Raw genomic sequence first — 231,465 nt, forward strand, 5'->3', positions numbered from 1 at the left:
GCTCTCTGTATTAGGCTGTGTCGCACATAAGCCTTTACACTCCGGTTAATAAAATCACTGTCACGTTCACATTTGCATAAGTGCAGACAAACACACCGTCTTGTTCTCGGCATGTCAAACAGTGACTCTTAATGTATACGCTGATAAAACGCAAAGTGTGCACACCCACAGGCACCCATGCTGACACTCTTCCCAGAAGAATACACCATGTACGTATACAAACACACACTCACACTTTTTTTGTTTAGACTGAGACCGGAGTCCACCCACCAGCAATCTGTTCCTCACAAACAAATCAGTTCACAGTTTTAAAGGCCAGTTTCACACACACACACACCTCCCACTTTTCCAAACTCTCATTTAAACAACGTGTGGTACAAAAGACACATGTGAATATAGAAACACACACTCAATGGCTGTGTAAACATGTGTGGAAATATGTCATTTTTATCAGCACTTTAAATGTTAAAGGATTAAAATCATATCAACTCACACACACAGAGATAAACAGGTTTGTTCCGTCACTGTCATCGAAATCGGACCTGGTTGTCCTTTATCCCTCCTACTCCAAACACACACACACATACACACCCACACAAACACACTCACTGACCAGCTGAACGGCAGGATTTTCTTTCCTCAAACCTAAAATAAAGCGGTGGTTCCCAAACTCACATTTTCCGATCCAAATACGTCGCTAAGGCAGGTTGCCGAGGAAAGAGGAGTGACCGGGACAGCTGCCTGTGGTGCTTTACAACTTCCTGTGCATTTGTGTGTGTGTGTGTGTGTGAGGCAGGGGAGACACTTTGTTCATGTCAAATATGTGACATGCAACAGAAGGGCTCTTTGGGTAACCAAACACTGGCAACTTTGTTTTCTTAGCTGGAGCCTTGATAGAGTATGTGCTTAGAAACCTAGAGAGTAGACCTTTTAAATGGCAAATGGAAATAAAAAACCTACTAAAGAAAAAACAAGGGCTTTTACTTTGAAGTTCCTGTAGCTCAGCTGTAATTGCAGTCACACAGTTCATATAGGAATCACAGCAATATGTTTCTGAAAACAACCCAATGGTTCAATTCACATGTTAGTGACAAAAACATTATTTTGTTGATGATTTAAAGGGGACCTATCATGCAAAATGCACTTTTTGATGTCTTTTATACATCAATATGTGTCCCCGGTGTGTCAGGGAACTCACGCAGCGTCAGAAAATAAAACCCTCTCTCTTTTCCTCCGTACCCAAATCTCTAAAAACGGGGCTACAACGGAGCTGATCCAGATTTGCGTCCGATATGACGTCATATCTGAAATGTAGGCTGGCTTTACACCCACGGCCCTATCAGAAACGTTGCTATCAGAAACAATGCCCGACTGTTTTGGACGTAATATGGTCGGTGTTTACATTAGCATCGCTAACACTCAGAGCTAACCTGTACTGGAGAGCATGTGTGTGAAGAAGCAGGAAATAAAAAGGAACTCACCTTGTGGTATAACCGGCAAGAGAGAAAGCCTTTGAGCTCCATACTGTTTCAGAAATAATCCTTGATAATCCATGATATGGCGTTTCATCACGGCAGTGTTTAGTTTAGACAGTAGCTGCCGGGTCCCGCATGAGCTCAGCCCCCTCCTTTTTTATTTTATCAATTACATTTTTTAGCTTTATACCCCAAATCAGCACTTTTGAAACAGGAAGTGAAATAGAGGGATATGAGGCATGGCTAGAATGGATGATCTGTTTGGTATTTTGAGCAAAACACTTTATAGACATGTTTTTTATATATTTTTATATATCTGAGACCTATGCTATTGCCTGAAAATAGCATGATAGGTGACCTTTAAGATGTTTTTAGATGTTTTACATGTGAACTGTAGGATCGTACAGGTTTAGTTTTGAAACAGGTTCCTTGTGATCCAACTGATATTTATCTATTGCATATAGTTCAAGTTTTAAACAGTCTCCCTTTTTCCTTTTGAGTTTTATTTTGTATAATGTCCTTAATCTCTAGAACAAAACTGCCAAACATTGCCTCATATCTTTCCCTGTCCTGTTCCAGTGTCCTCTCTTCGGAGATAAACAATTTATTCTATGGTACAATGTTATCGTGGAACATGAGGGAAATGACGATCAGTTTAATGTTTATGAGCCAAATCATGTGATGTATTCCTTTAAAATGTAGCTCTGACAGTGCCCATTGTCTCAAAGCAGCATGGCAGATATTTAGGGTCCAAATTGTTGGAGTACTAGATCCAAAAACCTGCGAAATCATTTATTTTGCAAGGAAGCATGAGTGGAAATTCATGACAGAAACATGAACACCTTGATCAGCAAAAAGGGAAAGTGAAGGTCACCTACATGAGCAGACGGAGTGAAATCATATTTTGGCACATTCAGATTGGCAAAGGTGTGTGTTTGTAATTTATGATCCTGTCCATTACTTCAACATGACTCAGTCGAGATGTTTTTGAATAATCATTGGCTGTTTATTCAATAAATCTCTTATTTTTTTGGCTACTTCAAGGGAAGTTTTATTGAAATGTTTTGTAAACTCTGACAGGGGCCAAGCTTTAAAAGTGTTTGGGAAGGGAAGAGGAGATGGAGTGTGCTGAAGAAGTGTGAAGATCTGTCAAAGCCTTTTTTTCGGCTTTTTAGCAAAATCAGATAGAGGACATCTCTATGGAGACGCACATTTAGAGACATTGTGGCCCTTGGTGTAAAGGGTGTGTCGGGTTGTGTGTGTTTTTGAAGTCCTGCAGCTGAAATTCCTTCAGTGTGTGAAAGCATGCTGGTGTGACACATTGGTGAATGCTGCCATGCAAGTGTGATACCACCTCTGTGTGTGTGTCTGTGTGTGTGAGTGAGTGTGATGGTATTTCTATCCTTGTGAGGACCAACTTGACTTCTTATCGTTAAGAGTGAGGAGATTTTTTGAAAAGTTTTGACTTTTTTAATGATACACATGGTTTTAAGGCTACACATCTTCCGTCGCAGACTGAAACCCCACCTGTTGTGACTGCAACTTGGCCAATAAAATAAATTCTCTGTTCTTTATGAAGCACTTTGAAAGGGTTGGATTATTTAAAGTCAATGCAGCAGCATGTACAATGGTTTGGCTTACTGAAAGCTTATTTACCTTTGTGATTCTTGTTTTTTTAGTTTGTTTATCAGGGTTTAATGTGCTTATTCTAAATGGCTTTGGATAAAAGCATCAGCTAAATGAAAGAAACATAATCTTAAAGCCCAGACACTAACTTCATCAAATATCTAGCAGCCACGGAGGCAGATTGTTGCAATGCTTTACGTCACCTGCGTATGGGCTTAAAATGTGCACTTCAACACTCCGCCAAGACTGTGGAGAACAGCAAATACTTTCTGCGTAGCGTGATCAACCATGATCAACATTCATTAAGTGTCCCGATCACATGTTTCTCAAACACATGCATTTGTTTACTTTTCCCTCTAATTTATGATTTATAGATGAACATGTGATGAACAACAGACACACAACGAGACACCACTTACTACAAACAATGAAGGCTACTGTGTTCTATCAGGGTGTCTCTCACATACGTTATTACAGACACACACGCACAAGTATATACACTGACACATACAAATCAGGGTGGTGTGTGTACAGTATGTGACCTCTTTCCCGCTTTCTCTCTCTCTGGAACACACTCACTAGCTCACACACAGACACACATACACACACACACACACACACACAGACACACACACACACACACACACAGACACACACACACAGACACACACACACACACACACACACACACACACACACACACACACACACACGTAGACACACACACACAGACACACACATCATTGGTCTGGAAACAATCTTCTCCACCCCTGTTGGTTACCCAAACATTGCGTTTCCATGGCAATGGGACAGCGCACTGTACAGCCAGCATGTTTGTCATGTGGAGGGAAGTGTGTGTGTGTGTGTGTGTGTGCGTTTTTGTGTGTGTGTTTAGGTGTAAAAAAAGAGGGAGGAGTAGGAGGGGTGCGAATAAAGACGATAAATGGAGTTAATTGTGGATGAATTATATCTGCATGGATGCACTGTCTGGATCTGTCTGTTTGACTAAACAAGTACCGTATGTGAGAATGTGTGTGTGTGGTTGTGTGTGTGTGCATGTCTTTCCAGCAGTTGGTCATCTGTGAGGTTTGCCAGCTTCAACAGAGGAGTCATCATTCGGGGGGAAAGCAGTCTGTGTCTCGCTGTAAAGATGATTTATTTGCTAATTTTCACGACCATATCAAGAGTTGAATCACAGTTTCGATTGTCACTCCACGCGGAGAGTCATTTAAGTCATCGGATTTCAAGTCAGAGAGCCATTACTGGTCGAATGTTTGACAAAGGCACTAAAAGATTAGGGTAATGATACAAAAACATTTGTTCTGGTAATAAATTCAGCCCCAAATCCTGCGCACATGGGAATAGTACTGCTACTGGTCCGTCTGTGATTGATGTATTGCTGATGAGGCTGCTGTGGACTTTTAATGAGAGCTTTGTTAGCAATGTGGGTGCAAAGTGAGGAGGTGGACATAGCAGAAAAGGAGCCAATCAACAACATTGTAAAACTGACTTTCCATATCTCATAAATGTGATACAAAGAGACAGAATTATAATAATTGCCTGTATACTATTCCTCCATTGGTTATAAACCTTGTATAAATTGAAGTAGTTGCAGCAGCAATTATATTCCCAGTGGAATATAAACACAACTATTCCCTTAGCTCTTCCACTATCAGTTTGGAGGTATAAAGGGCCTTGCTCAAGGGCTCCACCTTGAGGCAGGGTAATAATTCCCTCTCTCACATCAGCTGCTGTGTGAGTGTTTAGTGACAGCCTGTTGGTCATCAGCTTCTCGAGGCCAGAGGGTGAAAACTGCTCTCCATCTGCCGTTACAGGACAGTGATAAATGGTGTAATCCCTCCAGTGTAATGAGGTAACCCTTGACATTTTCATGTGTTGTCGTTTGTACACAACATTTGAATGGTTTACCCTTTACTCTGTTTGTGTGCTGCAGCTGGCAGATTAACCTATGGTGCGCTTATGTATAATTAGGTGATTAGTAGGCCGCTTTATGTCTTCTGTCATCAATTAGCAATGCTGCAGATGCCAAGGCTGGTGGTGCTAGCATGTAGAAATTAAGATGTATTCATTTACTGAGCACTTTTTAGGGAATTTAACCCAAGCATTGCAATGTTATGCTAGTTTTTACCCATTTCAGATTGAAGTACTGTGCTCTTCCTATTTGTATTTTCAGGGTTAGAGCATATTAAAAGCATTACTGTTACAGTAATATGCCAGAATTAGCCAGGCAGCTAACAAAAGTTGGCAGAATAAAAGCAAGAAACAGGTTCAACAAATAATCATGATATAAGGCATACCAATTACATTAATAGTAAACCAGACAGAGATCAAACCAGATTTGGGCAGCAGTAACAGCAGGTCAAGTTACAAGCCAACAAAGCAAACCCAAACTATTACAGAACAGCTTAAAATAAAGAAAAGCTTTCCAAATACAGTGATACGAAACAGGATAGCAGTAGCACTGATATGAGTTAAGTAATGGGCAGATTAGCAGCATACAAGTTGTGTTTTTACGGACATCTGTCTAATGATAAATCAATCCAAACTAGTGCTGGCCGATTTGTTGGTTTGTAATCCATGTTCTGAACTGTCTAAAAAGGACATGTGAGTCACTTTTTCCCTGAGTGATGATATATTGGATATATTATATTCTACCATCCTGAAAAGGAGTCATTCTGCACTTTACTGTGTGCTCCTGGGAATTCAATACATTTGTTGTTTGTTATTGCTACTCTCAGTTAGCTAAAACTAGCGCAGACTGCATGCTGGAGACAGGTGAAATACTGTGTGTGTGTGTGTGTGTGTGTGTGTGTGTGTGTGTGTGTGTGTGTGTGTGTGTGTGTGTGTGTGTGTGTGTGTGTGTGTGTGTGTGTGTGTGTGTGTGTGTGTGTGTGTGTGTGTGTGTGTGTGTGTGTGTGTGTGTGTGTGTGTGTGTGTGTGTGTGTGTGTTCCCGTTCCCATTTGACATCCTATAGCCCGGATTAGGAAGTATCCTATCCCTCTTCTCTGTTATTGCCTGTAGTGGATTTGGATCAGAATAGGGCTTTTGTTCCAGACTGGAAACTCAGATAAACGCACACACACACACACACACACACACACACACACACACACATACACACACACACACACACACACTGTAAACACACTGCGCACCGCTCCATAGCCCTGTGACCTCAGATATTAGCTCCCCTGCCAAATGTGACTACGGCCAAGTGACACAATAAATACACACAGTCACAAACACACTCCACTCTGAGTATCACTGGAGCTCTGGTTGACCAATAGCAGGAGCTACACTTGTCTGTATTGGTGAAAACTGGACCAAACAGTGTGTGACAGTATCCCTGTGGTTTTATTGCTAGTTCTTTATCTGACGTTGAGAAGGTTTAGATGGAGGATGATAGCAGAACATAATCATATGTGTGACGGATGAGACATTGGCTCATCGGACAGATTTTTGTCAAATGTAGCATTTAGCAAGTTGCAAACAAGAAGTATTTGCAAAGAGGGTTTTGTTGTTTATGTGCTGTTTCATTTGCGGCACATTAGCATGTTGCTTTTTCTGATTTTTAAGTGGTTTTCTATGGTTTAAGTCACAAATTAGAGCTGGTGTCTTCTTGGAGGTGTTCAATGCAGCAGCAGACATATTTTTCAGTGCAAAGAATCATTCCTTCTTTCTTATTATTTTCTTGCTAATTCTTTTTCATTGAATCTGATCTTGGATCATGTTTTCTTCTTTTAATGTCTCAGACTTGTCAATATGCTGATCTGTGCAACTTTAAAAACTGCAGTCAATCTCACGTCACTTTCAATTCAGCCAAATATGAAATAATTGATAACTCATTTGCTAGTGCTATTTTGTACTATTTTTATTTCTGAGTGTCATAACCATTCAACTGCAACTTGTACTATAGATTTTTGATTTAATTTAAACACGAATTGGCTGAATTGATGGTGATTTGTCCCGGGTTTCCCACAGGCATCTTCCGCTAAATGAACTAGAAAGGATTAATGATGAAATGACAAACATTTAGACTTCAACAATTGTCACTGCATGGCTTTAATTATGTCCAATCATCTTATGATAGTCGTAGTCAATGTGTGTGTAAAATGCAACAAACTAAACCAGCAGCTGGATCCTAAAAGCTTCCTAACTGTACGAGTCAGATTCATAATCATGAGTCATAATTGTTTGCCTGCCAAAATTGAGTTTCTAAACTCTCCAGACACTGCCAGACTTAATTTAGCTTTTAGCATCCAAGTCCCAAAGTTGTAGTTTAAAAAAAAAAAAAGGCGGACATCCTGAGTGTACGATTGAATTGAATTGAGAAATTATTGTGTACAGTATGTATGTATAAATGTAGGTAGGAATAACTTGCATAATGACTTAAAGGACAATCATTGATCAAGTAAGGGGTGGGAATTAATAAGCATTTGCTTCCTCCTACTCGCTTTTGGACACATATGATTTTTTTAAATTATTATTATTATTATTAATATGAAGACTTTTTTTGTTGTTGAATATATAAATATTATCGTGAATGTGGATACATTCTGTATTTTAACAATACGGTATTCTGTTTTTCACATTTGTTATTTTTTATTTGTGATTTTTTTAATCTGTTCGAAATAAAGATTGAAAATAAAATGAAAAAACTAGACGTTGTTGGAGGTATTGACATTCTTTTAAAACGATTGCCTGTGGGAAAACCAAATGCTGCTCTTTTCTGCTTCCTCTTGGTTTTCTACTGTCCAGCCTGTCCTTTTCCTCACTGTTCTGCCTTCTCTTTTTTCCCTTTTCCTCTCTTCCTTCTTCCCCTTCCTCAGTAAAATCATCAAGGTGAGAGTAATCGACGACGAGGAGTACGAGAAGAACAAAACCTTCTACTTAGAGATCTCAGGGCCTCGCCTGGTGGGGAGCAACGACACCAAAGGTCAGGAAGGGGGGTGGGGGGGGGCCTCGTGACCTCTTGACCCCCGGCCACATTGCCGAGGCTGCATGTTCTCATCACATGGAGGAGATTTAGATTCATTTCTCCTGATGTGTCCTCACCATGACAGTGAACATGCAGCAGTTTGTGGATCACCTCATCTCACCACATCCACTCCTCCACCTCACGTGTGTGTGTGTGTGTGTGTGTGCGCGCGTGTGTTTTGTTTATGTGTACATACCTTGCCATGTTGTTTGTTTGCCATGCATGCATTCATGACCTCCCTCTATGTATGTGTGTACGTGTGTTCCCATACAGGAAGACCATAACCCTTAGGATCTTAGACCGGGAGGAGTACAATAAGCAGTCCTCCTTCTACGTCCTGCTTGAGCAGCCCGAATGGAGACGCAGCGGGAAGGAACGGACAGGTGTGACAGCCAATCAGCACTGAGAATGAATTTAATCAAGGTTTTAGAGAATCCCAAATCAGCAGGCCAAATGCATAATTAACTTTTATGTTTTAACCTTCAATATATTATTTATTACGATGAATTCACACTAAAGTCACCTCACCAAAGATGTTCTGACGCAGAAGCTGTTATAATTGTTTTCAGAATAAGAGAAATAACCTATATAGCTGTTAAGATTATAAGTGTGTTCTAATTATATACTAAAACTATTATAATACAACTGATATTATAGTAATGCTAGGTACGGATTGACCTTATCTGATTACACAAGCACACACATTGATAATAATGCATACATAAGCAGCTATGTTACTCTTAGCTGTACTTGCAGCAGTCATACCCTTTTGACTTTAATGTAACCATGAGTTTAAAGGGATACAACGACAGAATAATATTATTTAACATCACCTAAAGTTTGTTCCTAAGTTTAGATGTGATGTCAAAAAACTGTACAAAGCAGAGCATGCATAATGGGAACTTAAGAGTTTGCAGGCACACTTACATAACACTTACCACACCTATGCATTAATCCAACCGGAGTGTTTTTGGATGCTTTTCCACCACATTGCATTCCACAAAGGAAATGGCGTGCTTGTTACAGCAAGAAAAACTATTTTTTTTTGGATGCTAAAGAAACAGCTCTAGAAACACCACAGAAAACAAACGATAAAATGTCTGGAAAAACACTTTTTGTGCCATTTATTCTAATTAACAGTATTTGTCAGTTGCCAATTATTGTTTTATTTAGTGAAAAACACGTATTTCTACTACAATACTTCATACTTCATGCAGTTATTATGGAGTAAAGACGTGGGCGATAGTAAAGAGAGGCATCTATAGAAAAAACACATCAGCAACAGAAATATCCATCGAGAAAACACTTTGATTATTTGATCGTTAGCTGATGTTTAGGAAGTATAGCACAGAAAGGCCCAAAATGGAGGCAAAGCAAAGAGACAAGACTGGTTAGAGGACATCGTACAGTAGGTGTGATGTTTGTCTCAGTGGACTTTGTGCAATTTAATGCACATTTATTTCACAAAAAGCCCAAATATAGCCCAGGCAGGAGCACTTTAAAGCTGGCAAGGGAAATAAAGCACTTAAAAACTGGCAATGCTACAAGAAGTCAAACCAAAGCATCATTTACACTCATGCAGTATTTTCAAAGTGACAAAACGCAACACTGCTCCCTAATCGCTTCGGTTTTAAACGGCCTGTTGGTTTGGGATTTAGGTTTAACACACAGGAGCGATCCTGCTGCTCCCTTCTGTATTCCTCAGTTATTTCTTCCTTTTTTTCTACGTTTCCTCCTCTGCTTCTCCTCAGAGGTCTTAGTGGGAATCACACCTGTCCTCTCCTTCCTCTCCTTCTCTTTTCCTCTGCACTGCTGATCCTCTTGTTCCTCCTTATCCACCTGAGAGCTCTTCAAGCTTGGAGATCTGTTCTCTGCTGGTGTTTTAAAATGTCACAGTTTATGGATTAAGCGCACCAAAAGACATGAACAGATCTTAAAGGATGTTCACTGTGTGTATGGCTATCATGTGAATGGCATTTACAGGCACATACATTCCCTTTACAGCACCAACGAATTGCCCTACAGCAAGTCTTACGTTCTGGTCTCATGGTAAGAAAGAAACCCCCAGAGCACAGACATGTCACACATTTTGATGCAGATTCTTAAGGAAATAGCATAGAAAAGACATTGTTGTCATGAGAAAGACTGCTGTTGTGTTAAACTATATAAAACACTGAAGCTGGGTGGCATCACAGGGAGAGAATGATCCTGCTTCATGGAGTAAATTAATAACATTTCCTGGATGTTCACAGTGTACCATTACCATTTCCTGGTATAATAAAAAGAGAGGAGAAGCATTACATTTACATTGCCTTCAGTCTCATCTGAATCATATAACAAGCAAAGCCTCTCCTTCTCAGGGAGACCATTAAACCTACCTGTCTCTGTAGCGAATGGCTGTTAGGCCACTAACTGATCATTGTCAATTAGACTGTGAACATTTATGAAATTAAAACCCCATGGTGGTTATGGTTTCAGATGTGCGTGTGTGTGTGTGTGTGTGTGTGTGTGTGTGTGTGTGTGTGTACATCCATTTTCCACTGTTTATCCGTTATCACTTCCATGCTTCTCATCTCCCTCTTCTATTACCAGCTAATGTGATACAGAGTTGTAAAAACACAGGCGATTTTCCACTGGTTATTTATTGCCTTTCCAACGCAGACACAGACTAGTGATTGAGATATCCGTAACAGCTGTTGTAGTAGTGATCTATTTCGTTGGTTACACAACATAAGACAAATATATAAAATAAAAGATAAGTGTGCATGGATGTAGTTTGAGGTAGATCAGCAAACGCAGTGTTTTCATGATGTTGTCTTAAGGTGTTTTCATGCCCTCTTTATCCCTCACACACACACACACACACACACACACACACACACACACACACACACACACACACACACACACACACACACACACACACACACACACACACACACACACACACACACACACACACGACTAGACACACAGAGAGAACATTGCTATCAGTGTGGTAATGGCAGTGTGTGTGTATCAGGCATCAGCAGTGTTTATAGTGATGAGGGGATCAAAGACGAGGGCTGGATATCACATTATCACAGTCAGGAGATCAAACACACCTCCAGGATAGAGAGACGAAGACACACACAGACACACACACACAAATACACATAGCCGTACTTTCCGTAAGCAGTGGGCTGGTGTGTTTAATGAGTGTGTTTTATGAGCTGATGTGCTGATTCTCTCTGTGCTAAATTAGCCCTGCACAGATCTTTATGGCCTCAGCCCATGACGCATGATACCCACGATAGACCATCTTGGATCGTTGTGCTGTAAAATGATACTATAACTCACATGTTATGGTCAGGACCGATCAAAATAACCACAAAGAAAAACGTATTTGTTATATAATTTGATTGCAAAACCCTATATAACCACGCACAGTAATTTGGTTTAATTATTGTATGATTACCATTTTAATCATACATCATTTTAAACCCAGCCCATGCTGCATGAAGGAATTCGAGATATTAATATCACGGGTGCTTAATGTGTAATTAAAAGTAAAAATACTGCAGCAAAACTGTTAATCAAAGTTTTCCCTGATCATTTTACTCAGCAATACAAGCCAATCATCTCATAACAACATCTATATTACAAATGCGCATAGTATCAGCAACATGAAACAGTCTGTCTTCCAACTGAGATTTGGTATTTCATGTTTTTCCCTCTCGAGTTCTGTATTAATATTTACAAAAAGCTTTCAATGAATGAATCCGTCTCACACAGTAACCGCTGCAGAGAGACCGTAGAATGTTACATTGATTTTCCCAATGCGTTCTGGCTCAACCCCACATGTTTCAAACAGGCTTGTAAGCAGCCTGCCCCAGAGACAGTAGCTGAAACCGCTCTCTAATGTTGATTAATGTGTGAATTGCTCCTTCAGATGTAAATCCCAGAAAACAGCTTTAACATTCAGGGAGTGTGCGAGTGAAAGAACAGAGTCAGCTTTTCTTATCCAGTAACTCCACATTTCATCTTCTGTCAAACCAGTTCTTCAGAAATGAAATGCCTCAGAGCCGGAGATAAAAAGCCTGATATTCTTTTCTGTTGATTTTGTTTCATTTGCATTTCTTTATTTGGCTGTAAGCAAACAGGGTTGACAGGATTAAGGTACTGAATAAACAAGCATTGGATCTGACATCTGCTGAGCTGATATGAGGAGCTACACGTTATACAGAGAGATGGAAAGAAACAGTGTAGTTCAGTCGTTTCTCTTGGAGCTGTTTGACTGAGGACGGGAGAGACGTGAATGAATTACAAGGCTTTAGCAGTGCTGAATAAACAGTTAGGGGCTGCTGCTGCTGGTCTGTGATATGTTATGCAGCTTAAAAAGTACATTTACATTAACGAGAGTGACATGAACGTAGAGGTGCAGATCCTTTTTGAAAAGAACATAATTAAAAGCTTCAATTAGGGGTAGGATAATGTGCAAATGTACCAGGTGTTTGCATCTTGCCTATAATGTCAACCCTGTCAAGTTATATTTCACATACTGTAAACTGAAATGTTTTTTCTCCTAAACTAAAAGTCGCAGTTTTTAAGAAGGTGGATAATCAGAAATCTTACTTTTTTCTCAGGACACCAAAATACTAAAGAAACCTAAAACAAAATAAAACAAGAAATGCAGAAAAACTCGGTTCAGCTTCAAATAAGTATGATTTTTCCAGTCGAGAGAGAAAATTGGCGATGGCTTTTTTTTTTAGGAGACCAGTATTATTTGAAGAAAATATAAATCCCCAAATGAGCCACAAGCAGTTCTTTGTTATATGTTTAGCTTTTTCAACATTACTTCCACACAACCTACAAGGAAAGTAGTCCCTAGTTTAGAGCATAAAAATAATGTTTCCCTCCAATGTAAACCGCTCCAATATTTCCAATCAGAATCTGCTTCCCCCCAAATAATTCAGCAGCTGCTTCAAGGTCCCATTTGTTCAGGAGCGAATGAAAGAACTTGTGATTTAGTTTTCCATTAACCTATTTCCTCCTCCTCTATTTCAGTCAGACAACTCACGTGTTTCTTTAACATGTTTATTAAAAGCAGCATATAGTTGAGTTTGGCGTCTAGGCTCGGGCCTCATCACTCCACAGATATACATAGCACGATGAGTGATGATTAAATAACTAACCCCCCGAGCCTACAGGTGGAAGCTGGGGTGGTGGTGGGGCAGGCAAGCAGCAGCAAGCAATGCATAGAGAGATATCTGGCAGGTTAAATAGAGCGGCATATTAAGAGACTCTGTTTGGTTGGTTGTAGAGTGGCAAGGGGCGTTATGTATGAATGCAGCATAAGTGCTCGAGTCGACTGCCTGAACTAGCTCGCAGGCTTCGCCCCATTTCTGGCAGAGTTTTTTTGTCATGTTCTAGAAAGCCTTTCAGCAGCCTCTAGTGAGCAGGTGTGAACTGCTTTGGTTTGTTGGTGCAGGTGGAGCCTGATATTAAGTATTTGCACGTTAAGACCATTGTGCAGTCATAGTGTTGTTCAGGATATGTCAGGCAGGTTCAAAAACTTGAATGCTTATTTGACCCCCTCTGAAGATGTTTTGGGCGTTCACACTCATTTTATCTGGAGGTAAAATATGTATTCAATGGAGGGTTTAGAAGATGTTAGCTGACCCTGAGATATGGCAGGTTTTTGAGGAGCAGCAGGAGGCAGAGGAGAGTTCACTTCAGCCTGTGAACCTCATTCGGGTGGGAGAAAGGAGGGGAACCAGCTGAAAACACACACCCTGCAGAGGGTGCTGACCCCATGTCCTAACACACGTACACACAGTACAGTAAAAACATGCATAGACGCACACATCTACATCGTAAAGAGCAATATACATGTGACCATAGAGAAGCATACATTTCCTTTAAACTATTACCTTCCTTTCCTACCTTCCCCTTTTATCCCTCCTATTCCCTTCCTTTTGCTACTATCATTTAATTTCCATCTCCTTTTCTTATCCTTTCTCATCCTCATCTGCCTCCTTGATTTCCTCCTTTGTCCCCTTCTCGACTTTTGACTTCCTGCTTCTCTTTCCTCTTGCCTTTGTCTCTTCCTCATCTGTCACTTCCCTATCGTACATTTGATCTATCTTCCATTATTTCTTCCTCTTTACTCCCCATAATCCTCCTCAAATCTCTCACCCTCTCTCCTTTTCCCTTTTCCTCTTCTCACTCTTTCCTACCAACTTCCTTCATATGTCTTCGCCCTCTTTTGTATCCCTTGTATCCGTCCTCGTCTCCTCCCCTGTGGACAGACACAACTTGTTCAAAGTTCCACTTGTTTTCCCTCCTCCTCTCCTCTCCTCTCCTCGGCTCCTATTCTGTCTCCTCCGATGGGAATCTCCCAAAGTGTGACAGTAGCTCCTTCTTCTTCCTCCTCCTTGCCTCGTACAGTTTCCTCCCGTCAAAATCACATCTTCTCCTGTCTGCTTTCTGCTTCCATCTGCTCGTCTCCTCCTCGACAGGGCGCAGAAGTTTCTCCCCTCTCTGCTCATCCTTTTGCCTTTACATGTTGGCAGTTTGGAAAGACACCTCCCCTCCTTCCTAACTTCACCCTCCTCTTCTGTCTCTTTAATGGAAGCTGAATCCATCAAACATAAAAGGGTGTCAAAATCCTCTCCTCTCCTCTCCTCCTCTCTCCCTGTGTTCTCCCATCACTTCTGTTGAACTAGGGACTCTATCAAAGCATGACAATGTGTGAAATCGCACTACACACACACACGTACACTCACTCACACACACACACACACACACACACACACACACACACACACACACACACACACACTCACAGCACTACCTCTCATCAGCACATATTGACCCATGTTTTATCCAGACTAGACAGTCACATTTCATGGTGTTTCAATGTGAAGTGAACACTGCACTACACTGTCAAATTGAAAAGTCTAAGAACATATTTTCAAGGCACAGTCTTATTTTTATTTATTTTTTATTTTTATTTGAACCGGGACAGTGCACATTAATGAACATTTTAAACAAAATAATGCTTGTAAATGTAAATGACCCAGATTTTAGCTTCGCGCTAGTTTCCATCCGTAGTCCCGTCACATACAACATTTATGAACATAACATTTATATACATGGCAAACAGAAATACATGATATGCAGAAAGAGCATGAGCAGCATACAAGCCACAAGGCAGTACAATGTAGCAGCAACGACATATGTTATGTTATGTTAGACTATTTCACTTCATTTCGAAGACTTTGCTTTTGATTCTTCCATTGTTACAACTTTACATTTTTGTCGATCTCATCATTTAAACTGAATCTGTACATTGCACTTCTATTACATCTGTACTAATTGGACATCATTCTAGGGGTGTGGTTTGCTAAAAACAAGGCTGATACAAGTTTAGTTTATGACTGATATGTAGCACTGGAACAACTTCTGTTATTTCTAACTGTGTACAGACAGGTGAAACATAAATAAGATGATACGATAATAATAATAATAATAAGGATGTATTACCAACATTTAAAGGTGCTAATTGAGGAACAATAGACCACAAACGATGGAAAAGTCAACCTTTTTTCTGGGTTGTTGGCAGTTAGATGATGGGAGGTGGTTTGCTGAAGCTCATTTGAATTGAAATCATACCAGGAAAGAATGAAGTCAAAAGAAAGGCAGGGAGAGGAGGATGAGATGACAGAGAGTAGATGAAAGGCAAATGAAGATTAAGAAAGAAGGAGAAGGGGTTAGAAACAGTTATGTAACACAGAGAGATATTCAGGGATGGGGCGGAGGTAGATTATGTCCTGCTCTATTTTTTGTTGCTGCCTGTATTGAAAGATGCAGCACACACATTTGAGGAGAAAAACTACAGTAAAATGCCCAATTTCAATACTGGATTCCCACTCTATGCAGATATTTCAGTGATTATTCTGTGTGTGTGCTCAGTCTGTGAAGCACGCTGTTGAATCGAGCGGCTGCTGCAAGGTAGCAGAGAGAAGGACAGGTAGAACAAATCTAAAATGAATAATTAATGGTACAGTCAGCAGCCTTGACAAGAAGCAGCATCTTCCCCAGCAACATTCAACCTCTGTCAGGCCCCGTTACACACACACACACACACACACACACACACACACACACACACACACACACACACACACACACACACACACACACACACACACACACACACACACACACACACACACACACACACACACACACACAGGGAGTGTAGCTAACAAGGATACTCCCCGGCAGTGTTCATCCCACATTAGGTTTAGTGTGGGCTGTTAATTGAGCTCATCAAATCACGGTTAGATAGTGAGCGTGTGTGCATGTGAGTTAGTGTGTGTAGTGTGTGTATATTAAAGTAATTGTGACTTCAAACCAAAACGTAAAAAAAACAGTTTTGTGATTTTATCCTGGTTGTAAAAAAATAAAAAAGGTACATTTCGAAGTCTAGTAAATAGCTTTTGATTAACAAATGATGTTAATTTATGTAAATATGGTTTAAAATAAAGCCATTTTATTGTCTCCATCTATACAGGTGCATATCAGATGACTGATTAATGTCAGAAAGCATTAACACAATTGAGCATTTCTCTCTTTTGGGCTGTGCTGTAGCAGAAAAATAACTCGCAATTTAATTTCAGGTGGACGTTAGGTGATTCTATCTTTTAAAATGTCACACGGCAGACAGCTTTTCTTTGGGTCTGCAAGGCTTCGGTTGCTTCCCTTCCTACCTCCAGCTCTCATGCTTCATGGATGCAAAGGTGGCCTTAATGCCAGATGGATTGATTTCTTGCTTTCAATGCAGTAGAAGTTAGAATTGGCATGCATGTGTGCAGCTCTAAGCTCCATGCACTCAACTAAGGGGAACAAATGACCAATGAGCTGCACCCCCACAATGCACTGCACTCTAGGATGGGAGGCAATAGCATGGATAACCGTTCCCCCATGGAACATTTGATCATGGCGTTTCTCTCTCCTTCCCCTTTCTTTGTATTTCTCCTCCCCACTCTCCCTCTTCCTGTCTCTCTTTGATCCCAGCAGTGAGTTAAGGCCCTACAGTGAATCTCAATTACTGACACAAGAAAAGGGTAATAGAAGAAAATGGAGACGAGAGGGGGGAGGGAGGGGTTGTGTGTGAGAAACAGAGAGCCAAAGATAATGAGGACATTTTCATTTAGTAATGTTACCATAACTATTGAACAGTGTAAACGTAATGATGTCAATTGAAACCACAGACACATCTAGGTATGAAGTTAACACAAAGGTGAATAGAGGCCAGAGGTGAGAATTTCATTCAATTCAGTCTTTTTCCATACATGGTGTTATGGCGGCCACATTGCATTTTCGAGTGGCTTTGGATGCTCCAAAACACAAACACAAAATGCTAATTGCTGCAGTGTTTTGGCTCAGACTTGTCCCCTAAATGCAAGAAGATATTATGACCTGTTTATCACTGATATAATTATAGCTTAAATATCTACTTTACCTTAACTCAAGTCCTTTCTTTGAGTGGAAAGATTGTAAGCTACAGTATGTCTTCCCTGTGTGTAAACGCATGTCCCATCATCAACGACCATCATTACCCTCCTGTCCTGTTTTCCATCTCTTTGCAGTCTTTATACTTTATTGTTCTCATCCTGTTCTAACATTGCCAGCGATGTCTTGTGGTGTTTTCAGAGGAACAGCTGAAGGAAGTGGAGGAGGATGAAGAGGCGCTGGCAGGAAAAGATGAAGACGATCAGCGCGTTGCTGACATGGGCCGACCCATGCTGGGAGACCACGTCAAACTGGAAGTCATCATCGAGGAATCGTATGAGTTCAAGGTAAGGCAGGGGGTGTGGGGGGGTGTGTGTGTGTGTGTGTGTGTGTGTGTGTGTGTGTGTGTGTGTGTGTGTGTGTGTGTGTGTGTGTGTGTGTGTGTGTGTGTGTGTGTGTGTGTGTGTGTGTGTGTGTGTGTGTGTGTGTGTGTGTGTGTGTGTGTGTGTGTGTGTGTGTGTGTGTGTGTGCTTGCTTTAAGCTACAGTCTAATCAACTTTTGTTAGATTTGTTTTTTTAGTATGTACCATTTATTTTATTTTTTTCAAGGTCCAATGTTTTTCCATTGAACCGCCACCAAATCACATGACCTGACAAAACGTTCTGTGACCAATTCAGTTTATTATGTTATGATGACGTGCACTTAACTCAGTTTTTGATAAGTTATCCAAACATAACTACAGGTCTCTCATCAACTTATAAAATAACCTTACCCTATAACTGTGCATAGATTCTCTTTTACTTGATCATGGGAAACATATGTTCTCCTATATTAAGGTTGCAGTTTTTCTTACTATGTAAATGGAAAGAAAAACAGAACGATACCCCAACAAAACGTATCGGGTAGGTTAAGAAAACAGTCATTTAAGTTGCTGACTTAAATAGAAAACAAGGCAACACTAACTTTTGATTTCCCACAGGACCCCCCTCACATTTTACACTCACAAACCGTTCCAATACATACAGGGGACATTGTGTGAGCTCTGTACTGTATGTGCCCCCTTTCCCTGCTCTGCCTCTCCCACGCAGACTCTTAAGACGCTAAGTGTGCATGTAATTACCCATGTTTTGTGCGTGTATGTGCAAGTGTGTGTGTGTGTGTGTGTGTGTGTGTGAACTAATGCATGTTCTTAGCTGCCACTCCACCTACACGCTCACTCTAGACAGAAAGGCTGTTAATAACACCCAGTAATAGCTAACCACTCGTCGGGATGCTATACTTTGTCAAGTAGTTTTGTACATTAAATTGTGTGTGAGTGTGTGAGCATGTAACCCTATCTTATAGTTAGCTGAAGTACTCCCCATTGGCAGCTACTGGAGTATAATGTTATATAAGTGTCTGACATAACAGATTATAGGAGAAAATAGAAAGCTGCATTAATGGAAAGTTTCTTTTTAAGTTTTCTTTCGACATCTATGTGAGTGTTATTCAACCAATATAACCACTAATTGAATGAAAAGAGCTGTAATAACATCAATTGCAAACATAAATCTTACACAAAGAAAACTGATGAGCATTAGGAAAGGGTCTTTTAGTAATGGCTATTAATTTTTTATCATTATAATATGCTTTCAAAATGGTATTCATAGAGAAATGACTCTACTGTATGTTGCTATACCTCCTGAGCCACAGGAGGCCAAAAGACTGTGTAACGGAAGTGGATGGAGCCGCCATGATGTCACCCATTGGTTTTAAAGCCTTGAGTTTGGCATTTTAGTTGTCGCTATATTGTTTTTTAGTAACCAGAAGGGACATGATAGGGTAAAGAAATGTGCAACTGAACGCTGAATAACAGATTTTTAGGCGATTACATTTCGAAAACATACTTTAAATGCGTTAAACTTCTTAGACAAAACATAGACAAGACCTAAATCTAAAAACACCGTTGTAGCAATCTGGTTCTCACAAGGTACTGTAGCCACACCTTAAAGCATACCCTGCGTTATATTGTATTTTATTCTTAATGGGACCAATGTCATGCTGTTTTGAAGAAGACTAAAAACTAGGATTGGGACAATAAACTAATAATAAATCAGGTAGTATTGTCAATAAGTAGGGTGTTTTTTTCATAGGGTGTTTCTCAATCGCGAGTAAAGCTGCTTCAGAGCCACTATTTCAAGCATACTACGTCATCGAGTGCCGCCGAAGTACTGTTCCAATCTCCAGCATACTTGGAAATCTACCGAGCCCGGCGTACTCCGTTTGGAGAAATATCGAGGCTGCACATGAGTAGACTTCGCGGTCTTAAAATCCCCACAATGCTTTGCGCACGGACCAATTTCCCCAAATCTGTGGCGGAAGATGTAAGGCGGGGCCTCTCATATGACGCACACCTGCACACTTGCTAGCCTGTTCCACTCTTTGTTTTCCGAATGGCAGGAAGTATTCTTGACTCGCTTCTGAAGCAAGATGCTCGGCAGACATGTGCTACCAAGCAAGCGTACTCGCGATTGAGAAACACCCACAGACTCTTGTACAATCTGGCTTCTTTTTGCTCCAACCAGTGGAGTTGCCCCCTGCTGGATAATATAGAGAATGCAGGTTTAAGGCACTTCCACATTGGCATCACTTTTCAAACCTGTAGGATGCTGCTGGGTTAGTCAGAATAATAGTCATAATGGGGAAAGAGAAAATACATTTGTCATAGTGCAATGTATTGTGACTCAGCAGGAAGTCAACTGTATTTTTTTGCCTTCTGCTGAGCAATTATTGCTGTTACGGTTCCATAGACAGATGACTAAAACAATTCTGATGCCGTCAGTCTCCCACAGCTTCACATGTGTCCACTTGCAAAGACTTACAGTAAATAAAACCACATATGCATTTCACAGCAGTCCATCCTTCTCTTAAGTAATGATCTGAGGGGGAAATGAGACAGAAAGCCAGGAGGTAAAAATATCAGCATGTGAAGGACGGTGTTATTAAAACCTAGCAGAGTATGGTGAAATAAACACTTTACAAACATAAGGCGGAGTTAAGCTGCTGCTGCTGGGGGGGAGGGGGGGTGTGTGTGTGTGTGTGTGTGTGTGTGTGTGTGTGTGTGTGTGTGTGTGTGTGTGTGTGCGTGTGCGTGCGCGTGCGTGTGCGTGTATATGTGTGTGTGTCCACATCAGCAGCGAGGCACTATTGACACCCCTAAGCTCCATTCAACACTATTAGTATCCCAGTTTCCCTCTGAAGTGGGGTAAAGGGAAAGCGCAATCCCCACTGCTTTGCTAATTAGTGTGTTAAGTGTGTGTGTGTGTGTGTGTGTGTGTGTGTGTGTGTGTGCGTACAGGAGTGTTTGTGTGTTATCTCGTAGTTTCTTCCTTTTGAAGAAAACAGCAAAGAAGTATTAAGACTAGGAATTAAGGAGACAGAGGAAGGAGGGAGGAAGGACAGAGAGGTTATGGACAGAAAGTAAGAAAATTAAAGAGAAGGGGGATGTGCAGAAGCAAAGAAATGGACAGCAGATAGGAAAAATGGTTTGGCATATATTTTCTTTAGTCCTATTTGAACATATGTAAAAAGTTAAATGAGTCGTAAAATACTCATGCTGTGCCGCCAAACTTTGTTCAAAGCAGAACTTTATTTTCCATATTAGCTAAAATCCTAAATAAAGGAATATATCAAATATCTTTTTGCTGGATTTACGGGTGAGTATAACATCATGCTAGAATATTTCAATTTCATTAAACGTTGGTTTTCCTTTTGGTCCAATCATAACAAAGAATGCTGTGAACACCTTTGGATCGAATAAGATTGAATTGTTTCGCTGTAAAAGTTACATAAGGGGGGAAAACTGTATGTAAAGAGGTTTAGTACATTTGAATATCATAATCAAACGACATGTAATGCTACCACAACCGCAGAGTAGAGATGAACATTTGCCTATGTATCTGTCAGGTTGTATAGTGATTTTTTTCATGCATTTTTCCCAAAATGAAGACCGCATTTCCCATAAATCCCCTCTTCCCAGCCCACTATTGCCTCTTTAAAAGGAATTAACATGTTACAGCTGTCTTCTCCTTTAGTCTGTCACTACAAATTCAGTTTTTTCTTTTGAAATGTGTTTGTTCTGAAGGGAGAGTGCCAGTTCCTTGTTTTATGGAGTAAAGCAATCTAATAAATGGCAAATGTATGCACATGAATGATTTTATAAAATGATGCGGCATGAGTGTGAACAACCATTGTCTAACCATTGCTATTCCTCTGTTGTCGGGCAGAACACGGTGGACAAGCTGATAAAGAAGACCAACCTGGCTCTGCTGGTGGGAACCAACAGCTGGAGAGACCAGTTCATAGAGGCCATCACTGTGAGCGCAGGTAAGACCAGTGGAAAGAGTTTGTGCGTGTGTGATTTAACAAAAAGACCAAAGAAAGAGTCCAAGGCTGTGACAAAAGAGCACTTATACATATTCGAGGAAAGGAAGAGGGAGAGTTAGAAATGGCTCTATTCAGCCGTTACAGAGTGTGTGGGAGGAAGGAGAACTACTGTAAGGAAAAGTGTGTGTGTGTGTGTGTGTGTGTGTGTGTGTGTGTGTGTGTGTGTGTGTGTGTGTGTGTGTGTGTGTGTGTGTGTGTGTGTTGTGTGTGTGTGTGTGTGTGTGTGTGTGTGTGTGTGTGTGTGTGTGTGTGTGTGTGTGTGTGTGTGTGTGTGTGTGTGTGTGTGTGTGTGTGTGTGTGTGTGTGTGTGTGTGTGTGTGTGTGTGTGTGTGCGTGCGTGGTTGAAGAAGCAGATGTGTAATGTTTAGTATGACCACCTGCAGTGTAATAGTATGTTGAACTCTGTGTGTTCCTCTGATGTGTGTGTTGTGTCGATCATTACACATTTTGCTACTTTAATGATGCCAACTGCATCAAGTCATGGGGTGATTGTTTGTGTTTGTGCATGTGTGTGTGTTTATGATTTCAAATGGTTACTGGAAAAAGGACTGGCTTGTGTTTTGGACAGACGAACACTGACCAGATGGGAGATGATGTTGTTGCCATTGTGTGTGTTTCAGCCTCTCGACACAGTGACAGAGAAACAAAGATGTGTGTGTATATGGGATGGAGAGGAGGAGAGAAAAGGGGAAATGTTTACTTTGCCTTGTCTCTGTCAGGATCTGTTATAAGCCAAGCTGATGTTAATGTCCCATGAAGAGAGAGAAACAGCGTACATGTGAAGATGGAGCTATAAGGAAACCTAGCGTGTGAGAGAGACCATACATTATGCAGAGATTGACGTAGAAGGAGAGAGATCGCATGCAGTGAGAAATAAAGGCTTTAGGGAACATGCACAGAGGGAAAAGAGAATACATGCATGAAGCGAAACGTAATGCATGGGATGAAAGAAAGCGTGTATGAGGACTTAAAAGGAAACAAGAGAGAATTTATGTAACGAGTAAGACGGTTAAGAAGACTTCACTGGTGTTAAATATCAGAGAAAATCAAAAGTGGAAGATTTCTTTTTCTGTTTCACTGCAGAATCTTCACAGTTCATTGGTTAGTTGGAGTCACTTGCCCTCTGTAGGCAGGATCACATTACTGCATCTCTTCAATGTTCAAAAGATGCAGTAATAAAAAAACAATAATTCAAGTACATACTGTAACCTCCGGTAACTTGTTTTTACACTAAGGTGTGGATTTAATACATTTGATTTAATGTGGTAGTTAAGGAGAGTTTTTCAGCTTATCCTCCACAGTTAAGACTAACTGGGAACATCAACTCAAGGTAACACTTTAATGAACTGCTCCCACTGCAAGCATAATTATTAGAAAGGGTCAAACCACTGTTAAAATGGAGCAAAATATGAGTTATCTAACACTTGTTTTGTGTTTCTTTTAAGTCAAAATAGTGCAGATAATCGCCTTGAATGCGTAGTTGGAGAAAAAAATACCCAATGTGCTGCTGCTGTCTTGGGTTTCTATTAGAGCATTGTTTGTCTACAGCTGCTTTAGTACCTTCAAATAACTTTATCCAGTGTGTGTGTGTGTGTGTGTGTGTGTGTGTGTGTGTGTGTGTGTGTGTGTGTGTGTGTGTGTGTGTGTGTGTGTGTGTGTGTGTGTGTGTGTGTGTGTGTGTGTGTGTGTGTGTGTGTGTGTGTGTGTGTGTGTGTGTGTGTGTGTGTGTGTGTGTGTGTGTGTGTGTGTGTGTGTGTGGTGTGTGTGTGTGGGTGTGTGTGTTGGTTTGTGCTTAATTAGTTAGCCGGCCTGTCAACTAGCCTTTGTTTGGGAGCTGATGCCCGTAATGAAAAGGCCTGTCGCTCTCTTATCTTTGATTAACTTGTCTAGGCTGACATAGTGCTGTGTGTGTGTGTGTGTGGTGTGTGTGTGTGTGTGTGTGTGTGTGTGTGTGTGTGCGTGTGTGTGTGTGTGTGTGTGTGTGTGGTGTGTGTGTGTGTGTGTGTGTGTGTGTGTGTGTGTGTGTATATATATGTGTGTGTTTGTGTGAGTGAGTTCAGTTCAAAGAAAAGGCTCACACACATACATATCTGGCTTTATTAGATTATATTCACACATTGATTGAGTATTCAAAGGTTTCACCATGACTCTGTTTACGGTAGCATTTATTTACACAAACACACACAGTCAGACACAGAAAAGTATTCAAACCAAATGAGATTCAAACCCCAGATCAAACTGGAGAATGATTGGTTCTTTAAGGCCTTTAAACTCAAAGCTGATTGGATTTGGCGGGAGTTCAAAGTGTGTGAGATGAAGAGCTGATTGGATGCTTAGAGATCAAACTAGCAGCTGATTGGCCAGACAGACATCCTGCTGCCAAACAACTGATTAGGTTAGAAACACATTTCTGTTGCTCTCTTTGTTTGTTGGAAATGGGATCGACAGAATGGAAGGAGACAAAACACAAAGAGATTTGAACTAAGAGAAAGATCAGTTGCCTTCTGAGAGAATAGGAGAACAGGTCATTATGTGCTTTGTGAATGAATATGTGATACATAGTTTGTGGTAGGAACGGGCAATATGTAATTGGGACTAAACAACAAAGATAACCTGCAGAGATGTTAGAGGTATGGTGAGATGGGATTATGAGGATGATCATTTCCCATTATTATTTTCCTTGTCTGGGTGTCACTACATGAAACCAAGACTCCTTCACACCCAGCATGCTTATCAGTGTTTATTTGAACCTTGCAAGACTGCTTCTTTAAGCACAGTTGTTCAAACATGGCCGACAAACAAAACAACAATTGTTTCAGTTCAATTATTTTCCATGGGAAATGCTGTGTTTTTGCAAAGTGAAAACAAGTCACTGGGTACAAATGTTTGATACTTTCAGACGCTGATCATTCTTCATGTCTTTCAACTGGCGTGTACTCCACAGAAAGACTTAAATGACGGTCCAATTATGTTTAGCTTACGTAGGGTTTATGGTCTCATTGCAGACTAAGCCTTGTTCAGTGCACGGTACAATAAATGTAAGTCACCATGACTTATGTCATCTTATCTTTGCTTATGAAACTGTAATCAGCACGGATAAAGGTGCATTAAATGACTTTAAACAGGTTTATCCTTCACTATAGTCGCAACCCTATTACATTCCTTTATTCAACTTCAATTTTCCCCATTTACTGCACTGTCTCTCTTTCCATTTATCCCACGCTCTACCACCATCCCCCAATTAATTACCAGACAGAGGAGCCAGGTCAGAGAGTCATTATTTCTCCTGTGGAATACAAATGTGTTTAGCCTGTGATGGAGAAACAAGGAGACAATGAGGTGGTGTGGCTCTGACATAACGACAGGGCAGGGTCACTGCCTCTGGGCTTGGATCAGGTGGTTTCTCCCTTATGGATGGATGGGTGGAAGGATGAGTAAGCAGGTGAGCGCTGGAGATAAGAGAAGAAGAAGGTGGGAATGTAGAGGAGAAATGGGGTTAGGGTACGATAAGGAACCAGAGAATAGTATTCATTTTCTAGTTTAAAAACAAAACATCTCAAAAACAAATGTACTGAAAGTAAGGAAGGAAACACATGAAAAACAGCAAGGAACAAATGTGTAGGGAAAATGACTTAACATTCATTTTCTACTGTATATGGATAACTAATAATCTTGCAACAACATGGATGGGAATTGGCTAAAAAACAAATACTGTATGATTACTGCCTGAAAAAAAGAAGGACATTTAATCTAAAAATAAGAAGAAATACAAGTAATACATTCAGACATCTGTTCAAAGGAGCTTGTCTCGTTGTGGACACACTATGTGGACTTGACACACACGTGTTAGAAACGGCACCTCTCTCACACGCACACTTTCGTACACAATAAGCCCAAATGGAGTCACGCTCTGGTTAGGTGGCTCATCCCTTCAAACGCACACGGCTGGAACAAGTCCTCTGTCACTGATAGAGCGGTGGATTTAATACACACTGGTAAACTGGCTTTCTCTAATCTCATCTCTGTCTCTCTTCCTGGCTCACACTCTCTCCCTTCCCTCCGCCCGTTATCCTGCCTCACTCCCTCTTATCTCCTCTCAAACGCATCAGATAAAAATCAAGACTAAAATCTCTTAAAAAGAAATCTCTAATCATCCTTCTTCTTGACCGAAGACATTTAGAGTTTCCCTTCGCGGCTCTCATCCCGACTCTCCGTCTGAAGTGTCGGATTAAGATCTTGATTTGGAGAAGCCCTCTGGAAATCATTTTGGCCTCATGTGGCAACAAAAAATCTGTTGTTGCGGATCAGTTTGTCAGTGGAGATTGGAAACAGCCTTTCTGCTAGAATGAAAACCATGAAAAGACAAACACATACTGTATGTTCACACACATGCACACAGAATGATGCAGAGAACATGACATTTGCTTCAAAGCAAGACACCTGCATTTAATTAGCCATTACGATGTTCTGAAATGTCAGTGTGCTGGTATTGTGCGTGGACACTTTCCCTTGTTCTCTTCTCTTTGTGTTTATTGCATGGCTAATCGAGAGTTTTCCCCAGATAAGCACAGGGAGACAGGGAAAGATTAAGTGTGTGCTCTTCAATGAGCTGTTGTGCACAGACACTCATATATCCTTAATGCATCTGTTGACATTTACATTTAATTATTCAAGAGAAAGAAGTTTGTGTTTGTATTGTTAGCGGGAATGCGTAGGCTGCACGTTACTTTCTGAGAGACATAACCAACATTTTGAAACAAGGCAGCGGAACAATATGTAGGAAAACTTATAGTTAAAGTATCACTTAAAGGGGGCCGATTATGCTTTTTGGAGTTTTTCCTTTCCTGTAGAGTTTTATATAGGTTTTTCCCTCACATCCTTTGTTAAATTCGTATAGTGACTTCACTTCGTAACACATGCGCTTCTATTGGCTAGCGCTCCAACTAATTGTACCTGATAGTCTGAGAGGCTGGACACCTCTAAGCTGTTGACCAATCACAACAGAGCCGGCCAGCCAACCAATCAGAGCAGACTGGGCTCTGGTTTCAGACAGAGGGTGAAAAAAGGTGCTGCAGTATGAGAAAAATAAAGAGCTTTTTGAACATTACAGCATGGAGACATGTCACAGTAGAGACACTACATACTAATAGAACCTCAAACTGAGCAGAATAGGGCCCCTTTAAAGTATCACTTAACAGCACTTACACTACACCAAATCTTTACAACCATGGGTTTACAGTATGAATGGAACTAAACCTTAAACCCTTAATGGTTGCTCGGCAATAAAGGTGAGCACTGCATTTTTCCTTCACAGTCCATAAAATAAGTGTGAGAAATGAAAAATGAAACCTTTTATCCACATTACCCTGTATACAGTTGTGTTGATCCACAGCAACATGGTGGACGTATTCTCTTTGAACCGCTACACTGTTACACTAAAAGCACAGCCGCCAGCAAAGGGACAATGAGATACAGTAGAGAGAGAAAAAAATCAATGAAAAGGAAATCATGGGGAGAGCGAGATGGTTAGGAGGGAGAGTGATGGAGAAAGGTGTAAGAAAGAGATTTATGTGCAACCACTGCACACTCCGCTGCTCTCTAATTACTGAGTCCACACCACATTGTTCATCCCCTGCTACTCTGTGTAAGTGTGTTATTTATGGACAAATGTCTGTTTGTGTTTGCCTATGTGTGTACACACCCAAGGGAACTGTGCGTAAGTAATGGGTTTTGAAGGAAAAACATAGAGGAGAAGAAAAATATCAAAAAGGGCCTTGTAGCATAAAGGTAGCTGACATTGTGTTACCTGGATCATTAAATCACCTGGTTATATAGAAGAGACGAAGGGCGGGAATATGAAGACTACATTGTGCTTTTTACTCTGTTTTGAGGACATGTTGGATATCTTTAAATGATAAAGGTGGAATTATTCTCCTTTCACCGTTAACTTAAGCCACATTTCCTTTGTTTGTCTCTGTAATACAGTGACAGTACAGTAGCTGAGCAAAAGTTGTGTTGCTCTTTGATGTTAAATACTATAAGTTACCCTTATTTCATTGCAGTTCACATCTGTGCTTGCTTGACATTATCCACAATGTGCATCTTTGTGGTGATTGATAATGAATGGTTGACGAACTGATTGATTATTGAATTGTTTGACTGACTGATTTGCTAGTCAAACTGACTGGCTCATTTCCTGTGGCTCCTATAAAGCGGTATAGATCAAATGAAGTCAGAGGCTTTTCAAAGGATGGTACAAAAGTTGCATTTCAGTGCGTGTCCAAGACGGACCAGATGACAGGATGACAGGAGCAGTGGAACATGAATATAAAAGTGTCAGCATGAGTTCTGACAGACAGCCGTACATACGAACACAGAATGAGTCACCCAGCTGTCAGGGTTGAAGACAGAGCCTGTTAGTTTGAAGAAAGACTGCATTTGTTTTAGTCAACAATGAAGAGAAATGTGTTCAAATGCAGAATTAATGTACAGTGGGGAGGTTTTTTCTTCCATATTGACATTTGAATGTTTTGATGAATCCAGGATGGTACAAAAATATGCCGGGTTTTTCAAATATGACGTATGTGTGTGTCTTTTTGGCAAACCTTCCTCTGTTCTTGTCAGTTCTGTTTTCAATTGTGAGTCTTTTCTATGGATCTCAGTGTGTGTTGTGGTTAGCTGTATGAAAACCGACATGTTTTTATCCAAAAGGCTGTGATTCTTTCTCTGTAACAGAAAGTGATTGAAGGGTAATTTTGAAACTACTTTGGAGTTTTCTGCACAGGAGCCCATTTGTCCACATCAGTTTCAAAGCCCTGTGTGCTAGTCCGTGCATCAATGAGACGCTAGATGTGTGTTTGTGTAAAAGGCAGTGGTATGTACGTGCTCATTCCCTATCGCTGTAAGCACACAGTCCTACACTCGGACACACTCAAGTGCACACACCCCGCTGGGCTAGCAGCATGTGGAGATGAGCTGCGGTCTGCCCTGACCTATGAGAGTGCAGCTTGTGGGCACGCTCAGTGAGCAGCAAGAGATAACACGCATCCAACACCTCTGGAGGGTGAGAGAGGGGATTGATATGTGTGTGTGTGTGTGTGTGTGTGTGTGTGTGTGTGTGTGTGTGTGTGTGTGTGTGTGTGTGTGTGTGTGTGTGTGTGTGTGTGTGTGTGTGTGTGTGTGTGTGTGTGTGTGTGTGTGGTGTGTGTGTGTGTGTGTGTGTGTGTGTGTGTGTGTGTGTGTGTGTGTGTGTGTGTGTGTGTGTGTGTGTGTGTGTGTGTGTGTGTGTGTGTGTGTGTGTGTGTGTGTGTGTGTGTGTGTGTGTGTGTGTGTGTGTCAGATTAGATATTTCTTGATGTCAAGTACAAGCATTCCTGTGCATCACAATAGAAAACCCCTGAGTTAGCAGCTGCATTAGCATGCTAACGTGTCATTTCTTGTTTTCATTGTTGCATGGGACAATATTTTTACATTTCTTTCATCTTAGTCTCAAAATAAACTACAAGGATGACTGATCAGGCAAAGTAGAGTGAGGAGGCTGGCCATAGCATTTAGAGAGTCACAATGGGCTGTAAAGGAATGAGGGAGATTTAGAGGGATGAAGCGAAAACGTGACAGTGCATATTCAATTATAAAAAGGCTGTGTCAGCAAAGTGTGACCAAGAATGAAAAGAGTGTGTAAGAAGGAGAAGAGAAAAGAACCACTTTATCAGTATAAGGCTCAACTGAGCATAGAAATTGAGACACGAGATAGAGTTTGCAAGTCAGGCATAGAAAGAAATAAAGCCGACAGAGAGAGTGAGAAGGACTAAACTCAAATAAAGATTGGGAGGAACATCTTGTTGCAGGGGCTCATAGATATACATATCAAAAGCAGTAACTCAAAGTTAGTGAATACACATAACCAAGAACTTTATGACATCATTCTTGATACAACTATCAGTGCAACTCTTAGGACCTAATGCTGAAAATAAGGGTTATTTAAGTATTCATTTTAGAAAATTGGTTTACTGGCTTATTTGGAGCGAATATATCTGCTTTTCTGACTTTGTATCTTCATGATTTATTGCACTTTTTGAAAGTTACTTGGGATAAAAGTGTCAGCTTTGAAATGTAATGTAATATAATCTCTTTCCCAAACGTTAGTCTATGGGGAAATGTGTTTTTGGGGCCAATGGTATTATGTGACAGACCAGGAAGTTGTAATCCTGTGGTAAAGCCACTTTGTCAAATTGGATAATAATCTCAGCACTGTGTACGTTGTTCCCAATACACAGTGACCTCCTGGTGAGCAGTACATAAATGAAGCACTTTTAGTATTTTAAAAAACAGTGCTAGCAACAACCATAACCCGGGCTGAAGAACTGTGTTTCATAAAAATGTAATTGACGGAAAAAAATAAGTAGTGTGTGTTGACAAATAGTTAAAGTGTTGTGTTTTACACAAACACAATTAGGCTAGGTTTCTTCTACAGGAACAAGTCCTGTTTCTCGCTCGAGGCCAGAAAAAGGCTAGTCACTGTGACCTTTTTACCTGTGCTGGACTATGGTGATTTGATTTATATGAATGCACCTGCCAATTGCCTGGTCAAGTTAGATGCTGCGTATCACAGTGCACTGAGATTTGTGACAAACTGTAAAGCATTAACCCATCACTGTACCCTGTATGCAAGGGCAGGTTTGCCTTCACTAACTGTACGGAGGCTCAGTCACTGGTACATTTTTATATATAAAGCCATGTTAGGGAAACTTCCATCCTACATCTGCTCCCTGATCTCACGGCGAATTGTAAGTGGCTACTGCATGAGATCGCATGCTATGGTTTTATTAAATGTGCCAACTGCTAGGACTGTCTTAGGGAAGATAGCATTTAGATGCGCAGCTCCACTGTCCTGGAATAGTCTGCAATTAAAATGGAAACTGAGCAATCTGGTGCCACTCAATGTTTTTAAAGCTCGGTTGGATGCTACTCAATCGGAAGCTGTTGGTACCTGTGCATGTGGATAGTTATGTAAATTGTAATCCCTGTAATGCTACTGTATGATGTCCTTCTGTTGTTCTGTTTATGTTTTTAATGTTTCATGTGGAACCTACTTGAGCAGGTCTCCCTTGAAAAAGAGGTCAATGATCTCAATGGGATACAACCTGGATAAATAAAGGTTTGAAATGAAATGAAAGTGTGCTGCTTTGACACCTTAGAAGTCACCAGAATATTTTGAATATACCCACCCACGAACAGAAATTAAAACCCATACACACAGGAAGAGAAATTTAACAAAAAGTCCAAAGAAAGAGTCCAAGGCTGTGACAAAAGAGCACTTATAAATATAAGAGGGAAGGAAGAGGGAGAGTTTGAAATGGCTCTATTCAGCCGTTACAGAGTGTGTGGGAGGAAGGAGAACTACTGTAAGGAAAGGTGTGTGTGTGTGTGTGTGTGTGTGTGTGTGTGTGTGTGTGTGTGTGTGTGTGTGTGTGTGTGTGTGTGTGTGTGTGTGTGTGTGTGTGTGTGTGTGTGTGTGTGTGTGTGTGTGTGTGTGTGTGTGTGTGTGCGTGTGCGTGGGCTATTGCTCTCTGTACTCGCCTTCATTTATAGTTGATGATTTGATTTGTTCCAAGTGCTCTCGCTGTAAAGGAAGCATGTTTTTTTAATTAAATTAAACAAGGTGCGTGACCCCAAAGGAAAACATTGACCCTGGTAAAGTACATTAATCTTCATTGAATCCCTCTCTAATTTATAGTAATCGCAAAACACACAGCCTGGATGTGGTCCGTGACTTTTGTTTAATGACTTAAATATGTTACTTACAGAAGGTCAGAGACATCAACTGTCGTCAAGTTGTGCGATCGCCGCTTTTAGAGTACGTGGTTAAAATTCGAAGGACAGTTTTCAAGTTTGGTTTTGTGAAGATGATTTACTGTTTTATTATCTGTTATGACAGTTTTACTAAGGCTGATGTTTTCATGCATTCAGTCCCAAATGAAATATTTCCAAAGAAGGTAATGTATCCATCACTGAAATTGAAGGGTTCATGAAAGAGAGTGTCTCAGGATTTTGTTGTCGTTCCCAAAACGTCGCATTCAAATAGTCAAAACTACAGTAAATACCCTGTAGGACATGTATTCGATCATTGAGGTGTCTTCAAATGTTTACTTAAAAAACGAATTAACGAAAGAAAGCCAGCTAGAAGAAAGCTGTACGATTTTATAAGAACCAATCAAAAACTCTTGTAATTAGATGTTAAAAATCAAACATTTCTGAACACTTGGATGGACCACTTTGCCTGAAATATGTCAATACAAAAGGTACAATACAATCATATAAACAAGAAGATGTGCAGAGGTTTTTGGTTGCGTTGTTTGGAGCATTTAAAAGCATCACCATTGCCTAAGAAAGGGCAATCAGTATGCAGTGAGTGAATGATCAGGGTGAAATCAATAAGATCACGTTTTTTTTCACTGGGTTTTACCTAGTCAGCAGGTTTGGTTTATTCATTTATAAATGGAGCAGGCAGGAGTGTACAGACTGCTAATGGTGTGTGTGTGTGTGTGTGTGTGTGTGTGTGTGTGTGTGTGTGTGTGTGTGTGTGTGTGTGTGTGTGTGTGTGTGTGTGTGTGTGTGTGTGTGTGTGTGTGTGTGTGTGTGTGTGTGGGTGTGTGGGTGTGTGGACTGTGATCAGAATTTGACACAGTATCCTTTAATACTTTGCACTCTAAGTGTCTCGGGTTAGTTTTGAACGGACCTTATATCCTAATGATATCCTTTTCAAAGCAGGGCTCATGTGAGTCTGTCAAACAAAGAAATTGATTTGTCCAACATCAACTTTGAGAAAGTCTCGTTTCTATTGTCATTGCATTAATTAGAGGTTGTGCTGTATGCCTATTATAGCAAATAATGTGGTTGTCAAGATTCTAGTAACACTCAAACCACATTTGATATAGTCATGATGTCTCTAACTGATCTAAGGCTCCAGGTATTTGATTAGATATTTCGATAAATTAATGTTTACTGGGATCAATATTTCTTCTTCTACATGCAGTACTCAGTCAAATAGATTGAGAACGAGGAAATGAAAGGTTCCCGCAAATAGCTTAATCCTAACCAGAACTCAATGATCTAATTTGATGCCTGTAAACCACCAGAAATGTTTAATCCTTTGCAGGTAAATTAAGGTAATCTCTGCCACCTTCCTCTCTCCTACTTATATTCTATTTGCTTGCATTTACTTGCACTATTTTATCTGTTTTATTGTGTTGCACTGTTGGAGGAGCCTCTGACCTCAGATTTTCACTGTAGCTGTGCACGAATGACAATAAAAGCCATGAATCCTTGACATCTTCCTCTCTAACATTCTCTTTCTCTCCCATCCTTCTCCCCAGGTGAGGATGATGACGATGACGAGTGCGGGGAGGAGAAGCTGCCGTCATGTTTCGACTACGTGATGCACTTCCTCACCGTGTTCTGGAAGGTTCTGTTCGCCTTTGTCCCGCCCACAGACTACTGGAACGGCTGGGCTTGCTTCGTGGTCTCCATCTGTATGATCGGCCTGCTGACCGCCGTCATTGGTACGATCACAGCTGACAAGACACATTATAGATCATAACATACTGTGACCAGCTGTGATCGTACCGGTGACGGCGGTTAGCAGGCCGATACCTTACAAATACCGTGAGCCAATCAAAAGAAGTACCACGATTTTTTAAAGATTTTTCAGTAACTTAAAGTCCATAACATATTTAATGACTGGTTACTAATATTATTTCATGTTCATCATACATATTGACTGGTAAGTGTATGCAATTTTAGTAGTGTCAGTAGAGTGTAAAAAAATGTATGAGATTAGATATTCTTCATTTATCCCAATTTGGGATTTCTTTTTACTGAAGCATGTTAACAGGTATTATTGCAGATGAGATAAAAATATAATCACATAAAAGAAATATAGAATAAAAGTAAAAAAATGAATATAAACAATGAATATACAGTTTACTTATCATCAGTAGAAAATATATACTGTATAAATATCAATAAGGTATCTAAATATTACACAATTTGAAATGTACAGATTAAGTTAGAATGCAAAATATATCAATCAATCAATCAATGTTTATTTATATAGCCCAATATCACAAATGTTACATTTGTCTCAGTGGGCTTCACAGTTTGTACAGAATATCAGTATGACAATACGACACCCTCTGTCCTTAGACCCTCACATCGTACAAGGAAAAACTTCCAGAGAAAACCCACAGTTTAAAGGGGAACATGGGAGAAACCTCAGGGAGAGCAACAGAGGAGGGATCCCTCTCCCAGGACGGACAGACGTGCAATAGATGCCGTGTGTAAATTGAAAAGATAATACATTTACAACATAGGTAGTCCAAATGTTTGGACATGCATGTGTCTATAATAAGAAGATTAATCCATGAGGATATCAACAATCCTGTGGGAGCCATCAGGGAAGTAGAAGTAGAGATAGGTTCAGCCACGACTCCAAATCCAGGACTCAGGATCCAGGACTCAGGATCCAGGACTCAGGATCCAGGACTCAGGATCCAGGACTCAGGATGCAGGACTCAGGATCCAGGACTCAGGATCCGGGACTCAGGATCCAGGACTCAGGATGCAGGACTCAGGATGCAGGACTCAGGATCCAGGACTCAGGACCACAGCAACAGGCACAGCCACGACTCCGGATCCCGGCGTAGATAGACACCAAAAATAAATTTGGGGGAAGCTGGGTTATTCGGAACATGAGAGTACACAGGTACAGACAGAGAGTAAGGTGTCCCCCGACAATCTAAGCAAAACTAGGGGCTGAATCAAATCAGCCCTAACTATAAGCTTTATCAAAAAGGAAGGTCTTAAGCGCACTCTTAAAAACGAATAGGGTGTCTATATAAACCCAGAATAATATGAACATTATAAAAGTGTCCATAAAAGTAGTTGTAATTAAAATGTCAAAGCAGTAAGGTAGTGTGAGTACAATATGTGTACATTTTTCAAGGTTATTGAAAGGAAAAAAATCTCTATAAGTTTAATGTGTTTTTTTTATGATTACAGGAGACCTGGCCTCTCACTTTGGCTGCACAGTCGGCCTCAAGGACTCCGTCACAGCAGTAGTGTTTGTGGCACTGGGCACCTCTGTACCAGGTGGTGTGTGTGTGTGTGTGTGTGTGTGTGTGTGTGGTGTGTGTGTGTGTGTGTGTGTGTGTGTGTGTGTGTGTGTGTGTGTGTGTGTGTGTGTGTGTGTGTGTGTGTGTGTGTGTGTGTGTGTGTGTGTGTGTGTGTGTGTGTGTGTGTTGTGTGTGTGTGTGTGTGTGTGTGTGTGTGTGTGTGTGTGTGTGTGTGTGTGTGTGTGTGTGTGTGTGTGTGTGTGTGTGTGTGTGTGTGTGTGTGTGTGTGTGTGTGTGATCACATTCACTGAATGTTTAAACACATGTGCTGTACTTTATGTTCACGCTACTACACAGTTCACCGCTGTATTAATGTTCTTAAATATCCTACTATTTACTCTCCGACAGTTTTAATCAAAAACCTTTCTCTCTCTCCACATTTGGCATCTAGCCCTGAGAGGTCTCTAAGCGTAAATACCCCGAGGTCTCGTTAAGGATAGATTTGTGTTCATCAGTGACCTGATCTCCAGAATATTTTGCCACTTTTTTATTTACATTTTTGATTATATTTTAGCGGGCTTTAGTCTTTTATAAGCAGTTGATTTTGATGAAGATCCTCTACATGGTAGCAATCAACTGCATAAGAACAAGATGAGAGCAAGAGACTAATTCGTTTTTTTTAATTGATTAAATATATTAGTAGAAGAACAATACTTTATCTGAAATAAGAGTTTAGTTTTTCTTTTGACTATTTTTTAAAACATTCAAAGAAAAAAGATGCTGTCATGCTGAAGCATGCGTATGGTTCCCAGTCTCTCCAGTCTTTATCTGTAGAAGCCTGCGAGGAAACAGACAGCTGCATGAATCACCCTCTAAATGTGAGGAATCACTGGCGACTGCAAATGCCGGCTTATTATGCTTTAACCTTGGCCCTGGTCCTCTGCTTCTGTACACACACACACACACACACACACACACACACACACACACACACACACACACACACACACACACACACACACACAGACACACACAGACACACACACAAAGATGTAGCACGTGATTGAATGCTAGATGTATAACATGCAGACACATTAACGAGTGCAAAACTGTAATTACATTGACAAACAGACTCACACTTGTATACTTGCAACATATTTAATCTTGAAATGTGTTTCACACACTTGCGCACACACACACACACACACACATACACCTGTACTGTGTCCACCATGTGTTATTAGCATAGCGCTATTTGTCATGTCAGGCTCAGGTGGTCTCTGTCCTCCCATTTTGGGAGCAAAGGGAAAAAAGTGATGTATTGCATACCATTTCACACACACACACACACACAAATGCAAACATATATGCACACAGAGGAAATATAATGTCTGAAAGCACACAAACGGAAACATTTATGGGCAAAAGCAATCACACGCAGCCGCTTGAAACACATAAATGCAAACACACACTCACATGGACATACATTATGTCAAATTGCAGACTGGAAACATTGTGGTTTAGCCTTTCAGAGGTCTTTAATAGAGCCCCCCATCCCGTGGCGCACACACACAAATGCACACAATCGCACACACACAAATGCACATAATCCCACACACTGACAGAGAAACAGACCTCAAGTTCGTTGGTTATTACAGTTAATAAAACCCATCCTGTGCTGTGGTTCCATGATGATTAACCTCGTTTATCACTGTTAGACAGGCCAACTCACACACACACACACACACACACCCACACACACACACACACACACACACACACACACACACACACACACACACACACACACACACACACACACACACACACACAGAAAGGGATGAGGAGAAATTGAAAGGAGCAAAGCTTGTAAAGAGAATTCTAAACTCAGGAATCCAAATCATTTGTTGTTGGTTTGGGATTTAGGCAAAACCTCAGAGACTCATCTGTGAACACCTCCAGAGGGTTTTTAAAGTATTCTGTGAATCATTTCAATTTGGCCTCAGAAATTCAATAGATACATTTAAACTGCAATCGCAGTAAATGGGATTTGCACAGAGAAGGAAGAGGTATTGTGCAGTAGACGTTAGGTTGGAGAATGAAAGCATCTATACAAAATATTTGTTACTATAAATTGTATTTGCAGGATATTTCAGGTGAAATATTAAACCTTTCATATGTAGACTGGCATTGACTAAGGCAGAAACAAAAGCAAACTGCAGGGGTGTAAGTAACTTTAGATGAAAGCATTTTTCAAATGTTGCCCCTAACCTCAAGGGCATTAAAGTCATTAAGTACATTAAATAAAAGAAGACAACAATTGAACTTGTCTGTGTTTTCAGACACAGAGAATTGAAGACAATTGTACGATTACCAGGAGGATAATTGATATTTATTCAATGTTACATTTCAGACTTTTTATCCGACTTGTTTTTGGAAGTTGAAAGGAACAGGGGAGAAGGATAAAAAGGGAGAATTCAGATGGACTAAGCCAATGACTATACACACAACAATCACAGTACCTAGATTAAATGAGGGAAATGTGCTGATAATTATTTATTTGTTGATTAGTTTGTTAACTATAATATAATAGGGGAGGCGTGTTGTGCAGTGGGTTGTGCGTTGGTGTTCGGATCAGGGTGTCACAGGTTCACTGCAGTCAGCATGTCGTTGTGTCCCTAGGCAAGACACTTCACCCCATGGCTTTCATTTATATCGTTTCATCAGATTGCCAGATTTCCATGAGCACATTGAAGAGTCCTTCCATTTCAAGAGACAAGAGGGAAAAGGCATCTGAAGAAAGAGGAATGAAAGGTGGAGGGAGAGGATCTTAGAGAGGGTGGAGAGGTAGAAAGAGAAGAGAGGCGCACTGGTTGATTGACAGTAAGAGAGAGGAAAAGGGCAGACAGCTCTGCAGGGAGGCATACTCTCACAGACGGAGCTGCACAGAGAAACCTCTTTCACACACAAACACACACACATGCTGCTACTGAACATGCAAGCACCCACTCACTCACTCACCCACTCACTCATGCACACAAGCACCCAAACACTACTTGATGCACAAAGACACACACAGGCCAGCTGGTGGAGGCATGACATCAGATTGGACCGGTGGTAAAGTTCAACTAAACACACAGACAGTGTACATGCATGCACTGGGCACAGGAACACAGGGAGGCACCACACACACTTAAGCACAGAAGACTTGTCCTTGAAGCTTTAAGGTGTATCAGGAGACTCATTTTGCTAGGCTCTTTCTTTGGCCCATTGCCTCTTCCCTCCTCCTTCCTCTTCTGCTCCTCCCATCATCTTATTTTCCGCCAGTTTTTCTGCCACTTCAACAAATCCCTTCCCGGGTTTCTCTCCATATTTATCTCCTTTCACTGTATCTGGCAGAAAAAGGGGGACAAGAAAGACTAATCAAGAGAAGATGGCAAGGAAATGAGCGCCAGATAAGAGCGCTAACTGACCATTTGGCCATTTGAGCTCTCAGCACAAGCCTATTGTTATGATTTGGCAACTAATAGAGTCCCTTTTGGAGCTGTTGGGATTTGGCAAACACTTTGGGACTTGAGTATGATTTGTTTGGCCCTGAAAACTGAGACTCAGCATTGTGCATTATTGATCTCATACCAAATGTGTTATGTTCTGGCAGCGACAGAACACTACAACAGGATTAAAAATTGTGGTTTCTAATTTAAGGTTTTCTGCCTTAATGTGGAAACTGGATTTGCACAGTATTCTGTATTTTTAATCGTGCGTTTGCATTTATCAAGAGCCTCCTTCTCTGAATTCTTGTGTAACTCAAATTACTGCATGTTGAGGTCAGGAGTTCTAATGTAAAGTCAAAATGTAAATCTGTTTGTACTTCAGAAAATTCAGTAGGCAGTATTTAATTTACACTGATTAGTGTTGGGGAAATATTTTCCAAGGCCCATAGCTTTGACCCAGTTGATCAGTTCATACTGTCCTGACTGAGCGCACACACCTGCAACCTTGGCTGCTGTGCTCTCAGTGTTTTAGTCTCCCTGTTCCTGCCTGTTGGCGTCAGCTGATAGAGGTGTTATGATTCTATCTTGTTATGCACAATGTGGATTATTCTCTCTGAACTAGCTAAATACACGGGTCTGGGGTCGAGTTCTTCAGACTTGACGTGGCAACTCTACCGTGAAGTTGTTTTGTGAATTCTCCGGCCGAGGCTCCTAAATAAACCATCAGTGTTTGACATCAAAGCTCCAGCTCTCCCCGTGTCTCCTTCATGAGTCGGTGACTCCTCCTGCATTGCTAAATAGAAGTTTCCCCCACAATTAGCATATTTTTGTTTATCAAGGGCAATGCACTGTGAGTCTGCGAAGGCTTCATTTAAAAAGCCCATGCTTCATTTTTCAAGACTTCCGTGGTTAAATGATAGGACAGTCATAAAACTGTAGTACATATTGGTATTGGTCTGATGGTAGTTAAATGGGAAAGTCCAAGTCCAGAATTGTGTTTATTTTTGTCTAGTCTACAAGTCAGTGAAGAGGACATGTGGCCAAATGGTGACACTAGGTAAAAGGTCATAGTAACACTAAAGTTAATATATCTAATTCCCGTCGGAGGCAACTGGTAAAAAGTTGCCAAATCCACTGAAACAATCCCTGCTTTCTCTCTCTCAGATATTCCTGTTTGCAGATGAACTACCCTTATCTTACCAGAGACAAACAGCAACAATGCTTGGGTTGGCTTGTGAGGTTCCCTTTTCACGAGAATCCATAGAATGTCCAAACTGTTAACTGTCTGTCTCCTTTCCTTTCACAGATACCTTTGCCAGTAAGGTGGCTGCTACCCAGGATCAGTATGCAGATGCATCCATTGGAAATGTGACAGGCTCTAATGCTGTCAATGTTTTCCTCGGCATCGGGGTGAGTCCCACTCATTAAAAGATGGAAGGATTGATGGATGGATGGATGGAGTGATAGATAGATAGAGTGGTAGATATATTGAGAGATTAAGTGACTTTACCGATTGTGTGATTCATAGCTGGTATAAATCCAGTTGTTGTTCCTTATGATTTATATGTTGGTTTTTGAGTGCTTACCTTTAATGCCTCCACCGTTATAAAGAGCCATGTCACTCAGTTTGATTGTGATGCTTGACAGGTGGCGTGGTCCATCGCAGCCATTTACCATAACAGCAGAGGGGAGGAGTTCAGGGTGGATCCGGGCCAGCTGGCCTTTTCCGTCACGCTCTTCACTATCTTTGCCTTTATCGCCGTCGGCACGCTAATGTACCGACGGCGGCCAGATATCGGTGGAGAGCTCGGAGGGCCCCGGACGGCGAAGGTCCTGACCACCATGCTGTTCTTCAGCCTGTGGCTCCTCTACATCCTCTTCTCCTCACTGGAGGCCTACTGCCACATCAAGGGCTTCTAAGATGACAAGAGATGACGAAAGGGAAGGGTGGGACAGGAGGAGAACACGGAAGAAGTGGAGGAGGATGAACGTATGGATTTGGAAATGATGGCTGTCTCATTGATCTATCACTCCCTCCCTTTACGCAAGACTGAATGCCAGATGAATGGATGGATGTACAGATGAAGAAATGAAAGAGGCATTAAAGTATCTATAAACATACCTGAAGGAAATACGGATGCATGGAAGGGCAACGACAAACAGGAAAATCAAAGGAGCGAGAGAGATAGCTCAGAAAATAGAAGAATCGCAGAATACACTTAAGAAGAAGTTTTTTTGTCTTGATCTATAATCCAAACCAATCAAGTTGTCTTAAACCCAAACCCATTTCAAATACATAAAACCAAACCCAAAACACCTACAATGTGTCACTGCTGGATTGACCATACAGAAGCGAAGAAAATGAGGTTCAACAAAACAAGGAGGGTTAAAGAAGACCAATCTCACAGCTCCTCGGATATGTGGCTTTAACAACAGAAATCCCATTAATCCCCTCCAGTCGGAGCGATGCTATTCCCCCGTCCAATTAGAGTAACAGGCTTGAGTGTGACCGGAAAGGACAGACTAACTTTATCAGTATGAACATGCATGGACAGACAATACTGGAAACACAATCAGAAGAAACCGGATGTATTGCCACAACTGTTTAATGACAACAAACTGTGCGTGCTGGTGTGTGACTGTGTTTCTGTGCTTGTGTGCTGTGGGAAGATGGTCAAGTACTGTGAAAAAAAACGCCTCTCTTTTTGCTGTCGCTGCGTGAGACTGAATATGCTTTCGTATTCAAGGTCTTTTTGACTCCCACTCTCCCAGCCTGTAGAATTGCTGACTCTTTTTGCGGGAGGCCGCGTTTAAGATATGAAATGTTTTGAACACCGCTGAGAGCTGAGCGTACATTGCAGCTCCACAATTTTCCTTCTGAATGTCTTGGTTACGCCATGCGCTCTCGAACAGGCCATCTTTCTGTTGCTTTATACAGTAGGTGTAAATGATTTAAGGTCTAATATGAATCAAGAAAGGGTTAGTGTGCTTTTACCTTTAAAAGGCCGTGTCTGAGAAGACAAAATGGCCGCTTTACCGTTTAAAACTGTTAGAGAAACTATAATCATTGCATAAATATCTCGGTAAATCTTGTGTGTTTTCGTTGGGGTTTTCTTAAACTGTGGAATTCTTTTACATGATTTTCCACCTATGAGATTCCCGCCATCATGTGTCAATTGTAACATTGCAAAAGACTTTCAAAAGTAGGTACTGCCCTCTGTGATACTCATAGTTTGCTTAACTGCCTCCGCCATTGTTTTTCTAACTTTGATGCCGCTTTCCCATTGGTTCACTCAAACGCTTGTGTCGTTATCCCTGTGTGTCTTAAGCACCTCCCCCTGGCTGGTCAGTGGACCAATCAAAATCCTCAAGGGCTTTGTAAGAAACAACCACTAATCTGTTACCCTGACCCTTGATGTATTATTCTTCACCTAGATTGGTCTTTTGGGGGCAATTTAACAGGGATTTGTATTCCATAGCATTATACACCACCTGCTCAGATGTTAGGACCTATCTTCAGCGTATCTTAAAAAAAAGACTGCATGAAAAATTAATTGAGAATAAAAGGTTGTCCGACCAAGTTAGCTACATTTTGGCAAAAGCGACCCAATGATCCAAAGTTCTCTGTCGGACAAGACTTGTCCCAGTTCATTACAAAGACTTCCTATATATTGTACCTTATTCCAAATTAACTCACATCTTCTTTTCCAGGCTGCCTCCACACTAACTCTTAAAGATAATACTATACTTCAGGTATGTGGATCATGCAGGCCTAAATCCAAAGGAATTAATAAACATCTGAGTTTATATTTTGTCTCTTTTTTCAAAGCAATGCGTTTGCTCTTGACTGAAGAAACATAATGTAATTCAATGATTCATGCCGGCTTGGAAACCAACTCTTAAGCCGTCAGATAAAGGAATAGATAAAAACCTATTAGCTATTGTTGAAGAAGTAGGCTTACTCACAGATACAAATAAATACTTTTGCTTAGGGTACATCTAATCTCCGACACCTAGATTCTGTTGAACCAGCTCACAGACTTTTGAAGACAACTCTTTAGCAAATAAAATAGGATAATGATATTATAAATATGCCAAGCTTATTTGAAATCCCTATTCAAGTGGGCTCGCTAGTTAAGATGTAACAATTAAACTGCAGATATCAACAGACTTACAAACTGGGAATCTTTAATCGGTTATGGAAAGACAATTAAAATATGTCCAGAAGTGTGTGTAGAAAATAATACTTCTAGGCTGTCAACTGGCAGAGAGGTTTACACTTTAGACTGTTAACAATTTTACCCTAAAACCACAGAGATCTAAACGTTCACAAAACGTACTGTTTACCTAAGGCACTCAAAAAGTCCATAGTTTGTTGAATGGCACTATATGCATCTAAATTGGCCAGAATTTTCCTGCTGATGTTGTGTTTTTTACTTGATGTATAATATAATAGTTAGTATTTTAATTGTCATCTGTAACGTAGGTAGTCTGGGCTAAATGTTATCCTTTAAATCTTGGCAAAAAATCTTGTCGCGGACAACTTAATCGCCTGTGAGAAAGAAGAGCCCTGGATTGGATGAGTTTGGCAAAGCCACACTATCTTGAGTAGATTTTATATAAAGATGGTCTTGGTTTTGTAACCTGATCACCAAATGATGCGTGGAGAATCATCCCAGAACGGAAATCTGGCCAAACTCTAAAAAAAGACTCTGTAGTATGCAGACTTTTGTTATTTGCAGCACCATTGTTGCACATTTTCAAAACAACTTAAACATTAAAAAACATTCTATAAACTCTGATAATAAATAAAACATTTGACAGCCACTTGTATTTGCCAAACTCTTGACAATGCACGGCTCTCCGTTAGAGTAGCTGTTCTCTCGTGAAGGCCTTGGAGTGGCAGTTTACCCCTGTTTTGCCAAAGGGAAATCTTTCTATTAGAAACTTACTATTTGCAGTCCGACCTGTAAAGGGTTTTCTAACCAATGGATCTTTCTTAAAACACCAAATATTATTCATATGTCATTAACAATTTGAAAGGAGACATGTCGTTTTAACCTTACCAGAATCTTTCTATTTAAATGTGTATGCATTTGTCTCTTCACTGGCATGGAGCTTAAGGTTTATACACTGTAAAAAGTTATGCTAGCTTGTGCAAAAAAAAAAAAAGAAATAACATTGTCGAAGCTTTTTGCATCGCTTTTTGAGTAAACTCAACAGGGTTTAAATTATCGTAGATATTGCTAAATCATTTTGGATTTACTTAAAACGTGCCAGCTGCTTCATTTGTCAGAGTGAACTTGTGTAGGAATGAAAAGCTTGCAGTAATGTAGTTGTTTGCATCAAATTAGTTTGCTGCACAAATTTGACAGAAGCTAACATTTTTTTAATTGATGGGAATATAGTTATTTTGCTACACCGGCTTTGTTGCAATGCCTCTTTCAGTGTGTCTACCTTGACTTATAAAGCTAGTCTGACTTGAAGCTAATGGCAGATTAACGACAGCTTTTCAAAGCCTCACCGTTTGGACCAAGCCTGGAAGCTAAACTCAACAAACAAAATGTTAGCTGTGACTAGCAGGTTCGAGCTGCTAAGCTAACCTGGATAAGAATCAAAATAGCGCTTTAGCTTAGCTTCCTTACTTGGTTTGGACATTGGAGGTTTGAAGGGTCAAAGGTTAGCCAGGCCACCGCTGTAAATATAACACTAAGAGCAAGCAAGGAGTAGAAAGATAAACTGTAGACTTTTTTTGAAGAAGCTAGCAGAGTTTTAGATGAAGGAAAAGCATTGCACTGGTTCTTGTCGCTTATGTGAAACGGCTACTTTTATGTTTCGTCGAAAACACTAATGAAGTTGCTTCTGATGTAAACAACAACAACAGATTTTGTTTTTTGACTGATGTACACAGTAAAAATGTTGTACCTGATGTAAAAAAAAAAAAAGAAAACAACGGTGGTGAACCATTAACGATGTTGCTTCTGATGTAAAGATTGATGATGCGTTTTCGTTGCCTCGTTCACTTCTTGACGGATTGTCTGTCTGACGGGAAAAACTGTCTGTCCGAGGAATAAATGAATGCAACAGCGAACGGACGGACGGACAAACAAAAGGAAAGACAAACACCCCTGCTGATACGAGCTGAGCAACGTCATGCTGAGATGTTGTACTGTTGGAAAAAATACATTACCAGAGCTATTCTCTACCCTTAAAGTAACATTTAACATTGTAGAAAGATGATTATAACGGGAGGTTATGAACATTAAAAAAAAAAAAAAACATGAAGTTACAGCCATACATTGATTTCTGGGTCAGAGAGATTGAAATGGACTTCTCCTGCTCAGCATGTGTATTGTTATTGTGTCTATCTGTCCCTCTGTGTCTCTTCCCTCTTTCTCTGTCTCTCTGCTGCCAAAGCAACCGAAACCGGCAGCAATCCTTTTCGTTCCGTCTTTTTCTCCCCTCCGTCTCCCTATGCCATGTTTTTCATATTTGGGAATGTCAATGTGCTAACTTGTTGACACTGTGCATGAATGATAACATGTCTGTATATAGTATTAGAGAATCGTATCCCATTCCCCTGGTGTTGACAACAAAATGGTTCGAATGTTGTACAGATTCTGGTTTTCTGTTCATCTTTGATTCTGTTCGATTACATTTTGTCTTTTTTTCAAATGTGTGTAGATCTTAAAACAATGTTTTTTAATTTAAACAAAGAAGTAACTTGCACATTAATGTTTGATTAACTAATTAAGGGTGTTTTTTTGGTAAAAAGGCAATATCTGCTGTTATTGAATGAGAGAGGAGATCTTAAAGGAGTTATGTATCTTAAATAAATAATCTATAAGAGAGTTGCATGGGTTATTTGTACAGAAAAAAGACACTGCTTGCTACTTCTACCATAACTGTATTCTCTAACAGAGGGTGAGGGATACTGTGTGTACATCTAAAGGTTATTTTGTCATTAAAGAAATAATAATAATAATAATAATAATAATAGTGTGTATATACTGTACAGTGTTATAAGTGAGGTGGACTATATGGCCACCACGCTAAGCGTAGAGAGTTAAATCTACATATTTATTTAATGGAAACAAAAACACTCACTTCACTCAAGAATGACATATATTGCCTTTTTTGAAGAAGTTTGCTTAAAGTGTCTCTATCACTCTTTCTTCTATATGTCTTTTTCCCCCATTCCATCTTTGTCTTTTATTTTTATATTGGAGGGGCGGTTTATATTTCTCTGGCTTTTTCATTTCTTCACGGTTTATTCGGACTCAGCCATTGTCACTTTTTCCATTTGTCTGGCTGTTTGATCCCTCTGACTCAACATATCTCATCTGTCTTTTTACATGTATATCCATCTATAGTTCAAAAGAATATGTCTCCATCTGTTTGATTCTCTCAAAGGATCATTTGTCTTGACTTGAGACACCATCTGTCTGATTCAGAACCGTCTGCCATTTTAAATCTGTTTCCTTAATCCTGCACGTCTTTCTCCACCTCCACATCCTTTTCTTCATTTCTCTGTCCTTCTTCTCTTCTCTCGTGCGTAGTTGGGATACTAAACGTTTGTTAATTTGATTTGGTTTAAAAATGAAACAGTTATATTGTTGATCATAATGAAGATTTTTATTTTTTATTTCAATGTTTTGATTTCTTTTTCTCTCATGATTTGCCGCTGTCCTCTGTGTGCGCGTGTGTGTTGATTTAGTTTATTTCTATTAATTTTTGTTGAACACCAACTGATCAGAAGAAAGTTGTTGTATGTGTGTTGCCACTAACTGTGACTGCTCTTCATGGTACTTCTGATAAAACCAATAAAATAAAGTTTGGGATACCCTGTTTCAGAGACCCTGCGACTCCACTGCCTTTCTAGTTCGTGTGTGTGTGCGTGTGCGTGTGCGTGTGTCTTACATTCAATCTGTGATGAACAGCGTTAATATGAAAGCTTAATTATTATGCAAATTTCCATTGGAGTTTATATTTTCCTTTAGTGGAAGTAAATGGGCAAGCAGCTCTTTTGTTAGCGTGTCTCGCTCTCTCCCTATATCTCACGCTCAACCTCCCCTAGAAACAAACATCCATTTTATTTCACAGACTGTTGACGCTCAGAATGTCTGAATGTCTGAACATCTCATGAGCTGTCATCTCCCTTGTTCTGTCATCGTGTCAGAGACGGCGCGACGGCCGCATCATCACTAATTAACTGTCCGTGTTTTCATGTGTCATATGAAAAAATAATGAATTGTCTGCTGCTGCTGTTTCCTTGGTGTTCACCAATCTTTCTTCACGGGTGAAAATTCAGACGAGATCAATTATTCACTTGTATTCAAAGAAAATCTCATTTTAACCCACCAAAAGAAAATCACATTGAAGGTATTTTAATGTTTGGCTAATGCGCTAATTAAATCTTTCTTCTATATCGTCGAAGCAGATTTAAATAATTGAGTACAATGAGGTTTTTGTTTCGTAACAAATGCACAGTCTTAGTTTATAAGCAGCACCTGTTGGTTTTTATCACATATATGCGGTATTAAAGATGGAAGGATTTGTTTATCCTGACAATTTGACTCTTAATATTTCCCTATTAATTACCATTGCACACAAAGGCAAAAGCATAAAGTGAATGGTATATAAAGACCTTTGTGTTTTTATGTGTGTGTGTGTGTAGTTATGGAGGGAACACCGAAACAAGGCAGATGGTTCAAAATGAGGCTAAGAAATCTGTATGACTGACATGTCATTATAATTTTAATATTGAAAACAAAACAATAAACGATAGTTACTTTTTGAATAGACAGATTTATATATTAGACCTGTGCCCTATACCAACAAATAAAGAGGCTTGAATCCAGTACTTATTTCTTAGTGATAAATGTTAGTCCAGTATTCACTAGTTGCAAATGAACTATCAAACTTGCAACTCAGATTTTGGATTTGCAAGTTTGATAGTGTGCAGGAGTTTATTTTAATATTTTTGATCTACTCGTTCCTTCCCTTCCCTTCCCTCGACGTGACTCTTGAAGTAGAATGTTCTTCTGGTCTGAGTCCAGTACTCACTCAGATATTATCCCTTTGGTCCACCAACTCATTCCAAAAATGTGGTTCTGCATGGCTTGCTAAATATTTAACAGTCTTCACTAGTCACTCTTTTGCTTTGACTCTCTAAAATTGCACTAGACAAGAAGTGTGCAGTCAGCTTATCGTAGTTTCTGTGCAGGGAGCACTTGTACAGAGTGGCTTACAGGAGGAATAGTCCAGGCAGGGCACACAAGTCACGCTTGCATTAGCTGATTGTCATCCAATTCGAGTGTAATTAAAATGTGACACTTGTCCCTGTTACTATGCTGATGCCATTTGCTGAAGCAGCTCCCCGCCTCCATCTCAGCCTCGTCCATATGTGCTATATTTGCTTGTAATGTTGGCTGAGATTTATGTGTATGAAGGGGGGATTAGTTATCCAGCAGCATTGCAGATTGCTGCCCGGAATCTAAAATCTAATCACGTTACCATTTGTCAATTCCTTGACCGTAAATGTCTAAATTGGCAAATGGAGATAGGAGCACATTGCCTGTAGAATCTAAAGAAACATCGTTATACTCCACACTAAGCTGACCAACTGGACGGTGTAGGCGGAAAAAAAATGATGATTATACAATCCATCAATTTACTATACTTTCTCCTACAAAAATAACCTTCCCACTTAACAAAAATGCATTTTAAATTGCGTCTTCTTCCTGATTACAGTTTGAAAATGTGTAAAATTGAGACAAAACCAAACAAAAACGCAAAAGAAATTGGTTTAGGCAAAACATCTACTTGGTTAGGGTTAGTACATTACCATGGTCTAGATTTAAATATATACGTTTGTTAGCGTTATTTAAGATACGGACGGCAATTTAAATAGGTAAACATTGAAATGTGGCTTCACACGGGACATACAACCGGACTCCCAGTGAAGTCCTTTGTTGGTTTGATCCCACCATCAACCCTTGTGCTACGTCAAAACCTCAAATTCAGGAAAAAATCTGAAAATATGTGTCCTTCAAAATGAAATAGAGAATGTATTATGTGTTATTTTTAGGAGGACAGGCTGAAATAAGAGCACACTTCTAGTCGACATTCCTGGTGAAGTGGAGGGTCAAAGTTGAGTTGTGAAGCTCCAAAATAACAACCTGCAGAACTGTTAGACAAACCTTAAATGGTGTGAATAAAAAGGTCCCATCTGGTCCGTCGGAAGCCTTTATAACATCTGACTGATGGATGACTTGTATTCTATTTTCCTCCTTTTCCCATGCTGCCACTGTGATGGATCGTGCTCATTCTCTGTGAGCGGTGATGGATTCTTCCCATTAAAAGTCAATCCGCTTCCTGTTTTTTATTGTATAATAAACAAGTTTGTCTTGTATATGTGCATTTAAACTGCACAATAATTTGGCGAGACTTATTTGATATCATGCTTGCAGAACGTGTTTCTAAGAGTGAGTCAGTATAAGAGTCTATTCGCTGCGATGTGTTTTGTGCCGTTGTTTCTTGTGTACAGGTGTTAGCCTTGTCTCCTTTCATTACCTGCCTGCTGTTGTGTATAAAATCTCATTATGTTGTCACATTTGATTTCTAGACAGGTGCTAGTCTCAATGGCCTCTGCTTCCGGGTAAGCATGCTGGGTAATCAGAGTGAATTTAAGTCAGTATGTGGGTGCATGCTGCTCCTGAGCACTGAATAATGCCTGAACTGTCAGAAGGTCTGCGCTGGCTGTCAGACTATGCACAGCCACTTAGAGAGACAGCAGGACCAGCCGTGGGTTTTTACTGCTCTGCTCCCTCCTTTGTTTCATATGTGTCAGTCAGTGCTCAAACACAGCCTATATATTAAAGGTCACCTATTATGCAAAATCCACTTTTTCATGTCTTTTATACAGAAACATGTGTCCCCTAAAGAGATTCTGAAAGTTTCAGGAAAAAAGATTCGCTCACTTTTTGTCCTGATCCATTTATATAAAAACCTGTCAGAAAATGAACTGATCAGATTTTGGCTGGTGTAACCATTAGACAATCACCAATCAAGGTAACCCCCCCCCCCCCTTATCACCTGAATCTCCTCCTAGAGCACCATTGTGTTCTTTTTAACCAAATATCTCTCAGAGGGGCGTGGGGAGGGGCTCCTTATTTTCATCTAAAGTAACAGACAGAGAATCAGCACTTTGGAAACAGGGCTGAAACAGAGGGGATTATGGGTAATGCTGCAATGATCTGTTTGGTGTTTCAGACAAACACTTCAGAGACATGTTTTGTATATATCTGAGACCTATAATATATTGATGAAAACAGTATAATAGGAGACCTTTAAAAGAAAGTTTGGATGGTCATTGTAATATATTCTGGTACCCATATCTACATGTATATAAACTGGACAATATAAATTCTTCCCAAACAATAATATAATTTAAGTGGTATTACATGTTTCTGTTTTAGATAGTAGTGAGAAAACTGATCTGTTTCTGCATTTTGCATCTGGGATTTGCAAAGCATTTTTAAAACTCTTTTAGTATTTTACAAAATAAATCGCACTTATAGTAAAATATTTTAAATTCCCCATACAATTCTGAAATCTCCTACGACATATTTGCTTCTTTTTTAATATGAAATTGTAACCACATGCATTCAACTCTAGTACACTGCACAAAAGGCATGTGCAAAGATATACATACTTTTGTCAGATGTATAAGTCTCTAGGACCAGTTCTGTTCAATACATCTCAATCATTGTGGAGCTGGGGGCAAAATAACAAGCCTAACTCCAACAGTCCAACATTAGTGGTCAAAGAAATGCCTTTAAACATCAGTTTGCATATCAATAAATGTGCTCTTTTCACCACCCGTTAGACCTGTCCCTGATAATAACAGAATACAGAAACGCAACTATACAAATGGCAATGCATCAGTGAGGTTCTCCAAGAGCCCCAGAACAGCAGTGGTCCGGCAGTCCGGCAGTGGCTCAGTCAGTAGGGGCTTGGACTGGGAGCTGTAGGGTCGCTGGTTCAAGTCCCCGACCAGACCTAAATATGGAGTGTGGACTTCTACTTGGAGAGGTCCCAGTTCACCTCCTGCCCTGCCGTGGTGCCCTTGAGCAAGGCACCGGACACCCCCCTTCCCCCCTCACTCCCATTGCTCCCCGGGCGCTGTACAATAGCTGCCCACTGCTCCTAGTACTAGACTCCTGGTACTAGGATGGGTTAAAAGCAGAGGCCAAATTTCACTGTGTGTGCTGTGTGCTCTGCATGTGTGACCATTAAAGAGGGTTTCATCCCTCCCTATTAAATAAATTAAATTAATTAAAATTAAAATTAAATTAAACAGCTGCCATCAAACACAGTTGTTATGCACAGCTGCACACAAGCTATTTCTTTCTCTCTTTCTCCATTTGTGTGTTTGGTTCCTTCCTCCTGTCTTTGTGAATGCTGGGCTTGAGCCTATAGCCTCTGGTATGAGTTCTTCTTTCAAGGTCTCCATATTGGAAAGGTCATTAGCTTTAGGTTTGTTTGGCGGCTGCTGGACGTCTTCTTCATTTTTCGTAATTGCTTGTAAGCTAATCATTATCCCAATAATGACATCCCAACTGTCCATATTTTAGTTTGACCTATTCTGTACACATATCATTGCATGTCTGTCCACACTGAAAGAGGGATTATTTCTCTATTGCTTCTACTTTTACCCTCTTAAATGTACAATTAGAGTTACATTAGGACAGTGATACTGTTTGATTGTGAAGCACTTTGAGGCAAATGTGCGATTTGACACACAGTTGACTCGATTTGTCTTTGGGTGATTAAAAGTCCCTGTGTGGGTGTGCAGAGCCTTTTAAAGAATAGATATTTGTACATCGTGCTGTTTTACCTGGACTCAGAAGAGAGGATAGACATTATAAGTTCACAGAGAGTCCAGGATGTGTTTAGCCTTGCTCAGCTGCAAACATGGTGATGTAACACTATAATGGAAAAGCTTCTCTGTGAGGGTAGGTTTTTATTTAATTTGTTTATCTATTCATGTTGCCCTTCACAAGTCTAACATTTAGTTTTGTATACACCCTCTAGTCTAGAGAGAAGAGGTTGTCGTGTCTGTATTTACAGCATGGCAGGGAAAATGCACACTCTGTATGTTTCAATTTGTCAATCTAACATTGTTTCACTGTCTAGACATTCATCTGGTTCATACTGTATACTTCTTTATTCTTCATGCCTTATTTTTGCTTCTAAATCAAACATTATCTGGTCCTTTTTCAGAGGTCAACAATGAGAGCTTGGACAGCTCCAGAATAACATTAACAGGCAGGCATGTGCACAGACTTCTTAGTAGATATATACTGTCCAACGGCCAGCAGTGACTTGCTTTAAATGCATGTATTCTTTTTGTGACAGCGTTGTATTGGCCAAGACATAAAATAAAATGGTAACAATTCTAAATCAGGGTTCTTCAATGACAAGGAATATTAAACAACAAATATACACAGGCTAAATTATACTATTTAGACTCCATGACTATACTATGCAAGTTATTTTACTTTTTAGAGAGCAGCTAGATATGTATGACCAAGGCCTTTACTCATCAGGAGCGTTTTTCACATGCTATTCGTTCACAGGTCAATATATATTTCAAGACGTTTATATGCAACAAATACTTTTACACAGACCTTGAATATTAATATACACAGACACACATAAAGTATGTAGTAAAAACCTGCCACACAAAGCCAGGCACTAACACTGTATTATTTCTGCTGCTTTTACCTTTGTAATTAATAGCTGCTCTTACGGCTTGATTGACAGCTTTGAACAGCATTTACTGTGTGTGTGTGTGTGTGTGTGTGTGTGTGTGTGTGTGTGCGTGCGTGCGTGCGTGCGTGCGTGCGTGCGTGCGTGCGTGTGTGTGTGGTGTGTGTGTGTGTGTGTGTGTGTGTGTGTGTGTGGTGTGTGTGTGTGTGTGTGTGGTGACTAAACTTCACAGTTAAGATATTACAAATCCATGACTCCATTAATTAATCAATTTAAATACTTTGGACTCTTTTTTTTAAATGCTGAACTATCATTTTTAAATCATTCATTGCGTATGTTCTAAATTACGGATGTTACTATTGTACATACACTATGCCCCACAAACAAATAATTGTTATTGATTTCCTCAAAAAGAGACGCACAATAAAGACTTATCCATTAATACCACTAAACAAACATGGATGTTTGAAAGAGATAATGTGATTTTGACCGAGCAACACGCTAACAGTCTCTCCTCAAAGCTGAAGATAATGGACCTTTGATAAATGAATAGTTCCCTGTGTTTGAATATCTCTTTTAAACAGTTCCAAGTCAGTGCAACTTAATTTTCCCATGAAAATGAAATTAATCCAAAGGCTGCCTCGAAGGTATGAAATCAATCTAAGAGCTTTTGTGGCTCCGCAACAGAAATGTATTCAATTCGGAGTTAATGGTCTAAAACATGCAAAAAGCACCAGTATCGTGCCTCAACACTTAAGTCTAGTTCCGCTCTTGAAGCTTTGCTCATATTCTATAATGATGATTTATCAAATAGCTGTGTGTAATGTGAAAGTTGAAGCTTATGGTGATGAAGCTATGAGGTGATTATATTTGTTAGACGTCTTTTCAGCCTATTGTCTCCAAATGACTCAAATCATAAGTAATGGCTCCTACATTGTCACACTATTGTCTGACAGTTTTGGTTGTTTCTCTTAAGACTTCTCTGTATTTTCTTTGAATGTCTTTGCTCTTGTCACCAGATGAGGTCGACAGGGCTCAGGTGGGGAAAGGTGCTGTTATATATTTGCAGTGCACAAATCAGGATTTGAATCTGATGACAGCTGTATCCTCATGATTTGGTCAATGTTAGGTATAAATGCTGCAATTGCATCAGTTAGCAGACCTGGGGAGTATGATTTCATTAAAAAGCAAGTAGAGTGGAAAGGTTTGATTGACAGACGGTTCACCCAATGAAATGATAAGTATATTTTAAGTGTCTGCAAAAACAATTTCCAATGATGGCTTTTCAAAGGCCAAACATCTGGCAAAATAGGATACCACAGTGGATAAAGAAACACACAATAGAGAACCGCAGTGACGCGTCCTAAAACCCGGAAGTAAACTTGTCTACCCATCTCTTATAATTTTCTAATCATAAATCTATCAATCATAAATCTATCGATTCGATTTATGATTCGAAAATTATAAAAGTAGGGTAGACGTGGAGATTATCCGGCTGAACAAAACGTGATCCGTCTCTTAAATGTGTCCCAACCACAGACCTTATTTCGAGCTATTTTCCCAAATCCTATGGAGAAATTGCATTGCATTTTTGTCGAAGGAACCGAAAGAAGTTTACTTCCGGGTTTTAGGACGCGTCACTGGAGAAAAGTAATGATTTGTTGAATTAAATATATGTAGGGGACCATGTTTGATACAGCAAACTGTCACACAACTTGTAAAGTATGAGCCAAATCACATCTATGCAATGGTGTACTATATAAAACCATCTCAATTATAGTAGCATGACACTACACCAGTGTTTCATAGAGTGAAACGCATGTGGTCGGGCAGCAAAACATTTGAATAAATTAGACTTGATTACACTGTATATCATGTTTTAAAACACATTTTTGTTTAAGAATTCATGGTAACATGGGGTGAGTAATTCAAATACAAACTTTACATTTGAGCTTATTTACTCATAATAAGATACCGGAGAAATGTTTTCATTGTGATTTGAAGCCACATTTGAAGCCTCTTATCATTGTGCTGAAAACCTTCCTTTCTCCCATCCTCGATCCTGTTCTCCCTCTCTTTACATCTGAATCTCCTCCTTCATCCTATTCTCTCCTTCCCTCAGTCTGACACCCTCTCACCTCCCTCTTCCGTTGACCTTTCCTTCTCTTTACTTAAGTGTTGATTGCTCCTTTGCTCTCTCTCTCTCTTCCTTTCTTCATGCACTGCTCTTTCAATCTCTTTCAATCTCTTTCAATCTCTTTCTTGTCTCTCGCTTGTCTTTCACCTTCTCCCCTGCCAGAAGTTGATGACCAAGTCCTCCTCCCTTTGACTTACGGGCACCCACACACACTCAGACACACACACACACACACACACACACACACACACACACACACACACACACACACACACACACACACACACACACACACACACACACACACACACACACACACACACACACACACACACACACACACACACACACACACACACACACACACACACTCAGTAGGTTACTCTGTGTCAGCGACTGTTCTCTGCTGAGTGGCTTGTGGGCGGCGTGATGATGTCGAGTTACTGTGGCGATTTCTGTTGCCGAGGAGACGTTTCTACGACAACAGACTGTGGCATAGAAGCACAGACACTGACAGACGGCCACACACACACCTCAGGGCCGAGAGAGAGAAAACAACGTGTCAACAAGCTGTAAATTACACACACACGCACATATTTAGAACTGGACCTACAGGCTGTTTACCTATATGCACTCCCACATGTTCATCAGAGGCCTGTACTACGAAGCTGGTTCAACCTAACCTGGATATGTTTGAGTTAGCCGGTTGGCCCAATCCAAAACATACGCGCTCTGGCTAAACTGTACTACGACGCTGGTTATCAAGTGGATCGCTCAAGCCAGTCGTGTCCTATCTAGTTAGGTGCGCGTTCACATGAAAGGGGTGGTATTTGGAGCATTCGACCAATCTCAAACACGGACAAGCGTACTGACAGCGCAGCGTCATACTTCCTGAATGAAAAGTGAACTTTAATATTAGTCAAATATGAAGAAGTTAAACTTTAAACATCCATGACTTAAACACTTTATCCAGGATAAAAGCCACATAGCTGCACCTGCAAGGTGAATACAGCTGGTAAAAGAAAAAGTGTTTGAATGCGTACATTAGGTTTATGAAATCACTGCCCCGTCCAAGACACGATCTGACTTTAATTAGGAGAATTTGACTCGAGTGTTTCATCAACTTAATGTGTTGCTTAAAATAATACTTCTGCATACAGTATGTGACACTGTGAGTGTTGCACGGCCAGATACGGCTCAAGAAGCTGACTCAAATAAGGAAATATATGATACATTATGATGTGATATGATATGAATGATAATGGGACACATCGACGTCTGCACTCACAGTGCCGCGGACTGTACTTAATGTTACTCTGATCCGGTTACTTATGTCGTGGCAGATATTTAAGTAAGCTTTCTTAACGCTAATGTTATAATAGTCAGATTGCTCTGAAGATGGGAGGGGATATTCTATTAATTTTCACGTTCACACAGTCAGTTGATTTTGGCCGGCCGTCTTTCCTGCAACGGCAGTTTTTCTGTATTTCCTCTATCCTGTAATATGAATTGATCGCTTTAAACTCCGCACACGGAGCTCTGATTGGTCAGCAGGCGGTGCTTTCACTGAGTTGATCTCTTAGCCTGCCACCTAACCTGCTCCGGAGCAGGTTTGCCGCTCAGCATAAGTTACCATGGAGATCTAGCCTGCTAAAAAGAGAACCAACGTCGTAGGACCGGAAAGCCCGAGATTTCCCTGAAGTTAGCCGGCTAAGCGAAAATCCACCTTCGTAGTACAGGCCTCAGGTCATCCTCCGGTAGAGTAACCACACTTTAATGTCGATATTTGACACATGTTGGAGTCACCTTTTGACCTTTCATTCACACATGTGCAACTCGAAGAGGCAGAGGACAGTGGAAATATAAAAAATAAGATAGAAGAGCATCATACAGAAGAATCTAATTCCCTAAAGTTAAGTGGGCCTCACACAGGATATGAAACAAGATTTGTTTTATATCAAATAATGGGATTTTTCACACATGAAGTCTTCTGTGATCTGTCTTTTTGGTTTATTTCTCTCTATTTTTCTTTCTAACTTGTATGTGAGGGTGGAGTTTTGGTATTTGTGTTGTTCATGTGGTAGAATTATCTTTGTTTTGTTTGGAACAACATGACAATATTAGGTGTTGTAACGCATGAGACCTTTTCATTGTTTACACCACCGCTCGCTCTCTTTAAAACTGACCAGGATAAAAATATAATAGCTTGTGTCATTACATGCAGTCATTAGACTATCAGACCTTATAGGAACAGGTTATCTTCTTAATAGTACCAGCATATTAGGGAGCCACTCCAAGTGAGAGTGCTTCTTGGATCAATGCTAATCAGCCTTTTCAGTGGAAATATGTTCAAATGTTCTGAGATCTGACTAGGTGTCTTTATGTATTCTTGGCTTTGAAAGGAGTATTTTAACGAGCCAACAAATCAATCTGAGATGAAGACTGAATTCCTAGAAAAAAGTATATGCTGCCAGAAGAAAGCAGAGAATAGGATATAGGAAACAAACTATATAAATAGCTGTTTCTAAAGATCATACATGAAAAGAAGAGAGAACATTTGAAGACAAAAAAACAGTTTAATAAAATAATATAAAGGGTGAATAAGTTCTACGCAAATGACTTCCATTTGAAAGGCGCTGCAGTATGGTTGATGTGAATTACATGTCATTGAATAATAAAATCACTCTAATCTGATTCAGCCAGTTCAAGGAAAATGAAAAAAGGAAACAGGGAGGAAAGGAATAAAAGAGTGAGAGAGTAATAACACCAATCAGACATCATTAGCAGAGCAGAGACCAGTAATTGGAGATGTGAAGTGTGACTCATTGACAGCTAGCAAGACCTGACACACACACACACACCACACACACACACACACACACCACACACACACACACACACACACACACACACACACACACACACACACACACACACACACACACACACACACACACACACACAAAAACCATCAACCACTTGTAACCAACCTCGTTCTTCCTTTCTGTCTGTAATTCTGCTGCACTCACACACACATACATAATCACTCTCCCATTTTGAATTCACACAGACACACTATATTTTTGCACATGGCTGTATTCTCCACGTCTTTCTTTAATCTTTATATACAGGCCCACACGCGATCACACACACACACACACACACTTTCTCACAAACTCGAGCCAACACATTTCCACTCTCCTTTGCCAGCTTGACATTCACACAGTGCTGCCAGCTCCGCCACATAAGAGCTCCTTCCTGTGCTGCTCGCCCACCTGCTGCATCGCACACCATATTACCCAGACAGAAAGCATCTTTTCAACCTTTCTGAGTGAAAAACACTTAACGGAAAGTGCCATTTCTCCTGTGAGCGTCACTGAAATGTCCTCCTTCAGCATGCATCCTCTTTCACATACATAGGGAGAATGTTATTACGCAGGTGGCGGACAGGTGTTCGTGCTTCTGACCTTTTGGTGTTGGTTTGCTACCTAAAGAAAGTCACAGGCGTGTGATTTGAGTCATTTTTTCTACCAACTAAAGTAACGTTACTTTAAAAAGGTGGTTTTCAAACAAAGACATTTGACTGTAAGCTGACTTAAATATGTAAGATAAGGTTTCAATCCACAGGCTACACTGACTTAAAGTGGACCTATTATGCTATATTGGGAACATACATTGTAGGGCCATACCTATACAAAACATGTCTGTGAAGTTTTTTGCTTAAAATAGCAAACAGATCCCCCATTGTAGCCATGCCTCATACTGCTCATACCCCTCTTTTGCAGCCCTGTTAGAGAAACGCGGATTTTGGGTCCTTGGCTTAAAAAAAAAAAAAAGAGGAGGCGGAGCTAATGCCTGATCAGAATTCTACCGGAGGTAAAGTAAAATTCTGCTGTGATAAAACGCCATCCTGTTCTAAACCACATCAAGGATTATTTCTGAAACAGTATGGAGCTCAAATGTTTTTTCTCTTGCAGGTTTATCACAAGGTGAGTTCCTTTTTTTATTTCCTGCTTTTTAAACACATGTGCTCTCCAGTACAGGTTAGCTCTGAGTGTTAGCGAGGCTTGCTAATGTAAACCAAGATGAGATTACGTCCAAAACACGTCAGGCATTGTTTCTGATAGCAACTCTCTGTGGGTCCACCATCCGAAATTACGTAATATCGGCAGCAAATCTGTATCCGCTCGTTGTACCCCCGTTTTTAAAAGATTTGGGTACGGAGGAAAAGAGAAAGGGTTTTATTTTCTGACGCTGCGTGAGTTCCCCGACGCACCGGGGACACATATTTATGTATAAAAGACATCAAAAAGTGCATTTTGCATGATAGGTCCCCTTTAAGCAGGCTCAAAACAGAAATATGTAGAGAAACCAGAGACATTTCTTTTTTAAGCTACACGGTTGCAGAACTGTGACTACAGACCTTGTAATATGCATCTGATTTCATCATGTATGTACAAATATGGAATTACAATTTATAAGAGAACCCTCGGGGAAGAATGAATGATGTTGCATGTTATCTTCTCCGTTGCAGGCTGTGTTTTGTGCATTTGTGTAGTTATTGGCACTGGGTGCATCGATATATTCCCCATATTCAGGCAAGAAGTGCTTCTGTGACTTATCGACAGTACACGCTTTGATGTTTCCGCTAGACTTTTCATTTTACTCATTGATCGGTGCCCTTTTTAAAATCTGGAATTACCGTAAACAGCCATTAGTTCGCTTTTCTTTTGAGTCTTTGTAGGAAGTTCCTTATATGGTGTGTGCACAGATGATCACCTGGTTGTTCTCTGTATTCTGCTACTGAATTATGATGTAAACTTGCAAGGCGAACAATACAATATACACATCTTGGTTGCTTTGGCTCTGCTAGTACATCAGTAGGGTTCTTGTTTCAGTTTTTGTAACATTTTTACATATTAATTTGTGTTTTGGTATTAAGCAAATGTACAAAGAGGTAATAGTAATCAGGCCAACACTTTTTTATGACTTGTAGACATTTATTGAAATTGAAACGCCTTTGTGAAACACACTTTTTATAAATAACAGTGAAACCCAAAGTTTATATTTGGCCAATTTTGTTCCACATAAATAAGAAGAAGTGCTATTCAGCTTATACCCAGCAGTCAGTTATGCTCTCTGAATACATACATGTGAAAAAACATAACAAAATTCTTTCATGTTTCCAAGTTCACTATAATGTTTCTGTTAAATAAACGATGTTTGGTTGCTGCTGTCGGGTCATGGCCTTCATGTACTTGTTTTAACTGTGATTGGGTCTCTCATTCGGCTGCGTCTCCACAATACTCAGTTGCAAACCTTCACCTCTCTGCTCACAGTCCTCCTCTTGTCTTCCTCTCCTGTCCACTCTCTGTTCTCCAACATGCACTCCATCACTTTCTTTTATCTCGTTTCCCACGCCTTTGTTGTTTGTACATCCTGGTTCAGTTCTCAGTGTTCTCAGATTGGCACTAGCCTTGATAAAGTAGTCCTCTAACTCTGCCAGAGGTCCCTTATCAGAGAACAGATGGTGCAGGTATGCCTGGGCGTATTGATCCGAGGTGATAAGGTCCAGGTTAATGGAGGAGGAGGGCACAGTTGGCACAGGGGTGGCGTCAGTCCCAGAGACTCTCATTCTTCTCCCTGTTAAGTTCAACTTAGATCAGTTAAATGCAACTTGACTGAGATGTCTATTTTTTTTATAATTTCAAGAAACTCTACCTGTCTCTTCCTTCATGGTGGATAGAGAGAGGGTGACACTCTTTCCTGTCTCTCTGTCCGTCACCGTGAGTCCCGTCATGGACCCCTCCTCTGGCTCCTCGCTGTGGGGGTCACATGACGCCAGAAGACTCCCTCGGCATTTCACCACACACACCATATTCGACTTATAATGCCTACAGTGAATAGATTGGGGTGGGTGAGAGGATCACACAAATAATTGGCTAAAAAAACAGAACATTTGAAACCTTTTATCACATTTTTTTTTTAAACTGATAAATGGATCAGTGGATTTGTCAGCATACACTTTTTTTTTTTAAATCATTAATTTATGCAGAAACCTTGATATATTATTTCAGAAATGACAGTGATGACAGGTTGCTAATGGGGGAGAGGCTGTCTGGTGGTTGAAATCTATTGATGAAAGACAAATAATTAGTTTTGACTTTCATGTTGCTGTTGATGCTGTATTGATTGCAGCTATTTCCTGTCTGGCTGGATATTTTTTACTCCAAACAGTGACTCCAAATGTAAGCTGAAAGGTAAAGGCTGGACTTTTCTGACAGTGAGATGTGCTTGTTGTGTGTTTCTGCTGTCATATTGGGAGCAGGCTGGAAAGCTTGTCTCATGCTAGACGGCAGGTTCTGTGTGGCTGTGGTTTCCACTGTCAGTCGCTTTATTAGGCTCCTGCTTCTGAACTGAAGTGCTGTGTGTTCCCCTGTCTAATAATAGGGTTTCAAACTCTTCAGTGTGTGTAGTTGTATCATATGTTGTGCAGACTTTTTGCATTGGTTGTCCACCTACAGTCTACAGCTGTACCACAAATATCAAGAGTTTAAAGTAGACTGACTCCATGGCACTGGGAATGACTTTTGTAACTTCACTTGTTGTTACCCAAATATGTTTTTTATTATTTAAAAGAATATAATTAATAAGTTGTTTTTTAAACTGGAAAGATTGCCAATACACAGCCCCAAGAATGTGGTGTCAATGACTTGAATCCTCCAACCAAGTTGCCAATTTAGACGGCAACATCTCAGAGAAAACTAGTATAAAAAAATATAATGTGCAACCCAATTTATCACATTTCAACCAACAGATTCCCAACTTATAGTCCACTGTGTTGCCTTGTTAGTCAACCAAATGGGCAAATAAATGAGGCACAGAGCCAGTACCACACCAACCTTAGAGCACCCCCACCGCTGTATTACCTGTACGCAGGTATGATCTGTGTGAGGTCCTCCTTGTATTGCTCCAGAGCGGCCCTGGCAGCCCGGGGCTCAGCCTGCCCCTCGAGGCCGGCCAGGTGCACCAACATCTGGGTGTGAAACGCTGCTCCGCTGGCCCAGTGCCTCAGAGACCTGGAGGATCAGACCGTAAGAACTAAAACACACCTCAGCATTACTGTTCTTTAACACATGGACCACTATTTCTATTATATTCTATTTTATTTTACTTACTTGCACTATTATCTGCTTTATTGTGTTGCACTTTTGGAGGAGCATGTGACCTAAGATTTTTATTGTCATAACTACACTGTGCACAAATGACAATAAAAGCCTTGAATCCTTGAATAACTCTCTGCTCTCCTCCATGCAACTATTGTGTGGTCTACTTTACACAATGCAGCTGATTACCAAGCTGGGGGTGGTCCTGAAGAACATCATGGGCGATAACAAGGCCTTCTTGATTTTAATGTGTGTTTAACGTATATGTAGAGTTGGCATATATATCAGGATTTTATTCAAGTAGACCAACATAATCATTTTTAATTTTAATCATCTATTTATATAAACCAGATTTAGATTGAACTCAAAATAAATTTTCAGAGACATCTTACACAAACATCTTGCAGATATTGTGTTCACTATTTGGGTTAATTGTACATTTTATGTTTTGCCGTGATTGTTATGCATCGAATATGATAACGAATATCCATAACATATGTCATTTACTGAGGGGTACTTCAGTTTAATCAATGACAAAAAGTTGGCGCTTTAGAAAAGGATAGGAACCGCTGCTCTATCCTGTGTGGCATTAAACCCTGAGCAACAACTCCTTCAATCCCCTGTTTCCTGCTCCTCTGTTATTCTCTACTCCTCTGTGCTCACAGCTATTTTAATCTCTCACCTGGAGTCACAGTCTCCCCCCAGCAGGGAGGTCTTCAGCTGGGTGAGGGTGAGGCTGAGCTGAGCTTCAAGTCTCACAGAGTCCTGGATCAGTTTGCTTTTGTCACTCAGGTTGATCCTGCAGCGCTTCAGGTACTCCTCCGTCACCTCCTGCAGCTCCCAGACCCTCTGCTGGAGGGAGACAATGGATATTACAGTATGGTGACTTGGCAACAATCTTTATATTCGGATTCATAACTCTCCTAGACTTCGTGTTTGTCCCTATATATAAATATACAGAATAAGTTAGGATACACTATAATAGAACAATCTACTAATACAATAATAAGAACATATGACAGACACAAGAAATACAAACTTTTTGCAACAATCTTTATATTTTCGGATCAGGGGGTTCATAACTCTCGTAGACTTTCCGTGTCCCTATATATAAATATACAGACTAAGTTAGAATACACTATAATAGAGCAATCTACTAATAAAATAATGTAAACATAGGACACAATTAGGGCTGTGCAATTAATCGTATTTTAATCGTAATTACGATTTTGGCCTGCCACAATTACGAAAACAACATAATCGAAAAAAACAATTATTTTGCTTTGCTAGGTTGTGACAGTGCACTGCAACATATTTGATCTAATTAATTTTGGTCTCATTTATTTGTATTTATCATATTTATATATGTTTAGTAGCTTGGGGAAGTGCGCTCCAAAATATTTGTTGATCTTGTTTATTGGTATTTATTATTTTGATATTATTTATTTAAATGTATCATTTGTTTTATTTATTTTTGTATTGGTTTTTCAGTTGAATTATACGTTCAGGGTAATCAACAGTTCAAAAGATACTGTTCAAATTATTATTTGTATTTGTTTTAAAGTTCAATAAATGGATTTTTTCAAAGTCAATGAAGAATCGTATTTAATAATCGTGATATCAATTATTGACCCAAATAATCGTGATTATGATTTTTGCCATAATCGCACAGCCCTAGACACAATATGCAATATTAAAGTGTGCAAAGTAGGTTTTTTTAATTAATATTTAACATTTAAATGCAGTAAGGAAGTGTGAGTCAAATCTTTGCAAATTGTACAGGGGGTGTTTCTCAATGTCGAGGAAGGCTGAGCCACTATTTCAAGCATACTACGTCATCGAGTCCCGCCGAAGGACTGTTCCAATGTCCAGGATACTTGGAATTCTACCGAGGCCGGAGTCCTTCGTTGCGGGAAATTTCGAGGCTGCACATGTGTAGACTCTGCGGTCTTAAAATCCTGACAATGCTTTGTGCACGGACCAATTTCCAAATCTTTGGCGGAAATCGCGCTCCATTTAAGGCGGGGCCTCGTATATGACGCACACCTGTTAGCCTGTTCCACCATTCTTCGTTTTCCGAGGCTAGGAAGGATTCTTGCCTCGCTTCTGAAGGACCTGACTTGGAGGGACATGTTCTACCAAGCAAGCCTCCTCGACATTGAGAAACACCCAGGGTATGTGAAAAAACAGATTGAAAAAAAAAGAAAGTACTCATAAGCAAACTTGTTAAAACAGTTGTCTTAAAAGTCTCAGTGGATGTATAGAGGAATGTGCTCTGTTGTAATATTTCACCAAGCACTCTTCATAAATCCCCTTCATTGTTTTCTATCAGTGTTTACCTGGCCTGATGACGACCCCGCTGACTTCCCTTTCACAGCTGATGACTGTTTCGATGTGTAGGCCATATCCATCACCATGGTAACCACCAATCCCACCAGGCCGGCCAGGCGTGGCTCATCAGAGAAGGACGACAGTCGGCCAATCAGATCCTTCAGGTAGGTTGGCGCTCTTTTCCCAATGTCGCCCTGTAGCTGGGTGAGGAGAGTAAACAAAAATGTGCTTCTTACCATACGTCACAAAAAAATAGACATACTCTCTTTTTTTAAGAACAACTTTAGACTGCATTTGATCATCATGGTATTGATCTGCAACCTCTCTACGGCTACTTTTCTAATACTGAGTGGTGTTTCATTTTGCACAACCACTCTTTCTTAACTATCTCAAGGCAACCACATCTTTCCTTCCCAATCTGTTCAGCTCCATCTGCTCTGCATGACTCAACAGATTAAAAAAACTAAAAGAGCAGTTCACCCTCTCAGTCTTTGAGGGAACATCATCATCTCATGTTTCTAGTCAGTTTTGCTCATACTGTAAACAGCAATATTATCCCCCACAAATACATTCACACTTTTCCTTATAATTGTTATAAACCTGTTTTAGTTGTTCCTGGAGGCCGGCCCGGGAGTCAAAGCTCTCTCCGTGATTGGATAAGAGGAGAGGATGGACGACTCCGAGGTCAGGTACAGCGCCGCCTTCCAACATGGCGTCGTAGAGGACGAAACCCATCGCATCCTTCACCTGAGAAAGCTCTTCTTCTGATGAGAACAGTTGGCCCATGGTGGTGTTTGTGTTTGTGTGGACAAATCAGTAAATAATCCAAAAGGATGGCAGCATCTGGGGAAGAAGGACGAAGAAAGGAAATAAATTGCAGGTAAAATAGTCAAAGATAATTCTTCCGCATTAAATAACCTGTGCCAATAGTGAATCACATCCTTAGATAACAAAACAGTAAGTACAGTCTCTTATTATTATTTTTTTACATTATTTTAAACATCATATACTATAATCTTAAGGGTTTGAAGTTGTTAATGTCTTTAAACAACTCAAAAATAAAGAATAACCATTTTAAGATTGGATTATTAGCTAGGATATAAACAAGATTTAAGACCTGAACAAAAGCTATATTCACAGAGCCGTCCCTCTCTGCTTAACAGCCTTGTCCTGCATTATAAATAAATGTGCGGTTTAAACAACCTAATAGGAAAATGGGCAAACAGGCAAAATAAAACACTGACATTGTCACAAAAAACACACTTTTAAATAAAAAAAGTGAAGGCAATTTAGTGTACAAATAATACTTCAGCATTGATTAACCTGTGCAAATACTAAAATACATATAACATTAAGCCTATAGCTCTTTTACATGAGTTTGAACACAAGTTGTGAATGTGAACTTCAACTCAAGACCAAAGCAAAAGTAGATATTTAAGAAATACCACTCATATCAGTTAGACATTTTCCAAATACCTCCAAATAGCTCCCTAACATTTCAAATGAAGGTACCAGCAGCATTTCAGTCACATCTTATCTCCTCTATCTACTAACAGTCAGTTGTGTTTTGGGCAGCTTCTTGTTTTTTCACCTCTCTTCCTCCTCTCCTGCTGCAGTAAAGAGATTATCCAAGACAACACCGCAGCAGAAAGTAACTCAACATTAAACTAGAACTCCCCCTATCTGCAGAGCCAGGAAATGTCACTGCTGTAAATGCTGGGGACAGTTGGTCATGTATTCAAAGCCAAGGCTGTCATTCTGTTAGGGTTTTGTCCCAGTAATCTCCATATGAGAGGGTTAATGTTGCCTTTCTGCTGTTGGTGCCTGGAGAATTAAAACCTCTGAGAATAGATAGTTTGCCCTTTTTCTCATTAAGTGAATGCATGATATTGAAATTAAACTAATCCTCCTTGTGTTAGGGGACTTTGTGGAAGAGGACCTTGGGTAGTAATACAAACTCTTCATGGCTGTGTTAAACATTGTCAAAATAGGCCAAGGGCTTTCAGCTTTCTTTTTTTAGTTAAGTGGAACAGTGGCCTTGGGTGTGTGATGTTGACTTTTTTACTTGATGGAATATGGGGCAAGGGGATTTGGGATTTTATGTAGTGTGTAAGAGGTGTTCTTTGTTAACTGGGACAAGGGCTTGTGCACTGCCAGGACTCAGAAGTGTGTGTGTATTACAGCTGGAGCTAAATGAAATGAGTAACACTGTGATTGAGATATTTTTAATGGGTGTTTTGTCTTATACTCATTTGGATTAAACCTGGTAGACATTCCTCAGTCATATGTTGTTCACAATCAGTGTTTTAGCCATCAAAAGGATTCAAACAGCTATGTCCTTTCCTGTTGGTGGGTTCAGTTGTTTGATGTTGTTATCTTGTGCCTTTTTTCTCTGATGATTTTAAAAGGAGACACACACAGCACTATCTTATTATAGGATTTAGTCAAATGTCTCTCTCATGATAACAACAGTTTAATTCAACTGCAACTTTTTCAACCTGCTCAAATCAATATTTTTATATTAACATTGAATCACATTTTGTTCAATTTGAAACAGTTTGCTATCATTAGCCATGCCAAGTTTAAAAGGTAAAAGCATGTGAATGATGTGTTTGCTTACAACTGCCCCCAAGTGGCCAAAAAATATTGAATGCAGCTTTAAAACACCCTTTTTATTCAAGCAAAACTAATCAAAGAACGCATTAAAGGACCCATGTCATGGCCATTTCCACTGATCATAATTACATTGTTGAGGTATACTAAAATAGAAATACTGTGCAATTTTCCAAACTCACATTGGTTTCGCATACAGCATCTCTGTAAAGTGTGTGTATTCAGCAGTATTCACTCTCTCCACTAAACGGCTCGTTGGAGCTCTTGCCCCCCCTCCCTGTGAGCCTAGTGTGCTCCGATTGGTCAGCTCGGCCACTCTGTTCTGATTAGTCAACCACCAGAGAGGCTCCGCCCATGTCTAACAGTGCTTTTTTCGGCTCGATCTGAGCGGAACATCAGTCTTATAATGGCGTCGGTACAGCCGTATATTTTATACGCTAACTAACCGAACTGTACCTACAACTGTTGTTATAGAAGAGTAAGTTATTTTTACCTGTAATAAACTACTACTGTTTGATGAGAAATCAAATCATGGTTTGCTATATATGAATGATATGTTATAGGAGCAAATAATTCAGGGAAGAAAGGATAGGCCTACTAAGTATTTCCATTAAACTTTATTTTTAGAAATGTACAAAATGAACATAAATGTACATATATACACGGTATATCATCCATTCCTCCCCGTTGTCGGCATCTTGCCTATCGCAGCCGGGGCTTTTTAGGACGATGCATCAGAGTGGTAGTCCCGTCCCCATCATGTATTGTCCGGCAGGATCTGGCTGGACGAAATCAAATGCAAATCACAAAATATTAGAGAAACTTAGTTGTTTTAGATTCGTTAGTAGTAGTGGTGGTAGGAGTGTGGATCTATCTAATCCATCTATCTAATCAACACAGTAAGCTTGCCAGCTAATATGTGACCTGCTCTATCGAAATCAGTCGCATTGACCCGAAGACACATTTTGAGTTGTATACACTGTTGGAAAGAGGAGATTCCTAGCTTTCTAATGATATCAAGATTGTTTTTGTACTCCAAATATTAAGCAAAATATGTCACATTATATAATGACTGTCACCGAGTCATCATTTTGAGAAAAAGGCCTTCAAAGTTTCCTCTTCTCTGGAATCCATCGATCTGATTGATTATTAGCGGAGCAAATGATCAAAATAGTCCGGAGGGGAAATATTTCCGTTTGGATTACTGGTCTGGGGGAAGCTCGCGAGTGTGTGTGTGTATGTGTGTGTGTGTGTTTGTGTATTTTTGCGTTTGTGTGTATTGTGTTTGTTTCCCGGGTGTAGAGTATTCGCATTTGGTCTCTGTTGTCCTTCTGCAGACACCGTACCGGTGGTAGGGATCTACAGGCGTGGTTCGTGTATTGTGATGATAACAGCCATGTGGATATAATGTTGCTCCGTCACTAATAGGTTATTAAACCAAGTTCTATGATAAACATGACTCGTTTATAAGAACATCAAACATGGTGTCAGAAGTCAAGTCTCCGGAGTTTTTTTTTTTTTCGGCTGATTTTTCACGTCTAGGTGACGTTTGCGAGGACAACTAAGCCTGCTCCACGACGCATGCAGCTAAGCTAACATGGCGGATGGATTCCGGAGACCCGACCCACTCGTCTTTGACGGTAACATCGCAGAGAACTGGCGAATATTCGAACAGGAATATGACATTTTCATCGCGGCGGCACACTATGACAAGCCAGCACGCACACGAGCATACATTCTCCTCAATATAGCGGGACCAGAGGCCATCGAGCGCGAGAGGTCTTTCGTCTATGCGGCTGAAGTGAGGGGTCCTGGCGTGGATGCGCCCATCATCACTCATGCTGAGTCTAAAGAAGACCCGGAGTGTCTGAAAAGAAAATATAGGGAGATGTGCAACCCTCAAACAAATGTCACTATGGAAAGACACAAGTTCAATACAAGGAATCAAAATGTTAGTGAGCCAATTGAATCGTATGTCAGTGCTTTAAGGATCAAGGCAAAGAGCTGCAAATTTGGGAATCTCTATGAAGAACTAATCAGAGATAGACTGGTCTGTGGTATCAGTAATGACAACTTAAGGAAAGTGCTCCTGAGAGACTGTGATTTAACACTAATCAAAGCTGTTAACATATGTCAGATCCATGAGATAACTGAAGAGCACAATAAAACGCTAGCTATGCCACAGCACTCTGCCACAAACGTGGATTCAGTTCAGACTTACCAGAGAGGAACACGAAAATACGACAACAAAAGGAAACCTCAGGCAGATACACATGGATTTAGCTGTATTTCCAACTGCTACAACTGTGGAGGTAGTCATGCAGCAAAGAGCTGTCCAGCTAATGGTCAACAGTGTCATACCTGCAAAAAGTGGAATCATTTCAAAAAGTGTTGCAAGTCCATACAACAAACATATAACAAGCAAGGGCCCAGGAGGATAGTTCATCAACTAGAACCTGATCAAGCTGATACAACTACAGATGAAACATTCTATGTTGACGGCGTAACACTGCAAGTAAGTGTTGATGCAACTGATGCACAGATAGAAAAAAATGATTGAGGCTTTTGTCACTGTGCACATTAATGACAATATAGTTGAGATGAAAGTAGACACTGGTGCGAAGTGCAATGTTCTGTCAAAAATATCACTCAATGTGATAAAAGGAGATGAACAAATACAGACGTGTTTTAAATCCACTAATCTTGTTGCATATGGTGGAAGCAAAATCAAAACTGCGGGCGTAGTCAGACTGCAGTGCCACCTAGTGGGAAAAGTCCACACACTACCATTCTACATTGTAGAAGAGGATGTCCTGCCACTGCTTGGGCTACGAGCGTGCAGACAGATGGGACTAGTTTCATTCAGTGAAGCAGTTCATCAATTAAGCCCCACTGACGATGATTTTTCAGTTGAGATCCAAACAGAATACAGCGATCTCTTCTCTGATGAGCTTGGAAAGCTACCTGTGACGTACTCCATGACTCTCGACCCGGATATAAAACCAGTCGTTCGTCCTGCACATCGCATACCTGTGGCTATGAAAGACAGAGTCAAAGCTGAACTCGACAAGATGCAGGAACTGGGCGTCATTATTCCAACCTGATCTCACCAGAATGCGTGACTCCACCACGACTCCTTAACACTGCATTGCGTGGTGGAGTCACGAACTTTGTTACATTTACGTGTCTGCACCACGCAAACAACGCCAATGTAAAGTGAATGAGGCTCCTTTGTCGTGGTGCACACACGCATTTCTACAACGTCCAGCAGTGAGCTTTTATTCTATAAAACGTTTTTAAATCTACTGTATAGCTTGTAGTAACTCACAGGAGGCTTCTTTTATTTTATTTGTATTCATAATAATTTTTATTTTTCGTCAGAATGTATTATGGTGCATTATTCACCAATGTTTGTTCTCAAAAAACAATGTATTGTAAGTAATACAACTGTGATTTTTATTAAATTAGTTCGTTTTTAAGGAAGGCCAGAGCTTCAGCTGTGTCAAAGAGATTGTTCCCTTTAGTTAACGTTATTTAAAAGATAATTATATTCCTATTTGATTAAGTACCCTTTATTGTATTACGGACCCAAAGAGCTGAGCGTCCATTCCCATTGGATAACAGAGCATTTTACACCCGGAAGTAAGTATTCTCCTTACTGTCCATTGATTTTATTTACAGTGATATCTGCACTACTCATCAACTCAAAAACACCAGATTATCCTTGTTAATTACACAACATTGATTGGTTTAAATTGTGTACAATGCTTTTGTATTTTCCCCTTTCGATTCGGAGAAACAAATATGTTTTCGGAGTGTGTGGATGGTAGAAGACACTACACTACCCAGAATCCTCAGCTATTGTTCCGCTTTGCCTCAAGCTCTGTGATTGGTTGACCTCCAACTGCATTCCAATGAAAAAAACGTTTCGTCAAAGATCAAATCATACTTTATTCAGCAGTGCTTGCTTTACTCTCTTTGAAAGTCATCACATGAATGCATTGTAATGAATGGTTTGGGCTGCCATTAAACATTACACATCTGTCGTAGTTCTTTATTTATCTACAGAGATCGGGCCTCAGAATGGACCGGAAACTATTCTTTTACCGTTCTATTTTAATTTCACAATAAAGTTAGTAGTAATAATTTGTTTGATATTATTGTTTTTTATTAACTACTAGACCGCTGGGTCATGTTAAGACCATCTTTTCTGTGTTGCTGTGGGTTTTTTACATCGCTTTTGTGTTACAAATATCAAAACAATAACAGAATATATCCGTCGTAAACTAAACCAGAAAACAGCAGTATATTTTATTTTGTTAACACTGTAAACTTGACAGCTTTTTAACCCGCACCTCCTACTGGTTAAAGCACGTTATTACACGTTTAGAGTAATGCAATGCAGGTAGATTGGGTTGCTTTTTATTGACTGTTTTAAAATGCCTTTTTTCTTAATGTCTTTCATTTTTGTAAAGCACTTTGAATGTGTTATATTTGATGAAAAACATTTCAATATTAAGAGTACATACTCTTAATATAGTGGGAAAGTGGAAGGTCAATGATATAAATAATATAGAATAGAAAATATCAAGAAGATACTGTAAGTGATCTCTACAATAAAACAGTTTAGTGCCTGATAGGAGGATGTGCAAAACAGACAAACTTATAAGGCTTTATTTAAACATTAAAGAATACTTTAGGTTAAGGTCGTCTTTTAAATAAGAAAAAAGCTTTGGGGGTATCTACAGATATTAAGCCTGACAAAGTACTTAACGTCTAATATATTGCATGGTTTGTTTTTGGAACTTGACAATCAACTTTCCTTCAATGTTAACTATGTGAAGCACTTATTTTAACTGATATTATACATATTAATTATACTCTTATAAGATGTATGTAGATAGTATAAGAAATGTGCAGAATATGTTTAATGGTGGAGGTACACAGATATCGATAGATGTCTTGTGATGCACTGTTGATGAACCTGTGACCCAAGTGTTCATTCATTGCATAACTACACCGTAGTTGTGTATATGATATGTCAATAAACCCTTAGAAAATCTTGAAAATCTTGAAAGGGATGTGCAAAATAGCCATTATATACAGTTTTTTAATGAACTATTAGTAGAGAATAACGAGTAATGAATATGCTTTATAGGGATCTGCAGATAAATATTTAGTCTTCTCAAGCACCCACTACCAAATATCTCGCCTGATTGTTGGCTGAATTCACTGAATTTTACTCCGGTGTAACTAAAGTCTGATTTAAGGGTTGTTTATATTTCACATCATTAATCCAAATCTGTAAAGTAACTAAAATAAATGTAGTGGAGTAAAAATACCAGGTTAACCTTAAAGAAAGCCCTCAGGATTATAAAAGACCCCCATCACCCCACAAACTGTTCTGTCTGCTGCCGTCTGGCAGGCGGTACCGCAGCATCCGGACTAAAACCCACCAGACTCAGGGACAGTTTCATCCCACAGGCCATAAGACTATTAAACACCTGAACTTAGAAACAACATCCATAACATTCATCTGGCTGCTACTTAGAAATTATTTATCTAATATATCATATTCCAATCACTTGTATATAGACTCTTATTGCACTATTTCACTTTTTACTATTTTACTATTTTTCTTTTTGTATTTACTTGCACTATTTGTTCTGTGTAGCCTATCTGTTTTATTGTGTTGCACTGTTGGAGGAGCCTGTGACCTAAGGGGGGGGTAGGACACGTTCTAAGCACATGGTGTAGTCCTATAGCTGAGGATTCTGGGTAGTGTAGTGCCTTCTGCCATCCACACACTACGAACAAATATTTGTTTCTCCGAATCGAAAGGGGAAAATACAAAAGCATTGCACACAATTTAAACCAATCAATGTTGTGTAATTAACAAGGATAATCTGGTGTTTTTGAGTTGATGAGTAGTGCAGATATCACTGTAAATAAAATCAATGGACAGTAAGGAGAATACTTACTTCCGGGTGTAAATGCTCTGTTATCCAATGGGAATGGACGCTCAGCTCTTTGGGTCCGTAATACAATAAAGGGGACTTAATCAAATAGGAATATAATTATCTTTTAAATAACGTTAACTAAAGGGAACAATCTCTTTGACACAGCTGAAGCTCTGGCCTTCCTTAAAAACGAACTAATTTAATAAAAATCACAGTTGTATTACTTACAATACATTGTTTTTTGAGAACAAACATTGGTGAATAATGAACCATAATACATTCTGACGAAAAATAAAAATTATTATGAATACAAATAAAATAAAAGAAGCCTCCTGTGAGTTACTACAAGCTATAAAGTAGATTTTAAAAACGTTTTATAGAATAAAAGCTCACTGCTGGACGTTGTAGAAATGCGTGTGTGCACCACGACAAAGGAGCCTCATTCACTTTACATTGGGGTTGTTTGCGTGGTGCAGACACGTAAATGTAGCAAAGTTCGTGACTCCACCACGCAATGCGGTGTTAAGGAGTCGTGGTGGAGTCACGCATTCTGGTGAGACCAGGTTGCATTATTCCTGTCTCAGAGCCCACTGATTGGGTGTCCTCTATGGTAGCCACTAACAAAAAGGACAAACAAGAAATCAGGATATGCATTAATCCAAGAGACTTGAACACTGCTCTGAAAAGACCACACCATCCTATGCGTACTGTGGAAGAAGTCGCTACACACATGTCAAAAGCAACTATGTTTTCTGTATTGGATGCAAAGAGATCCTTTTGGCAGGTTCCACTCGACCATAAGTCTTCCATGTTAACCACTTTCAGCTCCCCTTTTGGTCGTTACAGATTTCTAAGAATGCCATTTGGAATCAATTCTGCCAGCGAGGTGTTCCAGCGCTCCATGGAACAGATCTTCGCTGGATACCCCTGTGAAATCATCGTTGATGATATCATTATTGCAGGTAAAGATGTTGCAGAGCACGACGCCAACCTGAGAAAAGTGCTTAACAGGGTCAGGGAGGTTAATTTAAGGCTTAACCCCCTCAAGTGCAAGTTCAGGCTAAGCCAAGTCGGCTATGTCGGCCATGTTTTCACCAGTGAAGGACTCAAAGCAGATCCTTCCAAAACAAGTGCTATTAGTGAGATGCCAGTGCCAGCAGACGTCCCAGCCTTGCAAAGATTTCTGGGGATGGTCAACTACCTTGGAAAGTTCATACCAAACTTCAGCCAGCTGTCAGCTCCACTACGGCAGCTCACACATAAAGACACAAGAATGGACATGGCAATGAACAGCAGCAGAAAGCTTTTGAAGATTTAAAGAAACGCATGTCTTGCCACCGGGGTTGCTATACTATGATGTTGACAAGCAGTGACACTTACCTGTGACGCTTCACAGTACGGACTCGGTGCAGCGTGTTTGCAGGAAGGAAAACCCGTAGCGTATGCTTCGCGTACGCTAACTGAAACGGAAACCAGATATGCTCAAATCGAAAAAGAGCTGTTGGCAGTGGTCTTTGCATGTTCAAAATTCAATGACTATATCTATGGTAAACCAGTCACTATTGAAACAGACCACCAGCCCCTCGTCACCATACTAAAAAAGCCCATACACACAGCACCTGCAAGACTACAAAGAATGATGCTACGACTACAAAAGTACGACATCACTCTTGTGTACAAATGCGGAAAGCAAATGTTCCTGGCTGACACTTTGTCGCGAGCTCCCCGCAGCTCCACAGTTCAGCAAGCTGAAGAAGAGGACAACTTCGACGTAATGACTGTTAACTACATATCTTCTTCTCGCTTAGAAGAGTTAGAGAGGCACACCGCTGAAGACATGACTCTGCAAACACTCAGCACCACTGTCAGACACGGGTGGCCCGCTAAACAGCATAATCTTCCACATGCCATTAGACCGTATTTTCCTTTCAGAGACGAACTGATTGTTGAAAATGGAGTCATAATGAAGGGTCACAAAGCAGTTATTCCTCTGTCACTACAGAAAGAATACATCAGCATCATGCACAGAGGACATCCTGGTGAAGAAGCTACAAAGCGGAGAGCACGTGGCATTGTTTTCTGGCCAAATATGACAGACAACATTCACACAGAAATACAGTCATGCTCTGTATGTAACAGCACAAAACCACACCAGCAGAAAGAACCACTCCATCTGCATCCAGTTCCAGACCTGCCGTGGTCAACTGTAGCAACTGACATCTTTGAGTGGCACAATCAGCAATACTTAGTGCTAGTGGACTCATACTCAGGCTGGTATGAGATAGACATGCTTCGTGATATCACTGCAGCAACAGTCATTGCAAAGCTGAAAAGACATTTCTCAGTTCATGGAGCACCTCACACACTCATGTCAGACAATGGAAGGCAGTTTACTAGCCAGCGCTTTAAAGACTTTGCCTCACAGTGGGACTTCACTCATATTACCAGCAGCCCTGAGTATCCCCAGTCCAACGGGCTAGCTGAACGGGCTGTGCGCAGTGCGAAGCAGCTCATGGAGAAATCTCATAAGAGATGGAACTGATGTTTTTCTTAACCTATTAAACATCAGGAATGTACCACGTGACACAAATTAGGATCTCCTGCACAGAGACTGATGTACGAGACAAACACGTACAACACTCCCAGTCCGGTTGAAGCTGCTTGAGCCAGATATGCGTCACCCACAAGAGGTAAAAGCCCAGCTTCTAAACAAGAGGTTGTATCAAAAACAGTGCTATGATAAGTCAAGCCGACCACTACAACCTTTGATGGAAGGACAGGTTGTTAGGATGCAGACCCCACAAGGTTACAACAGGACTGGAATGATTCAAGAGATCTGCAAGGAACCCCGGTCGTACGTCGTCCACTCAGAGGGGAAGCTGTACAGAAGGAATCGTAGGCACATTCTGCCTGTAGATGAGCCGGTCCCGTCACGCACCTCTACAAGTGACACCGATCATCAAGACACAGGACTTGAGTTTACAGATTGTGACACACACACACAGGAATCACTGAACAGTGAACACATGAGGGCTGATGTTCCCACAGCTAAACTGCTGTCAGACACTCCCGAGAGTGTCTACAGGACACGCTCAGGCCGTGCTATCAAGCCTAATCCCAAATACAGAGACTGAAGCTTTGTCATGTATGCACAAGCATACCACTCTGAGAACAGTGACTCTAAACTGTTAGTTCACACAGTAATGCCATATTGAGACTTAAAGTTTTGTTTCACAGTGCAAATGTACTCTATTTTAGTCATCTACTTTGTTACTGTAGTAATTACTGAGTTAATTGCTACACTCATTCTTTGAGATTGTGTAGTGTTCATCAGTTACTAAATGCACACATAGTTTGATAATGTGTACATTCGCAGCATTTTGTATGTTCTGTCATATGTGTTCAGTATAACAGTTTTGTTCATTACTGTAGGAAGAGCTAAAGAAAGGGGATGTAGAGTATTCGCATTTGGTCTCTGTTGTCCTTCTGCAGACACCGTACCGGTGGTAGGGATCTACAGGCGTGGTTCGTGTATTGTGATGATAACAGCCATGTGGATATAATGTTGCTCCGTCACTAATAGGTTATTAAACCAAGTTCTATGATAAACATGACTCGTTTATAAGAACATCAAACACCGGGGAAAACACTCACGAGAAACACCGGCTGTTGTTATGCTTGCTGTGACGTTAAATGACTCCGTTCTCCGCTTGTAAATATGCCGTTACAAGCTTCATAGTTGTATTTATCATCTAAATTTGCCGAAACAAGTTTAATATTCTGAAAGCCAAGACTTTGTTTAATTGAAATCAGATGAAAACAAACTGTAACGGACCCCGCCGTGTTATCTAGATAACTATATGCCTTACATTCATAATTTCAGCCGGAGGGAGGGGGGGCTGCGCTACGGAAGAGCAGATTGCGAGCGAGAGGTGCCTGTCATCTTCCCTTCACAAGCTTCACAAATGTATTTATCGTGTGAATTTTGGAAATAAAAGTTTCATATTCTGAAAGCCAAGACTTTGTTTATTTAAAATCAAACAAAACACCCCGAAACCCCGAAAAAATAGTTTTTTTACGCAAATCCACGTTTATTTTGAAATGAGCCGTTGCGACATCCGACTGATTTCGATAGAGCGGGTCACATATGCTAACCTAGCTTTCTTGTTTACCTTGGTAGCAAACACGATATGAACGCTAGCTCGGAGGAACGGCAACTATAATGTAGTGTAATAAAACTACTATGAACAAAAGCTAGTGGTTCATATTAGGCTAGCAATAACGTGTTTATAATTGCAATCTTATACGGGTAGTCTGCTACGTTCGGTCATTCATTGTAACTGGCATGAATACATTCTTTTCCGCTAGCATGTATAGCTAGCCTCGTTAGCTATACATGCAGTATGTACATGTACTGTCACAATGTACGGTAAATCACCCGGAGTATACTGTATGAGTATTCCGTGTGTGACTGCAGAAATTCTCCTGCCATGACAAACATGTAAGACCATCTGCTGACATTGTAGTTGATATATTTAAACGCTAGCAACGTCGTTAGCCCAGTAAGCTGGGCTTGTTTAGTGTAATAAAACCACTATGAACAAAAGCTAGTGATTCATATTAGGCTAGCAAGAACGTGTTTACAATTGCAATCTTATACGGCTAGTCTGCTACATTCATTGTAGCTGGCATAACAAAAATGTTTTCCCGAGCAAACCCATGTCTAGCTCCGTTGGTTAGCTCGGTAGCATACACGCTACGCCAGCTATAATGTAATTACGTTTCGCGACTGACCGTACGGCAAATCACCCGGAGTATACTGTCTATGAGTATTTCGTGTGTGAATCATAGACTGTATATATAAATGGACGTAGGGTCCGTGACGTCACCCATAGGATTCTGCAGAGTTGTCGAGAAGCCCTTAGTAGGCGGAGTCGGCCACTAACGGCTCGACAGTGACGTCTGAGTCTAACTCCCGCCTGCTCCAAATAAGGGCAAAGAGGCGGAGCCGAGGCGGGACCTGCTGCCTCCAGCTGGGAAGTAACAGAGCTAGCTCAAGCTAAGAAGCTAAGCTAACATGCTCCCCATCTGCACACTGCCGTCACATTTTACGTTTCTAAGGTAAGCGGACATGAAACTATTCAGCAAAACTATAAATAATAATCTAAGTTATTGAGTTTTTAGCATAATACTTCAGAATCTTAAAATCCCTTAACGTTTGTATGCAATGTGCTAAATGCAACACTGGAATCAAGCAAATGAATATGTTTGCATGACATTAGTTATTTATATTTTGCTATCACTTAATTATACGTTTAATACATTTAAGTCAAGCTAAGGTACAGTACATGTGATGGTAGCTAGGTAGTGCTCTTACCTGTGAGGCCTCCTCCAAACAGCATTATAACCAGACTGTATCATTAAAACTATAAGTACCAGTTCTAGATCCTTGACTTTAGACAAACAATTCAAAAGACAAAATGTATTTAAAGACCAATCTTTATTTGAAGGTGCCTCTTAACCTGAGATATTAGTTATACAGTAATAGTATTGACAATCTAAAAAAACTGAGCAACTCAACAGTCAACTTTATATTTCTTATTGTCTAAAGCATTTATTATTTTCATTTTCCCCACTCATATTCAGTGTGGACGGATTGAGACAGCGTGGTGTCCAGAGAGCTGCAGAGACTTCAGGGAGAAACCTCCGTGTGATGGACGTCCTGTCTGTTGGTTTGGAGAGGACTGAGGGTCTTTCCTCTGCGAGGAGGACCAGGCCTGATGGAGGAGCCCATGCTGGGCATAGCTGATACCAACTGCACAGGCCTTGTCTGTCACTTTATTTGACTAAATGTGTTTACTTATACATTTAATAGGTTTAGACCTTCTGTCCATATGTGCTTTTTTATTTAAAACATGTTTGATTAACTTTTGGTTCAGATTTCAATAAATTGAATTTGTATTTGCACTCCTTTTGTCCATTATTCTTACTGAAAATGTTAGATTACACATTCACATCTGACTGAAGATTGGCCCCATTTATTTGTGACGTTGCAAACTCTGCGGTACAAGGTACATGTTGTAAAGCTCATAAAGTGAGGCAAATAGAATTAATCAGCTGATGGAGTGTAGATGTGGAAATAGGTGCATTCGATCAGCTGACTTCACAATAAAAGTAGTTTCTTAGTGAATGTCCTGTACTGGTCTTAAAATCTCATAACATCAGCTTTTAATTTTCCTCTTGGATGTTCTTCTTGACCCTCAGAGAAGGAGAAAATGTTGAGTCGTGTCTTTCAGGCATGTCCTTTCCTAACTAAAATTACAGGAAACATAAAACATATTATTGCAGAACAAGTGTGTTATTTATGAAAGAGGTGTGCTTGTGTTTAGGGGCTGTAGATATAATTATTATGTAATTGTAATGTTTTATTTTATTTCAACAGTGAGCTACAAAGACAATCAGATTATGAATGAACAGTATGACATTCATCAACATTGAAATATATTTTATTATCAAAATAATATTTAACTGTTATCAAAACTTAGTGCAACTGTAGAAGCTTGCTCTGTTCTCTCACTGAAATCATAACTTTTACCACGTTTTTTACAGACAATATTGAGAGATAAATAGTAGCAGTTCTCACTAATAGCTTTGCCTTCAATACCTTAAATTAGAAAGCTGACAAAGTAATATTGCTTGTTAACATGTAACCCTTTGCATGGAAAAAACTTCACTGATGTGTAGGTGATCTAGTATTTAGTATTGTTTAATGGAATGTATATCAGTGTATTAAAGTCAATACTTCATTTATTTAAATTTTAAACCAATATCTTTCTTGATTCTTTGTACAGTATGAAAAAAGAGTATTTGTACCTGTGCTGAAGTTCACTGCTGTGAGGAGTCCAGTTCTGTCTCTCACTCTCTGGTCCAGCCTGTCTGCATCACCTGGAAACTTTAAACAAACAGATATATATGTAAAGAACCATGTGTACAAACAATATAACTTATTCTCTTCTGTTGAACATGTTGGATTGTGTATTGTCCGAGTCAGGGTCCTTTTTATTTTACTGTAACTTTGGAAGTTGTGTTACCAATGCTTACTGTTTATTTGATACCAATTTGGTAATGCAATTAATAAAAACAACAAGGTTTGGGTTCGTTCTTCAGATGACTGTGACGTTAACGTGTAAGCTCAATAATGAACTCCAGCTCAACCAACCATATTGTAATATCCTAAGTAATCATCTTGAAATATGACATTAATAATTGTAATATACACACATCTTATTGTGAGGTTGATTTCACATACACTACTTCGACGTTAGCTTGTCTACATACTTGAGCATAGCCAATTTAAATGAACCTTAGCGATGCATACAGTTCCTACCTACATAATAAAATATCTCTCTAAGTTACAAGGATGACCTTATTTTATCAACCTCAAACAGAAGCCTTTTGTTCTACAGTACTATCTCACTTAACGCTTAACACTTGTCTATTTCATTTTAACCTTTATATATACAGTCTATGGTTTTAAGTGAACTTGGAGGATACGATTAGCATCGTTAGCACCGATGTAGCTACCACTCGCTTACACGCCAACCCAAGCCTTAACATTCATTACGTAGCTGATTAAAATCATAAACACAGAAATAAAGTACTCGAATTTCACTTACCGCAAAACGCAGAGCGAGTCACAATAGTCCGATATATAAGCATGAAGAACAAACAAACACGGCCGGGGTCAAGTTGTGTTCCCTGGATGAACTGGGCAGGCAGAGTCCCTGTAGCTTCACGGACGGAGCAGCTAGCAGAGAGACAAGAAGCTAACAGCAGCAGTCACTTGACAGAGCTGTCACTCAATGTGACCACGCCCTAATTTATGCAAAAACGTTAAGACCTAATATAAATAAAAGGGTCATGTTAGGAAACAATTCACTCACAGATCCATAATCATGAAGGTGGAATCTAACTATATCTATAATAATATTTATCGGATCCATGGGTAGAAACATGTTTTTTTAGGCTGTAAAATTGGGCATTTTAACATGGGGGTCTATGGAAATTGCTCCTTTCTGCAGTCAGCGCCTATCGGCCAATATATGAACTGCAGTTTGTGGCACTTCCGTATTGGCGTCCCGGCTCTTCCCCAGAGTTTGCCGCTTGGTGTGAATGCAGACATTCTCCTGCTATGAGATACATGTATGTAAGGCCATCTGCTGATATTGGAGTTGATATACGGAAACGCTAGCAACTTAGTTAGCACAGTTAGCACTGTGTCAATGGCTTAGCAGTCCGACACAGTTTACACATTTAAACAGTCTTGTTTGATAAATACACCAATAACAATGCAAACTTACAGGTTGTGTACCCGAATCTTCCCCTGCTCCAAACGGTCCAAACAAACTAGGAATAGCATCGTCCTTCAGTTTCAAATGCTGTGCATATCCGGCCTCAAACTGGGCAATGTTTTGGAAGCTTTCGTCTGTGAAATGCCGCGCACACAGTAACGTTCTTCGAACCTCTGAAGGAACAGTGTTAAAAAGACATTTCAACCACTGACTTCATCGTGGTTCTTCCGTCGGTAGGACAAACAGCTCAGATTTCTCCTCACATTTCAGGAAACAGGTCCTTGGCATTGGCATGACTGGATCGATTGTGAACTGAACCAGAGCTTCCAACATAAATGTTAGGCTGGCAGAGGGTGCGGCCAGCACCGCTGGGGTGTGGCCATAGCTCTTCCCGATTGGTCCATTTTGTTCCGGGTATCCGCATGACATCATGCGGTACCCGGAAGAATCAAATGGACAGTGACGTATCTCCAACGAGGCGTTTTGGGAGGTATTTTCTGTGTTAGAGTTTTACTCGCTCCAGGGTGTACTTTGAGGGGTTTTGACTCTGCACACCGTTTACATGCATAAAAACCTTCATAACACACAAGGGGACGGGTAATAACCGGAAAAAGCATGACATGGCCCTTTAAGTTATTGTCAAAGCCATGGTAACGGGAGGACTTTGCTAACGACGTCCACTGTTTTCCTATCTTGTTTTACAATAATAGTGGACTGTAAAAAGTTACATTTTATATATATCATATTTTACACTTTGTTCAGGGCCAAAGCATTTATTTCAGGGAAGGGCAGCTTAGTCCCTTTATCACCAATCTGCTAAAAAGCCCACGTCTTTAGACTTGTAAAAGTACCAGCACTCAAGCAGATAACCAAACTTGGCTAAAACCAAGTGCTCCGTAAATCGAAAAATAAAATGTCCTTACAGAAGACGTTTTGACATGAAAAGCACCGGTGTAAATCAAAATTAATGATGGCTGAATTCCATTTAGCTGGGTCAGTCTCAGGGTCCTGAACAATAGTGCTTTCCCTGACGACAAAGACAAAATGCCCGCTGTAAAAAAGGTCTAAGTAGATGATTTGTTTGAATTAATGTTGATAAGAAACAGCATAATATACATTAAAATCTGTACACATGGGAAGTGAATAATATAAGAAGAAATTAAACAACACATTTGATGAGATAGTCAATCCAGCACCAGACACTTTTTACGCTGCTATGCACAGTCTTGCACTAATGTAGGCTACATTTCTCAAAGTTATTGAAGTGACAGTTATTTTGTATATATTGATTGTTGTGCTTTTTATTTATGTCTAAATGTGTGCATATGTATAAATGTGTCTGTTGATTGTGTATATATATTAGGTATATACATATTTGTATACATATTTTTATATATCTTTGTTATTGTATTCGGGATTGTGGGAAACGGTATTTCGATTTCTCTGTCTGTACACACAAACTGAAAGATTGACAATAAAGTTGACTTTGACTTTTGACTTTGGTTTGCTCACTTGTTTACGGTAGGTGTCACAGGGAATTTGACAATAATATGTTGATGTTTTAAAAATTGAAGGCGTTAAAGCTTTACACAGCAGGCATGTAACGACCCACACATGGGCCAACACACACCTTCTCCTTTCTTTGCCTCCAGTCTGTTTTCCATCCTCCAGCTCTTTCTTCGCCTGTTTTTGTTGATTTTGATAGCTTCTGTCAGTTTGATGCCTTGCTCAGGTTGAGCTCTCTGTCTCACACTCACTCTCTCCATGGATGCTTGACATTGTTGACACACTTCAGACTCCTCTGAGGGCACTAAATATTTAAAAATGCTCACGTCATACACACATACTGTACACACATCAGCACTTAGAAATAGGCTTGGATGCACTTACAAATGTGGTGAATGTTCACTGCTACCTCCCTCTCAGCCTTTTCTTTCTGTTTTACCCTCTCTCTAAAGGTCTCATTTCCATTTGAGAGTCGAGTAAAGATAAAAGGGAATAAAGTTGAGGAGAGGGCAGGAAACAGAAGATGAAAGAAGAGAAGGGAAGAAGAGGGAAAGAGAGCCGAAGAGGAGAGTAAAGCAAAATAAAATAATTAAAAGATAAAGTCAAGTTGATGTCCATAAGAGATGAGTTGACAGATGGACAAACACACACACACACAACACACACACACACACACACACACACACACACACACACACACACACACACACACACACACACACACACACACACACACACACACACACACACACACACACACACACACACACACACGTACAATAATAGTCTGGCCTTTTGAAAGTTCAGTGAATATTAATCATCACACAAAGAATGTGTAATTAGATATGAGATAATGACATTTCATCAAGTTTAATATTCATTTTGAAAATACATGATTCAGGGAGTGGACGTATGACATTTAAGTCTCTGTGGGTGTGTGTGTTATCTGTGTGTGTGTAAAGACAAAGAAAGGTTTCTGTATGTGAGTGCGTGTCATAATTCCTAGTTGCTGAAAATCACTGACAAAAGAGAATTATGTCCAAGTATAACACTATTTTGTTGTTTAGGTTCGGATCTCTTGTGGTGTATTTGTGTCAGTGGGAAATCGTGGTGTACCGAACATTGTGGTCTCAGTGATGTTTAAATTGTGTGACCAAAATTAATTATTTGTCACCAACATGAACAAGTTAATGGTCGTGATGGTTTAGTTTGTCATCCCCTAACCTAGCAAACAAAGGAAAGGAAAGGTTTCCCCTCAACCCGCCCTTGTGTTTTTAACATTTTGCGGGGACACTGAAAGGGGAGTAACCCTAACCCTAACCCCTCTTTGTAATAACTTAAAGTGGACCTATCAAGCTATATTTGAATAATATAGTGTAGGACCATACCTATAAGGCATATTTATACTTTTTTTTTTTCAAAATACCAAACAGATCATGCATTTTAGCCATGCCTCATTTTGCTCAATTTGACATTTTTTAGATCTGTTTTAGCAAGGGTTGATTCTGTGAGCAACAGCACCATCTAGAGGCCTGGCATATGTACTACAACGTCTCCAGCGCTTTCGAACGGCAATGCCGTGGTTGTCTCCTCCTGATTGGTGGAGTTGGCCCAATAGCCGTAGTGCCACTGTCCTGACGTCAGGAAAGTGTTCAAATCTGGATCAGTTTTTATCAGATCCGTTGCAGCCCCTTTTTTAGAGATTTGGGTATGGAGGAAAATAGAGAGGGTTGTGTTTTCTGACACTTGGTGAGTTCCCTGGAACACCGGGGACACATATTCATGTATAAAAGACGTACAAAAGTGCATTTTGCATGATAGGTCCCCTTTAAGCATCACTTGATTCCCACCAATTTCATTCCTTTGCGTGAATAATTTTTCAATGCAGAACGTAAAATCTGCTAATATCCTGCATCCTGCCACACTGTTTATATTGGTGTAGCTTTCCCTTCATAACATGCTGCACTAATAAGTTCAACGTGATACATTTCACTCTAAACTCTACATCATTTCACTAAACTCTACATCATTTCACTAAACTCTACATCATTTCTCTCTAAACTCTACATCATTTCACTCTAAACTCTACATCATTTCACTAAACTCTACATCATTTCTCTCTAAACTCTACATCATTTCACTCTAAACTCTACATCATTTCACTCTAAACTCTACATCATTTCACTAAACTCTACATCATTTCACTCTAAACTCTACATCATTTCACTCTAAACTCTACATCATTTCACTAAACTCTACATCATTTCACTCTAAACTCTACAACATGATAGCTCATATATGAGACTTCAAAGGTATTTTATTTTGAAACTCTACATCAGAATGTCCTTATTTTCTCTGAGTGACTAGGTGGGGTGTCCTGCTATCACCCTGAAGTGAAATAAGTCTTTGATACTGGACAGTTTTTGTGTTATTGTCATCTAAAAACAGAGGGATGATAGCTCATATATGAGACTTCAAATGTCTTTTATTTTGAAACTCTACATCAGAATGTCCTTATTTTCTCTGAGTGACTAGATGGGGTGTCCTGCTATCACCCTGAAGTGAAATAAGTCTTTGATACTCGAGAGTTTTTGTTTTATTGTCATCTAAAAACAGAGGGATGATAACTCATATATGAGACTTCAAAGGTTATTTTATTTTGAAACTCTACATCAGAATGTCCTTATTTTCTCTGAGTGACTAGATGGGGTGTCCTGCTATCACCCTGAAGTGAAATAAGTCTTGATACTGGACAGTTTTTGTTTTATTGTCATCTAAAAGCAGAGGGATGATAGCTCATATATGAGACTTCAAATGTCTTTTATTTTGAAACTCTACATCAGAATGTCCTTATTTTCTCTGAGTGACTAGATGGGGTGTCCTGCTATCACCCTGAAGTGAATAAGTCTTTGATACTCGAGAGTTTTTGTTTTATTGTCATCTAAAAACAGAGGGATGATAACTCATATATGAGACTTCAAAGGTATTTTATTTTGAAACTCTACATCAGAATGTCCTTATTTTCTCTGAGTGACTAGATGGGGTGTCCTGCTATCACCCTGAAGTGAAATAAGTCTTTGATACTGGACAGTTTTTGTTTTATTGTCATCTAAAAACAGAGGGATGATAGCTCATGAGACTTCAAATTTCTTTTATTTTGAAACTCTAAATCAGAATGTCCTTTTCTCTGAGTGACTATATGGGGTGTCCTGCTATCACCCTGAAGTGAAATAAGTATTTGATACTGGACAGTTTTTGTTTTATTGTCATCTAAAAACAAAGCTAGTTTTTTTTTTACTTTCTATGTAATTATCATTTTCCCTCCATTTATTTTCTGTATTCAGGGACTCCTTCCTCTCGTCATCCTTTCTTCTCTTCCTCCCTCTATCTCTTCTATCCCTCTCCCTCCTTCCGGGGTGTGGAGGAGATGAATATAAACAAGTTTAATATACAATAATACATCACGCCATGACAGGTCTGCCAAGCAGCATCCATTTTGTGAAGCTGTTGTGTTCACTTAGCAGCATTGGGGCTAATTATTGCAAATGGCAGCTGTTGGAAAGAGTATTAATGTCTTCTTTCTACATGGATACATCCAATATTATGGGCTGATGAAAGTAGTCACAGGCTAAACTTTAAAGAGTACGAGAATGACAAAGAAACAGGGGGAACTGGATTGTGTCTTGTTGGTTAAAAGCCCAGTAAATCCAACTGCATCCATTTTAATTAAACCTGTCACTGACTCGGAGTACTGTAATCATTATTCACCTTGCAGCCCAATAAAGTGTTATATCGAAAGCATTTTAGTGTAACAGGGCCTCTGACTGTGAGATGAGGAGCTGTACAGTATGCAGACAGAAACATTATTCTGCAACCTGTTTAATATTCTGAAGAAGAAACTCACTGAATGTTTTTAGATAAAGATATTTTGTGCTAATTGGATGACAGGTGCATTTGTCAAATAAATGTAATGTAGCGAAAAAATAAGTGTGCACTGTGGATCGTGTCAAAGTGGGGATTATAATGAAGGCAGCGTACTGAGGAAATACTCAGTTTAACTTATGCTGTAATACATATCAACTTCTACAAAAGGGATTGTAACCCAATTAAAAAAACACTCATGTATGCTTTCCAGATAATGAATGAATATGCTTTGCTCAATGAACAAGTCTTTGAGATATTCATTGTGTCAGATCAGGTTGATATGTTGTCTCAAAATGTCTGCAGAGATCAGACGACAATCAGTTGTCCAATGTCAATCAATCAATCAATCAATGTTTATTTATATAGCCCAATATCACAAATGTTACATTTGTCTCAGTGGACTTCACAGTTTGTACAGAATATCAGTATGACAATATGACACCCTCTGTCCTTAGACCCTCACATCGTACAAGGAAAAACTTCCAAAAAAGGAAAAACCCCACAGTTTAAAGGGGAAAATGGGAGAAACCTCAGGGAGAGCAACAGAGGAGGGATCCCCCTCCCAGGACGGACAGACGTGCAATAGATGCCGTGTGTACATCGAAAAGATAATACATTTACAACATAGGTAGACCAAATGTTTGGAAATGCATGTGTCTATAATAAGAAGATGAATCCACGAGGATGTCAACAATCCTGTGGGAGCCATCAGGAAAGTAAATGTTAATAATTAGTATGAAAAATGTAACATTTGCTCCCAAAAGCGAGAAACTACACTTATTGCTTCAGTGGGAATCAAACCCCACTCAAATGCCATTGAGGCAACAAAACATAACTTGAAAGTAATAACCATGTTTGCTGTCATATAAATATATATGAACAAACATAATTCTTGACGTTGTCTGGACTGGAGAAAGCATAACACTGGCAAGTCGAAGCAGCCTGTCAGTGTTTGAGGGGTTTATGGCTAAATGGCAACAAGCAGAACACTGTTCATCAAGTAAAGTGTGAGGATTAAATATGTTTGGGGGTCATTAAAATGTCAGAGAGGGAAAAGAGGGAAATTAAAAAAGTGTTTGAGAGCATGTGACTTATTCACAAAATGAAGCCTTGTTGTTGTGGCCTTTGCAATGCTGTGGCACATTAACACGCCATTATTACACAGACAATTGATATGAACAAGACATATTATTGCATTCACACTGTGATAAATGTCGCGATCAATATGCATGCAGGTTGAACCTGTTTCTGTAAAACCATGTTTCCAGGTCCATCAGTGTCTTTTTCCACTGTGTAAGAGAGACCCCTGGTGGCCAAGACCAATTACTGCAGTGTCATGACGTATTTCCGCTTCCGTTGTAAACAACAAAACCAATATGGCGACTTCAGTACTCATGTAGAAAGTATCGCACACTTTTGTTGACATTTCTTCACAAGTAATGCACTTGGCAATGGCAGAACTGATAAGTGAGGGGAGTTTAGTTCGCTACTACTGCACTTACGGTAAGGGGATGGAGTCTTTCTTAATCGACGAAGTGAAGAGGAAGCTGGCAGCTGAAGATGTGAGTGTTTTAGTTTAATGACATAACGTCTAATGTCATGCTGTATGAACTCCATTCATAAAAAGTTAGTTTTGAGAGTGTTTGATATGCAGAGTTGTGAAAGACGTCCTTTGGTTTGTAGCTGTGTTGTAACCTGTTTTGAAATAAGATGTTGACTAAAAACGCATAACTATCAACGTCATTTAAGTTAAGTTAATGTTATTTTTAATTGTGGGAAATAACGTTAACTATGTTTAGTAAAGTAACAGTCATAATTTCGAGGGAGCCGACTTGTACTTGACTTTATACTAAATAATGTGCTTCTTACCCCTCTACATGTACTTGAAAACTTTAGTTAATTTCAACGTTTTTTTAACCAATACATTCTAATTTAATTATATCAGTAAAACGTAATTGATCAGTGATGACATACTTGGTGATGGGGAGAATATACAAGAATCTAAATATAAATAACTTAAATGAAATTACGCAAACATATACCAACTGCAATTTTTTGATTGCACTCAATTTTTTGAGTGACACATTAATGCACCTCTGCTCCTTTCCCTCAAGATACACTTTTAATTTCCTGAAAGTAAAACCCCATTAAAACTCTGTTAGTTAAACTCATTGAACTGAAGGAAAACTTAAAAATATCAGACAATATATTAACACCTGATTTAGTTTTTACTGTCAAATACTCATATCACTATCTATTTCAACAATGCACTGTTGATAATCTCAAAATGACATTTAAAAATAAGCGATTTAATTTCTGCCTTTTTGGCTGCAAAATCAAGTTTTTAAACATGGCCTTCTCTTTTTGTTGTTCTGTGTGTCCAGGTGTGTCAGATTTCAGGTAAAGTGTTGTTCAGCTCGTCTGCAGGGATCGACAGAGTCAGTGAGCTCAAAGCTGCAGAGAGACTCTTCCTTCTGTTGAAAAAAGACTCTCCTGTGCTGCTGCCCAGCCCACACCAACCAAGGTACCACACATTTAATACACTAATACATGTAAAGCAAGTTATTTAGGAACTCCTTGGCAGATATTTATTGTATTTTTGCTTGTAGAAGTATGCTTTCATGGGAAATTGAGTCACTCCCGTTAACTGGGAAAATCAGTTTTACTTTAAAAAGTCAAAATGATGTGATTTCAATTAATAGTGCTTCTCAAATCACATCATGACAACGAAACCACTGTAGAATTCAGGAATCAGAAATGCTTTATTCGTCCCACAGCGGGAACATTTACATTGTTTCAGCATATGGACAGTGCAGAAAAGATCAATAAAATTAGTAGACCAACCCATTTAATAAAATCACACGTTAATAAAGTAATTATCAAATAAGTTCAGATGCAAGGAATACAAATAAGTAGCATCATTATACGAGTTTTAAAATATAAAAAGTGGTGAGCTAGCGGCCAGTGTTGACATCATACATTGTGAAGTGAAAAGTGTTATTTCACAGTGTTGACAGCGTTAATTTGGTGCTCAATTACAATGTATGTAATGGCTTTTATATCATGTTATTTTCTCAGCAAAAGCATCCTCTGTGCTGCAGTCCAGAGTGTTGGGGGACAAGGATCAATGGAGCAGTGCTGTAATGACATGGAGCCGCCTGCAGGGGGAGCTGTCGGGCAGAAGAAGGACTACTGTCAAATCACAAAGCACTGTCACAAGAAAGACAGGGGAGGAGGGCAGAGGGATTGAAGAGCTCAAGAGAGAGATAGTAGAGAGAGGGGGACAGACCTGTGGAGCAGAAGCCCAGACACTGGAGAAAAAGAGAAAGAGGGACGAAGGAGAAAATGAGTCTAGCAGTGACAAAAATGCAGAGGATCAGAGGACATCTGAGAGAGACAGAAAGAGACACTGCGAAGAAGAGGACGAAGAGGAAAGGATGGGGTTAAGCATCTGTAGACAAAATGGAAAAAAGGGAATAATATCAGAAACAGATTTGTGTGGCACAGGATCAGTTTGTGATCACGCAACCTCAGGATTACACCACAATGTGGAGGGAAGTGGCAGGAATGTGGATAACACGGCAGAGGACTTAACAGTGCAAAAAGTGGAACATGGTAAAAAGAAAATGTTGTATTTTTCTGTTTTAATTCAACATTCTTTCTTAACACGTTATTTATGTTGCTGATTTTGTTTTGGTTGTTCTCTTCTTTCCATGTTGTGGTTGCCTAAATGTAATAAAGGGACGACTACTGAAGGAAGAGATGAGACACTTCTGCAACCCAGTCTGATCAAACCAGAGCCTCCTTCTCCTGCAGCGGTGACTTTCAGGATCAGCTGCAAGTGTACAGGGTCCCTGTCTCGCTATTACAGCCAACAGGTAGTGGAAGTTAAAATGCACTGGACAAAGCAGTGTACATTCAAAGTATTATCTAGGCCAGCTTCATGTATTTCCTTAGAAGTAACATAAAACACTTATAAATGTGTATTGTGTTCAGAGGAATATAACGTGGTTGCATTTTGTGTCTGATATAGGAGGTGAGTAGAGTGATAGGAGTAGGTCTGAGCAGACTGATGGGCTGGAAAGCTGACCTGAAGAATCCACAGCTGGAGGTAAAAAATGTTTCCTTATCTCACAAGATAATGTACCGTATGTCTTGATGGGCAAAACTATTGATATCATTAGTAGATACTCTTTGGTAAATGTGGTCGGCAGACTGTTTTTTCTCTTGCCTTTCCTTTCACATGTTCCATCATTCATTGTCTGCTTTTTTTTTCTGCAGGTTAATGTTTATTTGAGTGATGACAACTGCCTGGTCGGGTTTCCACTAACCAGGTGATTGACAGAAACACTTTCTCTACATTTAACTAATGACTATATGCTGTTTCCATGAAATCCCCTCTAATAAGAAGACTTTGAGGTATAATCCCAAACAATCTTGAAACCTCAGAAACATAATAGATGTAACATATTGCAGCTTTAATTACATTTGCTAAGCAGTCATAAGTAATACCTCCCTGTCTCTTTCCCTCAGGTTACCTTTGGCTAACCGGAGCTACATTAAAACCACAGGACTGCGGTCCACTGTAGCCTGGGCTATGGCCTCATTGGCTCAGATACAGGTAATAACACACACTGCTGCTGTATTTGTATTGGTTTGTACATTTATGACTTCTGAAAACTATGAACTACTTTGTTATATTTACTGTATGCAAATCAGAAGGCATTAGATCTTTTACTAATCACCTTAAAAGGAAAATCAGGTTTGGACTCATATAATGTGACAATTGAGCCTTAAATGTCCTCATTTTAAAACGGTTAGCTTAATGTTTGTTGTCTATGCTGCACACTCATTGGATTGTGATTCAATAATGTCTTTCAGTCACAGTATGAGTTTGACAAACTGTATGTACTGTATGTTATCTGCTCTTTCCCAGCCAGGCTTCTGTGTGGTGGACCCAATGTGTGGAGTCGGTACCATCCTAATAGAAGCAGCACAGGAACATCAGGTAAGGACAGAAATATACACAGAGTTCCAGTATAAGTGTATCATTTTTCATGATAAATAATTTGTTTTCATCTTTGGTCTCAATGGAAATATAGCTTGTTGTTTTTTTTATGTAAAAATTCATAAATATTGAAGTTATTATATATACTGTAGTGGGCTATTTGAACACTCTCATAATAATCTGACCCCTCATTCTTCAGGATGTCTGTTTCCTGGGTATGGACATTGATGATGGACAGTTGAAGAAGGCCAATGAGAATGTAGAATTTGCAGAGCTGGGAAACAGGATGCACCTGCTGAAAGCTTCATCTATGAGTAAGAAACCTGCACAAAATGATCACTACAATAATCCTAAATGTTTGTCATTAAGTTTGTGTTCATATCAAGAGAGATCTTAAATTAATCTGTGTATGACATGTATGGTAAAGCTGTGCATACTTAGTTGTCATCAAATGAAAAGCCACAACTAATGTATTTTGACAATAGAAATGAACCCTTTGCCCCTAAATAGTGACATTTACATTGCCTCGCTCTTTGTACAATAATAAATATCTGCCTTCTGGAAAACTGTCAGAACCATAAATAAAGCTCAAATTGAAATACATTGTAAACGCTCTTTAAACATGGCCAGCAAATGAAATATGTCACTCTGTTGAACACGTTGCCATTTTTCTCTTGGATTAATTCAATTATGAATCTCAGGGGATGATGCAATTCACTAATTCCATATCCAGCTTTTATAAATTGCTTTTATTTAGTTGTGAGGATCCAAAGCAGCGTGTTTTGGATTGGAGTCAGTGAGTGGGAGGTGAGAGTGAACCCTGCTGTCATGTTTTAAATGACCTCTTGGCCTCCTCTGTTTGTGCAGCGCTGCCTCTGCCCAGCTCCACTGTGGATGCTGTAGTGTGTGACCTGCCATTTGGAAGGAAGTTTGGCACCAAAACAGACATGGCTGCCAACCTGCCTCTCATCCTCACAGAGATGGAGAGGTTTGTGTTTCTGTGTGTCTGTTTCCATTGTTACTTGCCGAATTGTTCAGTGAATCAGAACATTTTTGTAGTTTTTCTCTTTCTCGTGTGTGTGTGTGTGTGTGTGTGTGTGTGTGTGTGTGTGTGTGTGTGTGTGTGTGTGTGTGTGTGTGTGTGTGTGTGTGTGTGTGTGTGTGTGTGTGTGTGTGTGTGTGTGTGTGTGTGTGTGTGTGGTGTGTGTGTGTGTGTGTGTGTGTGTGTGTGTGTGGTGTGTGTGTGTGTGTGTGTGTGTGTGTGTGTGTGTGTGTGTGTGTTGTGTGTGTGTGTGTGTGTGTGTGTGTGTGTGTGTGTGTGTGTGTGTGTGTGTGTGTGTGTGTGTGTGTGTGTTGCACAGAACTATTTGCTTGGAGGGTCAAGTTCCACATCCAAATAGATCTTAGAACTGTATAAAGTCTAAATCATGTTAGATTTTGTGCTGTAACTTCAAACTAGCTATCTTTTAGCTATCACTTTTTAAAAATGATCTCATAGCAATGACAAAAGATTGCGTGTCTGTAAAGAGTTATTACTTTAAGTAATTTACTTGATATGTGTGTGTTTCAGAGTCCTCTGTATCGGTGGTACCCTGGTTCTCCTTCTGAGTCCTCAGTTATCCTGTGTCCTGAAAAAACTCCTGGCACAGAAAGACACCGGACCAACATCTAACCAAGAAGCAAAGCCTGGAAAACAAGACTGTCCATCTCCTTCTCTATCCTCCACAAAGCAGCAGACATCCCAAATCCAACAGGGGGTCAAATCCCCACCTACCCAGGAAACTGAGCCTCCGTCTGGGCTACAGCACAGTCCGCCACCCCCTCTCTCCTCCCTGAAGCACCAGGCAACGCTTCGTCTCAGCTTAGGGGCCATAGATGGACTTCTTCATAAATATGTCAAGATAGACACTTGATCTGTGTTTGTGAAAGTTACTTTCAAAAGTATTTAGTTATCTTTTTTACTTTTTTCGTGAAGAATCAGTAGGTTTTGCCACACATTATAAAACGATGTGGTTTGTCTCTAAGGTTCTTTCAATTGCAAATAATATGAAGAAATATATTTTTGTAGGAAATGTTAGTTAAACCAGAGTCAAAAGTGTGTCTTTTAATTAATACCCGTTGGTGCTCTTGAGGATATTAATGACACCAAGACAGTGTATGCCCATTTCCATTCTAAAGAAGATCACAATGGGTTTTCAATAGATTTTGCACACCTATCACACATAATTAAAACATGTATTTCAAGCTTCTGCCTCACCAAATACACTTGTTAGCAAAAAACATTCATTGTTTTTGGTATTTTTGGTCATATGTTGACCAAAAATATGGAATACCACAAGCCTTATCCCTTATATGTTTCTGTAATAAGTCTTTGTTCTGCCTGTAACACAAACCCCATCAGCTGAATCACAATGTTGCCATCTGCCGTTTAGCCCTGCTTAGCCCAGTTTTATACAGAGGGGCGAGACAAGGCCACACAGGGCTTAGTGTTTGCATTCATTTCCCTTTCAGATGTCAACTTACTGTATTTTCTCTGCCTGTGTTGATTAGAAAATCTGACTTCATCTTCATTGTGTGGATCTCCCAGTACTATTGAAATAGTACAATCAATCTTGTGTTAAAACCAGGTGTTAGGTGTTTTCTAATGACCTTTTTTTAATAAAAATTGGATATATAAATAAACAAGTGACTGTTTGTGTATGTTTTTTTATAGCTTACTAATGTTTAACCACCACACTTATCTTTTAAAAATCAATATTAAATCCAGCAGCTTCACTCCCTTGGGCAGACTCATGCTGTGTACGCCATGATGTCCATTGCGCATGCTCATTGCGCAGTGGAAGCCATGTTGGAGCTACAGTGGAATCGGGCTGGGATTTTCTGACGCCGTATGTTTTTCTTAAAATTACTGTTTTCATACATTGTTGGGGCTCGTTAACCGTACGCGATCGGCGCCGTAATCGGCAGTGGACATGATGGACTCCAGTGTCGACCTGTCCCGGAGGAATCCGCAGGAGGATTTCGAGCTGATCCAGCGGATAGGAAGCGGCACATACGGAGATGTGTACAAGGTAAAACTGCAGTGAGAGCAACAGCCACAGAGATCCATTATCGGACAAGCAGTGGGTTAGACATGCATAGCTCTCCTTTTGTAGCTCGTCAGTGTTGTCATAACAGCAGAAAACAAAAGAATACAGCCACGATTAGCACGTTTATTATATACAAGATTGTTAACGTTTTGATGTTTACTGATGCAGTATTTAATCTGCTACTCATGCAATGTAATTCCATTGTCGGACGCGTAGCCAAGATGATGTTTTATGACTGTTATTGTTTTGGCCTTTTTAACCGACTACTGTGGACATCCGGGTTAATTTGAACGGAATTCAAATTATTACCTACAATACTCGATGGCAGATAATTTATAAATAACCAAATCTGTCGTTAACATTGACTATACACCTCAAGCCTGTTATCGGGCGCAGACGTTAAAGCTACATCTGTTTTGTCGAGCAGAAATAATATTTACTTGTAATTTTACTCTACAAGTGTTGGTCGTTACAAAGCATTAACGCATGCTACGAATGCACGTGTGTTTACGTCTCAAACTGTAGTTATGGTCTAAATATTACTGTTGGTGATAAACAACGAATGCTTTGGACGGAGCCGTTTAGCCGCTAGCTGTCCGAGAACGGACGCAGCTAACATGATAGCATCAAGAAGCTAACCAGGCTTTCTTTGGAACATTGTGACACAATTACAACGAGCGGTGATTTGTTACTTATCCGGGAACATAAACTGAAGCAGAAACAACCTTATAGCTTTATCATTAATCACAATATGGCATAGTTTTGGCAAAATTAGTTAAAAAACTGTCACCGTTTTGCCCTGATACAGACTGACAGCTGCCTGCCTGGAAATCCAGTTTGGCTGAAACAACAACAACAACCTTTATTTTAACACCTTGTATGATTATTATAAATGTGTTAACACAAGTAAGAAGTATTCCAAGGTTTGGAGTAACTTGGACGTTCATTGCTATGTAGACTGTCTAGTTTATGTCGCGTTAGCTTGTATCTTTGGTCCCACAGTGTACCAAGGCCCTGTTAGCAGACAGCATTAAAAGGGGAGGCAGTTCCTGAACTCCACCACAGTCACATTATCACCATGCGTGTTATATGTTACATAGAATAAGTGCATCATACGCATTACAACGTAATTTAGAGTAATACAACGTCGAAGTGCATGAAAGGCCATGCAACATTTATGATATCACATAAAGTCGTGAAGGAATGCATCCGGACATAAAAACAAATGCGATCTTGCAGGATTGCTGTAAGTGCATGAAAGGTGCACTACTGAGTATTCAAAACAATTATTTAGATGAGCAGCTTAAGAATCAGAATACGAATTCCTGTATTAGTCCTGGAAATGTACATTGTTATAGCAAAAGTGGCATAACAGGTTAAAATAAAAGACAATCAATAATAAAGAGTAGCCTAAGCTAACTTATCAAATATAGAGAAGAAAGCACTCATTAGTAATACAATTATAATAAAGACACATAAGTACACAACCATGGCTTTAAGAGTAGCAGCAATTTAAAAACTAAGTGACATACGTAACATATTAAGGTATTGGGACGTTTATAAAAATGTATGTACTTTGTTGTATCTGCGTTACTTATCAGCTCTATAGTATTAGTCAGGTCGAGCAAGATGAACATCCAAACTCTTAACTTGGTGGTTGTTTTTAATGGAGTCACTCTGACTATGTTGAGGTATTTCATTTCACCACTGTGTGAGGGGAGAGGCCTTTTTGGCAGACTGGAGATTAATTTAAACACTGTAATAGCTCCAGATGGTGTTTGGTTAACCTTTAGGCTCTCTAGGGTAATTACAGGACTGTGAACGTATACTAAAGACTCAATACATCCTTCTGTCATTTTGAACATATCAATGAATCCATCTATTATCCATTGATGCCAATAATAATACTTCCAAAAACCCTTCTACCTGTTACTATTTCTTAGCATTTCTGTTTTTCTACAATGCTTCCCTCTCTCCTGCAGCTTATCTTGTTGGTTTCTAATTTAGGTTCAGTATCTTGCCTTGTTGCAGACACATAGGTCTGACTGGCTCTCTTCAGCAGCGGCTCAGACACACTTGTTAGACAGTATTCCCCTCATTAAAGGTCACTATGTAAGAACAGTGATGAGAAGCAAATACCTTTTAATCTATTTTATATGATCATGACAGGTGTATAAATAAGACATCTGTAATTCTGCAGGCAGTTGATTAATCCATTCATAAAAATGATAACAATAGACAATGCAAGTATCCTGTAGCTAATGCTCTAGTTCATTGTAACAACATGGGTTTTGTGGAGGACACTGAGGGGCTCTTACCTGAAACCACTGGATAAAGGATGTCTTTCTAAGCACCAGGGCACTTGGTTAACCTCATTGATGACTATATTTGGTTCTACCGCGCTGTAAAAGTCGGTGTCTCAGGAATGTTTGAGCAGGAAACAAAGTGTGAAATATAGCTTGGCTTTCTCCTGCTCTGTTTGTAGCCTTGTTGTCTTTATGAGTTAGGAAGTAACGGAGGAGGATTGGCTGATATTGAGTGTTGTATCCCTGTGGATTGTGGAGTGAAATACCTCAGCAGCATTTCAGGACTGCCCAAAGGGGGGCCTGTCCAAGAGATGTTTTTAAAGAGAGAACAAATATAATATTAATCAGTTTTGAGGCTTTTTTTGTATTTCTAATTACTTAACCACAGCAGGCAGTGTGTGCAGGAGGACAGTTTGGTGCAGGTCAGTGGCCCACTCACTAAAGGCATTTCAATTAAGGTAGCTTGCAATCCCAGTACCATGAATGCAATTCTTTAGATGCCCCTGAGGGCAGGGTGAGACAGGGATGACTTTTACAGACACCCCCCAGGCTGTCTAGGAGGGGGGAAAAAGAAATAACACCATTTAAGGTTGTGCAATTGGCCTGTATCAGTGTGCACAGTGTATTGCTTATCATAATAGTAGTGACACTCCCAAAATAATTTATGAATTACTACAATACCAGTTTGTCTTCTCAATAGGGATGGGCATTGATTTCATTTGAATTATGATGGACTTCAGATGGAATTGCATCATGATGAAATAATACGGCATTAACATATTGTAATACACCATTTCTCCATTACATTTGATATTAAGCTGTGTTTACACAATGTACACAATCAGGATCAGAATCAGAATTCCTTTATCGTCCCACAGAGGGGAAATTTACAAATAGAGATACTCTAAATCTTTACTTGACATTTGTATTTCTTTTTGAACTTAAGTTCTTTATAAAATGAGAAATACTCAGTCCTTCAATTAGAATTGTTTTTATTCACACAGGGGAATACAAAACAGGCTTTACAATATGGATAGTTCATAAAAACCTTCTTTATGACATGAAACATAGTCATATATATCGTTAGTGAGCTATAAAATCACACACATGGTGACAGAAGATTCTCTCTGCAGAGTCCAGCGTAATTTACTGAAACTATAAGTATTCACGTGGGATCTACCATTCCTAAACTGAAATCATTAGCGATTAGTAAAAACACCCATCCTACTCACCTCATGTTGTTGCTGGTGAACACATTAAATGATTTCCTTTTTTTCCTGGACCTTTATTTGACTGCTTCTCACGGTTGTGGCTTGAAATTCCAGTAAAAGTTAACCGTTTAGTCATTGAAGCATCCAAGCTGAGAATTCCTGCAACCTGATGCCAGAAAACTGCACACGGCATGCTTATGTTTACCAATCTGACTGATGCTGGAAACCAGACAAACTCAATAGGAGAAATATCTCAAGTTGATGAGCCAAGCTTTATACAGGGTTCTTACGGTCATTAAAAACCTGGAAAAGTCATGGAAATTCAAAATGCTAATTCCAGGCCCTGGAAAAGTTATGGAAAACAATATTTTTCCCAAAGTTTTGGAAAAGTCATGGAAATTTAACTAAACTTGCATCAAATATAATTTATATTTTATCTAATCGCCGAAATAGTAATACTATAATGATAATAAATACTGTATCGTATAGTAATGAAACGTAAAATGGCATTTAACTGACGAGGTATTTTGCTGGTGAGAGATTTTAGTTGCTTTAGCCTGTAGAAGCTAGTAAGCCTACTATTTGATTTGTTTTAGATAGGACCAACATGTTTCATATGCAGACCTTATTTTCCTGTTTCATGTTAAAATAAACCATTTCAGTGGTACCGCTGAGAAAGAGTCATTTTTTTGGTCATAGAAAATTAGGTAAAGGTCATGGAGAAGTCATTGGTGAAAAAGTGTGAACCCTGTTTATATAAAAAGCCTGTTTTGTGGCGGATGCCAAGGATACTATATAAACAAGACAATGCATTTCTTTTGAAATCTCATTTGTTAATTAACAGTGTTTCAAAAGAGCTTCTTGTAGTAGCCTTACATGTTGCTCTTCATCCATTTAAACCTGTTTTCTGGGTGCCGCAGTAATAGCAGCTGTCACTGTCTGCGCTTCAGAAGAAAATGCACATGCCAAGTCTTTACCATCACACAGGGTATGACGTCACTCATATTGTTTGGATAGGATGACTTGCTTGTTTCCTCAAGGTGACAGTGGCTGTGGATTGAGGAAGTAGAGGCAGACAACAGCCTTCAATCGCAGCAGAGATCAGTTAATGACAAATCAATTTCTGTAGCAGTGTGTGTGCTCTGAAAACATGCCAGCCATCTGGGTATTTTGGGACTCACACGTACGTGGCAAGAAATGCTACCAGACTTTGTTTTTCTTGCACATTTTTCATGCTTTTCTAGTGAGTTTACCAGCACAGTATGACGACTGTTGAAACATTTTTTTTTGACGCACCTAATTAATATAAATAAAAATAACATGATTGGCAACATTGTGGTAATCATTTCTTAATAAATTCCTCTTAAAAGGGATTGGAAGACATCATGGTGTTCATATCCACAAGTCCGTGATTGAAAGGTCACCAATCATGCTATTTTTAGGCAAGGGTCTCTCAGATATATAAAAATATATAAAAAACATGTCAATGAAGTGTTTTGCTCAAAATACCAAACAGATCACCCATTCTAGCCATGCTTCATCCCTCTATTTCACCTCATGTTTCAAAAGTGCTGATTTTGGGTATAAAGCTTTAAAAAAATAAATAATTATTTATCAAAAAATTGATAACAAATAAAAAAGGAGGGGGCTGAGCTCATGCGGGACCCGGCAGCTACTGTCTAAACTAAATACTGCCATGATGAAACGCCATATCATGGATTATCAAGGATCATTTCTGAAACAGTATGGAGCTCAAAGGCTTTCTCTCTTGCCGGTTATACCACAAGGTGAGTTCCTTTTTATTTCCTGCTTCTTCACACACATGCTCTCCAGTACAGGTTAGCTCTGAGTGTTAGCGATGCTAATGTAAACACCGACCATATTACGTCCAAAACAGTCAGGCATTGTTTCTGATAGCAACTTTCTGATAGTGCCGTGGGTCCACATTTCCGATATTACGTCATATCGGACGCAAATCTGGATCAGCTCCGTTGTACCCCCGTTTTTAGAGATTTGGATACATATTTATGTATAAAAGACATCAAAAAGTGCATTTTGCATGATAGGTCCCCTTTAAGTTATATTAGGTAGGGCAAAAACTAACAATTTGTTTCACTATCTATTAGTTTACTGATTATTTTCTAGATTATTTGTTCAGTTTGGTGTATCAAATAAAAATGGTAATAAGTGTCATCCCTGTTTTTCCATGGTGATGTCTTTTAAATATTTAGTGTTTCAGTCCAAAACCCAAGAAGATTCAGTATCTATAATATTTAACAAAACAGCAGTTCTGCTAAACATTTTTTTACCATCCAGTTGTTTATTTCTTCTGTTGATGGCTAATTTATAAGTCAACTAATCACTGCAGCTTAAAATGAAGTAGCTTGCACAATTAATTGAAAAAGTGTGTGTGTGTGTGTGTGTGTGTGTGTGTGTGTGTGTGGTGTGTGTGTGTGTGTGTGTGTGTGTGTGTGTGTGTGTGTGTGTGTGTGTGTGGTGTGTGTGTGTGTGTGTGTGGTGTGTGTGTGTGTGTGTGTGTGTGTGTGTGTGTGTGTGTTGTGTGTGTGTGTGTGTGTGTGGTTGTTGTGTGTGTGTGTGTGTGTGGTTGGTGTGTGTGGTGTGTGTGTGTGGGTGTGTGTGTGTGTGTGTGTGTGTGTGTGTGTGTGTGTGTGTGTGTGTGGTGTGTGTGTGTGTGTGTGTGTGTGTGTGTGTGTGTGTGTGTGTGTGTGTGTGTGTGTGTGTGTGAGAGCTGGGCAGCCCTGGTCCAGGAATATTCACTTCCTTCGTGTGTGTTCATGTCCTATTGTTTTACACTAGTCCAGTAGCCTGCTGCACAACACACACACACACACACACACAAAACTGTATCATTGTATTGCCACATGCACACACACACATATGGCTGTGGAGTCACAATTAAGAGCTGCTGGCCCAGAACCATCCTGTTTTTGTCTCTGCTCCTCCAGTGGTTCCTCTCTGAGGTGGATGTGCATTCACAAATAGCTCTGAAGTGAAGCAAGGTTCCTGATATCCCTCTTCTGGCCTGTTGATCAGAAATAAAGTCCCCATCCTGGCTGTCTGGTTTCAGTTTGTGAACTCAAATAATTATTGTGTGCAGGAATTTGTCTCTATGTAACTGGTGCTGTGACATATTGATAAGTTAGTCAGATAGCATTTACAGTTAATGACACGGTGTAGGGGCAAGAGACGAAACCAGATGTACCAGTAAGAAAAATAGCTCTGAAGTCATTTGACATTCAGCCGCTGTACTTACAGGTGTGTTGAGTTTGGTGTCTGTCTATGGTGTTAAGTTTTAAAAAATCAAATTACATTTCCTTCAGTAAGTAGTGGTATTCAGTAAAGACTTATTAAAGGCCCTAAATAGAGTGGTTAATGTAAAAGTAGGGTTGCAGTGATATAGATAAAGTTAATGATGAATTTACCTGATAATTTACCTGAGCATTATTTTTTATAACATGTTTTATTTATATTGTGAACTCTTACCTACTGTATGTCGTGAAAACTACAGATGTGACAAACCTATTGGAAATTAATTTTACTTTCCACCTTTCATTTATGAAGTCTTATATGTCTTACCGATGCCTTCATAGTGAGTCTACAGTGTATTATTTGACAGTTCGCGTCTGAACAGACTGTCCAAACACACTTTCCATCGCCTGCTTAAAGCACTACATTTATTTTTACTATGCAAACAAACGGCCAAGCCAGTCCAGGGCTTAGCGGGCTAATTAAAGTCCAGTTCAACCATTATTAAAGTTTAGAGATCATGTAGCTAGTATTTGCTTCTTAATAAAATACTGAATGATTAACAAAGTCCCTGCAGGGATGAGCTGTTGGTTTGCAGACTGTTTACAGTGCAGACAGTGAATGGCATGACACTCTGCAGGGCGGGTCAACACAAAATAAATAATGGTGTTGGGACTTCCCCTTCAGACGCACATATTATTTACAGTGCTATGTTTTATCTGTAAACATTTTATTTTACTTTTATTCTAGAAGAGCTGCTACTGAGCTCTGAATTCCTTAACCATGCAATGATGGGCACAACAGCGAGAGTAATGTGTCCCTTAAAGTGGACCTATCATGCTATATTTGAATAATATAGTGTAGGACCATACCTATATAAGGCATATTTATACTTTTTTTTTTTCAAAATACCAAACAGATCATGCATTTTAGCCATGCCTCATTTTGCTCAATTTGACATTTTTTAGTTCTGGATTTGAAAGGGCAGATTCAGTGAGAACAGCACCATCTACTGGCCTGGCATATGTACTACAGCGTCTCCAGCGCTTTCGAACGGCAATGGCCGTGGCTGTCTCCTCCTGATTGGTGGAGTTGGCCCAACAGCCGTAGCGCCACCGTCCTGACGTCAGGACAGTGTTCAAATCTGGATCAGTTTTTATCAGATCCGTTGCAGCCCCTTTTTTTAGAGTTTTGGGTATGGAGGAAAATAGAGAGGGTTGTGTTTTCTGACACTTGGTGAGTTCCCTGGAACACCGGGGACACATATTCATGTGTAAAAGACGTACAAAAGTGCATTTTGCATGATATGTCCCCTTTAAACTAAAAGCTGGTCACTGACTAACCGGGAAGGCAATACGTCTGTGAGGCTTGTTTTGAGCACCTTTGGTATTCAAATCTCTGCCAGGGTGCAAATCTGCTGCTGAACATCTTGGTATCATGTTAGCACAAGTGTCAAATCCTATTTTGAGGTTGTGCACTCATGTGATCGTTGGAGGAGCTCAGACCTGTATTGGACTAAATGTTTGTTTTATACCAAGTGATTGCCTCAGATTAGAAATGAAATATGAGCAATGAAGGGTGGCGGGAATATTGAGTCATTGCGTGTTTTGTTTTTATTCTTCCTAAACTGCATTATTGATGAAGAACATTGGAAACAAACATGCAATATTTTTTGATTTCCTATACATTGCAAAAGAAGAAATAAAAGTATTTGTTTCTGGTCAACATCATCCTGTCTGTAACTGAGATATTTCAATACAAGAAGTGTCGTTATGTTTCTGTATCTCCTTTTTTTCAGTTGTTTCTTCTACAGTTCCTCGGTTATTCTCAAGTTATAGTCGAGAGAGCCCTGCTTGGTTGGTTGAGAAATTGTCTACGATTGTAGTTTTTGACGGTTCCTTGTTCAAGTAGAACCTGCATGTAACTTGCAAGAAACAAACTGCGCATACCCTTACATTTGAGTAAGTTATATCAGACAGACTCTTTTTGTAGATTATTCATGGAGAATGAAATGAAAGTTCTTCAAGCATCGAGCAGCATAAAAGTTGTAGCACGATATTATACCTCGGCTCTTATGTGACTATTCCTCATGGGCACATCAAAGTGTTGACGCTGAAAAGATTCATTATGCAGCCTTAAACGTCTTACACTCACTGTACACACACACATTGATACATGCACACACTGTTGGGGTGTGTCAGTATAGCAGGAGTGTGTGGTATGTGAAATCACAGGCCGACACCACATGTTGATTTCATCGGTGCGGATCAGTTACATTCATTCAATCAGTACTTGTTCTTCTTAGTTTTGAACAACAACCTCAACCATCTTTCAAAACGTTCTTGAATCATATGGCAGATGGATTTAAAAGAGTAGGGTTGAGATTAAGTTATTTCAAGATAAGCCAAGTTCTCAAACTTAATGAAACTGCTTTGTGATTTTTGTGCCATATAGTTTACATTGGAGCTCCACTTCAGTGATTTCATTTGATCCCAGTTGAGATGTATTGGAAACAAATGCAGTTATATTGCTATTGGCAGAAGCCATCACTTTAAGAAAGAAGGATTTCTATTCTAAATACTAGATAAAATGATTACTCAGCATAGATTAGATTGTGGTGTATGGAGGAAGGGTTTCAGTTCTTAAAATATAAGCTCCTGAATGGAAGAAAGCATGCGTTTGTGAGCACGCATTTAATGGTGTTTTGCTTCAGTGACTGGTTATTTTGTGGAAAGACAGGTGTGCTAATTAAACACACTTCACTGCCTCACCTGTTCCCCTCCTGGGGCCATGCCCTGGTAATGACTGTGTAGCTCTCTGGGAAAACAAGATGCAGAGTGGTGCCTTTACAACTTGGACACAAAATGGTTAATGAATCCAGCTTTGACTTAAAGAATGTAACAGCAATAGCCGTCAATCTTTGACCCCTTGGTTCTTATGAGTGGTGAGATGACAGCTTAAATAAGAGCTTTACTTTGAGCGAGATAATTTGTCAATTTGCTCAGTGGGTTGTGTGTGTCTCACGTTGCTTAATTCAAAGCCTTGTGGGGAAATCCTATTTCAAAATGTTGCAGAGAAAGACTTAAGAAGAGCTGTTTTGTCTTTAGCTTGGTGTCAGTCGTTTTTCAAATGTTCCAATGGATTTTGAAAGTGTTTAGAAGTTTGTTAACCATCAGAAGTTATCCTATTTTTATCTCAAGACAAAAAGACAGGAGTACAGGTCTTCACATGATAGTAGTATAAACATTTGGAAATGCATGTGTCAATGTGGGTAATGTCAATAGGTTGAAGTAGAATACATAAAGTAAAAGAAAACTGCTGCTTGGCCTGAAGTCTTTAAGGTCAAAGAAGAATGGTTGAGTATATAAAAACTTTTCACAACCTCAAATCTCTGGTAAAAATCTTCAGAGGAAGTGAATAAACAACTCCTGCAGTAGTAATTGCCTCAGGCCTAAATGCCCAAACTCACTGTAGCAGAATAATCTGGCTGTTCCTTCATATGTGTGTGAGTGTGAACCCCCTCCTCCAAGGCCATTGTTGGAAAACCGTGGGCAAGATTGTCTTTTCAACTAACGGTCTCGGAAATGTCAAAGTACTGATTGAGAATGAGATAGTATGTGAGCGTGTGAATGTAAACACAATGAACAGTTAAGCGGGCAAGTTTTTCAAGTTGTGTTACATAACGTCTGACACCTTGACAGGAGACGACAGTGACAGAAACACTCTTTAAAATCTACAAAAATAAGACAAACACATAGATACTAAATAACTTTCCTCTTAACAATCGTATATTCTTTCGGGTATCCGATTCAATAAAATCATATAATCTATCAATTAATACATCCACTCTAATATGCTAGGAAGAATTTATCACAGAATCGTCATGTCTAAATCAGTATCACAAGCTGTATATCATATAGGGTCATCTATTTTATTACCACAGTATTAGTCATTTTTTGTATCCTTAAAATGGTCATTAAATCGGTAAATGAAATGCTTTTCAATCTGGAGTCCTTGCTGGTTCCCATCATCTGTAATTAGGCAGAGAGTGAGTGTGAATACTCGACATGAACCTGGCACCTGAAACAACCCTTCATTGACCTCTGACCTTATGCAAAACAGTCTACCAGACAAGCCACCTGCCAGGAGTTCGTCTCCCATGACAACTGTCACACAGAATTAACTGTAAATAGTGTCTGTCAGATTTAACACAATTTAAAAAGCACTGTAACCCAAATATAGAATAAAATCAAATGGTTAATTCCTGTTTGTTCTTACAGTAGTTGCAGGGTTACAGATCAAACTGAGTGTGATCAGCACAGAGCGCTGCCTTTTGCTTACGCTGTTTGTTTTTCATGGTCAGAGAGAGGAGAGAGTGAAATGTCACACCAAGCCTCCACTGAGCTGTCCATATGCTGGATATATGACACACATACACACACACACACACGGACACACGGACACGCAAGCACACACACACACGGACAAGCACTTACACAAGGCCTAATAGCAGTGTTAAGAATGGATATAAGCTTAGTTTCTTCATTACTGTGTAGTAGAAGCACATCAAGCCATGTGGCAATGCAATAGTTTGGAGCCAGGCAAAAGAAAATGTCCTTATTTCTTAACTTTTCAAAGATTCAAGATTCAAAGGTTTTATTGTCATATGCATTGCAGAAATCACACTTTGTGGTGGAAAAGTTGAGTTTGTGTCTGCATGAAAGTTTGAGAAAGCCTGGATGATCACAGATTCATTTTTAGTTGCTAGTTATCGATGCTGCAGTCGGTCCCTCGTCCAGTGAAGTCAGGCTGTGTTGTTCTGTGAGCGCTATGAGTCATCTGTTGTGTGTCTGCTGACTGAAGACACTGTCTCTGCTCTCCACTCGGCTTCTGTCTTCTCCTGCACTGTTTACGTCTCTTTATGTCCCCTCCCTCCCTGCCTCAGCTTTGTTTGGTGTGGGTTGTCGTCTGTTGTTCTTCTTCTCTCTTGGGCGCCGTTTACACGAGGAGAAAACTGCTTGTATCTGCATAGTTTCGCGTGCGTATAGCCCTATTATTTACACGAGGCCGATAGAAACTGACCCCACAAACAATAACGGGTCCCAAGGTGGATAGATTTGCAAACGAAACGCTCTGGGGGGTCAACCGAGTCCGTGTAATCACCTCTATACGAATATTTCCTGGAAAAATAGGATAGCCCCGCCTCTCCTGCTCACTGCTGTACTAGCAACTATCAAAAATAGCTGTGTTAATTAAACGCACAAGGGGTTCTTGAATGAAATAATATTATAAAAGGCAAACCAGAATTGTTAACGCCCATTATACTCCTTAAACAAAATAAACAGAGTCAGATTTCATGCATTGATCCATTATATTGACAAAGGTGCATCTCACCCGGTGTTTGTAGAGAATATCTCTCTTTCTGAGCCGTCCTCTCGATGCAATATCCACAGAGACGTGCTTCTTGGTTTCTTTCAGTTAACTTCCCCGTTGCATTTATCCATATGCTGAGGAAATGACTATATCCCGCTGAATACCAGCAATCGCCACACACACTGACTTCCTCCTGTCAGTAGCTACTGCTACTGACCATGCTACAGATATTAGTGCAAAAATATACAGCTCCTCTACCACAACCATCAGCAACAACAGATTCGGTTTCTTTCAGTTTCTTTCAGTTTCAGTTTCAGTTTCAGGGCTTAAACAGAAGGGTAGCCATGGCAACATTGCTGCGGGGCTGCTCCAGGCTGCTCTTCTTCGCGGCTTTTGGTGTATTTTGGCGGAAGTTACAGCGCCACTTACAGTCCCAGCATATGTACTACAGCGTTTCCAGCGGCCTCGTTTAAACAGACACGTTAAATGAAACAAATGCATGTGAACGGAAGACTTTTTTGAATACGCATACTGTGCATAAACGCAAACGGTCCCGTGTGAGCGGGGCCTTGGTCTTCCTCTAGCTCAGGGGTGTCAAAACTACGGCCCCCGGGGCCAATTGCGGCCGTGGACCATTTTGAATCAGCCCTCAGCAAATTCAAAAAGTACAATGGAATATGGCCCACAAATGAAACTTGTGCTTGTCTTATATTGTACTTCTTAAATATAATTGTAAACATATATTACACAGTCGTTTTCATGTGTTATTAATAAGACCACTTTTCAAATAAATTCAGTCAAGTCAAGTTGGAAACATTTTCTAACATATCTGAGTTGATAAGAAAAAAGCCCAATGACTTATTTACATAACAAGCTTGAAATACACCCTTCATATTTCTCCATATTATAATTAATCTGAGGCTTCTGTTTTAAGGGATGAGCTGCCAATACTCCCAAGCATACTTTACCTACATGTGATTGATTTTGCTAACTTATAACTGAATTTATGAGGCAATATACCTCTAGTGAGTGGCCTAGCCCTTCGTATATTTTTCTGACACCCCTGCTCTAGATAAATCCTTGCGTTCTTCATTGACAAAAGTACAATTAATTGTTGTCTTTCATGTCACTGGTTGATTTAGTTAGTGCTGTCGTTTTCTGCTTTGGTTCTCCTTGGGTTTTTTCATTTTATTTAGTCTTGTCATCACTATTGTGTTACTGTTTTTGCAGGCCTCTTGTGTGGGCAGTGCTGATGTGCCTTGCTGGTGAAATTTGAGTTTCTGTTGGTGCCATTTTCTTTTCCCCTGAGCCATGGTGGCTATCACTGCTCGTGCTGACTGAGCTGTTCAGTTTGCACAGTATGCATCCCTCTATCACAGAACACTGTGACATTATAATGGGTTAGAGCTGTTGATAATGCCAGAACAGCCAATATTGCTTTCTACTGCACAGCCCTTTTAAATTTAACAGTATTTTTCTGAAAACGTTTTTTATTAATAGTCTTGTCTTGTCTTTATGGAGATAAATTCAGTTAGTACAAACAACTGAATTGAAATTCAAACACTCCACATCAAGATGACACAGCCCTAATTTTTTTTTAAATATGAATCTAAGGATGCGTAGAAAAACACACGTATATTGTTTTTATTGACAACATGATTTATTGAGTTGGAGCATGCTATAAAACTGGTGAAAATAAACTCCTTTTATCTTTCAAATAGTTAATTCAATAAGCTATATCATGTATTTTGGCAGTAAACCGAAAGACAGACGTTAGAAAGTTACACTTAAGTATCTATTTATTTATCCCACGCATGATTGCAATCACAATATACACACGACTTATTTTCCTCCATCGTGCAGCCTTATTAAAAAAACTTGTCATCAGGCATGAAAGTGTTTGGTCCTGGTGTGATAATAGGGAAACAGAAATGCCTCCAATGCTTGAGGCTTTATGAATTTTCTTTTAAAAGCAGAAAGTACACCCTGCATTATGTCACAACGTCCCAATAAAGTGAACAGACCAGAAAAATGAGGAAAATGTCATGTTTTTCTCTCTAATGCTGCATAAATATGCTGTTTAGTCTCCAGCCAGAATCAGGGTAGATGAGGGTGTTTCTGTCTCTGTTGTTGTCTCCATTGAAGATAGAAGTGTTTTAAGGTAGGGCTGCACGATTTGGGGAAATAATCTAATTGCGATTTTTGCGATTGCGATTCGATTTGCGATATTTGTTTTTAAGCGACCCAACGGAAGTTTATTGTAAAATGCGGCCATATCTCCGGCTAGGAAGGTCGTATCAACGTGCTCCCGTCTCTAGCACCCCGCAGCCCGAGCTACGAGTGAAAGAACTAAACTTACATGAAACTTCCGTTGGGTTGCTTTAAAGTCAAGCTTCAGTTTAAGATTCACCCTGTAATAGATGTAGAACATGTGATGGAGCATTACTAACCTGACTCGGATGCTTTGTTTCACCAAACCATCTAGGAAAGCTCCATTGGAAGTCATTTGGAAAAGGGCAGGCACTTTCAAAAATACTTGGCAGGTGATTGGATCAATCTGTCTATCACCTTCTATCATGGGCCACTTCTGATTGGTTAACAATGGCTGGTACATGTGGAAAACATCACTTCTGATTGGTGTGGATGACTGACACACAAGAAAATAAAGAAAATAAATCTATAAAATAAAAATAAAAATAAATACAAACATTTTTTAAATCGCAGGCTTTGCGATTTGATAATCACATAATTTCAAATCGCGATTTCGATTCAAAATCGATTAATCGTTCAGCCCTAGTTTAAGGCATGACACGTTACTCACAGTCTGTTCACGGTTTTTAACTTTTTATCAGTTATCTACAGTAAAGGCGCCTCTTTCTCCCGCTCACTCACAAACACTGCCTCTCATTCTCATACTTCTGCAATGTCACTCGCAGTCATACTGGCTGGCACATTCTTGGTCTGAGAGAAGCAATTCATGTCTCCTCTGAAAGAGCATGTTTTATTCATGAATATTTCATATAGAATTCCTCTGCTGCCTCACCAGCTCTGCTGCTAAATGTAAACACAGCTCACTATTTATAGAAAGTCATCCTCAGTATCCTGCTAAACCACTGCTTTTTCGATAAATGTCAGCTTTTCAGGAATACAGGAAACGCTTTCTCGATTTTCTGTCAAAGTACACGTCAGTCCACGTTATGTGTGTGTGTTTTTAAATGAGCTGTGAGTGTGCTATTCATGACTTCTGGTATTTTGAAATGGCTATACAGGCTGCAAACCACATAGTGCACTTCATGTTCTGAGGAATGACGACAGGTGTATTGTATTGCAGGTCGCATTATTTTGCAGCAGAGCAAACATTTGAACCCTGATACAACCTCAATTGTGTAATTTATGCATACATGAGGAAGATTGCTGATAAAGGCTCTATTTATTGCCATTAGTTAACATGATAAAGGTCGAGGAATCAAGTGTCAGAGAAATGAATTAAAGGTAATTGAGAAGCCCGCGTCACACTGTCCCGAAATTGACACCAGATGTACACACGATAAAGGAAATGTTCAAATTTGACTCTGATCGTAACAACACCAGGCCATTCGTGAGGGCATCTTAAGCCATATCGTATGACCGCCGGTGGAGTTTCTCAGGCTCCGGCAGCAACTTCGTGAGCGCTGGCAACATCTTTGGCATGCCAAAAAATTGCCGAAAGACCTTGCGAAGGTTCATTTTCGTGTTGAATTCGTGTGTCCATTTTGCCCTTCGTAAGGCCAGCGTGAGGGCATCTTGTCAAATCGTGTCATCTTCGTGTGATCATCGGTGCCATCGGGCATTTTTCGCCTCACGAAGACAATACGAAGGAAACGAGAAGCTGCCCGATTGTCTTAGGAAGGCAACATGACTACGTGAAGCACTCGCAATGCCGTCGTGTAGCCATCGTATTATAGTACGATGACATCGAGATTGCATTTATTGCACAACAAAATCATGTAAACATATTATGTAAATAACCCAATTTGTGTTCTGTGAAACTGAAAAGGATATTACATTGTTTTTGTTACTGTCGTTGCAGTTGTATGTCTTAAATGTAATGTAAATGTTGCCTTCGTGTGTGGTTCGGGCGCCATCGTGTGGCCTTCTGTAGGCATCGTACTTGCTTCGGCTGTTGCTTGGCTTAACTTGGCTGTTAACTGACCAAGTTAGGGGCCATCTTCATGCGAAATTCACAATTCCATATTCGTGTGTCCATCTGGTGTCAATTTCGGGACAGTGTGACGCGGGCTTTACACCGTTTCAAAGCGCCTGCTGTTTTTCCCGTGAACATGTCTCCATTATAACCAAAGTGGTTTAAATGGCTAGTTAAATGATGTGGCACAAATGTAGCCAGGATCAACGTGTTGCCTGATTTCCTGATTTCCCGAAAGTCATATAATGGGCTGGTTTCAGTATTTCAGTGACTCACTTTCTCTCTTTCCGTCCTTTAGGCTCGAAATGTAAACACAGGAGAGCTGGCCGCCATCAAAGTCATCAAACTGGAACCGGGTGAGTTATCTCATCTTTCTTCAGATTCCTTTATCTCCCTTTTGGCTGCCATCTTCTCTAACCCTTTTTCCTAGTCTTCCTCAAATCTTCTTTAATTCCTCTCTGCAGTTCTCTCACCATCTTTTTCCTTAAGCTCTGTTTCATTCATCAGACCTATTTTTCACTCAGCTGCTGCTTTGGTTTCCATTTTCCATTCCTACGTTAAGGAAGAAAATGAAGAAAATGTTTCCATCACACTGTTGCTAAATAATTAAGGTCTTTAATTGTGAAACTCAATGAAGGAAATTATGTTAAAACCCTCTCTGCTGCTTTCCATCCTGTTACACTGCCACTCATCATTCACACACACACACACACACACACACACACTAATGAGGCACACATCAATGAACAAACCCACTTATCCACTTTTCTGTTGCTTCGTGAATAATGATAACCATGTCAAGCATTAAGATAGCAGATTATCAGTATAATAATGTGTGTGTGTGTGTGTGTGTGTGTGTGTGTGTGTGTGTGTGTGTGTGTGTGTGTGTGTGTGTGTGTGTGTGTGTGTGTGTGTGTGTGTGTGTGTGTGTGTGTGTGTGTGTGTGTGTGTGTGTGTGTGTGTGTGTGTGTGTGTGTGTGTGTGTGTGTGTGTGTGTGTGTGTGTGTGTGTGTGTGTGTGTGTGTGTGTGTGTGTGTGTGTGTGTGTGTGTGTGTGTGTGTGTGTGTGTGTGTGTGTGTGTGTGTGTGTGTGTGTGTGTGTGTGTGTGTTGTGTGTGTGTGTGTGTGTGTGTGTGTGTGTGTGTGTGTGTGTGTGTGTGTGTGTGTGTGTGTGTGTGTGTGTGTGTGTGTGTGTGTGTTTCCAGGTGAGGACTTTGCTGTCGTCCAGCAGGAGATTATAATGATGAAAGACTGTAAGCACTCCAACATCGTAGCCTATTTTGGCAGTTATCTCCGGTAAGTATGTGTGAATGTATTTGTCATACGCAATATTTGATAAATAGATTATATATATATTCATGACGTTAATGCCTGTTGTCGTAGCATATATTTGTCAAAGAAGGTCAAATATGGTGTGTGTGTGAGAAAGTAAAAGACTGATAAGTGTTGGGGAAAGATGTTCTTACACTGTGTTCTCTGTGTGCTACAGGAGAGATAAGTTATGGATCAGTATGGAGTACTGTGGAGGAGGTTCCCTGCAGGATATCTATCATGGTAAGAACAACCAAACACACACATTTTGATTTTAACTGTGTTGTTTTTATACCCTTTCTCTCACTGTGATGTTAACCCATCTGTCTTTTCCCCCCCCTTGTTTGCCTCCTGCAGTAACCGGGCCTCTGTCAGAGTCACAGATAGCCTACATGTCACGGGAGACCCTGCAGGTACAAATACTACACTTATTGTCAATGCTTTTATATATTTAATATGAGAGGGGGAATACACACAGGTTAGGTCTGATTGTTAATCGGCTGAGCTGGAAATGCTTAAATATCTCTTTTTGTGAAATTATAAGACCGTAGACTTCAATACTATTAATAATGATGAACATATCTTGAGTAATAGTTGGCCTTTGCTGTATGTTGATAAAAGTGGCTTCCTTGTGCTTTTTAGAAAATTACTTTTTTATGATTTAACAGATAAATGGTATTGTACATGTTCAAAATGAAAGGGGAACCACTCAAATCAAATCATGAATTAAACTAAAAGGATATTTGGAAGAAAAAAAACAGGATTTATTTGCCAAAGCGTTACAGCTGCATACTATGACAGAGGAAACACTGCACAGTGTCACAGATAATATGTCAGCGCTGCCAACTGTGAGTTAAGCCAATTTCCCAACATCTGCTTTTTATTGAACCACAAGTTGTTCCTGAGGAAAAATATCTAAAAATCTATTTTGACAATAAGGAAAAGCTCTATTTAGTTTTACCTAGCCCTGTTGTTATTTTGATCACATGACTGTTTCCTTTATTCTGCCACTGTCATTAACACCAGCTGCTGTGTGTTTGTGTTCACAGGGTTTATACTACCTACACAATAAAGGCAAAATGCACAGAGACATCAAGGTGAGTTTGGAGACACCTGTAAGAAATAAATGAATACCAGTATGTTTGAATACTTAAGGCCTTTCCAAGTCACTTATAACCTCCTGTTTGAGTATAAATCACTACGATGGCGACACAGAATATGTGACTTTTTAATCAAACACTCTCAAATGTTCTCATTAGTAGGAATCAAAGCTGGGTTGTTGTAATAGATTACTTTCTTTCACACTTCTCTTTCTGTGATTTTTGTCCACCACATGGTTGTGAAGTGAAGTGTTGTAAAGCCATTTCCTTTTCATCCTAAATTATGAACAATGAGAGGTAAATAATGATCAATTCATTCAGGGAAAAAGGCAAGCACAGTCATTTAGTGATAATTGTTCAGCTGATTGTGTTTGTTCCAATGAAAATGATAATTGATTCATAGCTGCAGGCTGCATTGATCAGTGAAAAGGCACTTTGCAGCAAACCTTCACTGCTGCCTGCTCCTTTAACTGAAGTTAATTTGAATTGACTTGAAGTGTGAAATCTTTAGTTTGATGCTGATATGTGGCGTGTTTGTGTCTGACAGGGAGCAAACATCCTCCTGACAGACAACGGCTATGTTAAGCTAGGTGAGTGGAACACGCAGAGATCTGCAATCACCTTCTGCTTCCCCCGACTGAACCTGAATGGCCTCTTTTACTGACTTGGTTTCCTTCTCTGTCTTTTTTCTGTCTCCCCCTTCATATCATAATTTCTGTCAATCCTTTCCCTCTTTTATTCTCATTCTTCTTCCATTTTCCTCTCCCCCCTTTGTTCTCTTCTCGTCCTTTTTCTCTCCATAGCTGACTTTGGAGTATCGGCCCAGATCACAGCAACTCTCGCCAAGAGGAAGTCTTTCATTGGAACTCCATACTGGTTGGTTTTGTACTCCTTCATCTCCTTTGACATTGCATGTTTTATGTATATTATACAACTTCTTACTGAATGAGGTCAAAAGGCAATCAGTTTGGGGAATGTGTTGGAAGTCAATAAAGTCTCTTACGTCATGTGGCAAGATGAAATGTGTCTAACGGTCATACAACAGGAATTTTTCACCATGCATTTTGTACGTGCTTCAGGTATCGATTGAGTTAGCTGATAAGTTCTAAGTGCATATCGAGTAGAACCACACTATTCTTACTTTAACAAAACCTCAACAACACAATTTCTTTGGTCCTGAAGGGGCTCCTACAGAATAAGGAACATTATAAAGTCAGAGGTTAACATCAGGGGTCACTGTGGGGCCCCTCAGGGCAGCAGCTAGAGAGAAAAGCTGTAGAAAACGTTGTTCATGTGTGTGGCTGTTTAATTAACCTGGTTTAATACATATTTTACTCCTATTCTATCCCTTTTTTTTGTTCATGACCTCCTTCTGTCTCGCTCCATAGGATGGCTCCAGAGGTAGCAGCAGTCGAGAGGAAAGGAGGCTACAACCAGCTGTGTGATATCTGGGCTGTGGGCATTACGGCAATAGAGCTGGCTGAACTACAGCCCCCCATGTTTGACCTGCACCCCATGAGGTAGAGGAATGTCTGTGTGTGTGATGGGTAGAAAAGCTATTTGGGCGGTGATAATGTGATGATGGCAGCGTGGAGACCTGCAGTCGATGGGAAACAATGTTATATTTAAAAAAGAAAGGGCCTTGTTTTAATGTGATATGGAAAGTGTAATTCTTCCTACACATTGTGATTGGAGTGGAGATATTCCATCAGTTTTTATAGTCCTAATAAGTCATTTATTAAAATGTATCACTTCACGATTTGTACGTTTTATAATTCACCAAATACAGAACCATCAAATCCATCATTAATTGTATTTATTACACCTCTTGTGAGACAAAAAGGTCGATAATGTATATGCTTCTTGCTGATTAAATGTGTGCATGGTTTAAGGCTATTTCACGTTATGTGTCGGTACTAGTGTTTAATATCTCTCTTTTTTTTCTGCAGGGCTCTCTTCTTAATGACCAAGAGTAATTTCCAGCCTCCTAAGTTGAAAGATAAAGTGAAATGGTAAGAGACCCCCTTTTTTACTACCTTCATCCATTGAGATATAATTACGATGCAACCCTACTCTGCGAAGATTACACGGTTTGATCAAACATTTGCCCTGCTTGTCACAAGACCAAAATATTAACCCTTACTCTTTCCCTCTCTCTCCAGGACAAATAACTTCCACCATTTTTGCAAACTAGCCCTCACCAAGAACACCAAGAAGAGGCCCACAGCTGAGAAGCTGCTGCAGGTGATAAAACAACACGTTTACACTTCTTTAAAACAAACAGATTACTCTAAATAGGGTAGCCCATCCCAACTTCACTGGTATTTATGGATACACTCTGCAGGTTACACTATTTCAACAATAAAGCTTATTCAGTCAGACAACTCGCGTGTTTCTTAATGTGTTTATTAGAAGCAGCATATAGTTTGAGTTTGGCGTCTAGGCTCGGGCCTCATCACTCCACAGGTGTACATAGAACATTGAGTGATGATTAGATAACTATCCCCCAAGCCTACAGGTGGAAGCTGGGGTGAAAGCTGGGGTGGAAGCTGGGGTGGAAGCTGGGGTGGAAGCTGGGGTGGAAGCTGGGGTGGAAGCTGGGGTGGAAGCTGGGGTGGAAGCTGGGGTGGTGGTGGGGCAGGCGAGCAGCAGCAACATGAAACACAGCAGCAGGAACATGAACGTAGCAATAGCAAGTGGACACAGCAGTGGCAGCAGCAGCATGAGCGAGGCAGAGGCAGGAAGACCTGGCAGCTTAAATAGAGCGGCATGTTTAGGAGAATGTGTTTGGTTGGTTGTAAGAGGGACGAGGTGCGTCACATGTTAATGTATCATTGGTGCTCGAGTTGACTGCCTGAACTAGCTCGCAGGCTTCGCCCCATTTATGCTTTTATAAGTATGTCAACTTTCAAAATCATGACATTTTACAGAGGTACATTATATATAAAATACAGGCGAACCACATTCCCAGATCAGATAGCAAATGCTTCTGTTTGTAAAATAATTGTTGTGTGATATATAAATTGGGTCAACTCAAATGTAAACAAAAGTCAGGCAAACAATCCGCTTGTGATAATATTTGAACAAAAGGTGTCGGCTGCTAAATTCATTCTCACAGCTATTAATGATCTATTAAATGACAAGCCCATAGATTGAATGTTAATCTAGTGTATGACAACCATTTTAGTCATTTGTCAAGCAACACACCAAACACCTGTCACAGCGTCTTACACCAGGGTACTTGAGATCCTCAGTTTTCTTTAGGTATTAGTCAGACAAGAAAAAAAGAGCCATTTGAACACGTCTTTCCCTCTCGTTTGTCCTCCAGCACCCCTTTGTGTCCCAGCCTCTCAGCAGGACGCTGGCCATAGAGCTGCTGGACAAATCCAACAACCCCGACCACAGCACCTTCAACGACTTTGACGACGAAGACCCTGAACCAGAGGTAACCTTTGACCTTCTCGAGTTGCAGTCAGGTCAACTGAACAGTGATTATGTTTTTACTGGATCTCGCTTATTTTTTCTTCCCCTTAAAATCCTGCCTTCCCCTCTCCTTATTTGTTCATTAAATTCCTTCTTCACCCTCCACAACCTCAGTCTCCCTTTTCCCCGGCACATGTGACTCATCTTTCTGCTCTTTGTCCTCCCCCTACCCCTTACCCCCTCTTTCCTTTCCTTCTTTCTTCTACTTCCTCTTTCCTCCTCTCTTCCTCCTTGTAGCACTTCTCCTTTCTCTCTCTACCTTTCTCTCCTCCTTCTTTCTCCCTTCCTTTCTTTCTCCTCTCTTCTTGTCCCCATCCCCCCATCTTCTACCTCCTCCTCAGTTTAAGTACAGGGGTCATTTCCTACCCATAAGCCCCGGTGCTCGACGTGCACCTCGTTTTGCGGCGCACAGGAAGGTACCAGTTTGGGCTGCGGTGTCTGCAGTGATGTCATTCTAACACAAACGATACTGTCAGATGTGTTTGTCTCTCGGAGGAGGAGGAGGAGGAGGAGGACCACAGGACTGAATGAATAGAAAGTAGATTTCCATTCAGTGCAGTGTCTGCTGGTGCTGTCATGGAAACTGGCATTGGCATGTCATTTATCTGAAGGCTGATGGATTACCAGTGACGTGATTGGCTCAACATGCCATAGAGCACTTTTGTTTAACGTTCAGGATTTTCTTTTTCATCAGACGTTGTTGATTAAAAGTATATTATCTTTGATTTCAACGTATTATTATTATTACAGTCCATTTATAAACGGCATTTCATAGACAGCCACATAGATGTACTTTTGGCCTTGTGATAAACACATGGCCATTGATTTAAGTATGGATGTAGAAGTAGCTAACTAAATTAACCTTAGGAAAAATAAATAAGGTTTTGGCTAGATTAAATTACTAAAATCTTATTATCTATAGAGAACAAATGATTAAAAAAGTCAACATTGTTCATTAACTTAAGTACAGTGGTTTCAATCTCCTTATCTTACTCATCTTACTTACTTAGTATTGACAACAAACAAACTATGCTCACTTCCATGACACCATTATTGCCGTCTTGTCCAAACTCCAGCAGATCAGTTATTATCACTTCCTTTCATTCTTTTTCTGTGGTTTAAAGAAATGGCTAGATACATGAAGATGGCTACCATAGTGTGACCACTTCTCTCTGTTCAGCATATTGCATCAAACCAAATAGTGTTGGCATTTTGTTTTTTTTCCCACTTCTAGAGAGGTAGGGTTTCTCTCATGAATTTTGCTGTTAGGAAAAATATTTGAACATCAGTAATACGGTGAAGGTTACCCATCTGTAACTCAAATCATCTTTAAATAGACTTTAAGGAATATTTATGCAGCTCTGTATAAATCTAAATATATTATTTATTATACTTTAAAAACATAAGATACAATAACATTTTGTACTCAAATATGTCCGGTATGGTAGCCATCTTCATCAATCTTTGCCATTACAGGTACTACTAACCATGAGTTGTTTGTTATGAAGTTGAACTGTATCACGCCGATAAGTGGTGGTTTTAAATGGACACGTCTATAAGTCGATTTGTGCTACAAATGTGCGCTCGACAGATGCATTTTTGCCTTGGTTTGTCTTTTCCCAGTGCTTTACAGGCATGGTTTGAGGTTGCTGTGTTTTTCTGTATTCTACAAGACAAGTATAAATCTTAAGATGAAATACTGAAAGTGGAGCCAGTAAAGTTTAAATACACTTGAGATACAAGCCCCAGCCACACGAGGACGATAACGCAAACGGACCGCAATCGTTATCAAAAAAGTCTTCCGTCCACAGGCACCAGAAACGTGTCCGTTCACACGAGACTGCTCGAAAGCGCTGGAGACGCTGTAGTACATATGCCAGGCCTGTAAGTGGCGCTGTAGTCTGCCACAAAAGCAGCAAAGAAGACTTCCCGCGCATGGTTGCCCTTCTGTTTATTCTCCGCTGTGGACGCTCTGGCTCTTTTTCTCCCTCCCCGAGGCAAGCGTTTGCTCCTGCTGTAATTCTCTCCGGTAGTCCACCAGCAGATGAAAAACACCCACCTCTCCCCCTCTTCCAAGGGACGAGGGGACCGTGCGGCAGAGTTTCAGTTAGATTTTTTTTCGCCGGTCAACATGTCCGTTAAAGTTTAAAAATTCCGGACAATTGCTTCCGGGCTATTGCTTCAACGTTATCAGGAAATGATCGTATAGGTGTAAACACGGAGCCGTTTGCCCCCCCCAGAGCGTTTCGTTTGCAGATCTACCCACCTTGGGACCCGTTGTCGTTATCGTTTTCTGCGTTTCCATGTCGGCCTCGTGTGGCCGAACCGTCTATCTGATAGTGAACTGTAGCAGATACGACCGTTATCGTCCTCGTGTGGCCGGGGCTACAGTTACCTTGTTGTCAGTGCATAATGTGTGATGCCAAGTCTGTTGTCAGCTGTTTCCCACATGGGTCTGCAACATTAAAACATGAATCAATGTGCTGCATTGCAGTCAGACTCAGAATATCCTCGAGCATAATAAGAATAAAGAGTTTCATACAGGGACTCGTGAGAATAGTTTCTAAAGGAAACGGTGATGTTGTTGTCAGGGAAGGTTTGTGTTTTCCGTTGGTTGCGTTGCTATGTTTTGGTTGTCTGGTTGCAGTGTGCGGCTGGCTTTTATTTTGCTGTGTCATCAAATCCCACCCACAGGAAATAGCAGAAGGATTATTGTTATTTTTAAAAAGCCTATTGTAATCTTCTCAAGTGCCGTTTGAACTACTACACTGTGTATATCCTTTGAACAGCTATTTACTGTGTGTGTGTCTTTCTCTTTCCTGATAGTCCCCGGTCTCTGTTCCTCATCGTATTCGCTCCATCAGCAGGAGCACCAGGGAGGGAAAGACGCTGTCAGAGATAAACTGTGAGTTCACACACAAGTTCACAACAACAAATGCATGTTGAGTCAGAAAACAGATAACCTGAACCTTCTAACTCTCTTCTTAAACAGAGAATCTCATGATGTTCCCCTCTGTTTCTTCCCCATACTCTGTCTCTTACTTTTTCGTTCTCAGTTGGCCAAGTTAAGTTTGATCCTCCACTGAGAAAGGAGACAGAACCTCATCATGAACCGGTGAGTTTTTACCTGTGGCATATGTGTGTAAGTGTGTGTGTGTGGGAGTGGGAGAGTGAGCGTATGTCCGTGTGGTTGTCAACACCAGTACCAGCATGGCTGACCCTCACCTACTCACAGGAAGCACCCTATGTTGTTGTCAATCTGTGTCAAACTAAACATGAAGCCCATCCACATAGTTCACTCTGGTCGTCACACAAATGAAGCGATTTTAGGTAGGGATGTCCCCATCTGTGCAAAAAATCTTATTGTAGGTGAGAATGAAATCAGTTTGATAGAGATCAGAGTGTATGAGTGATTTTAGGGTTCAGGCGAGCCGCTTAGATACAATAAAAACATAGCAGCAGTGATCCTATAGTTTGAAAAGCTCCAATTGAGGTGTTACAGGCCTCCGATGAGAATGCTTTCCTGTGGACGTCCAAATCAAGAGGAGACTCTTGCATATCCCAGAGCATCAGGGATAATGTGTCCCACATGGACTAAAGAGCCTCCGGATCCACCTGTTAGTGCTGGATGACGTGGCTGGAAAAACATCTGCCGCCACCATGAACATCTCCAGCCCAGTGGTGACAGCCAGGCAGACTTAGACATGGAAACAACAAGGACTGTGAAGCACTGCTTATATTAGCCATCTTGCTCTGGAGTCTCCTTATTCACAAGCATAGGCAGAGATGTATCCTTTCTGTTTGTTAGAGTAAAAATGTGTATTATGGCTTAAAACAATGTGTTGCATTATAAAGTGTTGGTTATAAAATGTGTACTGTTTGAGCTATAGTTCATTGCTAAGTTTATTTTCTAGTAACTCAAGCTGTTTCTGTTTTTGCCCATCACTTTTAGAACTACTGAGTGTTTGCTTGTGGTGAAGGGTTCACAGTCACGTTATGTTAAAGTCCTCCGCTCCCTCACTCCCTCTCACTTCTTCTGTCCGTCCTTTGCACTTGCACTTTTTCCACAAACTCCACTTTCCTCTACCTTTTCAAGTCTTTTGAGAAATACCTAATCCTGAATCTATCCATCGATTCATGTTATGAAACATAGTCCCCAGTGTAGTTCTTTGTAATGTTAATCCACGTTCATCCATTGGCCCTCAGTCCCTCCCCTTTGCTTCAAAGTAACATAATATCACGGGTCGTCCTCCACAAGATCTGTCTATTCAGGATGACAGTGCTATATATAGCATTTTAGAATCAATAAATCATTAGCACATTAATATTGTTATATATTATTGATGATGTAAATACTGGTGAGCAGCAGCAGCATTTTGATGCTCAAAGGAGTCAATGGCTGGAGTTATTTTCGGCATGTTTTTCTGTGAAATCAGGGTTTCTGCGGATACTTAAAATGCCTTAAAAGGAATAGTATTCATTCATCAATACATGTTACTATTTAAATCTGTAAAATTAGTATTAAAATTACTTGAATGAATCTTTCAAAAGTATTTAAAACTCTTACCTTGGATGTTATGAAACGTGTTTTCCCCCAAATTGCAATATACAATCTTTGTTAACATATTTGTATTATTATTTACCTCTCTCGTTAAAATCATGCTGACCTCAGTCTCAGAGGAAATGTGCAGAAAATTGGTTTTAAATTCATTTGAATCTAACTTGCCTTCAGCTTGGTACTGCTAACCAAAAACAAACATTCCCACAACAACACCAGGAGCCAGTATTAAGATAGCATCATGTCTTAATTAAAATAAATACTACTGGAATAAGACAGATGTTTCCAATTGTCTCACTGTTTACTGAAGGAGGCCACACATTTCTATCTGTTTATTTAGTATTATATAAGCACCAAGTAGCACCAATGATATATTCATCACATGTATTAATGCCTCTCCTCCCCAGTTTTGCATCTACACCAGTTCCTTCCCTCCCTTGACCTATACCCCTCTTCCTGTCAGATTAATAATCCAGTATCTTCCTCCTCCTCCTCCTCCTCCTCTCTCGCTGATCCACGGACTTCAAAGCCCATTTTGGCCCTAATCCATTTCTCATCCACCATCGTCTCTCGTGTATCTGTGTCTCGTCGGCCCTTGCCTCCATCAGTCCAGGTTAATGTATTAACTGAGGTCTCTCTCGCTCTGTCTTGCTGACCAGTGTGAATCTGAGCCCTATCTGGACTGTGTTGAGGAGCTCTACTATACCGCGAGATCTAATCTGGTAGTACTCTTTCTATCCGTCCCTCTCTCCTTCGGCCTCTCTCTCCGCTCCTACATTAGCCCTTTATTCTTTTACTTTCTCTCTTTTTTTTTAAAACCTTATACCTTATTTCCCTCTCCATATTTCTCTTTGTCATTGATAATCTGTTTCTGAAGGGAAAGTCCTCATCCTTCCCTTTGGCTCTCGCTTTTTAAGCTGTCTCTTATGAATTTATTTATTATATTTATCTTCTAGATTGCTGATTATTTTTGGCTGCTCCATGTCCAACATTTTTCTTCCATCTATTCTGGTCCGTCCGTCTGTCACTGTTCATTTGATTCTTCTTTCTTCCAGCCTTGGCTGTTGCCTCACTAACTGGTGTTGTAGTTGTCATGGTGATTAGAGTCCGTAGTGGTGCTGTTGTTGTTGTTATTGTTGTTCTTTTAGTTTTCTTTACATATATGAAGTTCACATTATGACACAAATATTTCAATCATCAGACCAAATTCTAAATGAAAAGAAATCACACACACACACACACACAGGCATTGCTACAAAAAAAAAGGTTAATCATTTGTATTTCAAATGAATTAGGAACACTCACACTCAACTGTTCAACCTTTCCTTTCTTCTACCTGATATTTCTTTATATTTCTCTCTGCAGAAGGTGTCTCTTTTCCTACATTTCTGCTTACATGTTGACTAACCTCTTGCGTCTTGTAGTTGAGCGGAGCCACGAGGCCCTTGTCTTGCGTGTGTGTGTGTGTGTGTGTGTGTTTGTCTGTCTGTGAGTTTGCAGTATGTGTTTCCCTCTGCATGCTTGTCATGTTGTGTCATTATCTTTACAAATGTTGTCATGACTCAATGCTGATTCACATTGTGTCTTCATGTACTAGATGTAGGCTGAGCAAGCCCCTGCTGCTTTACTGGAGATATTATTATTCCTATCATCCACCCCAGTAATTCAACTATTGAACAATGTTTCAGTAGAGTCACTATTTGATTTTCATTGTTATGGTGGCACTTAGCCAACATCTTAAGCCCTGTCTATGTCCCTGGAGAAATTAAAAACAGTAGATGCTTCAATGAGCTACGTATGACTTATTATGCCACAGTTGTAATGTAATTTGTTTTTCTTTAAGGACTTGCAGTTGGAGTACGGACACGATTCACCAAGTCTACTGGGAGGAAACAAGTAAGTGTCTTGTTCACTGACTGTCTTTTTTTATGATGTATATTTCTTTCTCTTTTCTCCTCTACCTTGATCTCGTTATCCCCCCGTTAGTCCATAACCTTGGGGGAGGTTGTGGACTAACAGGGAGAGACAGAATATGAGATTTCTGTGGGCTGTAGGTTTGATGATTTATTTATAATTGCAGCTCGAGGGATGTTCAAGTGCTGTTTTTAGCTTTCTGCTTTCAAGGGTGCTTCGTAAGCAAAATGCTCACCTTTATTCAGATCAGGGAAACTATTTTGCAAGCACTTAACTTAGATGTGTACCCCTTTCTGTCATTTATCTATGTTATCACTCATGCTTTTCTCTCCACTTGTCTGACTAACAGGAGTCTTCTTAAATCTGTGGAGGAGGAGCTTCATCAGAGGTGAGTCAGACCTCTCTTTATATCCTGATTCACTCGGGGCCTCTTGATTCGCTGGTGCTCTAACCACGCCCACCCATCGGCCAATCATTGTTAACGTCAGGACTAATCGGGCCAATCACACGCAACTAACCTTGTAATGACTTCAGGCTGTCACTGCTCTCAGCATTTTGGATTCTTCTGGGTTTTATTTTCCCTCTGCGGCTTGCTTCATGCTTTGATGTCATCAGGAGAAGGCTGTGCTTCATAGGAGCTTCCTGCAGAGCATGGCTGACACACACACAAAGACACACACACACACACACAGTTTATACAGTTTCCCAGCCAAAGCTCCAGTGGGTGTCTTTAGCAATTTTAGGCAAGTCTGTGTATTTCTTACCTCAAAAACGATGATAATTACCGTGCTTTGCTATCTGTTATGATACAATCTGATACGTCAAATGTGCTGCAAATTGTGTAAAAGCAAGGTCTGCTGAATCAATGTTGTTATTATATTATATTTTGTAAGGCTGTTTGGCAAGACACCTAAAATGTAGTTATTTTTTATAACTACATAAAAAGGGTTTGGTCCCTTATTTCTCCTTTTAGTGGACAGTGGTAGAAGTATTACTAGTAGAGTAGATAACCGTGATGTTGTTTTAGTCTTTGGGGTTATATCTTCATTACATCTCACAAAATGTCGGTCATTATTTGACTGACCTAGGTAGAATATAAGAGTTAAAGCTTCTTCTAGTGTATAGAAGTGCCAGGTCTGGTAGTAGAAATCAGAAATAACTCAAAGGGGAAAAGCAAGTGTCTGGCTTTTTCATAGTTTCAGGTTTTAAATTGTATTACACGAGAAAAGTATTAGTATACTGAATAAGGCATAGACTCGGAATGAGGAAGTCTTCATGAATTTAATCAATCGTGAAAAGTAGGTGTCTTACTAAAACATTGTTAAATATGATCTCTAATCAGAAAATCAGTATGTCTTGAAAATAAGCCACTTTCATATTCAAATATCTGAGATTTGATTGGTTACATTGAAATGAATTGTCTGATGAGAGGATACGTGTATTGTGTGGAGGGGGTGTGTAGATCTGTAAAGACTGGAAAGGTTTGAACCCAGTTGTCTTTTCTGTTTGGATCTGTTCAGTCCTTAGAGGTAGTTTGTGGATGAAGCTTCACTCAGATCTCCCTCCCCTGTCCCTTCTTCCTCTATCCTCCTCTTCCTCCTCCTCCTGTTGTCATCCTACCTCCTTTGCTTGCTCCCTTAATCTCTCCCTCCTCTGCCTCTATCCTCTATTTCTGTTCTCTTCCTCCCACCTCCTCCCTTCTCCTCTCTTACCCACCCTCCTCCTATCTTCACCTCCTCTCCCAGGGGCCATGTGGCACACTTAGGGGATGATGATGATGAGGATGATGATGGTGCAGATGATGATGAAACTCACACTCAGTAAGTTTTCCCCCACAGTCGTAGCACTAGAAGCCTCTCTCTCCTTGTCTCTTCAACCCTCTTTCTTCCCCCATCCTTTCCTCTGTCTTTACAAAGAGGAAAGGGCGAGGAAGAGGAGGAAGACGAGGAGGAAGGCTTCATGTCTTTCCCACAGTTTCATCAACGCATTTCTATGCAGCACACCCCACCATCTCGCCACATATGCCACCTGTGTTTGTGTGTGTTTACAGCCTGTGCCATTACTGCTGTCTTGTGTGACGTTTAATAGCTTACTAACAATAACCCTAACCCTTCAACTCACCTGGAGGCTTAATACAGAACGTTTTTATTCATTTAGTTACATTTTAAATCCATAGATGCACAGGGAAAGTGAATAACTTTAGCCATAGGTATTGCAAAACACCACAGAAATAAAGAGTACATTAAAGCTAGGTGCTAAACCAGGGTGTCCGCGGGGTCTTAAAAAGTATTAAAAGTTGATCAATCAATTTAGCGAAAATGAAGGCTATTAAAAAGTATTAAACGGCATTTCCCAAGGTATTACATTTTGTAGCTTGTTTTCAATAAGTATATAAATTGTCCAAAGAGGTTGTATTCTACAGTCTGCCTGAATGTAATCATTGCGTAGGTGTGTAGTGTGATTCTGTGTAGTTTAGTTATGGCATCCCGTTGGATTTGACGTCATCTGAACAGGACATCGCGCGCTCACTGCTTGATAGCGCGCGAAGGTCCGTTTACGCCGGTTGTTAAACAACATCGTTATGGGGAAATGCAAGTTTGCGTCCAAATGGTTGGAAGATAAGGAGGAAGGACAATCAATACTGTATATAGTAAATGTGAGGTAAAGTGTGTCGCCAATGTAACCGGTTAAAACTCCAAGTGGCGATGAGGTCTTAAAATGTATGGAAAGGGTCTTAAAAAAGGTCTTAAAAGGTCTTACATCTGACTTCAGGATTCCTGCATATACCCTGTAAACCAGATACACGTGAAAGTCTTGGTGTATTTTCAGTGCTTAGATCCTCGTGACCTTGACATCTTATTCGCTTCTTGTTTTGTTCTCCACTTGCATCGCCATCTGTGTGCCTCCCTGCTGAGTTTGTGCATGTGTGTGTGGGAATTCAGGCTGTCTTCCTGCCTTTTATAAAACTGTGTATTTGGCGTCCGGCCTCATCCCTCATTGTGTAAAAGCCAAATCTCTGTGGAGGGCTGGAACATTGTTTCTAGTTATATATTCTCCCCTGCAGTCAGAAAGGCCTCAGCACTCAGCGCACACACGGTACAACATGCATACATAGAAAGAACTGTAATTCCTTAATGGACTGCGATCGATCGTAGTGTACAGTGAAATCAAAGTAATGGTTCCTGGCTATAAACGTCATCGTCTTTATGTCTGTGTGGTTCTTTATAGAAAGAAACATTTTAAGTGATTGGTTAGGGCGCTTCAAAGTTCAAACTGATAAAACGACGCAGTCAAATTCAGTCAAAATGCGAAAAATCTGCTAAGCATGAAGATTTAAATGTTAAAAGTCAAACACTTTGATATTGTGAGGACCTTTTTCAGAGCATAACTTCAGTGAGCTAAAAGCTGTAGGTGACTTAAAGGTGGGGTAGGTAATTTCGGAGAAACCAGCTCGAGTGCGCTAGAATTTGAAAATACACAGCCGGAAAAAATCTGCCACTTCCTTACAGAGCCCCTCCTCCAACACACACAAACGCACACATGACCAATGAGGGCACGAGATAAGTTTGTGCACAGATGGAAGGCTGACAGGCAGGTAGGCCATCCAGTTATTTTAGCCGGGCCGGCTCAGATGATTGGTCGTGCTTTTTACAGCGCCACGGCTTCCACAGATGACATATTATGTATGTATTTATTGTCAAAGCATTTAATATATTCATTGCTATCGGGATGTTAAGAGCATTCCATGGAATATAACAAAAAGTGTATCTCGAGCCGGTTTCTCAAACTTACCTACCCCACCTTTAAATACATGTACACAGGGAAACAGTTGCTTAGTAGCTCTTAAGTAAATGAAGAAATAGCTATAGCTAATTGTAGCAGTATATTTTCTTCGTCAGTGTAGGGTCAGATTGTTACAACTCAACGCCTTTTCTCTTTTAGATGCTTTTTTGCCGACTTCCTCTCGTTCCTTCCACCATTAATGTTTTCGTTAGCACCCATACATGATTTCCTAACAGCAGTTCTGTGCCATTTGCCCCCCAGCACCATGCAACATTTCCCAATACAGTGTTCTCATTCTACCCTTAACAAACCCATAGCTGGAGCATTGCATCATAACTGTTTTGTTTTGTCAGTTACTGATAAAGTTAACATTAAGGGGGTATCAAGCCGTATATTTGTTGACCCCCATTCAACTGGATCGCTGTGACTCATTGCTATTGGTGTTCCTGTATTATCATCACTGTGATGTCATTGTCTTTTAGAATTTGAGAGCTCATATTGGGTATTTCTCTGTCAGACATTAACAAATCAAGACAGTGTACAAGGCAAATGAATAAAGTCTCTGCGAATATAGTGCTTCTCTGCAGTCAAAATTATTATTTTGGTAACAAAAAGTTAGCATTATTTAGAGATTGGTTGAATTTCAAGTATATGAATGGTATGAGGTAAATTAGGAAACTGGCTTTAATTATCTAATCAGTTTTTCAGTATCAGCGCTGCTATTCTCAGAGACTTTACACATGCTGCCCCTGATGTTGTTCCTCGTGATCTCTAACATGCTAGTCTAACTTTATAGTATTTTTAACCCTTAAAAGTAGTGATCTTACCTCACTGTCAAACAACAGTTGGGATATGATTATACTTGTCATTTCAGGGTTTCTTTAACGGCTGATCACTACACAAAATGCAACATTTAATTCATTCTGGATTCATAAGCATTTGTCTTGATTTTTTTTTTTTTATATTAACAGCGTAACTACACTTTTTGTTTCTGTATGGGATCCACCAAAGAAACAATTATATTACATTCTAAATCGTGTGATCTTGTAAAAACTAAAATGGCAAGTGAAATCATGACCTCTGTGGTGAAAACTGTATATATTGTTTCCATTTTTACTCTGGTTATTAAGAAAATGGCCGTTTTTAGGCTGCTTCTTATGTTTTGTTAAGCAGAATCTTACATTTTCTCCTACCATTTCAGTAAATCGAGCACGATCATGAGGCCAAAGGTCCCGCCTCCCCTTCCACCCAAGGTATGAACAATGTGTTTAAAAGTCTTAGTTTAGTCCTATTTTGCCACATGCAGGTAGGTGTATTGTAAAAATGAGATCTGTGGAAAACGAACCTGATAAATGCACGTTTTGTTATAATTTTCTAATCATAAATCTATCTATTTAGATTTATGATTCAAAAATGATAAAAGTAGGGTAGACATGTGGAGATTATCCGGCTGAACAAAACGTGCATTTATCAAACAGGTTCGTTTTCCACAGATCTTATTTTTTACAATATTCCAAAATCCTATGGAGAAATCCCATTGCTTTTTTGTCGAGGGAACCAGCAGCTTACTTCCGGGTCGGCCTACAAAAATACGTCATCACTGCACCACTCTATTATGTTTACTATCATTGAAAAGAGAGGTGTATTGTTTAGATTGATGAAATATAACTTGTTGTCCCTATCTGTTATTCCCCTCAGCCCAAGTCTCTCTGCTCGTCCCAACAACCCCAGCAGCTACAACACAAACTTGACGATAGCCAATCACACAGCGAGGATGACGGCGGAGGGACCATCAAACGCTGCCCGGTCCCCGACACGGCGAGTCCCGCTAAGCCCGCCTCCAACGTCCCCCCGAGACCCCCGCCCCCGAAGCTGCCGCCCCACCGCCGCAGTAGCCTAGGTAACGAGAGCCCGAAGCACTCGGACGCCGAAAACTCTGCCCCAGAGGATGATGGGAGCTTTAGGCATTTCTGGGAGTGGCTCCACACGCCTCACACTGATGAGGAGCTGGAGGAGGCGTGGGAGGTGCTGAAGGAGGTGAAAGAGGAGCAGGAAAAAGAGGAGGAAAAGGAAGAGAGTAAGAGCAGCCACTTGGTAGATTGGTAGTTCCCAAAGACCCTGTCGTCCCCCCTCGATTGGTTGTGTGGTCTCCCACTAGTCAGTCCTCGCAGTCTAATTTATATGTCCCATGACTCCATTAATACCAGTGCTTTCCAATCTTTTGTTTGTAGTTCCTTTTGTCCATCAGCTCCTGCTCAATATAAGTGTTTGTCATTTTTCTTTAAGTCTACTTGGTTGTCTTACCCAATCATATTAAAGCTAGTTGTCTGCTACCACTGGCCCTTCCTTCCTCGGAGGAAGAAGGAAGAGGAGAAAAAACATTGTCCTGGCTGATCAGAACTCAGGAAACAACACACAATAGGCGCTTTCACACCAAGTACTTTTCCCAGGAATAGTTCCTGGAACTATCTAGTAAATCGCGTTCACACCGGAATAAGTCCCTGAGGGAGCCGCTGACGTCACTTCTTCTTCTTATTCTGCTTTGGGTTTACTGGCAGGCCGCAAACAACTTCACGGCGTATACTGCCACCCGAAGTCCCCGGCCGGAAGTCCCCGGAGTTGGGGACTGGCTTCAGTAGAAGCTGCTGGGACTCCCAGCAGCTTCTACTGAAGCCTTCCGAGTAAATCGCCAGAAGCGCCGACACTTCCTCATCTCTCCACCGCTCCCATGTTTTCTTTTGTGTTGCCATAAGTTAGTCTCTTTCCGTTGGTGCGCTGGGCTAATGCTAATGCTAATAATGCTAATGCAAGCAAATAAAATGGCGGCTTCACAAAAACATTTCAGAGTGGTTTGCAATTCGCCCAGCCAATCAGAAATTGGAACCTTTTTCTCCCCAGGAAAGTCCCTGCTCTCTAGCAGGCACTAAAAAGGGGTGAAAAGGTTCGCAAATTATTTTTCGAGTTCCAGGTCTTTTTGGTGTGAACGCAAAATCCCACGAACTATCGGAACTATTCCTGTTAAAAGTACTCCGGTGTGAAAGCGCCTAATAGTGATATGGCACATGTCATGAGTTCTTATTAATTCATCCACTCTGGTCTTTTCTGTTCCTGTTGGCAGCTTTATAAATATCAATGCTAAAATGTAACTCAGCAGTTTAATTGAGAAGTTAGCAAACGAAAAAAGAAGCTTTTAAACAACAGCATTTAAAATGTTTTAGGCCATTTTTGTACAATGATCTGAACAGAAACACCTAAGTATTGACAATCGCTTTCAAATTGACAAGGTTACTTCTTAACAAAGACACACAATTATATCCAGCTGATTGTAGGACATTTCCATACAGATTCAATCCAATAATTTCCATTGCTTTATTCAGGGGAATCAGGTTTTTATTACTTTATGAAGGCCATCATTCTGTAAAATATCTTTTAATTTCCGTGTCTTCTCTGGACTAAATCAATAGCAGAAGTTAGGTTCACCTGTTTACTCACTAGATTGTGACAGAAGGCAGGTGTTATTACAACAAGTTGGTTATTAGTTGACAGATTAGTGTTTATGGAGTTGAGATAAGAGAACAGATTGGAAAATATGGTTCAGTAGAATCAGTATAGACATGAAATAGATGGAGAATAGAGATTAGGAATATACAGTTTTGCCAGAATAGTCCTCCTAGCCTTCAGCAGGCATGAATTGGTGAAGTTGCACTGTGTATTTGCATGTGTGTGTGTGACTGTTGTTCTTGCAATCATGACAGGACATGTTTTGGTCCTTAGCTACTGCAAATACGTCTCATTATTTTACAATTTATCAGCTAACTCCTGCTTTCTTAACACAGTAGGGCATGCATATTTCCTTTGGCTTCTTAAATGATTGCAGTGGTAGAGTAAACCAACAATCGACCCACATTGACCGCTAGCTATCAGGTTGTCTGTGTTGCATTAACACCCTCCTTCGCTCATTACTCGATTTGATCCTGTGTATTATCCTGCTAGCCTGCTTCCTCCTCCCCTCCCCTCCCTCTCTCCTCCCAGTAGTGTGTGTGTTACTCCTCTGTGTCCTCAGTCCTACACATTAGATTGTACTCATACAACTATATGTATGAGAAATTGTCAATGTGACTGAACTGTGCTTTCAATGTGTATTCTGCAGCTAAGTCTGTTTTTTAACTTGCATGTTCTGCTGCATACTCACACACACTGACTCTCTCACATGTAAACTTGATCTGAATTTGTGTTTTATGTGTTGTTTCTGTTGTTGAAGGGAATGGGCTGAACACAGCTCCTGCACATGGGGTAGAGAGGGAGAGTTCAGCAGACAGACAGTCCACCATGCCCCCTGGTGTCCCAACTAGGAAGGACAAGAAGGACGTTCCGGTAAGTAGACACTGCTAAATATCAGTGAAGGATTTCCAGATCTTTGAGGAAGTTACCAAGTCACCAATTATATATTTTACGTTTTCACCAAATGTGCTTTTAGTGAACCCATGGCTTAGATCCTTCATATTTGACATAATGCTAGAATAAGTAGCTTGTGTGTAGCTCAAGATTCACTTACAGTTAGAGTGACCAGGTGTCACGCTTTGTACGGGACTGCACAGCATTTTTATAATTTGTCCCACACGTTTAGCCGATGTCCCGCATTTGATTGACAATCGCCCGTCTAAAACAACGCTTTTATTTTTCCAAAGGTGTGTTGAAATCGAGAGGGCTATCACCATTAGTTTTGTCAGATGTCAATCAATCAACAGAAACATGTATTTACTTATGGGTGTAGCCGGTAGAGGGCGATTCCCAGAGAGTTATTGTCAGATTTGCCAGAATTTCTTTTTTATTGCGCACGAAGGTGAATATATTTTGAAGCAACACTTCCCGAAACTCACGAGAAACACCTGGCTCATAAAGAAAATATCGATCTATGGATATATTCCTCCTGAAACCAAAATATATATTAAAGGCGACCTATCATGCAAAATGCACTTTTTGATGTCTTTCATACATAAATATGTGTCCCCGGTGTGTCAGGGAACTCGCGCAACGTCAGAAAATAAAACCCTCTCTTTTCCTCCGTACCCAAATCTCTAAAAACGGGGCTACAACGGAGCTGATCCAGATTTGCGTCCGATATGACGTAATATCGGAAATTTAGGCTGGCTTTACACCCACGGCCCTATCAGAAAGCTGCTATCAGAAACAATGCCCGACTGTTTTGGACGTAATATGGTCGGTGCATGTTTACATTAGCATCGCTAACACTCAGAGCTAACCTGTACTGGAGAGCATGTGTGTGAAGAAGCAGGAAATAAAAAGGAACTCACCTTGTGGTATAACCGGCAAGAGAGAAAGCCTTTGAGCTCCATACTGTTTCAGAAATAATCCTTGATAATCCATGATATGGCGTTTCATCACGGCAGTATTTAGTTTAGACAGTAGCTGCCGGGTCCCACATGAGCTCAGCCCCCTCCTATACATAAAATCAGCACTTTTGAAACAGGAAGTGAAATAGAGGGATATGAGGCATGGCTAGAATGGGTGATCTGTTTGGTATTTTGAGCAAAACACTTCATAGACATGTTTTTTATATATTTGTATATATCTGAGACCTATGCTATTGCCTAAAAATAGCATGATAGGTGACCTTTAATCTAAACTAGCTCTTAGCAACGCAGTAACATGTCCCGCATTGTCCTGCAAAAACGTCCTCTTTGTCCCATATGTGGCTTGTTGGCACCCGGCCACCCTACTTACAGTATGTTAGAGGACTATATATAATCCAATGATGACTGACTCTTTGTGTGTGTCTGTGTGTGTGTTTATCTGTCTGTCCTAGAAGCCAATCAGTAATGGTCTTCCTCCTACACCCAAAGTCCATGTAAGTAAAAGTCTTTCTGTCTTCCTTTTTAGAAAACACTTTTTTTTTGTGTCAGCAAAGTTCATCATTTGCATCCCATTTATTCCTCTCTTCCTCCCATTTGCAGATGGGGGCGTGTTTCTCCAAGGTGTTCAACGGCTGTCCTCTGAAGATCCACTGCGCCACGTCCTGGATCAACCCCGACACCAGAGGTAAGCAATAAGAAATAACACCCTCGTGAATCTTTAAGGAACTGTTCAGTGTGAAATGTTAGCTGTTCTGATCTAAACAGTAATGTTTGTTTGTTTGTTTGTGTTTCAGACCAGTACTTGATATTTGGAGCTGAAGAGGGGATCTACACCTTAAACCTTAATGAGCTGCATGAGACCTCCATGGAACAGGTGAGACTGGAGATTAGAGATTTAAATATAATAGTAATATACTTCAGAATCAGAATACCTTTATTACGGGCCGTCTCAACGGCAGCGTTAAAAAAATCTTGGAGGTGGGCGTATCTGAAGCTTGAGGATTTTTTGCGAGCAACCAATCACATGAATCTCCCGCCCGGGACATACGAAGCAAAAAAGCCCGAAGTAAACTGGATATAAACTCCCCAAAACAGGCGAAAACATACCACTGTCTCTGCCACCTCCCTCCATGCCTGGCTCCTCCGGTTTATATCCCGGTAGGTCTGGTCATAAAGCACCGGGTGATTCCCTACCGCTAATTTCTCCTCCATTTTTTGGAATATGAGGAAATGATCTGCGGTATGTCTCTCCCAGCATACACGCCGTTTGATTGGCTAGAGCTTGAACTGCCAGATTTACGTACACGGGATTTGATTGGCTGCCGCTTCCACCTCAGCTTCAAAAGTTGAACATTGTTCAACTTTGAATCTTGAAAATCCTGAAAATCTCCGCTCGCCTGCCCACAATGCATTCCGGCGAAAAGTGAGGCAAAGTGACGTCACTCCATTCAAAGTGAATGGGCAGAAGCGTTCCAAGATTTTTTAACGCTGCTGTGGAGACGGCCCGTTAGTCCCACAGAGGGGAAATGTACGTTGTTACAGCAGAAAACGAGCTGAAGACAGCTTAATGTTACGTAGAAGCATGCATAAAAAAGTATTAAAGTTAAAAAAAAAAAAAAGTTATAATAAAAATAAAACAAAAAGTTACACAATTTACAAAATACACATCCTGTAACAGTTCTTAGGATTTAGCAGCCAGGTATATATTGCACAGTTATTAACGGCATATATATATATATTGCACATATAGCACATATTGCACATAGTTGGTTGGTATAATACTTTAAACCTTACTTATTGGTTTATACAATTTGACTGTTCCTAATTAATGATGCCTCCCATTGGCAGTCAAATCTTGTACAATTTATTAGTTGTTCCTCTTAAAAAGCCTACAATCAATTTATTCAAGCAAGTTGTGCTATAGTCCTTATTTGCTGCGTCCTAATTCTCTCTCTACCTATTATCTGCCTGCAGCTCTTTCCTCGGAGGTGTACCTGGTTATATGTCATGAACAGCTGTCTTCTCTCCATATCTGGTGAGTTATTGTATAACATGTCTAGTTATGGAAGTGTTTGGAAGTGAACTATATTTTAGTTGTGTTCTTATAACTGGTTTGTGCATCTTGTATTTACAGTCCACATTATTTGTTATGTATCTTTTCTGTTCCCTTTCCTTATTCTCTTCCTATTTTTTTTATATTCCTTTGCAGGAAAAGCGTCTCAGCTGTACTCCCACAGTCTGAGCGGTCTGTTCGAACAGGCCAGACAGTTAGGGAAGTTACCAGTAGCCATTCCCACACACAAGCTGCCTGATAAGATGATTCCCAGGTAAGTCTGAACGGGAATTACAAATATGTAAATGAAAAAAAGTAATTTTTCTTGGTTAACTCAATTGTAATCCTCCACTGCCTTTTACGGATCGATTTTATGTCAAATTGAATAAAAACAAAAATGAAAACATACCATCCATGTCCCTTTTGAATAATCTCAACACAATATCCATTTTGCAATGACTCTGATTTCCTTTTTTTAATTGTTTACAGGAAGTATGCGGTGTCCATTAAGATTCCAGACACTAAAGGTTGCCAAAAGTGCTGCGTCGGTGAGTTTTAGTAAAAAGCGAACTTCACATTTTTTGTGACATAAACCATAGAAGAAGTGGCATGATGTTATTCTGGGGTTAACCTGTGTATTATCCCATAGAGAATGTGTATACTGTTACTGTTAGTACTTCATATCTCACCACCTAATTATTTTCAGGATATACATTCTTCACAGGTTATTGTGTGTTTAAGATGTTACCAAGAAAGTTAATAATGACTGATCACTGGTTTTGTTCTCATGCAGTTCGAAACCCGTATACAGGCCATAAGTATCTGTGTGGAGCCTTTCAGTCTAGTGTCATGATGTTGGAGTGGGTCGAGTCCATGCAGAAGTTTATGCTCATCAAGGTCAGTGTTTCCTCATAAAAATCTCTCATTTCAGTTAGTTAGTTAGTTAGTTAGTTTATTTGTATAGCACATTTTAAGACACAGAGGCAATTCAAAGTGCTTCACATAGGCATTTAACACATAATAATTAAAAACCAAACAAACACACGAACCAAAAAAGGAAATTCATAAAAGTCTCCTGGCCTTCTGCCGTAGCTCATTTTATTAAATAACTCTGAGTAGGAGGCTTAACATGTGAACACATTGCGGTGTTTTACGGCTTGTCTAATTTCCAGTGTTAAATTAAGTCTCTAAAATCATTAATAAGTGTTAAATAAATAACATTCTCAGCTATAGTGTCATCATTACTAGATACAAATCAACGTTTTCATATATTGCTCTTTCACAAGATGTCTGTCCCCAGATGTCAGTAGTCCCGTATCTCCTTCAGATTAGACAACACTAATGACACTCTTCTCTCCCTACGATTGTCTTTATATCCGCTCTACAGAACATCGACTTCCCGTTGCCGTGTCCGTTGGAGGTCTTTGAGATGCTGGTGGTCCCGGAGCAGACGTACCCTCTGATCTGTGTGGCGGTCAGTAAAGGCCTCGAGCTCAACCAGGTGGTGAAGTTCGGCACCGTCAACCCCAACTCTACCTCCTCCTGGTTTACAGAAGCAGGTGAGAAGAACTGTAAGAACGCTTCTTCTTATTTCATACATACAACATTTTATTTGTCGTGAGTTGTTGTTGTGTACAGCTTTGAGGCCAAAACAACATCTGGTGTCTTCTTTCTCTCTGCAGACACACCGCAGACGTGTGTGATCCACGTCACTCAGCTAGAGAGAGACACTATCCTCGTCTGCCTCGACAGTGAGTAGCTTTTCCACTCGTCTGTGCATTTACACTGTTCAACTTCAACGTTTCTTACTCGCCTGCTTCCTTTCCCCCATCTCTCTCTCTCTCTCCATGAACAGGGTCTATAAAGATAGTGAACCTCCAGGGCAGGTTAAAATCCAGCAGGAAGTTGTCAGCAGAGCTCACCTTCAACTTCCAGATCGAAGCCACAGGTAAATGGGAATAAAACTCCTTATTTCTGTATTGGGACCTTAATATCTTTGGTGAACAGAAATAATGTGCTAGATTTCCTACACTAAATAGACATGAATTGAAATGCTTATATTCCTTATATTGTTTCCTTTTAACTATGACTTGTAGGCCTGTCACGATAATTAATTTTGTTGGACGATACATTTTCCCGGAAATGATTGCGATAAACGATAACATTGTCGGCACCGTTGTAAGACCATTTTAGACCACTGACATAATGTTAATATATAATAATAATTCAAGTACATCCTTTCAAACAGAACTTTTTATTGAACATTCAACATTGAAAATAATATTCAAATATATAAATTATAGCAAAAAAAAACTCCTTAAAACAAGTCAAGTGTACAGTCCACTGTCCTTACAAAGACCCAGATGCCTCAACAGGCCATATCCAAATCTGTATTTCAAAGATTTCGAGCAAGGAACACCAACATGTTTGCATTGTCGGGCAAATGCATCTTTGATTGTAAACTGTCGGGAAGGTGGGGGCTCTCCATCTGCAGCTGCAGTGTTTACGCACACACACGCACGCACGCACGCACGCACGCACGCACACACGCACACACGCACACACACACTGGGAAAACGGAATGGGGTGGTTGTGTTTCAGGTGCAGTTTAAGGTTGGTCGTATTGCTAGCTTTTGTTGCTACCTTTTTAAAACAAATGCGACACACCGCCCGGCTCATTCAAGTCCGTAGGTTCGCCTCGTTGATTTGGCTTAAATCCAAAATATTCCCACACCAGAGATGTGGTATTAGGTTTTAGTTATAACTTCAAATCCCCCTTGAGTATGTCACACGTTGTCTCCTGCTTGTCTCTATATTATTAATTTGGCTGCTACACGCGGGGTGTCCTGACCTGGCTGTGTCATGGGCTGTGTGTGAGCCCCGCCCCTCACAGCGCGCCTGGCTAAAATGCTGGTCACATCCTTATGTAAACAAACACGCATGTAAACGGCAATTTATCGAGCTCAGAAAAGTTATCGAGTCCATTTTTATTTCTCGTACGATAAGTCAATTTATTGATTATCGCGACAGGCCTAATGACATGTTCTGTTATGCCAACACATTTTCCATATTCGTATCCCTCTATTGGATTTCAACAAAACAAGCTAATATGTAGCCCATAAAGATCATCCTTGTTAATGTTTCCCCTTCTTTGCAGTTTGTCTACAAGACAGTGTGCTGGCCTTCTGGAGGCATGGCATGCAGGGACGCAGTTTCAAGACCAATGAGGTGAGATTCATACAATTTCTCTGTAGGTGTTAAATATGAAAATGCACAGTAGAGGTGACCTTTGGACCGTGTAATGTGTTCGCCTCCAGGCATCATGGCAGGATTTCATTTAATCTCCCACTATAATAGGATTTTAAATGACCTTTGTTGTAACCTTTAAAGGATTGTTTGGATTGTTTTCAAGCATTACAAGGTACCTCAGAGTATAACCTACAATAGACGGGCACGCACACAGTTTTGAAACAAACTAAGCAATGTGGACGATGCCATCCACAAAATATATTACACAAAATATTACAATAACTGAATATTCCTTTTAAATGGGAGACAATAAATAAAGCATGTTAAATTATTAGTAAAGGAAAACATTTCAGACATGCAAAATGACCAGAAATGAAGCATAAATTAACAATTTGTATCACAATATACCCATTATTTAACACTTATGCTTATTGGCCACTTTACTTGACATTGAATTATCATCCTGAGGTTTTTATAGCTCTAACCCTTTTGTTTATCGTTGTCTCTTTTCCATATTTATTCATCAGATCACCCAGGAGATCTCTGACAGCACACGCATCTTCAGACTACTGGGATCAGACAGGTGAGACTGCAGACTACACACACACACACACACACACACACACACACACACACACACACACACACACACACACACACACACACACACACACACACACACACACACACACACACACACACACACACACACACACACACACACACACACACACACACACACACACACACACACACACACACACACACGTACGTCTTGCCTTAGGATGTCATTACAGTCGCCACATATATCACTGTTAAGCATATCTGATACATCTGATATTTTATCACTAAAGACGTGACGACTGTAGGGATCCAGAGGCTCAGGACAGAGGCCTCACTCTGCCCAGGTAAACTCACTGAAGCTGCCCCCCTACCACCTCAAAACCCCCTCCTGTCTCTTTCTGTGGGGACTATTGGTCATGTGTGAGAGAAAGAAAGAAAGAGTGTGTATGAGGAAATAAACCAAGGCACCAAAATCATCTTTGTCTGGTCTGATGCTAAGCTAACAATATGACTGATAGTATAACTGTGAAAAAGACAGTAAATACAGTCAGTTCTGTGTCAAGGATTGTTAAAACCTGCACTAAATATTAAACTAGCAGCTTGTTTTATGGCGACTGGATAATGTTGGTGTTTTATTGCCTCATTACGAAGCAGCTGAGTCTCTTTGAGCTATGATGTGTGAATGTGTGAGCCTTTGGGACCCTCTTAAAACAGTATTAACAGCTCCCACAGTTTCCCTCAAGGTAAACAGAGTGTGACGGGTTTACTATCAGAGTATCTCCCTCTGCTGACTTTTTCTAAATAACAGGGCTTTCACAGGCTTGGACCATATCCTGTGTGGGTTGCTAACTGTCGGTACAAATTACTGCAATAACTCCTGGTCTTTTATTACGACTTAATGCTTCATTTAACTCAGGGTTTTATTTATTTTTGCCAGAAGCAGGCTGGGTTGTTCTGATTTTTGTGGTTTAAAGGTGGAATAAAGACTGATTCATGTGTTCTTCCCTTCCCTTCAAAACTAACCTGGATCTTGTGTGTGTGTGTGTGTGCTTGTGTTTTTGACTGTGTGTGTGTTTTGCAGGGTGGTGGTGTTGGAGAGCCGGCCCACAGACAACCCGACAGCCCACAGCAACCTCTACATCCTGGCAGGCCATGAAAACAGCTACTGAGACACACACAAACACACACATAAACACACTCTCTAAACACCCCTCCATGTAATGCAAACAAGGGAGTGAGCAACCGGGAAAAGACCCCCACCCTTACCGCTTACCCCCCCCCCAAAACTCCTGTGTCCCCTTGGAGAGGAGACGATCAAGGGGCAGATGTGTGTTCCCAGTTGCAGACGTTTAAAATGCACCGCAGTGTTACATGTGTTTTAGTGAAGCGTGTTGTAGTAGGGCAGCGGGTTGTGGAGCGAGGGTTAGAAACTGCAGATCTGAGGTCAGTTTGGGTTGAGATAATCGGAGGAAACTGCACCTTAGTCCAGCAAATTAAACCCAGAATCCTTCCCACATTTCCCCGTATACTGCACACTGGGAAAACAGAAGTCTGACGTCAACACTACTTCTACTACTAGTACTACACATATTGCTACTACTACTGCTACTTGCGCTAAAGCTTCACAGAAGAGCCATCTTGCACAGAAAACGTTTCTCTACTCCATCGTCCTTTCCTCTGTCTTTCATTTCCCCCTTTTTTTTTTTTTTAAATACACCTTTATTTATTGTCGCATGATGTAACTTTAACAACCAGGATGGCTTTCCTGTTTTATTTGTTTTTAAACATAAAAAGCTTTGCCACCTCTGCTAGCATTGAATTCTGATATCCGTCACCCACACACCACACAAGTGCTTAATTGACCTCTATTTAATTGTTGTAAATATAAATGTAGTATTTTTTTGACAGAGACGAACACTAATGGTCATGTAGATAGGCGTGTGTATAGTTGCTCTGTACAACTGTGGAGACAAGCGGAGAGACAGTGGGCGAGTGATGAAGCAGTAGATTCACTTCCTGGTTCCTTGATCATGTGACGAGGGTCAGGAAGCCCTGCCGTCTCCTCAGGTGGACAGCTTCAGTAATCTGATATTACTCTCATAGTCTGGAGCTCAGCGTTGAACCGAGCTGACACAGAAACGATCGTTTTCATGTTGCATGCATCACCAATGAAACCCGTTTGCACCATAGCGACAGTCGTCAGGGCAACGGGCGTTACAAATTCTCTTCATTCAAGTTTGTTTTTCGACATTCACCCCTTTATGGTTTTTATCAGAACGTTTTTTTTTTATTTTGCTATTTTTTATCGAACCACTGGTGTTATACATTTGCACAGAGAAAAAGGTATTTGATAAACAGATGTGATGTCATTCTAATATATGCCCTTGTGTGTGTGTGCACAGTGTGTGTGTGTGTGTTTCCGTGTGTGTGTGTGTGTAGACATAGAACATGCACATACCAGTGCGTCATGTACAGATCTGGTCTTTAACAAGTGACAGTTGTGTTTCTGCTCAAGGCCAATTTAAAAAAAAGCACCTATATATTAAAAAAGCTGGATTTACACAGAAGGAAACATCATTTATTTTCTTTTTTTGCAATAAATAGACTTTTCAAGGGTGGGGTGCACCATATTAAAAGTACAATGGGCCTTTCTGTTTAAACAATCACATAACATAGTCAAAATGGTTTTATATATTTCACTTCACTTCACATGACTATCATTATAGGACACTTTCACATTTAGGCAAAACGCATTTACTGTAGGGAGCAAATGGAAGAGCTTAGTTTATTAGCTTGGCTAGTGACAAAATGGATTTGAACTTCTGTGTAAATCCACATTTTTTGTTTAAGTGATTGTATTTTTAACCTCGGCCTTCACTGCTGTGACTTTTTTTAAAGGCCGACATCTGTATAAGAGATCACTACATGCATGTAGATGTGCACTGTGTGGTGTGTAGGAGCGTCTACATGTGGCCGTACACTACGTCTCTACAAGCTGTGACACTACAGGTAGCTTCAGAGGAACATAGCTGAGACATCAATGTTAACCCTGATATCTTACAGAGCTGAAACATTTTGGGTGTATTGATTTCCTTCGTAGAAACACAGGTATATAAGCTTATAAGTTAATGGTCCGCAAACGCATCATAGAGCGACTTAATCAGGTCATTCACTACAATAAAATATGAATTAATAATTAAGAATAACCACCATGGTCACAGTAATGTCTTTGAATTTAATGGAGACATTTTGAATTTTATAAGAATTTGACCGACAATTTCAATATTCAACGTCATGAAAACAGCAATGACATATCGAATTGAAAGGAACAATAAGTGTTTTAAAAATATTGAGGCTGGCTGTGGAGTAAATAGGAGATTTCCTAATGTCTAAATGCATTTCAGCTCTGTATAGATTTGTCACTGAATGTGTCTAAGATGTTTTTAAAAGGGACATTACGTCATGCTGGTGGACAATAAGAAAATAATGTAACAGCTTAGTGTAAAAGCTTTTTCTTCCACGGCTCAGAAAGTCGATATGTCATAATCCTAATCTGTTCCTGTCACTTTACCAACATGGCAGCATGTCCTTCCTCTAAGCATTCAGTGACAGGACGTCCCTACACACTATTTAACTGTTTTCACACAGATCGTCTCACTGGATTCACGCTCCCTGATGCTTTACTTCACTGCTGTTGTGATGTAACAGAAGCAAACAGACCGGTAGTTTAGTGAAGTGTAGAGAGCTTGAATCCACTGCGAGGGTTTAAATTATTTGGGTACTTTTGAATTGCCTGTGCACACCTTTCTTGTATAAAATGCCCACAGAGAGTTGAATTGAGACTAAGAAGATTGGTGTCGGAGATATGAAAAGGCACACTATTGCCATGTAGTAAGTTTAAAATGGGAATTTCCTTAATAGGCCATAGAAAAATGTCACAGCTGGTCTGGGGTCGATTCACTTTTAGAGTAAGAAAGTGAATCACTTCCCCAGATGAGCGACTTGATGCTAAAACATGTGCGTCTAGCCAACACCCGTTAATACAGAAGTGTCATATAGTGAAGTTTCAGAGCTGTAACCAAGTTTTATTCACACAACCAGGTTATTTGACAAAGATATTTTCCTATCGATTTGTTCATTCAGTGTCAAAAAGATGCCAAGTCTACTAAATAGCCTCAAATTGACATAGTCAACCACTTAAGCATATTTAATCACATTTCCTATTAAAGCCTAATTCATTCAATTAGATATTTGACTTGCCTCGTCATATTCATCTTGTTTTTTGGAGAGAAAATAACATTCTTTAGGTCTTGTGGTATGTCGTAGATTTACAATTTGATTTGAAAGACAACCATCAACAGCGTAAACGGTTAGTGTTAAACATGTTCTCTGAGACTGTTGTTAAAACGTCTTTGTCCTCTCAGTTGACGCATGTAAATGATCCGATTTAGAGAAATCAATACAAGTTACTATAGATGCAAGTTACTTAAAACACATGAAGACAAAGTGAATGACAGATTCTCCTGAAAAGGACTTCAAGTTGTTTTGTTTTTTTAAGATTTTCTTTTTATCCTAAATTGATTTGTTTTTAATTGTCATAATTCAATCCCAAAACAAACTCACCCTGTATCATAGCTGCACATCTTAACTCGTGGAAAGTACTTTTGAATTAATTTAAAACATGTAAGAAATTCTTAAATCTGTACCATTGTTTTCTGTCGGGTTCATACGTTTTAATTGAGGGAAAACTGTCTCTTTTGCAGAATAACTAAGTGTGTTTCTGTCGGGTTTTAATGACTAATTTCTGCTGTCATAGAGCTTATCTATAATCCCCTGAAGCAGGTGCCAACATGGCAGAAAGTCCATTTGTGTTTTATGACCTCGACTAGATCAAATCATGTGGGAAAATAATTCAAAGGGATTGCTTTAGACACCAGATATGAGCAAAGTAAATTGGCGTTAAGGTAATTTACTAGTAATCCTCTTCTGATTATTGAAGTAATCACCGATGAGTTATTTGCAAGAGCAGTTTGATCCCAGGTCTCCTCCCTTTATAAGTCAAAACACTTTGTTCTGTCGCTTTTTCATCACCTTTGTCTTTTGTTTTCATAATGCAATGCACACGTTATGAAATGTATATAGTGTAAAATAAAATGGGTTTGTTTTACATACTGTATAATTGCCTATATTTTGTTTCAGAAGTGTAACAGATTTATGAGATGGCAGGTTTAACACATTAAAAAGAAGGAACTCGAAACATTTGGTGTCTTGTTGTTATTTAAAGTTTAAGACATTTGACGTGTCGGAGAGGAAAAAGTATGATATTTGGTTATGGTAAGATCTTATATTTAGTCTAACTAATCCTATATTAGTAACACATTTGCTTTAACAAAAGACAAAGAGCACTTGCCCACAAGCTGGAAGTGGAGGATTTTATTTCAAGCCTAAAATGTGATTTATTTCAACACAACATGACAAAGAATCAATATAGATGTAACATCCAAATGAAGCTCACCGCAAGTTCAACCAGGAAGACCGTCCCCACTCATTCACTATTTCCATGTAACTACACTGGGGGTGTTTCTCAATCGCGAGTAAAGCTGCTTCAGAGCCACTATTTCAAGCATACTACGTCATCGAGTGCCGCCGAAGTACTGTTCCAATCTCCAGTATACTTGGAAATCTACCGAGCCCGGCGTACTCCGTTTGGAGAAATATCGAGGCTCCACATGAGTAGACTCCGCGGTCTTAAAATCCCCACAATGCTTTGCGCACGGACCAATTTCCAAAATCTGTGGCGGAAAATGTAAGGCGGGGCCTCTCATATGACGCACACTTGCTAGCGTGTTCCACACTTCGTTTTCCGAATGTCAGGAAGTATTCTTGACTCGCTTCTGAAGCAAGATGCTCGGCAGACATGTGCTACCAAGCAAGCGTACTCGCGATTGAGAAACACCCTCTCTCTCAGTGATCGGGGGCGTCACTCTCCAGCTTAACCAATCACTTCGCTCTATTCCCAAGAGCCTATCATAGCGCTCTGCGAAACCTTTTAAATCTGCTCTCCCCCCTCTGACACCTGTCATTTCAGGTGACTCGACGCAACCCTCCTCCACCCCCTTTTCACCTCCTGTCCCTCTGAATCCAGGGTCAAGCTAAGCCACTCCCCTTCAGACCGAACCCAACTATCCATTCACCACCACCAGTGGGTGTTTCTCAATCGCGAGTAAAGCTGCTTCAGAGCCACTATTTCAAGCATACTACGTCATCGAGTGCCGCCGAAGTACTGTTCCAATCTCCAGTATACTTGGAAATCTACCGAGCCCGGCGTACTCCGTTTGGAGAAATATCGAGTGTGCACATGAGTAGACTTCGCGGTCTTAAAATCCCCACAATGCTTTGCGCACGGACCAATTTCCTCAAATCTGTGGCGGAAGATGTAAGGCGGGGCCTCTCATATGACGCACACCTGCACACTTTCTGGCGTGTTCCACACTTCGTTTTCCGAATGCCAGGAAGTATCCTTGACTCACTTCTGAAGCAAGATGCTCGGCAGACATGTGCTACCAAGCAAGCGTACTCGCGATTGAGAAACACCCACTGTCTCTAGACCCCGGGGGGTTTCATCGTATCGGTTCTCCCCTCCCGAATGATACTCCCGCACAACGGGGCCTAATCGCTAAAACTCCATTACATTAATTTGTGTATTCATGGCAATAAATATGTATTCTTACATCAAAACCGTCTCTCCTGATTGAAGTAATATTATCCTGCTGCAGAGTTGCATGCAAGACGTTTTTTTATAGACACTTAGTTGAGGCTTTATAATACAAATTTGGGGTTTGGATGCAACTGGAGCAAATTAGACTTTCGCCTTTTATATATTTCGTTGATTGTTGAAGTAGTTTTACCTGGACAAGTGGTTCTCATCTTTTATTATACGTAAACCCTTTTTATTTTTATTTGAGCTGACAGGTTCTTGCTTGCAGGTGATTGCATTTCTAACAAGAACCAAACGGCTCTACTTGGTGAAAAATCTGTAGCCTGCTGAATGTGAGTTAAAAAAATATGATGTTAAAAATAATGTAATGTTTTGTAAGTGACAAGTTCAGGTAACACACCGACAATCAATTTAGTGAACTTTATAACAACTCATTCCAGATATATAGAACTAGCCAAATCTATGTAACAAGTGAGTGCCAATTGAATTTATATATATTAATGTGCCAGTGATTCAAGAAAAGGGTGGACATTTATTTAAGTTTCTTAATGTCTCTTGATTGCCACGTTTATCTCAACAAAACCATTCTCTTAAATGCATAGAAATAATTGTCACAGAAAAAAGCATTACATGTTTTTAAAGAAAATGCACAAAATGTCGAATAACCACAGCTTCATATTTGTTCTCCTGAGTATATTCCAATATAATGCTTTTATTATAAAAGACATTAAGCAGAAAAGTAGAAAGTTTGACAGGAAGAACAGAAGTAGCTTGATTCAGGAAAAGCACTGCGAGCAGACCAAGAGTCATTGGTAAGCTTTAAAACATTTTTTACAGATTTGAAAGTTGGGGTACAAATGAAACACCTTGGGAAAAGAACATTTTAGATAGTGGATTTTTTAGCAGCAATATTTACAGAGTGGGGGTGGACCGTGTCAAACTGTGCTCTAGTGCTCACGTTTGTAACTACAGCTTTATTAAAGGTCCCATGTCATGGCCATTTCTACTGATCATAATTTCATTGTTGAGGTCTACTAAAATAGATTTATATTGTGCAATGTTCCAAACTCACATTGGTTTCTCATACAGCATCTCTGCATAGTATGTGTATTCACTCTCTGTCCTAAACGGCTTGTTGGAGCTCCTGCCCCCCCCCCCCCCTCCCTGTGAGCCCAGTGGCCGTCTGCGAGACAGCGAGACACCGCGAAACTCAGCCTGGGCACACACACACCCGCAGCCTGGCTGGGAGTTTGTGTGTGTGCCCAGGCTGAGTTCCGCGGTGTCTCGCTGTCTCGCCGACCCCGCGCCAGTGAGCCAGCTCAGTGTCCCGCTCCTCGCAGCAGCGAGCCTCGCAACGTCCCGCCGAGTGTGTGTGTGTGTGTGTGAGGAAGTCCGCGGATTTGTCAAAACGTAACGGCTCCTCGGACGTTATGTCACTATACTCGAAATACGTCACTATACCCAAGAAGTAAACAATGGAAAAAGAGAAATCTCCAACAAGGCGTTCTGGGGCAGCATAGACAGGTCTTTTCTGTGTTAGAGTTTTACTCGCTACAGGGTGTACTTTGAGGGTTTGTGTCTCTGCAGACCGTTGACATGCAGAAAAACCTTCATAACACACAAGGGGACGGGTAATAACCGGAAAAGCATGACATAGGACCTTTTAAGGCGAACACTTTTCTATACAGGTATTTATTTCTTGGCTTTTTACCCTTGAGTACAGCTGAAGAGAAACAGAATAAGATGAGAGACAGAGAGACAGAGAGCGAGAGAGAGGGAAGTACATGCACATGTGATTATGCATGTCATTAGTTTAATATTAAATGTTTAAAACAAATATAATCAAGCCACTCTAACCTTTTGGTGAGGGCAATTGTTGCTGTACAAACAGAAGATGATTAAAAATCCACCGTCTTTGCTGAATAGTTTGTTTTTTTAAATAATGTCAAGTGCTTTCTCTCTGAAGGCCAGGGGTAGGGGTGTTACATTTATATTTGAAATAATGAAATTAAAAGTAGCTTAGCTAAATGACTTAAACCAGTTGTTGTAAAAATGTAAAACAACCTCATATTGTACCTCTCCAAATACATCAAGCTTAATATTTGATCACGTGTGAGAGAGTCTTCATACAGCTGTGCCTCGGTTTATCTCCAGATGCACCAGCTTGGGGTTTTTCCCCGGAGCTTCATGTTCACCGTTCTGGTTTTCTTGTGCTTTCTCCCCGCTCTTATCCTTCTTCTCATCACTGCTCCTGATAGAGAGAAACATTCAGAGGTCATTTTGATTCTTCCCTTGCAGAGTGTGCATGTCCTTCTGTTTTTGCAACATCATTCAAAATCGGTACTATATATGTGCATATCTATCTATCTATCTATCTATCTATCTATCTATCTATCTTCTTACTTCTTCTTGAAGAGCTTCTTGAAGGAGCTCCTGAAGCCTCCTTTCTCCTGCTTCCTGCTCCTCTCACTGAAGGGGGTGTGATGGTTCTCCTCTGCCCCCCCTCTCCACTTTGACTCGTCCCCCCATGATTGGAAACCGGAGTCCTGGTGCAGATGGAAACAATATTACATATTTGATTTGGTTACATTTGATACCATTCATATGTTTCTGTGCTTAATATTAAACTGAATCTTGAATGTTTCCTTTAAATCGAGGCTAAAACCCTTTCTGGTTTCCCGCTGCTTTTCCTAAAGACATTTCCTCAAGTCATCTTTAGACATTAAACTATACTACTCACTACTAATGTTGCAATGTTAATTTTCAACTATCTTCCCTCTCTTTAAAGGTCCCCTATTATACTGTTTTTCATCAATATATTATAGGTCTCAGATATATACAGAGCCTGTCTCTGATTGGCTGAAACACCAAACAGATCATTGCAGCATCCCATAATCCCCTCTGTTTCAGCCCTGTTTCCAAAGTGCTGATTCTCTGTCTGTTACTTTAGATGAAAATAAGGAGCCCCTCCCCACGCCCCTCTGATACCCCTTTCACACCAACGGTGTTTCAGGGCCGGTTCGGAGCTGGAGCTTGAAAAGCACCGGGTTTTCCTGTTCACACCGCAGCGGAGCAGCCTCTAAGCTCCGGAATCCGGTTTGTTTCGAGCACCAAAAAGTTGTCCGTCTAGAAGCAAGAACCGCATACGTCACGCTTACGTCGGAGGGGGGCGAGATTAACCTGAGCTAACAGTTAAGGCGAGTACGGCAAATAAAAGTTGTAACCAGCAGTAGTGCTGAGCAAAGTGACTAGAACGCAATCACACACTTGTAAAAAAAAAACACGCTTTATAAAGTCAGGCAACACTAACCAGGCTTCGTGTGATTCTGTTTATTTGTACCTTACTTTGACCATCCGTTCGCTGTTATTGATCATTGTGGAGAGCAGGCAGACGTTTTGTTTGTTATTATAGCAGCTATCGGATGGAATCAATACATGGGCTGCACAGGTTGTCATGTCCGACTATCACAAGTAGAATCATAATGAAAAATACGCCGGTAAAAAGTGCCTGTAGAAAACGGCTTAGCAAGTAGTCAGTTTAGCTTCGGTTGCTATGCTAACATCACCCATGTTATACCAGAGAAACTTTCATAACAGCGTTGTGATGCCAAACAGCGTCAATTCAGACTGACACCAAACAGCGTCAATTCAGACTGACACACATTCACTTAAGGGGAACTGGGGATATGTATCAGCTGCTTGTGTGACAGTCAGACAGTGAATACTTTAGAGCCGTGTGAGCTAACCCGGAGCTAACGGGAGAATACACTCCCGTGGAAGAGCAGCCAGCACTGCAGTGGTCGGTAAATGCCGCTGAAACACATTAATAAACAATGAACCACGGCACTCTGGAGAAAAGTATAAGGTTGGAGAAGTCGTTATTTAATTTAATCTGGCTTCGTATGATTAAAAGCAACACGATCATCGACCCGATGCAGTCCCCGGCCCGTTGTTGTTGTGAGGTGAGCTCCGTTGGGGAGAAACGCAGCGACGTAAACTGTGACGTCATGACGCAGCAGCGGCAGCACCAGTCGGGCTCTGAGCGGTGTGAAAAGAGCCGGAGCTAAACCGAAGTACCGGTTCTGAACCTGAAAAGCTCTAGCACGGAGCTAGAAGGGGAAAAGCCTTGGTGTGAAAGGGGTATGAGAGACATTTGGTTAAAAAGAACTCAATGGTGCTCTAGGAGGAGATTCAGGTAATAAGGTGGGGGGGGGTTACCTTGGTTGGTGATTGGCTAATGGTTACACAAGCCAACAAATCATTATGACATCAAGTGGCCAAAATCTGATCAGCTCATTTTCAGACAGGTTTTTATATAAATGGATCAGGACAAAAAGAGAGAGAATCTTTGTTGCTGAAACTTTCAGAATCTCTTTACACAGAGGGGACACATGTTGATGTAGAAGAGACATGAAGAAGAGGATTTTGCATAATAGGTGACCTTTAAACTATTGTCTTGTTTTCCATTTAATTTGCTATATGTGTAATCATATGTTACACAGCTTATGTAAAGCACTTTGAATAGAAATATGCTATATAAATACGCTAACCCTAACCTTACAGACAACCTTTCAAGATATACTGAGTTGTTGACATTTTTTTTTTAACCCCACCATGCTGAGCAGCCCATGAAGGTCCTCGCTCTGTTTCTCGGGGTCCGCTCTGGTCACCGGGGGAATGTGGACCTTACGGGACGGGGTGGGACCTCCTCTGTTGCCTTTACTGCCCTGACGCTCCAGCTTAGCGTGGCTGCCCAGCCCCAGCCTCTGGATGTGGTCTGAGAGAGGGGCTCCGTCCAGACCCCCCACTGTGGAGTCCATCTGCAGGCCGTTCAGCGACTACACAGCAGAGGATTCACACATTTAATAATAATAATAATAATAATAATAATAATAAACGTTATTTATATAGCACCTTTCATGCTTGACGCAGCCCAAAGTGCTTTACAGAGTATGACAACAAATCACAATAACAAATGAGGAACATAATTAAAATATGTAAAAACAATAAAACATGAACAGTGAACAAGTATTTTAAAAAGAAATAGAAATAAAGAAGATTAGACAGCATTTCTATATAATTATTATTATTAACTCATTTCCAAAATAAATATGTTAAATAAAACTAAAGTAGGGACACATCGGTACAAGTAAAATACAGAAATAAATAAACTATAATTATTAAAAATAGAAGAATATGACACATAATGTCAAATTAAATACTGTACAGTGGAATAAAATGCTTCTTAAAGTAATAATATATAAATATGTCAACTGTATGTACTATAAATATGTAAATAAGTAAACAGTCCTCTAGTCTTTGGTATCAAACTGTCTCTGAGTTTGTCCAATTGTACATAAGACAAACTCTCACTATATACTAATTTATATAAATAGTCACCTCAATAAACCGTATTTAATTTTGTCTTAATTTACATTATTTAATTTCATATTCTGTTCTTGTACATATCCCATATTCTATTGACATGTATATAGACTTTTTGCACTACTTTTTATTTTGTATTTTTGTACTTTATTGTATATGTTGCATTTTTAGAGGAACTCAGGTCAGAAGATGTTCATTGCCATTTCTACACTGTAGCTTTGTGCATATGTCCGGCAGTGGCTCAGTCAGTAGGGGCTTGGACTGTGACCTGTAGGGTCGCCGGTTCAAGTCCCCGACCAGACCTAAAATGCGGAGTGTGGTCTGCTACTTGGAGAGGTCCCAGTTCACCTCCTGCCCTGCCGTGGTGCCCTTGAGCAAGGCACCGGACACCCCCCTTCCCCCCTCACTCCCATTGCTCCCCGGGCGCTGTACAATAGCTGCCCACTCCTCCTAGTACTAGACTCCTGGTACTAGGATGGGTTAAATGCAGAGAACACATGTCACTGAGTGTGCTGTGTGCTCTGCATGTGTGACCATTAAAGAGGGTTTCATCCCTCCCAATTCTATTCTATATGACAATAAAACCTTTGAATCTTTTTTAATCTTGAATCTCACCTTGCTCTTCCGCTGGCTGGCCTGCAGGGGGCGGTGCATATTGCGACGCATCATCACAGCTTCATCTGGAGAAACGCATCCTCGGTTCAGAAGCTTATAACCGTTCCCATGGCTCCCCCCGTTTCCAAAGACATCCCTAGTGGTGGACACGTTTGCCGCCATTGCGTGATGTGAAGCTGAGGGGCCTTTGGGGCACTTCACGAAGGCGATGTCGATGGAGGAATCCGAAGAGCCGGAGGAGCAGCGGTCGAACATGGAGACATCGTGAAGTCTGTCCTCCTCGTAGAGTCTCTCCATCCCCGGGGGGTCTGGAGGCAGGAGGAACTCCCCGAGGGCGTCGGCCAGAGCAGAGCCAGGTACAGCCTGATGGAGGTCTGCAGGTCTGGAGGGGAGGCGGTCCTGACAGGACCTCCCCTCACTCTCAGGGATACTGCCAAGACCTGAAAGATAAACAATGGTTGACAAGTTCACTTATTGGTCAATTGCCCAAATAGGATCTAAGTGACATGGGTTGCATGTCTTTCTGATGAATCCTTCATGGCATTCACAAGGAGACATTATGACATTATGAAAACAGGTCCACAAAGCCCACAGATATAACATGGGGCAGATTAAAGGGGTACCAAATTGCTTCGTGTAGCCAGTTTCGTTGACACAAGACATCAAGGTCTGTGCCTTTGACTCAAGGTTGTGTCCTTTAGCAAGAGCTCCAGGAAGGGTTCAAACTAAGTACTTAACATTACGTTTTGTCTGAACATGTCTGATGGTTTACGTATTTGAATGTCTCCCAAATGGGGACATTTGAAGACTGGGCGACAAGCCTGTCATCATATAGGGTCAAAAAACAATTGATCGTACACATGGCACGCTTTTGGACAGTCTTGCACTTAATTGTACACACTTCAATCATACCGACACCTCCATAACAACCTCCATCTCAACATCAGCAAAACAAAGGAGCTGATTGTGGATTACAGGAAGCAGCAGGGAGAGGGACACGCCCCCATCGCCATCAATGGGACTACGGTGGAGAGAGTCAGCAGCTTCAGGTTCCTCGGGGTCCACATCACTGAGGACCTGACATGGTCTCTTCACACCACCACCATCACCAAGAAAGCTCGACAGCGGCTCTTCTTCCTCCGCAGGTTGAGGAGGTTCAAAATGGATTCCAGGATACTCTGCAACTTCTACAGGTGCACGATAGAGAGTATCCTCACTGGCAGCATGACGGCCTGGTACGGCAGCTGCACCGCCCTCAACCGTAAGGCTTTACAGAGGGTGGTGAAAACTGCACAGCACATCACCAGGACGGAGCTGCCATCCATGGAGGACCTTTACTCCCAGCGGCTCAGGAAGAAATCTCTACGGATTATCAAAGACCCCCATCACCCCAGCTACAAACTGTTCTTTCTGTTGCCGTCTGGCAGACGTTACCGCAGCATCCTGGCAAAAACAAAAAGTTTCGGAGACAGTTTCTTCCCGCGGGCAGTGAGACTGTTAAACAATTGAACTGCTGAAACAATTTCATAGCATTCATCTGCTACTTAGTAATATATATCTACTATCTAATATATATCATTCCAATAACTTGTATATAGACTCGTACTGCACTATTCCACATACTCACGTTATTTTAGAACTATTTTTCTTTTTGTATTACTTTTACTATCTGTATTATTATGTTGCATTGTTGGAGAAGCCTGTGACATAAGATTTTCAACGACATAACTACTCTGTAGCTATGTTAGTTTGACAATAAAGAACCTTGAACCTTGAACCTGCCAAGATCAACCTAACAAAGCTCCGAACAATCCTGTTGATGCCCAGAAGTATCAAGTCAAATCAATCAGAAACCACATAAAGATTATATTCAAGAGCTTCTGAGACCACAGACCTGTTGGTTTGTGGTTCTGTGAGTCCAGCTCGGGGTTGAAGTATGTGAGCTGTGAGGGCCACTCTGTGTCGTAACAATGAGTTTCACGATCCGGCTCCCATTCCTGGAAACGATGAGACTGGATCTGATCCAGGAGACGCTGCTTGCTCCGCTTCACCTGGTTGGCGTGTTCTCTGTGAGGGATAGACGAGTCATCAGAATCAGAATCAGATTCAGAATCAGAATACCTTTATTAGTCCCACAGAGGGGAAATGTACATTGTTACAGCAGAAAAGAGCCAAAGACAGCTTAATCAACCCTGTTTCCAGACAGCAGAAAGCTCTGATAAACCTACTGTATGTTACCTGCCTGGCAACAAATAAGTAGTTAGCCAATACCTAATAAATAATAACAAAAATACTCACAACATGGCACTGTTGCAAGGGTACGGTGAGCCAATGTTGTTAGCTTGAATCCCACTTTCCACTGTCTTTAACAGCTGTTTCATGGTAGACCTGCAGCACAGAACACCATATTTGTAAGGTACTAACAGTAAGAATAGGCTGTGTTTGACTTCTGAAGCATGCGTGTAATGTTGTTTGCTTTGTAGAGCGGCTATCCTGACCTCTTGACCTCCTTGCGGTTGTGCAGCAGCAGCTCCTGGTTGTGCTGCAGCAGGTGGTGGTACTGGGTCGTGAAGGACCTGAACTGCTGGATGCACACCAGCAGCAGGTAGTAGTCTGGGTGCTCTGCTGTGGTCTGCCTCAACAACCCCTACACACACACACACACACACACACATACACACACACACACACACAGATGTTCAATTTATGTTCCACACATTTGTGGGCAGATGCTGTCTTCAGACTCATTACCATAAATGAAATATTATACATTTTGTTCTGTCGCCGCTCTATTTAATGTTTGTTTATTTATCTTAATCTTGATTTATATTGTTTGTGGTTGTTCCTTTTTAAAATTCAGATTTGCACTCTCTAAATTGGGTGGCTATGTGTAACCCTGCACTTAATTAATGAGCTATTGTAATGTTATGGTAATTTAGTTATATTAAAATGTTTGATATTGCAGAGAGAAGATGGTAATTCTTTATGAATGTATCCTATTTAAATCGCCTTACTACTACATATATGCTTTGTGTTAGATGAAGTTTGACTGCGTTGATCTCACCTGCAGCAGCAGCAGATACTCGGGGATCCTCTGAACCGGCTGGAGGAGCAGAGTGTGCAGCGAGGGCCTGGATTCATCCCCCATTATTTCACTCTGAACGCACCGTGTGACCAATCAGAGCAAAAGAGTCAACCAATCAGGATGGAAAGACAAAACCAATGCAGCCTGTATGACCAGAGAGACTTAATTAAGCTGTTTCTGTGGCCCTTGCACACTAACAGAGTTCGGCCAACTAGATGTTTTAGTTAACAAATTTGGAACTTCCCGTACTGTCATGTGATGAGTTTTATAAATGTCTTATGCTCTCTGCACATTAATTCATTCTCTTACGCTTTACAGTATCATGCCCTGCCTGGTCCTTTCACATTACTGTACTTCCTGTACTGATTTGTTTTCGTGTTACCTCCAGGAAGGCAGAGGTTTTCATGGAGCTGGAGGCGAGCATGTTGACGACCGTCACGCAGTCTGGGAGCTCCTTCAGGTAGGACACGTAGAAGTCCAGGAAATCACTCTGTAAGGGGACAGAGAGAAATAATGTAGCTTGTATTCATGCACAATCCACACTCATTTTCCATCCTTAGTTTCCAGCTGTTGTCCGGGTTAATCACGACTTATTGCAGGTCTTTTCACTGAAAGCTAATGTCATTGTTTTATGTAATTCACTGCCAGGACTCCCTTGTAAAATAGATATTGAATGTCAATGGGAAATATTTGTAGTTAAATCAATACACATTTTAATGTATTTCAAATTACAACCCTCTGTTTATTGGCTAGATATGTTTTAGCAACATTTCTTGCGTACATTTAATTTTAAAGTCCATACAACAGAACAAAATAAACCATTATAACGAAATACCTTTCAAATAAAAAATGTCAAATAAATACAAAAGTTTAATTAATTCTTGATAATGTCTGATAACAGTTTGATGTCCTTTTAGAAACAATAAAGGTAACAAAAACTGTAAAAGCTTTTAATTAGAGGATTCCCAAATTGTTTTTTAATCTATTTCCTTCCTAAAGCTCTCAGGCTGTCAACGACCCACAATGCATTGTAAAACTGCCTTTATTTGTTCTAAATAGGAAGGTGTTCCTACCAATTATCTCGTTTCCTCTCATTCATAAGGCGGTGTTTACACGATAACCCTAACCCTAACACACAGACTCAACACATTGATCTTAATGGAATAGACTCATTAGCTCCAGCGTCTCCTTTTGGTTTGCAGTTGGGTTTGGTTTTTGCCATTAGCACCTTCCTAATATAATTAAACATTTTGTAAAGTTCTTAAGCTAAGAAGCAGGCTCCTTTTTAGATACGAATTATATTGTACAGTGATAATAAGAATCATGTTGTCTTTGAACCACAGCTGTATCCCTGCTCCCATCATGGCCTCGCTGGAATTTGACATTTCTCTTTCAGTCCGTCATGGCTGCCAAACTATTCAGATTCATTATACACAGCCGGTCATAAGACCAAACCTTTTGACCCGTCCACAGTAAATAGCCTGGGACGGCGCTGTGGCTTCTGAATGTCAAGTTCTGATTTACAAGCAAGCAAAGTCGACATTATTTGTGTTAGATGGTTTTTTAAATATACACAGATATAAACATTTCTAGAGATTTCCATGTTGAGTTGTTATTGACACTGTGTCAGACAACAACGTGCTGATTCAACTCTATGTTCATTGTGGAGGCTGTTGTTTTAGAAGTAAGGTTGTGTTGAATTGAATAATACCACTTGTCTACAGTGGCCAAAATAATACAAAAAAAATGAAATATTATGAAGAAATTCAGTTGCAGGGTGGTTACAAGTTGATAGGTGGTTTTGATTCAAGACAGGTCAGGTTTTTTAGGTCAAATGTATCCTGTTATTTGTATTTACTTGCCCTATTTTAACTATTTTATCTGTTTCATTGTGTTGCACTGTTGGAGGAGCCTGTGACCTAAGATTCTCAATGATATATCTACACTGTGGCTATGTACAAATGACAATAAAAGCATTGAATCTTGAACAAAGGGTGGAAATGCTTCTGTAATCCTAAGCATACCATTTTCCTCACAGCACACCAAAGAGCCCGTAAACAGACACTGTTGCATCACCCAAAGCTCACACAAGGCTCTTTATGGTCTTACATTTTGACCTCACAACAGTGAAATCCATACAGTAAAATCCATAGTGTACATTTTGAGTTTGTGGTTTACCTCTTTGCTGGTGAGCCTCATGAACACATCCCCCATGATGCCTTGCCACTGGCACTTCAGCACGCGTTCCTGCAGAGTATGAAGAAGCTCAAGGTGCTGCTGGATCAGAAACCTCAACGTGCTGGGAAACGGACTAAAGACAGCGAGAAGGAGAGAAGACATGGAAGACATGAATGATAGAGAATCCTTTCTTTGTTGCTTAGAAAAGGAACCAACCTGAAACCAAGAAACCAACATGGAAACATTCCAAAAAGCTGGAAAATTGGAGGAGAAAAAAAAGTTTTGCACCCTCATTAAAGAAAGCAATATTGTATCTTCTATTTTAATAACATTGTGCATACAGTTAACAATTGTAAACATCCTTCAACGTTGTACGGTCATGTAATTTACTTTAATTATCTGACAATTATTCGGGGTGACAGACATAGGGCAGCAGACTATATCAGATTAAAACAAATGCAATCATTTACAAGTACCATTCGAGCCAGTTTAGCATGTAGCTTCTCATTGGTACTCATTGAGAACACGTGTGCTGTGCAGTGATTACATTAGAGAGATGCGTGGTGTAGTCTTTTTAAAATAGTACCCTCTCTGTCTCTCTGGTGCTATAACCTGCTTTTATTGAATTAGTCTATTTCCTGTTATGCCCTCACTGTAAGCTATACAATTAGATCCGCAGCCACTCCTGGAATAGATCTCGGTGTTGATCTGTTTGTGTTCTTTAGAGAAAAAATAGATATGACTTCAGGCTGTCATTTTTATTGAGTTTAAGGCTGGACGTCAAAGGTCAGCGTTGTCTGGGTCAATCTGGGTTTCCAAAGGTTGTGTGTGGACGTTCTAAATGTTCATAAAGATGTTACGGAGGCGTGTGGCGCAGTTCAATAAAGTATGTTTTTGATTTCCAATTAAGATTTTTAGATATTTAGGCTTTTTTTTCAAACTGGGTTCAGTAGCATTCGTGTTTAAAGGCTTACCGTTTGTCTTTGGAGGTGGGAGCTTCTGATCCATTGAAGGAGATGTTGGCCTTCAACAACAGAGACAGGTGGGACACATACACTCTCTCTGACTCCAGCAGCTCCAGAGCCACTCTCTGTCTCTTATCTGCACACACACACACACACACACACACACACACACACACACACACACACACACACACACACACACACACACACACACACACACACACACACACACACACACACACACTTAAAGTTTAAACTATGTTGAGGTAGAGGAAGTCATACAGTTTAAATTAGTTTTTTGTTGTAGCCTAGTGGTGATGAAGCTCACTATCACGCAACAATTGGCATCAAAGACGAGCCAACGACAGATAGCAAGTTGAGTTTTACTCCCGGATATTAGACTACAAACAGATGAAGAGGATTCTTTAGGGGTTTTGGGGTTGTTGATGATTCTGCTTACATCAGTTACAGTCTTAAATATCCTAGAATCTAATGTAAAGACCTTCTTGGAAATGTGCCTATTCAACCGTTAGCTTAGCTTAGCATAAAGGTTGGAAACAAGGGGATACAGCTAGCCTTAAAGGTGGGGTAGGTAAGTTTGAGAAACCGGCTCGAGATACACTTTTTGTTATATTCCATGGAATGCTCTTAACATCCCGATAGCAATGAATATCTTAAGTGCTTTGACAAAAAATCCATAAAAACATGTCCTCTGTGGAAGCTGTAGTACTGTAAAAAGCACGACCAATCATCTGAGCCGGCCCGGCTAAAATAACTGGATGGCCTACCTGCCTGTCAGCCTTCCATCTGTGCACAAACTTATCTCGTGCCCTCATTGGTCATGTGCGCGTTCGTGTGTGTTGGAGGAGGGGGCTCTGTAAGGAAGTAGCAGATTTTTTCTGGTTGTGTATTTTCAAATTCTAGCGATCTCGAGTTGGTTTCTCCAAAATTACCTACCCCACCTTTAAGCTCAACAAAATATAAAGTGTTTTGAACAATATGCGAGAGTGTATCGACAAGTGTAGACAACTGTGTGTCTTTGTCACGGCTTAAAACAATGAGTGAGTGAAAGATGTTGGTATTTTAATGATGGGTTTTAAATATTTCTTTAATTGTGGTCACTTGATCATTTTGGAATGCCTGGATCGCCCGCATGTAATATTGATCTTTTATTCTGACTATAGGCATTAATGTAAGTGTTTCCCAAAATGCTGAATTATGAAAGGGTATGTATTCTGTTTGCAGTGGTATTAGTCAACAGACGTGTGTGTGTATAAGTAGTAGTGACTCTTGGTGGTTCTGGTGGTGATATAAGGGATGTGGTATCATTTGTTTTATTAGCACATATACATATACAGTATGTCTTACTGTTTTCAGTCTGGCTGTTGGGTCTCTCAGGCTCCTCTCTGCTGTTCTTCCTCTCTCCCCACGCTGGAGATTTGGACGGACAACCTCTCTGCTGCTGAGCCTCCTGCTCTGAGGCAGAGGCTGCAACACACACATTAATGTGAGTAAACTGCTTTTGTATTAGTCTGACATTTTTCTCCACTTCAGTTTAGTGGGTGGACTCACTGTGTGTGGATGTGGAGCTCCTGTGTGTGGAGCTGCTGTGTGGCAGACTGGAGAAGAACTGCTGAATAACACTGAGGTCTGATTGGCTCGGCACACAGATGTGTTCGTCCCCTGAGAGCAAATCTGCCTTGGAGCCCTTTCTGCTTTTGGCCCAATTAGCAGTGGAAGGAGAAGAAACAGAAAATAAAAAACAACTAATTTCCCCAAATATGTTTGCCTCCCCGCCAATACGCAATTATTTATAGGGAAATGAAAAGCAGTTCTGGATCAATTTTGCATTCTGGAGGTAGGGTTAACTAATAGTGTCTATATATTAAAATAAAAAAATGTTGTGGACGAAACAACTGAAACATCATCATAGCATAAAGCTCTACCTGTGTGAAGCAGAGAGGATGTCTTTGGTGTTTTCTGACTGCAACATTTCTATGGTCTTCTGCACCTCCCTCTGTCTGTTAGACACATCCTTTATGTGGAACAATGCCATGTTCAGCTCCTCCTGCAGGGAGATTAAAGCAAAGAACTGCATTAGTGTCAAGAAGATGGAGTCACTGTTAGATGTATTAATGTGAGCAGTAAATGTCTGATTTTGAGGGAAATCTGCTGGGTTTCCTTCAGGCATCTATCAAGAAGTCAGCATTCTTCTTCTACAGTAAATAACATCCACTCTGTTAAAGCCCCAGACACAAATATTCATTAAGAAATGAAGGGTTTATGGGAAATGTGGCAATCCTTGTAAATATGGCAACTTGCACATAATTATGGCATACTGTACTCAAACAACTCCTATTATGCAAAGCTACACAAAGAATAAAGCACATGCCTAATATACTGAAAACAGATGCGTGTTCAATTTAAACATCTCATGATATTATGATGTAATCAACCTTTGGTGGGTAAATGAAGTTGCTATGTTGTGTCTGTGCAGATAAATTAGATAAAGATGAAAACAGTACATTGAAACCAATTGTACAATATAGAAAATGTACATACCATGCCGGTCAGTATTTTTTAAGTAAGTAGTCTGAATGAGTTGCCTTGCTCTCTAATCAATTAAATTAGTTTATAGTTCCAGTCAGATGTTTTAAATTATGTTACAGCGGCTGCTCCACCCCACAATGAATAGACTCAAACTGTGTGTGTGTGTGTGTGTGTGTGTGTGTGTGTGTGTGTGTGTGTGTGTGTGTGTGTGTGTGTGTGTGTGTGTGTGTGTGTGTGTGTGTGTGTGTGTGTGTGTGTGTGTGTGTGTGGTGTGTGTGTGTGTGTGTGTGTGTGTGTGTGTGTGTGTGTGTGTGTGTGTGTGTGTGTGTGTGTGTGTGTGTGTGTGTGTGTGCGTCTTGCACCTTAAAAGTGTTGAGGGAGTTCTTGAGGCCCATTATCTTATCGTCCACATCAGTCTGATGGGCCTGCAGCTTCTCCTCCAGGCCGTGGTCCCTCTGACGCAGCTCGCACAGCTCCGTCAGAGTGGCATGGAACCCCTCGCGCAGCTCGGCCACCAGGCCCTGCAGCTGTATCACAAGAGCAAAGAAATACGTAATGTTTTCAGTCGCTTGCTTTAAATGAAGAGAAGAAAAGATTAATTTAAAGGGTTGCAATTTAGGAAAGTTCAAACTATGCACCAAAGAAACTCAGTATTATTGTTTTATTATTTCTTCTTTGAGTTTGGGTTTTTTGTTCTTCCACTTTAATGATGAAGTGAATTATTAACTTGTTTATGTTCTTTGAGTTGTCATAGTACCTGTTTGTCTTCTGAATTTTTCTGCAACAATTTTTCTCTGTTTCTACATTTGTTCTGATTGTATTGTGCTGTTTTTATGTCATCAACTATTTTTATTTTGGTATTCTGCTGGAAGTTGTTTTCTTTGTTAAGTCGACGATTCTTGTTTTACCTCATTTGACATCCTTTAGTCATAGTTAAACTTTTATTCTTCTCATTTCTATCTCTCGATAACTTTTTGTTATTTCTGAATGTTATAATTCAAAGCTATTTTTCCATCCTTTCTTACAGAGAGTAGTTGTGGATTATTTTCAGTCTACCGTTTTATGTGCAGTTTCATTCATCGCTGATTGATTCATTCAGCAGGGGTAACTGAATCAGCTCAGGAACATAGCTTTGTCGGAGCAGCCTCTCTCTCTCTCTTCTATCTCTCCTCTCTCTCTGTATGTCTATGTTATTTCTGTCTTGTAATCCTAGATAGTATCTGTCTGTTCTCTCTCATTATTTTCTGTGTCTCTCTCTCTTATCTCATCTAGTTCTCTCTTGTCTTTGTTTGTTTTTTCTCTCTCTCTGTGTCTGCCTCTGTCTCTCTCTCTCTTTTGCCTATTATCTCGCTATCCTGTCTATATATCTATATCTGTCTTGATGGTATCTGTCCTTCTCTCTCTGTCTCTCTGTCTCTGTCTCGTCTACCTCGGTGTCATATGTTCTCTCTCTATGCGATCTTCTGTCTTTTCTCACTCCTCTCTCTCTCTAATCATCGATGCTTGTGATCATCGAGCTGTAGAGATTCGTGAGAGAGAGATATCCGTTCGAGGGGCAGGAGAGAGGAGGTGCTAGCGAAAGGACGCTCGTCTATGATATATATCGGGCGCAGCGTCTCGTCTAGGATCCGTAGATCTGAGTCTCTCTCTCTCTCTCTCTCTCTCTCTCTCTCTCTCTCTCCCTCTCTCTCTCGGTCATGTGAAAGGCATCAGGCAGCGGACTGAATAGAGCATCTGTCCTGTTTGCCTTCCGCTCTTCTTCCTTCTCTGATGCTATCTGTGTTTGACGTGCTGTGTGTCTTTACATTTGGAGAGGTTGCAGATCTAAAGAGCCACAACAGTATGAATTCCTCATAAATCTGATTATTTAATAATATCAATTGCAAGTTTAGCCAATGTTGTGGTTGGTTCCTTTTGAATAAGAGTTTACACTCATTTAAACCTAATGTTTACAAGTCCATAAAGACATAATAATAATGCATTACATTTTTTATTAGAGTGCTTTTACAGGTGCTCAAAGCGCTTTACACACTACACATATTAGACATGTAAGAGTCATTACTGTGGACATTACCCACAGGAGCAAATGCGGGTAAAGTGTCTTGGTCCCTTGGTGGCCTAACTGAGACACAGAACTCAATTCAAAACAAATGTGATATTTACAGCTAGTGTTGTAAATGCTTTTTTTATGAACACACTTGTGCTTTTGCCTGAAAAGATAATCAGTAGTTCACGTCAAAGTCAAAACTTAAGAGTCTTCCCACGACAAATTGCAGAGTAAATGTCACACGATTAGATGGGACAAGTTGATTGCCGCTCAAGAGCAGTTAAGTGAGAGCAGCTGATGCGAAAAACCTTTAAAATGCAGGAAGATTAGGGAATTTACGGATTAAGGGAAGGCTTGAATGACACGATCGGAAAGCAACAAGCCACCGGTCAAAGAGAGTGGTAGCTTTTTCATCAACACTCTGCAAACCAAAAAGTGTGTAAGTGGTGTGGAAAAGAACAGTTCTTAAATACCTGAGCGATCTCTATGTTAGCCTCCTCCACGCTTTCTTCTTTATCTTCAAAGAAAAAGAACTCAGTTAGCGAGCAGCACAGTAATTACATCTTCTTTCATGCAGGCATGGAAAGCATTAATGGATGACACAATTATAACACGGATAAAAATGTGGATCAAATGTTATTTCACTTTTTTTTTTTGGTTACACCAGAGGTGGACATTCCTACAACAACCAATACTGTCACAGGTAAACCTGGTTTGATCTCAAGCCCTTTGCATAATTCAATAAGGTTACTTCAGAAACAATTATTGAGAAGTTTGCCGCATTTATGGCATCCATTTGCATTTGCAATTCTTCCCGAACTCTGATAACTAGTGATTTTCCTCAGGCTACAGTTGCCACAAACTCCAAAAGATGTGTATATGTTTGTAAGAAAACAACTCTAAGAGTTTTGTTACTGCTCCAGTAAGTACAATTTCAGATTCATCATAAAATGCAGTGTCAAATCTGGTAAATACTGTTGATGCAAATTATTTTTGTTCTATTTTTTGTATACAAAACTACATTTTAAAGGTAATTCTAACAAACTAATTCATGGTCCAGAAAGCTTTTATATTCTCGAAACAGATTACCAAAATGTTCAACTTCTGAAAACGTTGAGGTTCACCATTAGTTCTTGCAATTATTGCATTTATGGTCTTGCAGGTGATGCCAGTCATGCAATTCATGGTTAAGATTGTTATCAAAGCAGGATAATGTGTCTCTGCGGTGGAGGATGTGTGTCTGCATGTGATGGGTTACAGGCAAAATCATTTGCACCGGAGTTCAAGACAAATATCTCGTGCCACAGGAGTCAAGGTTAGGATAGAAAGGTTTAGGAGTGATCCCTCAGTCATGTGAAAGTGCTACACATGCCGATCCTTTTCAGATAAGAGATTCATCCAACTACAAGACCAAGCATCAGCTTAATGTTCCTTAACTTCTTACATTTAGATTTTCTTGTGACTTGTGGTAACTGTAAGTCTCTATGACTTCTATTCATTGTAAACGTAGCGTCTCCGGCAAGTGTTTCCTGGTGGAATCAAGTCATTTCCACAGATAAAAAGCAGCTTGGAAGTTGTAGTGTTCATGATTGGACTGCTAGAGCAAAAGGAATTAATATTTATGATGGATTTTTCCTTTAGATGCAGTTCAGTTTGGGACAGTTAGCTAGTTGTATGAAGCACAATCCTGGTGTTTGTTGTGGAAATGGTTGAGACTGCCGTCAACATTGCCAAGGGTCATCTGAAATACGTACTTACCATATATTATCATGCATAATTGACTAGGCATGCAGGCACAATGTACAATATGTATTGCTTAACATTTCCTAACTGTGACATCAAGAGAAGGAAAATGCAGTGTGCGGTGTTATTATTTATTTAAAAAACGTGGCTTGTTGCTATTGGCCTCAGTTGTTGCAGTCAAGATGTAAACATTAAGTTACAGTGTCTGAGTGTGGTAATTAATACACCACAAAAGTGTTTAATTCATTACCACTGGGAAACAAGGAGGATGTGGTGCTGTGATCGCAGCAGTGATAGGAAAACACATGATGTTCCTCGCAGCTCCTATTGGAACACGATTTAAGTTAATTTTCCAGCTACTCTAATAATAAAGCATTAAATAATGCCTAGAGACACTGTACATTGAAAGCAGTAAACATGGATAATGCAGATTCATTTAATGTCTAGACAGTATGATTGGATATTTTGAACCAAGTCAACTTTCTTGGCCAAAACCTGTTGCATTTTAAATAATCCATGTGCAAATAAAGCAAATATTTGTTCACACAAGATAACTTTTTGGTACCTTTTTTTATATGTTATTGTCTAAAAGGTTTTGAGAGAAAATTATGCAACTTTTCTTATCTGTTTTGTCATTTTCAAATTGACGAATTCATCAACTTTGGACCTCTGAAGTTGTTTTTAGCCAATTTGCAATGTTGGTTGACATTTTATTGACTAAACAATTGATTGACTGAAATAAATACTTAACAATAGAACCCATAACTATCATAACGTGCAGTGACTATTAGATACAGCCCAAGTACAAACCATTAGCCTGTTCTCCAAGTTTCACAAAAGTAACTCATACTTTTTTTGCGCCTGTTTTACCTTCTGACACGCCGTCTGTCATGTCTTCTGTTTCTGTTTTTCCATTCTCCATGTTTAAGTATCCGGTCGGGTCTGGTCCAGTGTATTTCACAGCTGTCCGATCCTGCAGTCCTTATCCAGCGCACAATGACTTCAGTCCGCTGCTCTGACTTGTGCCTCTCCTCTGAACCACCCTATCTTCTGCTGTGATCACTCACTTTCTCTCCTCCAAAGCATGTGAGTCCTATGATTTCCCTTTGGCACAAACAGGCCCTTGTCCTCAGAGAGTTAGAGACAGGAGGGTAATATCAGGAGGAGTTAGAGAGAGACATTTGTTCATCAAACAGACTCATATTGTTGCTAACTCATTAGATTTAAAGAGGCGTGACTGGTTGATGAGTGCTGCTGTGTATCATCCTTATTAACACAGTGCTTAAAATTGATATTACAGTTATTGCAGCGGGTAAAAGTGAATCTGGTTGTCGCCTGCAGTGGAGAATTTCACAGTAGGCCAGTGCCATTAAAGTGTCAAAGTTTGTTTGTATTTGCAGTGTCCAGTCTTTTACTTGTCAGAGTATGTGTTGTTGGATATGTCATTAGGACACGTGAACTTTTATATGTTTTCTATCGTCTAATTTTTCCTCTTCGATGCCTTATTCCAAATTAATTAATTTGACTTGCATAAGCTGCAGGGAGAGGCCCCATTACCAAACAATCAACAGTGGGTTTGAAGCTTGAGGGCAGTGCTACAAACTGTGAACACACAATAACATTATAAGAGCAGCAGAGCCACATCATCTTTTAATGTTGTGTTTCCAGCTACTTGATAAATGTAGGTCCAATACTCCCTTTCTATTAAACATTTTTATCCATAAATTCTGGAGAAATATTTCAAGTCTTTAACAGCTAAATGCTACAGGAGGCCGAGGAGGAAAGAGTCCAGAGAGGTCAAACTAAAATATCTCCAGCTAACCGAGCAAGCTAACATTACCATTGCAAGGTGCATCTGAATATTGATTTAATTTCCCACACCCAACCTGTGCCTTTGTCACGAGTTTTAGGGACATCCGTTCTGAGCTTTTGTCACAAGACACACCTAATGTGCACTTGAGCTTTGAGTCATGTCATGTTTGTATACCTAAAGAGTTATTTAGATAAAAACGGTTCCTAAAAAGTTATGCAAAGTCTGGATATGCAAGTTGAAACCCTGAGAAACAGTCTATGTTGGTGTAAAAGTGTACTGAGAATCCATTAGGGTACATATGTATTATGTTAGGCATGGCAAGCTGCCAGATAAGAAGACTAAAGCTGGTTATGTCATTATCTTTTAAAATGACTGAGAGAGAAGGTGCTTTTCTTTCACTATGCAAAATATAGTAGCAGTGGTAACCATAATGACACTTTATCTAATAGCACATTATGCAAAAGAGACTCATTGCTATCACTATGTTCTTTCTTAAAAATCTTTATGTAGCTGCTAACGTTGTCTGTCCATCGTTTGGTACCTAGCAGATAGCAATCTGTGAGATGATGATAATTTTTGCTTTCAGCTGCTTGAAACAATGTAAATTAGAACATTGAGAGTGAACCAAAACTGTAAAGTTTGCAGGCTGTAAAATGAAAGACTCTTACATGGGACCCCTTTCACATTACACATAGTGATCTGGCAAATTGTTGATTAACAACAATTATTCAGAGCAGCTTTGGAGTAGTCTGCTACTTCACCAGGAATCCATCATTTAATTTCAAGTACTACTCTTTAATATATTATCTGTAGTTACTGCAAAATGTGATTTTTCAACATGTCATCTTTCAGGTCTTCTCCCCTCTCCTATAGGAGAATAAAACCCGATAATATATTTTTTGCCATTTTTTCTTCATAAAAGGTCAAAGGTCAGGTTCAAAGCAAGGGGGACGCCTGCAGTGCAGACCTTTAGACTTGCTTCTCAAACTGATGTAAAACATGACAAATGGCTTGTCAAGGACTTGTCAAAAGTAGGTCAAGATAAAAGACTTGTATAATTCAGTTTTTTAGAACCTAACATCCTCAACACTTTAACTCAGATGTCGTCCACGTGTTTTGTTCTTTGATGTCTCTGATGTTTCGTGTTTCAGATACTTATAACCAAAGCCCCGTGGCTGACAGAAGACTGTCTGTCTCTCTGTTCATGTTGGTAGGTCACTGTTGTAGAAGTCTGTCCGCTCATATGTGTCTGTCTCTCTTCATTTCTGCAGCATGTTTCTCTCTTTGTTTCTGTCTCTCGTCTGCGGTGGCGATGATAAAGCCCAGAGACAAACAGCTGAGCTGCCTCAGATTTCAACAACAAAGCTGTGTTTGAAGGTTACATCATTCCCACACATCATCTGATTTCAGTGAGTTTTTGCAAGAAGAATGTACCGTCAGTTTCTGCCTGTTCCAAAAAACAAAACAAAACTTGCTCTTCAAGAAATGTGGTTTGTGGAAAATTATGATTTCCTTAATAAAGCCTGAAAATCACATTACTAAACAACTGACAAAATAATTACAAAACCCTTCTATTATTGTCTATTACTGAATTGTGCATTGTGGGGAATGCAAGGTTGACACCAAAAGCCTGTAAAAGCATTAGGCCTAACTGTCTTTTTTGTACACACATTTTTTTTTATTGGGTGGGTGCTAAAAACCTCAGATATAAAAAGTAGTCCAAGAATAAGCAAGGGTATTTTATACAAACAATGCAAATTAAATTAAAAATTAAAAGATCAGACAAGGAACTTGCAGACAGTTTCCAAATGGCAAACAGATAATCATAATAAGCGGGCAGTTGTCTAGGTTCATGGCCTGAGTCTAATATAATTAAATAAAACCACGAACAATGAGTAGCACAATGGTAGAAAGGTCAGTAGGCCTACTCCTTCCTTTCTTTTTGAGAATTGAAGTCGGTTGCACAAACAAGATGGACACAATGTTATGTTTTCATATAATTCAACACTCATACAAGACCATCATGAGTCGCCTCTATAGGACAAAGGGCCTCATGATAAAGTATATAGATATTGTAAGTGAAAAATACATAATGTTTAGCAAAAAGTTTTAATTTTGAGAACCACAGATAATAATAATAATAATAATAATAAAGCTTTATTTATATAGCACTTTTTATACAACACATGCAGGCTCAAAGTGCTTTACAAAATGACAAGTTAACAAACAAACAACAAGAAATTCCCCTCAGATTATTTGTTAAGAACTTTAAAAGGTACATGCAGCCAAATATAACATTGTATCAGGTTAATAGACACATGGAGGTACAATGTATGACAATACAAATAAAATGGAATAAAATAAATAATGGTTTCACTCTGACAGATAATAAGACACAAGACAACTGAGTCGATGCAACAATATAAAATATAATAAAACCCCATAAAATGTGTCCCCGCATTTTAAAATACTCCTACTACTTCCTTCTTACTTCCGGTCCCGTGGCCCTCGTCACGTGACGCGGCTTATCTTGTGACGTGTAGTCGAGCCGGAGCTTTTGTTGTTGTTTTTCTGGGATGCAGTAGTGGACCCAGTTTACTGTAAAATGGAGCGGTACGGGTCGGACACGGAGAGGGACGATACACCACTGCTTCAAAGGGCCGAGGAGGAAAGAGTCCAGAGAGGTAAAACTAAAATATCTCCAGGTAACCGAGCAAGCTAACATTACCATTGCCTGTAAGGGAGGTTCATTTCGGAACATATGTCTCAAAGCCGCGCTGTTTCAGGCTGTTAAATGTGGAGAAAAAGCTTAAATGGAACCTATTTTAACTAATTGCTTAATTACGTTGTTACGTGTTTAACTCATGGCAACTCTTTGTTTACACAGCAAATAATCAATAGTGATAAGTTGAACACCTGCACCATAATTGATTATACTTAATAATGTATAATGATACAACACGACGGACGCCTCTATAATTGCCCAATGATTACAATGTCCACATATATAAACATGTCTAATTTACAGTTGGATTTTGTTGCAAGGTGCATCTGAATATTGATTTCATTTCCCACACCCAACCTGTGCCTTTGTCACGAGTTTTAGGGACAATCCGTTCTGAGCTTTTGTCATAAGACACACCTAATGTGCACCTGAGCTTTGAGTCATGTCATGTTTGCATACCTAAATAGTTATTTAGATAAAAACGGTTCCTAAAAAGTTATGCAAAGTCTGGATATAAGTTGAAACCCTGAGAAACAGTCTATGTTGGTGTAAAAGTGTACTGAGAATCCATTAAGGTATAAATGTATAATGTTAGGCATGCCAACCTGCCAACCTGCCAGATAAGAAGACTAAAACTGGTTGTGTAGGCGTGTGGCGTAGTGGGTTGTCCGTAGGTGTTCGGATCTGGGGGTCACAGGTTCAAACCCCACTGCAGTCAGCATGTCGTTGTGTCCCTGGGCAAGACTTCACCCCAAATTGCTCCTGTGGGGATTGTCCACAGTATTGAGTATGTAAGTCGCTTTGGATAAAAGTGTCTAACTTGTAATGTAATGTTGTGTCATTATCTTTTAAAATGACTGAGAGAGAAGGTGCTTTTCTTTTACTATGCAAACTATAGTAGCAGTGCTAACCATAATGACACTTTATCTGCACATTATGCAAAAGAGACTCATTGCATGTAGATAGAAGGTATAGTTATTGAAACAAATGGGGCATTATGTCAAAATTAAATCCACTTAAACATCAATTTGGTCTGCCGAATGAGAATGATCTGTAATTACTTTATTTTAAAGATGTATATATTGTAGCCAGTGATTAACATTGTCACTGTCATAATAAAGAGTAAATGAATGCTATGTGTTATTCTTTTTTCAATGATTAATAACATTTGTCAATAGATTAATTCACAGCCCAAGTTTGGTTGTATTCAGTACACATATAAATATATATAGTCATTTTTCTCTATAATGTGTGATACAAATACAGCTAACATCATCCTGCAAACAGTCTCATTGTTGTTGTCTCCGTCTCCTGCAGTCCCAGCATGCGGCTCATCGCGCTATGGCCTGGCTCTTCTCTCCTCTTTTGGTTTCTTTGTGGTCTACTCCTTGCGCGTGAACCTCAGTGTGGCAATGGTGGACATGCTGAACAACACCCAGTCCGACACAAACCACAGCAGCTCAGTGTGTCCGGCTCATGCCAACCCTCCACGCCCCAAACACAACCACACAGTGAGTAAGAACAGAAACACAGCTGAGTCAAAAGAATAATTAAAACTGGTTCAACTTATCCTTGGAGCTGTATTGCACACAAGAGCATTTCCTTGATTAGTTAAGTCCTTTTTGCAAAGTAAGAACGATTTAAGTGGCACAAATAACTACATTTTCTGCCTAAAAAGACTTAAAAAAAAAAAGTAAATCCAGCTGCAAGTAGTAAGTAAGTGCCCACTGCAACAGCAGCTCAATTCATCATTTTCACAACTAGTACTGCTTTAAGATTGTTATTGTTACTCATCCTTGTGTGTTCCTCTGTGGCCTTTTAGAGACAAATAGTTTAATTAAAGTTGAAAGAGCACACACGATCACACCCATTTCAGACAGTAAAACCCTTGTTGTCGGGCTTTAAAAATTCCCCCAATGTTTTCCCTATTTGTCTGCCTGGAAAAACTGTAATCATTACTGGATAGTTAGATTTATAAGTTGACATCTGATTAGTAATTTGTCCTTGAAAAATAGAATCTGGTTTCAAACCGCATTTAGGACTGATGCACAAACTAAGCTTTTCAATCTTTCAAACTGAACAGTTGAGTATATGACAATGACCCGCCCCTCCTTACAGTCTGTGAAGGTAACAAAAGGCTGCTACAATCATCCAGAAAGGTTCTGCATTATTGTCAGAACAGTTCTACAGAGATGCTGTTATTTTGTTGGGTAACCTTTTGCTTCTTATTGAGAAGCTGTGTTGATGACCGCTTCTTTGCAGACAGACATAACAATGCATGGACAAAATCAACAACGTAAATGTTGACCATACTTGCCCTTTGTTGTTGACTGTGTGTGACTGTCCTGCAACTAACAACTATTTTCATAATTGTATAATCTGTCAATTAATTGTCCAAAAAGTGTTGTAAAATATTGAGTGATGGTGACATCTTTACATGTCTTGTTATTCCTTTTGAAAATCCAAAGATATTCAGTTTCAATTATATAAAAACAGAGAAAAAGCAGGAAGTCTCTATATTTGAGGTCAAAACAATGACATTTCTTGCTATATTTGCATGAAAGATTACGTATATTTGTTCTATCTGTCGATTAGAGGACTAGTTGATGCAGCTCTAGTGTGTGTTCATGTTAGAGGTGAACTTTAGGACGTTCAAAAAAACAAGATGATTGTAAAAACAGGAACATAAAGTGAATAACAAGTACAAACCGACTGTTGAAGTAACCTGTGCACACAAGCAGTAAAACTGTAGTTTGATCAAACTAAACTCCTGACACCCCCCCCTACAGGCCAGTGTGTATAACTGGGACTCTGAGACCCAGGGCTGGATCCTGGGCTCCTTCTTCTACGGATACATCCTCACACAGATCCTCGGGGGATACCTGGCCGGCCGCTGGGGCCCCAAGTGGCTGATGGGATTGGGGATCCTGGGAACTGTATTTTTTACGCTGCTCACCCCTGTGGCTGCTGACCTGGGCGCAAAATACCTCATCGCTGTCAGGGTGCTGGAAGGGATAGGAGAGGTAGGTTGTTTCATTACTACATAAACACAGGGTGATACAAAACATTGTGGGGAAATGTATACCATAAGCTGTAGTGCATTCAAATACAAAATGTGCTTTAAATGTCCTTTTAAAATGCATCTATGAGCACCCATAATCTTAATGGAGTTAATAGACACACCTACAGCCACACCAGATACAGCGATGGTTTGCATGTACAGATAAGTGGATGGTTATTTGTACTTTTTGCACTCCTGTTGATGCTCTTCTTATGTTTGTCTTCAGGGAGTGACGTTCCCTGCCATGTACACCATGTGGGCGGCCTGGGCCCCCCCGCTGGAGAGGAGCCGCCTGCTCACTATCTCCTACATCGGTAAGACACACACACACACAAGGGGTACAATGTTAACACAAAGGGAAACGTTTTTATTTATGCAACACAGTATGAAACAGTAGAATTGGGTTTTAACTGCCTTAATGTTCCTTTAACAGAATCGTGATATTAGCTTTCCAACTAATTGTTTAATAAATTGATGAATAGAAAAACATTGTTGATATTAGATTAAAAGCACAACATTAGATTTGGTTATTGAAGCGTTTTAACTTCTGGACACAAAACAATTTGAAGATATTTTCCACTATTTTCTGAATGATTTTTTTGTACTTACTCATTTCAAAACAACATATTAACTTACAATGTAGGAACTTGATCTAAATGATTAATCTCTCTGTGAAGCTGACCATTGAGCGGCCCGACCAAGCAAGGAGGCAGAGGCAGAACGTCCCAATACAACCCGGTGTGGGCATTTATTACTCCTTGTGGTACATGACACAGCCTCAATCTTACTGTCTCATGTGAACACAGTCACCAGCAACAAGGATCTCCCACACACACACACACACTAACAGGAAAACAGAACCTAAATACACACAGGACTAATCAAACGAACAAGACACAGGTGAGGAGGGAGGAGAAAACACAGGGCACCAGGTGAACGCAATCACCAGCAACAGACAAGACGGGAGGGGGAACACTTTTCAAACTAAAACAGGAAACAGAGACAGACAAACTAAAACATAGACAGATCGTGACAAATAGATGCATAAATTACATATAATCACATTCTTCCTGTGCAATGTTTTAGGGTGGAACAAATTAATATACTTCGCCAATAATGAAGCTATATAATCCGTAACGGAGGCCGAGATCTATGGCCCCAGAGATCACCTCCGTTACACTCTCGCTCACCATGTGTAGAGCAGGGTATGACTCACCCATCTCACCTCATCATCAGACATATCATTTTGAATGTCTACCTCTCACTTTCTGTATATTCATCATTTGTAAGTTACTCTGTGCATTCAGACCGCTGCAGGATACAAATGTTTGTCTTCTCTCTTCCTCCCCAGGAGCCCAGCTGGGGACGGTCGTATCTCTTCCTCTGTCTGGACAAATCTGCTTCTACCTGGACTGGACCTACGTCTTCTACATATTCGGTAAAACATCTGGGGGTTTCGCTAGTGTAGGGTGGGAGGGTGGTTCCTTTGTTGCTGACTTTCCCTCCACCAGAAATACGTTATTTTATTTCCAATTCCAGTGATTTAACACATTTTCCTGATTTCTATTTGGGTTTTGATGAGCTTCAACTTTTCTTTGTGTTGCGGTTTTTGCATTGATTTCAGAATATGAGCAACTTTTTTTATCATTGATGAATTCCTTACTATTCTATTTCCACGTGATGCATTAAGCCAGAAAACCATTGTCTAGTAAGACTTTAGGTCATGAAAGTGACATCATGAATAAGTCGATTATTGAGTGAACATCTCAGACGATGTCTCATCTTGTCTAATTAGGAAAGTGTAAATAAAAAATGCTCTTCTGTAGTCGCTGCAGGTCTGGATTATGGAGTCTCTGGAGTATTTCCCTGGCGTCAAGCAGCCTCTCCATTGATTAGTCAGAGATGTTTGAGAGAACACTTATCCTCTAATCCTCAGACCAGCTGTTTCCAGTGTCTGCTCCTTTGTTCCTCTTTGGCCGGTGGAAACGATGAGTTCGCAAGTTTGAGAAGAAAATGTGCTCACGGATGGAAAAATAAGTCCTGCCTAATTGACTGGCTTGCATGCCACTGCCACTAGTTAACCCCATTTGTAAACCACAGGGCAGATGTAAGCAGATTTATATTACACAGTTAAATAAGGGGGATTACTTATTTTAGTTTCATGAAACTGACAAACACAGTGCCTTCTTCCACCATCATTACAATCCTGTGTGTGTGTGTGTGTGTGTGTGTGTGTGTGTGTGTGTGTGTGTGTGTGTGTGTGTGTGTGTGTGTGTGTGTGTGTGTGTGTGTGTGTGTGTGTGTGTGATGTGTGTGTGTGTGTGTGTGTGTGTGTGTGTGTGTGTGTGTGTGTGTGTGTGTGTGTGTGTGGTGGTGTGTGTGTGTGTGTGTGTGTGTGTGTGTGTGTGTGTGTGTGTGGTGTGTGTGTGGTGTGTGTGTGTGTGTGTGTGTGTGTGTGTGTGTGTGTGTGTGTGTGTGTGTGTGTGCAGGTGCTATCGGCCTGGTGTGGTTCGTCTTGTGGACGTGTCTGGCCTTCGACAGTCCGAACACTCACCCTCGGATCTCAGAGCAGGAGAGGCTCTACATCACCAACTCTCTCAAGAACGAGGTAACACCAGAAACAGACTCTGTGTCCAGAAATCAAGCTTTAAAAACAAGCCTTCGTAGATATGAGGAAAGGTTTTATTATTCAACTCTGGTTTGCACAAAAACAGCACTCAAAAACAATGAAACCTGGTGAATTAACAGGTAACTATGAAATGTGACTCAAACTTTAAAATACGACAAAAAAAAACATCATCAATTTTTTTGTACTATTTCCTCTTCTCCTTTTTTTGTTTGCAACGTATTTAACAAATAAAATACCCACCAAAAAGTAAAATATATTTGATGAATTCTTTATTTTTAGCTGTTATTAATATGTAAAAGTTCAGAAGATTATATCACTAATTGGTATTTTGAGATATCCTTTGTTCTGTTCTTCACTCTCTTGTGAAGACAGTAGCAGCAGAGTATTTCAGGCGTTTCCTGCGCAGTACAATCATCAGATAGTAATGTTGCATAACCTCAGTGTGACGCTGTGTTTTATTCTCTTATCTGTGTAACTCATCGGTGTCACGGCCCTCGCTATGACTCACTTTATTATCACATTCAGACGCTCACTCATAACTCATGAATCTTTATGAAGACACAGTGTCACAAAGTATAACTGTTGGATTCTTCTGCAGTGTTGTGAATTAGAAAATAACAAGATGACAAGGAATACCTCAACCCCCCAAAATAAACAGTTGTACATTACATTACATGTTAGACACTTTTATCCAAAGCGACTTACATACTCAATACTGTGGGCAATCCCCACAGGAGCAATTTGGGGTGAAGTGTCTCAGGGACACAACGACATGCTGACTGCAGTGGGGTTTGAACCTGTGACCCCCTGATCCAAAAACCAATGCTCAACCCACTGCACCACACGCCTCCCTATATATAGTTACTCACCTGACTTTAACTCTTGAAGAAAAAAACATTATTTTGCACGTCTCTACAGTGACAAAGAATCCTAAAACTGATACAAATGTATATATGAATTAAAAGTAATTTCGGGTCATGTTCAACAACAGCAAACATATATAAAAACACCCATTTATAAACTCTGATACAAGTCCAATTTTTCCAGTCAGTCCCTACTTCCCACCAGCAGGGGGAGATAAAGCTAACAGAATAAAAAGAGCAATAGAGACCCATTGGAAGATAAACTGGCATGAGACTTTACAGGATCATAGAAAGCCTGTTTCCATTTATTCAGAGGTTACATAGACACGTCCTAGTGGTGTACCTGGATTTATTTATGTACATATGCAATGCAAATAATCACACAGCTGAAGGTTGAAAGTTAAATTCAAAGTCAACTTTATTGTCCATCCTTCAGTTTGTGTGTACAGACAGAGGCCGTTTCTCAATGTCGAGGAGGCTTGCTTGGTAGCACATGTATGCTGGGCATTTAAACAGTCCTTCGGCGCCACTCGATGACGTAGTATGCTTGAAATAGTGTCTCTGGAGCAGCTTTACTCGACATTGAGAGATCGAAAAGCCGTTTCCCACAATCCCGAATACAAAAAATACAAATATATATATACAAATATGTATATCCTATATATTCACAATCAACAGACACATTTATACATATGCACACATTAAGACATAAATAAAAGCACAACAATCAATATATACAAATTAACAGTCCCTTCAATAACTTTGAGAAATGTGCATTAGTGCAAGATTGTCCATAGCAGCGTAAAACGTGTCTGGTGCTGGATTTGAGTGTCTGAGTGTGTGTGTTAAAGAAATTACTAATCATTTGGCGATTTATCACATTTGATGCATTAATGAAGAGCTTTCTAATAAATCTGCTCTCTGTTCTCCACTTCCTGTCCCAGCTGTCCACGTCAGCAGGATACATCCCCTGGAGAGCCATCCTAACGTCCGGCCCGCTGTGGGCCATCGTGGTCGCTCACTTCTCCTACAACTGGACCTTCTACACGCTGCTCACGCTGCTGCCCACTTACATGAAGGAGGTGCTGGGGTTCAGCATTCAGCAGGTGAGGGCCACGTCACACACATGCATCTGTGGAGCTGATCGCTGATGGGATGAGGTGTGAGATGAAACGGGCATATTAACACATTATTTAAGTAAAATACAATTAGATGTCAAAAGGTTATAAAATTCAAAGACAGTGTTCATAGTCAAGCATCTTTTCTTGTCCTCAACAGAACGGGATGCTGTCGGCTCTTCCCTACATCGGCTGTGTGGTGTTAGCGGTGCTGAGCGGTCAGCTGGCCGATCACCTGAGGGAGACCTGGCTCGTCCGCACCGTCACGGTCAGGAAGGTCTTCTCCATCGTTGGTGAGGACTGTCTATAACTATATTACTGTGTGAGGCTCTAAAGTCTAAATACACCATGTGTGCTACTTCTGACCAGAGGTGGGAAGTAGTGGAGTACAAATACTTCGTAACTGTACTTAAGTACATTTGTCTGGTATCGGTACTTTACTCCACTACTTATTTTTCTGACGACTTTTTACTTTGACTTCTTACATTTTGAACCCAAACACCTGTACTTTCTACTTCTTACATTTTGAACACAAATACCTGTACTTCTACTTCTTACATTTTGAACACAAATACCTGTACTTTCTACTTCTTACATTTTGAACACAAATACCTGTACTTTCTACTTCTTACATTTTGAACCCAAATACCTGTACTTTCTACTTCTTACATTTTGAACACAAATACCTGTACTTTCTACTTCTTACATGTTGAACTCAAATACCTGTACTTTCTACTTCTTACATGTTGAACTCAAATACCTGTACTTTCTACTTCTTACATTTTGAACACAAATACCTGAACTTTCTACTTCTTACATGTTGAACCCAAATACCTGTACTTTCTACTTCTTACATTTTGAACACAAATACCTGTACTTTCTACTTCTTACATTTTGAACACAAATACCTGTACTTTCTACTTCTTACATTTTGAACACAAATACCTGTACTTTCTACTTCTTACATTTTGAACACAAATACCTGTACTTTCTACTTCTTACATTTTGAACACAAATACCTGTACTTTCTACTTCTTACATGTTGAACACAAATACCTGTACTTTCTACTTCTTACATGTTGAACACAAATACCTGTACTTTCTACTTCTTACATTTTGAACACAAATACCTGTACTTTCTACTTCTCACATTTCCCAAACAGGCTGGTTCCTTTAGTTTGAATGTGTGTTTGGTGGCGTGATCATTATTATTTAGAGTCATTGCGTGCCTATTGATTTGAACACGATCCGTGTATCCATCATTTCCTGGTCTTCTCTAAAGAAGAGGGACCAATGGAAACGTTGTCATGTTGCCGTTGTTCAGCATGGAAACATTCATTAGCTAACAATGACATTATTGTTCTATTAATATAAAGGGAGGTCAGGTACTCTTTAAAACAGCTGCTAGTTATGGGTACTTTTTACTGAAGTACATTTCAAAGCCCTCTTTACTTTTACTTGAGTAAAGAAGTTTAGTCAGTACTTCTACTTTTACCAGAGTATGTTTAAACACGAGTATCTGTACTTCTACTTGAGTAAAGGATGTGTGTTCTTTTGCCCTCTCTGCTTCTGAACCACCTGATGGTTTGTTTCTGCAGGGATGTTGGGGCCAGCCGTCTTCCTGGTGGCGGCGGGGTACACCGGCTGTGACTACACCCTGGCTGTGACCTTCCTCACCCTCTCCTCCGCTCTGGGGGGGGTGTCCGCCTCCGGCTTCAACATCAACCACCTGGACATCGCTCCTTCGTAAGAATTACCAAGTTAATCAACTAACATCTTAGTGCTCATCATCCAGGAAAACCTCAAAGTTAAACTGACAAACAAAATAACTTTTTATGTCATAAAAATGGTTTTTGCCCCCTTAAATTCAACACTTATAAGTAATTTAGTTACACTGTATGCATTTGACCTTTCAAATGTTTAATGTCAGAATTGTACAATAATGTAATGTGTCATTTTGTCCATAATTATAAATCCTGAGAAAGTACAGGAACATTTAATTTATAAGAATATATTCTGGTCCATTATCATACAGAGGTTTCAGATCTCCTCCAGGTGTAAGGAGATGAATTGTATTCAAGTGAAAGCTGTTAAGTTGTAGTCAACACTGTAGTGGGTATTTGATGTACTCATTTTGTTTCTAGGTATGCTGGTATTCTCCTGGGAATCACCAACACGTTTGCCACCATTCCTGGCATGGTGGGCCCAGTCATCGCAAGGACCCTCACCCAACAGGTGAGAAGTGTACCCTCACTCTTCATTAACCCGTCATTAACCCGTCTGCACAGTGGATAAGATTCCCTTACATTGAACAGAGCAGTGATAGTTTGGTGTTTCAAAAGGTTGAGATCACTCCAGATCTCCTGAGCTCCAGCGTCTCTTACCAAACAGATGGGATCCTTTCTTGGCTTGATACTTCATTTCCTGTTTAATAGGTTTAGTCAGAGCAGGATTAGGGTTTCTTTGTCTGGTTTTCTGGATTAAAACAGGAAGACAGTACTCCATGCGGTCTCTGCTGTTGTAGTACTCTGCGTTTTAAGGCCCCAGCTCCACGGGAACCCATACGGCAAAACGCATCGGAGTAACGCAAATGCAACCGCAAAAAACCTTCCGCCCACACGCAATATACACCGGATTGTGTCAAGCTCCACGAGACGGCTCCGTTTACATCCAACCGCTGGAAAAGCTGCAGTACATATGCCGAACCTGTACGTGGCGCTGTAACTTCCTCCACAAAAGCAGCAACTTCCTCCACAAAAGCAGCGAAGAAGAATGGTTGTCATGGCTGCACTTCTGTGTATTCTCCGCGGTGGGGGCGGAGGGAACCGCGCAGAGTTTTTCGCCGGTCAATGTGTGTTAAAGTTTAAATCTTCATGCTTCCTCATGCAGCAGCTGATCCAGTAAGTAAACCCGACAGTAAAAATAAACATATTTATAACTAGTTTAGGTAGTTTGAGAGGTAATTAAAATAGCTAAGGGTGGTGATCTGACTTGAAGTGTGTGTTTTGCTCCCGCTGCTTCACAGCCGGAGGAGCTGCGTGTCTCCGTCCTGTCAGATTAGACTTCACTCGCGTTTATGTTCATATCGAGATAAAGATAAATAATCTGAATTCAGTGTGCAGTGCACTTTTGCGGGGGTGAGCAGCAGAGGTGGGGAGAGGCGGGGAGAGGCGGGGAGAGGCGGGGCTATGAAACTGGATGACCGTATAGGCGACCCCACGGCCCCGTTGGACCCCCCAGAGCGCTCCGTTCCCAGATCTATCCACCTTTGGACCCGTTGTCGTTTGCGGGGTCTGTTTCTACGTTTCTGTTACGGCGTCGTCGAGCTTAAAGGGCTATACGCATGAGAAATATGTGGATTCAACCCGTTTTCGTCCTCGTGGAGCCTAGGCCTAATACAGCAGATCATTGATTTTGGCTTTTAACCATCACCACACAGTTGAGAACAAAACTGTTTATTGGCCAATTATCCAACCATTGTCATTATTCATATTATCAACAATGGCAACCAGGTGAAGAATATCCTCCCACTGCCAGACCTCCACAGCCCCAGAGAAACGTCATAACGTAATAACGCTGGTTCAGGGGAAAAATGCCCTGGCTTGTTTGTGTTTCTTTAAACCAATCAGAGTGATCTTGTGTGGCGCTAAGCTCAGGATGCAGACAGTGCCATAACAAAACAGATAGTACTGTTAGTGGAGGGGGGGGGGGGGGGGTCTGATTCACTACATCACGTGAATCAGACCAGGTGAAGATCAAAAAAGTTGAGAACCCCGTTAAACAATCAAAGTATCTTCTTTTTTTTTAAACATGTATTTATAGATTTTTTACATTTATCACATTACACAAACACAACCGCACATTCCCCAACATTAGATATACAGTATGGCAGATACAAAATAATGCTAAAAATAAATAAATAAAAACTGTGCAGTTACTAGAAATCAGTTTAAAGTACAGACCAAGAATATCATTACATTTGCAATCAAAGCTTCTTTTAAGCAAGATACTATCTGAAACAGGTTTCCTAAACCAAACAAATTACGAAAAAATCAAATGATTATTTTGCAAGTTCACATTTTTTTGGGTCACTAACACGAACATTTCCACCATTTCAGTTTTTAGGATGTGCATATCATTTGTTGTTGTTACAATTGTCTTATTGTAATATATTCAAACCTTTTTAGAAATAGTATTAGCAGAATGCCTTATGGGAATTACTTTAAACGTGGCACATACAGTATTTTTAGTTGGACTTAAGGATGAACTGATTAGAATTAGTCAAGGTCGGTATGACGTAAAAAAAAAAAAAAGGTTTTTGGTTATAACTTAAAAATGTTTGATTAGTATCACAATTTCACTTGAATGTCTAATAAGATAACATGAAATGATGACATTTTGTACAGAAATTGATGCAAACTGCAACTTGAATAGTTGGCTAGAGCATAAAACAGTTGTAAAGGTCACCTATTATGCAAAACCCATTTTTTCATGTCTTTTAAACATCAACACGTGTCCCCTCTGTGGAAAGAGATTCTGAAAGTTTCAGGAAAAAAGATTCTCTCTCTTTCTGTCCTGATCCATTTATATAAAAACCTGTCTGAAAATCAGCTGATCAGATTTTGGTCACTTTATGATGTCATCACGTTTTTTTGTCTTGTGTAACCATTAGCCAATCACCAACCAAGGTAACCCCCCCCCCCCCACCTTATCACCTGAATCTCCTCCTAGAGCACCATTGTGTTCTTTTTAACCAAATATCTCTCAGAGGGGCGTGGGGAGGGGCTCCTTATTTTCATCTAAAGTAACAGACAGAGAATCAGCACTTTTGAAACAGGGCTGAAACAGAGGGGATTATGGGATGCTGCAATGATCTGTTTGGTGTTTGGAGCCAAACACTTCAGAGACAGGTTCTGTATATATCTGAGACCTGTAATATATTGAGGAAAAACAGTATAATAGGGGACCTTTAACACTCTTTATGAACTCTCCTGATTGTCCTCCAGAACACCATAGAAGAATGGCAGACAGTTTTCTACATCGCTGCCGGCATCAACCTGTTCGGAGCGACGGTCTACACTCTGTTCGGCCGAGGAGGCGTTCAGCCCTGGGCCGTCCACACGTCCTACAACCATGGAGACTGACACAGAAAACACACGTCGGACTCCTCCATTTGATGCTTGAGTGATGGTTTGATTAATCAACGGGTAAACAGCGAGATATACGTTCCAGCTGTGATTTTAATTGTCAAAGCGCTGCTAACTAACTGCCATTACACCCTGCAGGATGTTCGTTACTGTGACTGATCCAGAGTCTGTTGACAGATAATTTTACAGTCAGAGCAAGGAACAGAGAAGAGTGCAATTTTAGTGAAGGGAACATTTTATTTAGCAGAGCAAACAATCACAGTTTGATCTCTAAGAGGTATCAGAGGAAGCTGTTTTTACGAAGCAGGCCACTCTCTTTTTATTAGCAGAAAAATTGGAATTATTTTATGTTATATAAGGTTAAGTAAACCCTGTTTAATTGGCATATAATAGCTATGATACAGATTTATCCAAGTGTAGTTCCTTTAGTTTTCAGGTTTGTCAGGTAGCAAACTATCTAGGCTCGTTTGTCATTCGAGCCTCCAGAGCACTTTGCATATATGGTTATTGCCATTGTAAAAGTCTACGTTCTTAACAAGGACATTTATTTTCACTTGTGTGCGGACACATCTTAGTGCCAATACACTTTTTTTTGAAGTGGTTAAATGCTTCCCCCCCAAAAAAATGACATCAAAGTCATTATGCTCTTAGACTAAACACACGCATTGATACCGTTTCTCTAGAGGGAACAATGTGACTACACATGCACAACGCTTTGTCACATGCCTTGTAGTGACTCCTTAAAATGGATTTTAAAGCTCTTTGTCTTTCATGGGATTTGAAAAGGGACCAAGTTATTTTATTTGTTTGTATTTACTTGTGATATGTTGCCAATAAGGGATGTTTATGTGCACAATAACATGTTTATGTCCTCCTTTTATAGTTAAGGTAGCAGCCCTTAACTAAAGCATTTTGAAAGTATTTTATTTTTAATCTGTGACTAAGAAGATGTTCTGATGAAGGGAAAGTAAAACGTGCTTTGAAGAGGTTCCTGGAGGACACACAGCCTTTGATTTACTCACAGGATTTGCACTTTCTTTGTCAGCTCTCAGGTGTGTCTGAGAAGAATGGAAAAAGGATGTTTGTTTAATTTGTATCTGTTTTGTTTTTTTAATTGCGCACAGTTAAAGGTGGGGTAGGTAAGTTTGAGAAACCGGCTCGAGATACACTTTTTGTTATATTCCATGGAATGCTCTTAACATCCCGATAGCAATGAATATCTTAAGTGCTTTGACAAAAAATCCATAAAAAAATGTCATCTGTGGAAGCCGTGGCGCTGTAAAAAGCACGACCAATCATCTGAGCCGGCCCGGCTAAAATAACTGGATGGCCTACCTGCCTGTCAGCCTTCCATCTGTGCACAAACTTATCTCGTGCCCTCATTGGTCATGTGCGCGTTCGTGTGTGTTGGAGGAGGGGCTCTGTAAGGAAGTGGCAGATTTTCTCCGGTTGTGTATTTTCAAATTCTAGCGATCTCGAGCCGGTTTCTCAAACTTACCTACCCCACCTTTAACTCGATATGAATGGAAGTAATTCTCTATCTTAACTTTTTACTCCATATATGACTGTTTGTATCTTGCCCCTTTAAGTGTAATGACTATAGAGGGGTGAACCAAAATCAGCCTGAAGGGATTTGTCTCAGTTGTTGTTGCTGTAAGTAGCATCATCATCCCAATGCACTTGTGCCTTATTACATTAGCCTAAACAGGGTCAGACAAGTCAGGACCAAGGACTCATTGTTTTCATAAAGGAATCTTCTCGTTACTGCTTTTTCTGTTCCATTTACATGTGTCTACAAACAGAGAATAGGGGACTTTTGATTGCTGTGTATATACTGTATAGATACACTCTACAAAAAAGGGAATCATTGTATGTTTTTAACCTTGAAATATGTCAACATGTCTTAATTCACTGTAATGTATTGTATATTAATTTCACTTAATTTCAAACCTTTATTTAACCAGATTGGTCCCATTGAGATCATAGATATCTTTTTCAAGGGAGACCTGCAGAAAAATCCGCAGGTCTCAGTATATGATATACTTAATCATATACAGCTATTCTCAAATCGATATTGTGTTGTGTTGTTATTTCATTATATATCCAGTCACAGCGAAGTGAAGGAACATTATTTATAACTTATTTACATCTGTGATGAAAAGGAAGATCACATTTTCCAACATGTTGATTTTAACTTTTAATTACATTAGATATCAGTTTACAACCAGTTACCTGTGATATTAAAAAAAAAAAAAGGATCAACTTAAATATGTATAGAGCATTTGACAAAGTCCAATACAATGATGCATTTATTTGAAGTTATTGGGTCACATGACAGAAGCTATAGAAAAAAAATCATGAAAGTAAACATTTTATAAAAAAAAAAGAAAAAGGAAAGAAGCATCAAATCCAAATCATCAATTAATTGTATTCTGATACAATCCTGCCTCTCGAAGTGCGATTTTTTCCCTCTAGGATACTTTTCTGCAACACCAACTAACGATGATGGAACAGCCCCCAAGTGTAAATACATGTAGACTGTTTACTCTGAGTGTGTGTTACATACGGAACTGTATAATGCATGCTACATCTCAAGTTCTTAATTAGCATTTTGAGTTATTGGAATCGCAACACACATCTCAAGCCCACATATGTTTCCCAAATGAGTTATAACTCTCGGGCTGTTGCGATGCACACTTTGCCATGCAGGATCAGTGTCCTCTGATACACTCGCTCACAGTAACTTCTCCCTCGGTGTGATGCTGTGCAGCGCGTGCGCGCAATTACGCAACACCCCCTCCTGTCCTGTGCGCTAAAACCGGATCAGCGTCTCTCCTCAGGTCCTGCACCCAAACACAGCGGACAGCTCTCAGGTACGACACTACGAGACACTATGCATTGAAATTGTGCATTGTATTTTTGATGCTATGAAAATGAATGAGCGTTTTTTTTGGGCTCCATGCGGTGTTTTGGAAATGTTGTTGTTGTTGTTGTGATGCAGGAAAGAGGGCAGACGGCTGGCGCTTAATACGCATCCAGTGAGCGTGTTCATGATAAACATGGCGGGAGGTAGACCGTGTAATCCTGTAAATATTAAATATATCGCGGCTGTTCTATTTTGATGTGTTTTATCATTTTGTGTTTGTTAAAGCGCAGTGCGGCAGCTGCTGTGACGTTATACTGAAGGATGAGTTAAACATGCGCATGTAAAATACTGACAGTCCTGAGTTCACCTGTCTGGCCAGGATCATGTGAGGATTTTGGTTACAGTTGGATTAAAGCTGCCTGTCTACCTGCAGCACAACATATTCACTTTAAATCCTCACAGGACTCATTTAGCAGAAGACTTTGTCGTGCAATTATGTAGTCAAGGTTATCACCATAGCACTCCTGCAGAGTTAACAACATTGTTTACTTCCCTCTGCACTAACCTGTGACAGTGCACTGCAGTGTCTGAGAAATGGCTGCTGCACTGTTATGCGATAGCACCTGACAAAATGGTGGATTGTGGCTTGGAATTAGGCTGTAGTAAGTCTAAAAGAAGACATTAGAGAGGCTTGTTGTTTTTAAGTGACGGTGCATAGCAGAGCGCGGACAGCAGAACGAGTGATGTGAAAGAGGAGAGCAGAGGTGTGGATGGATGGAGAAACAGAGTGGGAGGGTTGTGAGACTTGGCACAGTTCAGTGGCTATTGATACCATCCCTAATCTTCTGAGACACAAACATCTATTGCTAGTGAAGAGACGTCCTTGTCGGTAACCTTAGGTCAACATAACAAGGAACAGACAGTATAGTGAGATTGTTTAAGTGCTGATGAACTAAAGAAAAATAGACTCTTACGTCTTTCCTTGTGCAGCAATTCAAATTCTTTCTGCATCAGTCACTTGAGGAGGAACTGTACTTGTTTTTTTTCTCCCACTGCAATGCATTTGCTTAACTTCGTACTGTGTGATCTTGCAAATAACAATAATAATAATAACACATGTATTTTGTAAGCGCTTTTACAGGTGCTCAAAGTCGCTTTACAAATATCATTCAATCAGACAGTGTTAAATAACAAAGCATATCTAGCATTAACAACTTTGTTTTTCCACCCTTAAAATATTTATTTTACTGCACACACAAAATATATCCAATGTCCATCAATTACAGGGACTTGTGCATGCAAGGTTTCCGTTTCGTGCCCTGCCAACCACCTGTACTGTATGTTGTACTAACTGTAACTTAACACTGGTTTTAACAGACTGCTAGCTTCAGCCAGCTCTACTCACCATGGGAAAGGAGAAACAACACATCAATATCGTCGTGATCGGCCATGTGGACTCAGGCAAGTCCACCACCACGGGCCACCTCATCTACAAGTGTGGAGGCATCGACAAGAGAACTATCGAGAAGTTTGAAAAAGAGGCGGCTGAGGTGAGGAGATACAGGCGGTCAGAAAAGACAGCCTTCTAAATATAAGATAAAAGTCATCACTAGCTATGAACAAATGACTATCCATTACTTATTTCTCAGATGGGGAAGGGGTCGTTCAAGTACGCCTGGGTGCTGGACAAGCTGAAGGCAGAAAGGGAGCGTGGAATTACCATCGACATTTCACTGTGGAAGTTTGAAACCAACAAGTACTATGTGACCATCATCGATGCCCCGGGTCATAGGGACTTCATCAAGAACATGATCACCGGGACCTCCCAGGTCTGTAACGAGAGGCTGCTCAGTCTGTGTGTAGGACATGCTCCATGGGAAAGATGTGGGTCCTTTTGTCAGACTCTGTGCCTTTGATAAGAATAACCATTGTCTCTGATCAATAGTGACTTGTTACTTAAATCATTTGGTCCAAGTCTCAAGTAAGCCACAGGTTAAAGAAATTAGGTTAATAAGTTAATGTCAAGTTGGGTCCTTAACACATTTTTAAAGAGAAAAGACAAAGTATTAGAGCCAGTCTAAAATGATATCATTAGTCAATTTATCTAACCTGTTCAAAAAGGTATGACCATGAATTGAATTGTTTATATTTAGTCAAATAAATGTAGCCACACCAAAAACAAACAGCATTATAAAACGTTATTTCTTAAATGTAATACAAAAATGATCTGATCTGATCCAAAGACCAGCTTGAATGACAGAGTAGTCATCCGAACATTAACATGCCCATTCCAGTGTGCAATCGCATATGCCTTGCGTTTAATTTTACACACACTTGTGTTGGCGCCATAATGAACAGCTTCCAAATACTAGCACCATGTTCAATCATCTAGTTGCAGAGTAATGGTGACAGCAGCTTCATTGTTAACAGTACTAATGTTTTATCCTCCTTAGGCAGACTGTGCTGTGCTGATTGTGGCGGCCGGTGTGGGAGAGTTCGAGGCCGGTATCTCTAAGAACGGACAGACCCGTGAACATGCCCTTCTGGCCTATACTCTGGGAGTGAAGCAGCTCATTGTAGGCGTCAACAAGATGGACTCCACCGAGCCAAACTACAGCCAAAAGCGCTATGAGGAAATCGTGAAGGAAGTGAGCACCTACATCAAGAAGATCGGCTACAATCCGGACACCGTGGCCTTTGTACCCGTTTCAGGCTGGAACGGAGACAACATGCTTGAGGCCAGCCCCAATGTAAGTACTACACAGAAAACCAGTCTTGCAAATGCTGTAAGAAATATTAGAAGTAAGCAGCCTTGAATTTGAATACCAATTTGCATGACTCGGGATGGGGAACGGTAGCTGTAAGGGAAAACAATAGTTGAGACGGTTGGTCTGAATAAGAGCAGATAGAGTAGCCCTTGCAATTACAAAAGCATTGTTCAAAAGAGAACACTGTGGCTTTTACACCTAGCTTAAGTTTGCTAACACCAGCCACCATGAGCAACTGGGAATCCCAGACAGTTTCTTTTATTTCAAAAGTCACAAAAAAATGAAGCTCAAACAAAGCTAAAACTTGACAATTATTTTCTCTCTTCCAGTGTTACCTTAAGTTTAACACTTCTTTAATAAATGTACAACGTGTATAATTTAGTACGTTATTTTCTTGTCTCTAGATGACATGGTTTAAGGGGTGGAAGGTCAATAGGAAAGATGGCAATGCTTCAGGGACCACACTCCTGGAGGCTCTGGATGCCATCCAGTCGCCCAGCCGTCCAACAGACAAACCTCTGCGTCTGCCTCTGCAGGACGTCTACAAGATAGGAGGCATGTAGAGCAATCACAACAAATGGGTAGAAACTAAATGCTGTAGGGATAATAGACTCTAGAAACGTATGAAACACCTCATGATCAGAGCGTTTAATCAAAACAGGGTTTTTTTTAAATTGTAGATCAAGGCAAGGCAAGTTTATTTATATAGCACCTTTCCACACGGGTTAGGGTTAGGGTTAGGCAATTCAAAGTGCTTTACAAAAATGAAAGACATTCATTAAAAAGCAAAGCTAATAAAATAAACATTAAAAGAAAAAATACATGAATACAAGTTACAGTGTAGTGTAAGAAGATTTGAATAGTTCAATTAAAAGCAGCGGCAAAAATGAAAGTCTTCAGCCTGGATTTAAAAGTAGTCAGAGTTGCAGCGGACCTGCAGGTTTCTGGTAGTTTGTTCCAGATATTTGGAGCATAACAACTGAACTTCTCCATGTTTAGTTCTGACTAGGGGAAAGTTGACCAGTCCCAGAAGACCTGAGAGATCTGGATGGTTAACAATTTAGCAGTAGGTCAGAAATGTATTTTGGGCCTAAACCATTCAATGCTTTATAAACCAGCAGCAGTATTTTTTAAATCAATTCTTTGACACACAGGAAGCCAGGGTACAGACTTCAGAAACAATCAGAACTGTCTTTGTGTTGATTTAAAGGTCCTTCATTGAATGCTTCATTTCTCAGGTATTGGAACTGTGCCTGTGGGCCGTGTGGAGACCGGGATACTAAAGCCTGGCATGGTGGTGACCTTTGCCCCCGTCAATGTGACTACTGAGGTGAAGTCTGTGGAGATGCACCATGAGGCGCTGAATGAGGCCCTGCCCGGAGACAACGTGGGATTCAACGTCAAGAATGTGTCCGTTAAGGACATTCGCCGTGGAAATGTGGCCGGCGATAGCAAGAGCGACCCCCCGCTGGAAGCTGCCAACTTCACTGCTCAGGTAGACAAAGGATGTGTTGATAGAAAGGAAACATGAATGTGATTAAATCAGTTTGAGTCGGAACTATTAATAGTCTTGAGTAATATTTGCTGTAAAGTCTATTTTGAGTACGCTTTGAATCCTTTTTTAGCCATGATGACTGTTTACTTGTCAAAATGACAGAGAGAAGGTGTCGAGATAAGACAGAACCCAAACAAGCCAATAGTCGAGTCTTTGCAGTGAACTTCTTTGACAGAATATAAATTATCTCCCATAATTACCAGGCCTTTTAAATGTTGTGACTTTGCTTTGCAGGTGATTATCCTCAATCACCCGGGCCAGATCAGTGCCGGTTACGCTCCTGTGCTCGACTGTCACACTGCCCACATCGCCTGCAAGTTTGCAGAACTCAAGGAAAAGATCGATCGCCGCTCTGGCAAGAAGCTGGAGGACAACCCCAAATTCCTCAAGTCTGGAGATGCTGCCATTGTGGATATGGTTCCCGGCAAGCCAATGTGTGTTGAGAGCTTCTCCGAGTACCCTCCACTTGGTAAGTTCAAATGTAGAAGTTTTGTTGAATTTCAACAGCTTGATACCAGATGAAACCATCACTTAAAGTAACTGTACTCCTCTTCACCTCTCAGGCCGCTTTGCAGTGCGTGACATGCGTCAGACTGTGGCCGTCGGAGTGATTAAAGGTGTGGAGAAGAAGGCCTATTCCACTGGTAAAGTTACCAAGTCCGCCCAGAAGGCCCAGAGGAACAAATGAATGTTGTGCTTCTCTGCCGACCGCAAGGTCTCCCAGGGCAGGACATCCGTCATCCAATTCCACTCTTCAATTGGCTGCTTAATAATCAAAGACTGGTTAATCATCACAATGCATCGAAAAAGCATTCGGCGGAAAAGAACGACATTTAGATCTCGAGTCCTTGAGGCAGCAATCCTGACTCCATTGGTTAGATTACCATTAGTTACAATGTAATATCAATCAGTTAACGTGCACAGTCCATTCGGTTCATGACAATATTTTTCTGTGATATTGATATTGAACTATTAGAGATACTGAAACTTATCACCGCTCAAGCTTTCTAGAGTGCAGGCACTGTTCTCTTTATGTGTTGTCTTGCTTTTAGTGTTTGTTTGTAACTTCATGGTGCTCTGTATGGCACAATGCTAAAACTACGTTCTTCCGAGTAGTAGATAATTAGAACTTGGTGATTGTTGTGTTTAAATTATAAAAAGCACTTAAAACAAATGGTGGATATGTGCCCTTCCCGAGGGTTTTAGAGTAAACTACCTGTTGATTCCTAAAGCACTTTGATTGGCATTTTGCTAACTTTGCACTTGAGAAGCTTTAATTGGCATACGCTACTACACCTTACTGTAAGATGGCATGAGCCTCTTTCTAACATTAAACACGTTTCAACCAAAATGTTGAACTGTGGTCGGTTTCTTTTCTGAAATGTCCTGCATGTAATTGACAGTGCCTTGAACTTTCCTATAGTTTAAAGCAAGTCTGATACAAATCAGAGCACTCCGAGCATGTGTCCAGGAGATGGAGCTATTGGTTCAGGAACAAAATAGGAATTTTCAAATGCAGTGTATGATAATCATATAATACAAAAATTCATACAGTAAATGTTTTTATAGAGCGCTTCTCGTAGTACTCAAATACACTGTAAACACACATTTTGTACACAAGATAAAATGATCATATGAAAACACCTCACTTAAGATATACACATTTGTAATAGATGTATTGTGGGAACAAATAAACCAGTGGAAGTTCTAAAGGACGACATGATCACTGGTGTGAAGACGTGCAGCAAAGTTTTGGATATAGTGAAGTTTATCTATGAATGTGATGAAGGTATGGATCAAAGTTTCTTTCTCAGTTAAGAAGGAGAGTGGTGGTTGGAGACAAGCTTTTAGTGTGAACAAAATATGCTTTTCCTTTGATTTTATTGATGTGGTAATCAAAGGAGTAGTTGCTGTGGAAAATTACTCCCGAGGTTGCGGATGTGTGTTGAGGGACAAAGAGTGGAGTGGGTGTATAAACACTTACTACAGAGGAAAACTAAAGGGGCGTGTTCTCATTCATTTCCCGGAAACTCTTTGGGTACAACTGACAGAGCTGTTTCATTGCTCTCATTGCAGCATCATGACTGGTAGAGGGAGAACGTGCAAGGCAAAAAGCCCTGACACTAAGTGTGCCAAGAGTAAATCTAAACCTGAGGAAATGAAACATGAATCTCCCCCCAGATGTACGAGGAAGGACTTTAAAGAAGAGAAGCAGAAAGGCGCCACAAAGGAACAGAAACTAAAGGTGAAAGCTGAAACAACAGAACCAGTTACAAAGTCAAAGATGCAGCCAAAGGGCACGACAGAGGATTCTCCAAAAACCACCAAGGAACAAAAAAGTGGCAGGAAGGAAAAATCCCCAGAACAATCAAGAGAGGAGAAGACGAAGGTGCAGCCGGAGGACATCAAGACGACAAAAACATGCACTGCCAAAGACAAAATACCAGAGACAAACATTCAGCCACTGAGACCCAAGGAGAACCCAAAGGCTGATCGGTGTGAAGGCAAAGTGGACACTATCCTCTTCACAACTCTGGACAAATTAAGAATAAAAACAGACGAAAAATCATATACATCCAAAGTCGTTAATGAACTTGTAGACGCCATACTTTCGCATTTGAAACAGAACACTCAATGCTTTAAAGAAGCCGAACCACTACGGACTGGGAGTTACTATGAAAATCTAAAGGTAAGTCACTTTGGTTCATATCTCCTCAAACAAACTGGGTTTCATCATTTCTTAGGAAAAGAGCTAGGGGTCTGTAAGTAGTTGGAAGATACTTACTTAAGTTAGTGCCGTACTTGAAAAATAATGTCTTCAAATAATGTGATTTTTTTTCGTGTTTGCAGATTTCTAATCCGGATGAATTTGATGTCATGCTGGCCATTCCAGTTGACCGAGTGGACGTGAGTCCATTTGGAGATGATGGAGCCTTTTACAGTGTGGAGTTAAAACGTGGCAATAGCCATCTGAAGAAATTTGAAGAGAGCAGCACTTTATCCGCCAGTAAAATGTTGGACGAGTTCAGGGCAGAAGTCAAGGAATGTGCCAAGAAATATCCAGGTAACTACCAGAACGTAGATATAAAGATCCAAAAGGGAAAAAGTCTGTGTAGGTGCCAAATGCTACTTAGCCTGAGTTCATTATTTGTATTATTATTATTTGCTTAAGTAACTTTTATTTGTTTGTTGAGCACTTCTGGTATGTCACATGGGTGTGGTTTGTGTATATACTGTACTGTAAGTCACCTGTTTCATGTCGAGTGCGGATGAACTTGTGCTGTCATTTTTTCTGTTGACCGTTTTTGTCCCTATAGTTACTGTTTTTATTTTGTTTATTAAATATCGTCAAACTATCTTACTTCAGTAGGCCTATGGACTTTCTCATTGAAAACGCATCGCAGCATAAAGCCAAGCTTACCTCTCTGCGACTCAAACTTAACTGGAAATTGAGCCGCCACAGTCTGCTTTAGTCAAATGTATATACATTATAAAACCATAATGAATACTAAATCAAAATTGTGCTTCTTGTTTGTATTTTCAGAATGGGAGCTGACAAGGAAGAAAAAAGGCTGCCCTGCAGTGACTCTGATCAGAACAGTACAATCGGTCACCGTCTCACTGGATATCGTTCTGAGCCTCGTGGTTAAATCGAGCTGGCCATCTTTCACCAAAGAAGGCCTTCAAATAGATAGCTGGCTGGGCACTAAAGTAAAGCGGGAATACAAGTGGTTGCCATATTATCTTGTACCAAAATTTGAAGGCACAGGTACAGAAGAGAAAGACGGGGTCCTAGCCAAGGGTAAGCCTTTCTCTTTGTTTACACAACATTTTGGGGCTTTTACATAAGCTATTTAATGAATGAAAACTGGAAAAAAGGGAAGCTTAAACTTTCCTTACCAGTTGAGTATTTTCTCTTCTTTACCACGCAGATACTTGGAGGGTGTCATTCTCTCATGTTGAGAAGGCCATACTGAAAAATCACGGATCGCAGAAGACATGCTGTGAGAAAGAGGGAGACCGCTGCCGCAGGTGAAGATTTTAACTTAATCCTCAAGTAAAAATAGTCTTTTATCCAATGCATTGCCATTACTTAGAAAAACAAGTATTTATGTAAATTTGGCAACAATGGTATAATTACAGAATAGAATAGAATATATCTTTATTGTCATCATACAAAGTACAACGACATTTCTTTGACAACTCTCACTGCAGTAGAAAATAGACAATAAATAAATATGAGTGGTAAAAGCAGAGGTAGTAGCGATGATGACAGTGCAACGAGATAAAATTCAATGTGCATATTTAAACTTACAGTCTAAATATATATTAGTAAAATAGCCATAAGTATGTCTACATAGTAGTACTTGCAGTCTTTGAGGTGTGTGTGTGTGTGTGTGTGTGTGTGTGTGTGTGTGTGTGTGTGTGTGTGTGTGTGTGTTCACAGTTGTTGTAATGTGCTCTGAGGTTGGACAGATTATTATTGTCCTCAATTTAAGGGTACATAAGTCTGTTCCTTTGTCTTTACATACAGGAAGGACTGTTTGAAGCTCTTGAAGCACCTTCTCAGTCTGCTGAAGGAAAATAACTCTTCATTTAAAAAGTTTTGTTCCTATCACGCCAAAACTACGCTGCTCCACGCCTGCTGCTCCAGAACTAAAGACACGGACTGGAGGGCCTCGAGTCTGAGCCAGTGTTTCCGCCTGCTTCTGGCGGACTTTGTGTCCCATCTGGAAGAGGGTATACTCAACAACTTCTTCATCCCAACCCAGAACCTGCTCTCCAGTCTCAGCAGGAACAAGTGCAACAGCCTGGCTCGTTGCATCAGGGAGGAATGCGACAAAGGCTTTCCTATTTTTAAATGACAACTTCACAAGAAGAGTTTGACCTGTGACTTCACCGCAGAAACATCTTTCAATAAAGAACTGGGCAACTTAAGCCAGGGTAATTGTTCAAGAAAGCATATTTGAAATGGAATTGTTGTAATTAATGCTTGTGTCTACCACATTGATTTATTTTCTCTAAACCTACCTTTTAATAAATGTCTAGCTTGTCCATGTTTGGCTTCTTTTGTATTTCTTAAATGCACTGCAACACCAAGTCCTTCATGAAAGTCAAAGTAAGAAAATGTAAGTAAACACAAACTGTCAATCGCTAACTATCTTGAAGGATGCAAGATATGCAGAAATCATGAAGTTGAATTGAATAACATATCCAAGACCCTTTTTATACACTAAGGGTTCATTGCTATTTACATCAGCAAAACACTTCATAATCTTACAAGAAGTCAAAAATGGTCGTATAGAGTAGGTTATAACGGTTTAAATAAGATTGATCTAAAAGATAGTGATAAGGGAAATCAAGTTTTATGCAATACAAAATTGTGCGCTTAACTTTGTTAATTAAAGTCATGATAGAGTGATAAAGAAAAGTTAAGACTGTGCTGGTCGGGACTTCTTAAATCAGGGATGTGACATACAACTTAAAATACATTTGAGCTTTAATCTCTTCTACCATGCAACAATTGCATGGTAGAAGACATTCAAATGTATAAAACGTTGCAATGCTTTGGAAAATAATCATGTTACGACTAAATAAGTTGTAATAAATGGGTTCAAACAGAGAAACCTTAGTATTTCACTTGTGTTGTAGAAAGGGCCCGATAGCAAGACTTAGCTAAAACGTGTTGTCCTCGAACGACCAGCTCACGTGTCAGAAGTGCTAACAGCAGAGGGCAAAAGAACACACATCCTTTACTCAAGTAGAAGTACAGATACTCATGTTTAAAAGTACTCGTAGTGACTAAAAAGTAGAAGTACTGACTAAACGTCTTTACTCAAGTAAAAGTAAAGAGGGCTTTGAAATGTACTTGAGTAAAAAGTACCCATAACTACCAGCTGTTTTAAAGAGTACCTGACCTCCCTTTATATTAATAGAACAATATTGTCATTGTTGGCTAATGAATGTTTCGATGCTGAACAACGGCAACATGACAACGTTTTCATTGGTCCCTCTTCTTTAGAGAAGACCAGGAAATGATGGATACACGGATCGTGTTCAAATCAATAGGCACGCAATGACTCTAAATAATAATGATCACGCCACCAAACACACATTCAAACTAAAGGAACCAGCCTGTTTGGAAAATGTAAGAAGTAGAAAGTACAGGTGTTTGGGTTCAAAATGTAAGAAGTAGAAAGTACAGGTATCTGTGTTCAAATGTAAGAAGTAGAAAGTACAGGTATTTGTGTTCAACATGTAAGAAGTAGAAAGTACAGGTATTTGTGTTCAAAATGTAAGAAGTAGAAAGTACAGGTATTTGTGTTCAAAATGTAAGAAGTAGAAAGTACAGGTATTTGTGTTCAAAATGTAAGAAGTAGAAAGTACAGGTATTTGTGTTCAAAATGTAAGAAGTAGAAAGTACAGGTATCTGTGTTCAAAATGTAAGAAGTAGAAAGTACAGGTATTTGCGCCCCCCCCAACCCACGTACCAACAAGTAACACCACGCCTACCCAATCCTACCAACATGGCTAATATTTAGAATTTTCAGTCAATCTGGCATGTCAAACCGCACACCTATTTGTCAAAAGCAGGGACGCAGCCACATAGTTCAACCAAAGTAGGTCTAGCCTAAAGCTATTTATTGTAGGGACATTTATTAATGCAGCCGCCACTCTTTTTCTTTCTTTTCAGCCCCGCTGGGCGTTTGGCTGCCACCGGCACCATCCATTTGTTCAGCTCACGTGAATAAATGTGACATGAGTGAGGGTGGGGCTGTGATTTCGGCTATACACCACCGCCGCGTAGTAATAAAGTTGAGCGCATACATAGTGAGACCTACAGTACACAGACGGTTTAGAAAATATATGAATTTGACCCTATAGAAAAGCTGTGTTATTTATGGTGAAGAGTGAGTGTCATTTAAAACAATGTATAATGAGTGAGGTTGTGCCTCATATATATATCTTGTCACTGAGGGCCCTCTCCGGCCTTGGTAAGAATGGAGAAACCAGCTCGAGTGCACTAGAATTTGAAAGTACGCAGCCGAAAAAGATCTGCCCCTTCCTTCAGACTTCCTTACAGAGCCCCTCCAACACACACGAACGCGCACATGACCAATGAGGTCACGAGATAAGTTTGTGCACAGATGGAAGGCTGACAGGCAGGTAGGCCATCCAGTTATTTTAGCCGGGCCGGCTCAGATGATTGGTCGTGCTTTTTACAGCGCCACGGCTTCCACAGATGCATTTTTTTTTAATGTATTTATTTTCAAAGCATTTCATGTATTCATTGCTGTCGGGATGTTAAGAGCATTCCATGGAATATAACGTGAAGTGAATTACCTACCCCACCTTTCATACTGGGCTTCACTTCCTGTGGAAAGACATATTTGGTAATTATAAGACTGAATAGTTTTGCCTTTTTCTAATTAATGATTATTAACTAACATTTACCTTTGGCGTCTTCTTTGTAAACTTTTCCCATGGTAGTTGATTTATGGAAATGCGTCACTGCAGATTTAGTCATTTCTTTATCACAAGATTGAAGTCGCGAAGCCAATAAAATACACATGGTGTCAGATCTCTTTAAAAAGGAGAATTTATTTTACAGATTGAATTCTGGCCAGATAAAGAAATGACACGAACAAAAGATTCAGAGTGATTGTTAACACTGCAATGGTTGGTGAGTTACAGACAGGAGAAAACTGTCAGAATTGTACATTTCAAACATCTTTTTAAACAGAAGCACAACACAAGGTGCCTCACTGATAAAGGATGACAATCCATCAAAACCCATGCAAACACAACTTTTCAATCAAAGAAAATGTATAAAAGAAAATATATACAATAAAAAATAAATGTACAACAGATCCTGTTATAACCTGATGAGAAAAACGTAAAACAAACAACGTTATTCCTAAATTATAATTCACTCATCCTTTTTTATCTGACAGATAGTATTCTTTTATAACAAAGTGTGGACAACAACGATTTTTTGTCTTTATAAAACACTTGAGTCCTTATGTAGGGAACCTTGTGATATGTGTGGACATAGACTAGAACGCCCATTCATTGTCTTGATCTCTGCCTCTTCTCCCTCCACCTTCTCTCCTTCCCCATCCTCCACCACCACCTCCTCCTCCACCACCTCCCCATCCTCCTCTTCCTCCTCTCGGATTGTCCATCTCTTTGTCCCTCTTGTTCTTCGCGAATCTCTCTGCCATAATCACCAGCTCCTCAGGGACTTCCTACAACAGGATTAACAAAGAGTACATTCATTTAGACATTTTACTAAAATGATTTTATTTATATATATATATATATATATATATATATATATATATATATATATATATATATATCTATATATATATATATATATATATATATATATATATATCTATCCATATACACATATCTACACATATATATATATATATATATATGTATATGTAATATATATAATATATATATATATATGTATATGTGTGTATATGTGTATATGTGTATATGTATATATGTATATACACATATATACACATATACACACATACGTATATGTGTGTATATGTGTATATGTGTATATGTATATGTATATGTATATGTCTATGTATATATATATATATACTATATATATATATATATACTATATATATATATAATATATATATATATATACCACATATACATATATCTATATACCATATATACATATATATATATACATATATATATACATATACATATATATATACACACATATATATATACATATATATATATACATATACATATATATATATACATATATACATATATATATATACATATACATATATACATATACATATATATATATACATATACATATACACATATATACATATACACATATATACATATACACATATATACATATATATATACATATATACATACATACATATATATTTTTAAACATGTTCAATTCAGATGACATGACGCACTCATCCCCTTCAATAACAGTGTTTACTTAAGCTTTCATATTGCAAATACTAGCTGGAAACTAAGCATTTGTTCAACAATATATTTATTTGAAGTGAAACAATAGCATGCTTTTGTTTATTAGTAAATACAATAAAACCTATTGTCCCTTAGCAGTGAAATACCAAAGGGAGATAGACGCCCCTGTGCATGCCAGACAATTCTATGAACACTTTGAGTTACCTTACTGTCAAACACATTTTAAGGTAAAGCAAAAGGTTTGTCAAAATAATATGTTTGCATCAACCTGTTCAGCTCGCTCCAGGATGAGAATCAGCTCAGCGGCCATCCTCCAGTTCTCTCTCGTTACCAGGGTGATGGAAGCACCCGAGCGCCTGGAGCATAAATGCATCACCATTAAAACACACAGACACTGGCAGTGATTTTCAAATTGTGACACTCTCAGAATAAGGTGATCATTACTGTTGCGTTCCCTCCTAAACTAGGGGGTACAAAGGGGAGTGACAACATATGAAAATAACCGGGAAAGAGAACAAACTGATTTGTGAAGCCACTAGATCAGTGGTTCCCAACCTGGGAATAAAAAAAAAAAAATGTGTTTACATAGAATTGTAACACAATACATGATTGTCACTAAAAGCCTTGTCTCTACATTACAATAACATAAAAAATAATTGATTAATTCATTTGAATACAAATTCAAGTTAGTAGCCATTATAGGCATACAAAGACAGAAATGTATAATTCTTTCTTTTATAGAAATGTTTCTTCTGCCCGTAAAGTGTCCAAACCAGGCTTTTCTGGATAAGCGCATTTTTAAAAACATAGTCATTGTCCATGCCGGCTTCAGATTATTTGTCACAATTGCTCCGATCAGATCGGTCTCCTCCATTTTGTAGATTATATACGACTTTTGTATCCACATAAACACATCGGCAAAATCCGGCTTACTTTGAGCATGTGTTTTAAACAGTTTAATCCCTTTGTGAATTGTTTCCACTTGCGCCGTCCTTTAATTTCTTCATACAGCGGGAATCCAAATTAATTAATCCTGAGTCCAATAACCATCAAAGTCACTCCAATAGTGCTCCTTGATTACGCTTTCATCCTCTGACAAAATACTTCACATTCATCCAGTTTGTGACAGTAGTTGTAGCATTTTTGAGACTTTTAAACTTTAATTACCGCTTGTGTGTGTGTGTGGGGGGGGGGGGGGGCAACTTCCAACAGGAGTCATTTGGGGGGGCTCTTGGGAAAAAAGGTTGGGAACCCCTGGTCTAGATGATGTTTTAATTAATCAAAAAATAAAGAGGGCTCACCAGCCAATTTGCAAAGTAAACTAATGACAAACACGTAAACTCTTACCCTGCTCGTCCAGTGCGGCCCACTCGATGGACATACTCCTCGATGTTGCGAGGGAAGTCATAGTTGTAAACATGGGTTATGTCATGGACGTCCAACCCCCGAGATGCCAAGTCCGTCGCGACCAGGATGCGAACTCGGCCTGGAAAAATATTAAATTGTTGGTCAATTGTCTAAGGGACAATTTCATCCTACAGGACATACGACTGTGAAACTGCACTATTTCTATTAACTTGGACTATTATCTGTTGTATTGTGTTGCACTGTTGGAGGAGCCTGTGACCTAAGATTTTCATTGTCATAACCAGAGTTCCCGTTCTATTATTATTTTGCCGGTCAACATGTCCGTTAAAGTTTAAATCTTCCGGACAAATTAGAAAAGTGCCGGTCAAAGGTCTTCTTTGTTATTTATTGAGCTTTAAAACAAATTGATATGATTCGATATTAAACAAACTAATTATAGTAGATTAACTATTCAAAAGTGTAGAGTAACTTACAATGACACGGGAATAATAAACGGAGCGCTCTCTCTCTCCTGACAGCCCGTCAGTATCATGCAGCTCGTACCCGACAGTAAAACTAAACATATCTATAACTAGTTTAGGTAGTTTGAGAGGTAATTAAAATAGCTACGTGTGATATTCTAACCTGAAGTGTGTGTTTTGTTCCGCTCACCGCTGCAGGTGGTCATGCAGAGCTGCGTGTCGACTCGTCAGCAGCAGCTGATCTCTCTCTCACGTCAGATTAGACTTCACTCGCGTTTATGTCCATATCGATCAGATCTAGCTAATGATATGACTACCTGCTTATTTAAAGACACCTAAACAATAAGCGTCGCTATGCAACCGGGTGAGGCCACAAAGTATAGCGCAGCATTATGCATTTGTTTACATGCCCACCGGAACCCAGAGGCATTACCAACAGATCAACGCACAATCAACCCATACAGGACATCTCTTTCTCCACGTTAAGTGTTAGACATTAGAATTGACTATTCTTGTCTGTCACACTCTTTTGTCTGTCACATACTCTTTTGTCTGTCACATACTATTCTTGTCTGTCACATAAGTGGCGCAACTGATGCAGTATTGCGCTAAGGGGAAATTATTTTGACCGGAGAGATTTAGATTTGCCGGTCTTCAGCATATTTTACCAGTCAAAGTCCGGTAATTACCGGCTAACGGGAACTCTGGTCATAACTACACTGTAGCTATGCACACATGACAATAAAAGCCTTGAACCTTGAATTTGGCTCTTTAGCATTGACTTGTGGGTAGCTCATTGGTTTCAGTCTGCCCTGATTCCCCAGGCAGAGAAACACACTTTCCTCTCCGCTACGTACCGTTTTTGAAATCTCTGAGGGCCTCTTCACGGTCACACTGATCACGGTCACCATGGAGACTCTGCACAGCCATGCCCTGCAGACACATGTCACTGGCCAGGTCATCACATCTGAGATAGCATGAGACAAAAGCATACTCTTCACTGAAATGGTAAGTCAGTATGTGGTTAATTGGTATTTCAGGGTATATGCAGGAATCCTGAAGTCAAATGTAAAACCTTTTAAGACCTTTTTTAAGACCCTTTCCATACATTTTAAGACCTCATTGCCACTGAGTTTTAACCGGTTACATTGGCGACACACTTTACCTCACATTGACTATATACAGTATTGATTGTCCTTCCTCCTTATCTTCCAACCATTTGGACGCAGACTTGCATTTCCCCATAACGATGTTGTTTAACAACCGGCGTAAACGGACCTTCGCACGCTATCAAGCAGTGAGCGTGCGATGTCCTGTTCAGATGACGTCAAATCCAACGGGATGCCATAAATAAACTACACAGAATCACACTACACACCTACGCAATGAATACAACCTCTTTGGACAATTTATATACTTATTGAAAACAAGCTACAAAATGTAATACCTTGGAAAATGCCCTTTAATACTTTTTAATAGCCTTCATTTTCTTTATCAACTTTTAATACTTTTGAAGACCCCGCGGACACCCTGTATTTACCAGCAACTGTTGGTGGTAGTTAAAACCACTATTTACCTTGTTTACAAGCTATTTGTTAGTGACCCATTCCCCACTCACACAAGCTTCTTCCCAACAAAGATGAGGACTTTTTCCTCGGGCAGCATGTTACTGATGAAGTTGAACAAGTAGGACTTTTTGTCGTCTTCATGGACGATCAGCACCGTTTGGTCCACTGTGTTAACCGCCTGAGACCAAGAGAAACAGGAAGTAAGTAAACATGAATTATCAGACCACACAGGATTTGTAATGTATTTTCTACAAGCTATTAATCAAAAAAGGAGAAATCTGATAAGAATATATAAAGGAGAAATAATGTAGCTTTTTTTGTGAATGAGAAACCTGAATTTCCCTGTTTGCTCTCATTTAATTAGCTAATCAACACAGACACACTTAAATTACGTTTTATTTTATTTTCACTTACCGCCAAGTCCAGGGTTCCCACATAAACCATCATGGGGTTCTTTAGATAGGACTTTGCCAATCGTCTCACACCTGTGGGCCAGGTGGCACTGAAACATGGACATTTGATATAGATTAACAAAGCTAGTTTTTAAAATTCTAAACCCAGGGTTCATATACTTTTTCACCAATGACTTCTCCATGACCTTTACTGTACCTACTGTACTCTTTCTCAGCGGTACCACTGAAAATGGTTTATTTTAACATGGAACAGGAAAATAAGGTCTGCATATGAAACATGTTGGTCCTATCTAAATCAAATAGGCTTACTAGCTTCTACAGGCTAAAGCAACTAAAATCTCTCACCAGCAAAATACCTCGACAGTTAAATGCTATTTCACGTTTCATTACTATACGATACAGTATTTATTATCATTATAGTATTACTATTTCGGCGATTAGCTAAAATATAAATAATATTTGATGCAACTTTAGTTAAATTTCCATGACTTTTCCAAAACTTTCGGAAAGATATTGTTTTCCATAACTTTTCCAGAGCCTGGAATTTGCATTTTGAATTTCCATGACTTTTCCAGGTTTTTAATGACCGTAAGAACCCTGTAAACCGCATATCCTACAATATTTCAAACAGCCTTCATAGCACTTCTGTAAGGAAAAGCCTATAAAAGCTATTTAACGCAGGGGTGGAATTTGCTTTTAAAAATGTCCATTAATTATACATTTATTTCCCATTCCTTCATACCTTTCTTTTGACAAAATGTAAATAAATGACAATGTTGTGATACAGAATACATAACTTTCATGTTAAAACGGTAATAAATATACACCATGATGAAACACATGGCCTGAAATGATGAATACATGCACTATAACACAATCTCTAAACTGTGGAAGGACAACAAACCAACATTGTTATTTTATGGACAGTGTCTGCAATCTAAACGCTTGCTTGTGTCCCAGTGTCCCGTCTATTAACACATGTTTTCCATCACGTGTAATAAAGTACTTTCCGTGACCTGATTTATACCTGGTCATGACAGTCTGTCGGTCGGGGCGGATGTCGATCAGAATCTTCATAATCTGGGGTTCAAAGCCCATATCCAGCATCCGGTCGGCCTCGTCCAGCACCTTTAAGTAAGTAACATTTATTTATAAAAGCGCTTTTCACAGACATAGTCACAAAGTGCTTGACAAAACATTAAGACATCATAGGAATCATAAAATAATCAATGCCCACACAAGCCACGTGTTAAGAAGTGCTAAAAACACAATACACAATAAAAACATAGGATTAAATAGAATAAAATAGAAGCACACGTTACTAATGATCAGAGCAGTTATTAAAAACAACCCATCTGTACTCCAACAAAACATTGAAAAATAAACATATAGCCTATGGCATGCCAACACCCTAGAACTGAAGAATGTCACAGATAAAAGCCGACAGCAGACCAAGTAGGTGATGGAGCGCAGATTGATGAGCTCGTTCATCTGGAGGTCGTTCAGTCGGCCTGGTGTCGCGATCACGATGTCCACGCCGCTCCTCACCGCGTTGATCTGAGCTCGCCTGTCCCCTCCGCCATAGATACAGACACTGAGAGAACAGAGGAGGAACAGTCACGGACGGCCGAGTCACCGTGATGATAAGCTCATTCAATAAAAGGAATACTTCCACCCAAAAAACGATGATTTGTGTATCAAGTACTAAACCCGTGTTACCATACATTTGTTTTGACCCCCCACACATGCCTCCAGTGACTGAGGAATCCAAAAACTGAGAAAATGATAAATAAAAATAGGGGCCACACAACTCAAGCAGTATCGTCTCATTGATCAATTCTCGCTAAAACATGACTATTTTAAAACACTTTGGCATCAGCAGCTCATTCTTGTGCCAGTGTGCTACTCGTTTAAAGTGGACCTATCATGCTATATTTTAATAATATAGTGTAGGACCATACCTATATAAGGCATATTTATACTTTTTTTTTTTTCAAAATACCAAACAGATCATGCATTTTAGCCATGCCTCATTTCGCTCAATTTGAAAAATGTTAGCTCTGTTTTTGCAAGGGCTGATTCTGTGAGAACTAGGGATGGCAGAAACTGATCATGATCAAAATCGAACAGCCCTGGCGAATATTAATCGATTATTCGACACACCACCATCCTGACGTCAGGACAGTGTTCAAATCTGGATCAGTTTTGATCAGATCCGTTGCAGCCCCTTTTTTAGAGATTTGGGTATGGAAGAAAATAGAGAGGGTTGTTTTTTCTGACACTTGGTGAGTTCCCTGGAACACCGGGGACACATATTCATGTATAAAAGACGTACACAAGTGCATTTTGCATGATAGGTCCCCTTTAAGTGTTTTTAAAATCAGGGTGAATAATGGATGTACAAATTATAAATATTGTCTAAGACTTATTTGAATAAGACTGCTGGACCTTTTGTAGCCTTTAAAGCTGTACTTGCTGCACTCCTGTTCAATCTGCAGGGCCAGCTCTCTGGTGGGAGTCAGCACCAACATGCCCGGACCCCCCCCGCTTGGCTCTGGGCCTGTCAAGGAAGAGAGGACAAGAAATAAGAAGTTTGACGGATAAAACAGCTCTAAATCAGATGAGGATACAACACAGCTTTATTTATAAGGCACTTTAAAACCTCCAGACCAAAGTGCTGTACAGTCAAATAAACAAACAAAACGGGGCGGAGTGGCGCAGTGGGCTGTACGTTTGATCATCAGAGCAAGGGGGCGTTGGGGAACTCCAGTTCGAAACCCGCTCCCGCCGCCACTGCGTCAGGCCGTTGTGTCCTTGGGCAAGACACTTCACCCGAATTTGCTCCTGTGGGTATTGTCCACAGTACATGACCGTTACATGTATGTATGTGTAATGTGTATCTGTAAAGCGCTTTGGGTCATGGAAAAAGCGCTATAATAAATATAAGGAATTATTATTAAAACATGCACCAAAAAAAAAAATCACATCGCTCACACACCATAAACAAGTACAAGTGAAGAGAGAACACACTTTGTTGTATAACAACGATACCTAAAGGAAGGGTCCTGAACTCACACAACTTGTCCGTCCATGTGGATGAAGCCTGGCAGCAGGTAGGCCAGAGTTTTGCCCGTTCCTGTCTGAGCTATGGCGATCACGTCGTCTCCGCTCAGAGACACTGGCCACGCCTGAGACTGAGATGGAAAACACAAATATCATACATACAAGATTCAAGGCTTTTATTGTCATTTGTGCATAGCTACAGTTTAGTTATGATAATGAACATCTTAGGTCACAGGCTCCTCCAACAGTGCAACAACAATAAAACGGATAAAATAGTGCAAGTAAATAAAAAAAGAAAATAGATAACATTTATAAAGCTACAGAACTACACAACCAATTGACCACCACAAAATTGTAAATGTCTTAATGTATGTAGCTATAAAACACAAAAGCATTAACAAGCTTAAAACACAAATGTAAACCTTAAAGGTAGGGTAGGTAAGAATGGAGAAACCAGCTCGAGTGCGCTAGAATTTGAAAGTACACAACCGGAAAAAATCTGCCCCTTCCTTCAGACTTCCTCACAGAGCCCCTCCTCCAACACACACGAACGCGCACATGACCAATGAGGGCACGAGATAAGTTTGTGCACAGATGGAAGGCTGACAGGCAGGTAGGCCATCCAGTTATTTTAGCCGGGCCGGCTCAGATGATTGGTCGTGCTTTTTAACAGCGCCACAGCTTCCACAGATGACATTTTTTAATGTATTTATTGACAAAGCATTTAATTTATTCTTTATTATTTATTTATTTTAAAAAGCAAAGCAAGTTTAGACTAACTTGGCAAAAATCATGGAGGAACCGTTCAGAGTAAACCCTTTGAACTTGACTAAAGCACATTTTATACTGTGTCACGGCTCTCAAAGCTTAATGGAGGTTATTCTTTTGTGTAGCTGGTTCACATCGACCTACTTTGTTCTAGAAATAACTACATGTGGCACACTCAGTTTCTCTGTTGCACTCAGTTTCTTTTCCAGGCTATGCTGTTCTACCAAATTGAATACAGACAATTTGGAGATATTGGTAGTTCAAATAAGGACAATTCATGATTTTCTGGGAACTCATTGACATTTCTTGAAAACGATTACACATCAACATTTTCAAAAATAAAGTCATGTTAGGGAGTGTCACTGAACTGGATTGCACACATACTAATCTAATGGCATCACACCAGATGTTATATATATATGCAGGGTGGGTCAGGGTGCAGCCTCTCCCTTTCCACAGAATGAACATTGTCAAACAGCCATTATCTGTTTCATCAGACCAAGCCTTTTACAGTGAAACGAAAGTGAAACATGAGGATTATATTTAATTTCTTCTTGCATCACTCCTTATTTGGGCATTGAGAAACATGTAAAAGCGTAAAATACATGACACTTTTCTCTGTGCACGGCAAAACAAGCTCGCCAAAATGGCTTCACTGGTCTGGCAGTATTTTAAGGTGTCCGAAAATGACTGTAAAAAAGCGGTATGCAACGTGTGTGTGAAGCAGAAATCCTACAGCTCCGCCCACTGTGACGGACCGGTGAGCGGTGAGACCTAACACACTTAGCTATTTGATCTACCTCTGGAACAAGCTAAACTAGTTATACATATATTTATTCTTCACTGTCGGGTCACTCATTACCGGATCAGTGAACTGCATGAGATGCTACTGTGTTTATTGTATTTTTGTAACTCTGGCGCAACAATTTCCTTCGGGATGAACAAAGTCTTATCTTAAAAACAAAGTATTCCAATTTCCATACTTTTCTAGGGCAGGGAATGTACCTTCTATTGTCTTCCCATTACTCTGAATACAGTGGAAACACAGAACTATTATTTCAAACAACGGTTCAGTTCAATAACTCAAATAAAAAAGTATGAATGAATATAGTTTTTCTGCTCAGCTGCCAATATATTTTGTCAAGTAAGACTTCCTTTTTGTTCTTTCAGTTCTGCTTTTATAAAATAAAAAGGGAAACGCTCAATACTATAGCCGTAAATGCTGCGGGTATTTCCAGATACGGATCTTTGTAAATCACGGGGATTACTTTTGGCAACAGATAAGGTCACTACAGGTGGATTTGACTTTGTAACGTCTAACCACACACAGTATGCCACAAGAATATTTTTGTTCTAAATATAAAAAGCACCCATTTATCGGAACAGTTATAAAAGAAACTTGTGCATTTTACAGGACGGAGCGTGATGTTCCCCTGATTGAAAAGTAAAAAGTTAATAATTGCCAAAGTTTGTGGGTTATTGGGTTTTGGTCATTAATAGGGATGTAACGATATATCGAATATCGCGATAAATAAATGTCTCGATACGTAAGACTGACGAAATCTACAGTTTTTGTTTTTTTTTAAACCTTTATTTAACCAGGTGGTCCCATTGAGATCATTGATCTCTTTTTCAAGGGAGACCTGTCCAACATGGCAGCAAGTAGGTTACAACATGAACATAAAACAGATAACACAAAAGGACATCGTATTTACAGGGCTACATTTACATACCTAGAGACATTGACAAGTACCAACAGTATATGTATATCTCGCCCTGTCAATAAGCCTCACCTTCTTGGCAAAAACTGTATTGTTTTTGAAGTGGTGGAGAGACAATGACCAGTTTTACCCACTGCTGTCACCCATGGCCAAAGCATATCTCTCTGTCCCAGCAACATCAGTACCAAGCGAGAGTTTTCTCCACAGCAGGGGATATTGTAAACGTCCAAACATCCCAGCTTCTACCTGGAAATGTGGACATGCTCATATTCCTAAAAACCTGTCTGATGATGCCGAGTGAGTTAGTGAGTTTGAGTTGAGTTACTTGAAAAACTAAAGTGAAACTTGATTTATTGCAGGGTCTGATTATTATATTTTTGACACTTTAAAATACTACTATCTTACTAAAATGCTGTACAAATCAGATTTATTATTTAATAAAGAACATTTTTTTCAATATCGCAATAGATATCGTACCGTGGACTTGTTATCGCGATATTATCGTACCGTGAGTTTTTGGTATCGTTACATCCCTAGTAATTAATTTAACCAAGTAGAAATTAACAGCACGATTTAATGTGAATTCCATTTTCTCATCAGAGCACTTTAAACCTTTTGTCAGTCTGATCAAACATAAGCCTCGTTCACAGCTTTGCTTCAATCTAATACATTATGAAATAAGTTAACAATGTGGGTTACTTTGATTTGAAAATAGTCATCAGAAATGCTTCAAAGTATTTGTGTATTTTGTGGTTAGTGCCCGGCTCATACCTGGATAGGTGTTGGTTTTTCAAAGCCAACTCGATCAATATTTTCCATGATCTCTGGGAAAGGCTTGAAGGCCTCCAGGAAGGTGCGACAGGGATTTGGGAAGGGACGCTTCTCCCCACCCTCCAGAAGGTCATCCACAAAGATATTGTTATTCTCTTTCCTGTGGAACCAAAACATTGGGGAATGTGTTGCAAGGGTAAAGAGTGGTTGGCCCCAACTAAAAACTAAAACGTTGTCTTTGTCTAGGACCGTATTGTGGTTTTGTATCAAACTGTGTCCAGACACCACATGATAATCATTGGGTTTCTACTACAAAGAATATTCTTTCCATTTCATAATCAAAACCGGTTTCACTGCTAAATATATTTAAGAAGGTAACATTAAGCCAGAGACGGAGTGTAACAAAGGGCTGTCGTTACTGGGCCTTTTGTCCTGTACACATACATTTGGAACAACTGCCAATCCCTTTGTCAACATTGCATGCAGTTAACTCTAAGTATTATATACTGATTACATAAACAGGGTATATGCAGGAATCCTGAAGTCAAATGTAATCCCTTTTAAGACCTTTTTTAAGTCCCTTTCCATACATTTTAAGACCTCATCGCCACTTTGAGTTTTAACCGGTTACATTGGCGACACACTTTACCTCACATTTACTATATACAGTATTGATTGTCCTTCCTCCTTATCTTCCAACCATTTGGACGCAAACTTGCATTTCCCCATAACGATGTTGTTTAACAACCGGCGTAAACGGACCTTCGTGCTATCAAGCAGTGAGCGTGCGATGTCCTGTTCAGATGACGTCAAACCCAACGGGATGCCATAAATAAACTACACAGAATCACACTACACACCTACGCAATGATTACATTCAGGCAGACTGTAGAATACAACCTCTTTGGACAATTTATATACTTATTGAAAACAAGCTACACAATGTAATACCTTGGGAAATGCCGTTTAATACTTTTTAATAGCCTTACTTTTCGCTAAATTGATTTATCAACTTTTAATACTTTTTAAGACCCCGCGGACCCCCTGATAAAGAGGTGGATAAATGGTGCCACCTAGTGCCCTGAGGCCTAAATGAATACCAATGCCATCAGCAAACCAATACAAATGTTGGTTTTAAAGCCAAGCAATGACATCCTTACGAGTTTTTTAAAAATAAAACAGGTGTCCAGCATCATCGTATACAATGAAGAAACCCCTTTATACAAACAAAGGAAAGATGATGTGATTAAAATGTATCAAAGGCAGATTTACCTCCATTCAATGACTTCCTCCGCTGAGAGTATGGAAACACTCTCTGCCACCGTGTAAAAGTTCTTCTTCAGTGGTGGGACGTCTGAAGGGAGTTGCAAATTATACAGTAATACTTTGAAGCCATGAATTCATTTTATTCATGTTGGTGTCATATCACAAGGCCGTTATACCGTTCAACATTAGCTAGTAACTACAGACAAAGAAAATATATAAAATAGTTTTGTTAGTTTTCAAATCCATATGCAGCAGTAGGGCCATCACCTGCAGTTTATGTACAGTAGTGAGAATAAACAAGTCCTCACCTTTCCACTTGAGCTCTAGAAACTTTTCCTTGTTGTCCCGGAGGTTTTTCCAATCCATTACGAAGAGGGGCAGGGCAACAGTCGAACTCTTTAATTCTGCAGCAGACCAGCAAGAGCTATTCGTCTCTCCTCCATCTTCTTTCCCCCTGTAGCCTCCTCCATTGCCACCCCCCCTGTAGCCTCCTCCAAAGTGCCCCCCTCTACCAGGACCTGAGAAACAGAACAATACACCAGAGAAAAAATATTTTATAAAACTGCAGCATGGTAGTGTAACCAAGAATCAGCAAGTGTCACAACTTTGTGTTTTCTACGCACACTGCTTCCATTGATACAGCTATCAAGTTCAATAGAGGAACTGATAATGCTTAAGACATCTAAATGTGTGAGTATTCATTGCATAACGAGATCAGTTACTTTTTTTAATGTTTTGTCTGTTCATCTTGCTTTATTATTTACTTTATAACAGAAACGGAAAAGCAGAAATATTTGTGAAGTCTATCTTGTTATGCCCCAAACATCTACTGCACCAAACTTTTGGTTGCAGAAACAAAGTGTAAGAAAGCTGGGGGGGATATATTCCACACTGTATGGGCTGCCAAGTGTGACACCTAGTGGTGACATGTTGTAAACAAGCCTAGTCCCATATTTGGCTTAATATCCTACCCGTCTGAACATTTAATGTGGCCCTGCTAAATAAAAATCTAGAATGTTTTCACATGCAAAAAAATGTGGTTCTGAGGACAAAGCGTCACATTTGACAACATCTATGGGATGAGACTTGTGGAAGGATATTTTGCACCAAATTGAATGCTTTCATGATAGATAGTTTTCAGAATAATTACCATTTTGAGAGTTGCTATCTGACACCAGTTCTTCAATCATCTCCTTGGCCTTCTGCTGGGCTTCAGAGGACCCCAAGAGGACCACCTCACCTTCATAGTCCCCTTTGTTTATCTACAATGTAAAAAGTGAATACAAAAAACTGCTGAGATAAAAGGGAAGATATCAAACATCCTAGACCACTACATGTATTTTACCGATTTAATAAGCTACTTTGAGGATTTAGATTAATACAAACCAATAATACATTATAGGTTAAAGCAACCCAGTAGTATAAAAATAAATCCACATTTTCATGGATGTGCGCCAACATCATTAGCTTGACACTAACGACACTGAACTTGCCTTAATCCTTGCACCAGTGCTTTCTTCAAGTTCACGGATTTTGGATCCTCCTTTACCTTTAACAAGATATAACGCAATGTTACAGATCATACCCACACACATGTTCCTGAATCTGTGCAGAATGGGGATCACACAACCATTGCCATGTGACTGCTTAGCCTAACTAACGTTAACTTGGCATAGGCTAATGTAGATATCTAACAGTAGCATTTAGCTCCAACGGATGAAATAAAAACATTTTGAAGTGAATGTACTGCTATGGAAATATAACATGTCAATTAAAGTACATTAGCCGCGTTCACACCGGAGTACTTTCCCCCGTACTTTTCGCGTTTAGTTCCGTTAGTACCTCTTATGTCGCGTTCACACCAAAAAGAGTACCGAGTGCCGGGAACTTTTACCCCCATTTTTAGTGCCTGCTGAGAGATGGTACTTTCCTGGGGGAAAAAAGTGCCCCAGTACTGATTGGCTGGGCGAATTGCAAACCACGGCCCGTAAAACTCTGAAATGTTTTGTAGAGCCGCCATTTTATTATACTCGCATTAGCATTATTAGCATTAGCATTAGCCCAGCGCACAAACGCAGAGAGACTAACTTATGGCAACACAAAAGAAAACATGGGAGCGGTGGAGTGATGAGGAGGTGTCGGCGTTCTGGCGATTTACTCCCTATCGCTGACTGGCTTCAGTAGAAGCTGCTGGGAGTCCCAGCAGCTTCGGCTTCAGCCAGTCCCCAACTCCGGGGACTTCCGGCCGGGGACTTCGGGTGGCAGTATACACCGTGAAGTGGTTTGCGGCCTGCCAGTAAACCCAAAGCAGAAGAAGACGATGTGACGTCAGCGGCTCATTTGCGTAATCTTCCCTCAGGGAACTTATTCCGGTGTGAACGCGATCTGTACTAAGTGCCCTGGAGTAATAAGTGCACTAAGTGCCGGCACTAAGTACGGCAAAGTACTTTGTGTGAATGCGGCTAATGACATTCACAGGCTGTGAAAATAGAGTACAGTCCCTCACCAATTTGCTCTAACGTCTAACAGTTTGACACCAACTGAAGTCCGCTGATTTAGCCTAGCTAGTGATTTAGCATAGCTAGCAATACAATTTAGCATAGGTTCCACACGTTTATAGCACAATTTAAAACTGGAATAACTGTTTTTAAAACATACCTATTATCCTGCCAACCAAACCATTTTCCACGGTGAAAGTCACAGGCTGTGAAGAGTCCGACTTTTCATCGCCAAAGGTTCCCCGTCCTGGGCCTCCGGAGGCTGTGCAGAAACAAAGTGTAAGAAAGCTGGGGGGGATATATTCCACACTGTATGGGCTGCTAAGTGTGACACCTAGTGGCAGAGGTGGGAGTAAGTCCTACATGTGCAAGTCATGAGCAAGTCTCAAGTCTTGACCTACAAGTATCAAGCAAGTCCCAAGTCACTGTGGTGAGAGTCAAGCAAGTCAAGTCATTGCTCAGGTCAAGTCAAGTCAAGTCAAGTGAAATTCTGATGAATAAGCCCAGTTTCCGCATTTAAATCAGTTAAAAGACAGTGGTTATGAAAATGGATTCAACCCACACTATGATCTTCATTACATACACAGTTAATCATTTGAAATCTAATTTAGACCGATGACAATCATATTAGATTAATATTAACCCTAGAACTGCAGACAATATAGCTAGGACAAAAAGTCTGTTCAAAAAGGCAGAATTCCAGGTAAGAAAATCATATATGGCATTTGCCATTACACATATTTAATTTAAATTTCTGTTAACACTAGAACCGCCAACAGCGTCAGCACCTACATAGATATCATTTTCAAATCATTTAATTTGTCCTCTTCATTTCCTTATAAACTAAGTAGGACGATTTAAAACTCACTTAATTGGGTTAATTTAGAAATTGCTTCAGTTTATCATCATAACAGATCAAAAAGTTCAGATTCATTTTACAATAAATCAAGGAATGATGCACTTCTACAAACAAAAACAACATAATTAAAACATTTAAACAAACTACTAAAAGTAGATGAACTACATTATTCAACAGTTTACAGTAACTTCTGATAATAACACAGGGGAAATAAACGAGGCATCTCTTTTCCTCTCTCTCTCTCCCTCTCCTGACAGCCCGTCAGTATCGGGGTTAGTACAAATGAATCCCTTGGTGGTTCTAGTGTTCATTTACCGTTTTGTCTTCTCTTTGCAATGCTTAATCGATTTGAAACCAAGTCTAACGTAGCTTAAACTTAACGTTAGCTTTCTAGCTAACACAACACATTCACGCACCTTTCTCTGTGGTTTTTTTTGCAGTGACGAATGAAGTTGGATGTTGTGGTGGTCCTGTCACTGATCTTTATGCTGCAGACCCTGCATACCGATGTTCTCTTCTTATTAGCGTCATCGACAACATAATCCTTGAATCCAAACTTCACTATTTTTGGAGTAACGCTAGCCGCTGCCATGTTAACTGACACTCCTACCGTCTAGTGGGTTGCCAGGTTTGCGCGCACGGCGCTATAATCACCCAATCACATTCACAATCACAAAAAACTAAACGTAATATCTCACTACAAAAACAAACACAAATATTTAATTTTAAAAAGTCAAGTCCTTTCAAGTCATCTGTCTCAAGCTTAAGTCAAGTCTCAAGTCATGGATACCAAGTCAAAGTCAAGTCAAGTCTTTTATCAATGTTAGTCAAGCAAGTCTCAAGTCAAAAAATATGCGACTCGAGTCTGACTCGAGTCAAGTCATGTGACTTGAGTCCCCACCTCTGCCTAGTGGTGACATTTTGTAAACAAGCCTAGTCCCATATTTGGCTTAATATCCTACCCGTTTGAATATTTAATGTGGCCCTGCTAAATAAAAATCTAGAATGTTTTCACATGCAGAAAAATGTGATTCTGAGGACAAAGCGTCACATTTGACAACATCTATGGGATGAGACTTGTGGAAGGATATTTTGCACCTAATTGAATGCTTTCATGATAGATAGTTTTCAGAATAATTACCATTTTGAGAGTTGCTATCTGACACCAGTTCTTCAATCATCTCCTTGGCCTTCTGCTGGGCTTCAGAGGACCCCAAGAGGACCACCTCACCTTGATAGTCCCCTTTGTTTACCTACAATGTAAAAAGTGAATAAAAAAAAACTGCTGAGATAAAGGGAATACATCAAACATCCTATACTAGCGCTGCAAACAATGATTTTTTTACCAGGGTCAAATAATCTGATTATTAATCTAGATTAACTAGTATTTGGTCTCTATGTCAAAAAGGTGAACATGTCAATCAGTGTTTCTCAAAGCCCAAAAGGACCTCATATTACTTGTTTTGTCCACAATTTAAAGTTGTTTACATTACTGTCATAGGGCAAGAGACACCAGAAAATATTGACATTTAAGAAGCTGGAATCAAGCGATTTTGACTTATTGTTTACTTATAATGTAAATCGGCAACTTGATCAATCCATGCAGCTCTTTCCTAAACATGCCCTGACCATGTGCTGTAAAGGCTCTGCAATGACGCCAAAAACTACCCTATAATATGATATATTGTCAGTCTCACACTGTGATACTTTTAGACTACTACATGTATTTTACCGATTTAATTAGCTACTTTGAGGATTTAGATTAATACAAACCAATAATACATTATTATAGGTTAAAACTACCCAGTAGTATAAAAATAAATCCACATTTTCATGGATGTGCGCTAACATCATTAGCTTGACACTAACGACACTGAACTTGCCTTAATCCTTGCACCAGTGCTTTCTTCAAGTTCACGGATTTTGGCTCCTCCTTTACCTTTAACAAGATATAACGCAATGTTACAGATCATACCCACACACGTTCCTGAATCTGTGCAGAATGGGGATCACACAACCATTGCCATGTGCAGGGATGCAAACTCATCAGGTATGAAAAAGGTGACAAGGATCCGAGCCCCCCGACCCCACGGAATAACAGAGGATCTTAGCAGTCAGAACAACTAAAGCAGTTAATAACAGAAACGCCAAAGAGTCACATCTAATAGAAATGTATAAAAGCATTTATTTTAATTGTGTAGCAGTCAGTTTATAATTTTGGCAGCACTGTTGAGCATTTTGAAAATGTATTTTCATGCCTCTGTGCAAGGCTTAGTCTTTCTATCTTCATAGCCACTGGTGTAAAGTAACTAAGTTCATAAACTCAAGTACTATACTTGGGTACAATTTTGAGATACTTGTACTTTATTTAAGTATTTCAATGTGTTGCTACTTTGTTCTTCTTCTCCTCTACAATTCAGAGGTAAAAGGTGTACTTTTTTGTTAAATCAGACTTTAGTTCCACCTGGAGTAAATTCACAAGCTACCCTGCAGTATACAAAGTCATTCAAACTAGCTGCACCTTTACCAGCTTTGAGAACACTTTCATGATCAATCATTATAAAACACATCATATATATTATTCTGAAATGGACCAATCTGCACAATGAATACTTTTGAGGAACATTTTGAATGCAGGACTTTTACTGTAACAGAGTATTCCTACACTCTGGTACTTCTACTTTTACTCAAGTACAAGACCCGAGTACTTCTACTTTTACTCAAGTACAAGACCTGAGTACTTCTACTTTTACTCAAGTACAAGACCCGAGTACTTCTACTTTTACTCAAGTACAAGATCTGAGTGCTTCTACTTTTACTCAAGTACAAGATCCGAGTGCTTCTACTTTTACTCTAGTACAAGATCTGAGTGCTTCTACTTTTACTCAAGTACAAGATCTGAGTACTTCTACTTTTACTCTAGTACAAGATCTGAGTGCTTCTATTTTTACTCAAGTACAAGATATATACTTATACCACCTCCGTTTATAGCCTATGAAAAAAGCTATTTGAAAACGAAGGCTAAAGCTAACGTTAGCAGATAGTGACAATGTATGCTAGTTAGCTAGCTCAACGATTCCTTAAATAATATTGCGACAGAAAAACTTTTCAGTGCACATCACGCTCTGCCGCTCCGACAGGCCCGTTCTAACAGCTGTTCACCAGCGGTCCAGTCTGTGCCACAGTGACTCCGGACCTCACAGTTAATATTAACGAACGCACCGTAGGTAATGTAGCTGCTGAAGCTAGACCCTCATCCCGGAGCCTTATTATACATCCATGAGCAGAGCCGACAGGCAGGAAGACTCAAGCACACAGCTCCCGCTTCATTATAATATATAAAAAAAGAACACCATGCGTGTCATGATGGCACATAACAGCTCGCGGCCGCAGATTACTCCGGGTCCCAGACCCCCCCCATACCCCAAAAATATTTTTATTGCAGATCTACATGAATCACACAAACGACCTATTTTGGATTCAAAACGGCGAATTTCGCCGAAAGGTGACAAGTTTGCATCCCTGCATGTGACTGCTTAGCCTAACTAACGTTAACTTGGCATAGGCTAATGTAGATAGCTAACAGTAGCATTTAGCTCCAACGGATGAAATAAAAACATTTTGAAGTGAATGTACTGCTATGGAAATATAACATGTTAATTAAAGTACATTGACATTCACAGGCTGTGAAACTGGAGTACAGTCCCTCACCAATTTGCTCTAACGTCTAACAGTTTGACACCAACTGAAGTCCGCTGATTTAGCCTAGCTAGTGATTTAGCATAGCTAGCAATACAATTTAGCATAGGTTCCACACGTTTATAGCACAATTTAAAACTGGAATAACTGTTTTTAAAACATACCTATTATCCTGCCAACCAAACCATTTTCCACGGTGAAAGTCACAGGCTGTGAAGAGTCCGACTTTTCATCGCCAAAGGTTCCCCGTCCTGGGCCTCCGGAGGCTGTGCAGAAACAAAGTGTAAGAAAGCTGGGGGGGATATATTCCACACTGTATGGGCTGCTAAGTGTGACACCTAGTGGTGACATTTTGTAAACCATCCTAGTCCCATATTTGGCTTAAAGGAGAGGTGTCATGCTTTTCCGGTTATTACCCGTCCCCTTGTGTGTTATGAAGGTTTTTATGCATGTAAACGGTGTGCAGAGTCAAAACCCTCAAAGTACACCCTGTAGCGAGTAAAACTAACACAGAAAATACCTCCCCAAAACGCCTCGTTGGAGATACGTCATTGTCCATTTGATTCTTCCGGGACGGCATGTCAAGCCGTACGCGGAACGAAATGGACCAATCCGTGGAGCCGTTACCTTTACGTCCGCGGAGCCGTTATGTTAAGCCCCCGCTGATTGGTCCAAATTGACCAATCCACGGACTTCCTCACACACACACACACACACACATCTGTGTGCAGGGAGCTCTGCTGATTTCTCCTCCCTGGCTGCAGGCTGATAACAGACAGTTGGGATCGCGGCGAAATTCTCTCTGCAGACCCATTCTCACAGCGTTTATCAACCTTTTTCTCACTCAATATCAAGCCACACTTATTGTTTTTACTTCGGATGTGAGTTTGTGTGTGCTCAGGATGAGTTTGGCTGTGTATCGCTAACAAGGAAACAACACCTCCACGGAGCTCAGCGTGATTCACAACGTCCCGACCAATCAGAGCACACTGTGCTCACAGGGAGGGTGGGGGCTGGAGCTATTAGAGCTACAACGAGCCGTTAAAGGCAGAGAGTGAAATTCAGTGAATACACGTAGTTTACAGAGATGCTGTATGAGAAACCAATGTGAGTTTGGAAAAATGCACAATATAAATCTATTTTAGTAGACCTCAACAATGGAATTATGATCAGTGGAAATGGCCATGACACCTCTCCTTTAATATCCTACCCGTTTGAACATTTAATGTGGCCCTGCTAAATAAAAATCTAGAATGTTTTCACATGCAGAAAAATGTGATTCTGAGGACAAAGCGTCACATTTGACAACATCTATGGGATGAGACTTGTGGAAGGATATTTTGCACCTAATTGAATGCTTTCATGATAGATAGTTTTCAGAATAATTACCATTTTGAGAGTTGCTATCTGACACCAGTTCTTCAATCATCTCCTTGGCCTTCTGCTGGGCTTCAGAGGACCCCAAGAGGACCACCTCACCTTGATAGTCCCCTTTGTTTACCTACAATGTAAAAAGTGAATACAAAAAACTGCTGAGATAAAGGGAATATATCAAACATCCTATACTAGCGCTGCAAACAATGATTTTTTTACCAGGGTCAAATAATCTGATGATTATTAATCTAGATTAACTAGTATTTGGTCTCTATGTCAAAAAGGTGAACATGTCAATCAGTGTTTCTCAAAGCCCAAAAGGACCTCATATTACTTGTTTTGTACACAATTTAAAGTTGTTTACATTACTGTCATAGGGCAAGAGACACCAGAAAATATTGAGATTTACAGTAAGAAGCTGGAATCAAGCGATTTTGACTTATTGTTTACTGAAATTGATGGCTTATAATGTAAATCGGCAACTTGATCAATCCATGCAGCTCTTTCCTAAACATGCCCTGACCATGTGCTGTAAAGACTCTGCAATGACGCCAAAAACTACTCTATAATATGATATATTGTCAGTCTCACACTATGATACTTTTAGACTACTACATGTATTTTACCGATTTAATTAGCTACTTTGAGGATTTAGATTAATACAAACCAATAATACATTATTATAGGTTAAAGCAACCCAGTAGTATAAAAATAAATCCACATTTTCATGGATGTGCGCCAACATCATTAGCTTGACACTAACGTCACCCAACTTGCCTTAATCCTTGCACCAGTGCTCTCTTCAAGTTCACGGATTTTGGCCCCTCCTTTACCTTTAACAAGATATAACGCAATGTTACAGATCATACCCACACACGTTCCTGAATCTGTGCAGAATGGGGATCACACAACTATTGCCATGTGACTGCTTAGCCTAACTAACGTTAACTTGGCATAGGCTAATGTAGATAGCTAACAGTAGCATTTAGCTCCAACGGATGAAATAAAAACATTTTGAAGTGAATGTACTGCTATGGAAATATAACATGTCAATTAAAGTACATTGACATTCACAGGCTGTGAAACTGGAGTACAGTCCCTCACCAATTTGCTCTAACGTCTAACAGTTTGACACCAACTGAAGTCCGCTGATTTAGCCTAGCTAGTGATTTAGCATAGCTAGCAATACAATTTAGCATAGGTTCCACACGTTTATAGCACCATTTAAAACTGGAATAACTGTTTTTAAAACATACCTATTATCCTGCCAACTAAACCATTTTCCACGGTGAAAGTCACAGGCTGTGAAGAGTCCGACTTTTCATCGCCAAAGGTTCCCCGTCCTGGGCCTCCGGAGGCTGTGCAGAAACAAAGTGTAAGAAAGCTGGGGGGGATATATTCCACACTGTATGGGCTGCTAAGTGTGACACCTAGTGGTGACATTTTGTAAACCATCCTAGTCCCATATTTGGCTTAAAGGAGAGGTGTCATGCTTTTCCGGTTATTACCCGTCCCCTTGTGTGTTATGAAGGTTTTTATGCATGTAAACGGTGTGCAGAGTCAAAACCCTCAAAGTACACCCTGTAGCGAGTAAAACTAACACAGAAAATACCTCCCCAAAACGCCTCGTTGGAGATACGTCATTGTCCATTTGATTCTTCCGGGACGGCATGATGTCAAGCCATACGCGGAACGAAATGGACCAATCCGTGGAGCCGTTACCTTTACGTCCGCGGAGCCGTTATGTTAAGCCCCCGCTGATTGGTCCAAATTGACCAATCCACGGACTTCCTCACACACACACACATCTGTGTGCAGGGAGCTCTGCTGATTTCTCCTCCCTGGCTGCAGGCTGATAACAGACAGTTGGGATCGCGGCGAAATTCTCTCTGCAGACCCATTCTCACAGCGTTGATCAACCTTTTTCTCACTCAATATCAAGCCAAACTTATTGTTTTTACTTCGGATGTGAGTTTGTGTGTGCTGAGGCTGTGTTTGGCTGTGTATCGCTAACAAGGAAACAACACCTCCACGGAGCTCAGCGTGATTCACAACGTCCCGACCAATCAGAGCACACTGTGCTCACAGGGAGGGTGGGGGCTGGAGCTATTGGAGCTACAACGAGCCGTTAAAGGCAGAGAGTGAAATTCAGTGAATACACGTAGTTTACAGAGATGCTGTATGAGAAACCAATGTGAGTTTGGAAAAATGCACAATATAAATCTATTTTAGTAGACCTCAACAATGGAATTATGATCAGTGGAAATGGCCATGACACCTCTCCTTTAATATCCTACCCGTTTGAACATTTAATGTGGCCCTGCTAAATAAAATCTAGAATGTTTTCACATGCAGAAAAATGTGATTCTGAGGACAAAGCGTCACATTTGACAACATCTATGGGATGAGACTTGTGGAAGGATATTTTGCACCTAATTGAATGCTTTCATGATAGATAGTTTTCAGAATAATTACCATTTTGAGAGTTGCTATCTGACACCAGTTCTTCAATCATCTCCTTGGCCTTCTGCTGGGCTTCAGAGGACCCCAAGAGGACCACCTCACCTTGATAGTCCCCTTTGTTTACCTACAATGTAAAAAGTGAATACAAAAAACTGCTGAGATAAAGGGAATACATCAAACATCCTATACTAGCGCTGCAAACAATGATTTTTTTACCAGGGTCAAATAATCTGATGATTATTAATCTAGATTAACTAGTATTTGGTCTCTATGTCAAAAAGGTGAACATGTCAATCAGTGTTTCTCAAAGCCCAAAAGGACCTCATATTACTTGTTTTGTCCACAATTTAAAGTTGTTTACATTACTGTCATAGGGCAAGAGACACCAGAAAATATTGAGATTTACAGTAAGAAGCTGGAATCAAGCGATTTTGACTTATTGTTTACTGAAATTGATGGCTTATAATGTAAATCGGCAACTTGATCAATCCATGCAGCTCTTTCCTAAACATGCCCTGACCATGTGCTGTAAAGACTCTGCAATGACGCCAAAAACTACCCTATAATATGATATATTGTCAGTCTCACACTATGATACTTTTAGACTACTACATGTATTTTACCGATTTAATAAGCTACTTTGAGGATTTAGATTAATACAAACCAATAATACATTATTATAGGTTAAAGCAACCCAGTAGTATAAAAATAAATCCACATTTTCATGGATGTGCGCCAACATCATTAGCTTGACACTAACGTCACCCAACTTGCCTTAATCCTTGCACCAGTGCTTTCTTCAAGTTCACGGATTTTGGCTCCTCCTTTACCTTTAACAAGATATAACGCAATGTTACAGATCATACCCACACACGTTCCTGAATCTGTGCAGAATGGGGATCACACAACCATTGCCATGTGACTGCTTAGCCTAACTAACGTTAACTTGGCATAGGCTAATGTAGATAGCTAACAGTAGCATTTAGCTCCAACGGATGAAATAAAAACATTTTGAAGTGAATGTACTGCTATGGAAATATAACATGTCAATTAAAGTACATTGACATTCACAGGCTGTGAAACTGGAGTACAGTCCTTCACCAATTTGCTCTAACGTCTAACAGTTTGACACCAACTGAAGTCCGCTGATTTAGCCTAGCTAGTGATTTAGCATAGCTAGCAATACAATTTAGCATAGGTTCCAAACATTTATAGCACAATTTAAAACTGGAATAACTGTTTTTAAAACATACCTATTATCCTGCCAACTAAACCATTTTCCACGGTGAAAGTCACAGGCTGTGAAGAGTCCGACTTTTCATCGCCAAAGGTTCCCCGTCCTGGGCCTCCGGAGGCTGTGCAGAAACAAAGTGTAAGAAAGCTGGGGGGGGATATATTCCACACTGTATGGGCTGCTAAATGTGACACCTAGTGGTGACATTTTGTAAACCATCCTAGTCCCATATTTGGCTTAAAGGAGAGGTGTCATGCTTTTCCGGTTATTACCCGTCCCCTTGTGTGTTATGAAGGTTTTTATGCATGTAAACGGTGTGCAGAGTCAAAACCCTCAAAGTACACCCTGTAGCGAGTAAAACTAACACAGAAAATACCTCCCCAAAACGCCTCGTTGGAGATACGTCATTGTCCATTTGATTCTTCCGGGACGGCATGATGTCAAGCCGTACGCGGAACGAAATGGACCAATCCGTGGAGCCGTTACCTTTACGTCCGCGGAGCCGTTATGTTAAGCCCCCGCTGATTGGTCCAATTTGACCAATCCACAGACTTCCTCACACACACACACACATCTGTGTGCAGGGAGCTCAGCTGATTTCTCCTCCCTGGCTGCAGGCTGATAACAGACAGTTGGGATCGCGGCGAAATTCTCTCTGCAGACCCATTCTCTCAGCGTTTATCAACCTTTTTCTCACTCAATATCAAGCCACACTTATTGTTTTTACTTCGGATGTGAGTTTGTGTGTGCTCAGGATGAGTTTGGCTGTGTATCGCTAACAAGGAAACAACACCTCCACGGAGCTCAGCGTGATTCACAACGTCCCGACCAATCAGAGCACACTGTGCTCACAGGGAGGGTGGGGGCTGGAGCTATTAGAGCTACAACGAGCCGTTAAAGGCAGAGAGTGAAATTCAGTGAATACACGTAGTTTACAGAGATGCTGTATGAGAAACCAATGTGAGTTTGGAAAAATGCACAATATAAATCTATTCTAGTAGACCTCAACAATGGAATTATGATCAGTGGAAATGGCCATGACACCTCTCCTTTAATATCCTACCCGTTTGAACATTTAATGTGGCCCTGCTAAATAAAAATCTAGAATGTTTTCACATGCAGAAAAATGTGATTCTGAGGACAAAGCGTCACATTTGACAACATCTATGGGATGAGACTTGTGGAAGGATATTTTGCACCTAATTGAATGCTTTCATGATAGATAGTTTTCAGAATAATTACCATTTTGAGAGTTGCTATCTGACACCAGTTCTTCAATCATCTCCTTGGCCTTCTGCTGGGCTTCAGAGGACCCCAAGAGGACCACCTCACCTTGATAGTCCCCTTTGTTTACCTACAATGTAAAAAGTGAATAAAAAAAAAACTGCTGAGATAAAGGGAATACATCAAACATCCTATACTAGCGCTGCAAACAATGATTTTTTACCAGGGTCAAATAATCTGATTATTAATCTAGATTAACTAGTATTTGGTCTCTATGTCAAAAAGGTGAACATGTCAATCAGTGTTTCTCAAAGCCCAAAAGGACCTCATATTACTTGTTTTGTCCACAATTTAAAAGTTGTTTACATTACTGTCATAGGGCAAGAGACACCAGAAAATATTGAGATTTACAGTAAGAAGCTGAAATCAAGCGATTTTGACTTATTGTTTACTGAAATTGATGGCTTATAATGTAAATCGGCAACTTGATCAATCCATGCAGCTCTTTCCTAAACATGCCCTGACCATGTGCTGTAAAGACTCTGCAATGACGCCAAAAACTACCCTATAATATGATATATTGTCAGTCTCACACTGTGATACTTTTAGACTACTACATGTATTTTACCGATTTAATTAGCTACTTTGAGGATTTAGATTAATACAAACCAATAATACATTATTATAGGTTAAAGCAACCCAGTAGTATAAAAATAAATCCACATTTTTATGGATGTGCGCCAACATCATTAGCTTGACACTAACGTCACCCAACTTGCCTTAATCCTTGCACCAGTGCTCTCTTCAAGTTCACGGATGTTGGCTCCTCCTTTACCTTTAACAAGATTAAAATGTGTTTAATGTCTAACCAAACATATCTACACACTTGTAAGTGCAGCAGGGGAAAGAGAGCAACATAAACTACACTAACGCAATGTTACAGATCATACCCACACACGTTCCTGAATATGTGCAGAATTACTATTATGCAACCAATGCCATGTGACTGCTTAGCCTAGCAACGCTAACTTGGCCTAGGCTAAAATAGCGAACAACGGATTAAATAAAAACATTTTGAAGTAAATATACTGCTATGGAAATATAACATGTCAATTAAAGTACATTGACATTCACAGGCATTGCAATAGAGTACAGTCACTCACCAATTTGCTCTAACGTCAAAGGCCGCAGATTTAGCATAGCTAGTGATTTAGCCTAGCTAGTGATTTAGCCTAGCTAGTGATTTAGCATAGCTAGCAATACAATTTAGCATAGGTTCCAAACATTTATAGCACAATTTAAAACTGGAATAACTGTTTTAAAAACATACCTATTATCCTGCCAACTAAACTATTTTCCACGGCGAAAGTCACAGGCTGTGAAGAGTCCGACTTTTCATCGCCATAGGTTCCCCGTCCTGGGCCTCCGGAGCTCCAGGGAAACGATCGACCTTCGCCCCCGCCTCGACGACTTCTATATTCAGATTCCTGGTCGCCACGGTCCGCTTGCCAATCTCTGGAGGCTGCAGACCGGGTTCCATTTCTCACACCGAAAGATACACTTTGTTTCTGACTGTCATCGCGGTACGGTTTCCACTCAGTTGGAGCTGATGTTGTGGCAGGTTTTTGAATAGCAACGCCATCCACGTCGTACTCATCTTCCCAGTCGGCCATTTTCAATTTGGCTCTCCACCTGCTAACCATACATACATGCTGCTAACTCACTGCGTCACAATTAGCTGTCAATCAAGAATGCCGCCTTCATGTAACCTCTGTGAGTTTATACTTCCACGTTTTTTTTTGTGGAGAGATTTTGATAAATATTGAACTTATCAACGGTTGGAGAAGTACTCAGATCTTGTACTTAAGTAAAAGTAGGAATACTCTGTTACAAGTAAAAGTCCTGTATTCAAAGCCAGGTTACTCAAGTAAAAGTATAAACACATTTGCATCAAAATATACTTAAAGTACCAAAAGTAACTATGAAAATTGGTAAGATTTTGACAATTATTTAATTTATTAACACTGAATGTAGTTAATAATCTTATAATTGTCAAATTGATAGTGTAGCACAGAAAGGTGGAGGAATTTGCGAAAATATTAATAGATACTTTAACTTTTACCCATTGTTCACTACCCTGAATATACAATCCAAACAGGCATCATGACCATCATGTGTTACTTACTTGACTTTTTTGTTTAAATGTTGATCGGAACAGTAAATCAAAGACACAAACAAAAACAGTTTAGTTGATTTGTACTTTATTATAGAATAATAAAATTATTTTTGCATTTCTCATCAAGAGAGAACATAATGTGCACTTTAATAAATTAATTTCAAAGAAATAAAAATGTTAACATTATCAAGCTTTAAGGCCCAGTTGTGTAATACATTACTGTTCAAGCAGTAGAGAAATTGTATTATTAGCCATCAAAGCCATTTAAAGTCTGTGGACAGGACCTTTATAGCCTCGTGAAAAAAAAAAATACTTTTCATATGCAAGAAAGGCACCCTTAAGCAATTTACAGATAGCAAAACTGAGCATGTTGTATGACAGGAACAATCCATGGGCTTTCCTTGTGTTTGACATCTCGTTTCAAAGCAACAGACAGTTCTTATTGGCCTCTTTTCATATGTAGCAAAGCTCAATCAATAACTACAAAAAAATCTATTCCAATATTAAGTCTTAAACTACCATGTCACATTTTCAGGCTCCTCAAACTCTTCAAAAACAGCTGTGCTTTCAACGTTGATAATATATTTCATCATACCAGAAAAAACGTCTGCATGGGCTGTAGAATATTTCAAAATCAAGTGTTTACAATTTTAATTTGTTAGGAGATAATACTTGTTATATTCTACTACAGAATATTAATTTGCTAAGCGATGCACTTACTCACCATTTAACACAAAGGGAAAATATCTGAAAAAAACAATGATGAATCAAGGTTGTCATTAACACATTAAAATACATTTTTAAGACTGCTGTGACGGCAAACCCCTAAGAGGTAAACATGCAAAAACAAATCAAAATGGCTAACAAAAATTAAGATGGCGGACATAGTTTTTTGCATTATTCTGATTCAATAGCAGTCAACAAGCAGGATGGCATTGAGTGTTAGGACACTTGCAATGCCTCATCTTCCTTTAACCTGCCAGTGAAAACAATCTGAATATGGACTTACTGCACATATACATATGTGCACTTGAGTGTTTTTAAGCGTATCATAATAACCCTAATTGGTTAAGTATTGTAATTATGATTGATGTGATGAGGAGGAAGTACATGCACATACAAAATGGTGGTAAACTAAACATATTTTTCAGGGGGGCAGCAGACAACTTTTAAGCAGCCACACAACAAACACATTTTAATCTCAATCTCAGATTCAATTCTGTCTCTGAATAAGTGCACCAGCTGAATGTTGAAAATGCAAGAGTCACAGAAAATATCTATAAGCATTTTGTATTAAGATAATATGGCAAATCTTTCTCATCTCATCCACCCTCGCTCCTGATTTACAATTTGAATACATCACATTTTTGTCAGCAGCAGAAGGGACACATGGATCAAGTAACAACACGCATACTGGATCAACAACAGTGCATGTACAGTACATTGTTATCATGGGTTTCTCAGGTGAATCCAAAATAACCTGATATGTTATAAGTGGAGTCTGTGCATTGCACATGTGGCCCTGTAACTCCTCACTACCCCTACTGTGCTCTGGATTGGGAGGAGGGAATATGTTTAGTCCAGCAGCCTCTAATCATTATTGATGCACAAGGTGCAAACAGCACCCAGTAAAAAGACAGGGTTTGTCAACAAAACAAATTAAAAGAGGTTGTATGTTTGTTCTAAAAGGTCATTGTAAGTGGGTTATTCATATAACTAAATTTAAATGAGTTCAAATTAGGATATATAATGTTCATATATGCAGTCTTTGTTCACACTCTAGTGATTAGGATTTTGAGGAAACATTGCTTTAAAGCAACATTAGCTATTTGTAAGAGCTTACAAATCATTTTAAAGGTGTAATAGGGAGAATGGCACCTCTGAACATCTGTTCTTTAACTACATCACTTAGGTGATTGCTTCATTCATTCTCCCAGGAGAAGTGCATAAGGCTTCATGGCACTAAGTTGATTTTAGTGGAACTGGGTCATATTAAATTGACAAAATGTTTTCTGATTTCCCTCGACTAACTATGATTTACGGAGTTTCCTGATGTACAAAAAGCTTTACCTTCTGCTAGGGCAACTAAAAACTTCTAACTAACAATTGCAGCTATCGGCGAGTTAGCCGTTAGCCGTGCAGTCAGGACTTGCACTTGTGAAGTTAAAAGCTGTCCAACAGTTGTGTGTGGGGGGGGCTAAATAAAAAACAAACAATAACTACATACATAACGTTGCATTAACATGCAGAAGGACATCCAGGCCACCAGCGTTGTGTAACTGCTCTTATTGCAACAGCTTAGACATGCAGCATCTCATGCTCAGCTTGATAAACCTACTGCAATTCACTATTCAGACATAGTCCAGCACTTTGTCTTTACCGATTGCTGATAAGAAATCTTCTCCAAGTAAGTTTGTCCGATCCAAATTTACAGACAACTAGCTGAAAGACAAAACTAAACAGCCAGATAAACATTAACTAATATTTCTGTGGTTGTAGAAACAGAACGGGAGCTTTGGGTCTAAATACATGCTGAGGATGCTTTGAACTCTTTTTATATTTCAGATATTCCCATCATACCAGGCCCCACCTATAGTTCTAATTTCATTCATTATTTTTTTTGGAAACAGTCCATGCAGTGATATGTATGAAAGTAAAAGATGACATTTCACATTGCCAAAGACAGACATTGAATAAGGAGAGTGAGTGACACTCCTTTTCGACAAAGTCTCTGAATACAAGCACTTGTATGAAAACAAAAAAGTATAAAGTCAGTCACAGCTCTTTGTCAAGTTAGCTGGAGTTAGTGGTGATTGTGGTTGATGGTTGCATGTGTCAGTGTGTTTTTGTGTGTGTGATAGAGTGGTTGTATGTGAGGGCATGTAACTGTGGCATGTGTGAGGTTCAACTAGACAATAGATTGTTGTTATATGCACCCATGTTGGCTTTGATACAATCATACAGTCTTTTCCTTTGAGTTAATATGAAGGACTGCTGTAAACAAATTATTTGTATTTGCTTCTAACATTAGTTTAGAAGGTGTCAGACTGCAGGCTCAGAAATCACTATCTTTCCTGGGTCTTTATTTAAAACAAACATCAATTTGATCAACTTTTTTGTATTGATGTCATTGTATATGAACAATCTGTTTTTGTAAAAAGTTACATCTCCAAATATCCTTAGATAAAGACCAACATTTTTTATTTTCAAGGAAAGTTTGTATTTGTGTACATTTCCTTAAAATGATGTGTGTGTGTGTGTGTGTGTGTGTGTGTGTGTGTGTGTGTGTGTGTGTGTGTGTGTGTGTGTGTGTGTGTGTGTGTGTGTGGTTATGCCAGGTGTATGTGTGGCGACTGACTGAGGAACTCTGGGGGAGGAGCCTCCTCCTCCGCAGTCTGTAAGAGGTCTGAGGGGTCCGGTTCCTGGGACAAGAAGTTGAAATGTTCTTCAGCTGGCTCTACCTTGCACTCACTAATTAAGAGTTCTGTTCCATCCCAGTTGCTGAGGTCAACGTGGGCGTTACCGTGTCTGCTACCGTTGCTGCTACCGTTGCTGTTGTTGAGCGCGGAAGACAGACCGGGGTTATGGTTGCTCAAAGGCTGGCTGAGGTTGTGCACAGAGAGGGAGCCTCCCCAGTCTGAAGGCCTCTCGTCTGGGCTCGATGAGAGCAGCAGCAGGGGGTTGACCTCCAGGCTCATGTTCCTCCTCCAGACCCCCTCCTGTGACTGCACCCCCGCACCACCGTCCGCTTCCTGCTCAGCATCCACACTGGACCCAAGAACCACAGATGGGCCCAGGCTGCCCTCATCCAACGGCAGCACGTCTTTCATTTCATCTGGGAGGGGGTCGGTGGAGCATCGGAGGTGGGAGGGATGCAGCAGGGGGGGGCAGACGGAGGGTGAAGCCCCCTGAGGATGGAGGTGGAGGAGGCAGGTCAGGGAAGTGTGCTCTTTTGGAGGTACCATTGGGGGTGACCAAGGTTGGATAGGGGCTATCAGGAGGCAGCAGGGGGGACGGGGAGAGAGAGGCTGTGGACGGGGGGTAGGATGGAGGGGCTGAGTCCGGGGGGCCGTCGTCATCGGAAGGAGCCAGGATGAGACGCAGGCCTCTGGGGTTGGCGCTGAGAGAACGGCGTAATCCTCCACGGTTTTCTCCTCCGCCTCCAACAAGATCCCCCCCCTGGGGAGAAGAGGGTCTGATGACGGAGGTCTGGTAGTCTGAGTTGAGGTGCTGGTGGTTGTCCAGCTCGAACAGCGGCAGGGAGGAGAGAGTGAGGGCTGTGGGGCCTTTCTGGAGGACCTGGCGGTAAACGTCCAACAAAGAGTCCAGCTTTGACTCAATGGAAGTCACCTTGGAACAAGAAAAAAGAGAGCAAGAGAGTAGAGAAAAACAGAGAGAGACAAAAATCAAATCAGCACAGGTTAGATTGGATTTGATTCAACTTTCTTGTCATTGCAAATAATAAAAGTACTGGAGCAACACAATGCAGTAAGCATCTATCCAGGAGTGAAAGAGAAGCAGTCAAGCGTAAAACTCCTCTGTTATCAAACTCTGCACCGTGATATCCATACAACAGGATATCTCAAAACATACAGGTACAGTTTTTAGGTAAGAGTCAGTGACCATGACCTTGAAATAGGACGATGTCGCAATTTAAAATTGAAGAGGAACACATTTGTACACATTGCCTACAGAATATTGAAACTGAAATTGATTGGAGTGAGTCACAGGAAAGGCTGCAGGGCAAGAATTCACGTAAATCCATTGTTCATTGTACTTTTGATTGGAAATAAATGTACGAAACTACGTTCTTGCCTTGACTTGGAATTTGCCCTGCGGAAGTTTCGCTATCTGGTGCCCCAGCGGCAGTTTCACTTTGAGTTACATTTTCAGTTTGATTTCCTATGAATCAGCCGCTACAGTGCTGATGTAGCTTTTCCTGTAAGATTATTTTTTGGACTCACCTGTCTCTCCACCTTACACACCCGTCCCAGCATGCTCATGCCCTCCAGCGACTCTCCATCTGGATTCAGTTTGTCCCGCACCTTCTTATCCACGGGAATCTGGCCTTTTCCCAGAATCTGATCCACCCTGTTGATACATTTGAAAATACTGATGTTGTAATAGAAGCAAGGCACCCGAGTTTCATTTCAGGTTATCCCAAGTCAGGCAACAAACCTAAAGCAGCAGCGGGAGGTTAAGATTAGAGTTAGTAAAACAGTAAAACACACATCGCTTGGCTGTGTCAGTGCCCGAAATGGTCAGAATTAAGGAAAAACAGATTGGATATCATTGAGTATGTAGTTTGCATGGGTTATTATTCTCACACATGAAAACCAATGTGCACCAAAAAAATCATCACATTTTCATAAGGAAAGGGATAAAAGCAAGTCATTTATGAGCACTACATCCCAAAATGATGAGTACAAATACAGTCAGAAGCAAAAGTTATGACAATGCATTTTTTTAAGCGTGTTTTTGTGTGTGTTCACAGACTGAAAACACGTTGAAAAACATCATTACTGAAATGACAAGGTTTTTGCAGCCGAATCGCTGTGTATGTAGATTAATGTTTTATTTCTATTGTGTTTTAGGACATTTTAAATCCAAGTGAGATGCTTAATGCAGTGCAGCATTCAAATTATTGTGAATCTGTAGCCAGCTTAATGAACATTAGAGTATTGACCAAGAACAAGTTCTTCGACACTGTTATGTTGAATTAGTGAAGTTAATACAGTTTCTATATCTCTAACATGCATCGATCTACGGGAGGCCAGCACCACAAATTATTTAGATTTTAGTTAACACAAAACACATGAAGTAATGGGAAACACTTACAACTGCACACAGGTTAGCAACATTCACACACACACGACACCACACCCACACCCACACATACACACACACCAGACACACACACACACACACACACACCACACACACACACACACACCACACACACACACCATCAAGAGTTTCCTTCTTTCTGGTTAAGGGAGAATGGATGAAGTATGGAACTATGGAGGAGATCTAATGAAGCAACAGGGATGTTTAGGCCATAAGCGTTAGTACAAATGTTTGTGTACAGTATATGACACCTGGTGGAAATAAAACCTCATCAATGCTGGAGTTAATGCATTACATGAATCATGTTTTTGAAAATCACTTTGGCAATGAGTTTTCATTTAAAAAGCCCATTTGTGGTGTCTTATGCAACTCCAAACATTTGTTCCCTAAAGAACGTCAAATCAAATGAAAATCATCAGCATCCCTGCAAGCACGCCTGTTTTCATGTGACATTTTACAGCAAGTCAGACACATTTGGGGACAGAAAGGGAACTAACGGGGACCATAGAAGGAACTAATGGGATTCTACCTGTATGCGAGTTTAAAATTAAATGAAATTTAAGTAACCCTGAGCCAGAGAGCTTTCTTCCTGGCGTTGCTGTAATAATAGTGCAGGGCAGGGAGAGGACATGTGCCTGGGTCGGCTGCTCAGGCTGGGACCAGAGCCCGCTGCACTGGCCAGTCCTAGAGACAGGAGAGAGACTGGGTCAGAAACATCTCACGCTCACGCTCACACACACACACACACACACACACACACACACACACACACACACACACACACATACATCACACACACACACACACACACACACAGCACACCAGCCACACACCACACACAGCCACACAGCACACACACACACACAACACACACACACACAAAATCATAAATCCTGAGTTGAAAATAAGGAATTAGATCCAGTTCCTCACTTTTTAAACATTAAATAACATTAGCATTCAGATACACACAGAAGGCGATAGGGAATCTATCTATCTAAAAATGCTTTTGAATTCGATTTATTTTAATTAGATTTTTATCCAAGGCTCATATTGGTACTAGAAATGAACGACGGCCATTCTTTGATTTTTGTCTTTTGAGAACAAAATATTTTCAAAATGTGACTTGTATGTAGTCTTACATCTACATTGTTATTCATGTCATGGCAGAAACTTTATAAAACACAACCATTTAAACTGTGATTTGTCACTATTCAACAAGAATATGTATTTTTTTAGGGATGCTCCGATCGATCAGCCGCTCTCTACAAAGGCCGATCAGGAGAGCCGATCACATGACGTAAAATACATGACACTTTTCTCTGTGCACGGCAAAACAAGCTCGCCAAAATGGCTTCACCGATCTGGCAGTATTTTAAGGTGTCCGAAAAAGACAGTAAAATAGCGGTATGCAACGTGTGTGTGAAGCAGAAATCCTACAGCTCCGCCCGCTGTGACGGACCGGTGAGCGGAACACACACTAAGAGTTAGACCTAACACACTTAGCTATTTTATCTACCTCTGGAACTAGTTATAAATATGTTTTCACTGTCGGGGTCACTCATTACTGGATCAGTGAGCTGCATGAGACGATACTGACAGGCTGTCAGGAGAGAGAGAGAGGGAGAGAGGGAGAG

General features: G+C 40.1%; 10 protein-coding genes across 28 annotated transcripts in view; 6 read left to right on the forward strand and 4 right to left on the reverse strand.

Annotated features, from left to right (window-relative positions):
- The window catches only part of slc8a1b (solute carrier family 8 member 1b), a 146,918-nt gene extending 100,409 nt beyond the window's left edge, over window positions 1-46,509 (forward strand). For 2 of the 3 annotated variants that reach the window (XM_034151998.1, XM_034151996.1), the window contains exons 5-11: window positions 8,375-8,484; window positions 17,804-17,949; window positions 21,869-21,968; window positions 33,404-33,589; window positions 35,088-35,177; window positions 39,941-40,044; window positions 40,282-46,509. In XM_034151998.1, the coding sequence (XP_034007889.1) occupies window positions 8,375-8,484; window positions 17,804-17,949; window positions 21,869-21,968; window positions 33,404-33,589; window positions 35,088-35,177; window positions 39,941-40,044; window positions 40,282-40,554 (1,009 nt within the window). In that variant the 3' untranslated portion in view covers window positions 40,555-46,509. Of the gene's footprint in view, window positions 1-7,952; window positions 8,060-8,374; window positions 8,485-17,803; window positions 17,950-21,868; window positions 21,969-33,403; window positions 33,590-35,087; window positions 35,178-39,940; window positions 40,045-40,281 lie in introns of all 3 variants that reach the window. The other variant, XM_034151999.1, reaches the window with a different exon arrangement.
- Window positions 46,510-59,532: 13,023 nt separating this feature from the next.
- On the reverse strand, window positions 59,533-65,660 carry LOC117499376. Of its 2 annotated transcripts, none has more exons than XM_034151717.1 (7): window positions 65,521-65,660; window positions 64,645-64,887; window positions 64,053-64,244; window positions 62,396-62,562; window positions 61,477-61,626; window positions 60,269-60,441; window positions 59,533-60,190 (listed from the first exon to the last, which is right to left on the reverse strand). In XM_034151717.1, the coding sequence occupies exons 2-7, from the start codon at window positions 64,828-64,830 to the stop codon at window positions 59,811-59,813; spliced, it is 1,248 nt and encodes a 415-aa protein (XP_034007608.1). In that variant the 5' UTR covers window positions 64,831-64,887; window positions 65,521-65,660; the 3' UTR covers window positions 59,533-59,810. The 2 variants fall into 2 exon arrangements, with proteins under 2 accessions (XP_034007608.1, XP_034007607.1); XM_034151716.1 differs by having other exon boundaries at window positions 62,396-62,565.
- A 22,122-nt stretch (window positions 65,661-87,782) lies between these two features.
- thumpd2 (THUMP domain containing 2) lies at window positions 87,783-94,071 on the forward strand. The gene is given in 12 exon segments (XM_034151828.1): window positions 87,783-87,960; window positions 88,783-88,902; window positions 88,904-88,922; window positions 89,477-90,013; window positions 90,140-90,276; window positions 90,432-90,509; window positions 90,680-90,732; window positions 90,932-91,019; window positions 91,335-91,406; window positions 91,606-91,720; window positions 92,274-92,394; window positions 92,977-94,071. Coding segments are annotated over 12 exon segments (1,806 nt in total). The 5' UTR covers window positions 87,783-87,837; the 3' UTR covers window positions 93,320-94,071.
- A 183-nt stretch (window positions 94,072-94,254) lies between these two features.
- Window positions 94,255-143,481, forward strand: LOC117499529 (mitogen-activated protein kinase kinase kinase kinase 3-like). Of its 15 annotated transcripts, none has more exons than XM_034151950.1 (35): window positions 94,255-94,477; window positions 111,134-111,191; window positions 112,040-112,130; window positions 112,324-112,388; window positions 112,503-112,558; window positions 113,195-113,242; window positions 113,793-113,835; window positions 114,049-114,121; window positions 114,634-114,765; window positions 115,195-115,257; window positions 115,408-115,489; window positions 116,574-116,690; window positions 119,555-119,633; window positions 119,785-119,843; window positions 121,946-122,008; window positions 123,130-123,182; window positions 123,550-123,588; window positions 124,946-125,020; window positions 128,185-128,236; window positions 128,682-129,060; window positions 131,245-131,357; window positions 132,811-132,852; window positions 132,959-133,043; window positions 133,153-133,232; window positions 134,333-134,393; window positions 134,568-134,685; window positions 134,901-134,959; window positions 135,205-135,308; window positions 135,799-135,982; window positions 136,094-136,162; window positions 136,267-136,359; window positions 137,569-137,639; window positions 138,188-138,243; window positions 138,515-138,568; window positions 139,306-143,481. In XM_034151950.1, the coding sequence occupies exons 1-35, from the start codon at window positions 94,379-94,381 to the stop codon at window positions 139,391-139,393; spliced, it is 3,003 nt and encodes a 1,000-aa protein (XP_034007841.1). In that variant the 5' UTR covers window positions 94,255-94,378; the 3' UTR covers window positions 139,394-143,481. The 15 variants fall into 15 exon arrangements, with proteins under 15 accessions (XP_034007841.1, XP_034007844.1, XP_034007842.1 ...); XM_034151953.1 differs by having other exon boundaries at window positions 135,799-135,970; XM_034151951.1 differs by having other exon boundaries at window positions 132,814-132,852.
- Window positions 143,482-147,066: 3,585 nt separating this feature from the next.
- Window positions 147,067-164,432, reverse strand: arhgef33 (Rho guanine nucleotide exchange factor (GEF) 33). Its single transcript, XM_034151751.1, has 17 exons — window positions 164,381-164,432; window positions 162,241-162,284; window positions 160,083-160,247; window positions 159,117-159,238; window positions 158,743-158,882; window positions 158,539-158,658; window positions 157,180-157,306; window positions 156,206-156,338; window positions 154,410-154,517; window positions 154,007-154,099; window positions 153,441-153,589; window positions 153,241-153,330; window positions 152,837-153,009; window positions 150,943-151,382; window positions 149,556-149,780; window positions 147,346-147,488; window positions 147,067-147,193 (listed from the first exon to the last, which is right to left on the reverse strand). Exons 1-17 carry the CDS (start codon window positions 164,430-164,432, stop codon window positions 147,067-147,069), a joined length of 2,451 nt encoding a protein of 816 aa, XP_034007642.1.
- Window positions 164,433-167,848: 3,416 nt separating this feature from the next.
- Window positions 167,849-182,938, forward strand: slc17a5 (solute carrier family 17 member 5). Of its 2 annotated transcripts, none has more exons than XM_034152128.1 (11): window positions 167,849-168,007; window positions 169,366-169,559; window positions 170,838-171,071; window positions 171,336-171,423; window positions 172,461-172,547; window positions 173,599-173,717; window positions 175,546-175,707; window positions 175,880-176,012; window positions 177,318-177,465; window positions 177,864-177,954; window positions 180,726-182,938. In XM_034152128.1, exons 1-11 carry the CDS (start codon window positions 167,929-167,931, stop codon window positions 180,861-180,863), a joined length of 1,473 nt encoding a protein of 490 aa, XP_034008019.1. In that variant the 5' UTR covers window positions 167,849-167,928; the 3' UTR covers window positions 180,864-182,938. The 2 variants fall into 2 exon arrangements, with proteins under 2 accessions (XP_034008019.1, XP_034008018.1); XM_034152127.1 differs by having other exon boundaries at window positions 167,850-168,028.
- Window positions 182,939-183,101: 163 nt separating this feature from the next.
- Window positions 183,102-189,404, forward strand: LOC117499613 (elongation factor 1-alpha 1). The gene is made up of 8 exons (XM_034152129.1): window positions 183,102-183,739; window positions 185,110-185,282; window positions 185,382-185,561; window positions 186,186-186,482; window positions 186,905-187,055; window positions 187,739-187,995; window positions 188,290-188,524; window positions 188,619-189,404. Exons 2-8 carry the CDS (start codon window positions 185,139-185,141, stop codon window positions 188,741-188,743), a joined length of 1,389 nt encoding a protein of 462 aa, XP_034008020.1. The 5' UTR covers window positions 183,102-183,739; window positions 185,110-185,138; the 3' UTR covers window positions 188,744-189,404.
- A 707-nt stretch (window positions 189,405-190,111) lies between these two features.
- cgas (cyclic GMP-AMP synthase) lies at window positions 190,112-193,114 on the forward strand. Its single transcript, XM_034152521.1, has 5 exons — window positions 190,112-190,744; window positions 190,906-191,119; window positions 191,600-191,857; window positions 191,988-192,087; window positions 192,590-193,114. Exons 1-5 carry the CDS (start codon window positions 190,136-190,138, stop codon window positions 192,918-192,920), a joined length of 1,512 nt encoding a protein of 503 aa, XP_034008412.1. The 5' UTR covers window positions 190,112-190,135; the 3' UTR covers window positions 192,921-193,114.
- Window positions 193,115-195,630: 2,516 nt separating this feature from the next.
- Window positions 195,631-223,517, reverse strand: ddx43 (DEAD (Asp-Glu-Ala-Asp) box polypeptide 43). Its single transcript, XM_034152523.1, is given in 29 exon segments — window positions 195,631-196,304; window positions 197,327-197,414; window positions 198,406-198,544; window positions 199,745-199,854; window positions 200,506-200,633; window positions 200,870-200,957; window positions 201,896-201,996; window positions 202,321-202,462; window positions 203,317-203,411; window positions 203,413-203,428; window positions 203,944-204,062; window positions 207,192-207,351; window positions 208,464-208,545; window positions 208,766-208,975; window positions 209,608-209,719; window positions 209,951-210,006; window positions 211,116-211,217; window positions 212,956-213,067; window positions 213,698-213,753; window positions 215,678-215,779; window positions 216,903-217,014; window positions 217,665-217,720; window positions 218,144-218,245; window positions 219,363-219,474; window positions 220,125-220,180; window positions 220,604-220,705; window positions 221,827-221,938; window positions 222,588-222,643; window positions 223,139-223,517. Coding segments are annotated over 29 exon segments (3,291 nt in total). The 5' UTR covers window positions 223,512-223,517; the 3' UTR covers window positions 195,631-196,112.
- A 545-nt stretch (window positions 223,518-224,062) lies between these two features.
- On the reverse strand, window positions 224,063-229,075 carry kcnq5a (potassium voltage-gated channel, KQT-like subfamily, member 5a; the record flags this gene model as incomplete). Its single annotated transcript, XM_034152548.1, is given in 3 exon segments — window positions 224,063-227,871; window positions 227,873-228,334; window positions 228,949-229,075. Coding segments are annotated over 3 exon segments (1,147 nt in total), but the record flags the coding sequence as incomplete, so codon positions are not given.
- Window positions 229,076-231,465: the final 2,390 nt, after the last annotated feature.

This window comes from Trematomus bernacchii, unplaced genomic scaffold, assembly GCF_902827165.1.
Source record: "Trematomus bernacchii unplaced genomic scaffold, fTreBer1.1, whole genome shotgun sequence".
NCBI lineage: Eukaryota > Metazoa > Chordata > Actinopteri > Perciformes > Nototheniidae > Trematomus > Trematomus bernacchii.

Coding starts and splice junctions, on each gene's coding strand:
- arhgef33 (XM_034151751.1), bottom strand. CDS start 164,432: ATGGAGAATGGAAAAACAGAAACAGAAGACATGACAGACGGCGTGTCA. Junction 154,100..154,409: donor AAACCTCTGCCTTCCTGGAG/GTAACACGAAAA, acceptor CGGTGCGTTCAG/AGTGAAATAATGGGGGATGA. Junction 153,331..153,440: donor AACCGCAAGGAGGTCAAGAG/GTCAGGATAGCC, acceptor TCTGTGCTGCAG/GTCTACCATGAAACAGCTGT.
- LOC117499376 (XM_034151716.1), bottom strand. CDS start 64,830: ATGGGCCAACTGTTCTCATCAGAAGAAGAGCTTTCTCAGGTGAAGGAT. Junction 60,442..61,476: donor CAGATCATACCTGCGTACAG/GTAATACAGCGG, acceptor TATTCACTGTAG/GCATTATAAGTCGAATATGG. Junction 60,191..60,268: donor CACCATGAAGGAAGAGACAG/GTAGAGTTTCTT, acceptor TGAACTTAACAG/GGAGAAGAATGAGAGTCTCT.
- LOC117499529 (XM_034151950.1), top strand. CDS start 94,379: ATGATGGACTCCAGTGTCGACCTGTCCCGGAGGAATCCGCAGGAGGAT. Junction 112,389..112,502: donor CCTGCAGGATATCTATCATG/GTAAGAACAACC, acceptor TGCCTCCTGCAG/TAACCGGGCCTCTGTCAGAG. Junction 114,766..115,194: donor TTTGACCTGCACCCCATGAG/GTAGAGGAATGT, acceptor TTTTTTCTGCAG/GGCTCTCTTCTTAATGACCA.
- cgas (XM_034152521.1), top strand. CDS start 190,136: ATGACTGGTAGAGGGAGAACGTGCAAGGCAAAAAGCCCTGACACTAAG. Junction 191,858..191,987: donor AGACGGGGTCCTAGCCAAGG/GTAAGCCTTTCT, acceptor TTTACCACGCAG/ATACTTGGAGGGTGTCATTC. Junction 192,088..192,589: donor GAGGGAGACCGCTGCCGCAG/GTGAAGATTTTA, acceptor CTTTACATACAG/GAAGGACTGTTTGAAGCTCT.
- slc17a5 (XM_034152127.1), top strand. CDS start 167,929: ATGGAGCGGTACGGGTCGGACACGGAGAGGGACGATACACCACTGCTT. Junction 168,029..169,365: donor TAAAACTAAAATATCTCCAG/GTAACCGAGCAA, acceptor CGTCTCCTGCAG/TCCCAGCATGCGGCTCATCG. Junction 169,560..170,837: donor GCCCCAAACACAACCACACA/GTGAGTAAGAAC, acceptor CCCCCCCTACAG/GCCAGTGTGTATAACTGGGA.
- LOC117499613 (XM_034152129.1), top strand. CDS start 185,139: ATGGGAAAGGAGAAACAACACATCAATATCGTCGTGATCGGCCATGTG. Junction 185,283..185,381: donor TTGAAAAAGAGGCGGCTGAG/GTGAGGAGATAC, acceptor CTTATTTCTCAG/ATGGGGAAGGGGTCGTTCAA. Junction 185,562..186,185: donor TGATCACCGGGACCTCCCAG/GTCTGTAACGAG, acceptor TATCCTCCTTAG/GCAGACTGTGCTGTGCTGAT.